Source organism: Mya arenaria, chromosome 6, assembly GCF_026914265.1.
Source record: "Mya arenaria isolate MELC-2E11 chromosome 6, ASM2691426v1".
NCBI classification, from domain to species: domain Eukaryota; kingdom Metazoa; phylum Mollusca; class Bivalvia; order Myida; family Myidae; genus Mya; species Mya arenaria.
The window spans coordinates 19407350-19662945 of NC_069127.1; the positions used below are offsets into that span (position 1 = coordinate 19407350).

At 36.4% G+C, this 255596-nt stretch overlaps 17 protein-coding genes and 4 pseudogenes across 26 annotated transcripts; 9 read left to right on the plus strand and 12 right to left on the minus strand.

The window, feature by feature from the left end:
- Window positions 1-18973: 18973 nt before the first annotated feature.
- LOC128238766 (NADPH oxidase 4-like) lies at window positions 18974-37577 on the minus strand. Its single transcript, XM_052955006.1, has 18 exons — window positions 36988-37577; window positions 35540-35635; window positions 33701-33814; window positions 32505-32586; window positions 32129-32235; window positions 31780-31807; window positions 24830-24902; window positions 24417-24500; window positions 23970-24126; window positions 23583-23747; window positions 23117-23179; window positions 21979-22042; window positions 21552-21621; window positions 21030-21149; window positions 20530-20638; window positions 19741-19800; window positions 19502-19569; window positions 18974-19199 (listed from the first exon to the last, which is right to left on the minus strand). The coding sequence occupies exons 1-18, from the start codon at window positions 37042-37044 to the stop codon at window positions 19082-19084; spliced, it is 1635 nt and encodes a 544-aa protein (XP_052810966.1). The 5' UTR covers window positions 37045-37577; the 3' UTR covers window positions 18974-19081.
- Window positions 37578-42457: 4880 nt separating this feature from the next.
- Window positions 42458-46740, plus strand: LOC128238931 (uncharacterized). Its single transcript, XM_052955266.1, has 4 exons — window positions 42458-42655; window positions 42938-43039; window positions 44635-44739; window positions 46303-46740. Exons 1-4 carry the CDS (start codon window positions 42583-42585, stop codon window positions 46584-46586), a joined length of 564 nt encoding a protein of 187 aa, XP_052811226.1. The 5' UTR covers window positions 42458-42582; the 3' UTR covers window positions 46587-46740.
- Window positions 46741-53458: 6718 nt separating this feature from the next.
- On the minus strand, window positions 53459-60509 carry LOC128237613 (monocarboxylate transporter 13-like; annotated as a pseudogene).
- Window positions 60510-63019: 2510 nt separating this feature from the next.
- On the plus strand, window positions 63020-70747 carry LOC128236564 (methylosome protein 50-like). The gene is made up of 8 exons (XM_052951496.1): window positions 63020-63178; window positions 65308-65493; window positions 65996-66137; window positions 66410-66459; window positions 66794-66919; window positions 67587-67770; window positions 67962-68039; window positions 68972-70747. Exons 1-8 carry the CDS (start codon window positions 63121-63123, stop codon window positions 69297-69299), a joined length of 1152 nt encoding a protein of 383 aa, XP_052807456.1. The 5' UTR covers window positions 63020-63120; the 3' UTR covers window positions 69300-70747.
- A 5879-nt stretch (window positions 70748-76626) lies between these two features.
- On the plus strand, window positions 76627-97250 carry LOC128237476 (USP6 N-terminal-like protein). 3 transcript variants are annotated; one of them, XM_052953049.1, is made up of 14 exons: window positions 76627-76691; window positions 77503-77567; window positions 78069-78148; window positions 78616-78701; window positions 79170-79293; window positions 79896-80003; window positions 80369-80478; window positions 81939-82053; window positions 82666-82720; window positions 85160-85254; window positions 85702-85767; window positions 86590-86689; window positions 89034-89137; window positions 89507-97250. In XM_052953049.1, the coding sequence occupies exons 2-14, from the start codon at window positions 77558-77560 to the stop codon at window positions 90776-90778; spliced, it is 2325 nt and encodes a 774-aa protein (XP_052809009.1). In that variant the 5' UTR covers window positions 76627-76691; window positions 77503-77557; the 3' UTR covers window positions 90779-97250. The 3 variants fall into 3 exon arrangements, with proteins under 3 accessions (XP_052809009.1, XP_052809008.1, XP_052809010.1); XM_052953048.1 differs by having other exon boundaries at window positions 76629-76681; XM_052953050.1 differs by lacking the exon at window positions 76627-76691 and adding an exon at window positions 76700-76951.
- Window positions 97251-98809: 1559 nt separating this feature from the next.
- LOC128238805 (uncharacterized) lies at window positions 98810-107240 on the minus strand. Of its 4 annotated transcripts, none has more exons than XM_052955062.1 (4): window positions 106648-107240; window positions 104462-104540; window positions 100565-101668; window positions 98810-99335 (listed from the first exon to the last, which is right to left on the minus strand). In XM_052955062.1, exons 1-4 carry the CDS (start codon window positions 106660-106662, stop codon window positions 98890-98892), a joined length of 1644 nt encoding a protein of 547 aa, XP_052811022.1. In that variant the 5' UTR covers window positions 106663-107240; the 3' UTR covers window positions 98810-98889. The 4 variants fall into 4 exon arrangements, with proteins under 4 accessions (XP_052811022.1, XP_052811021.1, XP_052811023.1 ...); XM_052955061.1 differs by having other exon boundaries at window positions 98810-99338; XM_052955063.1 differs by lacking the exon at window positions 104462-104540 and having other exon boundaries at window positions 98810-99338.
- Window positions 107241-110920: 3680 nt separating this feature from the next.
- LOC128237614 (mucin-2-like) lies at window positions 110921-111811 on the plus strand. The gene has a single exon (XM_052953202.1). It carries the CDS (start codon window positions 110921-110923, stop codon window positions 111809-111811), a length of 891 nt encoding a protein of 296 aa, XP_052809162.1.
- A 396-nt stretch (window positions 111812-112207) lies between these two features.
- Window positions 112208-123864, minus strand: LOC128238860 (uncharacterized). 2 transcript variants are annotated; one of them, XM_052955146.1, is made up of 8 exons: window positions 123814-123864; window positions 123153-123590; window positions 120187-120389; window positions 119723-119812; window positions 115130-115182; window positions 113945-114071; window positions 113107-113240; window positions 112208-112797 (listed from the first exon to the last, which is right to left on the minus strand). In XM_052955146.1, the coding sequence occupies exons 2-8, from the start codon at window positions 123420-123422 to the stop codon at window positions 112679-112681; spliced, it is 996 nt and encodes a 331-aa protein (XP_052811106.1). In that variant the 5' UTR covers window positions 123423-123590; window positions 123814-123864; the 3' UTR covers window positions 112208-112678. The 2 variants fall into 2 exon arrangements, with proteins under 2 accessions (XP_052811106.1, XP_052811105.1); XM_052955145.1 differs by having other exon boundaries at window positions 123153-123854.
- On the plus strand, window positions 115919-142926 carry LOC128238859 (uncharacterized; annotated as a pseudogene).
- Window positions 142927-145722: 2796 nt separating this feature from the next.
- Window positions 145723-154709, minus strand: LOC128239214 (uncharacterized). 3 transcript variants are annotated; one of them, XR_008261841.1, is made up of 2 exons: window positions 146655-146956; window positions 145723-146418 (listed from the first exon to the last, which is right to left on the minus strand). XR_008261841.1 is itself a non-coding variant. In XM_052955758.1 (2 exons), exons 1-2 carry the CDS (start codon window positions 154700-154702, stop codon window positions 146384-146386), a joined length of 441 nt encoding a protein of 146 aa, XP_052811718.1. In that variant the 5' UTR covers window positions 154703-154709; the 3' UTR covers window positions 145723-146383. The 3 variants fall into 3 exon arrangements, 2 of the variants coding, with proteins under 2 accessions (XP_052811718.1, XP_052811717.1); XM_052955758.1 differs by lacking the exon at window positions 146655-146956 and adding an exon at window positions 154297-154709; XM_052955757.1 differs by lacking the exons at window positions 145723-146418; window positions 146655-146956 and adding exons at window positions 153344-154071; window positions 154297-154709.
- Window positions 154710-161747: 7038 nt separating this feature from the next.
- LOC128239212 (uncharacterized) lies at window positions 161748-171461 on the plus strand. Of its 2 annotated transcripts, XM_052955754.1 has the most exons (6): window positions 161748-161905; window positions 166426-166776; window positions 167141-167284; window positions 167552-167695; window positions 169775-170938; window positions 171143-171461. In XM_052955754.1, exons 2-6 carry the CDS (start codon window positions 166434-166436, stop codon window positions 171379-171381), a joined length of 2034 nt encoding a protein of 677 aa, XP_052811714.1. In that variant the 5' UTR covers window positions 161748-161905; window positions 166426-166433; the 3' UTR covers window positions 171382-171461. The 2 variants fall into 2 exon arrangements, with proteins under 2 accessions (XP_052811714.1, XP_052811715.1); XM_052955755.1 differs by lacking the exons at window positions 166426-166776; window positions 167141-167284; window positions 167552-167695; window positions 169775-170938; window positions 171143-171461 and adding exons at window positions 162403-164111; window positions 164337-165078 and having other exon boundaries at window positions 161751-161905.
- A 5135-nt stretch (window positions 171462-176596) lies between these two features.
- On the minus strand, window positions 176597-180048 carry LOC128239213 (uncharacterized). The gene is made up of 3 exons (XM_052955756.1): window positions 179834-180048; window positions 177581-179289; window positions 176597-177352 (listed from the first exon to the last, which is right to left on the minus strand). The coding sequence occupies exons 2-3, from the start codon at window positions 179274-179276 to the stop codon at window positions 177165-177167; spliced, it is 1884 nt and encodes a 627-aa protein (XP_052811716.1). The 5' UTR covers window positions 179277-179289; window positions 179834-180048; the 3' UTR covers window positions 176597-177164.
- A 2974-nt stretch (window positions 180049-183022) lies between these two features.
- On the minus strand, window positions 183023-189440 carry LOC128237615 (monocarboxylate transporter 12-like; annotated as a pseudogene).
- Window positions 189441-193238: 3798 nt separating this feature from the next.
- LOC128237616 (uncharacterized) lies at window positions 193239-193625 on the minus strand. Its single transcript, XM_052953203.1, has one exon. The coding sequence runs from the start codon at window positions 193623-193625 to the stop codon at window positions 193239-193241; it is 387 nt and encodes a 128-aa protein (XP_052809163.1).
- Window positions 193626-195963: 2338 nt separating this feature from the next.
- On the plus strand, window positions 195964-198633 carry LOC128238809 (uncharacterized). The gene is given in 2 exon segments (XM_052955069.1): window positions 195964-197659; window positions 197887-198633. Coding segments are annotated over 2 exon segments (1884 nt in total). The 3' UTR covers window positions 198075-198633.
- A 2031-nt stretch (window positions 198634-200664) lies between these two features.
- On the plus strand, window positions 200665-205111 carry LOC128238810 (monocarboxylate transporter 12-like). The gene is made up of 4 exons (XM_052955071.1): window positions 200665-200690; window positions 200978-201123; window positions 203198-204436; window positions 204641-205111. Exons 1-4 carry the CDS (start codon window positions 200665-200667, stop codon window positions 204865-204867), a joined length of 1638 nt encoding a protein of 545 aa, XP_052811031.1. The 3' UTR covers window positions 204868-205111.
- Window positions 205112-209628: 4517 nt separating this feature from the next.
- LOC128239123 (uncharacterized) lies at window positions 209629-212229 on the minus strand. Its single transcript, XM_052955607.1, has 2 exons — window positions 210534-212229; window positions 209629-210304 (listed from the first exon to the last, which is right to left on the minus strand). Exons 1-2 carry the CDS (start codon window positions 212227-212229, stop codon window positions 210117-210119), a joined length of 1884 nt encoding a protein of 627 aa, XP_052811567.1. The 3' UTR covers window positions 209629-210116.
- Window positions 212230-220707: 8478 nt separating this feature from the next.
- LOC128237617 (monocarboxylate transporter 12-like) lies at window positions 220708-229883 on the minus strand. The gene is made up of 5 exons (XM_052953204.1): window positions 229856-229883; window positions 229422-229565; window positions 227993-228269; window positions 226738-227948; window positions 220708-220946 (listed from the first exon to the last, which is right to left on the minus strand). Exons 1-5 carry the CDS (start codon window positions 229881-229883, stop codon window positions 220708-220710), a joined length of 1899 nt encoding a protein of 632 aa, XP_052809164.1.
- LOC128236485 (uncharacterized) lies at window positions 223127-225296 on the minus strand (annotated as a pseudogene).
- Window positions 229884-229926: 43 nt separating the features above from the next.
- LOC128237618 (uncharacterized) lies at window positions 229927-238095 on the minus strand. Its single transcript, XM_052953206.1, has 4 exons — window positions 238051-238095; window positions 234572-235574; window positions 232238-232406; window positions 229927-229999 (listed from the first exon to the last, which is right to left on the minus strand). The coding sequence occupies exons 1-4, from the start codon at window positions 238093-238095 to the stop codon at window positions 229927-229929; spliced, it is 1290 nt and encodes a 429-aa protein (XP_052809166.1).
- Window positions 238096-242019: 3924 nt separating this feature from the next.
- LOC128237619 (uncharacterized) lies at window positions 242020-252354 on the plus strand. Its single transcript, XM_052953207.1, has 9 exons — window positions 242020-242181; window positions 242709-242853; window positions 243291-243353; window positions 243983-244128; window positions 245066-245173; window positions 245760-245915; window positions 246722-246886; window positions 247409-247645; window positions 252226-252354. The coding sequence occupies exons 1-9, from the start codon at window positions 242020-242022 to the stop codon at window positions 252352-252354; spliced, it is 1311 nt and encodes a 436-aa protein (XP_052809167.1).
- The last annotated feature ends 3242 nt before the right edge of the window (window positions 252355-255596 follow it).

A 255596-nucleotide genomic window follows, 5' to 3' on the forward strand; every position in this document is an offset into this window, starting at 1 on the left:
TAATGAAACGGCTTGACTCTATGTATAACTAGCTTTGATGACATTTTTGTCTTCTTTCTACTAAGGAAATAGTCTTTAATGCAAGTCAAAATTCTCATAGATATAACACGTAGTAGCCTTGTTTCGAACTTGCGCACGTAGTGTGGTCCCAACCTTTCTAATACAACAAACTTTTCACATGAATTTGCAAATATTCATAGCATGCTTATAAAGGCAAGGTCCCAAGCCCAAACGACAATGAAACGACAAAATATATAAATATAGAATGTTAGGCTAGTGCAGTGGATGGAGGAAGTTTATCTGGCATGCCGGAGGAATCAAGTCCGTAGGCATTGCAGATAAACTTTATCCTTCCAATCCACTGACCTACTATAATATTTATCCTGATACTTTATTCATTCAATCACGATCAATAACCTTAAAATTATCAAGTACCTTTCAAAAAGGGCGACAACATCGGCACACTAGGTACCCATGTTTAAATGTGCCCAAAAACTGTTAAACTTTATTAAATACGTGTATAGTCAAACTAATGCATCAATATCAATTCAAAACAGAAAAACTTTAAAAAGTGCATAAACGTGGATTAGTAACTTAACATTAACTAGTCGTATAACAATTATTCCGTAACTCACCAACAAACAATCGCCACTTATCAATGGATTTTATCTAGGCTGATATCAAAGAATATAGTGTTGGGTGTTCAGAACTGCACCGGCAAAGAGGGAATTAATTTCATTTGTAAGCGAGATTTTGTCATTCTCAAAAGAAATGGAATTATATCCAGTCGTTGAATGCTGTACAATTTCCAGCATTTAAGGGTGGTGTAAGTGCACATGTAGATTTTCTGGCCGATATGCTTTGTCAGTGTCATTTTTATGTGATGGAACTTTCTAGGCTAATGATTGTCGAGGTCGATTGTTGGCGGACTATTGATAACATAATGAAGCATTGATTGTGTGTTTCATCTAATTTTTCAGAATAGAAAAGAAGTCTGTTTTCGCGGTCATATGACAGACTGTAGATAAACATCACGTATTCAACTATCCTAATATAACTTAATTTACCTTATAATTGGACCAATTTGTAGGAAATTGACAGGAGAAACATAACATACCTAAATACAAACACTGCAAACAGACCAGGGACTCATCAACATATCTTTACTAATAAATGATGAAATGGCCGCCTTGGAACAACCAGTGAAACACAAAGTCACTGGACCCAAATGAAGACGAGTTTATTTGGGGCTTTATTGAGTTGTTATAGCCATTACCTCACACATGACAATTCATATTCTCTTTAAATGCTGATTTAAATAAATACATTGAGTTAATTCCTCGTGCTTCACAACATATGTGTTTGTAGTCAAAAGATGTTTGATAATATTGGCAAAATGTAGCTGAGATAATTGAGAAGAGTTTCAACAAAAAGTATGTTGAGACATTATTAAATCAAATTATTTTAAGAATATGAAGGGACCTTTTTTAAGTTTGAATTGAATTGATCAGAATTTTTTGTTTTAAACAAAAATACATTATCGAAATATTTCAAATAAGGTATTAAAATTGACGCATAAACCAACCCGTAAAGATTTTCCTCGTCATTTAAGTGTGTCGCCAGGGAAATTCTTTCAAGCTAATTGATGAACAACTTTCACTGGTTTATTCGTTTTTACACAAACATTAGAAAAAAAACGGAAATCAGAAGATATCTAAAAACAAAAATTTTCTCATGGGAAGGAATTAACACTACAAAATGAATTAGTTCTGTGTTATGTTGCAATCGGATCGTTCCAATTTGTCTGTGTGAAGGCCTTTTAGGCTCAACATCGAAATAGATTTGAGAAAAATGCCTGTTTGTTTCTCTTCAGCATTCAAATTACATTTTCTTAAAGTGGAAATAACTTAGGTTAAACTTAGCATGTTGAATGTAAACAATATAATATACCATAAATAACCCGAGATGTTTGCAGTGGAAAGAAATGTAGGTTATAATATAAACAAGCTATTCGTAAGAATTTGGCACAGTTATTTTCATCGTAATATTGCAAACAATACACTCTTATAATTTCAGTGCATGCACCAATTTGAGCGAATATCAGTCAGGGATAGTTGGTGAAAAGAATGTGTTATCAACTAAAGAAAGTCATCAGACCTGTTTGATTAACTATACGAATACAGTGAATGGCGAGAGCGGAGCAACTTATCAAACTGAAATTATAAATCATCTATGATTGATAGAATATTGAAAGTGTTAAAACATTGTCTATTTAATTCTCAAAAGCAGATTCATATTATATAATATACGCGCATTATGTCAAATCAAAGACATGAACACTTTTTTCGAGGTTAAGCATTTGTTAGCAAACATATTCATGCCAACCGGTCATACTCCCATATAAGTGCATTCCTTTTACAAATTAGAATATTTATAAACTGCTGAGGAAAACATAAATGTGCTGATTTTCTTAACAGATATGTCTCGGCATGACATCCAAAGCGTAACGGGATGGGAGAAAATGCAAATATGCAGTTATTTAGATATATATAGCCATGAAAAATGTGAAAGCGTCTGGCACTCTACTTTTCATATATCAGACATATAATACAGAAGAAAAAACACGCAAACCAGATTGGTACTCACTTTTGTTTTGTTTCTTTTTTATGTATTAGATAAACGAAGTATACCGATCTTACAAAGAACCAGTGCAGTAACAAATCATATGTCATGCTCGTAATCGTTTAAGAAAACTTTTAGTTCACATTACCGAATACAAAGAATAAGTTACTTTGATGCCTCTTATCTATATTCAACAATTACATAACCAACCATAGTTCAACCATACCGAAACATTCACTCATTTCCTTACCTCACTCAATTGATGTTTAACTGAACACACTAGTAAAACAAGTTATGACAAAGAAATTACGAATTGTATGTTTCCACATGAACGTCTCAGTACTATGTTAACCATAGACACTTCCTAAACAATATGCGTATAGAAATAAAACGCAATTACACGTCAATTTTTAGAGAAAACATAAATGTACATGTTTCTTTCTAGAAGTATTCTGTGATTACAGTCGACAACGAGTTAATGCTGCCAAGATAATAAGTTAATTAACCACTTATTATATTCTACAACACTAAGTAAAAAACGAGTAGTAAGATGCTTCCGGTCAGGAAGATGAAAATTACTACAGTCGCAAAATTACCAGTTTAAGACATTGGCTACGGAACTTTTCTGACGTTTCAATTATGACCTGTCTGGCATCCCGTCTTTTGACAATAAAACTGGTAATGACTTGGAATTAACTTTTTTATAACCGATTATTCATCTCACAAAAAACCGACAGTCAGTCATCCTTTTACCATGAATTTTTAATTCAGAGCATTCTTGTTTAAATTTATAATATCTTTGTCTCGGCTCTCTTGACTTGGCTTTGCTTACGCAATTACCAATTACCTAATAGATTTTGTATTAAATATTAAATCATTGAAACCAATTAAAATATCGACGTATGTTCATGTTAATTATATTGTAATAGTATGGTTTGTCATTTGTCCGAAATGCATGCCCGAAATTTATGTAACTCATAAATCAATTATACCTTTTTGAAGTAAGTAGATGTAATTTCCACTGCTGCATCACATTATTATAATCCTTAGTAATTGTATGAAATGTTTAGCAAATGATTTCTCCATAACTCTACCAGATTAACTCGTAGTTTTGAGCATTGAGTCAACGCTTTGCACTTGTCAAACTTGTCCGCCATTTGCATTTTGTAGCTTACAGCGTAGTAAATTATTCAAATCAGTAAATCGAGTCGTTTCTAACATTTAAATGTGATGTTATATTGTATTTATGTATGATTTATTGTATTGTTTTAAATTCATATTAATATGTTGTGTGTTATTTAGATCTCTAATGCTGGGGAGCACTATTTTACTATTGTTCTTGCGGAATGCTGGTGTAATGCTGGGATCACTTATCTTATAAGCATCACTGTTTTACTTCAAAGAAGTTGATGTTGCATTGTATTGTTAAAGATTATATGTTAATTTCTCTACTTCAAGACCTTATATTCACCTTTTAAGTGAATATTATATTATTTCTGTTTCATACAAAATATGAGCCGCATTACTCAACCAGCGTTGCTGGTGAAAATACCCAATTCTGATTGGTTGCCAGCAACGCCAGCAACGCCAGCATCAGCAACCCCTATATAAGGCGATGAATTTTTGCGATGGAGTCAGTTGTCAGTAGTCACTCGTCTGTAGTCAGTCATCAGAGTAACCTACACTTAACTAAACCAGCCATGAAAAAGACCTTTGCTGGTAATTTCTACATTATATAAAATTCTAACTATATTTAATACCTTAATTAACTACATATATACCTACAAATATACTACTAGCATACTTAAACAATTAAAATACAAAAATGACTACTGGTTCGATTGCTGACTCATGTAATAAGTAATTGACTAGAGAACGTGAATAAATTAATAGAAATCCTGACAAATCTTGAGTTTCAATCTTGAATGATTAGAAATTTGAACCGCCCGGCTTACAATATCTTGAACATAAGTACGTCTTATTTACAGCATAAAAGTTATCATTTGCCTTTTCTCTGTATATGATGTTTACAAATCGTCGTTAAATGCTGTACTGATCGTTTGTGTTAGACTTCATATTTTTACATAGAATATGTGCAATCCTGGTAGTTTCTTATGAACACTCATTGCATGAATGCAGGCAAATAGTGTGACAGGTCTTTCAGAATGAGGGACGATCCCAATTGACAGTAGCTTTCCGTATCCCTTATAATGGAAAGGAAGGATTCCTACGCGCATCAATTTCATTTATCCTGGTTTTTAGTTAGGAATAGTCATTACGCGCAAGCAAGCATTTAGTGTGGCAATCGTTTCAGATTAGCAAATGATCCGAACCCTGATAATGGAACGAAAAGATTCCTCCTGGCACTCGTTCCAATTCTATTTTAAAAATCTCTTTTTTTACAGAAAAAGTCTTCAATACAAATGCAGCTGCTTGTTACAATGCTGGTAGAAAGTACACACAAGTACACACAGGAACGAAGAACTGAATACAAATATTCAAACTGGTGACAAAGCAGGAATCTGCAAATGTGCATCGATATAGTATATTACCATTATTTCAATGTATTACTCAAAATCAAAATACAGCCATTTTCGTTGCAGCGGGTGCAATATTCAGATGTATTTGTTCTCCCAAAATATATCCTGATTTTAAATATAAGGAAGTTGGGCAATTTGCTGATGATCACAACAAACGCACTACAAAATAAACATGCTTGACATAGTATTGTGATGGAATTTTTTTTAAGATAGTACTACATTAGAGTTGAAGTATATTAAAAAGTTTAAACAAATCAAATTACTTTTGTAAGGAGTTCTACTGCCCCATTTAATATCGATTCGATGACAAAACTGTATTTCTATATACATTACATTTCCATCCAAGCAACGCATCAGAATGAACCGTTGAGATTTTGCTCGTTAATTCAGCACTTCATCGGATAATTTAATCCAAGCTGATTTGGGCGCAATGTTTGGAGGTTTAATTAAACGTTTTCAATGTTGGTTCGAATATATTCAACTTTCCGTAAAAGAGTTATGAAACAATTAAAGAAAAGGAAATAACATTTTACAGACAAACCTTACATTCTTCAGCAATTGAAATACAATTAATTGCACATACTTTTTAGTAACAGGGTGTGTGTAAATGAAATTGTAGTTTGCATGCATTATCCACTCCAATGGTTTCTGTACACACAGATATTTTAAAGTTACTATCGTAATATAGTCGAGAGCCGAAGCAAAAGCCAAAAGTAGACTGAACAAATTAGTTGTTTAAATGTGAAGGTCATACAATGGTGAATTTTCACCAAGAACAACAAAATGATAAACCACAACCGTATAACAAATAATGAATTTATATCATGAGTTTGTATGTCAAAACTTATTCGAGAAGAATTTGGTCTGTTGCGTATTGTCATATTCAAATCATCTGAGAAACAGTCGGCAATATTCCTCTTAAATGCTATTGTCACTAGTCTGAATTATAAAAACGCTGACATTAAATACAGCACCGTTTCGCCGATGTTAATCAAATTTTCCTTTTTCATAATTGTCCCTGTATTGTGATGTTTTCATATGAAAGCTAGTTCCGGAGGAATCAATAGCTTATCCTACAGTTAATGCAATAATGACCCTTATATGTCTCTTGATATCGAAATACAAATGCTATTCAGCTATCACGACTGTGCATAGTGTTGATAAAACTTTGAAAGGCCATATCACACATTACAAGGAGCAGGTTTAGTTCTTAAAAAACGCATACATCTATGACATAATAAGCTACAGAAAACTTCAAAATCTCAGAATCCTTGGTGTGGCGGAGAAAAACCATTACCATCAACCAAATCATCGTCTCACTTTAAATATTTCACTTCACAAATTATTTTATATGGAAATTGAACAATAAGACATTACTCTGTTGAATTCTCGAAAGACAACGGTACAGCTGTCCTTCATTAGTTTAAAGATTTAAGATATACATAAACAAGTTATTATTAAGTCAATGAAGTATAACAAATGGAAACACATCTGACACACAGCGTTCCATAATAAGAGATATACAGCAAAGATTCAATAGCAACATAACTGAATATTTTTCTCTCCCTTAAACGAGGTATCGTCTGGAAAACAGACGATCGACTATTTGATAAACGGAGTATACTGATATTAAAGATAAATATAGCATTATAAAATTATCTGTCTTGTGTGTTCTGGAGCGGGTAATGATATTTTATTCTAAATATCTATTATCCATATTCTGTATTTTTTACCACAAAGCAGCCCTTTTTATCAGCATACTATCGACTGATATATTTATTATTTTAAAGTACATATGCCCAACTGTTATCATTAGATCGTAGCAAAAGATAGCAAAAGATTTCCCAAATCGACAGTACCCATTTCTCGAATGACATGAAGTGAATATTTAGACCATGTATTTTATCAAGAAAATAGTTGTTAGCATTCAAGAGTATGATGAGTGCATAATAAGAAACCACTTGATAACGGTGCAACCATCTCTTCGCTATATATCGCCTATCCATGGTCGCCATATAATGGCGTCAATTAAAGTGGACATTGGATGAAAAAGTGGATTGTATCCTCAATTTTTCCACACAGACTAAAGGACTTTCTACAATATATTGTGCCAACAAATGCTCGTTTATGTTGCTGCATTGCGTCCGAAGCCTTGCGTGATATTCACCCAATTTTCAATCACCGTCGTAGAAAAACTGCTTTGATTGGTCTTGTTTATTCTATATTTGAGAAGTATAAGAAAAGAACCAGACCGACGCCTACTAGAAGTCAATGAATAATGTTGTTTCAGATGGAAGATATAACTCTAAGAGGTCCATGTGTAGTTTGTTCAATGTCTTCATCATCTGCTTTCGAAAGATTACCGTCGACAAACATACTTAACATTGCATAAAATCATTTGAATGGAGATTTTTGACCAAAGACATATTTGAAATGATTAAGATAACACATAGCCATGCCATTTGTTTGATAGATTCGATATGCTCGTGCCAGTAACAGGAATGATAAAGAGTCTATTTACAGAGCAATTTTAGCAGAAGTTATCACTAAACATTTGATGCTTTACCGACATAGCTAACTAGTCGGGCTTACGAACGAACATATTCAATTCATCAATTCCACGTTGAAATTTAGATATTAGCTAATTATTTGAAGGGGATTATTAAATAATTGCTACTAAGTATTAAAATTACATGTGTATGTATAAACGAACCTTACTGGCAATTGGTGCTGGTCGATCAGTCTTGTCAGTCTGAACGTGACGACAACAATGTTATTTGGTTATAAGGCGCAAACATTCATTGCACTTTATCATTTTTTCACTGCGCCGTAACAAAAATGATGTGTGATAATTTTAATGAAAACTAGTGCTTTTTAATCAAGATATTTGTCATGGAACATGAATTGTAAAATGGCACTATATATTTTGCCAGTTGACCAACAATATAACTTTCTTGGTCAAAAAGGAGTGAGAATAAGCAAACTGCTCTATACTCTGTAAACTGTTCATTTCAGAAACGTCGATTCAATTTTCCATGAAGATGTAACTTGTCCTAAAATGAGTTTGTACTCGACGTAGCTGCCAAAATATGATTATAAATCTGCTTAAAGTTTATTCTGTTAACGGAGAAATAGTAAAAAGTAAAACTTTACATTCAATATTGCCGCTTTTTTATTACATTTGGAATGTTACAGTGCAGGTTGATTACTTGCCCTGTATGTAGTACTGACTGTTTTAACACAAAAAAACCATATCTGTTTTGTATAAAGATATTTTAGAAAAACATGCAAATGCTGTTTTGATTGTAATTGAACAGTAAGAACGTAAATACAAACTGTTTTCACAAACATTAATTTGTCAAACATGTATAGCCCAATCACCCATAACTCCTTTATCAGGTCGAAGATGCAACGTAGCCTTCACTCACGTATACCAGTTGTACAATTGCATCTGACGATAAACGTGTGACTTCGCATATAGTCGTATAATCATGTTATCGAAACAAAGTTATAGAGAAAAAAGGTTTATTCGGAAATGACTTTATCGAGATTGCGCAGTTTTTTCTTAAATTCTGAAGTCAGTAAACTTTGACATATGTACTAGTATTTCAACTACTTATATTGATTCGTATTGGCAGACATAAGAGAATAAATCTAGTAAAATCTAAGCACGTCCGTTTCACATCCTTACATAAAGACCAGAGACTACATAACACACTATATAAACCGATTTCATTTGAAAGATTTCGTGTATATATATTTAATTTTGTCATTGTTTTTTTCCTGCACATGACGCAAACAATACTGACAAAGTAATTCTTCATTGCTTTCAAGTTGATGCGTGCTCTGATAAGCTTAAATATTCCATTTAATATTTGTTGATAAATGAAGGGACAAGTGTGAGGTAAGGCCACTTACTAGTTAAAGCCCCCAGAAGACTTGAGTTCCAGTGAACTTTTGTTTCACTGCCCGTTCCAAGGCGGTAATCCCACCATTTAACAGTAAGGCAATTTTGATGAGGATATGATTTATTTGTGGTGTTTGTATTTGGATAGGTCATGTAAGGTTGTTTTTGGTGTGTGTGTGTGTGTGTGTGTGCGTGTGTGCGTGTGTGAGTGCGTGCGTGCGTGCGTTCGTGGTGTTAATATGGTTGTGCCTACGGTTCATTGTCCTTGTGGCCCTTGCCTTGTGCCCCTAAACAAGGATAGGTTTTGAATTTTCGACTACTGTGCCTGTACCTGTATTGTTCATTATACATTTGAAAGTGTCGTTTAAAGTATTCGTTTTCTCTTGTTGTGTTTTTTGATACATTTTATAGGCATGGAAAATAGTTGAGATATCACAATTTATATAGCAAATTTAAGGGCATGCCAAGTAGTCAGAATTTAACTATTTCCTTGTTTTTAGGTTCAAGGTTCAAGACCCATGAGTCACTTAACCACAAAATACAACGGGACGATCATGTATTCGGGACTTATTCTGGATTATACAAATATTTTGCTATTCACTTGAAGGATATTTGCATTGTATGTTTGCCCTCTTTTGAAATAGAATATTGATGTCCTTTTTTAATGAAAAATGTCATACAATTTTTGTTCAAATAAAATGCGTGCAATTCTGGTATTTCGTTTGGAAGAGTCATTACGCGCAAGCAGGAGAGTAGTGTGGCAGGTTTTACAGATTAGCAACGAATTGAAGAAGAGAAACCTGATTATGGAACGGGAGGCTCTCTTTTGGCACTCGCTCCAATTCTATTTCAAGTTTCTCTTGTTTGCAGAAATTGACTTTTATACAAATGCAGCTGCTGGTTAAACTGCATACAGATAGTACACACAGTAACCTAGAATTGAAATAAGAATAAGTTTTCTCATACGAAACTGGTGATTTAATGTCATGACATTTGTTGAAACGGTAAAAATCTGCATAAAATTACTAATTATTATATTCTAAAACTTATAGTTGAGAAACAAGTAGTAAGATGCTTGTAGCCAGGAAGATGAAAATTACTGCTGTCGCAAAATTACCAGTTTCATATAAGACATTGGCTACGGAACTTTTCTGACGTTTCAATTATGACCTGTCTGGCATCCCGTCTTTTGACAATTAAACTGATAATGACTTGGAATTGATTTTTTTTATAACCGATTATTTATCTCTTAGAAACTGACAGACAGTTTTCTTCTTACCATGATTTTTTTTAATTCAGAGCATCCTAGTTTATGTTTATAATGTCTATGTCTCGGCTCCTTCCAAATGGCTTTGCGTACGCAATTACTCATGAAACATGTATCTAATAGATTATTATCGAATATTTAATCTTTGAAACCAAATTAAAACTATTGACGCATTTTCATGTCATTAGTAACTTACTAGTGACATAAGTATGTATTCAACACCGGCATTAATGCTATAATATCTCCTTCTTCTACACGTGATCGTTACATTTCGTTGTAAAAGGGTGTAGTTGTATAAGAGTGCATTAGGTTATATTTGGGTACAAATGATGAGTAATTCAATTTTTGTGGACATAAAATGAGTGCATTGACATAATTCCAATTCTTGTATTTCGTTAGAAAGACTAATGACGAGCAAGCAAGGTATAGTCAGTTTTCATTGTTTAAATAAGACTCACTATGATCCAGATCCGAAGCCAAATCCAAACATAGAAAGAACAAATTAGTTGACAAATGTTTAAATGTGAAGGTCATTCAATGGTGCATATTCTTCAAAAGAACACAACAATGAGGAGCCAGAAGCGACTATTTAATGATGAATGAATATTCCAAGTTGGTATGTCCAAACACGATCGAGAAGTAATACGACTTCTGTGTTTTACCATGTTCAAATCATCAGCAATATTCGACCAAAATAATGGAAATATCATCAGTGTAAACCATAGGAGCGCTTAAATCATATACAGTACCGCTTTGCCAATGTTAATCAAATATTCCTTCTTTCGTAATTCTTTCTGTATGGTGGTTTCTCATATGAAAGCTAGTTCCGGAGGAATCAATAGCTTATCCTACAGTTAATGCAATAATGACCCTTATATGTCTCTTGATATCGAAATACAAATGCTATTCAGCTATCACGACTGTGCATAGTGTTGATATTGAGATGGAAAGAAATATCACACATTACATGGAGCAAGTATTGTTTATAAAAAAATCCCATACATCTATGACATTATAATATACAAAACATTTGGTTTGATGAACACAATTTATTATCGTCAACCAGTCATCGCCTCACTTGAATTAATTCACTCCTCAAGTTATTTTATATGGAAAGTATAATAAACCATCCATTTGTTGATTTCCCGGAAAAAACGGCTCAACTGTCCTTCATAAGCATAAAGACTTGAGATATACATAAACAAGCCATTATTAGGGCAATGATGTTCAACTAATGGAAATACATCTGGCAGCCTGCGTTCCATAATAAGGGATATAAAGAAGAGCAACTGAAGCAACATTAATGAATATTTTTTCCCCTTTGAAACTTCTTTTAATCGAAGCATCGTCTGGAAAACAGACGATCGACTATTTGATAAATGGAGTACACTGATATTACCGATACACTTCGCATAATAAAATGATCTGATTTGTGTGTTTTTTGGCGGGTAATGATATTTTTTATTCTAGATAGCTATTATCCATATTCGGTAATCGCTTAACACAAAGCAGCCCTCTTTATCATTACACTATCGCCTGACATATTGGTTATTTCAAAAGTACATATGCGCAATTATTATTATTATATAGTAGCAAATAATAGAAGCTATTGAAACCGATCTAAATTTGAGAATTAGAGTGTACAATTCTTTTAATACTGTTCATCGTCGTCATTCATATGACGCATACAATACATACTTAACACGTGCATTTAACATATTTTAACATGTACGACGCCATACCATATGAGCCAAAGAAAAATGTTGAGAATAATACGTAAAGACAAAAAGCATTAGCCCTTTAGCTCATTTAGGAAACGACAACCAAAAATGTTTAACAAGAACCGTTCGATGTGGCGACATCAGTCTAATATTTAAAATGTGTTTTTCATAAGCATGCACAAACTCATTTTTCTGACAACATGTTTTCGAATCTGAAAACTATTGTCAGATCAATAAAAGATAAAAAGTTTAGATATTTCAGAATTATTTCTAGAAAGTTTGTAATGGACATCTTCCCCTTATTCAGTGTATGCAGAATTCAAGTAAGTGACTATAGTCAGTTCGAAAATTAACAATTGTCTAAGATAACATTATAATTGCTTTCAGGGCTAAACTGTTGATGATCATTGACTTTCAGACATTCCTCATGTTTCGTATTACTTTTTGTTTGTTATTTAATCAATTATTGATATAAAATGTTACCACATAAAAAAGCAGGCTAACTGATCATTAGATTAACATCCAGTTATCTATTACACTTTTGTTAAGCATTTAACCAATAATGTATCACTTGTCAAATGAACAAACCAATTAATATATCCAATATTCATGTATATGTATGTTCATCTTTGTGTTATATGCATTGAATTCTGTCAATTTGACTTATTACAAACATATGGTTTGTCTATACTACATCGATGAATAAACATTCTTCTTGTTATTCTTGTTCTTGTTCTTCTTTTTCTTCTTCTTGTTCTTCTTCTTGTTTTTCGTCATATTGTTGTTGTTGTTCTTCTTCTTCTTTTTCTTCTTCTTCCCTTTTCGTCTTCTTCTTCTTTCATTGGGATAAGCTCTTTTTCGGAAGCCTTTCAAATATACAGTCCTCTTCAAAGGCAACGGAAATGTAAAGAAATTCTCAAGGACAAAATGATAAAAACAAGGATCGTTTCGAAATAAAAGTACAGAAATTGAGGATATGAGTTAATTTCACTGTTAAATCTTATTTTACGAGTGTCATAGACAAACATATGTTCTTGAGTGATTTAGCCAAGTGGTTGATTTGAAAACATATTAAATATATGATATAACATCGCATTTATATTCGAGCAGTTGTTTTCGTCTGCAAAGTTATGTACAAAAGCAATTCAATTCAATTGAATCGAGCATTCAGCTTCAAGAAAACTCTTGAAACACCGGAGTACCAATTATCTTATACACGGTGATGTTGAATTCCTAAACAAAACATCTTAAAATAAACATATGCAAACCTTTCCATAAAATCCAAATGTACTTCAAAAGTGAGGTATATAGTTTTATTAATGGGGAGTTTCTACAATTGATTTTGAAAGTTTTTCTTTATATTCTTTCACTCCTTAGTTGCAGTGAAAATATCATTTTCACTATTCTTATTTAACTGATAACACTTCATCTTTCACCGAAAGGCATAGACAAAATAATGATACATAAACATACACAACATTTCTAAGTGGCGTAACGACCTTAAGTCAAATGACAATCAGATACACAGATAAGATATACACCAAGGAATACCCGCACTCAACGTCAACGAATAAGTGCTGGCTTTAGCCAAGAAGTTCATTTGTTATATGTGTGTTCCAATTGCGGCTGATTTCAATAATGTTTGCTATTGGAAGGCGGTTTTTGGTAACAAAATGTTGTTATATTACTGAAGTTTCCCTACTCGTTTGTTCCCGCATACAACTAACATTTTTAATGGAAAATAACCTCAATTAAAACAAAGCAAGAAAATGAAATGTTTTGAACGTAAACGGAAGTTAACGCCTAACTAAGCTACAAATTAAGTGCGCCTTATTGATGCTTGCTAACTTTAACACCACTCAGTTGGAAGCAATTCCAGTAAAACGACAGTCAATTGTTATACAAGTTCTAAATTTTACCAAACAGGACACTAATAACTGGAATTCATAACGATAATTATATTTCATATGTCTGCTGAGATGTTCGTACATTTCATAACTACCTAACACAGGGAACCATGTTTGAAATGAGGTATATGTTAAGCTCGCATAATATTAAAAATCAAAAGAACTCAATTCTTCGGTCTTCGAAGAAATATCCTGAAGCATGTGAGAAAGCTCTTTCGTGTGATCGTTATTCACACTAACTTCTTAAATAAGAGATGTACCGTTTTCATGAATACATATTTTCACATGCCCATTAGCTGTCGTTTTGAGGTGATGTAACATAAAACAGCTTTGGAAATTTAAACATTCTGAGAACGAAGTCTGGAAATATAATAATTAAATATATAGGAATAAACAAAATATTCCGTCGGCAGCAGGTTTCGAAGCCATCACCATTCGATCAGCATGACGTATCAATTATCGCTGGGTTATAGAGGCACCGAAAGTTGAGAGGGGTTCTACATCGTAATAAACAAACTCGTTGATTATATCGAATGTATCAACATTGCAGCGAATGCATTCAAATGTGTAGAGTATTGTTTTGGGTAATTTGAATATTCTTAAAACAATGCTATACTTTTTATAAGATGTGTCATTTGTATTAGATCGTAGGGTATTCAGATCCGTTCAAGAGGCTTTATTCAACACGTTATGATTTTTTTTCGTAAATATAAACAAGTAAATAACCTAAATATGTAAATATGGCATAACTATTAACAATTATGGCATCTTAATATAGTGTAAGCATGTTGTTTAGTTAAAATGTGAAATACATGCTTCGATTAAAGCATAACATAATGCGAAGTATCTTCAGAATAACCGTTCACAATCTTGTCTTGGGCGTCACAAGTTTAATTTCAATTCTTTAATTATATAGAATTTATATCATGCAATACGTACGTCAAATAATTCAGTGATTTATAGCATTACAGAGTGCAGAAGATGATAATCTTCACATGATCATAGAGTATCAGGAAAAAAACTCCTGCCTGACTTCGCCCTTTAACACATAAATGGACCATTCGACAACATACTTCATAAAGAGATATTTGTTCAATTTTGTTCACGCAACGTCTTGCATGGGCGTTCAACCATATGCACTTTCATCTAGAAAAGTTGGCATGAGTACTTTATCAAGTGTTTGATGTGGCAGAACACACTTCAATGGAAATCAAATAAAATGCAAACGGACATTAACAAGAAGCAAAGCAAAGTCTGTTTTATGACATGCTTTAACCCTTGTGTTCGGTGTAACATACCCATTACGAATATTTTTATCTTATACATATGTACGATAACGTATCAGACATTTCTATTGGCTAGACAAATCACACGCGACCTAGATATCCCTTCCGGGCGATGAATGGCTAACGAATCATGGTGCCAGAAAGCATCTTGTTCGAAAACTTTCTGATAACAATGTTCCGCCAACCAGTTAATTCAGATCACTAGTCACAGAAATATCCAATCAGTTAATAAATACAGCCACATTAGTGAAAAACAACACAAGATCATTTCAAATATCTTCATCTTGACAAACACAGGCAATGTGCAATCAATGCCATTTGCTTGCCAGCTGTCGGTTACCGAAACACAAATACTATTTCCGCAGCACAGGCTTCCCCTTACACATCGGTCATGACGGCTAAAACATCATGTTCTCTGGAAACATTCTTGGTGGAACTTTTTCAACATCAACATCCATGCAGTACAGAGTATGGCTTCGCCTTAATCTTCTGCATGCTGTGAAACTTCATGTACACAAAGAAAACGCTGCAAAAACATCGTAGAAAGGACGATCGAGCAAAGAACTTTTAATCCATGCACACAGTAAAACTTGAAACACCGACGTAGGTCACATAAACCGCATTAATGCACGTATTTTCAGTGTGACGTCATCAAATTGTGTACTTATTGGGTTGTTTTGGTTAAAATTGTTTGGTATGCATGTTGTTGGATATTTTAATATGTGTGACTTGTTAAGCGCTTTATCAGAACTAAAACCTGGTAACTACTAGCTATTTTTGTCGTTTTCATTTAGAACTATTTGTATGGCGCATCGTTGACGTTCCACTGAATATTTTGGCTGTCAAACAGTGGGTTCAGAAAGTGGAACTAAATTGGTAGTAAAACACCGTTTTAAGGATGTGATAAAAAAGATCTGACACTCGTTGTCATTTTATATACAAGACGGTGAACCACTACAAGGCCACGCCAACTATCGTTCTGAAATTGAAACATGATGCGTAATTATCTTTGTAATACTGTCCGGCACATTACGCATACTATATAGATGTTTAGCAAACTGGTACAAGAGTAACTGCATATAAAGCATTTGTTCACAAGTACCTTTTCATAACACTTGAATAAAAGAAACAGGCTACAAATAATTGCTTTAGTTATAACGCATTTGCACTTAAGTTTATTGTAAATAAATGGGCAACTGCTTTTTACGCAATCGCGTCATATTTATAATGTCAGGATATTTTTAAAAATATGTTTTCAATTGAATTGATAAATATAGTATTGTGGACAAACACACTTCTCTGGCAACATTTTTTTTATAAATCTAAAAGCAATTGTAGGACAGATTAAAGAACAACACCTTTCAGAAACAATTTCAGGGATATTATTTAGCAAGGTTTTGGAAGATATCGTGCCGATGTATGACAAAGTATGACACGAAACCATTAAATATCTTCGAACCATTCTCTGAGAAGCCATTACCGATTAACAGGTTTCTCGATGGTTTGGTAAAAGGAACAGAATAGTTGAATACATATTGGAATTATTAAGCTTTATCCTATAAACAATAATCGACGACGTCTTTCAGCCAAATATAATCAATTGATCATTGATCAAAGGCATTTTTGTCTTAAGTAACTGCATATGTAACCCACAAGTTCTTCATGTTACCTTGTTCCGATAGAGGAAATAAATAATTAAACTTATGATAATGGATATTATATTGAAATATAAAACTTTAAAACAAAAAATACCCGTGTGTAAATATTAAATAAATCTTGATACAACCTTTAACATGCGGGACATCCTCAATTGTTTTGAATTAATAAAGTATGAGCATTTCAAAGACCAAATGTGATAAAAAATAATAAACAGGTGTATGCTCATAGATAATAGTAGCAGTAGTAAATTTAGCAGTTCGTAATACTTTAATAAGTTTTTTTTATATTTATAGAATGCATAATGTAGGAATCACAATGCTTGTCCGTAAATATTAAAGTGTAAAACATATCAACACTATCAGGGTGAAAGTCATAAATTAAGCAGGAGATGTTCACGGTGACATTGAAGAGTGTGCGAACTGGTGACACTTGACATAGACACATAAGAATACATTTTGCGGAAACCAAAAAGCACCAGTTCATTCCTTTTCTGCAATATTTAACTATTATTATATGTTATAAACACTTACATTAAAGATAAATTATGACATTTAATGATATTTATTTCTAAGTCTTAGTATCAAACTCGAAAAGTTATTGGGAATGGGCTCTGGGTGTCTTATCAAATGCTACTGACCCTCCTTTCCAGGAAAATTTACAAAACACCATTAGTTGGTTGCATTACACTGAGAAGCGAGTCTCCCCTGGCCTAGATGAATCCAAGCGAATAAGAACACAAGAAACATACCTGGCAACTATGTAACACGTAAAGTGTGTATTGTATTAGCCTAGGTATAAATATATGTCTTTGTGTGTTTGAATTGATACAGTTTCGTGTTTCTTAGTTCATACGGCTCAGCAGTCCTCAATGAACTATTTTCAAATGCAATTACGAATTTAGAACATGTTTGATAACACCGATCACAATTTTAGAGCTTTCACCAAGCATCTTTTGTTACAGCAGCCCGATGTATTTATCAAGCCTTTTCAAATGTATTTGCCCTTAACTCATCAGGGAGTAATCTAAAAACTAGCTGTATTCGAACCCGGGGACGTCTGACCATAAGGCATTACCGCCGAGCTATAGGGTTACATGTATGGGACTGAAGGGCGTTCTATAACGAAATTAAGTGTTCCATGCTTATAACGGAACCTCATTCAAATGTTTATCTTTTATTTTGCTGAATTGACTCTTCTCTGAACCGTACTATCATGTTTATGGGGGCATTTTAGAGTGTGGCTTTATTTAACTCTATTCCTTAATGAATTGTGAGCACTTTACATATTGTTTTTTATGCGAATTGCATGCTGATATCCTTTCACATAAACGCAATACATATTGCGAAGTATCTTCAGAATATAAATTTACTAGCGTGTTTTTTCCTTGTAAAACAAACGCCATATGTTTCTCTTTAAATGAAACGTGAATATAAAACATATGGATAATAAGTCATTTGTTTATAGCGCTGTGTCTTCCAGTCTTCGGAAAATGAAACTCTTCTTAGGATTATAGTTTCTAGCAGATATCTCCTGATCGAATTAGTTTGTCTAGCTTCGCCCTTTAACACATTAATGTCGCATTGGACACCATAATACATCGGATAAACGTTTCTAAGACTCTTCTCAAGCAACCTCTGGCATTGGTGTTCACATACATGCAGTTCATGTAAAAAGTTCTGTAGTTGTATTTTGCGAGGTATTTCAAGTCGCAACAAATACTTTAATGTATATGATCGTAAAATCAGAATATCTTGAACAACGAGAACATATTAGAAAGTAACTATAAAGTTTGAACTTAATTCTTATTGAAGTCGCAACAAACATTTCAATGTATACGACCGTAAAATCCAACTAGCTTGAACAACAAGAACAAATCAAAAAGTAATTAAAATATTTGAACTTAATTATTATTTTGTCGTAAACAGAGACATAGCTATTTAATCTGGTCAGAAATGTCAATAAGCTGTCACCCCAATATGGAATTGGTGACTGGCGAAATTGACGTAGAACTCGAACAAAGTTGGATAAAGTTATTGAAACAAAGTTATACAGACAAACGTTTTTGATTTTTATTAGGTAAAAACTCCAGTCATATTGCACAGCAATTTTGATCCCGAAGATGGTAAAGTCCAAAATATTGGAAATCATATACGGTTATAGTAATTCAACTTATTATATTGTTTCTTTGTGGCATACATATTGAACATTCCTGGACGATAAATCTAGACAAATCCGTTTGGCCTCCTTACACATAGGCGGTGGACCACACACAAATACTCCAACTTTCGACCTGAAATATAACCTGTGATAATACCTCGAAATACAGTCCCAATGTAGTTGATAATAACACCACAAAGTGGTCGATAAGTAACAGTTTCAAGCAACAAGACGACGGTTGTCAATAAAAAGTGTGCTGCCAAACAAACTACATGAACAGGTCCAGCAGTCAAAAAATTTAATATAAGGAAATTGCGGGATACAAAACTAATGCTTAAACTAATGCTTGTTTTAGGTAGATGCAAAACTGTAGGAATCAAATACAAATATACTGTTAATCTGTATTGCAAATCACTGATGTAAATCCGTGCATACCCTTTTTTGTGATTTAGATTGTGAAGTATGGCTCGTATATTGGGCCTTCCTTTTGAAAATGTTTCGTGCTGAAATCGAAATTATAACTTGAATTTTAACATCCATTTGCAGACTTTGATGGTAATAATTTAATTAATGACTCGAGGACTGATCATATTTTGAACGTGTGAATGACAATAATAAATTCAGAAGTTAAAATTTACTAAACAAAAACATATGAAACGTTACACCATACATACCTGACTTAATTTTCTTTGGCCAGTGTAGTACAATTCAGCTTTAGTTTGGATGTTCACAACCTGAGGAATAGCAAGATGTATTTATCATGCAGACATACATTATATTCTAACTTAACCAAATATGAGCAAATAAACTTAGTCGAACCGAAAACTCTTCATTAAAAGTTCGCTGTCTACGATTTAAAAGTGTTTTCAGCGAGCGGGGGACCAAATAATGTCTACTAAATTAAGAAAACTGCAGGTTTTAACGATTAGGCTTATTACTTATTGACAGCCGATAGGCAATTTCATTCACCGGAAATCTAGATTATTATCGAAATAATGAGTGACGATAACCATAAATACTTTTGGAGTACACTATACATACATGAATCAAACAGCAGTCTTGGATAAGGTGAGTTTGTTTATTGACAGCAATGTAAAGTAAGGCGCAATTAAGGCCTTCATTTCTCGAAACATCTTTAGTTCCTGCTACAGAATTAAGCTAAGCTCAGTGTTTTTGTTTTGGCATAATATATGCAATATTTACATTCGTAACTGTTTTAGGACTTCAAAAGGAAATTATCTGTATGCTTACAACCATAAGTTCTATGTATATTCATTTAAATCATAGTTAAAGAAGTACGTCTTAATGAAATAAGTCACTTTAGCTTGTAAGGCTTAAGATGGTTCGAAATATGGGGGCCTGTTATCGTTCCGTTCTCCTAGCACCGTCTTAATGAATATTCTATGACCAGTGGTCAAACCCTGTTAAAGGTAAACTTGTAGAAAAAATTATACGATCGTAACCTTAGAACGATGCTGCTCACAAATAAGTTCAACGAATTTCAGAAGTAGGTCATCCCTTGTGACGAAAATAATGCATATACGATGTGATTTCTCAGCATGTTTAAACCTCCTGGAATTAAAAGCATTACGTATTAATAATTGATCACTGTACAATGATTATATAAATAATTACATGTGATTTTTAACTTCCTTAACACAATTTATCTTTTAAAGATTAAATTTTCTTTTACATAATCATGATATCGTTATCAGATCTACAAATATAAAAGGTGATTTTTTGGTAAGAGATTAGCTATATCAGTCAATATACTTATCAAAGTCTTAAATTGTGTATGAACTTAACAAACTTGCAAAGAATGACTCTATTTAAAACAAATGACAGTGCCTGATGTAAAATGGAAAGATACATATAAATGTTTGAACTGTTTGAAGTTCTTGCCTCAATCAAGTCAATAACAGGAGATATGTAAAATATGTTCTCAATTTCCATAAACCTATACCTGCACCACGCTAACACCGGCGCCACTCCTACCCCTCCAGTTACTATCACCGCGTCTTTATAGCCGTCAATATGCTCCAAAGGAGACGTGAAAGGACCGTCTATTCTAAACATCTCGTCACTATAGCAATGAAATGGTGGGTATGATTCTTTTAAAGTAATGTTAGTTTCAAAAGTGATCGATCAGCTTCTTCTGTCTGACAACAACAGAAAATGGACAACGGGTTACGAAACGAGAGTAAACAGCAGCCAATTGTATAAAAGTGGTTTATTCTTTGGTTTGGTCAAAGTTAACTGAAAAGTCAATATGTATCCCTTAAAACAATATAAACCAATCAAACCATTTAAATGTGCAGGCTAACCGAAATATAACCTGTAGACAGTTTTATAGTTTTATACAATTGGCTGTAGACAATTGTAGGGGATAGATATTTGCCAGTGCAATCTTTCACTCTCTCTTTTTAAAATAATGCAGTTGAATCATTTTTAATAAAGAACTGCTAAAACGTTTTAGTTGACTTACCCATTATGGCGGGTCGTCGTAGTGCTTTCTGTGCATTGTTGTCTTGATGAAAGGCGATTAAACAACTCATCTAGAGAGATATATGAAGGACTGGTGAAAAACTACATTTAATTGGATTTTATATTCAATTCGTTGTTCTCAAAAGTTTCCAAATTTGGGGCTGAACTACAATTTATGTTGGTACGCGATATTCAGTGGAGTTTTGAGTGAATATTTTTTTTTTCAATTGCATGAATCGATAGGCAGACTTCAAATAGTTTGATATTGTTTGTTGCGCAGGATTCGTGTAGTTATTAAATTAGTATACTCCACACAAGTGGGGGAACACTCAGACATATTACACTTTAAGATATTTTTAATACAATGGCTGTTTTTATTAAAAGTTATTCAAAAGAAGTAAGACGTCAAAAAAGTTTGAAAAGCATACCTGTCCAGTCTCCTGCCCGACCTATCATCAACTTCAGTATGTGTTCGTTCGCCGTGCATGGAACCTACAAAATAGGCCACAGACAGGCGTTACATTATCATAAATTAAATATGGAAACAAAAGTTTGCGCATAACATAAACAGGGTGATTTCTGCATAGGAGATGTAAGCGTTTGAGATTTAAGCAAAATGACCTTTCGGCTGAGAGAGGATCTATCCGATGGTAAAATGATATTGATATACTTTTTTTGACCAACAAAATTAACATTCATTTACATATCCTGCACAAGTCCCTGTGACATATAAATTGTTTGCATACGGTAAAGCCAAAACAAAGAAAATGGGCGTGGGCAGACCTTCGTGTACTCTGAAAACAATCAGTTATTGTTAAGCCACACAGTAAATAAATAGTGTGTGCAAATAAGCCATGCGTCCCGTAAGGCCCGTATTAATGCATATTGATGATGGATACATCCCCTTTGGGTGCATAATGTTTACAACACAAAACAATACAAACGAACAATTTTTCATCGGCAGCAAACACTTGGAATCCACCAGTGCCACCAGTGCCTTACACCAAACTAACAACATTAATGAAACGGGTTTTTTTCAACTTTTTTTGTTAAGGTAATTAATTGTATATCTGCTCTGTTATATACAACTTACGTTTGATATGAAATTATGCTCCATATACCGCCGATATATAGGTGACTTACAGTCCCGATGGGCCGGGTGTAAACTATTCATTATGAAATGTTATTATGCTATGTACACATGCCACTATAATAAACAATTTACTTACTTACTTACTTACTTACTTACTTACTTACTTACTTACTTACTTACTTACTTACTTACCTACTTACCTACTTACCTACTTACTTACTTACTTACTTACTTACTTACTTACTTACTTACTTACTTACTTACCTACTTACTTACTTACTTACGTATAAGGCATACAAGACATAAGACTGGGGCGGACTTAAATTTACTCATCAAATGTGCTGTAAAAACTCAACCCGAAGAATAAACAATGGCCAATAGATTCCATTATCCTTACTAGAGGATAAATCAGTAAAGAAATTTGTTTCAATAACCCACAACAGAAACTTATTCTAAGTGATAGTTCATAGTACCTCCGATACTGTGAATGGATGCCATTCTAGAGAAGAAATGACTGGACAGTTCAACAGAACATACTGAAATATAGATGAATATGAATGCTGTTTGAGAACATATATAAAAATGACAAAATGTTGTACAACTAATTTAAGGCATCTAAAACGCTAAATTGTTTCTAAGTTTAGTCAGATGAATCAGATGTTGTCTTAAGATAATGACTTGTTCAAATCGAAAGATCGCACAACTGTTTTGGCTACGCACGTTGTTAAAGCGAGTCCATGTTCAAATTAAGCATTTTTAAAATAAAGAAGTGTATAACAAAGATTATGCTATTCATAATATGTAAGCGTGAACTTTAAAAGCCTCAGTTCACAAATGCCAGAATTTAATCGAGGAAATGAGTTGCGTTCGTTTAGTTACAATTACTTAATTGAATGATTACTTCAGAAGGTATAGAAAGTGAACCTATTAAAAATGTACCTGTCCCGGCTTCGCTTTTATAAAGGTGCTCTTCACTGCCAGTTCTAGGACATTATCAGATACAAAGGTTACACTGAAGTCTGTCACCTTATGAGATCTACGAATCATTCGGTACACTACGTCACAGCAGTAGAGGATGAGCGGCAGTATTAGCCATTGCCAAGACTGAAATGGAGAGAAATATTGACCCAACAGTAAATATAATAAAACTTAGTCGTCTTGAAAATTGATTTGCAATGGTATAAAAGCTCCAGAGACGTGATGTAACCGCTGTTAAAACTGTACATATAGAGGAAAGACAAATGTTGAAAAACAAAGTTAAAGCAAAGAACATGATACCCTCAAGAGTTCTTGTTGTTGTTGTTGTTTTCAATTTTAAATACCTACCGAACATGGAATATGATCAAATTTTGCAGCGTCTAGACAATGTTGTTCGGGTTGGTTTGACCCATTTACGGGCAACAAACTGTCTTCAAAAGGAGCCAGAGTGAGATTGCATCCTGGAAAATGGCGGTCGGTGTTGATCTGCCTCCGTAGCGGGCCTCTACATAAATTTATAAAAAGGCACATAACTTTAAAAAAATATAAATGTACAATTACATTGTTCGTTCGATCTGTTTTCTAAACAATCATTTGGATTATCTTAAGTGTAAATTCCCAAGTGCAATAACATTTTAGGCTGAGACCATCATTAATGTATGTGTGCTATTTTGCTTACTCGAGGGGTTAAACAGTTTAGCAGGGCAAATTTGTGATTCGTGATTGATAATCTTGACTCTTTAACAGAATATGAAATTAAAATGGGTGAAATGTTTACATTTCGTGTATATTTACCTGTGACCGTGTACAAGAAGTAACGGCAATAATAACACTACTGCGAGACGATGACTGTACCAAAACATATTGAAGAAGCGCCTCCTACAATCACAACATGATCAGTTCACAATGGCAGTGTATTTTCATTTCAGCATTGCCAAACAACTTTAAATTATTAATTCAGCGAATTAAGAAGTCAAATTAATTCAACTAAGTTCCAGGAAAGACAACACTGCTGACTAACATTTTTAATTGAATGAAACAATAGAATGTAGCAACAATCTAGTGTTAAAGCAGCGAAAGCACGTGACCCCAATATGCATATCATACCACTGGATGGTTCCAAACTAGACTCAAATATTACATCCATTAAACACCACTTGTATTTATAAAATAAGTGTCGAAATAATTTATGCACAAACTATTAATACCTGACTGTTTGGAGGCTTGTCCAAAATAACACACACAAAATAATGGTCATGAGTAATCCAGTGGCCCCAGGAACTGAAGTAAAATTAACCACTTGCTTGATTCAAATATTTAAAACAAAACCGATTGAATTGTTTGACATTGTACAGTGGCATGGAGGCGGGACTGTGTTTTTTATCTCATAGCCACGACCTACTTATTCGTTCTTATGATTTAGTACATTGTGATATCGACTTAATTTGTTGCTACGACTTAGTTATCTCGTTGTCTTGGTTATATCGTGGTCATGACTTTTATTCAGACGACTTTTTTTTCTCTAAGTCGTGCCTATGAGATACTTATGTCTTCGGAACTAGATAGTAAGTCGTGGCCATGATATACATGATATACACAACCGTGATAATGAGTTAGTAAGTCGTGACCATGATATACATATTATACAAAACCGTGATAATGAGATAGTAAGTCGTGGCAATGATATACATGGTATACACAACCGTGATAATGAGTTAGTAAGTCGTGGCAATGATATACATGATATACAGAACCGTGATAATGAGTTAGTAAGTCGTGGCAATGATATACATGATATACACAACCGTGATAATGAGTTAGTAAGTCGTGGCAATGATATACATGGTATACACAACCGTGATAATGAGTTAGTAAGTCGTGGCAATGATATACATGGTATACACAACCGTGATAATGAGTTAGTAAGTCGTGGCAATGATATACATGGTATACACAACCGTGATAATGAGTTAGTAAGTCGTGGCAATGATATACATGGTATACACAACCGTGATAATGAGTTAGTAAGTCGTGGCAATGATATACATGGTATACACAACCGTGATAATGAGTTAGTAAGTCGTGGCAATGATATACATGGTATACACAACCGTGATAATGAGTTAGTAAGTCGTGGCAATGATATACATGGTATACACAACCGTGATAATGAGTTAGTAAGTCGTGGCAATGATATACATGGTATACACAACCGTGATAATGAGTTAGTAAGTCGTGGCAATGATATACATGGTATACACAACCGTGATAATGAGTTAGTAAGTCGTGGCAATGATATACATGATATACACAACCGTGATAATGAGTTAGTAAGTCGTGGCAATGATATACATGGTATACACAACCGTGATAATGAGTTAGTAAGTCGTGGCAATGATATACATGATATACAAAACCGTGATAATGAGTTAGTAAGTCGTGGCAATGATATACATGTAATAAAAAACCGTGATAATGAGTTAGTAAGTCGTGGCAATGATAAACATGGTCTACACAACCGTGATAATGAGTTAGTAAGTCGTGGCAATGATATACATGGTATACACAACCGTGATAATGAGTTAGTAAGTCGTGGCAATGATATACATGATATACAAAACCGTGATAATGAGTTAGTTAGTCGTGGCAATGATATACATGATATACAAAACCGTGATAATGAGTTAGTAAGTCGTGGCAATGATATACATGTAATACAAAACCGTGATAATGAGTTAGTAAGTCGTGGCAATGATAAACATGGTCTACACAACCGTGATAATGAGTTAGTAAGTCGTGGCAATGATATACATGGTATACAAAACCGTGATAATGAGTTAGTAAGTCGTGGCAATGATATACATGATATACAAAACCGTGATAATGAGTTAGTTAGTCGTGGCAATGATATACATGTTATACAAAACCGTGATAATGAGATAGTAAGTCGTGGCAATGATATACATGTTATACAAAACCGTGATAATGAGATAGTAAGTCGTGGCAATGATATACATGGTATACACAACCGTGATAATGAGTTAGTAAGTCGTGGCAATGATATACATGGTATACACAACCGTGATAATGAGTTAGTAAGTCGTGGCAATGATATACATGGTATACACAACCGTGATAATGAGTTAGTAAGTCGTGGCAATGATATACATGTTATACAAAACCGTGATAATGAGATAGTAAGTCGTGGCAATGATATACATGTTATACAAAACCGTGATAATGAGATAGTAAGTCGTGGCAATGATATACATGTTATACAAAACCGTGATAATGAGTTATTAAGTCGGGGCAATGATATACATGTTATACAAAACCGTGATAATGAGATAGTAAGTCGTGGCAATGATATACATGTTATACAAAACCGTGATAATGAGTTAGTAAGTCGTGACCATGATATACATGTTATACAAAACCGTGATAATGAGATAGTAAGTCGTGGCAATGATATACATGTTATACAAAACCGTGATAATGAGTTAGTAAGTCGTGGCAATGATATACATGTTATACAAAACCGTGATAATGAGTTAGTAAGTCGTGGCAATGATATACATGTTATACAAAACCGTGATAATGAGATAGTAAGTCGTGGCAATGATATACATGTTATACAAAACCGTGATAATGAGATAGTAAGTCGTGGCAATGATATACATGTTATACAAAACCGTGATAATGAGTTAGTAAGTCGTGGCAATGATATACATGTTATACAAAACCGTGATAATGAGTTAGTAAGTCGTGGCAATGATATACATGTTATACAAAACCGTGATAATGAGTTAGTAAGTCGTGACCATGATATACATGTTATACAAAACCGTGATAATGAGTTAGTAAGTCGTGGCAATGATATACATGTTATACAAAACCGTGATAATGAGATAGTAAGTCGTGGCAATGAAATACATGTTATACAAAACCGTGATAATGAGTTAGTAAGTCGTGGCAATGATATACATGTTAAACAAAACCGTGATAATGAGATAGTAAGTCGTGGCAATGATATACATGTTATACAAAACCGTGATAATGAGATAGTAAGTCGTGGCAATGATATACATGTTATACAAAACCGTGATAATGAGATAGTAAGTCGTGGCAATGATATACATGTTATACAAAACCGTGATAATGAGATAGTAAGTCGTGGCAATGATATACATGTTATACAAAACCGTGATAATGAGATAGTAAGTCGTGGCAATGATATACATGTTATACAAAACCGTGATAATGAGATAGTAAGTCGTGGCAATGATATACATGTTATACAAAACCGTGATAATGAGTTAGTAAGTCGTGGCAATGATATACATGTTATACAAAACCGTGATAATGAGATAGTAAGTCGTGGCAATGATATACATGTTATACAAAACCGTGATAATGAGATAGTAAGTCGTGGCAATGATATACATGTTATACAAAACCGTGATAATGAGTTAGTAAGTCGTGGCAATGATATACATGTTATACAAAACCGTGATAATGAGTTAGTAAGTCGTGACCATGATATACATGATATACAAAACCGTGATAATGAGTTAGTAAGTCGTGACCATGATATACATGTTATACAAAACCGTGATAATGAGTTAGTAAGTCGTGGCAATGATATACATGTTATACAAAACCGTGATAATGAGTTAGTAAGTCGTGGCAATGATATACATGATATACAAAACCGTGATAATGAGTTAGTAAGTCGTGGCAATGATATACATGTTATACAAAACCGTGATAATGAGTTAGTGAGTCGTGGCAATGATATACATGTTATACAAAACCGTGTAATGAGTTAGTGAGTCGTGGCAATGATATACATGTTATACAAAACCGTGTAATGAGTTAGTGAGTCGTGGCAATGATATACATGTTATACAAAACCGTGATAATGAGTTAGTGAGTCGTGGCAATGATATACATGTTATACAAAACCGTGATAATGAGTTAGTGAGTCGTGGCCATGATATACATGTTATACAAAACCGTGATAATGAGTTAGTAAGTCGTGACAATGATATACATGTTATACAAAACCGTGATAATGAGTTAGTAAGTCGTGGCAATGATATACATGTTATACAAAACCGTGATAATGTGTTAGTAAGTCGTGACCATGATATACATGTAATACAAAACCGCGATAATGAGTTAGTAAGTCGTGACCATGATATACATGATATACAAAACCGTGATAATGAGTTAGTAAGTCGTGACCATGATATACATGATATACACAACCGTGATAATGAGTTAGTAAGTCGTGACAATGATATACATGATATACAAAACCGTGATAATGAGTTAGTAAGTCGTGACCATGATATACATGATATACACAACCGTGATAATGAGTTAGTGAGTCGTGACCATGATATACATGATATACACAACCGTGATAATGAGTTAGTGAGTCGTGACCAAGATATACATGATATACAAAACCGTGATAATGAGTTAGTAAGTCGTGACCATGATATACATGATATACACAACCGTGATAATGAGTTAGTAAGTCGTGACCATGATATACATGATATACACAACCGTGATAATGAGTTAGTGAGTCGTGACCATGATATTCAGGATATACACAACCGTGATAATGAGTTAGTGAGTCGTGACCATGATATACATGATATACACAACCGTGATAATGAGTTAGTGAGTCGTGACCATGATATACATGATATACACAACCGTGATAATGAGTTAGCAAGTCGTGGCCATGATATACAAAACCGTGATAATGAGTTAGTAAGTCGTGGCCATGATATACATGATATACACAACCGTGATGATGAGTTAGTAAGTCGTGGCCATAATTTACATGATATACACAACCGTGATAATGAGTTAGTAAGTCTTGACCATGATATACATGATATACACAACCGTGATAATGAGTTAGTAAGTCGTGGCCATGATATACATGATATACAAAACCGTGATAATGAGTTAGTAAGTCGTGACCATGATATACATGATATACACAACCGTGATAATGAGTTAGTGAGTCGTGACCAAGATATACATGATATACAAAACCGTGATAATGAGTTAGTAAGTCGTGACCATGATATACATGATATACACAACCGTGATAATGAGTTAGTAAGTCGTGACCATGATATACATGATATACACAACCGTGATAATGAGTTAGTGAGTCGTGACCATGATATACATGATATACATAACCGTGATAATGAGTTAGTGAGTCGTGGCCATGATATACATGATATACACAACCGTGATCATGAGTTAGCAAGTCGTGGCCATGATATACAAAACCTTGATAATGAGTTAGTAAGTCGTGGCCATGATATACATGATATACACAACCGTGATGATGAGTTAGTAAGTCGTGGCCATAATATACATGATATACACAACCGTGATAATGAGTTAGTAAGTCGTGACCATGATATACATGATATACACAACCGTGATAATGAGTTAGTAAGTCGTGGCCATGATATACATGATATACAAAACCGTGATAATGAGTTAGTTGGTCGTGGCCATGATATACAAAATCGTGATAATGAGTAAGTAAGTCGTGGCCATGATATACAAAATCGTGATAATGAGTAAGTAAGTCGTGGCCATGATATACAAAACCGTGATAATGAGTAAGTAAGTCGTGGCCATGATATACAAAACCGTGATAATGAGTAAGTAAGTCGTGGCCATGATATACAAAATCATGATAATGAGTTAGTTAGTCGTGGCCATGATATACAAAACCGTGATAATGAGTAAGTAAGTCGTGGCCATGATATACAAAACCGTGATAATGAGTAAGTAAGTCGTGGCCATGATATACAAAACCGTGATAATGAGTAAGTAAGTCGTGGCCATGATATACAAAACCGTGATAATGAGTTAGTTGGTCGTGGCCATGATATACAAAACCGTGATAATGAGTTAGTTGGTCGTGGCCATGATATACAAAATCATGATAATGAGTAAGTAAGTCGTGGCCATGAGATACAAAACCGTGATAATGAGTTAGTTAGTCGTGGCCATGATATACAAAACCGTGATAATGAGTAAGTAAGTCGTGGCCATGATATACAAAACCGTGATAATGAGTTAGTAAGTCGTGGCCATGATATACAAAACCGTGATAATGAGTAAGTAAGTCGTGGCCATGATATACAAAACCGTGATAATGAGTTAGTGAGTCGTGGCCATGATATACAAAACCGTGATAATGAGTAAGTAAGTCGTGGCCATGATATACAAAACCGTGATAATGAGTAAGTAAGTCGTGGCCATGATATACAAAACCGTGATAATGAGTTAGTAAGTCGTGGCCATGATATACAAAACCGTGATAACGAGTAAGTAAGTCGTGGCCATGATATACAAAACCGTGATAACGAGTAAGTAAGTCGTGGCCATGAGATACAAAACCGTGATAATGAGTAAGTAAGTCGTGGCCATGATATACAAAACCGTGATAATGAGTTAGTAAGTCGTGGCCATGATATACAAAACCGTGATAACGAGTAAGTTAGTCGTGGCCATGATATACAAAACCGTGATAATGAGTAAGTTAGTCGTGGCCATGAGATACAAAACCCTGATAATGAGTAAGTAAGTCGTGGCCATGATATACAAAACCGTGATAATGAGTAAGTAAGTCGTGGCCATGAGATACAAAACCGTGATAATGAGTTAGTTGGTCGTGGCCATGATATACAAAATCATGATAACGAGTATGTAATTCGTGGTTACGAGATTAGAAAAAACCCAGACCGTAACATTGTGATATTTGTAAAAGAACCCTTACAGAGGCGGATATGCTTGCACATGATTTAGCAATGATACATCGATTAGTACTAAGGCATCGATTAGTATAGGTAGTGTGTATACTGCGGCTTGAGCTGCATATACGGGTACCTGGATGCTCGCGGATAATAGACTATTTGGTATATAGCGGGTCCAACATGCATACCCGCCCGTGCTCTAAATAGTACTTGTACTGGTCGTCATGTTGTACGTGTGCATTATACATGGTGCTTCTTGAACTCATGTGTATTTTGTAGTAAAATAAACTACATGAACACGTCAGTACAACCATTATAGATAATAAGCTAAAATAATTGTGAAAACCTACCTGTAAATATTAAAATGGATAGACAGACCTGAAACGAAAAAGAAATTTGGAAACATTAGTGTTTGAAATTGATGAAGCATGAGTAGTAATACAGAAAACTGATTAATATTTCATTTAAAATTTATTTTTCTTCATATAGAATGACACCGTACGATGAATTCCAAACAAGATTTTTTTGTCAACAGTCTCGCGCACACGAAGGGGCAAAATGACGACTTATCATGTTCATAATGACTCTTGATTCGAAAGCAAAATACACCGCGCATGTAGTCTTGCACTTGAATGCATTTGCGTTTTGGGGGAATTAACTACATGTATACTGTTATGTTAGTTTTACATAAATTGAAACCTCATATGCCTGTGTTTGGTTTGGGAAAGGATGTAGACCAGCTACATTATCGTCCGTGTTGATCGAGAAGTTTATTGTGTTGAAAGAATGGGCAACCACATGAATAACTGCAAAAATATTGAAACAACGTTGTTTTAATATTTAATAACTCAACAGGGACTAGATCATTTGTAACAGGGTAAAACAGAGTTCTTGTTTACTGGCACAAAGTCAATGCAGAAGGAAATGTGTGAGGAATTTGGCGGATTTGTTTATATATACATAAAGTGTACGATTTATTTACACGCGGAATTCTCCATGTAATGAAAGGTATATTGAATTAATGAAAACTTTATACAGGTACGGCTTTAATTTGTTTGAATAGGAAAAAGTTTACCTGTAAAAATCATAATAATGTTCCCAATGAAGACATGGAAGGATGTTGCACTCCATCTCAACCAGGTCAGTCCTAATCCAAACTGCAAAGAAATATTCATATTCTGATTACACAGAAAGTAATACACATTTATTGACTAATGGCGAGTATATGCCGTACTATGGGTGATATAAAGTAATATGCTCCTAAACATCGTCGCGATGAATATCACTTTATATCTATGAAAACGTTTATTAACAAATAGCAGCATTCTATGTTTCAGTATATGCTTTGGGTGATACTCTAACTAGAAGACAGTTACCATAATGTTTACCGGAAATGACATTACAGTTGAAATAATACAAGGTTGTAACAGAAATTTGGTGCTATTAAATATTGAAACTAAACAGCTGCACATACAGTTCAGTTATAAATACTTAAACTGTATACCTACAAATGTAAGTTGGTGTTTCAATGATTTAACTAACTTGACAATCTAAACTTCAAATTCATTGCGATTATTGAGTGCTTCGAACTACAAAGCTTCAGTTGTTAGTTGGTAAAATATTACGGCGTTGCAAATGTAATTGTGGTCTATGAATTCTGAAATTTACACAACTTCAAAGTAAATCAATGGTAACATATTTTTTTTTAAATTCTACAAACTAGTACAAATATATGGTGGCATATTACTGCCGTAAGATTACCTGTTAGCGTTCGCATTATATCACTTAATTTCGCGATGTTTACCTAGCTATCTAGTTAATATTCGCGACTAAAAACAGGCTTGAAAGTGCCCATAACTGCCACCTGTTACCGTTTTAGGTGTACAACAATAACAGGATGACAAGTTATTTCTTGCGAATTCTACTTAATAAGTAACATAATAACTGGTTATTTAGATATGAGTCATGAAACCTATAAATAATTCATACAACTGGTTATCTACTTATGATTTGCAAATTTCACTGAATAAGTGTTAAGACGAATCGAATAAGTATTATCAAATATTTATTATTAACTAGATAGCTAGATAGATATCGCGAAAATAAGTGGTTAACACGAATCAATTTGCGAATGTTAACAGGTTATCTTACGGCGGTTAAATGCCGCCATATAAATCTACTTTAAATGAAATTTGCTTTTTACACGTAATTAAAGCTATAAAACTACTTTTCCTGTAACCCAGCAATTCACAAATAGTGGACATGACATACTTTAATGAGCATTCTATTGCCCCACAGAGCAAGACCCCGACACAAGGGTATCAGCACAGCAGCCAGGTTCATGTGGAGCACTGCCGCAGACGCACGAGCTATGCACAGCCATATCTGAAAAACCATGTACACAGGTGGTTAAATGCCGTGCTTGGTACACGTTTCAAGGGGACTATACACAGCCATATCTGGAATACAATGTACACAGGCGGTTAAATGCCGTGCTTGGTACACGTTTCAAGGGGACTATACACAGCCATATCTGGAATACAATGTACACAGGCGGTTAAATGCCGTGCTTGGTACACGTTTCAAGGGGACTATACACAGCCATATCTGGAATACAATGTACACAGGCGGTTAAATGCCGTGCTTGGTACACGTTTCAAGGGGACTATACACAGCCATATCTGGAATACAATGTACACAGGCGGTTAAATGCCGTGCTTGGTACACGTTTCAAGGGGACTATACACAGCCATATCTGGAATACAATGTACACAGGCGGTTAAATGCCGTGCTTGGTACACGTTTCAAGGGGACTATACACAGCCATATCTGGAATACAATGTACACAGGCGGTTAAATGCCGTGCTTGGTACACGTTTCAAGGGGTCTATACACAGCCATATCTGGAATACAATGTACACAGGTGGTTAAATGCCGTGCTTGGTACACGTTTCAAGGGGTCTATACACAGCCATATCTGGAATACAATGTACACAGGTGGTTAAATGCCGTGCTTGGTACACGTTTCAAGGGGACTATACACAGCCATATCTGGAATACAATGTACACAGGCGGTTAAATGCCGTGCTTGGTACACGTTTCAAGGGGACTATACACAGCCATATCTGGAATACAATGTACACAGGTGGTTAAATGCCGTGCTTGGTACACGTTTCAAGGGGACTATTCACAGCCATATCTGGAATACAATGTACACAGGTGGTTAAATGCCGTGCTTGGTACACGTTTCAAGGGGACTATACACAGCCATATCTGGAATACAATGTACACAGGCGGTTAAATGCCGTGCTTGGTAGACGTTTCAAGGGGACTATACACAGCCATATCTGGAATACAATGTACACAGGTGGTTAAATGCCGTGCTTGGTACACGTTTCAAGGGGACTATACACAGCCATATCTGGAATACAATGTACACAGGCGGTTAAATGCCGTGCTTGGTACACGTTTCAAGGGGACTATACACAGCCATATCTGGAATACAATGTACACAGGTGGTTAAATGCCGTGCTTGGTATACGTTTCAAGGGGACTATACACAGCCATATCTGGAATACAATGTACACAGGTGGTTAAATGCCGTGCTTGGTACACGTTTCAAGGGGACTATACACAGCCATATCTGGAATACAATGTACACAGGCGGTTAAATGCCGTGCTTGGTACACGTTTCAAGGGGACTATACACAGCCATATCTGGAATACAATGTACACAGGCGGTTAAATGCCGTGCTTGGTACACGTTTCAAGGGGACTATACACAGCCATATCTGGAATACAATGTACACATGTGGTTAAATGCCGTGCTTGGTACACGTTTCAATGGGACTTGTAAGTATATGCATACTGTCATAAATGGTCGAATTAACGCACTAATGATAACACCCATCATCAACTCATATTTCATCCAACTTATTCGTTTTGAATCAAAATATCGTCTCTACATTGTTTTATTTTCTAAAAAAAATGGATAAAACATCTAAATATATAACGACATAATTTATGATTAGACAAAGTTTTTCTATTACTGCAAAGCTTTTAATTAATTATATTTTATCCTCCGCAATTGCAAATTGTTGACGCACTTACCCCAAGAATTTGATGTAGGTAGATATACTCGGGGCTGTATTTGTAATCAACGAACGCCCTCCAAAATAAAATACCACACAGACTGCACCACACTGCCTGCAGTATTGAATTATATTTAATTAGCCAATTGAGAATTAATTGAAGATGAAGTCGCACCTGTTTCTTGTCTTTCCTGGTGATCTTAAAATGTTCAGAACATGTCAACACTAACATCAAAACAAGAATTTAAAATAATATACGATTTGAAATTATTTTAGCTTAAATGTGAATGTGATCGATAACAGGAACTACCAACACTACCACCACCACCACCACCACTACCACTACCACCACCAATACCAATACCCAAACCACCACCCCCACCACCATCACAACCATCGCCACAATCACTACCACCACCACCGCCACTATCACTTCCACCACTACCGCCACCACAATCATCGCCACCACAATCACCACCCTACTACCACCACCACCACATACACTACCACCACCAACAACAACACCACCACCACTAACACCACAACCACTACCACTTCCCCTTACACTACCATCACCGTCACCACCACTACCACTACCAATACCACCACCAATACCAATACCCAAACCACCACCACCACCACCACCATCATAACCATCGCCACAATCACTACCACCACCACATCCACTACCACCAGTACCACTACCGCCACCACAGCCACCATCACTACCACCACTACCACCACCACAATCATCACCACCACAATCACCACACTACTACCACCACCACCACCACCACCTACACTACCACCACCAACAACAACACCACCACCACTAACGCAACCACCACTACCACAACCCCTACCCCTTCCCCTTACACTACCATCACCGTCACCACCACTACCACTACCACTACTACTACTACTACTACTACTACTACTACTACTACTACTACTACTACTACTATACTACTACTACCACTGCTACTACTACTACTACTACTACTACTACTACTACTTCTACTACTTACAGGTATTATCATAATCATTATTATTATTATTTTTATTATTATTATTATTACTATTATTATTATTATTATTATTATTATTATTATTATTATTATTATTATTATTATTATTATTATTATTATTATTATTATTATTATTATTATTATTATATTATTATTATTATTATTATTATTATTATTATTATTATTATTATTATTATCATCATCATCATCATCATCATCATCATCATCATCATCATCATCGTCATTAGTAGTAGTAGTTGTAGTAGTAGTATAAATATTATTATAATATAATTATACTACGTCTTGTTATTACTTTAATTTTTAATAAAAATATAATGTTGATGATTACTCAAAATGATTTTAATATTTCAAAATAGAATTACTCGTACTTTATTTAAAATGACCAAAATTAGAAAATAATTAAGCATTAAAGTGATACCTTGAATAATGTTTTTGTCCCATTATTAAGTATCCAGCCATAGATTCTACAGCTCATGTCGACGACTCCTCACATGTTACAATTCCCAAGTTCAATGCACGAACTAATTCAAGAGAAGCACGTTTACCTGATGGATAGATGAGTAAGATTTTCACTCCCTTCGATGACTAAACTTCTTTATCAGACAACAAAGAAAGAACGTGCATTTCTGTTTATTTCGTGTTAGTTATATTATTTATAATAAAGATAAAATTTATTTTATTTGAACCATTCGTTTACTTAACTTGTCATGCTTCGTCTTGTATTTGCTCATTCTTTTTGTTTGTCAAATTTTACAAATTGCGTATATCCTTGTAATCAAATCAGTATTTACTGATAAGCATCTTGGCTGCAATAAAAGAGAATACCGGAACTCCTACAGCTCAGTGGGAAGCAAACAGGATGGCAGGTGTCAGGATAGGCAAACTAGAGAACGTGTTGAGGTATGAAGGCGAATAGGTTCTAGGTGACACTAATTCAAGAAGCAGATATAATCTTTTCGCGTTCTTCCCTCGATGTTTTTGTAGCAATCCTTTGTTAAAAAAGTAAGGCTGAACCAAATCGATTCTTTCTTTAATGTCGGGTTCAAACTTCAAAACTAAACTATCCGGCAGGAGCAATGCAACAAAGTGCCATTCAAAGGGTCATTCCAAATTTATCCTTTGTTAAGTGTCAGTTTCCAATTCCAAAACTAAACTGTCCGGCAGGAGAAATCCAACAAATTGCTATCCAAAAGGCCATTCTAAATTAATTCTTTATTATGCGCAAGGTTCCATTTTCAAAACCGAACTATCCGACAGGAAATATCCAACAAATTGCTATTCAAAAGACCATATCAAATTGATTCTTTGTTTAGTGCCAGGTTCCCAATACCATTTATTGCAGATTTCACCAATGTAAATCATAAAGAAAGCTTTATATACTTGGGAACATACACCTAGCAATTTTAACTGCTTTCTTCTTAACACAGGTCACCTATGTTTGAATGAGTTAGCTCAATAAAACCATATAGCTTTGCTTAAAAAAGATTTTGGTAATTATTGTTGTTATTTTGTTCTTGTTGTTGTTGTTGTTATTTGTTTGTTTTATATTTATTCTGACGGTTAAAAACCTACCCGCTCGATGGCAATAACCATAAAGTAATTAAAGCTCAGCCTTATGAAAATTTGTAGAGGCAATATCCGGTGTTTCTTTCAATTGTTTAACATCCTTTCTTCCTGTGTTTAGTTATTTGCTTGAAGACAAATATCTTATATTTTCACAGCACACCTGTAATTCAGTTTACACTATTACATAGTTTAATCGTGATGGCTCAATGTAATGTATACAGCTAATGTTTGCCAGACTCCTGTTACTCCACTTTACGGACATTTTTATAAAGATGCACTCTTATTCCCAAACAAGATTACCAAAAGTGATAAAGATGTTTTAATTTATCAAAACGAATAAATAAATGTCGAAAACAATGGTTCTTATGAAGGATACCGAGCTTAATTTGAAAGAAACGAGCACAAAACACGGTATTTCTACCTTAATATGAGACTATAGCAGACCAACGTATTTTTTTAGCATTCGCCTATCATTTAAAAGAGCGCTGTTAACTATACGGTTAGAATCTTGTTATCAGTAAATAATATTTTCCATAAATGCATTATTTAGTTAGTAGTTAAAGGTTGATCAATCGAAATTGATGCTTGTTATACATGTGTATGCATTGGTTTTGATAAGAGTGTCACTTTAAAGTATGAGAATGTCTATCGTAATTGGTTAAAGCGCTTGTAAAACTTATTTTTGTATACGTCAGTTTTCGGGTGAAAATTTAATATGTGTACAGAACAAAACACTCATTAAATGATTGTATATCTCAGATGATCCAGGACTTCCCGTTAATGTGCTAAACGTTGATTATATTTTCATTTAATGTTGGTAGAAATCAATTAAACCTGATGAGCAGTCACTCTTTTGGGGAGCGGGTATGGTAGTAATTACTTTTATTGTTCTGTATATTACACTCCACTGATACATACATGCCAGTGCCGTAGCCACACTGAGGCACACCGAGGCAACTGCCTTGGTTAAAATTTAGAAAGCAAATAAATAAAGTAAATAAAAACAACTAATACAATGAAAACTAATAGGATCGACCTCTGAATTCGTGAAACGAATACAATGTTACATTTAATTATGAAAATGCTGTAGCAACAGACACTGAGCAAAACCGAGGCACCTTCTTTGCTTTCATTTAGCACTGCCGGGACTCTGTACACTGTATCAAACCTACAGCAATGCCTTTTTGTCCGCGCATTGAGGGCACGCTCTTTGTATAGAATGGCACTCCGTATTATTCAATTGATTCCGCATGAATTTCAAAAAAAATATATTTATAATAGCCTTGACAATATATACAAATGTTATCAACGAATTATTGCATGTTCCATTTCATGCATGCTAAAATATTGGCTACATGTATCAAATATATAATCATTTAATGAAGTTTAATGGAATGAAAGGCTCCGATTGCTAAGTGTAGAGCACGCTTGTTAAAGGCCTAGTTTAATAAACGTAGCACACCCCTAATGAAAACCTCTACTTGAAACTCTTCTATTTCAATGCTTTAGCCTTCATGTTGTTAAGCACAGGACTACAAATCTTTTGAGGTTTTCAAGGTGGTGGTTCGAATCCAGCCAGAAGCACTTTTTTTCTTCTTCTTTGGTTTCATTAGCTAACATTTTTTTAAAGAAGTTAATATTTTATTCAATTAAGCTTCTATGAAGATTTTATAACTTGCAGGCACGGCCGAAAGAGGTGGTTGAGAATTACAAACTTTTTTTTTAAAATGAGACGGTAAAACATTTTGATTTTTTGGTATAATGTTCCCAAAAGATTAAAGATAATTATTGATAAAGAACAGGTCATAAGTATTTCTAGAACATGTCGATTTTGCTTTTAAACCTCGAAATTCCAAAGTATGTTAAAATTGAAACAGTACAGTATGATTACAATTGTTGGTGATGTGATCAATAATGTAATATTTCTGAAAGCAAATATATTTCTTGTTACTCTGATACCAAATTATTACCAAAATGTTGAAATATAAATGAAAAAGAGGATTTTCTCTTGTCTCTCGGGTGATGTCGTTTTTATCGACAATTCTGAAATGGGGGTAGGGTAATTCAAATTTAAATAAAATTGAAATTTGACGGTAATTTTCTTTAAAATTTTGTTTTTGAATTCAAAAAATGATACACATTAAGAAATTATCAAGCTGATCATAGTTCTAAATGGTACCCATTAGGGGTATGCTACCTTAAGGAATGTTTGGCATGACAATCCCCTCCTGTGCATCTTCTGCTATTTGCACTGATGTCAGAGTAGGGGCCAATTTACTGTTTATTCGTATATAAGGCAATTAGACAATTAGATTAAGATCAGTACACGCAGGTTGGGTACAATATACGGCTGTTTTTTTGTTCAAAACTTTTTTCTTCTTTTTTTTTTGGGGGGGGGGGGTTGGGGGTTGGGTGGGGTCAATTATAGATGGATTAAACTAGGCCTTTAAATAAGCAAACACAGACATGTCCACATGGCCATAATGAAGTTATTATAAAACTTCCAGCAAGGAGATTTCCTCTCAGAGGGACATGGTTAAAAGTCCAAAACCGTGAGAAAGGAAATAATATTTTTTTATGAACTGGATAAGTACATAAATTATGATGAAAAACTTTCTAAACCAACTTTACATCGCTGCAGCCAATTACAACGGGACATAGTCCTAACAATTCTCGAGGAGAAGAGTTTGATGGTACATCGACAGTGAGTGGCCAAGTAATTGGCGTTCAGGCTCGGATTACTGAACTTGATCTTTATGCTAAATATGTCATGTATTGTAGAAACCATTGTGTAAATCAAATAGTTGTCTCATCATGCACTCAGGTTCCATCAATTTGCAATTTTATGAACACATTTCAACAACTTACTTTCTTTTTTCACAACTCCGCAAAATACACAAGGCGCATTGTCTGACCAATGAGCCGACTTCGCCACAGTTTGAGGAGGAAACAAATATGTCATATTTCAGTGGACTTCAAAAGGACAGACTCTTCCTATTCTCTCGGTTACAAGATGGTTATCAAGAAAGGATTCAATTAGAACCATGTCCATTATGAACATATATTCATAGCATTAAAGATACTTTTAACGAACAAGATGCGGCAAGGTATTTGAAGTAAATGAAAAACGGTATAAAATTGCATGTATAAGACTTTTTATATATATTTATGACCGGTCAGTTATAATAGCTATTCAAATAGATATACTGCCAGGGCAACCAGACATAATCAAAGGGATAAAGAACGGCGGTGAAAATACATCAGTGATGGACCGTTATAAGCTGAATCACTTCTATCCATTTCGGACCACGTAATACAGCATTTCGCTTCACCTGAACAATTGGAAGACATGAAAGAGGGTACATATTTGTTACCTTGAAATCATGATCATCTTCAGTTAAGCTTTGAATACAAAATCAATCAAACAATTTCAAACGAACTTCCCATGATATTAATATAAGCAAATCCTAAACCAAAGTTATAAGATGGAAACTCTCCTGCGTCACTCAAAGACGGATTTTAAATGTGTGACGAAAACGACTTCCCCACCATTGATGCAATCTGTAAGTTATTTTAAGATTACCTGTGGGTTCCTGTTCGTGCGAACGCAGTTTTTAGCGCTTTCAGAATACCCCATTCATGGAAACGATCAGTCATGTTAGACGATTGTCTTAATCGATTGGCTTTGATATCTGTTCATGAAACATTCCAATAGACTGCACGTAGACTCTGAGATTGCGATTCTGGACGTGACAAAGTGTGGTTGTTGTTTTTGCTTTTGATTCAGAAAACAAAATTAAATGTTATATATATGGTGTATCTTGAATCAGTCCTTGCTTACTTTATCACTAAACCCCGCTTTTTTCCGCCGAGCTCGTCCCTGGGTCCTAATACCAATATATGAATCTATGGAGAAAAAAAATTACGATCACTCATTAAAAATGAAAATGTATATGAAGTGCCAATAAAACAAATTTTACGGTGGTTTTACAGGACCGAAGTGTCGTCAATGGCAAACTAAGAGAAGTCCTAGAAAAAAGGAGGGAGCATGCTTCCGGACGCCTCTGGAATGCCTCGGTCTAAATGTGCCTCTGGCTACGGCACTGCATGCTCATGTAATATGCATGATTCTCATGTAAGTTTATATTCAATGGTCTATTTTGTAGAACTTAAGATACAGACATTAAATTACGTTGAATTCATTTTTTGCAATAGCATGCTCCGATAGGCATTAATAATTGACAAGATATTCAATACTTGAAAATCTACTACCGGGTTTTAATGAATAGAAAAATGAAATACGATATCGCCTTGTGGCTTGTTTACCATTCAGTATATACCTGTACATGTACGTACGTTTATAAGTTAGTTATACGTCTGTATGTTTAATTCTTAAAGTGAAATATTTTACAACGTTATTAAGGGAGAAAACGGAATTATTATAGAAATGCAAGGACGGATATTCCGTGTGTTAACTGTATGCCTCTTCCTCTTCCTCCTTTGTTTGGGATTATGTGAAGGTTGGTTCCTTTTTATGTGAATTTTCATACAACTAAAATCAATTATATACAGTCGGACCCCGTCGAAAAATTCGAGCCAAGCGGGAATGCTTACCTACAGTATAAAGAAATCGGTCCTTTACCTCCAGTTTGAGCCAGGCGAGTTCGAGCCATCGGGGTTCGGCTGTATGTTTACTTCATTTCTTTGTTTATTAACGAGCGATGAATGTGATAAATTGGAACTTTAATTTCCATTTTATATTTTAAACGTGTAATCATTCTACCATGGTTTCTGTTCTTCAGGATTGATGTGTTATTTTTGTGAAGATAGTAGTGAGAAGGAAGGCAAAGACCAGTGTAAAACATGGATAAGAACAATGATGTACTACAGAAAAAAATACAATGGTAAGATTTCAAAATATGTTTTAGATTCATCGATAATCTTTAACTACATGTTGTTAAGAATAGCTGCCTAGTATTTTCTTAAACATATTTTGCTACAACACTACTTGGAATTCTGATTATCTTTCACAAAGGCATATTACAGGTATGATTTAATCAACTAACTGCTCTTTCCTTTTCTTACCGGGGCCCCTCCCTACAATCGTGTAAGTTTACTTTAAATTTGTATATAGGAGAAAATAAGAAATAAAACACGCCTAAAATGCACCATTTCGGAAAAGACATTTTTAAAATGTTCTTAGGGAAAACCCCTAAACCTTCATGCCAACACTTTAAACATAATAAATTTCGGTTTTGATGGAGGGGTACAAGTCAAATGCTTTCGCCCCTAAGGTACGCCCCCACTTCCCTGTAAGCCTATCGGGAGGGGTATTTCTATCTGCAAAGTTCAAGCTGTTTGTCGATAGTTTAAAAACGCACTAAATAAATGTCTGCCCCCTAAAAAACAACAAATATATAAAGCTTTTGCTTTGTATAATAAGAGGCAATGATAACGTTTGCATTATTCAGTTCAATGAACTTCGCCCGTATTCAATAAAACATATCCATAAGTTACCGATGGGCAGACCTCAGTATGGAGAGTTCAATTATTGCATTGGCAAACAAGATTTACGCTCACTTGAAAACACTTGGTATTCCAAGCGCACACTGTATGCGTCCATCGTTTGTTCGCATCCGCATTCTGAATGGCAACCTTATCCATTTTTCGGCAAAAAGAATACAAAAGATCACTTGAATGTAGAATTAACATCCAGTAATGACAGACGTTTATTTTATTTCAATAGTCACAATTGTTTTTCACATATTTCAGATACATAACAGATGTTTGATATGCAATCATAAGATATGCTATTTTAAAATATTTCATTTCCATGTAGAAATCTTCACATTGAGTAATGCACCAGTCAATTGTAACCACGGTCCCCAAGGTCCGGGGGTATACCGGTGATTGCCGGGGAAATGGGCCGTGTTTTTACCTTCCAGGTGGCCCTGCAGTGCCGGGTGAATGCGGTGGTTTTGTCTTCGCGCCAAAAATAGCGGGGGATGGGCCTTACTTATTGTCCCTGTGTATTTTGCGGGAATTTTACCAGCAGTTCGTCCCCGCAGGGCGGCGATTTTACCGGGGTTCGGCTAGACCGAATGTCAAAGTCCCAGCTATTTCTCGGACCTGGGGGGACCGTGGTTACAATTGACTGAACTGCATAAAGACAGATCTTATAGCTTCGTATTTCGTATGGATTGCTTAATGACAATATATTTATGCATTCCAGGTCATTAATTGCGACTATTTCTATTCATTTTCCACAAACCCTTTCCATTACTGTGACTTCGTCCAATTAAATCGCTCAATGCGTTAACAACTAGAAAATAAATGTATTCACTAATGTCCCACGAGTCAGTGACGTTGCATGGCTATAAAAACAGGAAACGCAGAAGTAAGATTACAAATTAAAAGGATATACTACATCAGTGTAAAGAAATAATGTTAAGAATGTTTACCCTACAGACCTAACCTTACACAACCATTATTGTTTCAGAGCAAGGCGCCTTTACAACAAAGAAGTATGTGAAAAACTGTACAGGGTTTGCCAATCTTCCAGAGGAGCAAGTATTTTGCAGCATCATGTATGTCAAGTCCGGAGGTGAGTAAATGAGAGTATTTTGCAGCATCATGTATGTCAAGTCCGGAGGTGAGTAAATGAGAGTTTTTTGCAGCATCATGTATGTCAAGTCCGGAGGTGCTTAAGTGAGAGTATTTTGCAGCATCATGCATGTCAAGTCCGGAGGTGCGTAAATGAGAGTATTTTGCAGCATCATGCATGTCAAGTCCGGAGGTGAGTAAATGAGAGTATTTTGCAGCATCATGTATGTCAAGTCCGGAGGTGAGTAAATGAGAGTATTTTGCAGCATCATGTATGTCAAGTCCGGAGGTGAGTAAATGAGAGTATTTTGCAGCATCATGTATGTCAAGTCCGGAGGTGAGTAAATGAGAGTATTTTGCAGCATCATGCATGTCATGTCCGCTGTTGAGTAAATGAGAGTATTTTGCAGCATCATGCATGTCAAGTCCGGATGTGCTTAAGTGAGAGTATTTTGCAGCATCATGTATGTCAAGTCCGGAAGTGAGTAAGTGAGAGTGTTAGGCTGCAGCATGCATGTCAAGTCCGGAGGTGCGCAAGTGCGAGTATTTTGCAGCATCATGCATGTCAAGTCCGGAAGTGAGTAAGTGAGAGTATTTTGCAGCATCATGTATGTCAAGTCCGGAAGTGAGTAAGTGAGAGTATTTTGCAGCATCATGCATGTCAAGTCCGGAAGTGAGTAAGTGAGAGTATTTTGCAGCATCATGTATGTCAAGTCCGGAGGTGCGTAAATGAGAGTATTTTGCAGCATCATGCATGTCAAGTCCGGAGGTGCGTAAGTGAGAGTATTTTGCAGCATCATGCATGTCAAGTCCGGAGGTGCGTAAGTGAGATTATTTTGAAGCATCATGTATGTCATGTCCGGAGGTGAGTAAATGAGAATGATTGTTTGTTATTTTAATAAATCCAATGTGGATCTTACCGGCGTCAACCTTCTCAATATTACAAATTTACCGCAGATTTTTTTTCTTTTATTCGACACAAAAAGTTGCAAGTTATATGTTAGTGATTTAACATTGTTTATGTATTTTGTCCAAAGGGTAAGCTTTTATATATATAATCTCACTCAGCATGTACTTCAGACTTAATAAGTTGTTAATATATTGAACAGCCTTTTAGGTAGATTTTCGTATTTTTGTTTAAGCTAGCATTCAAAGGAAAATGGTAAAGTGAATCTACTTTCTGTTTTATTGCGCTTCAACACAGGAGTTAGGAGTATATTATTTTATATAAAATAAAAACATTCTACTTATTTGATAGTATGCGTAATGGAGAATCAGATAAATAACCTACGTAGAAGGGCTTTTAGATTTTCCAATCATGCCTCTGTTTTCATAGGTTTGTGATTGGCAAGGTTGTTTACATTCTGATGTTGCAGCACCCCCGGTATAACAATGCGCTTGCTTCGTTGAATGTGAAGTGTAATTGAAATAAGTACCATGGATGCCGACGATCATGTTGAAATTCTGGTATTTTATTGGTGCGAGTTTCAAAACTTGTGTTTGAACACTCGAGTCAAATTCTTTAAGATTAACGTTCCAGAATGGAATTTTGTTTACTTTTCAGGTATTCTACGCAGTTATATCCGAGGATGTAGTGACGGTCGTACATTCTTCGATGAAGAGTTCAATCTGCGAGTGGCGGGAACAGTGAAGGGGGACAATCAGACGAAATGTATTGGTCAAGGTGAAAGTATTTGCATCACACTGTGTAATGGACAAGGGCAGGACTTCTGTAACGGACCTCTGCTCTCTAAAGCGACTGGAGTGTTTCCTTGGACTAATGGCATAATGTCATTGTGTTTGTTAATGCTGTTCATACAGACACTTGCATTAGATAGGTTGAGTTAGTATTCAACATGTTTCTTCATCTCCCCGTGTACAAATGTTACTTTAAATATCTGAAAAAAAACAGCTGTTAAAACTTATTTTCGATGCTTTCTTTTTTTCTGCATGAAACATTACTATTGTTTCTTGCTTTCGTTTTTAATAAATGTTGATATTATTGCAATGTTGACTGAGCGCTTGAGATCTGCTCGAACATGCATCTAGTTTGGGGGCCAAATGGATTCAGAAGAGAACATAATAATAAGAAGAAGAACAAGTAATCAGGACCATCAAGTTTCACTGATACCTCCATTTTATAATAGTTTCCCTTCTTTTACAGAATAACTGAAAAGTAAAAGTATACGCATAACAAAGGTAGATGGGTATTTACTTAATGCTTTTCACCACTTAATTTGCTCTTTTTAACTGAATACTTAGCGTAGGAAAATAGCCAATCTTTTGGCAGGAGTTTCAATATGTGTATGGACGCAGAGAGATTCCAATCATTGCACATATAGAAACTCCTGCCAAACATGGCTTTTTTCTACGATATGGTACCTTAAGGGCTAGTTAGGTTGGTTATATTGTTAAGTCTGTGATTTTAAAGTAGTAAGAATGGTTAGTTTGATCCCCTGCTGTGATGCTGTGTGTTAAAGCAACCTATTTAAGGATTGATTCACATTGTTTAAAAACGAACCAAGCACATTAGCTTCCTGATGACCACACTAGAACGTGTACTACCTTCCGAGCGCATACTAAACAGCAGCTTTAAAACTCCAATAATAATATTATTTAATATAATTTCGTAGTAAGAAAAGGCAAGGTGACTGACAAGTTCAAGGTGCTAATTCAAGAAGAAGAAATCCCTATACTTGTCAACAACCCAATCAAGTGTTTGGGGAATTGGTTTGATTTCACACTAAAGGACTCTCGCAGCCATGACAGGCTAAAACAGCAGATTGAAAAGGGACAGAGGTGGATTGACAAGTCCGAACTATCTGGCATGTTCAATGCATGGATCTTCCAGCATGGTCTATTGCATAGACAAGTCTGGCCATTAATGAAGCAGTCAATTACTAAGCACCTGAGGAGGTGGCTTGGACTTCCGCCTCCCTTTACCAATATTGGACTCTGTGGTAAGTCAACAAAACTACAGATGCCCATAAGCCCCCGACGAGGAGTACAAGGTCGCTAAAACACGTCTGCTACTAACACTCAGAGACTCGAGCTATGGTCAGATTAGTGGAGCAGGTATATAGTTAGAACTGGAAGGCAATGGTCAGTGAGCCAGGCTGTAGAACGGGTTGAGAGCAGTCTCAAACACCAGGACATAGGATACCAGGTACTATGTACAGAAGGGTAGAGAAGGTTAGGGAATCAGTGATAAGCAGCGTTGGGAGAACTCTGATGACGTCGAAAAAAGGTGCTATGGTTCAGAGAGAAGTTCGCAGAGCAGACGAAGAGGAACGGCCAGCAAAGGCGGTACAGCCTAGACCACAGGGTCATTGGACGCAGTTGAACGTACCTGAGAGAAAATCACATAGCAGGAGCTGTGGATGTAGGAGCCACTTCAACTGAGATTTCTTCTCAGATCGGTGTATGACATGTTACCCACTCCAACCAATTTGAAGCAGTGGAAGATATCAGAAGTCCCTGCTTGCTGTGTGAGAATATAGGATCGCTGCGGTATATACTATCTTGCCAAACAGCCTTGGTGCAAGGGCGGTATACCTGGAGCCACAATCATGTTCTAAGAGATATGGCAAACACCTTAGAAAAAGAGAGGAGGAAAAAGAGACCCTTGAGACAAACAGGCCCCAAATCAGCTTAGTAATACAAGGGGGAAGGAGCCTACAGAAACAACATGTAGCGACATCCCACAAGAATCCCAAAACTGGGTCATGTTGGTAGAACTGGGGGAAAAGTTTCCAAAGGAAGTGGCCCATACCAACCTCCGGTCAGACATAATTATTTGGTCCACGTCTCCAAAGCTTGTTGTATTGGTGGGGCTCACAGGTCAATGGAAAGAGAGACGTGATGAGGCATACGAGCTGAAGAAGAAGAAATACAAAAAAATACCATGACTTGGTAAACACGTGTAGAGAGAGGGGTTGGAAGACGTGTTATTTCCAATGGAAGGCGGATGTAAGGCTTTCCATCACAGTCAGTGTGGAAAATGCTGGGAGCCGTGGGAACCAAGGAACGAGTCAGGAAGAACGCCGTCCCCACTCTTGGGAGAGCTGCAGCGAGAGAGCGTCCAGTTGGTTCTGGCAACGACGCAGTGATCCGACTTGGAAGACAACATAGATGAGGTAGGGACTGATCACCACTATTTGACCCGCCATCTAGACGGTGTACCGAGATAAGGAGCGATACATCCACTGACAGATGGGCACTCGGCTAAGGACGTCGTTGTTCGGGCGGGCGGCCGGGCGGCGTCAAACTCACATATAAAACTGAATCTCTCCAGTAAGGGTAAACATATCTTGACCAAACTTGGTCTATAAAAAGAATTTATGGTTACCTTTCATGGGATTGCGTTTAGGGTCCTTAGATTCAAGGTCAAGGTCACTGTTACTAAAAATAAAAAACGGTTAAAACTGAATTACTTTAGTTAGGATTGTCATATCTTGACCCAACTTAGTATAAAGGAAGAGTTTATGGAAACCTTTCATGGGATTGCGTTTGGGGTCCCTAAAGCCATGGTCAAGGCCACTTTACTAAAAATAGAAAAACGGTTGAAACTTAATAACTTTAGTTAAGATTGATATAACTTGCCCAAACTTGGTATAAAGGAAGAATCTATGAATACCTTTCATTGAATTGCGTTTGGGGCCCTTGAGACAAGGTCAAGGTCACTGCTACTAAAAATAGAAAAATGGTGGAACTGAATAACTTTTGTAACGGTTGACATATCTTGACCAAACTTAGTATAAAGGAAGAGTTTATATATACTTTTCATGGGATTGCGTTTGGGGTCCCTAGGGTCAAGGTCAAGGTCACTGTTACTAAACATAGAAAAACGGTTGGAACTGAATACCTTAATTAGGGTTGGCATATCTTGACCCAGCTTAGTATAAAGGAAGTGTTAATGGATACCTTTCATGGGATCGCGTTTGGGGTCCCTAGGGTGAAAGTCACTGTTACTAAAAATAGAAAAACAGACACAGGATGAAGTTCTTATGTCAATCATTGAAAATCTGGTATCGTCGCATTTCTTGTATAACATTAGTCTAAGGTGGTCAATAAATAGAGCATTGAAGTTATGATGAGATGCTGTTTTGACGTGCTATTAACAGAGACTGGTGTTTGCTTATACACCAAACGAGACGTGATATAATATGTGTGTATATCACGTGATAAATTACGTCATAAATGCTACGTCGGCAGGCAATGTTTTGCTTTAAAAGACTTTAAGACTTTAAACGAAGATAACTTTACTATATATTCACCAAAGATTAGTTTTAAAAATTTCCAATTTTGTATGCTATATGAAATATGCAATAGTGTGTTTTAATAAAAAAGAACAGTTATGGATGCAACAACAACAAAAAAGACAAATGCATACAATCCGTATGAATATAAGTTACTTTAACAACAAAAAACATGTAAATCATGCTCTTAATTGCTTGAAAACGAACAATGACAAATAGGCCGTATTTTATAGAGAACAGAACAGAACATAAATTGTATTCAACTTAAGCATTAAACGTGCATCGTCAACACAATATGTACAAAACGTTGCATGTGACAATCATAACATTAGTTATATTAATATATGATGTATATTTTTAACATAAATAGTGTGGGAGTGTGTATAAAATATCAAAAATAGTGTGATGATTTAGGTATTATATGCCTATCCATTTCCTTTTCCATATCCAACAGTGATAATACAGCACGCCGTATTGAAAAATCCGTATCACCATACTGACGTCTGGTTCCGTAACATGCTAGTACTGTTTGAAGTATAGGAACTACTTTTGCGTTGCTAAGAATAGTGTGAAAAAATAACTGATAAAACCTGTCAAATTTTAGATACATAACATTAGCTAATGTTATTCACGCCACCAGTAATGTGTAAATATTCAAGAACACGGTATTAATAGAAACATGCAGATAAGCACGAAGCAGAGAACACCTACTATCTATCTAAAAAAGAAGTTGTTTGCGAGCTCGTAGTTCATAAATAATAACACTATAATAAAAATGAACAGTTTGCCAATACAAAAAATAAGGCGAATTCGCGTCATCGATAGTAATAGTCATTGGCTATACATTATATACTTAAATAATCGTCAAAATTCCTACGAAAATTCGCTTTTGTTAAAATGTCGCATTATGTATTCAGAAAGTGACGGTTTGTTTATACTCGTAAAAAAGTATCGTTTATGTTTGTTATATTTTGTGTTGTGCCGATTAATAAATGTTTTTGTATCAGTAATTTGTTTATTTATATATAAAACATGTTCTCCTTATTTTGCTCAGTAAGGTGATTTCTGTAACTTCGGACTTGTGTCGCTGGAGAAGCCTCCCCTGACCTCAATATACAAAACTACGTAAAATATTCATACGCACAAGCCATTCCATATTTGGACATTTGACAGATAACGGTAAATTTAAATTTAATTTAAACCGAAAAATAGAAAAGGATGAATTGTAAGGTATAAATGGAATAAACGCTTTTCTGGTGGCCTGCATCAATCTCGTTCGAGGAGTAAAGACGTGTCCGTCTGGACATGTGGTCTCGACTGTTACGTGTTTACGCACCGAACACGACGTGATACAGGTCACTATCATAATTGGTCCCTATCATAATATCCCCTTTGTATTTATATTTATAAACGGATTCTATGTCAATGAATACAAGTACAAGGTCCATGCTGAATATTACATACAATTCTCTGGCTAAATGTATAAGAATAATATTCATTTATCAAACAAATATGTTATTTAACTTTGTATCTGTACGTATGAAAGAATACTTATACTGTATTAAAGAATCACGTAATTTGAAGGATTTATAAGTAAAGTGGCTTTGTCGTACTGAGAAAACGTTGCTCGTTAAACTTGTGGTTTGCATTTATTTATTTTTACAAAAAAAAAACTATTTCGAAATATTTGACTGTCATTTACCTTGCTTGTTGAAACCAAAGTAATGAATGATAAAACTCAATTGTGGGTGATTTTTAAAAAAGAAATCCTATAGATCGCTATACTTCCGTGTATGCAAATTCATAAAATTTATATGAATTCATACATCCAATGTATTGTTTATTTGTGGTTTTTCATTGATATGTCTTCGAGTTCATTGTGTATGAAGGTACATCGGACACTGTGCAAGAATTTAATCAAAACAAATCAATCTTGCAATGCCCTTAATCTACATTTAATACATAAACGAACCGAACAGGGTTTACCATTCCTTAGTTCCTTCGAGAAATTAATGTGCAAATTTGAATGAACATTTACCATATTTTCATAAAAAATAGTAAGAGGGATAACGATTCGAAAAGGGAACTAACTTAATGAATGCGGTTTAAGTTTACTCCGGTAAAATGAATATTAGCATTCATTAAAACATGTCTACAAAACATTACGAATGATTTTCACCTAGATTTTTAAAACAACGTATTCCAATAGGTTACTGCATGGCGTTATATTCCTTGTCTTTATTCAACAAACTGTTTAATTGTATTTCTTTTGAATTTTACGATAAACAATCTTTGAAGCGTAACATGTTTTAACTTTTGCTTTCTGTCGATGTAATGATTACTTATCCAACCACCTAATTAATTGCGAACTTTAAATAAAGTCTTTAGAAGGGATATGTGTTTAGTTTGAAACGAAAATCATACAAACATGTATATAAGTATATTCAGTGTCTTAATTCTTGTATAAAAGTGTCAAGTTTTAGTTTACTCGATTTGTTGTAGGCATTTGGTTGTGCAAAAAAAACGTTTACAAATCATATGAAATAAAAATATAAATGATGTCTAAAATGATAACGTAAACTAAATGAATACTACTTTTTTGTTGCATGCATGTTTAAAATTCAGTTTGATTTAGATTGTTATCAGTAAATAAACTAGCGCTTAGTTCTGACCCTTGCCTGATTGTTGCTAGTAAAACAAATTCCATATATTTTTGAACAAGGATACTTTGCTATTGGTTCATATGAAAGAAGATTGACAATTTTATTTTCAATCTAGTATTATCTCGTGCACTAGTTCACCATTGCTTGTGTCTGTCAAGCTGTCTTGAATTTCTGTATTTTTCTTTTGCTCCCATGTGTTGACAATTTAAAGTGGGAATGTAAGAAGGCTGGCAACGATGATGGTGCTTCCAGCAAACAAGAACGCCCCTTTGTAATCACCTGATTGGTCGGATATTGCGCCTAAAAATTAATAACTTTATCATTTGCATTGCTATGATATCTTAAGTTATCTATTATTCTTGGTGTATCATAATTAAGTGTTATTTATTCGGACCGGTTGATATCAAAGTGGAATGTAAGTGCTGTTATCTGCTTCCACGGCAGGAAGTCGCGGCTGGTTCAACACAGATTGGGAGATTGCAAGGACACGCCAAGTACGAAAGGAGGACAGTAGTTACAAAAATACGATGAAAATGCGAAAGGAGGACAGTAGTTACACAAATACGATGAAAATACGTTACATCAGGCTTACCAAAAAGCAAGGCATGTTCGTTTTTGCTTTAAACTTTGTGCTATTAATATTTCAAGTGATTTAAAATTTGAGAAATATATGTAAATAAAACGTATTGAAAAGAAAATTGTCGTTCGCCCATCGGTAGAAAGGAACCTTATGAGTCATAGAAGGAAACAATATATACAGAGTCATTCATTGCAAAAATACAACGAATGAGCCCAACAGTCAAACAATGAGTATAAACCTGGGAAGCCCGACAAGGGCTGCCATGCCTTCTACCGTCAAGGAAAGGCCGAACGCTGACGTGAGCTTCTCCACTCCAAGGAAACTTGCGATGAGTATTGTGTGGTATGTCACGTAAACGGCTGCAACAATAAATGATATGAAGATGTAGTGATATGAATAGAAAGAAAAGAAAACAAATAATTCTACACATATAATATCATATAGATCAAACCAAGAAGATATACATAAAACTTGAAATACAAAAAAAAATAATATGTTAACCTTACCTATACATATGCCATATATTGTAGAATAGCCTGCCATTATACCAAATGTTGGATACCAAGGTACTCCTACAGTTACAGCACCACCAATAAACAGAATAACAGCTTTGATAAGATTTTGATTTGACCAGATCCGGTCAGCCACCCACCCGGCAAGTACACGAAAAACCGTATTAGAGATGCCTATAATTGCTATAAACATCGTCCCTTGCTGTGGCGAAAATGACAAGTCCATAGCGTGGTCAGGCAAATAGGTGAATGGGATGAAGAAGCCTGCGAAAAGAATAAAGATGTGCACAAATTTAATGATTTAATGACAATTGCTACGTGTGAATGAAAATATGATGTACAAGGGTTGTATGTTCAAGCCATTTCTAGTCATGGGAAGAATACAATTGGAAATACAAGCACAAGCCAAGCAGCCAAATATTTAAAACGTAATACAGACTTTTTTTACAAATACTCTTTGGATATTTACATATAATTGTAAAATGATGTGCTTTAAAATGTATCGGGTATAAATAAATGATATATTCTACTACATCAATAAAATCGCAGCGATTCTTACCAAGCACACAAATGAATGAACCAGCACACAACAACAGCATTGTAGGACTTTTCAGTAAATCAAATTCAAAAACAGACTTTACTTTCAAATAAAGAGTCTTATTACATTTGTTACATTTGGATTTCCGTTTGCAATCACTTTCAAAACCGGCTTTGACACGAGGCCTTCGTCGCTCTAATGGTCTAAGCAAAGCTCCAATTGGAATTCCATTGAGAGCAATTCCAGCTATAATCCACATTGCGCCCTTCCAGCCGTAATTACTAATGAGATATTCAGATAACGGGGCCACAGCAAATGTCCCGATTCCCGTTCCACATGATGCTATGCCAACAGCTAATGCTCTTTTTGGTTGTGAAATAGTGACCCACTGTCACAATGCTGGCTAAAAGCAAAAGCCCGAGGCCAAACCCTGTATAAATAAAAAAATACTTATGTGAAAAACTACAGAAACAAGCTCGGTAGCAAAAGGTTTAAACATAAACACGGTTTAATGGTACTGGGTAAACGCCAAAGCCATAGAACACAAAAACAAAAAATCACAAACAAGAAATTTGGAAGAATAACACAAACCTCCGCAAACAGCACAGTACATACACACAATAGGTATAAAAGCCAAAGTAGTGAATGTTATAAGGAATGAATGGACCTGCATCGAACACATTCACGCTGTATGTATCCGTGAAGTTTGTGAACAATGTAAAATCGCATCACACATAACACATATGTATCGCTATAGTATACAGTTCATTTTTGAACAGATTACAAAGTTTCATGATTATATTCATATATAAGTGGCTTTTACAACGGAATAGGGAACCATGGTACTTTCAGGACAGAAATCTTCAATGAGCGATGGCAAAAACTGACTCTTACAAAGACACATATTTCAAGAATAGTAAACTTGACTGAAAAACAAACAAAAATAACATGAAAAATAAAGCTAATTGCTGAATTTAAGTTGGTGTATTAGCACTCAGTGGTTTTATATTAAAGTCTAGCCTTCATCCATTATTTTGTAACATCATCTGCCATCTGAAAAACATTGCCATAATAAAAAATTAAAAACATAAAACCAGCTATACCAGCATATACTAATCTGTTCTTCCGATTGGTCAAATCTGCGACCCATGTGTTGCGTTTTATTTGGATTTAGTTATATTGTTTGAGAAATCAATATGGCTTTGCTTACTGCTTTAAAAAAATAGAAATGAGTAAAATAGAAATGAGTAAAATTGCAGTACAGTAAAATTTTAATAATACATATCGATAACAAATGTCGCTATTGATTTTCAAAGGCATTTTGAACGTCTTCTTGGGATATATAATGTATATAATCTGCTCCGCTCACAAGTATACTATATATGATCTATTCATAGTTTTACTTGAATTTTACAAAAAATAACGAGCGTACACACTCCTATTATGTCCCTTGATATGGCACTGGCTTAGTTTTGTGGACATTTTCGTTAGCATTTCATCTATTTCAATTGTCGACACTTTTACTGACATACCTCCTTCAGTTTAGGCATGTATGTATTTTATCAAATAAACCAATGATACGGGTTTAAGCATAGTTCGACGTATCATGCAAAACCGTTTAAACTGTTTTTGTTTTGTTCCTATAACGGTGCTCACCTCCAAGAAAGCCGTACACGACAATCATCATCTGATCATTGGGTGAGAACGTACACAGGAAGAAGGCAATCGATGCAATGGTAGAACCAGCTATGGCTGTCACTCGACGTCCAAACATGTTCTCTGACATGCTGGCTATAGGACCTGCAAAGCAGTTAAGAACATGTGTGAGATTAGACTTTCACTATAGCTGGGCGGCTGTAGAAAGTTGCCGAATACTTCTTACACAGTGGAATTATTTAGTTTAAAGGTTGTGTGACAGCTGTATAACGTCGCCCTTCAATTCTTTCACAGTGTAGTTATTTAGGTTAAAGGTTGTGTGACAGTTATAAGACGTCGCCCTTCAATTCTTCCGCAGCGGAGTTATTTAGGTTAAAGTTTGTGTGACAGTTGTATAAAGTCACCCTTCAATTCTTCCACAGTGTAGTTATTTAAGTTAAAGGTTGTGTGACAGATGTTGACCTTCAATTCTTCCACAATTTAGTTATTTAGATTAAAGGCTGTGTAACAGCTGTATAACGTCGCCCTTCAATTCTTCCACAATATAGTTATTTAGGTTAAAGATTGTGTGACGGCTGTTAAAGGTCGCCCCGTACTTCTTCCAAATGGTAGTTAATACGGTTAAGTGTTGTTTGGCAGCTGCGTAAGGTCGCCCCGTACTTCTTCCACAGAGTAGTTATTACGGTTAAGTGTTGTTTGGCAGCTGCGTAAGGTCGCCCCGTACTTCTTCCACAGAGTAGTTATTGCGGTTAAGGGTTGTGTGGCAGCTGTATAACGTCGCCCCGTACTTATTCCACAGAGTAGTTATTACGGTTAAGTGTTGTGTGGCAGCTGTATAACGTCGCCCCGTACTTATTCCACAGAGTAGTTATTGCGGTTAAGGGTTGTGTGGCAGCTGTATAACGTCGCCCCGTACTTATTCCACAGAGTAGTTATTACGGTTAAGTGTTGTGTGGCAGCTGTATAACGTCGCCCCGTACTTATTCCACAGAGTAGTTATTACGGTTAAGTGTTGTGTGGCAGCTGTATAGCGTCACCCCGTACTTCTTCCACAGAGTAGTTATTGCGGTTAAGGGTTGTGTGGCAGCTGTATAGCGTCACCCGTACTTCTTCCACAGAGTAGTTATTGCGGTTAAGGGTTGTGTGGCAGCTGTATAGCGTCACCCGTACTTCTTCCACAGAGTAGTTATTGCGGTTAAGGGTTGTGTGGCAGCTGTATAGCGTCACCCGTACTTATTTCACAGAGTAGTTATTGCGGTTAAGGGTTGTGTGGCAGCTGTATAACGTCACCCGTACTTCTTCCACAGAGTAGTTATTGCGGTTAAGGGTTGTGTGGCAGCTGTATAACGTCACCCGTACTTCTTCCACAGAGTAGTTATTGCGGTTAAGGGTTGTGTGGCAGCTGTATAACGTCGCCCCGTACTTATTTCACATACCAGTTAATACGGTTAAGGGTTGTGTGGCAGCTGTATAAGGTCGCCCCGTACTTATTTCACATACCAGTTAATACGGTTAAGGGTTGTGTGGCAGCTGTATAAGGTCGCCCCGTACTTATTTCACATACCAGTTAATACGGTTAATGGTTGTGTGGCAGCTGTATAACGTCGCCCCGTACTTATTCCACAGAGTAGTTATTACGGTTAAGTGTTGTGTGGCAGCTGTATAACGTCGCCCCGTACTTATTCCACAGAGTAGTTATTACGGTTAAGTGTTGTGTGGCAGCTGTATAACGTCGCCCCGTACTTATTCCACAGAGTAGTTATTACGGTTAAGTGTTGTGTGGCAGCTGTATAAGGTCGCCCCGTACTTATTTCACATACCAGTTAATACGGTTAATGGTTGTGTGGCAGCTGTATAAGGTCGCCCCGTGCTTCTTCCACAGAGTAGTTATTACGGTTAAGTGTTGTGTGGCAGCTGTATAACGTCGCCCCGTACTTATTCCACAGAGTAGTTATTACGGTTAAGTGTTGTGTGGCAGCTGTATAACGTCGCCCCGTACTTATTTCACATACCAGTTAATACGGTTAAGGGTTGTGTGGCAGCTGTATAAGGTCGCTCCGTACTTATTTCACATACCAGTTAATACGGTTAATGGTTGTGTGGCAGCTGTATAAGGTCGCCCAGTACTTATTTCACATACCAGTTAATACGGTTAAGGTTGTGTGGCAGCTGTATAAGGTCGCCCAGTACTTATTTCACATACCAGTTAATACGGTTAATGGTTGTGTGGCAGCTGTATAAGGTCGCCCAGTACTTATTTCACATACCAGTTAATACGGTTAAGGGTTGTGTGGCAGCTGTATAAGGTCGCCCCGTACTTATTTCACATACCAGTTAATACCGTTAATGGTTGTGTGGCAGCTGTATAAGGTCGCCCAGTACTTATTTCACATACCAGTTAATACGGTTAAGGTTGTGTGGCAGCTGTATAAGGTCGCCCCGTACTTATTTCACATACCAGTTAATACGGTTAATGGTTGTGTGGCAGCTGTATAAGGTCGCCCCGTACTTATTTCACATACCAGTTAATACGGTTAAGGGTTGTGTGGCAGCTGTATAAGGTCGCCCCGTACTTATTTCACATACCAGTTAATACGGTTAATGGTTGTGTGGCAGCTGTATAAGGTCGCCCCGTACTTATTCCTCAAATTAGTTATTTATGTTCTTGTCTTTCGTGATCATGGATTATTAAATAATAATTCTTGAATAGGGAATATCATTTTTACCGATGCTTGGGTTCGCTGAAAGTTCTGTTTTAACTTCTTATATCTGCCACTTCAAGCTGAAATTGTTCGGTAAGGCCAATGAAGGCTTGGATACATGTTAATTAGGGTGTATAACATGGACGAACATACGTGTATGTATTTTACTAAGTAAGTGGTAACACGAATCGTATCTAGTTAACCAGTTAGTGTGTTACTGACATAGTGGAATTCGCAAACAATAACTAGATAACCTGTTAGCGCCTGAATATGGAATGCATTTATAGGTAACTGGTCTAGTTAACCAGTTAGTAATATTACCTTCTTAGTGGAATTCGCAAATCATAACCAGATAACAAGTTACTGCTAAAAGTCAAAAAATGCATTTATAAATAAGTGGTAACACAACTCTTATCTAGTTCACCAGTTATTATGTTACTTATTTAGTGGAATTCGCAAACCATAAGTAGTTATTGTTGTACGACTTAAACAAGGTAACAGGTGGCAGTTCTGGGCACTTTCAAGCCAGTTTTTAATATTATGATATTTGTCTTACCCAAATATTTCTAGACACCTAGATGATTATCGCAAACATTAACTGGATAACACGAAACAATTAGCGAACGATAACAGGTTATCTTACGGCAGTTATATGCCACCATAGTATGAGATATAGATCGTCAGTGGTTTCGTCAACGTTTGCCTGATAGCCCAGTGGTAGGTAAACTTTTTCTTAACATTTTCTATACACTTTTCAAAATTTAAAGAAAAAGTTCACCTACCAGGCAAAAGTGGGAACCTGAATCGGTACTTTTAATTCATTCGAAATTCGCCATTTTGTTTGCCATGAAACATTTTGCTCACTTAATATTTGCATGACACCAAATTACGTCCTGCCCCGTGGTTTAAGTTATCTCGAATTTAAAATAAAAGTATGCATATGGGTGCACAAGTGTTATCTTACTGTCAATCAAAGTATGTAGTTCAGGGGAAAAAAACTGTCGTATCTCTTTACACGATAACGACTAAATATATTGAGTGAACATTTTGGAAATAAAGCATGCAATGACCAAACGTTTTAAATGCATAAATTTATACAGTGAAGGGACAAGAAGAAAACATTTATATTTCTTAACGATGCAGAGAAACTCAAAGTATGCATATGGATATAAACGGGGACATCATATTTATATTTCAAACAATCAATCAAATACATTGCTTGATTTCACTACAATACAGTTTCAAGGAACCACCCAAACACATAAATTATCCTGGTATGCTTATGGTATATGCGATATACTAGTATGCAGCATATAAACCTATAGTGTTTGCTTTAGGATCGACATTGGGTAGGTTATATTGCAAAGAACAAAATCCACTTTACCTACCTATACAAAGGTATGTTCCGTTCATCACTGAGGAGATCCAGGCGGTCAGACTCCTACTCTCGCCGAAGTGATCAAGCAGCGAAATGTAGAAAACCCAAACGAGAATGAGATTCCATCCACGATAAAGCACGAGAGTAATGCAGCGCACGTGATCACCCATCCCCAACCACCATCAGGGGCTTCACCGGATATGTCTGTTGTCCCTTTTGGCACTGTGTCCTTCCTTTGTTGCTGGTCCAAACCATTTTCAGAGGCTTCGCCGGGTGTGTCTGTTGCCCTTACTGAGAGTTGGTCATTCATATTGCATTGCTGGTCCAAACCGTCACCAGGGGCTTCCACGGTTCCGTGTGTTGCCATATCTGTCATCCTGTGTTGCTGAATCAAATCACCAAATGGAATGTCCTCGAGTTGGCATAATACCCTTGCTGATAGTGTGTGCAGTCCCGTTTGCTGCTGGCCTGTATTGTCAGTCATTCAGCTGCTTGCTACCTTACTTTCTAAACTAGTAATTTAACGAATACAACGCTACTAATAGTGTCAGTATTCTAAAGATAATCTTGATTGGGTGTTCATTATTTATATATTTTAAATAGTTCGTTCTGTACTAGATACTCAATATAAATTATGTTCATATCTGCAGTCCATGTTTTTGTCCAAACACGTTTATTGCTGCACTTTGCAAGCAATGCAATGACTTTGACCAAATCACTCGCAAAGATGTTAAAACGCATTATTGTGATGTTTTGCATCAAACAGCGCAAAATGTTATTGTGACAACTTTCGGGAGGCTCACAAAGCTATATAAAATGATAACATGTTGCGCTTTTATTGTGAAATAACGGAAATTCATGTAGACGGAGGATGGTCTTGGTCTAGGCATAACATTATATAATTGGCAGCAAACTGACAATCTTAGCGTTTATATTCAACTGTTAGGGAGATAAAACAAATAACTGCATTATTGATTCATAAGGCCTAAAAAAATTGTTTGGTTAGGGTTACATCCTTTTCAAAAATAGATAGGGTAGATAGGCTTTTATTTTTTTTATTTTTTTTATAAGGCTTTATATAAGAATGTCATTTTCATCATTGGAAAATGGTGTTAAAGTTATATTCTATATAAGCATTTAAGGTTTTAAACTTCATATTGAAAAGCAAAAAAAGGCAATTTTTTTTTTCAAACTGACTATAAAACGGTAGGGTCGGCGCCTATTCCGTAGGTAGGGTCGGGTCACCCGAACCAAAGGTATTTTTTTTAGGCCTAAGCGTTTTGCTTTACAAATAAGTGTTTGATATAAGCCTTCCCTGTTTTGAAGACAAAGATGTAGTACCAATAATAATTATTGACATAACTAACGAGAAAATTGCCTAAATACTGCAAACCACAAATTCCTACGAAATCCCAGGGCGCTGACTCAATCAATCCCGAAGTCCTTAACGAATGTTCAGAAGTAATACGAGTACCTTTGCGAATCATATCAAGAAAAACATTGGACTAAGGAAAACTACCTGAACAAGGCTTGGTCATCTACAGTAGACGAAGGGGAAACGTACGCATAGTTTACCTTTTCTTCTATGCTGCATTTGACAAAGTTCCGCACATTCGACTTATAACAAGTATGAAAATATGGTATTCAAGGCAATGCATATAAAATGGTTTGAAATGTTCTCCAAAACAAATATCAAAGTGTCATTGTCAACGGTGACCAGTCTTGATTGGCACCGGTACGAAATGAAATGTGTTTTCTTTGATTGTTTATTTTGTTATGTTATTTTTAATATGAAAAAGTAAGTATGTGCTTCGCTTATATAAACAGGTGCCCTCATACATCGAAAATGTTTTCAAATGTCATTATATGGATAACTCTGAGCACTACAGAAAACTACAATAAAAACAGTGAATAAACTGCATAAGAGTCACCAATCGTTTGCATGAGGTATTCTACCTTATTCGGCATAAAGAATAATATTTGATGACGTAAAATGTGGCCGGGCGTCCTAACTGCCCCATGGTCTCCAGTTACCAAAAGTTTAAACTGCACCAACACTTTTGTGGAAAATGAATACATCAGCTACCATCAACAACAGTCTGCAGTTTATGCGAATCTAGCAAAAATAAGTAGTTTAAAACATTTGCTATTAATAAAATACACTCAACGACCAAAAAGTCTAAGAAATCTAAGTTAGCATTTCAAGTTTTTGGAAAATTGAATGAGAATGGCGTTAGCACCGCCAAAATCCTCAAGTTTATTTCAAATAAAAGGTTACGCCTATTGCCTGTCAATAGACTCCACATGTCAAATGACACCGACTACCGGTGTGTAAGATTCGGGTGTACACATTTACGTATCCCGTGCAACTAACTACCAATTAAAGAGGTGGGCTCATTACCCGCAAAGCGTCCATACATGTACAGTTTACATTGGTTTCACCTTCGCCGAATAAACTGAACTGGAGAAAATGTACATGAGCGTCTGTAACAATATACGAAAGATTGAACGATGGTGAAGCCTGTATGAAATATAATTAAGGCCGATGAATGTGACATCATCAAAAGTTAATTACCAAATTAAAAAAAAAATACACACTACAAATTGTACAGCAGGATTGTTTTAACCAATCATAGATAATACACGATGCACCGGTTGATATTTTGCTGAAAATGCCGAATTGTTTAACCAGGCCCCCTCGTTCTTCTTGTTTTGTTTGTTCGCATGTTACACAAATCCGATTTAAAAACAACAACAACAAAAAACGAATAGTTATTCAAAGTTATCAATCCGTGTTTAGGACAATACGATGTCTGTTGCAATGAAAAAATAACCACCGAATTAAAATATTTCAATTGCAACATACGATAAAAAACATTTTAAAAAAAACATCTGAATTGTATGTACTTTTTTGTATTTTTAGGAAGATAACTCGATCATAACTGCACCTCACTTCTGTATATTAGTGGTGTGTAGCCATTACAGTATTTTGACAATTTTACGAAATGAAAATTTTCATAAAACACCGCCAGTGAATTTGTGTAATTTCGCACATGGTTTTTCGGTACATTTAAGTCTGTCTCGCTTCACTTGTAATGGATCAGGTACCTGCAGCGATGGACAGACATTTTGAAGTGATTCATTACCACAAAAGTATGTCAAAAATTCACATTTCAGATGAAATTTGGGCGAAAATGATCGTGCTAGAACGGTCATTTTTAACTTATTTTTATTTTCCGCGATTTTGGCAATGATGCAGCGAACGTTGTCAAGCAAGCCCCCTTTTCTATGTTTATAGTTTCTTATATGTATCATGCTGAAACATATGCATCTATATGTATATCATCATTGAATATGAGCAACTGCTTAGCATTCAAAAAAAGTTTAAAATCAAGTAACCACAGCTCAGCTGATACTGTAATAGGCTGTCAGACTTTTCAACCCCAAGACTTTTCAACCCCTTTGTCATTTGTGAAATCAAAGACTTTTCAACCCCTTTGTCATTTCAACCCATAAAAGTGCTAAGACTTTTCAACCCCACCTTAAACAAAGACTTTTCAACCCCTAATAAACGAGGACTTTTCAACCCCTTAAATTCTCACTATTTTATATACTACCTACAACAATAAGCAATTTATTATTAAATTTATTTTAAAAATCAAGAATATAGTTAGAATAAAAATGCAACAAACAGTTCAAATAAAATACATAACAAATATGAAATACATATAAAATATACATAAGAACACATGCTCATACAATATTTCATAAAATATTACATGGAAATAAATATAAAAAAGAATGGCTGTTCATTTAAAGCTGTTTAGTCGCATAGCAATAAATCTTCTCCCTAAGGAAATTCTCACACATTATATCATGCGCATGGTACTGCTCCCACAATAATTGAAACAGAATATATATTTCTTTCTTCTAGTTTGTCCAAAATACATAGAATTAATAAGCATTTTTTAAAACATATTGTTTCATCAATAAAAAAAATACACCTAAATGTGTTGAAGTAGTGGTTTAATGCCATTCTGAAATCAGGTCAAGTCAATATTTATTTATTGTTGGGAACTATCATCAACAGTTTAACATAAGCTATGAATAGCTTTTGACCGACATAAGACACAAAACATAAATCAGGGAAAAAGTGATCATAATTCAAATAAAATTGTATTCTTTAACATTTAAGAAATAAATTGTTTTTGTCAATTCATTAATGAAAATTGTAAGCGTTAACAATGAAGTTTTCAAATGAAAAACAGCTCACTTCAGTGTCCTCTGGCACAAAATTAAATTCATTTTCTAGAAATGTACATGAAAATCCTTGATTTAAATGTTATGTAGATGAACTCATCATAAATTAATCCTATTCAATGGTAATTTATGTTTTATAAATGTTATTCAGTTTGTTATGATGAATAATCTTGGTCACAGAAAATCAAAACAAAATGGAGTGACATTGAAAAGTCCCTGTAATTTCGGACAAAACAAATTCGGACAATGTATTTGACATTTGCATTAGAAAGTGTTTAACACGGCATAAAATATTTTTTATATTTGTGTGTTTTAGATTCTTAGATGCAGGCTTTCAAGTGGACCCCTCTTTTCCCTACTTTTTGTTAGGCTCCTACTTTTCCCTACTTTTTGTTAGGCTCCTACTTTTCCCTACTTTTTCTTGAAAAAGCCCTACTATCCCTACTTTTTTTTGTAAAAATAGTTTGAGAAATAATAGAAAAGTTTTAACAAAATGCATTAATTGAAATTATGTAAATATTGATCTTAATAAGAAGCCCTTTCTAGTACATTATTTTTGTAGGATTAGTTTGATGCAGTTGGTTTCCAGTGACGACTGAAATAGTGGTTCTAGGATGAGAATGATTGGTGCATGTTGACAAGTCAGAGACACCCATTTCAAGTTCCATCTCCTCATCCTGTGACTGAAACCCTCTTGAAACACTGGTTTCTAAGCATTTTTAGATAACTACATGTACATTACAATTGATAAATAGGTTAATTTAGATGTAAAAAAGGTTAAGTATAGAGCTGTACAATCCCTACTTATTGCCCTTGTGATCCCTATTTTACCCTTCTTTTTCAAAAATTCTGACCACTTTTATCCCTACTTTTTTGTTATTGGTCCCTTGAAAGCCTGTAAGATGCCATGGGTTAGGAATTGATCTATACTCTGCTCCATAAGCCCACCATTCTGTTGTTTTGTTATATTATATATATATATATATATATATATATATATGCATGTTTTATTACTGTCATAGATGGAGGAATTCTTCTTGGAGCGTCAAGTCTGACAGGACGATACTGGTTTGGCTCAATATGGTACTTCGAAGACCCAGGCGTGGCCCCTGATGTGGAAAAGTGTACAGCTGGGGTGCAGCTAGAGGCTGGTCTTAGTGATGCATGCTGGCTTGACCAGACAAGAGTACTGGTGGGGATGGACACAGGTACATTTTCTGTAAACTGGAAATCAGTCGGTGAATGTCAGTTTTTAAAAAAATAAATAAAAAAAAATTGTCCTGAAATACTCTATAATCATGACTACTATATTTTCATGTAGATGATCAGGATTACTTTGAAGTGTATTCATTATTCAAGGTATGACATCTTTCCAACTGTAGACCTTTTTTTAAGACAGTGTTTTTTGTAACTTATTTGGGGCCTACATTAGGCCCCATTCCAAATTAGAAAGGCCTTTACCATCTTCTCAAAATGGGGAATAATCACTGCTGGACATGAATGATGCTAGAATTTTGGAATCCAAAAGGCTTGACTGACCACACATATACAAACAAGTCTGTAGTTTTTATCATTAGAAACATATTACTTATTCACTACCCATGGTCACATTGGTGATGCGTTGTGGTGGGGTTCCATGATTATGCATGATGAGTCTTTGTATGTACCAGTATTTATATATTTTGAGGTTTTCTTTTTATCTTCTCATAGGTGGGCTGGCTTTGTGGGAGCTTACCGACAACCTACATACATTTGTGGAGCAGAGCTCAGCAGTAGAACATGATGATATTGTGTCGTCCGTTTGTGTTTGTGCAGGAGGATCAAATCTCCTCTCAGCTAGCTATGACAGATCGTAAGTGGAGCTTTGTGGATAGAAATCTGCTTTTTGTTTGTCTGTGATAATCTTGGTGTTGTTGGCACTGATATCGTTCAATAATTTAACCTCAGTGATATTCACGCGAAATTTAGCACATGTTCACTTATACATATGACAATATACAGTCAACTGGGAAAAACAAATTAAAATTTGTATTGTCCTGCGATCAGGCTATGCTATTGTAACAAAATTGAAATTGAATGCTTATCTTGCTTGTTCTGAGTATCTCTTTTGATTATCTTTTACAGTGTTAAAGTTTGGGACCAAGAGACACTTCAATCAATTCATACATATAGAGGTTTGTAGTATTTGTTAAATATATAGCTTATTTATTTAAAATTGAATGTTTTATAATGTATTGTTCAACATTAACACATGTTCTACGATGGAGAAAATGCTAATATTTTAGTATTAAAATTATCTCGCATAACTATAAACATTCATTTATCAGCCCACAAATAAATAAAATGTACATACATGTACAATGTTGTACCTTACTTAAAAGCAGGAGAGGTGGCTAACTTTCAAGTCAAATTGTAACAAATGTTGTTGCACAAGTTATAAATAGCAATAATAATAACTAGATTCATTTGAAAAAATGCCAGAAATTGCAAGTCCGACACTATTTGCAGGTCATTCCGATGTTGTACACTGTGTATGTGGCCTCCCAAGTCAATCAGATGTGTTCCTAACCGCGTCACAAGATGGCAATGTGTGCCTCTGGGATACACGTAAACCCAAACCAGTCTCAAGACTCAGTAAGTGACACAGTACCTTCTGGAATTAGTTTCGAGCCATTTAAATTTTTCATTTTTAGCTCTGCTAGCCAAAGGGGTGAGGATCTTATGCCATGTTTCGTAGCAAGTCATCCAACAATTGCTTGGTAATGTCATATAGTCTTCAGTTTTGATTAATCAGATTTATATAGTAGTAATTCATCCCTGAGAGTTCAGTTCCTTTGGAAAAACCAGCCAGATCGGCCCATGCATGACTTGAAATTATCAAAAATTGTATTGTAAGCAGTCAAAAATTATAGCCTAAGAGAGACAACTTGTTTATAGACATTGCAGTTGTTGTTTTTAGTTTTACTCTCCCCTGCTTTTGCTTACGAGGTGAAAACTGGCCAAAGATGAAGTGTCCATCTTTTAAGGGTTTGTCTGAAACACAATTGTTTGCAAACTTTTATTCAAATAATGCCCCTCAATAAAAAATCACCTAGGTAACTGACCCAGGAAAACCATATATACAAGGAACATGAAGGTGTTGATGCATTGTTGTTATTGTTATGGTGTGATATTGACTAATATCTTATCACCATCTAAAGGAGCTATTCACATTGCGTCATATGGAATAAAAAGGCTGATAAATCCTAGCGTAGGAATTAAAAACTACCATCATAAACTGTTTCAAATAACCTGTTTTCAGACAAATCACCTCTGCAGTCATTGCCAACATGTGTAGCCTGGCAGCCAGGAGAGGAGCATACTTACGTGGTTGGCGGGGAGTGTGGTTCCCTGGTTGTCAAAGATACACGGGCTGCTGTATCTGATCACATCACCCTTCGCCCACACCACAGGCCTGTCACCCGCGTCTCATTCCAGACTGACAGGCAAGAGATTTATTTTTTATCAGTTTATTAGAAATGAGAGCTTTAAAGCCAAGTCAAATTTCTGGGTTCATTACAAAGTAAAGTAAATGGTTTTGAGGCTTCAAATTGGCCATTTTATCACTTTCTGCTTTGTTTGTTATTTGTGACACATTTAGCCAATACAAGTTTGTAAATGGTTATTTTCTCTCCAGGAGCTCCACATTGGCCTCGGTATCTGAGGACTGTACGGTGGTGGTTGTGGATATCGCTGAACAACAACCAAAACAGCTGTAAGTTGATCACTCATGAACTTACATATTCAATTATGTATTTGATTTTTCTTTAGTTATTGTGTTTATGTCTCGTGCTTGCAGAGTTAGATTTGGGACTTGCATGCTGGCAAAAAGCGAGTGAAAATTAAACAGGCTTGCAACGTTCCCCAAGTGGATATTTATATCTTCAGATCAAACGTAGAGCACTAGATTGTAAAACAAGGCTATTTGATTACCAGATACATTGTATCTGTTGCGCGCACTTTTGTTAAGGATGCGAGAGCATTAGCTATGGACATGACGAAATAGTTCTGCTTTGTCATTGGTTGATTGGAGCACGTCAGTCTCCAGACACATTGGGTTTTCCCTTGAATACTCTAGGAGACTGTTATACACTTATACATCATGATCTGCGATTTAATTAATGATAACAATTAACATTATTTGCAGACAACATAGTTTGATGTATATTTTTTTGTGTTATATTCAACAATGCTTGATAAACTCAGGAGTATAAAAATGAATGTTGTCAAACTCTATGATTGTCTTATATATGATGATTGTGGGTACACTGCAGCTGGTAACAGACAAAATAGTTCAATTTTAGGACCTTCATTTTGCTTTGAACACATGCTTTGAATTGTGACGATATTTAATGTCATTATTTGAGAAAGAACTAAAATTACTCGCAAGAGTGCATAATATCATAATATACATAGCTAAATTCTAACCCTGATGTGGTGAAGATTTGTTTTCTCAATGGAAATTCATCTAACTTAGGTGTTCCTTAACAGTTCATACATTTTAATGATACTGGTACTTTGATAAACTCACGTACCTAAACGGTCTCAGTTTTAAAAGTTCTTGAATGTATTGACTTGCTACTGGAGCTCTGATTCTAAGAATAAATATATGTTTAATTTTATTATTAATCTTATTTCTCCATCCAGGTACAGAAGCACAGCCCACAAGGACTTTGTTCGCGGGGTATCATGGGCCAATGATGGCACAAGCATTGAGAAACTTATCACATGTGGCTGGGACTCAAACGTGATTTCCCACTTGGTTCCACGCTGGAGTAAGTCTAATGATCCTGCTGCTGGGGACCAGGTGAAAATGGAGGTAAATGGAGAACCAGCAGAAACACAGGAAGTCAAAGGGAGCAACTCTGGTCGCTTAGCAACTAAGATTGAAAATGTGGTCAACGGGAATGGAGATGCTGATTTGGGTGATTTGAGCCAAGTGAACACTAAAGCTGTTGTGGAAACACCGACATGATGTTTGTGGCAATTAAGTTGTAAGATTTGTTTCATTTTGTGAAACTGAAAAACCAATGTTTTGTTGGTTTGAAGTTCTGAACAAATATGCATGTGTGTAAAAACATAAGAACACTTCATGCTTTCTGTTCATACGCCATTCGTGCACTCTTAGTTACTTGTCTTTCAAGTCTTTCATGTTTTTGTATCTATCTCAGGAAGTCCTGAAGAGATCAGTTTTGCAACCATGATTTTTTTCTGTAATTGAATATGATCAGTTTGATTTTGCAAACAAGTGATTAATATGTTTCTGTACAGTAATTGGTTATAAAATCACTTTGATACCCAAAATAAGTCATAATTATAATCAAAAACGATTTGGGCGATATCAAATTATGGAAATTGAAATCCTTTCTTTATCAGTGTGATCAGATATAAGTGCTTTCATATAACATTTAAGGGACAAAGTAATGTAAAATACTTAGTGTTCTTTATCAGAAACCTTCATTTAATTCAACTGTGGAAGATTTAATGAGGAAAATCATTTTCAACCGGAAGACAAATTCATCTAATTTTATACCCTCAAAGGGCGGCATATAGTAATCAGACTGTCTGTACGTCCATCCATGCGGTCAGTTTCTTATCCTTTATTAAAGAGCGCTTGGCTCCAGCAACCTGATATTTTGTAGAAAGGTGATTCGTGACGAGTAGCAAATGGCCTCTTTCAATTTTGAGGTCAGGTCAAGGTTGTGACGACCTTGTTAAATATTGATTTAAATTGCCATGCATGACATTTGTGTTCTCATCTCAATCAATGGTCAAGGTCCCATTTTCAGGTTGATGCTGAACAAAACTAAGTTACCAAAGTATCTCTGCCATTATGATTTACCTGAAAACGGAAATTTTATTAAACCTGACAGAGTTGTAGAGCTCCTTGAAAAGTTATGTTAAGATAAATGGCATTTATTCAAACCTTTTATTCAACATGGGAATTTATCTGTGACGGAATTTATCTGTAATTTAGATATTAAAGCTATGATCCTGAAATACTTGGTAGCTAGCTAAGTGAGTAACACTTCTGTGTGCTTTAGTCTTAACAAAACAAGTATCAATTCTATTCCCTTAATATATTTAATTATCCAACAATGCTTGTGGGATGTAATGGGAATATGTTCCATTGATGTCAAAGATATGTCTAACATTTAACAATTTTGAGAACAATTGATTCATAAAATCTGTTTTAATTTCGCTGACAAATGCATTGGTTTAGATTTCAAGCATTATTCTTGATATGAGTATCATAATTTTTATGTTAATCTTTTATTTGTTTTGAAGATGTGTTCTATTTTGTTTAGTTGAGGTTTGAGATTCAGTACAACTCTTGTTTCACTTCCATACATATATATGCAGTTTTGAAGGGCTTTATAGTTGTTAAAGGCACATATTATCTGATTAAAACTTGAAAACATTTATGATTTACCATCAGTTATTTCTGTGATGCCTTGTCTGAGTAATCTCACCGTCATGGGCATAAAAATTGGTCACATCCTGTTTTCCGACTCCACGGGGCCTGTTTCATAAAAGATATTTTGGTCGTATTTCATGTTGGTAAGCATTTAAAAATTAGCCAAATTTAAGTTGAAAACTAAGCTAAGTAAGTGAGAGATAAAAAAAAACATCAATGACTTCAAATGGGTTACGTTTTTTGCAGTTATGACAAATATCCTGTAATGAAACGGGGCCCCCAAGGCCCCTATTTGAACACACTTGGTAAATGACCTCATACCAACTATCTGACGGCACCAAACAAAGATTGTCTATGTGTTGTACATGTATACAAAATATATCGGCTTTATGAATTATGGTGCCAGTCTGAGTTTCTTACTAATGTGAGATACCAAATGTATGTGACCCCTCGTTTCAGACGAGTTCTTGTATACGAAAATGAAATTATGAGCACTGGCGGTACCAACACTGACCCTAGGTGAACAAATTTACTAACTTTGTACTCCTGATAAATGCGTCCTCTATGTTTTGAATAACAAGGCCAATGTCAATCCAGACCTGAAACGATTTGAAATAACCACCTCTTTTTTTCCGAATATCCGCTAGCGGTTTTGGTCAAGACAAGTCTGTAGATACACTGAGATGGGGCCAATCCTGAACCCATGGACACGATTTGATGTGTGTAATGGATCGCTAGCTAATGCCCTTAACAAACTTGAGGATAGCGATCTTTTACAAGAAGTTGTTATAAGTTTATTTGGTAAACTGTAAGTCTATATAGAATTAATGAGTTCCGGGCGCTGATATAATCCTGACACGAGATATATGTTTTGAATACACTTGTTTGGTAAGGGACCTCTATTTAATGCTACATGCCAACTACCTTAAAACACTTGTCACGAAGATTGGTAAAGCATATTGCCAGACGTTAGTTTTCTCTACATGGAGATTAGGACAGAGCATGATAGGATGAAAAGGTTTGGCAAATGCCCTTTAACCACTCTTGGTGTGATGTTGACATAGCCATTACTTAGCCACAGTCATATTCCGCAGGTACATTCTGTCACTCTCACAAGCAACCTATCCTGGAATGTACACGCGGACATGACCAAAAAGGTCAACAACGCGCTCAGTGTCCATGATGACTAAAGCTCACAGTGTACATGAGCCTGGAGAGGGCCCTTACATTTGTACGCTTCAGTCACCTGGAACCCTCACGCCTGCATGAGTACCCGTCAACTGGAGGAAACTCAATGTAGATCAGCCAGGTCTGTCGACCGTATGACTAGCAGTGGCAGCAGCATTAGCCAATTGATATTTACTCGGCTTGGACCCTATACAACACGAAGGTCCAACAACAAACTGGCGATTATGTACAGGATTACCCACGGTCTCATTGACATCCCGATTGACAAATTCCTCCACTCGCTACATTTAACAAATGTGACTGTACCATATACGATACCTTTTCCCTTTCTGAATGACAGATATCTTTCTTTGGGTATTCGACCTCAGAAGCAGCTGCCAGACATCGTCAACACAGTGTCAGCCTTGGACGCCTCCGCTAATAGCTATGTATAACGATCTAAACAGTTTAAGTTTAACAGGGGTAACCTTACATATTTTGTGGCAGAGGAATCGGAAACAAACTTCTGTTTAATAAGGGTAACCTTACCCATTTTGTGGCAAAGGAATCGGAAACAAACTTCTGTTTAATAAGGGTAACCTTACCCATTTTGTGGCAGAGCATTCGGAAACAAACTTCTGTTTAATAAGGGTAACCTTGCCCATTTTGTGGCAGAACATTCGGAAACAAACTTCTGTTTAATAAGGGTAACCTTGCCCATTTTGTGGCAGAACATTCGGAAACAAACTTCTGTTTAATAAGGGTAACCTTACCCATTTTGTGGCAGAGCATTCGGAAACAAACTTCTGTTTAATAAGGGTAACCTTACCCATTTTGTGGCAGAGAAATCGGAAACAAACTTCTGTTTAATAAGGGTAACCTTACCCATTTTGTGGCAGAGAAATCGGAAACAAACTTCTGTTTAATAAGGGTAACCTTACCCATTTTGTGGCAGAGAAATCGGAAACAAACTTCTGTTTAATAGGGGTAACCTTACCCATTTTGTGGCAGAGAAATCGGAAACAAACTTCTGTTTAATAAGGGTAACCTTACCCATTTTGTGGCAGAGAAATCGGAAACAAACTTCTGTTTAATAGGGGTAACTTTACCCATTTTGTGGCAGAGAAATCGGAAACAAACTTCTGTTTAATAAGGGTAACCTTACCCATTTTGTGGCAGAGAAATCGGAAACAAACTTCTGTTTAATAGGGGTAACCTTACCCATTTTGTGGCAGAGAAATCGGAAACAAACTTCTGTTTAATAGGGGTAACCTAACCTATTTTGTGGCAGAGAAATCGGAAACAAACTTCTGTTTAATAGGGGTAACCTTACCTATTTTGTGGCAGAGAAATCGGAAACAAACTTCTGTTTAATAGGGGTAACCTTACCCATTTTGTGGCAGAGAAATCGGAAACAAACTTCTGTTTAATAGGGGTAACCTAACCTATTTTGTGACAGAGAAATCGGAAACAAACTTCTGTTTAATAGGGGTAACCTTACCCATTTTGTGGCAGAGAAATCGGAAACAAACTTCTGTTTAATAGGGGTAACCTAACCCATTTTGTGGCAGAGAAATCGGAAACAAACTTCTGTTTAATAGGGGTAACCTAACCTATTTTGTGGCAGAGAAATCGGAAACAAACTTCTGTTTAATAGGGGTAACCTAACCTATTTTGTGGCAGAGAAATCGGAAACAAACTTCTGTTTAATAGGGGTAACCTAACCTATTTTGTGGCAGAGAAATCGGAAACAAACTTCTGTTTAATAAGGGTAACCTTACCCATTTTGTGGCAGAGAAATCGGAAACAAACTTCTGTTTAATAAGGGTAACCTTACCCATTTTGTGGCAGAGAAATCGGAAACAAACTTCTGTTTAATAGGGGTAACCTAACCTATTTTGTGGCAGAGAAATCGGAAACAAACTTCTTTTTTGCCATATCTTTTTTACCTACATAGTACGTGTTGCAAACTTTTCACCCAACTGTGAACATAGTTCATATGCTTCTGTGCTCCATGGTGAGCCCTGTATATTATAAAAGAATAAGAAGTGCAATCTGGTTGCCAGAAGCTAGCCTTCTCTTGTTGTCGTGAATAAATATTGAAGAAATTGTATTTATAAAAAATATTATTGTATTTGACATCATAGATAAAGTTTATGTTTTATTATTGGAACTATTTAATAATTGGTCTTTCACAATATGTATGTTAAGCTTGAAGCCCCTACCTGTAACCTTACCCAACCATATAGTAAACATTAGCTAACCGTCAACGAAGAATGTGGATTTCCTAAATGAATATTGATATACGGACGATTAAAATAACTGAAAATTTGACATCCCTGCGAACCATGTTCCATTTGCAATTCTGACGACAGCTCTACGCCAAGTTTGTATTTCACATAACACATACTGGGGATTCCGGGGTTTCGAATGCATCCCTTTTTGATCAATACATGCTTGATACTAGTCCCTAAAACTAAGTGGTGATAATAATGATGAACACATGTCGTACGATATCTCACGGTATGGTTTCTCACCAGAATATGTTCAAAACCTTGTAGCCTTCAAGACATATAATTTTAACCTCAGATATAAAAACTGAATATATGTGCCCTCCGTGTCATCAATAAGAACAAAACTACATAGAATATTAATTAAGCATGCTCATCCGCACCTGGACAGGCCCCTCTTGTAAATGCTCAATATGCAATTAATCCACTAAAACTTCAAACAAGAGAGATAGTTTTAAGATGTCTCACTAAATATCTTTTATCGTTTTGTTTTCAGTGGAATTGTCAGCGCCCTAGCCACACAGAGCAAACGAATAAATTAAATAAAAATAATGAAATGCAATAGAAAATAATTAAATCGATTTCTGAATTTGAGAAGCGTCTACAATGTTACATTTTATTTTGCAAAAATGCCGTAGCTACAGACACTGAGGCAGCTCGAGGCACAATTCTCGTTGTCATTAACACTTCCGAGACTCCATACAATGCATCAATCCCTCCCCGGCAGTGTTTTATTTTTGCTCGGCGTCTGACGTCAAGCTCTATGTGAATGGGATTCCGTATTGTTCAAATACTTCTGTTCAAATGTTTCCCTACTGTAAACAACGGTGACATTCGCCACATACAGGACAAGAATTGGTTGTTTTTTCGATCGCGCCTGGGTTTACCATTGAGCTGGACTCATTTCGAGTGATTGGCGCTGCCGGTTTTATTGGTATACTCCTCTTCCTTGCGGGGGGATATAGTTGAATCCGGAACCGCTTCAGTTGGTAAACGATACATATGAAGATCCAGCATATTAAAATTGCCTTGTAAACTTCCTCGTATTCAAGAGAAAACAAAAATCAATTTACCCGCACCGGAAATGGAGTCTACTGAGACGACCCCTCTTCTTACGAGTGAGTTTTACGTTTGAGGAGTGGCGTTCAGTCTTTATCCACATGAATGCTAAGTACTTCACGCATTGTAGGAGCCATTGTTTAAAACTAGAAGTTGTCTCAAATTCCACCGATTCGCAATTTATGTCACATTTCAACATTTCTTTTTTCACATTAACTCTGCAAAAAGGAAATGTACTCAAAATACGACGTATGTCAGTCAGGTAGAAGCGCAGTGTCCTAGCTACCTTTAAGCTGATGCACCATAGTGTGAAGAGGAAAAAAGCCTGTCATATTTCATCGTGCTTCAAAAAGATACACGCCAATATACCGCAAGGATATTCTGCAATTGTGGAATTCTCCAGGACATAGAATAATTGTTCTGGCTTTTGATTCAGAAATAAAAAAAAATATGAAAATATATCTGGTGTATCTTAAATCAGTTTTCGTTAACTTCATTTGACTAGAAATAAACTTAAATCGTCGAAAATCAATTTAAACCAACTTTTTCCGGCGATCCAGTCCCTGGATCCATATACACATTTATGGATCAGTGAAAAATAGTCTCGCTCTCTTGTTAAAAATAAAAAAAATATATACGAATTCATGATATATGGTGGTATAACATGGCTAAAGGATCGCCCAGGATGCTCAAAAGAATACCAAAAAATACAACAACCCCCGAAGACTGCCTCGGTTTAGATGTACCTCTGGCTACGGCACTGATTGTTTACCAACTGGACTAAGTTACGCCCTCTAACGTCAATCCTGGATCCGCCCCTGAAATGTACTAATAGTATCCTTAATTTATATTCTTGTAAGAACTATCCATTATACAATTGCATGTCAACTAGAAGAACCATGTTCGTGAGGTTGGTCGTACATCCGGAAAATTAGTTGATGTTATCATTATATACAATGATCTGGATAGTCCATCTTACTTTTGGTTTGCATTTTATTTTCGGGTCTTAAATTTATTGTTATGTTATGTATGTTTGTTATTCATGTTGGAAAATAACTTATTGAGCTAATGTGTTGTTGTTGTTGTTGTTGTTGTTTTGTTATCGTATTGCGTACATGCATGTATCTTGTAATGATACTATTAGATTTTTGTTCCGGGATTTTACGGGATTACGGGATTGATTTCCGGAGAATAAACATGTCCTGTTTACAAACAATGCTTTGTTTCGAATTATAATTTTCTAAATGAACGTATAAAACATCATTAATTACCATTACATTGGATGATAAAAATATTGATTGCCATTGATATTTTTTAGGATAACGTGAACTATTTTTAATAAATATAAAAAAATTACTTTGGTTAAGTTCGAATGTATGTCACGTGACTTTTCTACAAAAAAAAGTTGACCTACCACTTTGAGTATGACGGGGTATTTAACTATATTAGACCACACCTTAAATTTTATTTACAATTTCTATTCACTTGTTATACCTCATTATTTGAGTTAATAATCCCATTTGACATGTCGATGTATAAGTAAGCTAAATTAAGTTGAAAAAGTGAACATGCCTCATCTGTCATTTTGTGGTTTTGTCATTGTTATTTTAAATTTCTGACTAATTCACAATCCAAATCAAACGAAAAATTCATGTTGCTGTGTACATGTCATGGGAATTATTAAAAAAAATGGTAAGAAACTGGCCATGCAAGATTTCATTTCGATAAGCTCATATTTATTTCAACCCACAGAGATGGGCGTTTCACTTTTAAAAACCCTTCTGTCATCATAAAAGATTATTGGCAATAATCTGGTGAGCATTGCTTTTGGCTATGGAGTCCGCTGTAGCATACCCCTACACAATTATATGATACAGAAAACCCTTCATTATGCTTACGATCACTTTTCAATAATTCTTGGTGTCACCTAGAAATTCTTCCTTCTAAAATGGATTAAAGTAGACATTGGATTGGATGAAAGCTGCACCTCTTGCAGGGCTCAAACCCCCAACTGCTGGAACATGAGCATGTAACTCTAAGCAACTGAGTTTTGGTCAGCTTGTTTGTACCGTCTTACTACACTCCTCCGCAATTAACCGCTTTTGTCGATCGAGGAAATTACACAATCTGACTTTGTAAATAAAATTTGCTTGATTTGGCAAGAACAGCGCGCCCGATAAGGGGCTAGAACCATGACTGCTGGAACACTAACATGGTGCTCTAACTTACTGATCTTTTTTCAGGTAGACAAATGCTTGAACCCAATGACACAATGCAAATAGAGTGGTGCATCCAAGAATGGAGCAAGGTACATTTATAAAAACCATGTCCTTCATTTCCTTTATAAAGTTACATATATTTTACGATGAACAATCAACATCAGTACTCCTTTCTCTCCAGAAAATAGACTTGAGCATGATTATATACATTACTATTGACTTACATGTATCAAATCGATTTAAAAGGCAAACATTATTATCTGAATTTTGCAGTTAAACATTATTTAGAAGTCATGAAGGTTTTGTCATACTTTTCCATATTAATGGTTCGTTAAGATTACTATCTCCAAGGCAATAATGTTTGATCACTTACTCTTGTAATTTTGTTCATGCCAAATGACAGTGTGAAATATTGTATTGAATTGTTATGGCTTATGCTTTTGTGAAATGAATATATTTAAAGTATCGGATTGGTTTCAAATGAAGGTTAAAAAAAGGGCTGAGATACTTGTCATTCACACATGTACAGATTAATAGTTTGTGCGTGTTTGATTATGGTGCAATGTAAGTGCTTTATGATATCGTTTCAGATGCACTAAATGTAGATGAGTATGAAGAGCTGGCTCGGGCAGCCAGGGAGCGTCAGGAAATTGTCGCCAAGTATGACAAGGTACAACAGATTTGTTTTTGTTCTTGCCTTGTTTCTTCTCAAGGGGATGACCCATGTTAAACCCTTCATTAGCTTGTTATAAATGTACTTGTTATAGAGCAAGGTTATTTATAATTACCAAATTCAAATAATAATATTACAATGTACGTATTTTGGTTTGTTGCATCCTATGACTAAGTTTAACATTAACAGTTTGTTTATACACATATCAATTGAACTAAATAATCATAGTATTTACACAAATACGTACTTAAGAAGACAAAATTGACCTGTTTGCTATTTCCCATAATTTTTATGTATGTGACTCAGACTGAATCATATATGGGGTTAATAATGCTGCCACTTGCAGACTCAGCGCAGAAGAAGTTTATAAGATTTGATTTACAATAAAGTAACTCATTTCATTGAAGTAATATACATAAACCAGAGGAAATAAGCCTGATCAGTGTCATTATTTGCTTTCCTAGGGACGCGAGGATGGTGCAGAGATAGACGAATGGGAAGATCCGGCATTTGAGGTGTACCACGTGACCGACAGATATGGCTTTATTCAGTGAGTACTGTACTTCCATGAGGATGGTTGAAGACCTTGTGTTTTTAATAATGTGTGTGTGGTTTGAAACTTTTTACATTTAGGAATAGAAGAGATAATGAAACATTACCTTTGCTAGGTTTCATTGTATAGGTTTAATATTAATTCTTAGCCTATCTGTTTTTAGAGTTATAGTGAGATGTTGTCTTATAGTGCTGGTGTTTTTGTCATCATTTGTTTTGTGTAAGAATTTTATTATTTGCTATATCTTTGAAGCCATTATCAGTGTTGAGATTATGGAAGAGAATTTTAATCAAAAATTTTGAGAAAAATATATTCATTATAACTTATATCGGCCCCAAAATTTGTCAAATGTAAGCCCTGAATGCCAAGGCCATGAAGCTGACTGTGGATTGAGACACAAACAAAATAGTGATAATTATATGACACAAATGACACCGTGATTCTTATATCAACAATCTTTTTCAGTGACAAGCACCTTCCCCACATGTCAAAAAGTGTGGAGGCCAAGGCCAGGAAGGTTGAGGTGGAGCGCTCCACAAAGTGGCTCAAGATGACAAAGAACTGGAAAAGCTACTTCCCCGGAGAGAAGGTGACTGCACATGGCTTTTATTTATCTTTTTTCCATTGATGAATTGTGTAATCTCTCCTAGGGGCATATACCTGTGTGAAATGAGGCCAAATAAAATAATATGTACGGTTCCTCTGACATGATTGAAAAAAACAGGGTTGGAAGGTTGGTTTTGTCATCTTTGTCTTTTTCTTTTTATGCCCCCGAAGGCATATTAAAATTGCACGGTCCATCTGTCCGTGTCTCCCGCTCAACTTCCTGTGTCCAGGCTGTAACTGTGTTCAACATAAAGTTGAAATAAAACTGATATATTTTTTATGACCACTTTCGTATCATACTTGTTCTCATGAGTTGTATCTATTTTGACCAATTTTTTTTTCAGAACTACGTTAAAAAGAGAATGATCGTTGGTAAAACTTTAGGGTCAATGACCACTACTTTCCTAGACTTTATATCATAAAGCATCAGCTGAAAACACCCTTATTTCAGCACATATTTTATTTTATCTCCAATGGCTCATTTCGCTGAATGTATAAAAAAACAGTTGAAAGCTGATTTGCAATTCAAGCGACATTTATGCTTACTGAAAGAGACTTACTTTAAAGTGTTGATTTTTGTTACAGCTGAAAAGGCGCGTGTATAAAGGTATTCCCGACAGCCTGAGGGGTGATGTCTGGTCAAAACTGCTGGCTGTCACCTTCATCAAAGTGGAACAGGATGGAGTGTATAATGTGAGTACTTGCAGAAAAAATAGATCCTCTAAAAGTATCTGCAGTAAAAAAAAGATCCTCTTAAAAAATCTGCATTGGTCATGCCATGCAAAATAATATATCTTATTATTGTTCATTAATGATAGGTGTTCCATACATTTGAGATATCCAATTTGCGGAATTTTGATTAATAAAAAAATGGATGACAGACTTATTGAGTGTATAATATATTTGTTTTTCTATAATTTTTGGAAAACTCATTTAATGAACATTTAATTTTTCAAATATCGCGATCTACTCTATTTGGTGTATAATCCTTCCTAAGTTATTGACAATCCACTTCAATGATTAAATATGTATAACAACTGAATGATTATAAATTTCAGAGAATGAGGTCTAGGGCAAGGTCAATATCTCCACATATACGACAGATAGATCTTGATGTAAATAGAACATACCGGAACCATATCATGTTCAGGGAAAGATATGGTGTCAAGTAAGTTATCTGAGGAAATGCATGACGGAACTGGCTGCAAGTCAAACTAAATTGTATTAACATTATCTGAAGCTATGACAGTCAGTTAGGAACATTACAAGTGTGATTAGTTTTACAAAAAAGTATAAAAAGGTATTTTAATACATGTAGTGTTAGTTCCAATATAGATGATGAAGTTAGTGTGCTTTAGTCAGTGTTGTCCATATTATCTTGAATACAGACATGAAATTCCACTTATTGTGACTTGAATGCTCAGCTGAGAAAAACAAACAATCATTGACATCAGGTTTGCAATGTTTTTATGCCCCCACAAAGTGGCGGCATATAGGGTTGCCCTTGTCCGTACGTACGTACGTACGTACGTCCCGAAGATTGTTTCCGATCTAATTCTTGAAAACCGTTTGTCCAATCCTCACCAAACTTTAAACACATGTTTGTGACCATAATATCTTGATCAAGTTTTATAGTCATGGAAATCGCTTTAGTCATTTAGGAGTTACGGCCCTTTTTGCCAAAAATTCCCGAAGATTGTTTCCGATCTAATTCTTGAAAACCGTTTGTCCAATCCTCACCAAACTTTAAACACATGTTTGTGACCATAATATCTTGATCAAGTTCGATAGTCATGGAAATCGCTTTAGTCATTTAGGAGTTACGGCCCTTTTTTGCCAAAAATACTTCAAAAATATATGTTTCCAATCTAATTCTTGAAAAGTATGTGTCCAATCCTCACCAAACTTTACATACATGATTGTGACCATAATATCTTGATCAAGTTCGATAGCCATGGAAATCGCTTTTGTCATTTAGGAGTTACGGCCCTTTATTTGCAAAAAAAGACTTGAAAAATACGTCCCGAAGATTGTTTCCGATCTAATTCTTGAAAACTGTTTGTCCAATCCTCACCAAACTTTTAACACATGTTTGTGACCATAATATCTTGATCAAGTTCGATAGCCATGGAAATCGCTTTAATCATTTAGGAGTTAGGGCCCTCAGATTATCCTGAATAATCATTATGGCTCATTTTCTGTGACAAAAAATCGAAGTGGGGGCATCCGTGTCCTATGGACACATTTCTAGTTATAAATGTTAACGCTGGCAAGCCCTGCTTAAATCTGTGATTTTGTAGTCTATTTTTGATCCCTAATAATATTTATTGTTTTACTACAACCATTATGATCTGTGTGTTGTCCTCAAAGGCAACATGGCTTTCTGAATCTACAAGAGGGAAGTTTGCTACTGTCAGGTTATGAGTGAAATAGCTGACCTTAACTTAGTTCAAATAATTGTACGTGGGCGGATGTTTTTATGATTTTTTATATGGCAAATCCTTAGGGATTAGAAGAATCTACTATTTTAGACTAGTACTTAAGTACTAGTACTTAACTATGACTAAGCTTTTATGACAAGTGATTTATAGAGCCATTTGTATAGCCTGTGTGTTGTTGCATTCACAGGCAGCAGGCGTTGTTCCACGTGCTGGCAGCCTACTCCATGTACAACACGGAAGTGGGATACTGTCAGGGCATGAGTGAGATAGCCGCTCTACTTCTAATGTACCTTAATGAAGAGGTATTGATTAATGTTACCTACCATTTTATGTGATATTTAATTGTCTCGTCATAATATTATACAAGTAGGTCATATTTGTCTTTTTATTAAAGGCTCATAAGCTGTTACTTTGAATTAATGGAATATCAACTAGATTTCAATTTTTTGTTTAAAACATTTCAATGTTATAAGTTATAACATGACATTAATTCTATAAAATAAAAATAAAAAGATTAGATAAAAGAAAAAGATGCAATTGTTGCGCCAGTGGCATAGATTGCAATGCGGATTGTTATTTAGGGATTTTACTGATTTTTCACAAAGGTTCGAAATTTTGTAGCCTCCAACAATGTTTATTTGCATAAATGACATTTTAGATAATGGAGGTATGGCTGTTTAAGATAAGATACTTAGATTTTTGTCCAGTACGGTGCTGCTGTAGATAACTGGAGCACACATTGAATATTGATCACACTTTTGATGAGAATCACTGAATATTCAGGCTGACCTTTGATTTAGTGCATTCAATTCTAATCTCTCTGTATTATCGTCCCAGATACAAGGGTCAGTCAAAAAATGTGAAAAACAACATTTGATAGTTGAATGTTAATGGAGTATTCTTTGTTTTTTCAGGATGCATTTTGGGGGTTGTCCCAACTGTTTACAGACAAAAGACATGGCATGCATGGTAATTTGTTTTATGTATTTTCCATTTTCATGCAAATAAGGAAAAATTATTATGTCTCCCCCTCTCTGGGGGAGACATATTGTTTTTGCCCTGTCCGTCAGTCCGGTAGTCCGTCAGTCCGTCCGTACGTCACACTTCGTTTCCGATCGATAACTGGAAAACCGCATGACCTAGGATCACCAAACTTGGTAGGGAGGTTGGTCGTGAGGTGTAGAGGATCCCTATTGTTTTTGGGGTCACTAGGTCAAAGGTCAAGGTCGCGGCGACCCCCAATATAAAAAACATTTCTGCTCAAAATCTTGAGAACGGTTTGACCTAGGTTCACCAAACTTGGTAGGGAGGTTGGTCATGAGGTGTAGAAGATCCCTATTGTTTTTGGGGTCACTAGGTCAAAGGTCAAGGTCGCGGCGACCCCCAATGTAAAAAACATTTCCGCTCAATATCTTGAGAATGGTTTGACCTAGGTTCACCAAACTTGGTAGGGAGGTTGATCATGAGGTTTAGAAAACTCCTATATTTTGGGGGGTCACAAGGTCAAAGGTCAACGTCGCTGTGACCTCTAATGTTAAAAAAATATTTCCGTGCAATATCAGGAGAATGCTTTGATCTAGGTTCACCAAACTTTGAAGTGAGGTTGGTCATGATGTCTAGATGATCCCAATTGTTTTGGGGGTAACAAGGTCAATAGTCAAGGTCGTGGTGACCTTCCATGTAAAAATCATTTGCGTGTAATATCTTCATGTCTCCCCCATTCATGGGGAGACATATTGTTTTTGCCCTGTCCGTCAGTCAGTCCATCAGTCTGTCAGTCAGTCAGTCAGTACGTCACACTTCATTTCCGCCCAATAACTATAGAACTCTTAGACCCAGGAACTTCATACTTGGTATGCTAGTTGGTCATGACTAGTAGATGACCCCTATTGAATTTGGGGTCACTAGGTCAAAGATCAGGGTCAACGTGACCTTGAGGTGAAGAAACGGTTTCCACTCAATAACTAAAGATCCTTTGGGTCCAGGAACTTCATACTTGGTATGCTAGTTGTTCATGACTATTAGATGACTCCTATTGATTTTGAGATCAAAAGGTCAAAGGTCAAGGTTACCTTCAGGTAAAAAATGTTATGTTGGCAGTGACCTTAAGCTTAAAAATGGTTTCTGCTCAATAACTAAAGAAAGCTTGTACCCAGGAACTTCATAGTTGTTCATGACTAGTAGATGACTCCTATTGATTTTGAGATCAGTAGGTCAATGGTCAAGGTCACCGTGACCTTGAGGTGAAGAAACTGTTTCCGCTCAATAACTAGAGAACGCTTGCAACCAGGAATTTCATACTTGGTATGCTAGTTGGTCATGACTAGAAGATGACCCATATTGATTTTGAGATCACTAGGTCAAAGGTCAAGGTTGCCATGACCTTGAAGTGAAGAAAAAGTTTCCGCTCAATAACTAAAGATCCTTTGGTTTCAGGAACTTCATACTTGGTAAGCTAGTTGTTCATGACTAGAAGATGACCCCTATTGATTTTCAGATCAAAAGGTCAAAGGTCAAGGTTACCTTCAGGTAAAAAATGATACGTTGGCGGTGACCTTAAGCTTAAAAATGGTTTCTGCTCAATAACTTAAGAACGCTTGTACCCAGGAACTTCATTCTTGGTACGCTAGTCGGTCATGACTAGTAGATGACCCCTATTGATTTTGAGATCAGTAGGTCAAAGGTCAAGGTTGCCATGACCTTGAGTTGAAGAAATGGTTACCGCTCAGTAACTAAAGAACACTTGCACCCAAGAACTTAATACTTGGTATGCAAGTTGGTTATGTAGATGATCCCTATTGATGTTGTGATCAGTAGGTAAAAGGTCATGGTCACGATGACTGTGAGCTGAAAAATGGTTTCCGATCAATAATTGAATAACGCTTGCGCCCAGGAACTTCATACAATGCAAACTTCGTTTACATTTTCCATGATTAATCAACAACACTTTCTTCTCTTCACTATTTAATATAATCGAATAAACCAAACTTCACTGTTGGTTTGTCTCCAGTACAAAGTTACAAATTTCATGTCCATCATTTATTTTTTCTCAGCTACGACCACACAATAGGGGAGACAAGCGCTTTTTCAAAAAAGCAATCTCTAGTTATATTGATAGTCTGCTTAATTCTTGGAATGACAGAAATCTCTAGCAACCAATAGGTTCCTGGCAATTGACGTTTTAATACGCTAAAATCAGAAAATTCCACTCTTGTAAATTGAGGATTTTTTATAACAAAAAATATTCTATCCAAGTCCATGTGTATTCATTTGTCCAGGGCTACTAGTATGTCTCAGTTTTATACTCTTTTCATTGGTCATTCAGTTAGAAATATTCAAAATCTGGGAGGCTTGGTGTTATGTGGATTTATATATTTAGATCACACGCCCTTTGTGATTGTATTGCAGGATTTTTCATCCCCAAATTCCCCAAGCTTATGCGGTTCCAGGAGCACCATGATAACGTGCTGAAGAAGTTCCATCCTAAGATCCACAGGCATCTGGTAATGTCTCCATAATCTAGCTTTAATTTTCCTGCAAAACCTTCTTTGTTCTTATTGCAAGAATGAGGTTTAAAGTTGATGTGTCTATGTTTTCCTTAACTTTCAGGTATTTTGTGCTCATTCAGTTCAACAGTAGCTGACAAGGCAGTCAGTATCTTCTGTAATTTACTATTTACAGGCCGCTTGCATAGATAGGACGCAGGCAAAAAATACCAGTAAAATCAAGGAAAAATTAAAACCATAGATACCATACATTGGATACATTTCTTGCTTGATCTCTGCGGAAATGTATGTATAAGACCATTAGAACATGAACATTTATATAGTATCAGTCATTAACTACATATATAAATATATGTATATGTGTTTTCAAAAATCAAATGTAAGACCATGAGAAATTATGTACACTATTATACCATTGTAAAGTATGTGTGTTATCATTCCCAGGAGCGAGAGGGCATAGACTCTGGGCTCTACACCATCAAGTATTTCCTGCAGTGCTTCCTGGATAGGGTGAGTAACATCATGCTCCATTTATGTCAAAGGTAGATTAGAAATAAGGTCAACAAAGAACTATGAAATAATACAAACCATTAGCAACATCTAGTTATTGCCTGATTTGGTGTCGGACACATTAATAAGAATTGAGTTTTATATCCCCTTTTTATTCTCAAGGTGTTGTTACAGCCTACAGGCTTGGTGCCGTCATCATTAGTGGTGGTGTTGTTGTTAAAAAACTTAAACCTTGGTATAAAATCAAAATCCTTTAAGATATTCACATGAAACGTGGTACAGATCTTGCCAGACACGATATTCATTTGCATAGCAAGGCCCAAACTGGCTATGATAAATATTGGGTTATGCCCTTTTTATACTGAAACACCCACATGTGCTTTGGCAATTGCTCCATGGCGCTCAAGTATGAATATTTCAGCCGCTTCTTTTCATAAACTTATTCAGTTGAAATGGTGCCCTTATTTGATTTTTATTTATCACCAGCTTACTTTTCTTGACTTAATTATCAGGCTGAGAAATATGAATTTTTAAATGGAACAAGACATCATTCCTTTGACCAAAGATTATCAAATTAAGATAAATCTAGTCATATGTAACATGTATTAAGCCTTTTTACATCATTCACTCTTTACTAATTTTTATTTTACAAGAAAATCAAAATTTGCAGACACAGACACAGGGCATTAGTGAATATGGGCCCAGTACTAATATCTACGCAGAAAACTGAAACCCGTGGGATTCATATAAGCTTGAAGAGCTTTTTTTTCACAATCATGCCAAAATAAAATATTATTTTAACTTGAATAATGACTTTCTCAGATGCCATTTACCTTGACCCTGCGAGTATGGGACATCTTCATCCTGGAGGGGGAGCGAATCCTTACAGCAATGGCTTACTTGATCGTCAAACTACATCGCAGTGAGTTGTCTTTAATTGTATTTCAAAATTATTGTTTTTTTCCAGGATTCCTGCCATGAGGGACAAACAAACCAATGTATCGTCCTAGTCCCTAAAATGGAGATCAACCTTGATTTATGGCCATCTTTGTTTTTACCTAGTTTTTATGAGAAATGCGCATATCTGCAAGGCTGTGACATCATTTTTACTACGGACTAATTACTTGAGTAGATGCTTTCAAAAAATGTCTTAGAAACAGACAAAATCACTACAAACAAGTGTTAACACTACAAACAACTCAGTTTTACTAATCCAAAATTAATTGCCATAGAAACCAACTATATTTGCCACATAACATCTGCTGGTTGTTTCATCTGCTGTGTATACATTTTGTCAATGACGGTCACGTGACCTAAATTCTTGTATTAAGGCAAAGCAAAATTATAATATGTCTTTTCATGACCCATAGTCTGAGTGTCAAACTAAAGAAATTATTGAATGTTGATTTCTGTTTTAGGCACATCCCCAAGCAGTGATAAAGCAGTACAAAATGTATTTTCCAACTGCCCTTAAAAATGCTTATGCACAAAATGATCAGAGAGGAAGGCACTTATGTCCTTAAGTCATCTAGAATGTTCAGTGTCCCTGAAAATACACTTAAAGAGAAATACAACAGCATATCAACAAATGTATTATTTTGGAGTTGTATTAACGATGTAACAGATACAATTTATTTGGAGGAAAACAACATTAAACCTGATATAATTACAAGGCATGCTGATAGAAATACCGTTAGCTATGAAGCTTCAACATGCATTCAGATTTGATGTCAGCTTATCATGCTCATTTGCTCAAATATTTTGTAATTTTCACGATTTTAACCTGAAAAATTAATAAACAAGAAAAAATTAAAATTTGTATAAGGTATCATTATCTGAACACCTGACAATTCACATCAGGGCTCATATTATAATGCATACCTGTACTGCTCTTCATAATGCCAGGTTAAAAAACAGTATTATAATTTTAGGGGGGCAAACCAGTATGCCATATTTATACCCCCGACAAACGAAGTTTGAAGGGAGTATATTGGAGTCACCCTGTGGTTGGTTGGTCGGTCGGTTTGTTGGTTTGTCGATTTGTCGGTCCGGAGCATAACTTTAAAACTACTGGATGGAATTGGATTGAACTTCATACAATGGTAGAGCATAATGAGAGGAAGTGCAATGTACAATAACCATAACTCTATTCTTGCTTATTACTGCCCTTTGTTACTTTTTTTTTAGGAGTATAACTTGAAAAGTACTAAATGGAATTCATTGGAAATTCATACAATGGTAAAGCGCAATGAGAGGAAGTGCAGTACCCAAGAACCATAACTCTACTTTAGCTTATTACTGAGTTATTGCCCTTTATTTGTTTTGTTTTTGCTGTCAATTTTTTTCCAGACATTAACTTGCAAACTAATAGATGGAATTTATTGAAACTTCATACAATGGTAAAGCACAATAAGAGGAAGTGCAGTGCACAAGAACCATAACTCTATTTTAGCTAAGAGTTATGGCCTTTAATACTTTTTTCTTGTCCCGAGCAAAACTATTGGATGGAATTTAATAAAGCTTCATACAGTGATAGATCATAATGAGAGGAAGTGCAGTGTACAGAATCGCGATTCTATTTCAGCTAATTACAGAGTTACTGCGCTTTGTTACTTTTTCTTGTCCAGAGCATAACTTGAAAACTATTGGATGGAATTTAATAAAACTTCATACAGTGATAGATCATAATGAGAGAAAGTGCAGTGTACAGGAACCGCATTTCTGTTTTAGTCAGTTACAGAGTTACTGCCCTTTGTTACTTTTTCTTGTCCGGAGCATAACTTGAAAACTATTGGATGGAATTTAATAAAACTTTATACAGTGATAGATCATAATGAGAGGAAGTGCTGTGTACAGGAACCGCGATTCTATTCCAGCCAATTACAGAGTTATTGCCCTTTGTTACTAATTTCTTGTCCGGAGCATTACTTGAAAAAAAGTAACTTAACTCATTTATAGATGGTCATAGGCAATCATATATTCTGTGCTTTAGAACATCAAATATATCAGTATAAACATCTCAGTATTAGCATCACTGATATTGTTTAAAGCCTTTTTTCTAACTTTTAAAAACATAATCAAAAAATGAATAATTGACGATAGTCCATAAAATAAAGTTGTCATTTATAGGTTGGCTTTCCAAATAGTTGACTGCAATTTCATATCAGGGCAGCGTTCGGGTGTATTAATCACCTTCAGTGATAGCTCTAGTTATCTTTGCTCAATGAAATATGTAGAGCATAACCCATTTGTATGCAATATTTCAGGGAAGATACGGAAGTTGAAGATGGACTCATTGCTGCCATTCTTCCAGTCAGAGCTTGAGGCAGATTTTGGTTATGATGATGACACCGTCATTGACCAGCTCACGGTACATAAGGCTTAACAAAAATCTTAGAATCTTCTGACCAACTTTTTATTTATTCGATTATTTATTTCACTTCAATGATTGTAAAGCGTTTACTTTTGCATTGTTGGAAATATATACTATGAAGATTTTTCAATTGAATAAACAAAAAACTTGACAATATGTATGTGTGTATTGTAAAAGGGCAGAACATCATTCTACTGTGGCCTAAACAAAAAAATAGACAAAAAATACCTATGATGTGATTTTGGGTGTTGGTTTACCAAGTCTTACAAGAAACTTATCTTTTTATAAAAACACACCATCAGTTATTTTTAAAAATTAGTAAACACCATTGAGTTATCAGGCTTTGCCTACCTTTTTAATTGACAGATCGCAATGGAAGAACTACGAAAGGCAAAGATGGATGTGCCGCCCAAACCCACTGCCAACGAACTCCCCACCCTGCCATTTGGGCTTGAGATTCAACCAAGCGTACGGGAAATCATATCCAAACGGTCTGATGAGACTTTTGATGAACACTTTAGAAAAAACGCAAAAGGTGGCAAAGCCGCCTACTACAGAAAGCGTGCACTTCACACAACCACTCCAGAAATGGGTGGTCGGGGAGCCGACTCTAGGTCCATACAGTCTAGTCGTATGTCTGAATACTCTGCGGGTGATTTATCATCTTACTATGATACAGCTGCCAATTCCAGGTTATCGATAGCAGACATGAGCTCAAAGACTTCACCAAAGAGCTCAAGGACATCGTTCGCCGAAGGTTCAGAAGTCGGTAGCATAGGACCCACAATGTCTAGACACACACCAGTTCCTTTGAACGAGGAAATGGATATAGAGCAAGAGCTTGAGAGATTGAACTATGAAGATGAGACGCATAGAGTGGTTGTTGATAAGGATCAAACGCTGACTAGGGATACAACGTTGGAAGATATGGTCCCAGAAGGACACCATGAGAAACCCCCTTCACAAGCATCAGAGTATGATAACTTAAGTGAACGACATAGCATTGTCAATGGTGGTGAGAACGGAAATATGAATGCACATACAGACATGGATTATGACAATATATCGCCAGCTATTGAGCTGCCAGTGGAACATATGCGCCGGATTCCTGTGCAATACGAGATACCAGTGACTCATGATATTCCCGTAGCCCAAAGGGGACAGCAAATGGTTATCAGCCCTACAAATGGGTTGATGCCGGCACGAATATCAACAGGGCGGATATCGCCCCCAGTGGAAAATGTGTGGGTTGAACGACAGGAGGAGCGGCTGAAGGAGAAAAAAGCTACAATCTCAGCTGAAGTACAGCGGGATGTAAGCTCTCATAGCCAGTCTGCCTCACATCAACGCGTTTCCTCCAATAGCCGCAAACGCTCTAGTCCTGGCCATACACCATCAAAACCCAGGGGCAGTCAGAGTAGCCCAAATACCCCGACATACGTTGAAAATGGGGGCCTCACGAACAGTCCCCATTTTGTCTCGCAGCTCCAGATTCGGCGCCAACACCCGTTTCCTCTCTCAAACTCTGACCATGTGAACGGCTATAGTGCACAGTACGAATACTCTGAGCAACAGATGCAAACCTCCACAGGCCCGAGATCTTCACAGCAAAGGGAGATTACTGTTCAGCACTTGTAGTTTAAGATATACATTTATGCATTATTGCCTGCATTTAAGAAAATATTGTTGGTTTTGGCCAATGGTAACTTCTAAATATGGTTTATTGATGTTGATAATTTCCTCATATATTGTATGTCGATATTTGATTTTCAAGTTTATCTTTGTAAGACTTCTATCTTTTAAATTGTACATGCATTACATACAATTGACCTTCACAAAGCCATGTTAAACAGCTACATGTGTATTATGATTTGGATTGATTTTTATATAATTTATGATACATGTCTTATATGTTATCTAGAACATTGTAATGTAGAGTGATTTTCTTTAAAGACTGATTGATTATGTATATTAGCTGGAATTCTTAACACAACACAGTTTTTACTACTAATTGGCTGGTTATAGATTTAAGAAAGTCAGTGAATTGTTTTAAATTAATATTGGACCTAGTGGTCATGAGTTTGAACTCCACATGGGGCACTTTCCATGGCTTCTCAAATTGCGCACCAGTGCTGGTTTCTTACCAGGAAACTATCTTTATTGTGAGAGATATATTTCAGACATTAGAAGTTCTCCAATAGATATTTAAGAAGTATTAACTATTTTTATATCATTTGAAAACATGAAGGTTACTTCTGTGTTTTTTTTATGTTTTAACTCTTTCTTCTTCATTAGGTAAGTTTAAGAAATTTTAAGTTGATTTTATGAATTTTGAGTATAAATGAATTTCTTGAAGTTCAGAATTAAGTCTTTTATTATATTAGTTTGAACAGAATTCAGTAGTCGGGGATGTACCTAGACCTACTCCAGTATACCCAGGCGAGCAAATCAATTTTGTACCCCCGAAATGGTAAATGCTTATCTCGTGATTAGAAATAAAGAATAGAAGGCTAAGGGGTTTAGGTATACATGTATTTTATTACTGGTTAAATTTTGTCATTATTCCAACGTTGGCGTTTAGAATGCTTGAAAATGGTTCTTTTATACCTTTGTTCTTCAAAATTGTCCTAAGGGAGGGGACACTCCATCGATCCCAACCCTGAAATCACATTGAGCCCAGGCGAATGAAAGACATTATCATATCAATAGCTCGCTCATTTACATGCATACTGTTCACCATGCTGCAGGTACGCTCTGGGTGCTATCGTCTATAGTTTCTATTTAGCTTTTGGCAGTGACCACAAATATTATACATGTACAATTTAGAAGCCTTCTTGCCCAATGATACCTTATTTTATTATAGATAGTTGCATTCAAGTCCTGCAAGCTCATCAAAGTATTTAATTAGGGATTTGTGTTAAATTATTTTTTGTTATTCCTTTGAAATTTTATGTTTTAGACAGATATTTTATTATTGCATTTTATCAATAGAGTCTGATTATTTCAGTAGCAATGAAGTAGTTTTTTGTAGATAAAAATTAAGAGGCCAAATATTGTAATCTTACTGTGTTCAAAGTATGCTCTAACAGTGTTCATTTATAATCTGAGGGACATAGTTTATTTTTGTAACGCTCTTTTGCAACCCAATTTGTTGCAGGGATATCTGTTATGAATTTAAATGTATGGAACTGTGTTTCTATTACATTATTAAGCATAAACGTGTACGTTAATGCTCGTAGATTTCAGAAATGCCATTCCATTTATTCATTATAATGGGGGAAAAATCCAGAAAAAAAATTAAAGAAACAAGAAAAACATACATGATCATTAATTTGGTGTTAGATAAAAAATATGACTGTTAATCTTTCAATTTAATGTGAACTCATGTGGACTCAAATTTCATGTGAGTGAAATTAATATGAAATATGAATTTATTTGAGTGAAATGTCATGTGAAAGTCTGTGACTATATGTCCCAGTAACATTGCATGTTTATAAGGGAATAAATACATGTTTGTTACGATTGTTACCTTCCTTACTAGTGACCAAATATGGAGAACTATATTTTCATAGTCATTTTAAGTCTGTATATGAAAGAAATGTTGTTAATATTTCTCCTGCTGGATAAATACATGTATATATTGTTGGTTGTAACATGTATTGTTACATTTCTAAATATAGAAATGTGTATGCAGTCTATGTTTTACTGTAAGTATTTGTTTTTAGCATAACCAGGAGGTTTTAAAAAAGAAGATGAGATATATATTTTCATAACTTCGTAATCATCATTTGTGTAAATCTTTAATGATGCCCGTATCTTTTTAACTGTTTTGTTAAAAAACATGAGACTTGGTACATACACAATGACAATACACATGTGTGTGGCAAGTCCCATCGCTGTCGTTGTCATTCTTGTTGAGCTACGTGAATCAAGTGGTTACCTACGCATGCCCATTTCATTTATCGTCCGTGTACAGTCTATGGATCTTGATTAAATGGACAAGCATAGGTTCCTGCTTGCATTGTTTGTATTCAGATGACATACATGTATATGGAGCTGTACACGACAGAACATGTATAAGTAGCTGTAAAATCATCAAAAGACATGTACATAGTAAATATGAGATGAATTTTGTCCCGCTGTTATCTGTATATTAATATTATGATGTTATATATGTGTGTATCCATTGTTGTTGTGCAATAGACGTCTGCTTGTTTTAGGCTCACCTAGGTGCGTATATATAATGTATATTTATGTTGATTGTTAGTTTTTAATCAGTGCTCATTGTTATATGTTCAATAAGAATAGGTAGATTTTTGTATACACATTTCAATAATTATATGTGCATGCCCATTTCATTTTTGTGTGTTTAGTAAGTCTTGAAGAATCTTGAATTTATAAACTTCCATGGTAAAATCATGTAAACATATGAAAACAGTGTTTTTGAATTGAGATTATGGAAACTCAGTAATTTACACTATCCTGATAGAAATATTCATAACTGTTAAACCAATGGAGAGATTTATTAGTCACATGACAACCCTCGATAAACAAATACAGATAACATTGGATTCAATGTCTTATTTATTGAATAAAGCCGGTAATCCAACTAAGCGGCATATTGATCTGATCAGTAATGAATATTGGTAAGAATTTGGAAGACCCTAAAGGCTATGGTAGAATAAGAATACTAAAGAAATTTATTCCATTGGAATGCCATAGTGTTAATAAGTGTTGTCATGGAAACAAGCAGTTAAGTTAAAGAAGGGTGAAACTGTGATATTTGATTTATACCATAGTCACTAGATGTTAGATGTCCCATTGTTGTTACAACATGTGTGTCTCTCAAACGTTTAAAAACAAAATTGAAGTACCCCCAGCTAACCGTTTTTAGCTTCTTAGTTTTTAGAAGATTGTCGTATCTTTGGTCTTTTGTGTTCTTTCCATACTCAAAATATTCACACGAAACTTGGTACAATGGCTAGTACATATGTGGGTACCGTAATAAGTTCTGCTAATATTAGTAAGCTTTCCCCTTGGCCATTTGAGAAAAACTGATGAGCATTGAAATCATTGTGTGGAATGTTGGTTCAAATAACATTGTATGTTAGGTGGCAAATGTTGGTGCCATACTGCATAGATGGCCTATAACTTCTTATGTAACCAAAACTGTTAACAGAAAAGGCCTATATGTAGTTAAATGTTGTTTTTGTTGTTGTTTTTTCCTTTTAATTAATACACAGATTCTAAGATTAGGTTAGATTTGCTGGGTCATTGCAGTGTCCTAACTTTTTACAAGATAGACACAAAGATTGGACACAATATATCAGACTTTGTGAAGTTATGTCATATTCTTGTAGTTAATGCTAGAAGGTACGAGAAGGGTTTGAGCGTGGTCTTGTGGTGTAGGTATCTGCCTCTCACTCAAGAGGTTGTGGATTCAAGCCCCACTAAGAAAACGTCCTCATAACCTCTTAACAACATAAGTTTGGGTTTCTACACAGTAAACAGACTCCAGAATAATTTGGTAAGTTTTCAGATTTTGTCGCAATGGAGCAATCAGCTAAATGAAATACGTACAAGCTAAGGTTTAAAGCCCTTACATTGGTCAGTGTTACTATGTACCTATAGCATTAACCACCTCATGATAGTAGGTATGTTTTATCTTCAACTGTGTAGTCCACAATTGTTTTGTTTCTGTTTTATTTATTTGTATTTTTGTTGAATATTTTAAACGCTTCCCTATATATGGACAATGTTCCAAAACGTATGAGGTTTTCTGCTGAGTATTTAGATATTTTTTTCTAAAATAATCAACCATTTATAGATACCATTGTGTCAACCATAGGTGGCATATAAGTCAGAGATTGGGAAAATCAAATTATATAATTATATACATCATATCTGATACTGCCACCTGTGGTTTCATTCTAATCAAGTCCAAGCATATGGAATACTTATGAATTGAAATAAAATGCTTGTGGAGTAGTTCCAAATCAAGATAACCTTAATATGAATTGCTAATATGGCAATGGACGAAATTTGATATAGCAACAAAGTATTCATGGAATTTAAGAAATATATATGACTGTATGGATTTGAGACTTAACGTAAAGTAAGTTATGGTTAATTGAAGATGGATGCATTGTATACCTGAATGTATAAAAATGTTAAGCTGTATCAGAATATACACTTGTTTAAAAACAGTCCAAATTTTACCTTTTAATGGATGTTTTTCATGAACATGTACATTAATCATTTCATGTATACATATCCACTTTTTATTATTGTTGACTTATTTTTATTTTTATCTTCACTCTATATCGTCTTGGCTGTTATTCATAACACATCTTAAGTCATTTACTAACTAAGGTCATTTTCTTAATTTTAATATCTCACTGGTAGCCGTCTCCGTGGCCTAGTGGTTAAGCGTCCGCCTACGGAGCGGGAGGTCGTGGGTTCGATCCCTGGCCGCGTCATACCAAAAGACGTTAAAAATTGGTACAAGTAGCTCCCTTGCCTGGCGCTTGGCATTTAAAGGGTAGTGCTTGGAAAAGTGGTGTACTCAGTACTGGTTTAACCCAGGAAAGTTGTACCCCGTGTATCGGTGCTTTACACCGAGCACGTAAAAGAACCAAGGGGTCTCTTCGAAAAAGAGCTAGGGTATCGCACCCGGACTTCCTTGTATCCCACCACTGTCTCTTCAGCGTGCTGTCCCTTCAGCAAAAACAAAGGACCCCGTTGGAAATAAGTGCTTGCACTTTCACGGGTTATCCTTGACCGCAAGGTCTGAAGAAATACATACACACTGGTAATAGATATAACTACTTCACTCAATTTTCATCAGTTTATTTAAAATACACACTTTTATGTTTAAATATTTCTAGTTTATTGGCATTTGGACCCTTGCCTTAATTGTGCTTTTAAATAGGGCTTTGTTTTAATTTAGGACTACTGGGCTTGTCCCTGAAATTTATGTTGTATTATTTATAGATTTTTAATTTGACGTTGAAAAATGAAAAAAAAATCACTTAAGATCAAAAATGACTTAAGGTGTTTTATGTATTCCGGCCCATATAGACTTATGCTGACTCATCTGTAACTCACCTGGGCATTTCTTCGATGTCATTCAAGATCAAATTATAATCAGGAAGATTTCTGTAGTGATCTCATTAATTTCTAAGCATTTTATTGCATTATACGTAGCACACTTTTTAAGCAAACTTCAGTTAGTTTTAATTAAGGGATTTTCTGTCAGTCGGTTAAAAGAGATTAAATAAGATATTCATTCCATTTGATATTTTTTTGTGAACATGTAAACTAAATTTAATTTATTGAATTTAAGAAATTTATATTTAAAGATATTCTGGTAAAGTAGATTCCATTGTGGTGTGAAAGTGAGATTGTTTTAAGTGACCTAAAATATAGAAGTATTTAGATGGTTTTGCTTTTACTCTTTGGTGGCTGTTTTTTGAGATAATGTATTCATGTATTACACATGTTTCTTCTGTTGTAAGTTATCATTGATCAACGAGGATTTACCGCAACAGAAACCTCACAATATCTTAACCAAAAGTCTTACTTGTTGTATTCTGCACAATTTTGAGATATTTTTTATACTGGGACAAATTTCGCGGTGTTTAAGTTGTGGATTTTAGCTAGTCAGAAAATAACATAAACTCCTTTTATGCCATGAAATCTAGTTAAGCTAAACAAACATATTTTTTCGAATTTAATTTTTGTCGAATATAGAATATGGAACAGAAACTAAAGCTTTACGACTGATTTGACAGACCGCCCCTTGTATGATTTTATTGTAATTATTGATGGTTATCACTTTTAGATCAAGGTAAATACAAGTCCTTTATTTACAAAACTGAATCTACTAGTAATAAGTATATATACATCAAAATCTCTCATTCTCATACTCTAAAGATATACTCTCATTTTACATACATCGTTCTAACTAACATTATTTTATGAAACATTGTTTTTAGAATTTTCAGATTGTGTATGTAACAGTTTCAGTTGTAGTGTACATTTTTTTGTTTCTATGCAACTGTCATTTGCCGCATACATACAAGTCTGACAATAAATTCAATCAGTTATACCTCTTTGTCTTGATGTCTCTGGTATGTAAAATGGCCACATTTTGGGTTGGGTTGATTGACTCTGTTGACCAAAATTAAATTGCAGCAGTAGTTTAACTATATTTCACCTATATTTGATGGAAACCTATAATTATACCCTCTTTTGTAAAAAGTGACATTATAGGCTTGTAAGTGTCGGTGGGATGGTAGATCTATCGGTCGATTTCTCGAATGGTCAGTAGACCAAGTCTTGTCCGCACAATACTTCTAAAAACAGTTTAACATAGGACCATGACAGTTAAGTAGTAGGTTACGCTTGACGAGTAGATGAACAGTATTTTTGATGTCAAGGTCAAGGTCAGCAGTCTTATGGAAACTTTGTTTGCATTGCACAAAAACGCGAGAACCGCTTCACCTAGATCCATAATTGGTAGGTTGCCCTTGATCAGTAGATGACTCCTTTTTAGGGGTCACGGTCGACAGTACTTATACTCCTGACAAACGAAGTTTTAGGAGGTATATTGGAGTCACCCTGTAGTCGAGCGGTCGGTTTGTTGGTCCCTTGCATTTTTCTTGTCAAGAGCATAATTTAAAAACTACTGGATGGAATGTAATTAAACTTCTTACAATGGTAAAGCACCATGAGAATAAGTGCAGTGTATAAGAACCACAACTCTATTTCAGCTCATTATAGAGTTATTGCCCTTTATTACTTTTTCTTGTCTGCAGAGTAACTTCTAAATTGTTCAATGGGTTTTAACTAGACATCACACATTGGTTACACATGATAAGTGGAAATGCATTGTTCAATAGCCTCATAGTAATGGCCTCTTCAAAAAAGTAGTTTGCCATTCCTGTGTCCAGGCGGCATTCGGTGGTATTCGTCACTCCTGTGACAGTTCTAGTTTTTTAACCTTTGTCCTGACAATAAATGATAATCGTTTCAACTAGGAAGTTGGAACTTCAGTGGTAGGTTGCCCAGCTGATGACCCCTTATGATTTGAGGTCAAAAGGTCAAGGACAACAGTCTAATGAAAACTGTGTTGGTACAATTACTCGAGAACGGTTTGAACTAGGACAAGGAAACTTCCGTGGTACCTGTTTGGGGTGGGTTTGTAAGTTCACAGTCAACCGTCTCATGAATATGACCGCAGTAACCTCTCAAGTTTCACAAGAACTGTTTGCAACCTTCATAACCAGTGAATTACTTTCTTAAAAATCAACGTTTATTCCATCGTGGACATGTTTCTGACAATGCGTCGCTAAGGGCCATGATGTTTTCCAAAACATCTCTTGTTACATTCCCGTTTGTTAAGAGCTAAAAACGATTCGAAGATATGATTAATGGACCTATGCAGGAGATTATCAGCCGATCATTAAGTTGTGCATTGTAAAGAATTAATACCTCTGTTACATACAGACCCGCGAACGCTTCCCTCGATCTAGCAAAACATTAATTATTATCTGAAGCGTTCCTAGATCTATAGAAGAAGTTCTCTGCTTGATCAAGATTTTGAAAATGGAACGGCTGCTGTGAATAAATTATGACAAATCACCTTCATCGAAGTTTAGAATTTATTAATATTAATGATACGAGTGCACGTTATGTAATTAAATATCAACTACAAAATATTGCACTTGATCGGTAAAATATTGTCACTAAAACTGAGTAAGAGTTACCGATCTTGTTTTGAGGTCATGATTTATGGGCGGGAGTGAAAATTTTGTCTTTTGTATTTGAAGAGATGATTGTAGATTTTGCGAGTCGTTTGTTGTATTACGTACACTCTTAGACTCCGATGTGCTAACGTCTGACATTGCAGTGTCTGCGAAAAGTTTCGACACGTGCATAATCGACCTTGGGTAAGTCCCAGAATTAACCGCCCTTGTATGCGTTGGAACTGAGTGAATATCACGTGACAAAATTTGATTGGCTGAAGGCTGATGACGTTCGCTATTTATCTGGGTGGCGGGTCGTTTTATTGACTGTTGAGTGTCGTTGAGGCGGGCCGAGGTTGGGGGGGTGGTCAACTTCCGCTCATGCAGCGTCGTGTTGTATTCCGGGATACCGAACTGTATTCCCAAACTGCTAACTTTGTAGAAAGCTGCTAAAGACAAAAAAACAACTTTTTATGACTGTTTTTGCTTATAATGACAATTTTCCAAAAAATAGTCCGAAAACAATTTGAATGTGTATTTAAAATACAGATTACCAGAGGCTTAAGTTTTGTTTTGATCACTTGAAATATCATGGTGAGCAGTTCGATATAAGATAATCGGCGAAGCTTTGCAATAAGATTATGAAATAAAATTGTATGGTTAAAAATAGTTTAAAGCTGCACTCTCACAGATTGAACCGTTTGACAACTTTCTTTTGTTTGGAACGAGCCAATTTTGGCGAAAATGCATGGAAACGAATTATAGACTGCTGACAAAAAAATCAGATCGCCGATTATTTAAATTCATTTTCTTCAACCGCTTGTAACGATTTAAGCCATTTCGAACGGAAATATGAAAATCTGCGTTATGTTCTTTTATAAGCAGTCCTTTATCATTGGTTTGCAGGTATTTACGCAAAAAATGCTCTTACCAAGACAATAATATAAAAAAAGTTGTAAAAACATTATATCTGTGGGAGTGCAGATTAAAACTGTTGCGTTCTTTTTGGATTATGGCATAATATATTATTTCGTTATACATTTCACCGAGTAAGCACAGAAAGCGATTTTGTTACGAGTGAATGAATGATATTTTTTTTGTGTCCAGGAGGAAACATATTTTGCTATCTAATACTGTAACAAACATTTCTTTTCTTTTTATCAATGCCTGAAAAGAGAATAAAATGACATTTAAACGTATTTTTTCCCCAGAAAAGTGCGCCAAAGAGTATGCAAAATTAACGTCATTTCGATTATGACGTTGTTGAAATTGTGTTCCAGCTTTGTGCGGATTGAGGTTTAATTTGACAATAGATTGATAACATCAAGTGATAGTGCCAATCAACCAATAACGCAGAAACTAAACTGTTATTCAATGACCCTTAATAAAAATGCGGTCTTCAAAGACGATAAAAGTGTTCCAGCTTTTTGTATCTTGTTTTTAACACTCCTAATGATTCTTTTGCCACACATTATTTCGCAATACAAAAAATGCATTTTACGAAAACATGAGCGAGTCCCTTTAAAACGACAATACAACGAAAACTACAGGGACAAGCCGAATAATCGAAATTTTAAAAGCAGACCCTGTTTAAGACACAGAGCAAGGGCCAAAACAATGAACTACACGGGACACAAACACTATGGGTATATTGTTTGCAAACCGAGCTACTTACACTTCTTTATATCTTTAAAGTCTCGAGAGGTCCTGGGAGCCTCTTCCTTCTTCATAAGCCAGCCACGCAGCCCCTTTAGCACGAGTTTTTGTCCATCCGTGTCGTCGGTAACCACCACGGCATTCGGCCGCTCGCGACACTGCGTGTGGATATTCTTTTTCTCCGTGTAAGCATCTGACCGCCACCGCTTCTCCGGGACACACGCGTCTGTGCTGAGGCGTTCTGTGGACGCCCACGTCCGATGGTTATCTTTCGCGGAGGTGTTTACCGATGGTTCCGGCCGATCTGTTGCCGGAAGTAGCATCGTACGTCCGCGCCGACCAAGCTTGGGTGACAATTTAGCCGGTCGACAAAAGTTAATACTGTCTTTTGTTACAGAGTTCGTCTTTTGAACACTCGACTGTCCTTTCGCTTTGCCCGACCGTTGGAATTTGTCGTAGAAGTCATGCGGATAAACAATCTCCATCAACATCCGGTTGGCCTCAACAGATGCATAATTTGCGGTAGCCTCCGTGATCTCACAAATAATACAAACTTCATCATTTTTAAAGTTCTTAAACTTTTTCTGCAAGTCAATATCTCTCCCCGGACCGTTTTTATGCAGCATATGGGCGCATTTCCGGACTGCTTGAAGTTTAACATCTTTTTCAGAACTACTTAATCTGTTCGATTGCCGCCTTATTTCATTACATGTCACATGATCACTCCCATATTCATCGCGATCCCTGAGGTGCAGATTTGGCACAGTCTGGTTTTTTGTATTTATCTTAACTCTAAATTCGTTCAGAACTTCCTCGCTTTCTTTCTCAACACGGATTTCGTTAGCCACTAAGTTTCGATGAGTTTTAGGTTTCACATTATTGATTGAAATCCTTTCAATGTTGTTCAGTTCTTTAGCCTGAAAATTGTCAGTGTCCGTGGACGACCGCTGATCTCTGGAGACAGACGAGCAGCCGCTGTCATCCTCGCTTCCCCCGTTAACCACTGTCATCACCGTGTCGACGTTTCCGGTAGACTCAAGGCCCTCCGCTATGTTACGAAGGTTAATTTCCTTAGTGCCCTTTTTCCGTCTACCCCTAGGCTTTTTTAATGAACATTTCTCCCCTGAAAATGATAACACAAGACCTTGATTACATACAGATAAGCTCCTAATTAATGACTGACTTGCACTTCATCGCAAACACACACATAAGTATCGACATTAAGGTGGTTTAAGCTCTGCCGTATATGTCCCAAAATAAATATGAATACTTAAAAGCACCTTATGTCAGACCAGACACCGGAACAGCCGCAGACAAACTCACTTCATCATAGGTAGACACACATTTATCATTAACAGACACCTACTTTATTATTTACAGACACATACTTAATCATTCACCGACACATTTTAATCAGTCACAGCACCGTTGACGTTGTGTTTCCAACTTAATGTACCGCTTTTATATGTGTCCCAAAATGCGAATAATTTAAATCACCAAATGTCGTTTAAAAAAGACACTGTTTTAACCCTTTAACACCGACTTTTGTGCTCCTGTTATTCTATGGATTATCTGATTTTAGAAACCTTGCTATGAAAGATTTAATGAATGTGCTACAGTTTTCTTTCCTAATAGACGTGATTTAGTTCTTTCAAAAAGATTAAATTTAGAATACTTTACAACAAATAGCGTCATTATAATACACCGCGACCTTAAAACTAATAGCCTTATCAAATATATCCGATGTTATTTGTTTCACACAATGTGTCCGATTTCGTCTAAAAGAAGAAACAAAATGTGCTTACTTTTTTTCATTACGAGACAATTTCCACACTTTCAAAATAACCTTTGATACTTCAAGTTGTAAGGATGGTAAAATTACGATTTCGGTTTTATATATGTATATATACTTATCATATCTTAAAAACAAATTAATGAAATAATAATATGCAATAAAAAACCTAATTATACAATTATTATTGTTTGGATGCGAAACACCAATCATATTCCATTGTCGATTTAAATTACTGCCAACGGCGCGGTGTCCGGGCACTTCACATAATTCAATATTTATTATTATTGCTAACACTTGATATTTTACAAACAGATTATAAAAGGTTTCATTATTAATTACGTTTATTATTGTTTGGTGAAAGTAAGAATCATTACATTTCATTAACGGTGAAAATTACCAGCACACTTTGAACGTATAGTGCATTTTTTAAAAGGTCCAGGTATAATAAATTGTTTCTTTATGTTGCCGACAGCGTCGTCGTCGAGAAAAAAACCCTGTAATTTTGGTCATAACTTTAAACTTGTTCAAGATATGCCGACGGAACTTAGTAGACATGTTGTCAGTACAACACGCACTTTACTGCAGTTTTAATAATAGTCGAGTCGTGCCCCTTGTTAGATTAAAAAAACAACAACAGCAGTTACAACAACAAAAAACAACAACAACTACTACAACAACAACATCATCAAGAGACCAGTGTTGGTTTGCACGCTGTGGCGCTCTTGTTTAATACATACATACATAAAATTATATATATTTGTAGATGTATAATCTAACGTGAATTTATTGGATACCTAATATGTTGCATTATTTAATATAGCACATCGTTTACCTTGATATTTTACAAACTTATAAAAAAATCATTTTCAATTAGCTACATTTATCATGATTTGATTAAGGAATAACTATCAAAATTAGTTATCATACTTTATTGCCGAATGAATTGAAAGGGTACCCTGTGTTTCAAGTTTACATTTAAATTTATTCATAAATTCCAATTCTGTAGACTACCATTGGCCAATTTGCATATTCTATTATTACATCGTTAACAAACATAATAATAAATTATTTATTTGTTTTATATAAGTATGACATTTATTACATTTCATTGAAAAAAATAGAAATTACTTGCAACATATGTACAGTTTTGTGGATTTTTTTTTGCTTATTCGTAGATATGTATTCCAAATACTACTATTCGACAACTAACTCTGTTGTCTTAAGTGGTTGGCACTTGGTATTTTGTATTAAAACATATTCATGAACAAAATGTCATTCTTAATAACGCTTTATAACTGTTTGGTATAAATCAGATTAAATATCATTTCATTGGTAATGGAATTACTTCAAAACCAAGGTGCACGGTTTTATGGTGATTTGTTTATTCATCAATATTTATTCTTATAACTACCTCGACGAGTGTCAATAAAGCAGGCTTAAATGTACACTTAGTTCGTTTGGTTTAAAATAAAACTTGTGGGAAGAGAAAACATGAACTGTTTGTTGACCAGTTCATGGTCTACCTTGTGAAATGACCTTCTTAAGCTGTGGTATTAAGACTTAATCACCTAATGAATTGAAGCATGGATCATTATATATGCTCATGAATATTAAAATATTAAGTTCACATACGTTTTGTCAAAACGTAGTTAGAATTTTAAAATTCTGCGTCAAGATACCAGTCCCCGACCAGCAACGTTAAGTCCAACGACGATTTACTCTATAATTGTGGTCAGTTTAGTTCTTGGTATCCAACGGTAAGCACAACAACCGTCGAACGGCACTGCCACAGAGGATATAAGAAGAACTGTTGGAAAGGCCATTTTATTTATTTATTTATTTATTTATTTATTTATTTATTTATTTATTTATTTATTTATTTATTTATTTAATTTATTTATTTAATTTATTTATTCAATTTATTTATTTATTTATTTATTTATTTATTTATTTATTTATTTATTTATTTATTTATTTATTTATTTTATTTATTTATTTATTTATTTATTTATTTATTTATTTATTTATTTATTTATTTATTTTTATTTTTATTCTAATTTTTCTTTGGTAGGGAGGGCTGGGGACAGAACTAGAAAGATGTCGTGAAAGGACAGAACTAACCTGCAAGAAAGGGGGTCCCAGTTTCAGCTCCAGAGAAATCACCGTCCATGTTATGGTGACGGTTCATCGTATAATGGACCTGAAATATGTAGGATAGGGTATTGATTCTCGTTTCCAAAAAAAAACCGAAAAAAAAAATCGCAGCAGCAGCAGCAACAACAGCAGCAGCAGCAGCGCTAGCAGTAGCAGTAGCATTAGCAGTAGCAGTAGCAGTAGTAGTAGTAGTAGTAGTAGTAGTAGTAGCAGTAGCAGTAGCAGTAGCAGTAGTAGTAGTAGTAGTAGTAGTAGTAGTAGTAGTAGTTGTAGTAGTAGAAGTAGTATAGTAGTAGAAGTAGTGGTGGTAGTGGTAGTGGTAGTGGTAGTAGTAGTAGTAGTAGTAGTAGCAGTAGTAGTAGTAGTAGTAGTAGTAGTAGTAGTAGTAGTAGTAGTAGTAGTAGTAGCAGTAGTAGTAGTAGTAGTTGTTGTAGTAGTGGTAGTAGTAGTGGTGGTGTGTTTTTTGTTGCTGTAGTTGTTGTGGTTTTGAAAGGCAGGTGGGTTTTTTTGATGAGGTGTTGTTAAAGTAAAAATTGTTGAAACACTGCACATTGTTTGCTGGTCCAAGCCTAAACCAAATCCAAAAGATCACATAAATCCTTGAGCAGACTGCACGACAAAGGTACAACACGACTTAATTCCACCACTGACAAAATAATCCAAAATAACATTCATTAGGTACCACAGAACACATGTAATGACTTTAATTTCCAACATGCGAAACGTATCCATACTTTCTCAATATACGGGTAACAATCACCCAGTATAAAATCCCTGTCCATCTCGTTCAACTCGATCATTTCCATCTACCTTCTCGCACCACACAGCTTTGTGCAATGGAAGAAAAAACACCCTATCACAGAAACGTCAACCATAATGAAATCTGATTGCAACCGTAAGAGGATTTCATTATACATTTTGCATTAGGCGTGTAATTGCGTGTTAAGACTCCGGGGAAATAAAACGTACACTACGGTATGTCGATACAAACTCCGATTGCTTACGGTCATTTCAAAGCTGTATGTTTGACCTGTATAAGATGCTGGATGCGAACGTTGAATGATAGGTAAAAAAGATGAATAATTGGTGAATGATTGGCGACCATTGATGACTGATTGGTGGCCATTGAAGATTGATTGGCGACCGTTGGTGAATTATTGATGATCACTGGTGAATGATTGATGACAATTGATGAATGATTGGTAACCATTGAAGATTGATTGGTGACCATTGATGAATGATGGATGACTACTGATGACGGATTGGTGACCGTTGGTAAATTATTGATGATCACTGGTGAATGATTGATGACAATTGATGAATGATTGGTAACCATTGATGAATGATTGATGACCACTGATGACTGATTGGTGACCGTTGGTAAATTATTGATGATCACTGGTGAATGATTGATGACAATTGATGAATGATTGGTAACCATTGTGAATGATTGGTAACCATTGGTGAATGATGGATGACAATTGGTGAATTATTGGTGACCATTGTGAATGATTGGTGACCATTGATGAATGATTGATGACCACTGATGAATGATTGATGACAATTGATGAATGATTGGTGACCATTGGTGAATGATTGATGACAATTGATGAATGATTGGTGACCATTGGTGAATGATTGGTGACCATTGATGAATGATTGGTGACCATTGATGAATGATTGGTGACCATTGATGAATGATTGGTGACCATTGATGAATGATTGGTGACCATTGATGAATGATTGGTGACCATTGGTGAATGATTGGTGACCATTGGTGAATAATTGGTGACGTTCTAACGTAAACATCAACGGTCAACTTTATTATTTAAAACAATAAAGACTCGCGTTAGTTTCTAAAATTCTATATTTGCTTAACTGAACTGACGCCAACTATGATAAAATACTGATGTTATCTCCATTGCGTGGTTGGAGTTATAGTGGTAATCTGGAGATTAGGATCTGGTGGCCGTATTATGAAAAATCCCAGAAAGCTTTAAACATTGAAGTTCTACAGTAAAAATCTCTCCTAAATAATAATTTATTATGTTGATGAAACGGTCCTTTATGGCTTATATCAACGCCTTGTCGCTAACGAACTATAGCCCTTACATTTAAGATAATCTAGCTTATAATCTATCAGATAATGTTACCTTATCATACGTCATGATTGGTGTTGCAGGGGCACCAGTGTGTGTCCGCCGTGATCACTACATCGTCCTTAACCGCTTTCTTGTTGTCTAACTGTCTGATGTTACGTCCATGCAATGACGCATCAACAGCGTGCCATGGAAACGACGTCAAAATTGGCGTGACGTTGCAGCGAGTCTTTCCGTACGTGTGACGTCAATATGTCCATTTCCTGGTTGTTTTTCAGTCACGTTAGTAATATAATCCTTTGGTTTGCAATACTAATTTTAATCAAAGTTTTGATTGAGATATTGTAATCGGTTAGTGTATGTTCCTGTTCCTTCACTATGTGTTTATTATTAAGGTAATTTCTGCGCCAAGTAACATGAAATCATTGTCAATGACGAACGCTTGATTCTTTCATTGAACTTCCTATAGACTCAGAGATTTAAATTTCAACATTTTCATTATCAATATTCGCTTATAATTAAAATACCTGTCAGATCTCTTCATTTATATTTGAAATTTATTATCCAACAATTGAATGAGATTGAACATATTTAAACTTCAGTCACTTCGCTCAGCTTGCTGTGTTTAATTGACTGAGTTTATTTGCTTTCAGCGTACGTCTATCAAATAAAAATACTTTATTCTCTACATGCACTTGATTTCTTCAAAACGGTTTATTGAATTTAGTGAAATGGATATGGAAAATGAAAGAACTAATAAATTATTATGAAACACTATCTTGTTAAAAGGCGCTATACTGTTTCAACTTTTCATGGTCAGGTCATAAATTATATCATGGTTTGAATGCCTGAAATGTCACAATACACAATATTTCAATGCCCGGCGATGGTATCCATTAAACAAACCATCATGTTTTTGTTTATTCAACAGTTTTCTTTTTTATTTCTTAATACATTATTTACAACGCGGATTAACAAGTTTATAACGGGTGGAAAGGCATTCAATAAAATCTCTGTACGAGCGATCACAGACATATTACATGAAATTTCCCAATGTCAACCGTAATAATAATTTCTTATCGTATTGGTAATGAATTTGTTTAGTAACTCCATTGCTGAAAGACGTTATTTCATTGATTATTTTAATTTTAGAACCCCAAATATATTTCATTGAAACTTGCTATGAAATAAAATCCAGAATGTAATATTTTTTATACATTTTTGTGTTAATTTATGAAATATATCTTTAACAAAGTTATCTTTAGAATATAATGTTCTCCTCTTTTTACCATGCTGTTCATTATTATATTCATGATGGTTTATTTTTCAGAGCCTCGGTATATGCATAATATGTTCACTGCAATGCACATTTTGTCATGCATGTATGACATGAGTACACTGAATAAACTTGAAACTTGAAAGAATATTCCCAATGTTAATCCAAAAGTAAGTAAATCCTTTCATGAGCTACGTGCATTGTTTTTAATCAAGATAGTTGATATTGCCCTGTCTAGCCTTAGCATGTGCGTACAGCAACGTTCAGACATAGGCCATCCTAAAAATATTTGCAGTGGCTTGTCAAAAACATTTAGTAAGTTTGTTAGAAACATTGGACAAGATAAAGCTATACTAATAAAACATTACTTTTTTGCTTAAAACTGCACTTTCACAGACTGACAGTTTTGACTGTTCTTTTATTTTGTTTGTCTCAGAATCAACTGATTTTGGCATCAATGTATTTTTATTTTATTTTTAAGTCATATTAGTATACGATAGGTCCGAGTATGTTCGGTGAGTCAGTCACACCACTGAACAGTCAATCGCTTTAGCATGTCAGGATAGTTCGAAGTCTTGAATAAGTGCTGGTAAAACCACACTGTCCATGATAATATCGAAGTTCAAAAGACTTAAGTCGAAAGCTTTGCAGTTGGCTCTTGAAATTGGTTTGGAACATTTTCAAGCAATAAAACAATATTTAATTCAAGAAGTGGTCAGAGCCTACAGGTTTACTAATTAAAGTTTTCTAATCACAATTATTGTTCGTAGGCAATGGTGAAAAACAATTCAAAGGTAGAACTTTCGTTTGTATATGTTATAGCCTATAGGTATGGAAATACCTGAACGCATGATTGAAATAAATGGTAAATGGTAGTAAGCCTGGTTTTTTGTAAGAACCTGTAATGGACATCTCACTTTGTGCGCCAAGAAACATGTTATACGTCCGTGTGTATTGATATTCGATTAGGTGACCAGCGGACCAGACAGACAGATATACCACATTGTCAAGAATCACCTTCATCGAATAATACAATAAACAGAAGAAACCGTCTCCCGCACTGGAAGACCAATATGGCGCTATTTATTTTGAATGTGTCTCCTATTAAAGTTTGTCAACAGAGTATAGACTGTTAGACTCATTGAAGGCAATTAATATGTTGACATTGGCCCATTGCTATATTCAAGTTCAATAACTTGAAAGAAGACTGAACCATTGATAAAATCGTGGAAAATTTGTGTTTTTATCTATAGCGAGGACAGTCATTAACTATTCTACGAGTGGAAATGAACTGAAATTTAGGGCATATAATTATCTATTTACTTTGTTCAGTTTAACGAAAACATTTATCTAAAGTTGTAAAGCCGGGCGAGGCTGATGGGACATTGTCTCACCAAATTTAAATCAATAACCTACCCCCACATCTCACACACCGCACTAACCCCTCTAACAACACACTACCCCTTCACTCAACGCACTACCCTCTCATACAACGCACTACCCCCCAAACAACGCACTACCCCTCACATAACGCACTACCCCCTCACACAACGCACTACCCCTTCACACCACAACGCACTACCCCTCACAAAACGCACTACCCCTCACACAACGCACTACCCCCTCACACAACGCTCTACCACCTCACACAACGCACTACACCCTCACACAACGCACTTCACACTCACACAACGCTCTACCCCCTCACACAACGCACTACCCCCTCAACGCACTACCCCCTCACACAACACACTATCCCCTCACCTAACGCACTACCCCCTCACACAACCCTCTATCCTATCACACAACGCTCTACCCTATCATACAACGCACTACACCCTAACACAACGCACTATCCCCTCACACAGTGCACTACCCCACCCCCCCCAACAACGCACCACCACCTCGTACAACGCACTACCCCCTCACGCAACGCACTACCCTATCACACAACGCTCTACACCCTCAACGCACTACCCTATCATAAAACGCACTATCCCCTCACACAACGCACTACCCTATCACACAACGCTCTACACCCTCAACGCACTACCCTATCACTGAACGCACTATCCCCCAACACAACGCACCACCCCGTCACACAACGCACTACCCTCTCACACAACGCACTATCCCTTTACACAATGCACTATCCCCTCACACAACGCACTACCACATCATACAACGCACTACCCCCTCACACAACGCACTACCCCCTCACACAACGCACTACCACATCATAAAACGCACTATCCCCTCACACAACGCACTACCCTATCACACAACGCTCTACACCCTCAACGCACTACCCTATCACTGAACGCACTATCCCCCAACACAACGCACCACCCCGTCACACAACGCACTACCCTCTCACACAACGCACTATCCCCTCACACAATGCACTATCCCCTCACACAACGCACTACCACATCATACAACGCACTACCCCCTCAAACAACGCACTACCCCCTCACACAACGCACTACCACATCATACAACGCACTACCCCTCACACAGTGCACTACCCCACCCCCCCAACAACGCACTACCACCTCATACAACGCACTACCCCCTCACGCAACGCACTACCCTATCACACAACGCTCTACACCCTCAACGCACTACCCTATCATAAAACGCACTATCCCCTCACACAACGCACTACCCTATCACACAACGCTCTACACCCTCAACGCACTACCCTATCACTGAACGCACTATCCCCCAACACAACGCACCACCCCGTCACACAACGCACTACCCTCTCACACAACGCACTATCCCCTTACACAATGCACTATCCCCTCACACAACGCACTACCACATCATACAACGCACTACCCCCTCAAACAACGCACTACCCCCTCACACAACGCACTACCACATCATAAAACGCACTATCCCCTCACACAACGCACTACCCTATCACACAACGCTCTACACCCTCAACGCACTACCCTATCACTGAACGCACTATCCCCCAACACAACGCACCACCCCGTCACACAACGCACTACCCTCTCACACAACGCACTATCCCCTTACACAATGCACTATCCCCTCACACAACGCACTACCACATCATACAACGCACTACCCCCTCAAACAACGCACTACCCCCTCACACAACGCACTACCACATCATACAACGCACTACCCCCTCACACAACGTACTACCCCCTCACACAACGCACTATCCCCTCACACAATGCACTACCCCCTCACACAACGCACTACCCCCTCACACAACGACTACCCCCTCACACAACGCACTACCCCCTCACACAACGCACTATCCCCTCACACAATGCACTACCCCCTCACACAACGCGCTATCCTCTCACACAACGCACTACCCCCTCACACTACGCACTACACCCTCACACAACGCACTACCCCCTCACACAATGCACTACCCCCTCACACACTCCCCCCTCACACAACGCACTACCCCCTCACACACTCCCCCCTCACACAACGCTCTACCCCCTCATACACTTCCCCCTCACACAACGCACTACCCCTCACACACTTCCCCCTCACACAACGCTCTACCCCCTCACACACTTCCCCCTCACACAACGCACTACCCCATCACACACTTCCCCCTCATACAACGCTCTACCCCCTCACACACCGCACTATTCCCTCACACACTTCACCCTCACACAAAGCTCTACCCCCTCACACACTTCCCCCTCACACCACGCCCTACCCCCTCACACAACGCTCTACCCCCACAACGCACTACCCCCTCACACAACGCTCTACCCCCTCAACGCACTACCCCCTCACACACTTCCCCCTCACACAACGCTCTACCCCCTCAACGCACTACCCCCTCACACACTTCCCCCTCACACAACGCTCTACCCCCTCACACACCGCACTACCCCACACCTCATGCGTATAACGAACATAATTGAGTATTACATTTGAAGGCAAGTAATGTCCCGACTACCATTCCCCAACCCCCGGCCGCAACCCTCCCCGGTTTATAAAGTCAATACTTAATAGTAGTAAAATCTGTATATACGTTTTCTGTCAGCTTGTTCTCGTGAAAGAATTTGAGCTTATATTTCTTTTTCACATTGAATGGCATATATCTGGTACAATATTGACGCGACTTATATTAGGATTACAGATCAATAAATCATCATCTGTCACCGGACTCCAGGGACATTGTCAGACAGATTCACCTCTCTTGTTCAGCTCTCTTCGGCCAGTTCAATACGACAGATAATCGATCTCTTGAATGATTGCTTACCTAGATACATTTAAAACAGAATACGGGCGTGATACAAAATAAAAATATTTATTTAAAACAGAACAGAATGTTTTTATAAGCTGACGACTTTTCGAATCAACCATTTTTATTTCAAATACATTTTTATAACAGGGTATGAACAAATTCTCCTGAATGTACATGTGGTTTATATTCCTCAACAGAACGACAAAACATGTCAAAAATACATTTGCAAACTATTAAACATATTATGGCGATTAACACGAAATAGCACCACACTCTTCATAATATCACCGGCAATAAAACAACTAACGTGCAACACGAATTAATTAAAATAATTAAAATAATGAATGTAGTTGACATGGTAAAGAATCAATAAATAATGCAGATCCCTGGCAATAAGTTCAATGACAGGCGCCGCAACAAATAAAAACCGGAAGTATGAATACGGCTCTAGTCATGGTGGCGCTCAAGATGCGTGGTCAAGGGCGTCCCCGGACGTACCCGTATATTTGTTGGAGGTAGGAAGACTCATGTCTATATCGTAGGGGCACTGACCCTCAGGATTTCGGGAACGGTGACTTCACGGCCGCCAGCCAGGAGTGGAGGAGCAGTTCTCGAGCGGATATCCGGTCTTTAGGTTCCACCCGCAACAGTCGCGATAGTACGTCCTTACAGTCTGGTGTTAAAAGCAGGATAAGAAATTAGTCATAGACAAATATTTGTTATTTGAATAACACACTGAACGTGATGATGTTACTGAATATACAACTGGAAGTTCAACATCATTTGCATGCTCTTTGGGAAATTTTAGTGAGAAATATTTATAACTGAAACTTGTGCGCGTCATTCACACTCGTTTTGCGAGTTGGGTTAAAATAACATTTCGATTGCGACTAATTACATCAATGACTATTCCATTATTAATTGTGAACATTTAGAGATAGAACTATTCATGTACATTACTGATACATATAACACTCCCTACCAGTACATAGGGAGAGGAACGGTGACAGTGTGAACCCCCGGGCCATGGCGGCGTGAAGCTGTGTGCGGTACGCCCTTTGTCCCGGGATGGAGAAAGGGTGATAACCCGTTAACATCAGGTACACGATCACTCCGCTGTAATGATAAGACTGCATGAGTTGTCTCGCTTTACATCAAACTTTTTTCTATTATCACATACTAGATTTAAAAATGACAGCGTGCTGCAGAAAATGGACAGCAAGTGTGCTAAGGGTTAAAGGGGCACATTGAATCGGGCTTGGTAGAAAATGTTAAAAAAAAGAAGTTAAATTGTAGTAATGATTTAAGGTTTCAACTGCCAGATATGTAAAGTGTGTACATATATGATATGTAAAGTTTATAACATAAATACAAGTTTTAGAAAATACAAAAGATATATTTGACATTCTTGAGCATTTGATTCTATGAAAGCAGAAGGGTACCCATGCTGGTCTCCATTAGAGCTTAAGGGTGCTACTGAAAAAGGGCAGGATGCAGGAACCTTCCGTAATTATTTATCTGAAACCTTACATACGTTAATATTTCACTTGTCAGAAAGTTGTAAATGAAATCAGAAGAATCCCATCTAAAATCTATATCAAAATTCCACATTTCGATCTGTATCGTAAAGAAGAAAATAATTGAAATGAACTGCTGTGTACAATTCGCAATCATTTAAGTCCTAAGTAATCCCAACTTGCACCAGTAATCCCTCACGCACACGAACAAATGTGCACGTATATGTCAGTGGGATTTGTGTTGGATTTATTTTGATTGCGCAATGTCGGATGCATGAATTGTCAAGGCGTAACAGCACGTACCAACTCCACATATCGACGGCCTGTGTGTACGGGGTGCGGGCCAATACTTCCGGGGCCGCATACGCCGGTGAGCCACACTGGGTCGTCAGAAAGGCGTCCGGGGCCACTCTGCCGCTTAATCCGAAATCTGTAAAAAAGAAGAAATTATGGAAATTTCCGATAAACTGGTATAGGCCAGGGGCCTCCTAAGGGTACCCGAAATGTTCCGGGAGCAGTTATAAGCTTGCTCAATCCGAAATGTGTGCAGAAATGAGTGTTGGGTTTCAAAAGATTTAGATAATCAGTTAATTGAAATAAGGACATACAGCTCAAAACTTCAAATGGACCGCGTTAACGCAGGAACCGGCGCGATGTCATAATGCACGTTCTAGACAAGGTTTGTTTCCGGTTTCCCACCTACTCTACATTTTGCTCCCAACCTAAACGTTGTTATTGCCTTGAGAAATATATGTTTTCATTTGTTTGATTTTTATCTATTAAAAGTTAAAATGAACTGTTTTCGGCTTTCAACAATGCCAGGGATGCTCAAACTGAGTATATCGATATTCTAATGCATTAAACCAGTAATTTTTGGTAACAGAAAAAAGGCTAATAATGAATTATTAAGAAAAAGATTTTGCGACCTATCTGCTATTTTTTTAATATTATTATTATTTTTTTTTTTTTTTTTGTTGGGGGGCTGGGGGGGCATGAATCCGGAAACAAGCATATTATTTTTAGTCCTTATCACTCAGAAAACTCTATGGAAGGTATAACATATGCACCGATGACGTGTTCATGTAATGTCCACTTGTTCAACTGGTAATGCCGATTTTTTGGGTCGAAAAATACATAGTTGAGCCTATTTTGTCGACATGACAGAAATGATATCGACATGAAGTGTTTAACCTTTTTTGTTAACAAAAATAAGTCAACATGTTCAGTGATTAAGTGAAGAAGAAGATATAATGTTGACGCATTGTCGAGGTATAATCCGTCAAGTTGACATAGAAGGAGTGGACACAATTATATATGATTGCATCATCAGTAGATACGATATACGCTTCCATAGAACTCAGAACAATATGCTTTAACATTGGTCATGCACTTACTTTATAAGAAAACAAATGGTTTATCGAGCAAAAGCAAACAAAACTAAGATGTCGAACTACTGTAATAAATTACTCTTCGTATAACAATACTTACCAATGACGGTCAGGTGTCCGCGGTCCAATATCAAGTTTTCTGGCTTCAAATCCCTGAAACAAGATTCAGTAACCTTATAATATGGTCATACTCTAAGTGATATATTAAAAATGGTTTGTATGAAATAGATGAGGCATACACTTTCGACAAGCAAGGCATTGCAAATAAGGCCACTGTCACCCTTGTCAATGTATATTTGTTTAATCTCTCAAATAAATGAAAAATGGCCTCTTGAGCGCTTCAGGCAATCGGAACTCCTCGGCCATTCTTATCGAAAACAACCCCGGATGTATGCCGGTACATCAGTTAAAGCAGTTCGTAATTTTTTTAATTATATCATTAATTAAATGTATTGTTGTCAATACATCCGAGGTTGTTTTCGATAAAAATGGCAGAGGAGCTCCGAATGCGCTTCAGGTGCATAGAAGTCTTAATGGAACTAGACATCATTTGGTGCAAAAATCGGCAATTACGGTATTTCCTCAAAACAGGCCTTGATTTGTCAAAGCGAGCTAGCAGGAGGCCGATAATACATCATTTTACATGATTAAAAGAATAAACGCAACAATCATCGGAGTTTCCCTGTACTGTTCGGAAATAGCCCTTTTAGTTTCCCAGTTTACATCATATCTATTTATGAGTACAGATAAATACATCGACACTATTTTTAAACTTACTGGGATTTACGTGGTAGAAAACCCCAGTTAATTTCGTATGGGAAAAGTGCGCAAAAACTGCGAAAGATACATGTGTCGTAAGCGATGTGATACATCACTAAGTAAGATTCAATGCGCTGTACACAACGATGTCAATTTTACGTCAGATTTTGACAAAAAAAAATTGCAATTGTATCATCTGGTGTCTAGTCCCTTTAATGCCAAAAATAGAAGCAACTCGATCACTACTGTCAAGAGTACGTGCTATGTGCCATATGATTGTAAATCATTCGGAACTCTTCGGCCATTTTTTCAAAAACAACCTCGGATGTATGCCGGTACATCTGTTGAAGTAGTCCGTATTTTTTTTAATAAAAGCATTGATTAAATGTAGTGTTTAATAGTTGTATTCATTGCTCTCAGTTTAAATTGATTGCCAGTGAAGTGTATTATTGCAAACATAATTACGATTCCCAAGAGTTAAGTCATAAATTTTAACTACTAAATAAGATTACTACGCGATCTATTTGCAGCGGACTTAAACGTACCACTTTTTAAGTATGTAAACCGTCCATATACATCCGAGGTTGTTTTTGAAAAAATGGCCGAGGAGTTCCGAATGGATTGTAGATATGCTATTGAATTGATATAACACTTTCAATATTTATTACAATGAAGCGTTCGGGTCAATGATGCCATAAAGATGACGAACATTTCTTATTTCCTATTTGCCATATATAATTTGGTAAATATCTTATTTTTTATCTTCAATATTGGCACTACTAAGAGAACGATTTTCTTAATGACACTGATGACATGGCACTATGTAGATAATTAAATTGATAAAACACTTAAATATTTAATACGATGAAACGTTCAGGACAATGGTGCGTTTTGTGCAAAAAAAACACAACAAATATTCATTATTTCCTATCTGAGTTTTTTTTATCTGCAATATTGCTAATATTCAATAAACGATTTTCTTAATAACATGACAGTATCGACTTCAGATAATACTCAGCCGATTGTCAACGAAGTTACATACTTTTTGGCTGCCAATTTGAGGGCCATTATCTTCCGTAATTTGTTTGTATTGAAGATATGGATTGTCTTCCTATGCCACCTTTACTCCTATACGATCGTCTATCTATCTCTTGAATCAACACTGCCAAATTGGCCTCCAGACTTCTCTAACTTCTTAAGCAGGTATTTAAATATTGTACATTTGAAGAGAACTACTGTATATCTAAATGAAAATACCGCTTAAAAGAACTCTTATATGGAATAAATTAACGTTATGTGTGCCTACTATGTCCACAGTAAAACGGTATAGTGGTCAAAGAGTGCTTGGATATTCAATTACGATGGCTGAACAGTATTGAATTTTACATGAAATAATTTTAAACATTTACATGTTAATAAGACATGCACTGGTTTGCTTTTAAAGAGTTATAAGTGATTAGATACCCTTCCGTAGTCTGCGAAAGACTCATTATGGCTGTATACAATATAAACTAATACAAGAATACTTATAAGTGTGAGAAGCATACAGGACCAAATATTTGATTAAGGCCGCGTCAATAAAGTAATAAGGGTAAAATGGAATTTGAATTTGGATTACTACAAAATACATGTATGTGAAATAACAGCAATCATGACTACAGCTGAAAACAAGGACGGTCAGAATAAACTAAGTAAAACAATTCGGGATCAAAAGCTGAAATTCAGTGTAGAGATCCATAATGACGGAGCAGAAGGTGATGAATACGAGCAGGATTTCGAAGACACGGAGCAAGTCCGACCACTCGACTCCGATGTTGACACCGTTGTGGGAAACACGGAGCAGACAACAACTTCCAGGGAAGTGAGACAGACTACTCGGACGGTGAAGAAGACAGTGACCAAGACTAGAGGTGATGGGGGAGGGACAAGTGTTGAGGAGACAACGGAAACCAAGACGGTTAATAACTCAGAAACTGGTAGACTGGCCCCTCCAGGAAAGTCTGACCGTAAAGTGGCACATAGTGAGTCTAAATCGCCACAACCCGAGTCCAGATCACCATATCGCGATTCACCAGGATTAAAGGCTCCATCCTCAAACAGGGCCTCGAAATCACCTGATCGTAAAGTGAGTCCTGCATTCAAGACCCAACCACCGGGAACAGAATCTCCGATACAACATAGGAAACAGCAGGCGCCACAGCGACAGCAAGCAGAGAAACCTGAACAGAATAAGCGCAAAACTACAGACGACAATGCTGCTAAAGGTGATTCTCAAACGGCGAAACAAGCTAAAGTGACACATGACCCACTAAAGGCGCAGACTCATGGAAGAGAAAACAAGAAACGGTCAGAAAAGCCGGGGGCACTGCCAGCAGTTCAGGCAAAGCCGGGGGCGAACCAGGTGGAAGGTGGGACAACACACCAATCCACCAAGGACGAGCTGAAACTACCACACATAGACCGAGCTTCGCCTGGCGGTGAAGCGTTATCCTCTCGCAGGTCACCAGGTAGGCACAGATTTGTTTTTACATCGTTTGACATGGTTAGCTTTGTCTACATGTATATCGTTTAAGTGGTACATGCCAACCATTGCTTGCTTACTTACAAGTACCCGGTACTGAAAATGTACAACAAAATACACTGAACATCAGCCTTGTCCGTCAATTTCCTGTAGTTGTGAACCAATGTAGCAATATGACGCGGATTTCTTCCTAGTGATACCTAGCTATTCTGATGTAATTATTTAACAGTTGCATTTACAATGTAATGCAAGTTGATCTCTGTGATATTTTCTTTGCAGAATATTTTCAATGACATGCATGATCAATAGCAACATGATAGTACTGATACACATGTCAATCATTATTGTGAATATAAGGTCTAAATCAAAGGCGGCAGTTATGTTAACAGGATCCCCTTATCCGTGCGTGTACGTGGCGGCAGTTATGTTAACAGGATCCCCTTATCCGTGCGTGTACGTGGCGGCAGTTATGTTAACAGGATCCCCTTATCCGTGCGTGTACGTGGCGGCAGTTATGTTAACAGGATCCCCTTATCCGTGCGTGTACGTGGCGGCAGTTATGTTAACAGGATCCCCTTATCCGTGCGTGTACGTGGCGGCAGTTATGTTAACAGGATCCCCTTATCCGTGCGTGTACGTGGCGGCAGTTATGTTAACAGGATCCCCCTTATCCGTGCGTGTGAGTGTGCCTCTTGTCTTAACTACCCCCAAAATCACATAATAGGCTTTCGGTACCTCGATTTATCTATAAAGGTAATAAACTTGAGGCGATGTACGTGGTAGTTTAACAATTTGAAGTACTTTGTAGTACTGAAGTATTAAAGCCTTGAACGATATTTTGAAAAAAAAGCCTTATGATCTTCTCGGCTTTGAGGTGAACAATCTTTGCTGTGGTTACATTGTTTGATACCATATAGCTATGCAAATAGTTTGGTATATTGTGTGAATAACCGATTTTTAAATAATTTATTTAAAAGGAACTTTAAAACTCAATTATTCTAAAATTGGCAATTTAAAGCAAAACTGATTATGCGTTTAAATAGCGAGTATTGATAAAATTAAATAGCATGATCTGATAAGACCGCAGTTCTACACGTGTTGACAATAAATCAACGAGTAAATACCATATAAAGATCTATCATATTCATTTTCTCGAACCAGAAAGTTATGCATCGAACACACATCCAGAGACTCGCGAAAGTTAAGTCGGGAAAAGTGCGAGTCATGCTATGATTTTGAAAAATCTGCGAGTCCAAATTATGGTCATATGCGGGTAAATATGTACATTTACAAATCAATCAATCAATCGCAGAATCAATTAATCAATTAATCGATCAATCAATCAGTCAATCAATCAGTCAGACAAATCAATCAATGAATCGATCGATCAATCAAACAACATTTGATCAATACCTGTGTACAATGCCGTCGTCGTGTAAGTAGGCAAGAGCATCAGCGAGTTGACGAACAAGTGGAACCGTTTCCGCTTCCGGTATAGACGTCCTGAAAATAATTCACGATCAATCATGAGTGTCATTCAGGTTTCGTCTCATAAGGTTGTCTCATTTCCTTGTAACATTTACGCTTTAGTTTGGGATAACAAATTGATCATGTTAGCCAAACTTTCAAACTTCAAATCTCCTTAACGTTTTTATTAGTTTTACTCGTAGTGACAAGAAAGCTTCGATATTATTTTTTTTATTATTTTAAAGACACCAAAGCTTAACATGTAAGATAAATATCTAGGTGTGAAATGAATTTTTCATCTGCTTCTTCATTAAAGGTCACTAAGAACCTCTTTCGCTTCCACCTCCCGATATATATGTAGGGGTGGCGCATGGCTTTAAACCTGCAACCTCTGAGCGGTGTCGACGTACCTGCATGCCAGGTGCTCCTTTAGAGAGGTTCCCCGTGCAAGGTCCATTACTAGGTAGAAATTACTTGAAGTTTCCATCACTTCGCGCAGGCGGACTATGTTCCCGTGCTCCAGTCGTCGGAGAGTCGTCATCTCCCGCAGGAAGCGGCGGCGGGCATGCTCCTCCTGTAACACGGTCTTCTTAGGGAGAATCTTGATTGCAACCTGAAATATGAAAGTTCTGTATCAAAGGATGATAAAAAAGATATACAGACTCAAACCTCAAAACATCTAAGATTATTTTTTTTATTTCAATATAGGGGAGAAAAATTAACAAAAACAGCCCAAAATGGACCATTTCAGAAAAGACTGGCAATGTTTAAAACAAACTGCCAACTCATGGACAAAAAGAATTTCGGTGCTGAGGAAGGGGGGGGGGCAAGTCAAAAGATACGCCCCCTAAGTTACGCCCCCTCTAACGTCAATCCCTGGATTCATCCCGGCTTTGGGGTCTTCTTTAGAACACCCCATAATGCACCAGTCAATTGTAACCACGGCCCCAAGGTCCGGGGGTATACCCGGGATAGCCGGGGAAATGGGCCGTGTTTTTACCATCCCAGTGGCCCTGCAGTGCCGGGTGAAATCGACTGGTGCATAAGAGGTGAATTTGTTTTCTTACAAGTGCGAGTACAATAACTCGAACGTAGATATTCGAATTATTAATTTATATCATTTTCCTGTGAAACACGCATCCATGCGTGTTTTTCTTGGGTATGTATGCAATAAATTAAAGAGTTCACTACCAATGTACGGTTGTCGCATAAACATGCTTTTAAATTCTCGACCAATTTATCATTCCAAACAATGTGTCAACAGCCTTGTATATAACGAGTGTTCATTTCAGAACATCACAGGAGTGATATAAATCCTAGTTTATTTATTGCTGTTTACGTTGTCTTGATTTATATTAGCATACGTTTAAAGATACTTTCAGTAAAACCCGAATTAAAACGACTTTTGACAACCTGTTGTCGAATACTTCATTGCAATACTAGTATTACAGTACTCCCAGAATGTCATTAAATATCATTTGTAAATACCATAAATTTGTAATATAACACATGAACACCTGGGGCGGTTATAGTATTTGATAATAGAGGGTGCGTAATTTAGGGGCATAACATTTTGACTTGCGCCCCTCTCTCAGAATCAATATTAATTTGGTTAAAAGAGTTTATGGTTTTTGTTTTAAAACATTAACGATTTTTAGTCCGAAATGGTGCGTTTTGGGCGTTTTTCTTTATTCTTTTTCTTAAATATCGAAAAAAATGGGCGATTTGAAGGGGGGGGGGAGCATACGGCGCCCCTTCCCCTGGATCCGCTTGTGAACACACACTTTTTTAATATTTTAGATGTTAAAAAGACGAACCTGCAAGTGTTGTATTTAACTGTATCTCGTTTTACTGAATATCTAAACACAGGTGACAATATCGGTCAGGGATGGTAACGTTCTGAGATATTATTATATACTCTCTCCCTCCCTGACCGAAACTGTCACCTATGGATCCACGCTATCTAAAAATGCACTAGTTAAACGATGTTGTTTTTTCATGTAGTACGAGTAAAACAAATATTAGCCACATATTTTCTTTAATTAATAGCAACGTGGACATAAAACCTGTTAAAAAACGCCAAAATATCGCTACTTTGTTTCAATTGAGCACAAATCATATGTTTTTTTTAAACATTACAGTCAAATGAATTTAACTTAATACGGCATTACAATAAAAACATTTTTCGGCATCAACCTGTATTGTGCTTTTTTAATACTAACTGAAAATGCCACCGTCGAAGGATAGATTTTTCCTGAACGCCAACATTTAATGCTTACGAAAGATACCTTGGGAAAGTTATATAGTTTGACCTGAACGCCAACTTGTAATGCTAACTGAAAATGCCATAGTCAAACGGTACATGTTTTTCCTGAACGCTAATTTTAACGCTTTTAACGCTGATTGAACTTTTAAATTGATATCCCTTATTAATTTGCTTTAACATATTGTAACTAACTAGGTTGTTTTAGTGTTCAAAGGAATAAAATGCGACTTGTATGATCTTCTTTAGAACACCCCATACGTGTTAAATTTGTGTCCTATCAGAACCTAGTACAATAATTCAAATTAAGATATTCAAATTATTTATTGATATCATTTTCTTATGATACATCGATGGATGCGTGGTTTTCTTCAGTTTTTAGGAGATAAAATTCAAGAGTTCACTAGCACTGTGCGGTTGTCGCATAAACATGCCTTTAAATTTTCCACCAGTTTATCATTGAAAACAATGTGTCAACAGCCTTGTATATAACGCGTGTTCATTTCTGACCATCACAGGAGTGATATAAATCCTATTTTGTTTATTGCTGTTTACGTTGTCTTGATTTACATTAGTATACGTTTAAAGATACTCATTAAAACCTGATTTAAAACGACTTTTGACAACTTGGTGTCAAATACCTCGTTGCATTATAACATTATTCACAGAAAGTCATTAAATATCAGTAAACAGTTTAAGTTTGTAACATAAAACGTGATTCACAATTACTAATTCATGATATTGACGTTATTTAAAAGATGAACATACTGCGAGTAGTGTATATTAGTGTAATTCTTATTTATTTTACTAATTTGATGTTTTTATAGATCCACTCATATGTGACATACAGCTCAGGGGTAGGGACCTTTTCAAATGAAATTTTATTATGTCTCCCGCCCTGTCCGACACTGCCGCCTATGTTTCGACATTTTTTTTGACAGACATTCGAGTTTGAGATTACACTTCTTAATCTAGAAGAAACTGTTAAAGGCCGTAAATGAATTGAACAATTTCTAAATACTGTCATTGATATGTCTGTATTATAATCATGTTAACATATTTGGTTCACCATTAATATTAAACGAGTACACTTGACGCAACGCGTATACGAACCGTGTCGGTATTGTTGAGACGCTTGGCGGCGCGCACCTTGGAGAAGGCGCCCTCGCCCAGGAGCCGCCCCAACACATATTCCCCCACCTTCTTCCTGCCGTCCAGCGGTTCAAATTGCCCCCGGAAACAATCATCGAACGTCACCTCCCGGAAGCGTGCACGGAGCGAAGCGTTCGGCACCAGTCGCGCGTCCCTCGGTGCCATAAGCTCGCTCTTTTGTCGCACGATGTTTACATTTTCCAGTTCCGCTTTGAGATCTTCTTCCTTCATCGTGATGTCACGCACTGTGTCAAAATGAGGATCTTACCCTCTTAACTTCTCATTATTTTAATGTTCGGCACATAATCTGCTATTACGTCTTGGTGCGCACCCTCACATATGTCCGCACCGCAATCTATGTCTTGCTGTTAGCAATAACATGCATCCAAGTACACATCACTGAAAGCATATGAAGTGCTGTAGAAAAAGTTAAATGTTTTAATTAAGTCTATGTTAATCGCACTTAATTCCGCCCTTCCTAACCGCGCTTTGCGCCTCCTGCAGGCAGTGTTTTCACATTTGCTACGGGATTAAACTCCGGACAACCTTTCTTTTCTGTGGTTATGTTTGAAAATGTCAAAACTCAGTTTATTTAACTAAATCGAAACATTTAGCTACTTACGGTGTTTATTTGCTCACGATTGTTAGACTGAGAATATTATCTTGTAGGTACACATGCCGCTCACAGTATAGTATTACGAGCATTCAAATGAGAAATATTCAATTCATCTACTCAACAAAACTTCTTAATATATGTTCACCTGGGAATATTTGGAATTGACGCAATTATTTAATGATTGATATGCTTGAGGATTGGTTATTGAAAGATGAGAAATTGAATGTATGAATAAATGAATGATTTAACGAACGAACAAACAAATGAACGAACGAATGAATGAAATGTTCTTTGATTGATTGATTGATTGATTGATTGATTGATTGATTGATTGATAAATTAATAGGTTACAAGTGTTAAAAGATAAATTGATGATAAGTTGATTTTTGATCGATTGCTTAATTAAATGATCCATTGTTTGATTGATAGATTGATTGACTGACTGATCAATCGATTGAATGATCAATCGATTGAATGATTGATTGATTGATTGATCGATCGATCGATTGATTGATTGATTGATTGATTGATTGATTGATTGATTGATTGATTGATTGATTGATTGATATCGGTGTCCGCCTGTCATCTCAGAGGTCGTGGGTTCATCCGGATGATTTGATTTTTAAAATAGTTACCAAACACGGTTCGAACTACTTACTTTCCCACCCGTTCAAGTAGCTTCCATTAAAGGCGACCAAACAGAAGTTTGTTCCCGTGATCAGTTTACAATTTCAATCTGATAAACAAATATTTCAAGCGTGCAGTTAAAACGATTCAAACATTAATGATTGGCAATAAATATTGATCAGTAGGTAGTTAATATGAGGACATTGACTTCCGAATAGGTGCGAGCGTATGAAATTGACCGAATGGTTTTCGGTTTATGAGTTAAACGCCTTATTAAGTAATCGGTTCATGAACACTTAAAGAAATAACGCATTTGTGAAATTGATAAAAATAGTGAGATAATTTATAATGCCAATTCATTCTATTTAAACGCTGTGGTAAACTAATCGTTAATGACGATTTTTGTCCATTTAGGTATCACCTTCTGTCTTGTATAACTCTAAACATGCCGGTCAATATATATATTTTAAAGCCCGAGATTCAGCTGAAAGGCCCATTTGCATTTGCCAAGTTCACGTCATCAACTCTGCAAATTGTTAAGTATATATATATATCATAAAGACATTTTTAACAATAGCTATACAAATAATGATCTAGTACGAGAGAATGATACATAAGAACATCTGAAAAGAAAAAAAAACGGCACAAAAGAGTGTTAACTTCAGAATTCGAGCTGGTGACCACTAGATTGTGTATCCCAAATCTGGGTAATGTTTATGTTTTCATTCTTGTAACCTGAAATGGCGGTTATGATATAAATTCCTTTTGAATTCCAATTTCCATTCAAAACATGAATGTGCTAGTCAGCGTAGTTGCCTAATGCATTTAGAAATGATGATCGGCATGTTTTACATGCCGTCCTTTTTTATAAAGTTCTGCCCACAGCCTTTATAGCCGCATTATGTTTGAACCCGCCGTGTGCTATCACGAACTAAAGTGTAATTACGTGCAGTAAATGACTGTCAGACGTGAAATATAAATGACTGCATCTTCCAGTCACATCTTATCAGCAGAGTTGAAGAAACAGGGTGGGTAACAAGAAGATGAAGTCGCGATGCCATAGCTGTTTTCGAATAGACCCCTTGGTAGTGTAATACTCGGGTACACGGGGTACACGGGAGACAACTTTCCCGGGCTCAAAGCAGAAGTGGTACCCATCGTCGGCAACAACGGCAATTTCTTCATAAGTACAGCGAAGCATAGAGCAGAAAAGTATCGAGGTATCCGGCGATGTGTGGTGCCATAGTTTACCGTCTTTCAGTATGCAAGCTGCCATACAGTACAGTGGCAGATCCAGGAATTCATAACTGAAGGGGGTAGGGGAAGGGGGATGGGAACAACCGTCAATCCTCCTCAAGGTTTTGAAATGTCACGTATAAAATAGTTCATGGATTTCATTCTTCATTTAGGAATACTTTTATACCTATCTTATAAAGTGGAATGACAAAGAAAATGTATATATATCAGCCTTTTTAGGTATCAATTTAAGGTTGAATGAGGTGTTTTTAGTGTTCATTTGCCGACCAACTTGGGGAGAAGGGGTCCAACGCCCCCCGCTAGATCCGCCACTGATAAGTACTATTTCAATTGACAGCGAGACATGGATGTAAGGGAGACAACCCGTATGGTGAAAATGATCTCTTACAAAGAGTCAACATCTAAAGAGACATGTTTACAATATTCCCACAGATACACACACAAATTTAAACATTGGTTGGCAACAAAGTACACTTACTTGGCCGTCACGAACCTTTTCACAGATTAAGAGCCATTTTGAGTTGTATTTGATCTATGCTTTCCTGTCAATTTGCGGTCGGAAATGGGCTCCTGTTAAATCTATTGACGCAGATATTTCCTGCGTCAGTCTGTCAGCTTTAAGCGTCTATAATTTAGAAACATAAACTTACAATAAAGAATCTAATAATTTGCGCGAAAATATCAAAAATCATTATCCTGACAAATAAACTGTATTCATATACAGTATGATGTTATTTTGTTTAGTTAAAATTAAATAAATGCTTATAAACTTTAATAGTACTATGTATAAATGAATTCTTTTTGACGATTACATTTCACCCTGTAGATGATCGCGGGGGTCGACACATTGGGGGCAAGTTATACTTCTACTAATATATTAATATTGATATAAGCTATTGTTGATGTATCACTGCTGCCCTGATGGCCGTTCCAATGTTATATAGATTTAAAGGAAAATTAATTTGCAAATTGATCATATCCTGGGCTTTGCTAGTTATACGCGAGACAATCGATCAAGCTTTTCATTGTATTATAAATTAATCACAAGTATTTGGCATGATTTTGGTTTTTAGCAATTTCTTATATGATAATTGTTCTAACAGTTTTTACACTTTTATTTTACTCTCATCACATAATAAAAATATGTGTTTTGAGGTCATCAACATGAAAAATACAAAATGTTGTATATAAACATGTAAAAGAACAATAAAATATATTAACCAGGCTGTATGGTTATAAAAGTAGTACTAAGAAGGTACACATAGAAAAAGTATGAGTGCATAAACAGATAGAACTATTCATAAGGACAGTGGATTTTATAATTAGCTGCACTCTCACAGATTGAACGTTTTGACAACTTGTTTTTATTTTTTGTCTTGGAACGAGCCATTTTTGCGAAAATCCACGAAAACCAGTTATATAAGACTGCTGACAAAAATATAGATCGCAGATTTTTATATTTAAGTTCAAAAATTGATTTTTATGCATTTTTCTTAACCGTTAGTAACGGTTTAAGCCATAAAACATTAATTTTCGAACGGAAATATGAAAATCTACGATCTGATTTTTTTTCAGCAGCCTTATAATTATCACTGATATTTACGCAAACTTTGCTCTTTCCAAGACAAAAGTAAAAACAATTTGTAAAAATGGTATATCTGTGAGAGTGCAGCTTTAAAAGCTTGGCATCGAATTTTGACAATTTTTCTCAGGGATCTTATAACTATGTCGAAAAAATGTCATATTCAGTGACCTAAAATAAACCTATAGACCACGCAATCACAGTTTTGTTCCGATCCCAAATATGCCAATGACCACTAGTCTACAGATCTTGGCAGCGATCCTTGCTGCCCTTTGTGTGACCTCCACTTTGGGAATCGCGCGCGAACAACCTCCGTTACGGCGTTGGCACATCCGAGAGAACGCGTGATATACACTCGGGAACATGAACTAACGACGTATACAAGACAATTCATCATTTATGTATTAGCCAGTATTAAGCAAAAGTTTACCACGCAACGCCGTGGAATCTCCCTTGGTAACAAGGGTGGGATATCCAGCCAGGACAATCGGATGGTATCCTGTTTCCATATATATCGGATTTAGTGCACATTACGACGCACGCTGGTCAGGAAAATAACACTATAGTCTAGAAATCGGTGTATAACCGTATAGGAGAATTATTGCAGTTTTTTATGTGATAAGTAAATAGGAACACGAAATAAATCATTGTATTGAATGGCAGAATTTGTGGTATTATCACAAATCAGACGAGAGTAAAAGAATCGAACGTCTGACATCTACAATCAGCTCGATGGATGAATAAACTCTATTTCGTATTACATTCATGAGAACGATATTAAAATTTCGCCATACATATAATGAAAGTTTACTTAAAAGATGCATTGAGTTTATTAAATAGTTGATTTGTGATGACGAAATAATCGCCTTTTGTGAGAATATAGGGTACAGTTTTATATACGCATCTGGCGGAGTATCACTAGGGAATCGCGGATTATTGTGTGAAGAGTGGAGTTAAGTTATAGTGTATAACATCCGGTTGGCTATGACAGGTACCGTGCGGCAGCGCTCGGATGAGTCAGGGGAGCTCCCTATCCAGGCGCGCATCCGGGGTGAGTAACCGGAAAACGCTCTATTCGGGGCTTAGACCGGATGTCGGGTCTTAGACCCATTGTAGACACAGTCTTTGCTTAGTATGTCTTATTTTTTATTTATATTTTTTTACAGATATAGAAGCTGCTAAACTTAGCCTAGCTAATAGGAAACGCTTCTAATTAACTAGAATGTAGAAATATTTTGTCAGGATTTCTGCTTTTATTCAATGCTTTTTTTCTGGAACCGTAACTGAATATTTTGGAGCAATTATAATTAGCGTTACTTTCGTCGGGTTGACAAAAACAAATTCAGATAAAAATAACACCCTTTAGAATGCTATTAAACTTCAATGTTTTAAAAGCGGCAATTAAAGTAATGGAATTACTAAAACCCATAAAAATGTTGATGTTGGTCGTACTTGAAAATAATCTTAGTATGATAGTTGCATTCATTGACTGTAAGAAATGAACACAAAGTTGAGGTGATACCATTACCAAAAATTCCAATTGTTGGCATTTGTGAAGTTTACCAGATTTTAGAAAAAACACGACTAATTTCTTTCTTGAAACTGACCACTGTTTAGTACCTTATTAAGAAGGCGTATTTGCCTTTTGTTACTTGGTATATAGCTTTTAAGGACTTCTGTAATCTCTCAAAATCTTTCGTTTTTTTCTTGATATTTCAATCGTCTTTCATATACTCAAACATTGTTTTAATGTTGAACAATTCAATCTTAGTGTTCAACATTATAGTTTGTCTAACGAAGTGTAGTATTCTAAAGTTTTTCAATACCTTTATTTCAGTTAATCAGCAGTCGGCCGTTATTGATTGTATTTAGGTGAAGCGATAAACATAAAGGGGCTGGCCCATCTGTTCAGTAGTTTACAATATAATGTAGACCACTTAAAATCTAACATATTTGCCATTTTGTATGTATATATGAAATTCTGGTAAAACAATGTTCTGTTCTGTTCTGTCTAAGGGGTTTCATCTGGCTTAAAAATGCTTCTACAACCTTTCTTTTTTATATTTTGTATCACTCGAAAGATGTTCTCGATTTTGAAGGTTTTCATCTTAACCAAAATGAAAATCTTCACACGAGAACCGCTTCTGTTCTTGATCTTTCGTGACACAAGCTTAAATGTTTTCTCTCAAATAATCGACTAGAACGGAACTATTCAATAGTGTCCTTTTTGTAACTAAATCCAGTCATTAAACAGACTGTTAAGATTATTTTAACAGTAAAATTGCTTTTCTTTTTAAACCATGGGCTCAGTAAACAAATGTCACGAACAAGCTATTAAATGCGTTGGTTGAATTACATCGATTATGCATTTCTACTTCCCGTCTTCGTATGATTTCATTCAGTTGTCTTTGATTGGTAAATTCTGAACAGAGATTTATATCATTACATTGCAGTATTTATTCTATAGCAAACATATTTCAATTGTGTTTTGTTTTTATATGATAATAGTGCATTATTTTTAATAAACAGTTCAAGTACTTAGAACCAACGCCGAATAAATATGTGGTCTTAAAGGGACTAGACACCAGATGGTCTCAAAATTGGCAAATACAGTATTTCTTCAAAACAAGCCTAGAATTTTCAATGCGAGCTAGAAGGCAGATAATACACATCATTTTACATGATTGAAAGAATAAACGCAACAATCATGTTGCTTTCTCATCTGAGTTTCCCCGTTTAAAACTTGAGCATTTTGGTTTCCCTGTTCATATCATATCTGATTATGGGTACAGATATACATGCCGACACTGTTTCTAAACGCACTGGGACTAACGTGATGCACAACCACTGTAAATATCGAATTGGAAATACATGTATACGCAAGATACATGTGTCGTAAGCAATGTGATACATCAGTAAGTAAGATTAAATGCGTTGTACAACGATATCAATGTCATATAAGTTTCTGACAATTTTCTTCTTTTTTTTCGTGCAATTGTATCATCTGGTGTCTAGTCCCTTTAATGGGTGGCCAAAGAACTATGGGCTATATGTTTGGTAAAACGTGGTTCCAGAAGTACAGCATTTTTCTGCATTATGATAGTTAATGTTGGTATAGGGCAAGACAAGCATTTTTAGCATGTATTGAAGCATCAGTCAGATATCATTATTTTTTATATACTTATATACATATTAAGATATAAATAAGAAACATTTAAAGAATCGTTGCAAAATAAACATGATTTTCTTTTCAGTAATAAAACAAAACAAATGGCAACATAAAATGCTTGCCTTTGCCTAGAAGACCATAGATTCAAACACATTTCCGAGAAATCATTTAAATTGTGTCAATTTTTTTTTTTTGCATTTCACCGGCATGGTATAATCGACTTTCACTCCGTATTCTTACAAAGACCCTTATATGTACATGTAAAACAATAAAAAATAAAGCTTACCTTCATCATGCATGATCAACAAGAATACAAGTTTTCTTTATATCTATGAAGACTAAATGTTAGTGTTACATTTACTAAATGTTAGAATCTTGTTAAAAACACAAAACGTTCATATACTTAGGTAGGCCTATGCAGTGACTGTTTTTGCACATTCAATAACTATTGCACGATAGAAAGAAAAAAGTGCATGTATTTAACTGTTGTTTTGTCAGAATCAATGAATTGCGGGGTTAATGACATCAACCTCGCAATTCATTACTTATATTTACACCAATAGTTCCTTATTTCATTCAATAATTGTTAAAAAATACTTAATTTCATTTAAGAAAATCTTTCAGTAATCCTCTCTTACCTATTCTGTAAATAGAACGACCCGACTGCAGCCGGAAACATTTTTTTCAAATGACGTCACAATAACGCGGGAAAAGATCAACCATTTGAAATCACTTTTAAACACTTATGGTAACAATACATTTAAAATTTAATAGATTAACACTTTCTAAAATGTTGATTTTTATTTTACGGGACCTGCTGACACAATACAAACAATAACAAGATCTATAGTCTTCATGTATATTGTTATGCGGTGACTTGCGATCCAAACATACCCGAAGATGTTGCGTTCATCGATTGATATACGCAACTGCCGAAAGGCAGTTCATTTAAGGAATGGAAGTTGAGATGTAAATATTGAAACCCGTCCAACCTTTTTAAACATAATGTCCGCAAAAGTATTTGAACATATTATTAGTATATAGTATTATGAAAAGTGTAGGTTTGTTCTCACAACATTCGTTTTATTTCATTTTTAAAAATCAGGTATATTAGACAAAGTTTGAAAGCGGTCTTTCATACCTTCTAGTTAATGTATACAATATTAGTACATTTTTTATCAATTTGACTGATACTGTCATTTGTGGTTGTGGTTGGGGAACACAATAGACGTCGTAGCCATTGCTAGGGTCAGGAATTATGTGTTGGTGACCAATGACGGGCAAGACAAATGTGTTACAGTCGCAGAGTTATATCGTTATACGGATGTTTGGTTTAACCTTTATTCAGTTTGTTAATTTAATAAGTTCAAACACATATAATAGGAAGTAGTCAGATAATCACAAAGCAATCATGATAGTCAATATTTGTGAGTATGAGATCGCAAGAATAAGTCCTACTTGCAATTAAGGAACAGAATTGAGAGTAATCATAAATGCTTTTTTTTTAAGTGACACTATTATTCAAAATCGATACATATACATGTATAAAAATATAAACTTTGCGTGATAAACCTTAAACTACTTATTATATAATGCATCTATGGAAAATATGAATAACTGATAACACGATTGTAATCGTGTATTTAATAGCTGAACACACAAAATTATTAAATGAATGGTGAATGCTAAAATATTTTCTGTAATCTACTATCATCTCATAAGGTAGTAATACAGAGTTTTCTGCACCTTTCTTTCAAATATTTACACCTCAACTTCCGTTCCTTAAATGAACTGCCTTTCGGCAATTGCGTCCATCAATTGATGAACGCAACATCTTCGGATATGTTCGGATCGTAATTCATTGCATAGATAGATAGATAGATTTATTCGTGCATATATATGTCATTGTAACAAACCAAATATCTCATAAAGTTATAACACAGACTGATTAACAAAGTATTAGTGATGATATCTATACTAAAGCACAACATCATTAGAATGCTTTGGATACATACGTGCGTTGACAAAGATTTAATTCAATGTGACAAATATATAACACAGGATAACCCATTAAAGTTATTCAACTTATTTCCAATGGGGTCCTTATGACAAATATAATTATTTGCCAAGATCTCAGTTTTAAGCTGTTTAAATTAGGTTTACTTATACAAAAATAACATGCATGTACTCTTGACCAGTTAAAGAATGATTAAATGTTTGATATCGAACTTTTACAGTTATAATGCAACCGACTGTTAAAACCATATGACACTTAGCATAATATGACAAAAATCTTTGGACTGATATGCAAGATTAAATGAATAACAATTAATAAAATAGGAAATCTTCCATTTCTGCACATTTCATACCAACAATGAGATGTGATTTCACTTCTTTTTTAAAAGTATTCTTATTTTTCAATTCTTTTAACTTTATTGGAAGACTGTTCCAGTCCTGGATTGCTCGATAAAAGAAAGTATTTAATATAAAACTGTCAGCCTGTGGCACTTTAAAATTTCCAGCACTATGTCTACTGTTGTAAGAATGTGTGGATGAGACTAAAGTAAAATGTTCATGTAAGTATAATGGGCATTTGCTATTAAAGATTTTATGTACATGGTTTAGTCGTAGTTGCTTTATCCTATTTTCTATATTAAGCCATCCAATATCACTGAAAGCCGAGACTTTCAGGGAAGTTCTACAATCATAGCCATAAATAAATCTGACAACTTTGTTCTGAGTGACCTGTAATCTGTTCTTGAATTGTTTACATATACCACTGTACCAAGATGTCGATGCATAGTCAAAATGGCATTGTATTAAGGAGTTACATAACAATCTTCTTAGATTCATATCTAAAAAACGATTTTGTCTATATAAAATTTTTAGCCTAGAATTAACTTTACTGACAATATTGTTAACAATAGATGCAGCACTGAGATCATTGTCCAGTATATTTCCAAGATATTTAACAGATTGTTTAGGTTTTATGATATGGCCATTGCAGTTTACATTAAAGCTATCAACTTTTGTTAGTTTTCTTTTAGACCCAAATAAAATACATTCTGTTTTTCCAAGATGCAAAGACAGTTTGTTGTCAACTAACCACTTACTACAGTTTTCAAGTTCCTTGCCGAGTACATTACTAATAACAGACGGATCTTTGTGTGAGAAAAGGATAGCACTATCATCTGCATATAATATTAATTTACATTTTTCACTTATGCTTATACTCATATCATTGACATAGCATAAAAACAGCAACGGTCCAAGTATGCTTCCTTGAGGAACGCCACAAGAGATGTTCATGAATTCAGACGTTGTATTATTTACATTGACAACTTGTTTACGTCCAGATAAATATGATTGAAACCAATCAATTGAATCCACACCATTTTTTTTAACTTCTGACATAGAATTTTGTGATCTACGGTATCAAACGCCTTTTGAAGATCCAGCATAATCATTCCTGTATATAGACCTTTGGAATTTTGTTCTTTTATATGGTCGGTCAAATGAATTAGGCAGGAGTCAGTTGAATAGTTACATCTAAAACCACTCTGAAGTTCGTATAATAATCCATGTTTAACAAGAAAAGATTCTAGTTGGTTGTATACAACTCTTTCTAAGATTTTTGAAACTATACATAGTATGCTTACAGGTCGATAGTTTGAAACATCAGATCTGTTGTTTTTCTTAAACAATGGTTTAACTTTAGCATTTTTGAGTTCAGATGGTACAATGTTACTTGTGATAGAACTGTTTATCAGAAATGTTACTGGTATCTTTAAAAATGTGCAGCATCTTTTAAAAATCTTGCAGGAATGTTATCCCTGTGCTTTTTGAACAATTTAGTTTACATAGTTCCTTGTAAATGTATTCTTCACTAACAGTGTGAAGTTTAAATTTAACAGAGTCAGGATTTCTATCTTTATAAAATCGTTTAAAACAGTCAGACTCATAGTTAAACAAATTGAAGGGCAAAGGTAGTTTTTTTTTACTAAAGTTGAGGCTACAGTAGTAAAAAAAGTATTAAAGTGATTTGCAATCTTACATGGTTCAAAACAATTTTATCATCAATGTTCAAAACAATATTTGGAGAAGATTTACTTTTACTACTATATCCAAGATTTTTTAAATCTGACCACAGCTTTTTTGGATCATTTTTATTTTCTTCCAGCTTGTTCGACATATATTCCGATTTGGCCTTAATTACTTCTGTCTGAACAAGGTTTCTGTAAAAACGATATTCATCTAACATCTCCTTCTGTTTGTATTTTTTGAATTTGAAATAAAAAGCATCTCTTTGACTGATGAGTTCCAGAATGTTAGAATCTAACCATGGTTCACTTCTTTGTTTTAGTCTGACTTCCTTAACAGGAGCAACAGTGTTCAAAACTGACAGAAATGTTTCTTTAAAAGACAGCCATGAATCTTCTACAGTTTTTGCAATAAACATGTTTGACCAATCGCAAAGTTTAAGTTTGTGAATAAAATGATCTACATTGTAATGTTTCAAAGACCTTACAACAACATTCTTATGCATATTATACGTCCCTTTCTGTGTTTTACGCGTACAAAATACAGGCAAATGATCACTGAGACCTATCGGAAGAGTACCAGACTGAACAATCTTGTTTTGATGGCTACATAAAATGTGATCTAACACAGAAGAGGAGGACTCTGAGATTCTGGTAGGGTCGTTTATGATCTGTTTTAGATTAAAGATATTAAGAACTTGTTCAAACCTTTTAAAAAGAGCTGATTTCTTTGCAAAAAAACAAATGTTAAAATCACCAAGGATGTACCATTCTGTGTCAGATCTAACCATAGATAAAACATTTTCAAAAATATCAACAAAATCTGTTTGTTTAGGTGGTCTATAACACGACCCTATTAAAATAGGTTTGGTTTTTGGTAATAAAATATCAGCCCACACTGCTTCAAGATTGTCATTTTCTAGGTCCCGTCTTTCGGTGAACGCCAGATCTTCATTAACGTATAAGCATACTCCACCACCTTGTCTGTTCCGGTCCTTTCTGATCACATTGTATCCTTGAATTTGTATTTCCGAGTCCATAACTGAATTGTCCAGCCAGGTCTCTGAAAACGCTATGGCTGCAAATCTATATTTTGACATTAAATAATTAAATATTTTGGCATAACAATATACATGAAAGCTATTGATATTGTTATTGGTTGTATTGTGTCTGCAGGTCCCGTAAAATATAGATCAAAATTTTTAAAATTGTAAGTTTATTATATTTTAAATATATTGGTACCAGAAGTGTTTTAATTTTACGTTTTGAAGTGATTTCAAGTGGTTGATCTTTTCCCGCGTTATTGTGACGTCATTTGAAAAAAAATGTTTCCGGCTGCAATCGGGTCGTTCTATTTACAGAATTGGTAAGAACGGATTACTGAAAGATTTTCTTAAATGAAATTAAGTATTTTTTTAACAATTATTGAATGAAATAATGAACTATTGGTGTAAATATAAGGAATGAATTGCGGGGTTGATGTCATTATCAGTGATATGAACGCAATTGGGTTGGTCAAAGTACGCGTGGAGTCCTTCGGACTCCACACGCATTGACCAACCCAATTGTGTTCATACCCCGATAATGACATCAACCCCGCAATTCATTTCTTAAATAAACCTCGGAACTATTGTTTTCGACATTTATTAGTCCTTTTTGGTATATTCAAAGTATTTTTCAAACAATTAAAGCTTGTGGGTAAGCTTATTTGGGAGTAAGAGTGCACCCTTAAGTCACTGATCTGATGGTTTAAAGGTCGAGATTCTGTAAGATTATATCGAGCTCTTGCCAATTCCAGACTGTCCATTTTGCATTTGTAGAAATGTTTATGATGGAGGTATACAATTCAGACTACGATACATTTATAAATGATTAACTAGTTCGTTGAATACCGCTGAACATGGATACCCGATTGTCTTCCATAACAGAACTACTTAAAGTGTGATCAATGTCTATTTAGACACTTTCAAGTGAAGCGGTAGAATAATTGCTTTTAACTAGACGAGATAACAATAGAATGAAATACTAGAATCTTTAGAGAACCTAGGTTGTCTGTAGTGTTTGTTTGTTTTAATGAAGTGTCTAGACGTTAATGCTCGTCTTGTGGTAAAAAAACATATATGTGTATTTGTTTAAATCATCTATGTTTGTTTAATTGTCTTGTACCTACTGGGAAACAGAAACAATGGGCCTATAACTCAAGTCACCCCTGAATGAGCCTTTTTCAAACGTGACATTACATAACACAGAGTTTATCGTAATGACAGGCGCGTAGCTGACTGTACGCAAATATGCAGTTGCGTAATAAAATTTTGACTGGTCAAAGTTTTGGTCATTAAAAAAGACGAATTTGAAATAAAAACCGAAGAAGGGCAGGGTGTGAAGGGGTTAGGCATCGATCTGCGTTATCCAAAATTGGCCCTAGCTACGCACCTGCAATGTAAAGCCCCCGCCCCTTAATGCAGTTATTCGTTCGTGTAAATTTTAACAACATGAGAATTAATACAATGATGAAATAGACATACTGTTTAATGATTATATAATAATAATATATTCCAGCAAACTGATTCCACAAATGTGTAAGGTATATAGTTAAAAACGCTTGCCCATTGATATAATAATGTGAAAATAATACGATACAGAAATAAGTTTCTTGATGGGTTGATATTAATGCATTTCGAGATTTTCTAATATTGTTCAGCAATAGAAGTTCATAGTTATTTCATTCTAAATCATTGGTAGGTCCCTCTGATAAATCTGATATTTTGTTAATGATATTTTAGGTCAACGGTCACTTAAAAATACAGGACATATAACACCAAAGCATGAGTTCATCCTCATCAAACTACTGTGTACTGACCCGGGAATTGTAAAGCCAAATACACAGGTTACATGCTACACTTCTGCTGCTATCAAAAGTATGGGATACTTTATTCAAAGTGACCATAACACTTCCTTCTCTGTTTTTAGGGCCGGGCCCAGCTCAATACCAGCTACCCACCACGATAGGGCGGAACCAGGCGGACCTCACCCGGAAGTTCGCGCCCTCCTTCTCATTTGGAACAAGATCATGGTGTAAGTGAACTAATATAAAAAAAAATGTTTGATTTACGAAACACGTATGTAACCATGATCGCCGAATATTACTAACAGAGAGGTTGAGAAACTCATCAGTACATGTGTACTTGTACATGTTCCTACACGTACATGTAAGAGTCGCGGTCGTTTGTGTATCATCTGTGTGTACGTGTACTTTCACAGTATACCCGTGTATGTACAAGAAGTGTTAGGCAACGTCTCTATTATTTGTTTCTCAACTTGACTGAAGAACACAGTAGAACTTGTTAACTTAATATGGTAACAGTGAAATATTTTAATAAAGTCATTGCCAGAAAAAACACAACCATTTGCACGCAAGCACACCCAAACACAAGCACATAAGCACAGACAGACACACACAGGCACGCACGCACGCACACACGCACACACACACACACCACCACCACCACCATCACCACCTGTAAGCGTTTCTTTAATATAATATGGAAATACAATCGGGGTAACAGAATACACACATAACTGCAGGCTAAAGAAATGAATTGTCTTTAACTTATTCAGGACTCTTAGCAAGGATATTTGTCATTTGGTTAATTATTGAAAGGGTTTTACTTTAAAATAAACAATGCATAATGTTGGTTGTAAATGGAAATGCTAGACATAAATTTTATGTTAATTTGGAAAAATGGTTAAATGGGTCTACCCTACAGTTCATGGAGTTAACATCAATCACATTATTTTATTAATTCTTTGAACAAAATAACCCATACTTAATCGATTCCTTCGTAGTTTTATAACCTTTTAATGTAAATTTTGTAAAATCGCCATGCATTGTGATTTTAATTTCAATGCTGACAGTCACTTAACTCATTTCTTTTTAATTGGCTAACGTTGATTTTAGGTAATATAGACATTGTATTGTGAAAGAAAAAATGAATACGTCTATTAAAATTCATGACTTTATGATTTTACCTTCATAAATTTACAATAGATTTGTAAATAGTGCATTATTGCCAGTATGACTTTGAGTAAGATTATTAAGCAGTTTCCGATGCAATCAGCGTAAATCATTGTTCAACATTGTAGATATGAATATTTAATAAAATATGGTACGTGGAACTGAAAATTATGATTGACAAAATGTTATGCACTGTATAATTTCCTTAACGACGGACGATGTTACTACGGATATGTAAGCGTGAACAATGTTTCCAATAGAAACTGCTCTTTGCCCTTTCATAAACAAAATCGAGTAAACGTAATAACATCCACGTTGAAAATAAAATAATTTTTGCCTTTTTGTTTCCGCTAGGAACATTATTCTTGGTAACATATCGATGTCGATTATGTCCGACTCTGCAATTGTATATTTTCACGTTTCACTTTTTCAGCGTTCAAGTCAGACAGCCCTGGCCCGGCCTACAACCCCATGTTTTCTGGGTCACACCGAGGAGCACCCTCCTTTTCGTTTGGGGGCAGACCTAAAACACCAGGTACTTACTATACTAGCTATCTGTGTATGGAATATAGTTGGCGTACCTCTCACCTAAGACGTTTTACGTACGAGATATTTTTCTACACAATGTTTTCTACTCATGAATGTCATCTCATTTTGAATTAAGTCATTACAGTATATGCCGTATCTAGCTATGTCCAAGTTAGTGCACATGCGGACCTGGGTGTGGGGGGAGGGGAGGGGGAGGGGCTGGTACACCAAGTCCAGGTTTACTTTTAATGTCAATGTCGGAGAAAAAATAATCAAAATCAAATACGCTCAATTTCGGACTATCCATTGTTAAATTGTCTTGAGGAATTACCCCTTAAAACCCCTGCCAACATTTTAAACTATTTTTAATTCAGTTCTAAGAAGGTGGTGACTGTCAAAAGGTTGTGCCCCTAACTAACCCCCCCCCCCCGCAACGTCAATTACTGGAACTGCCCCTGGCCCCAATTTCTCGAAAATTCGCTAGCTAAACAGGCTTAAATATAGATAATTTCAATTACCGAAATACATAGTAATTCAATTGAATTTGACAAATGAAAAAATGGTGTAATGGGATTATCACATATTAAATATTACGCAAATTAGTAAAAACGTGAGTTTAGCTTAATCCTGTTGTATTGATTGCTGAAATGAACATTCACTGAAATGTTTTATAAACCCACAACAAAAGAAGAAGGTATGGGAGCTCAAATGTTTCATATTAAGCATGAATATTTATGAGGTGGGTGCGATATTCTAGGTTGCCATCTCCGATAACCCACCAGTTTTTTTTATCTATTTATCGTAAAAAAATGTCACATCATATTCATTTACAATTGAAACAAAGCATTTGTTTGTTTTCGTTCGTCTATCGTATTATCTCTTGTTGAATACTTTATAAGATGGCCATAAAAACGAGTAGCAAACCAAATATTTCACAGAGGTAATAATGCCAGTACAAATATCTCTTAGTTACCATGCATAGTTGATGAGTTGTAACAATTAGGTAATATAATGTTTCAATGTACTTACAGCAATCGTCTTTTGTTTCAGTAAATAGAGTCTCATATCATGGGCATGCATTTTGCAATTGCCTGATTTATTTCCTTGTTGATCGTTGATGTGATTGATATTCGAGTACGCAAAACACTTTCATCATTGTGTATGGGAACTTTTTGTTTGAAACCGTCAAAGCATATGCTATATTTGCACATGATACATACTTATATAAAACATCCGTCCCTAAAAATTCGGTCGTTAGGTTATATAGTTGTATTCTTATTCAATTTGGTTCTATTCGTTGAAGAACACCTTTAAACTGTAATAAATCACGCTGGCATCTTTTTTCTTATGGGACTAGATAACGACCTCGTAACGATCTTTAACATGTATTGACAAACTTTTGCTTAATTAAATAGCGATGCGTAAATTTGTAAATTGATATTTCAGTCCTTAAAAATGTGACGCCAGGTCCTGGCGCTTACAACACGGATATGGCGCCTCCTTGGGAGCGGAAGGCCCCGAGTTACTCCCTGTCTACCCGGAACCGGATGCGCTCGGTGGATGCTGTGCCGTCGCCAAGCACCTATCAGCTTCCGTCCACGTTGGGGTACAAGGTGCCGCACCAGAAAGGCGGCGTGGCCGTATCCCTGTACGCGCGTCGGGACCTATTGTGCTTCGCGGAAGATCTGGCCAACACGCCGCGGTGCCCGCGAACGACGGAGTGAATAATCCGAGTGTTACAAAAAATAAAAGCCCCCAGTACTCGCTACTTGGGCGCAACTATGTGCCCACGAAGAAAGACAACACCCCGGGACCCGGGGCCTACAACCCACAGAACGTGAACAGCCACTTAGAAAGTACGCCCCGTCACGTGATCGGAGTACGTCATTCGGAGTTTGTCATGCCCACACTAACTCCTGCCGACTGTGATTAACACATGATCTACCTAGGAATTAACACACAGGTTGCGAAACGCTGTTGAACGTGTACGTGTAGTTAACCATATCCTGTAAAGTGGACTTAAAAGTCGTCTGCCATGACAACTCTCTTTGTGCATCTGTCTGAAAACTCTATAGCACACAAACAGCATGATTTCATTTTATGTCCATGTCACGGTAAATATGATATATTTATGTAAACTCATTTTGCATAAGCATTTTCAAACCTATCTTAGGTAGATCACACATTTTATCTGCTCCCTCGATATCCGCTAATTGTTAAAGTGTATGTAATACACATATGGGTGACGAAGCATTCAACAGTTGTCCACACGTACACGTACAAGTAACGTTTCTCAACCTTTCTATTTTTAGCGACGCATTTTTTATACATTGTCGAATGTCAACACTGTATCATTTTTATAGACGCCGTGAACAATTTAACGGAATGACGGGTTGGAGATATCTGGCGTTTGTTGGAAACTTCTTGTCGTGCGTTTGTTTGGCACACTAATAATTATCAGAATATTAGACATCCCATAGTTTTATAATAACAGTCTAGAATTCTCTTCTGTTTTGTTTATACAGTTTCGGGACTGTCCCCTTAAAGGAGATTGTGATTTTTCACTTTATTATATTTTTATATTTACATGTGTATACATTTTATTAACGTACTATGTGTACATTTCCGCTGTTGACTGTCAGTATTATCAAATTGATGTGATCATGTTTAATCTATATAATATTTTTCCATATGATTATTTTATTGTATTTCTTCGTGTTCTTTCTGACGCTAACCCTGTTCCGTGATTCACTGCCAAGCACTGTGATACATCTACACATAACTGTAGCAACGGCAATATACTTACACATTATTTTAGCAACGCTGACATGTCTAAACATTACCTAAGCAACGCTGACATTTTAACACATTACCATAGCAACGGCGATATAATTACACATTGCCATATCAACGCTGACATTTATACACCTTACTTAAGCAACGGTGACATTTTTACACTTTACCATAGCAACGGTGATAAACCAACACATTACCATAGCAAAAGTGACAACAGCATTGACATGTTTACGCATTTACATTCCAACGGCGATGTATCTACACATTGCCATAGCAACGGTGACATTTCTACACAATGCTTAAGCAACGGTGACATGTTTACACATAACCATAGCAACGGCGCAATATATATATATCACCATAACAATGGTGACTGTCATAGAACGGTGATATTTCTATACATTACCATAGCAACTGTGACATATCTGGATATAACCATAACAACGGAAACACAATTATTTCCATACCATTGTTTTAAATTGATGTTTTGTTTCTTTATAGAAATTTACTTAGGTAATAACCTACATTTCCAGCCAATGAAAGGCCTTACCACTCATATTCATTAAGAGTTGTACTTTTACATCTAAATAGACATGACTTCATTAATAGGTTCTCTCCTGCTAAAAAGGTCATACCCTAAGACACTTACAACATATTATGTAAAATCTAAAAAAAGGAGCTCGGTTCGTTCACTCCGCCCTTTTTATTGCTAAGATTTTATTTTATTCATGTAAAAAAGTGTTGGCAATAGCAGTCGTTCAATTTTCGAATTGTCAAGAAAATCGAATTTAACAAATTAATTTGAAAACTTTAAACCTTTGAAGATTGGAACATCACTAAACCCATTTTACACATACATCTTAAACAGAAATTTAGAGTTCTCGCTTAAAATAAGCCAATCGCGCCAAGCATTTCAGCACACTAGTTTGGTTATGGGAGTATCTAAATGAATCGATTAACTATTGATGCCGTGACGTCACACCTTACGATCTTTTTACCCTAGTTTAAGCCGATAAGAGAAGGCCTTAAATGTATTTCTTTTATTTCAACGCGTTGTGTTATTACAGTGAGTATTATAGAAATGTTAATAAATTCTTAACTGTTACGTTGTGTTATAATTCCATATAGTTATTGGCCACAGCGGGCCAAATTTAAGTTATGGAATACTTGCTGAACATTAAGCTTCTCTGTAAGTGTATTTTAATAAAGATATTATTTGAAATCAAGTTGCCATAAGCTCAAAGTAACATGCAAAATGCTTTGTTAGAAATGCAATAATGTTAGGCAAGAGCATATTGTTTTAATTTCTAAATATCCATTGCTCCCGCCCATCGCCTAGAACAATGCCGGTAATGGCCGAATAGTTAAGATGCTGTTTGTCTGTAACATTGTTACTTTTCACGAGCAAATAATCGAATCTTTTCAACTGCTAATCGTTAGGGTAGTTCACTATAAAAGAGGCTATCCGGAGATTGCCGGAGATAGCCGAGTAGTTACGAATGGTTGACCTTTGAGCTGTTCTCATTAACAATCGCTGTAAAACCAACATTGATACTCCGACTAGTTTAACGTTGCCAGAAGGTTCGGCAATATTTCCACATCTTTTGTATGTTTCTTGTTTCTTTCACAGTCACAGAATGCGGAAAGTCCCATCACAAATGAACTTGCAATCATGGAAATGCCCGCGAAAGCTTTTCACGTTATCCAATCGACATTTTGTAACAGTCTATTACAAAAGGCATTGTCATTAAATTCATTAGTCAATATGATACCGCACAAGTACGTATTATTGTATGGTCACCATTGTGCACTTATGCCTCGTGGGTCTACGACCTTCTGGTTTATTATAAATAAAACGTGAAACTTGAAACTTATCATCCTGAAAATACAATGTAAAACAAGGTGTAACATGACTCAGGTGTACAATGTATAAACATATATCGGGAAGTATATTGTAATTTAGGACCTTTTTTAGAATTTGTCAATGAAAATATCCCGGCTATCCCTGTAATTGAGAGAAGAAAGGCGGCCCTTTGTGGAGTCACGTGATGCTCTATGGCTAGCGGCGGGAGCAGAACGGTGGCGGGGGAATGGCCGCATGTCGCCAACACGATTGTGGCGAGGGAGTGCCACTTGCAGAACCACTGCTTAAGGATGACGATTGACGGCGTGAACGCCAACGACCTACCGATACCTGTCAGTGTAAAGAAACAACATTGGCATTAATAGTAGAAAGTTTTGAAATTGATTTGTATCAGAAAGTGTCATTGCTTTGGCTCATGTTTTGTCGGAATTTTTGTAGAATGGTCAGAGGTGTGGAATAACTGTTGCGATGAGCCATAGAGCATCACGTGACTCCACAAAGGAGTCTCATAGGTTTTGAAACTTTTCTAAAACTCTCTCTATCATTTAAAAATTTGAAACGATATCATTCAGTTACAGATATATTTTTGCATGAGTCAGGTAGACATACTTTGCATATTCTGCTAATAAATACGCCTTAAGGCTTTGATATCAGGGACCGGTTTTCTTTTGTGTTCTCCCATGCATTTAGAAATGCTATAGCGGAAGGGTAGTCTCCACATGGCGGGCAATCATTGGAGCCATAACATTTTGTTGTGTTGAAAATGGTCCAACGCGTTTTCCGTTATAGTGCCAATGAGTGCAATATGGATGTAAACTATGAGTATGGTTTCTTTATTTTCATTTCTAGAGGTTTATACTAGTAAATTAAAAACAAAATGGAGAGTGTAGTTCCACATAGGATTGGCTAAGAGTTGTGCTAAATTTAAATGTTCTGAATAAAATTTAAAATCTGATCGTCTAGAACTTGCATAACTTGCTAGAGGTTAGTATTGACAACGTTAAAATATGATGCATTCACCAGTATCCTTATATGCATGTAGTTCACGCATGTTACGGCTTGAAGGATTAAAGGTTATTTTCGAGAAACATGCACAAGTATTTCTGTCAACAGATACTCTGGAGTGGTTGCTGACACAACTTCTACGGGTATGTGTACTTGTAACCTTCCTCGTGTATAACGTTACCCAGGTTTGTACACATGTCGACATTCGGAGCTCCTCGTCCATTTTATATCGAAACAACCTCGGATGTATGCTGGTAGATCAGTAGAAGTAGTTCGTATTTTTTGAATTATATCATTAAATAAATGTAGTGTTTTAGCTTGTATTGATATAAGTTAAAATTAATTTTGAAGTGTATTATCGCAAACATTATTAAGATTCCAAAGAGTTAGGTCATTTATTGTAAGTGCTAAATTAAATTACTACGCGATTTACTTGCAGCGGACTTTAAAAGACCCGATTTCTGATATTAAAAACAGTCCATACACATCCGAGGTTGTTTTCGATAAAAAATGGCCGGTGAGTTCCAATGACTTGTCGAATTTCTTGTACGTAGCATGAGGGGATTGATCCACGTGCCTTTAACTTCGAAATGAATCGACAAGCTAGTGTTAAACATTATTTGGAGGTACATGCGCACGTACACGTGGTGTTTCGCAACCTCCCTGTGTGTCGAATATTTGCGTACATTCACAGTGGACATTTAAGCAGAACTTTCGATTTTCTCTCTTCTTACGGATTGAAAGGCACATTTTCTGATAGTTTGCTTACGTATTTTTGTATGCGTATATATATGTTTACTTCAAGAAACGACAATAACGTTCCAAAATTGTTGGACTAGAGCGTCTTTCTTCTAAAACGCAACGCCGTGGATTTATTCGCGGCGATAGGTGATGTGCACTGAATGACAATCGGTCATTGAATTTGTATACATATTTCATCAGCGCGTATTTCATCTTGACAAAATTAATATTTTGTAAACCAAAATTAAATGAGTCGTTTAACATAAACACATACAAACTATGGATGGTTTATTAGTTTGATAAAAAGTAAAATCTTTGAATAATAAAATATAAGAAATATCAATTGAAAAAGTTTTGTATCAGGTAATTGTCGAGCGATCTACTCCCGAAGTCGATTTCTCGTCCAGGTTTGCCTTTAATGACGCTATAATTCTTAAGATTACATATTTGAGGTCATATTTTGGAACATGTAATAAAGATATTTCAAAATAGCAAATACAAAACAAACGCAGTTAATTAACATAAATAACATAAAACGGATTTCCCTGAAAGCCTGTCTATATAATTGACACCTTAATTTATCACAAACTATCTTGTCAAAATAGTGTACGAGTTCAAGGACAGATTTTCGAATACAAACGATAAATTATATGTCATAAATTTTGTTCTCTTTAGACCATACGTTTTCTGTCTAGTAAAGGCGAAACCAAATCCCTGTTAACGTTAAGTGAGCATTCTGGTCAGGGAAAACTATGCTATTACTTATCGCTTAATATTTCAATGTATTCAAGCCACGAATTTAAGCGGTTATGCTGTTCTGTCTGGATGGTGGCGAGACTGAAGTGAAGATGTCAAGGAGGACGTCCTCCACTGACTGGCTCTGGACGGCTCTTAACATTCGTCCCAGCCACGTGTCGATAGCCGGTTGCCCGCAGAAGAACGGAATGTCCAGCTATTTCCGAAAAGACTTGTACATTCGGCTTATACCTGAAGAAATAAAAATAAATATAATTACAATAAGTAAGATATGCTTATATATCCACGAGTGGTCGTTCTTCACCAAAAGAAATGTAATGTAAATATGTTATTATTGCTTAATACATGTATAACAAAATAATTTTATCGTTTAACGGTTATTGGTTTAAACCAACCGTTTTAAAATGAAAGAATGTGCAATTTTAAACTGTTACGCATCACAAATTTTAAAAATGCAGTATCAGTACCTTTCCCATGTATTTCGATGTATCCATTTCCCTGCATCCGTTTGTACACAACCATTTCCGCAACAGCCTTCGTCACCTTCCCGAGGCTTTCTTCAGGACCGCTATCCGTTCGTCGCACAGAAACATTACATCGTACCACTCTGTCTTCTCTAACAAATTGATGGCCTCCGGATACTGTTCCTGGAGCTTATCGGCCTCCTCCATGGCAAAACTCCGTAGGAGGCGGAGGTCCACGGCCTGGGCGGTCAGACAGACAGGTTATTCACCATCATCTGTACGGTCCCAACCGCCTCCGCCGTCAGCAGCGCTCTTACCAGTGTCATCGAGTTAAGCTAGTGTCGGATGCAATCGGCTCACTAATTGAGCGTTCAATGTAATTAACCTTAGCTTAGGAATGTTGTATTGCAAATGCCTTACTTCTTTTGATAGATCACTGTGGGCGTTCCGCCGATAGATTTACAGGGAGCCATTGAAATTGTTGAAACTAAGGAATAATATGAACAGAAAAGAACAGAACATATTAAATGTCTGTCAATGATGTGAAGTACGAAACAAACCTGCAGCATATTACACTAAGAAAGAGTAAATGCACATTAATTTATTTAATAATACATTTTAGAAGGTTTTATATCTCAGTCAATCTTAAAACCTGCCCTCCACAGATGCAGCTTGAACATATGAGACAGCCCACAATGGTACAGTCAATAACCCCAGAAGGATGTGAACTCGATTGAAACAGATTCGTTTATAATATTCTTACAGATCAACATACAAAACAAATACCAGTAAAACTAGGAAATAGATCGGCGAACCTTTGAACCAAAAAGCGATTGAAACGCGAAAACTGAAACGTTAAACCAGCACTGATTATTAGCTTATTATGTATAATAACAATGTACTCTTTTACGATTTATTTTCATGAGCTGTAAAGTGTAGATGTAAACTACAGACAGGCGAACAACTATTAACATGTATAGTGTGTTTTGCGATATAAATCAAAGCACTGGTAGTGATAATAGACTCGGGCAATGATCAGTAGTTTTATTAAAGCATGTGCAATCTGAATCATACAGCATGCTTAAGAAGGGATCTCCTTTAGCACTGTAAAAGTGTTACCATATTTCTCTTATGACTTCATGCTTCAACAGCTGGCGTTCTGCTCCGTAGTAATATTTATTGTCTGGTTGCAATAAGATCAGTTCACAGTTTCATTATTTTACTTTACTTCCATTGTTTGCCAATGTTTATCATAATTTAGTGAGTTGTTTTGCATAAGAAATACACACATACATATGTTTTATTAGTTGGATAAACAATGAATGCTCAAACTTTTATGTATATGCAGGAATCTGGTGAACAAAATTTAAAAATATCATTCTATAAATGTGAAAGTAGCTCAATCGAAAGCCAGAAGTTTTGTATCAGGTATTCGTCGATCGACCTATCCTTGTCCAGGTTTGCCTTTAATGACGCTATAATTCTTAAAATAACCATACTTAAGGCACTATAACAGATCGAAAGCGTAAAATAAAGATATATCAAATAGCAAATACAAAAGAAAACACAGTTGATAAAAAATAACACCAAACGGATTTCCCTGAAATTTCTTATCTTGTTGACACCTTAATAATTTATCGCCAATGAACTTGTGAATGTTGTCAAAATATTGTACGAGTTTAAAGACAGATTATCGAATAAACAGCGAAATCACATAATTGTTAATGTTTTGTGAGCTTTCAAGTCAGGGAAACATATGTTATTATATATCGCTTTATATTTTAAAGGTATTCAGTTCATTAATTTAAGCGGTTTGGGCTGTTTTGTCTGGATGGTGGCTAGGCGGAAGTGAAGATGTCAAAGAGGACGTTCTCCACTGAGCGGCTCTGGACGGCTGTCAAAAGCCGTCTCAGCCAGGTGACGATGGCTGGTTGCCCGCAGTAGAACGGAATGTTCAGCTCCTTCCGAATAAAGTTGTACATTAGGCTTGTACCTGAAAAAATAAAGAAATAAATAATAAACATATGTAAGCTATGCTTAGATCGTTACGAGTGGTCGTTTTTAGCACCATACAAAATAATGCAATAATCTTGTTTTTGCTTTATAAAACTATATAATTTTATCGTTTACCTGAAATTGGTTTATACCAACCGTTTTTAAATGATATAATGCGCAATATTATACTGTTACGTATCACACATTTAAATGGGCAGTATCAGTACCTTTTCCATGTATTTCGATGCATCCATTTCTTCGTTGCATGCCCGTTTGTAGATGTTTCGCATCCGTTCGTACACCACCATCTCAGCAGCAGCTTTCGTCATCTGCAAGAGACTTCCTTGAGAGCCGCTATCCGTTCGTCGCACAGGAACATAAGATCGTACCACTCTGTCTTCTCTAACAAATTGGTGGCCTCCGGGTACTGTTCCCAGAGCTTACCGGCTTCCTCCATGGCGAGAATCCGCAGGAGTCGAAGGTCCACGGCCTAGGCGGTCAGACACAACAGGTTAGTCACCATCATCTGTAAGATCTCAACCGCCTCCGTCTTCAGCCGCGCGCTTACCAGTGCCATCGAGTTAACGGACTGGTTGTGTGTCTCAGCGCTTATCACGTGGTTGCTCATGGGGTTCACGAAGTGGTCAAGCTCTGACATGTACGAAGCCATCGCTGTATCGCAGCCTTTGAATCCAAAATCCTAGATTCACATCACATCCGCTGAGATTCGGGGGTAGACCAAAGTTTAGTTTTACGTTTACCACTTCTTGAAACTGAGCAAGGAAAAGTTTTCCACTCACACCCATCACTTGTCTGGTCTGATCTATGGCGATTGTGGTGTTTGTGCGATGGTCAATGATGGGGTTAACATTGACACTATTCAGCTCAATGGTGATACGCCTATAGACGTTCTTTAGAGTCTCGGCGACGGGCCCAAGCCACTGTGGCGAGCTAGATGCTTGGTCGGCAACCGGCTATGTCAGAACAAGCCCCGTGTGAGACTCGAACCTTCGACCTCCCGCTCCGTAGGCGGACGCCTTAACTACTAGGCCACGGAGACGTAAACTGTAAATGTAAACTTTGTCATGCGGATTAAAAATTTAATTTAAAAACTATATTATTACATATATTTTAATAAAAACGGGTACGCTTACGCACCACGAGTGTGGAGTATTCGAAATCTGGTTATAAAAATTTGCAAAAATCCGACCTTTAAACGTAAAAAAATAGAAATAGGATCCTTAAATATAAATATTTCAATCATAATACAGATAAATATGTAAAAGAAAAAGTTTGTTTTAATAAACCTTCCATATCTTTATCTGTTTAAGATGAATGCAAAATTTGAATAAAACAAAAAGGAAATTTAAACTAATTGCTACTAAGACACTTTGAACAACTCAAAAGTGTGTTTTATTTCATCCAAAGCAAACTTGATGTTTATTTAAACTACGTGCAAGGTGTATTACTTGAATTTATTGTAATCATTGCAAATACAATTAAGTGTAGTCGAGATCCCTAATCATAAAAGTACTTTGGGTTGACCTATTACTTTATTATTATGAGTGTTATTGTTTTCTCAAGTTAATGCATACTTTGATAAGATTTACCATTTACGTTTTTACTTTATTCGGGATTGTTGGGATAAGAGTGAGGTTGTGCACACAAACTAGTTTAAACCCACAGTAAATCTTACATTTTCCTGATCGTTCCAAGGCGGTACATTGCAATTTTGATAAACAAAGTTTTTTATGTATTATATATGTAATGTGTTGTTTGTTAAGTTTTGTGCTGTTGTTTCTGGTTTGTGATTGACTATTTTTGTGTTCTATGTCTTTGGCGTTGAGCCTGTGCCATAAAACGGAGTTTAATGTTTAAAACGGTAGTTTCTGTAGTTTCTCATATAAAAATCGATAACTAAAGTAAATGCAAGGTGGTAAAATTTGGACTGATCGTGTTGTTTTCCTTTACAAGACAAGTACTAATTATCCAATCTTTATTAGAAACGTAACATTGGCATTATAAGGCAAAAGCAAATCTTATAACTTCCTATCTCCATCGACCCTGTCCGAACCCCTCACTCTCAAACGTTTCTTTTTCAATAAAAAATCGCCCATCGGCGAGAACAATGCCGGAGACGGCCGAATAGTTAAAAAGCTGTTTGTCTGAAACATTGATATAGTTCATGAATAAATAATCGCACCTCTTCATCTACTAATCGTTACTCCAGTTCACTATATAAGATGCTTACCGAAATTTGCCTATGATGGTCGAGTAGTTTACGAGTGGTTGACCTTTGAACTGTTCTCATCAACAACCGCTGTAAAACCAAATTTGATTACTCCGACAAGTTTAACGCTGCCAGAAGGTTCGGCAAAGGTTTCCACATCTTTTGTAAGTTTCTCGTTTCGTTTACAGTCACAGAATGCGGATAGTCCCATCACAAATGAACTTGCAATCATGGAAATTCCAGCGAAATAAAATGCTGATTGATAGTTTTCCTAACGCTTCCCTAATCCACCTTGAAAATAAAATATAAAACAAGGTGTTACAATGCTTAGTTTTATAAAAGATATTGAGGAAAAAAAAAATGTAATTTAGGACTTCTTTTCTAGAATTTGTCAGTGAAAATAATATTTGCATACATTAATTAAATACCAAAAATACATGTATGCATAACCTACATAAATAACTTTAATATTTCTGCACACAAACCTGCCATTGGTGGTCCCAGCAGAAACCCCAGCCCCTAGAAAAGGAGGGCCAGGCCGAATGAACTAGCTAGTTTGCCACTCCCCAGCAGATCTACCAGAATTACGGGGATGAGGGCATTGTAGGAACCCGCGAAGAGCCCAAATATCAGAGTAGGTTGCGAATTGCCAGCACTGGGTGGAAAACCCGCAAGTTAAATTTGCAATACCACAAATAAATATTGATACTATGTAAAGATATATCCTATTATTTCGCAGTATATCGATATCACAGAGAAAACCGAAACCGAGCCGCCCTACAATGTCGGCTATCCCGGTAAATGAGAGAAGAAAGGCGGCCCTTTGTGGAGTCACGTGATACTCTATTGCTAGTGGCGGGAGCATTATGGTGGTGGGGGAATGGCCGCATGTCGCCAACATGACGGATATGCCGAAGCAAAGAAACAATGGTCTCTTCAACAGGGTGTAGTCCGGTCATTCGCGGAGCCTCTTCTGTACGAATGTCTAGTTTCCAGAGAATTGTTGGTAGCGGGCGTCATTTGCCTTCTATCCCGGGTTGTCTCCTTTCTCACAATAATCACTCTCATTTCTAGTGTTTTTTTTTCAATTGCATTCTTTCTCTGGTTGGCTTCTTCATCACAATAATCACTCTAATTTCTACTTTGTTAATTTGCGTTCTTTCTCTGCTTGGCTTCTTCATCACAATAATATCTCTCATTTCTGTTATGTTCATTTGCGTTCTTTCCCTGGAAGGCCTTTTCATCACAATAATCACTCTCATTTCTATTTTGTTCATTTGTGTTCTTTCTCTGCTTGGCTTTTTCGTCACAGTAAACAGTCCCAGTTTCAATAATGTTCATTTGCGCTCTTTCCCTAGGTTGTCTCCTTCATCACAACAATCACTCTCATTTCTAATTTGTTCATTTGCGTTCTTTCACTGCATGTCTTGTTTATCACAATAAGCACTCTATTTTCTACTTTGTGCATTGGCGTTCTTTAATTGGTTGGCTACTTCATCACAATAATTACTCTCATTTCTTCTTTGTTCAATTGTTACAGGTTCATTAGCAATATATACCCTTTGCCCTTTCCTTATCCTTATCAATTGTGAATGCACTTTTGCCATTAGGCACATCTCTTATTAATAACCCACAAATACTGATTTTCACCATTTTACCCGCCATTATTAACATTGTGTATTTAAACTCAACATTTTGGAATAGCATTTCAAGGAGCGGTGCAAACGCGAAGCTGCCAATACCACGGCGGAGAACCCACGTGACTTATTGGTCAAGTGCACGGCAACAAATGTCAACAAGTCTCGATTCAGGTAAGGTTTTTAAAGATAACTTTCTTAATACTTGGAGAATTTTTGTGAAATAAAGACCATAAACCCCACACTTAAGAGCTATATCAACGGTTATAAAGAACTTTTCTTATATCCTTAAGTTTTCCTGAAAATCTTGACCAACTGATTTCTCGGAGTTAAAATTTCAGGCAAAGTACAACGGCTTTTGACAAATCTATCGCTTTATTTCATGTAGATGGACGGCGTATACGCCAGCGACTTACCGATACCCGTGAGTGTACAGAAACAACATTTACATCAACATGAGTGTGTCGAATATTTGCGTACATTCACACTGGACATTAAATTTAACTTTCGTTTTTTTCTCTTCTTACTGGTTATAAGACACATTTTCTGATATTTTCTCTGGACGTATTCTTTGTACGACTATGTTTACTTCAAGAAACGATGATTACATTCCACAGTTGTTACAAAAGAGCACAGTTCTATAGCGTAACGTCGTTCATTTATTCGCGGAGATAGGCGATGTGCACTGACTGACAATCGATCATTTTGTATACATATTTCATCTTGACAAATGAAAAAAAATAATTTAGTAAACCAAAACTTAATGAGTTGTTTTACATCAACAAAAACACACGTACACACTTTAGATGTTTTATTAGTTGGATAAACATTAAAAGCTATAAATAATAAATTATAAATGTACAAATATCTGGTAAATAAAATTGAAAATTATCATTCAATAAATGCCAAATTAGTTCAATTGAAAATGCCTGAAGTTTCGTTTTAGGTAATTGTCGAGGGATCTACTCTCCAAGTTGATATCTTGTCCAGGTTTGCCTTTAATGACACTATAATGCTTAAAATAACCATACTTGCGGTCACAGTATTTGATGACACACTATAACAGATCGAAATTATGTAATAGCAAATACAAAACAAACGTAGTCAATTAACATAAATAACACCAAACGGATTTCCATGAAAGCCAGTCTATCTTGTTGACACCTTAATTTATCGCCAACTAACTTGTCAAAATATTGTACGAGTTTAACGACAGATTTTCGAATAAAAACGATTAAACATATGTTACATAGTTTGTCCTCTTTAGGTCATAAGTTCTCTGTCTAGTAAAAGCGAAACCATATAATTGTTAAGGTTTATTGAGCATTCTGGTCAGGGAAACATATGCTATAACATATCGCTCAATATTTTACAGCGGTTTGGCTGTTCTGTCTGGATGGTGGCGATACGGAAGTAAAGATGTCAAGGAGGACGTCCTCCACTGAGCGGCTCTGGACGGCTTTTAAAATTCGTCCCAGTCACGTGTCGATAGCCGGTTGCCCGCAGTAAAACGGAATGTCCAGCTATTTTCGAATAAAGTTGTACATTCGGCTTTTACCTGAAGAAATAAAAACAAATATAATTACCATAAGTATGATATGCTAATACATTCACAAGTGCTCGTTTATTACCAAACAAAATGTAATGTAATTATGTTGTTATTGCATTATATAACTGTATAATTTTATCGTTTAACGGTAATTGGTTTATACCAACCGTTATAAAATGATAGAATGTGCAATATCAAACTGTTTCAAAATTTTTAAATGGGCAGTATCAGTACCTTTTCCCATGTATTTCGATGCATCCATTTCTCCGTAACATGCCCGTTTGTAGAGGTTTCGCATCCGTTCGTATACAACCATCTCCCCAACAGCCTTCGTCCCCTGCATTCCCGAAGCTTCCTTGAGAGCCGCTATCCGTTCGTCGCACATGAACATAAGATCGTACCACTCCGTCTTTTCTAATAAATTGGTGGCCTCCGGGTACTGTTCCCGCAGTTCATCGGCCTCCTCCATGGCAAGATTCCGTAGGAGGTGGAGGTCCACGGCCGGGGCGGCCAGACACATCAGGTTTATAACCATCATTTGTACGATCTCAACCGCCTTCGCTGTCAGCCGCTGTCTTACCAGTGCCATCGAATTAACGGACTGATTGTGCCTCTCAGCGCTGATTACGTGGTTGCTCATGGGGTTCACGTAAATGGTCAAGCATCCGACATGTACGAAGCCATCGCTGTATCGCAGCCTTTGAATCCAAAGTCGAGATTAATATCACATCCGCTGAGATTCGCAGGTAGTCCAAAGTTCAGTTTTCCGTTCACAACTTCTTTAAACTGAGCTAGGAGCAGTTTCCCCCACACACCCATCACTTGTCTGGTCTGATCCATCGCGATGGACATGGTCTCTCCTTGGAAATTTGCTCCATGGGCAATAAAGATATATATGTAAGAGAAACCAGGTTTGTTTTAATAAATCTTCCATACCAGTTTAATGGCAATACAAAACAGTATTGTATATATCTCTTTTATTTTTCTCTCTTAACTCTTCGAACAATTAAAACAATGAATTACTTTAAACTATTCCGAGCAGTCAGCTTATCATATATATAGAGACCACCGACCATCCTACCAGGATATTATTTACACTGTGTCAGCTACCGCGCTACACCGACCCGATTGATATGTCCTGCAGTCGTATAAGATTCAGCTTTTTCCACGAACTGGAGATGGTTCAAAGTTAAACATAAAACACGGATATGATGACGAGTTTAAGCTAGTGTCGGACGCAGTCGGCTCACTAATTGACAGTTTAACGTCATACACATGAGCTTTGGAATGTTGTATTGCAAATATAAGTTCTTCTTTTGACAGATCACGCTGGGTGTTCCGACGATGGATTCACAGGGAGCCATTGTTGAAACTAAAGACTAATATGACCAGAAAACGACAGAACATATTATATGACTGTCAATGATGTGAAATTCGAAACAGACAAGCAGCATATTACACTAAAAAGGAGTTGATACACATTATTTTGTTAAATAACAGAAGGTTTTGTACGTCGATCAATCATAACAACTTTCCTCCACCGATGCAGCTTGTACATTTCAGACAGCCAACAATGCTACAGTCAATAAACACAAAAGGATGTGGACTTGATTGAAAGAGGTTCATTTTTAATGTATTTACAAAACAACATTATAACAAATACCAATAAAACTACTAGATAGATCGGCGGACCTTTGAACCCTCCCATTTTATTCGAAAACAACAACAACAAAACGTGATTGAAACGCGAAAACTGAAAGTTAAACCATTAAAATGCCCTATGTCAGACGAAGGTCATGCAAAATGACCAAAGTGATGACAATATGGAGAAATCGTTTGTTGATTGTTGTTTTCTGAACCCGGATTTAATTCGAATTTAACTTAAAATATTGAAGCGTTCATAATCAGGTAGAAAAATAGTGACACAGAGCTACGGTTTTTACTGTTGCTGCTATTGCTACTGCCACTGATTCAGCCGGGGTTTTAATCTGAAACTGTGCACTACTACTACTACTACTGCTACTGCTACATACATACATATATATACATATATATATATATATGCATATATATATATATATATATATATATATATATATATATATATATATATATATGTGTGTGTGTGTGTGTGTGTGCGTGCGCGTGCGCGTGCGCGTGCGCGTGTGTGCGTGTGTGTTCACCTTTTATTGTACTTTTAACCGGTAATGTCCACAAATGTACATTACAATTTCGTTCACAGCGTGATAGTTTTAATTCTACTAGATCTCGTTAGCGGTCATGACGTTAACAAAGAAAACTAACAGGTTTGTGAGCGAGGATTACAATTGACAGATTTATAAATTATCCAGAGAGTATATTGTTCAGGCCACTGACCTTACCAATAGGTCTGTGTCCAGGCCTATTTTACCAGGTCTGGAAAACTTGAAAATGTCGCATCATTCATTAAAATGTTCGTTATTTAATATGAGTATCACAAATGAAAAAATGACAGATCTGATTCTTAGGATTGGTAAAACTTTCGGGTGGGCGAGTTTGATAATATTTTTAAAAGTCAACATTTTGTTCGAAAACCAACCTTTAAACTAAAGTAGATGCGAAAGTTTCATACAATGGTGATGCAATGGGAATACATGTGTAAAGTTCAATATATAAATTAACGGATAATATGTAAATGTACACATGCTATATTTCAGCAATGACTATTAGCTTATTAAAGGGACAATACACCAGATTGGCGCCAAAAAAGTTTTTTTTTGTAACGAATCTCAGGACAATCATTTAATGAAATGTTTTATTCTTTGATATCATAATTGTAAAAAATATACCAAAATGTAAAATCGGATCGCCAAAATTGCAGTCCAGTGATGTATCCACTATGCTACGAAGGCTAACCCTAAACCGTTGGAGTATTTAAGCTATATACCTAATAATATCGCGTGATAACATCGACTAGCCAATCAGGAATAAGGAATGAATTCTACTAGGTAGACATACCTAGTAATCTTTTCAATGGAAAAATATGAAAAGAACTACGAAAAATAAATCAATTGTAAACTATGTGGTACTTCAGTTAGTAAGTTTCAATGCATTGTACACATCTATACCAAATTTATGTCAGTTTACGACAATTTTCTTCTTTTTTCGCTATTTCATTATACAGAGTGCAGCCCCATTAATGTATAATTAGTTTTTAATTACAATATACTCTTTTCATGAGCTATAAAGGGTAGATGTGAACTACAGACAGGCGAACAACTATTAACATTTACACTGTGTTTTATAAATCAAAGCACTGGTAGAGATGATAGACTCCGGCAATGATCAGTAGTTTTATTAAAGCATGTATAATCTGGATCATACAGCATGCTTTAGAATGGATCTCCTTTAGCACTGTTGAAGTGTTACCATATTTCTCTTGTGCCTTTATGCTTCGTGCTACATAGTTATATTTTTATATGGTTGAAATCAGATAAGTTTACAGTTTCATAATTATACTTTACTTCCAAAGTTTTCCAATGTTTATCCAGTCTTACAAAGTGTAAAAAAATCTGTATAAAGCAGCTAAAATATAGAATAAGCTGCAAAGTTTCCTTCTCAATCACCAAATGATCATTTCGTTTTGTGCATACTTCACTTGTCAACTTTTCATGTATTATTGCCACAGTTATTTTTTCATTATGCGAATACTTTGTATATCTGGTAACTGAAAATGTTATAAATTTTTTAAGTCACGCTGTCATTCTGAATATATGAGTATGTCGTCTTTTGCTCTCTATTTCAAAGTATGGCACGGAATCATGGCATACGATCATGATACATTGTCTGCTGTTTTAAATGAAATTGCAACCTCTGATTTTTTTTGGCCCCATTTTCTCGAAATATTTTAATCGTAACAAGCTTAAGTGGTTTATTTCATTAACCCAATTTCGCTACCTTACTCATGATTTTACTGATAAAAAATATTTCATCATGATTATCAAAAATGTTTAGTTTTACCCTTTTATAAAGGACTTATGAGGTGGTTTGGCTTTCATTTTCAGTTTTTAATATTAACAATTAATTAAGAAACAAACTTGTTTGCAAACTAAAGCTGACTGTTTTTTTAGTATAAGGACGGTATTCATCAAAAATAAAATATGTTTTTGTATAAGGACGGTATTCATTAAAGATAAAATATAAGTGATGTATTTACTAACAAAGATGTTTAGTTAAATGAACCACTTGAAATGGTCGCTTCTTCGTTCCAGAGGTATTTCCATAACTCCGCCAAATTTTCAAAATTCTTTTACTAATGAATTCGGTCTGTTAACGCTATCCCTATCCCGTGATTCACTGCCAATCACTGTACTGTATCTACACATTACCATAGCAACTGCGATATAGCTACACATTACCCGGCAACCGTGACATTTCATCACATTACTTTAGCAACGGTGACAAATTGCAAAAACATTGACGACATATCTACAAATTACCATAGGATTGGTGATATTTCTACACGCAACGGTGAGATCTGCACATTACTATGACAACGGAAACATTATCATTTCTTAAACATTTTTTTTAATTTACGTGTTGTTTTTTTTTTTAAAAGGAAAAAAAGAAATCTATTCAGATTTTAACCCATATTTTCAGTCAAGAAAAGACATTCAAGTTCCACTCTTAATCATTAAGAGTTGTAGTTTTACAACCTAACATACGTAATATGGTTCCTGCCGACTGAAAACAGGTGATACTCTAAAGACATTTAGAACATATTAGGTAGAATCTTTATAACTAAAAAGAGTTCGGATTGTTTGCTCTGCCGTTCTTTATCGTAAAGAGTTTACCTTATATGTTCTTACTAAAACTTGACTATAACGGCCGTGCAATTTTTGAAAGGTCAAGAAAATCGAAATTTAATCAATTTATTTCACTACTGTCGTATACTGAGATAGTGTTACGTTTTAAACCTACACCATTTGACCAGCATGGGCCCTATTGTACAAATAGATCTTTACCAACTATTTAGAGTTCATCGCACTAAATAAGCAAATCAGAGCCAAGTATTTCTTATCTAGTTTGTTTGGTGGACTAGGTGATTGAATCGATTCACTGTTTATGCCGTGACGTCAATTATCTTTTTTTAAATTTAACGAAATGTTTCCTTGCAATTAATTCGTTAAATTTGCACAACTATTACCTATTCTGAAAGTTAATTCAAATTTCGAAGAAAAGTGTTCAAAGGATTTAAATGTCTATTATATTTCCATGCATTGTGTTATTAGAGTGCGTATTATAGAAATGTTAATAAATTCTTATATGTGAAATTGTGTTATAATTCCATTTACTTCTTGCCCACAGATGGCCAAACTTGAGTTGTGCTGTATATGCTGAGTATAAAGCTTCTCTGAAAATATATTTTAAAGGTATTATTTGTAATCATGTAAAAAATCGCCCAGCACTTCCATTTAATGTTTTACAGACACTGAGAACGATAGACTTTAGTTTATATAATCGTAGCCTTGTTGAAGACCTTGTTTATATAAAGGTTTTAGTACATTGTACTTGTTACTTAGTGTCGATTCCATTCATTCACTTTACATGACTGAATTTGTAATCACTTATGAGGTTTACTTGTTACTTAGTGTCGATTCCATTCATTCACTTTACATGACTGAATTTGTAATCACTTTTAGGTTTACTTGTTACTTAGTGTCGATTCCATTCATTCACTTTACATGACTGAATTTGTTATCACTTATGAGGTTTACTTGTTACTTAGTGTCGATTCCATTCATTCACTTTACATGACTGAATTTGTAATCACTTATGAGTTTTTAGACCACATTATCGCATTTATCTTGCCATTACTCTCATGTCTCAATGCACGTATAGTCAGGTCAAATTTAGATGGTCATTAATATAGCTTTTTAGCAATGTACTATAACGTTTCTATAAAATAGGTGCATATACAAACCAAAAACCTAGACCTAGGATGCAGGCTCCGTCAACTTTGATTCAACATATTTTCCCTGAATTGTTTAAAAGGCAAACTATAGTATACAAATATTCGTAGATTGCATTTACATATATGTTTCCCTGACTTGAAAGCTCACAAAACGTTAACAATGACAGAGAAGTTATGATCTAAAGAGAACTAACTATCTAGCACACCTGTTATGATGTTTATTCGATGATCTGTCTTGAAACTCGTACAATGTTTTGACAATATTCACAAGTCCGTTAGTGATAAATTATTAAGGTGTCAACAAGATAAGAAATTTCAGGGAAATCCGTTTGGTGTTGTTTTTAATCAACTGTGTTTTCTTTTGTATTTGCTATTTTGAAATATCTTTATTAGAGTTTAAACAAAGATAACTTCACTATTTCTTCATCATTTTAAAATGAAATATAGCGCAGTCTACGCATACGCCGCTTACGGAGCCCCGCCTTCGGTATTTTACCAGAGTTTGATTGAGAGTTTAGTTTCTTAAAACACTTCGAAAAACCTTTTCGCATTACGGCCGTCTGACGGAGCACTGTCAAAACATTATTTTGAAATCATGTTTGTCGAAGTGTTTGATGAAACTATTCACCTTATCAAACTCTGGTAATAAAACAAAGACGGGGTTCTTTGATCGTCATAGACTGCCCTTTGTTTATATTGGTGTAGAAAAACAAAAGTTATCTTTGTTTTAAGTGTTCATTTTCAGCAAAATGTTGCCTTCCGACGGAGCATATATGGCGTAGTTTATCACATGGTGTACACATACTGGTTTTACGAAACTAATAATATTAATGAAGCCACTCAATAAGGGTATGTAAAGCTTAATAATCATATTTCGCTAATGGAATCAAACAACTAATAAACCGTCCAAAGCTGGTTTCAGCGCATGATCAATCTTCAGTTGTTCATAAAAAAATATGTACCTTTGCAACGGATTTCGTCGCTTACAAAATTTGGGTTTGGTGTAAAATTAACTGATATTGATAGTTTTTGATAATTTAACAGATATGTTAACCAGTTCGTACTAATACACACAGATAAATATATTTGGAAATGCAATGAAATCGCCGAAGGTTGTTTTTTTTCGAAGAAAATGGTAGCGTTTAAAGGTCCGCCGACTTTTCTATGTATTTTTAAGCATTACCAAAAACAAATGGCTTTGTTTTTTGGTTGTATAACAAATTAAATAAACACCTGATTAGATCATGCCGTCCACATCCTTATGTTTTGATTAATTGTACAAAAAGGCCTGTCTAAATTGATCGACCAAAAAATATTCTATAATTCAACAACATACTGTAATATTTGTTTACTTTATCATAATTAACATGCTGCTGATTACGTTCTTATTTCACATAAATAACAGTCATATATATTTTTAGTTTCAACATTAGTGCATGCTTCCCTGTGATTGGCGGGCAAACCAAAGTATATCTGTCATCATACAATCAATAATTCAGGTTAACTATATTGAACTCTCACTTAGCATAATATATGAAATGCGGCCGAAACTAGTTGTCATGATATCCGTGTTTTATGTTTACGTTTTGAGCAGCCCTCTCTGTGTCATCTCGACCATCTCCAGTTCGTAGAAAAAGCCGAGTCTGATACGATTTCCGGATATATCCATCGCTTTCGTGTAATGTGGTAGCTAGCACAGTTAAACTAATATCCTGGTAGGATGGCCAGTGGCTCCTATATATAACATGGCACACTGGGAACTGGCATCACACATTCATGATAAGTTAACTGCTCGGAAGTAATTCATTGTTTTACTTGTTCGAAGGGTTCAGAGAGAAAGATAAAAGGGACAGTCAAATACCATTTTATATTCGCCTTAAACAAATAAAGGTATGTAAGGTTTACTGGAAAAAAATATTTTACACATTTATCTTTATTATAATTTTAAATATTTAAGGATTCTATTTCCTAAATAACTTTCAAGGATTTTTTTTTTCTTTTCATGATGTCGTTTGTATTTGACGTAATTGCATTACTGCAAAAAGTGTGGAATTTAATAAATACATTTAATTTAATTTCGTGGAAAAATTACAGAGGCAAAACAGTAACCTTAAATGAATAGAAATTTAATAGATATGAGTTAAACTGACGCAAACAACCTTCGAACATTTTTGATTTCCTGTCGGATTCTTTTCAACTTTTTAACCAGATTTCGAATATTCCACACTCGCGGTACGTATACACACCGTTTTTATTAACACAAAGATATAATAAATAGTTTTTCTCTTCAATTTTATATATATATACATGAAAGTTCATTTTAAATGTTTTTATATTACTAGATCATAGTATCGTATAATTACATGCACATTTATGTATTTCTTTAGACTACCAAGAAAAATGTCGGAAAGTCACGTAAAGACCACGCTGGCCATGATACAGGAGCGTAGAAAGATCAAGGACACGGTGATCTTAAACGGGAGACAACTCTCTATTCCCGAGGTTCTCGGCCTTAGTGCCGACAGCGGGGTCAAGGTCGTTTTGGCCGAGGACGCTTTAAAGGAAATTGTTTCAAACCAAAAATACCTTAAAGAGAAATTGGACGAAGGGCTTATAGTGTACGGTATAAATACAGGTTTTGGCGGGAGCGCAGAAGTAAGGTCATGTAAATTAGATGATGTACAAACAGCCTTAATTCGGCACGTGAATGCTGGAATGGGTCGAGTATTTCCCGTGCATTTGACTCGTGCTGCCATGGTGACGCGTGCGAACTGTCTGGCGAAAGGATACTCCGGCGTGCGACCTGACGTGCCCCAGGTGCTGGTGGAGTTGATAAATCACGACATAACGCCCCGAGTTCCACTAAGAGGCTCGGTGAGCGCCAGCGGGGACCTGATGCCTCTTGGTTACATCGCAGCGGCTATGATTGGCCGCGCGGATTTGCAGGTCGTCCACGCTGGAGTTCAAACAACGTGTCCTAAAGCGCTCGAAGCGGTCCGAATTACGCCAATTACCCTGGGGCCTAAAGAAGGACTGGCCATTATCAATGCGGATTCATTCGCTGCGGGTGTTTCCGCGCCAACTCTGTATGACGCCAATCTTATGCTACTCCTAACTCAAGTGTGCACAGGAATGTCAGTGGAAGCTCTTCACGGGAGAACGGAAAGTTTTCACCCTCTGATTCATGAGTGCCTACCGCATGTCGGTCAAAAGGAAATCGCTCGCAATATGTTACGCGTACTTGATGACAGCCAGTTGGCGATTACCACACTCGACATGCATCTTCCAGACAAGTATGGCGTCCTGAAGCAGGACAGATACAGTCTGAGGAGCTCGCCACAGTGGCTTGGGTCCGTCGCCGAGACTCTTGTTGATGCTTGTAGGCGTATCACCATTGAGCTGAATAGTGCCAATGATAACCCCATCATTGACCATCGCACAAACACAATTGCCCACGGAGCAAATTTCCAAGGAGAGACCATGTCAATCGCCATGGATCAGACCAGACAAGTGATGGGTGTGTGTGGGAAACTGCTCCTTGCTCAGTTTCAAGAGGTTGTGAACGGAAAACTGAACTTTGGACTACCTCCGAATCTCAGCGGATGTGATATAAATCTCGACTTTGGATTCAAAGGCTGCGATACAGCGATGGCTTCGTACATGTCGGAGCTTGACCACTTTGTGAACCCCATGAGCAACCACGTGATTAGCGCTGAGACGCACAACCAGTCTGTTAACTCGATGGCACTGGTAAGCGCACGGCTGACGGCGGAGGCGGTTGAGATCGTACAGATGATGGTGACTAACCTGTTATGTCTGACCGCCCAGGCCGTGGACCTACGGCTCCTGAGGAATCTCGCCATGGAGGAGTCCGATAAGCTTCGGGAACAGTACCCGGAGGCCACCAATCTGTTAGAGAAGACGGAGTGGTACGACCTTATGTTCATGTGCGACGAACGGATAGAGGCTCTCAAGGAAGCCTCGGGAATGCAGGGGACGAAGGCTGCTGCGGAAATTGTTGTGTATGTACGGATGCGAAACCTCTACAAACGGGCATGTAACGGAGAAATGGATGCATCGAAATACATGGGAAAAGGTACTAATACTGTCCAGTTTAATTTGTGATATCTAATGGTTTAATATTGCGCATTGTATCATTTTCAAACGGATCGTATCAACCTATTGCCGTTAAACGATAAAATTATATAGTAATTAAAGTAAAACAGCATAAATTACATTTTTTTGTTTGATGGTGAACGACCACTCGTGAAGAAATTAGCATATCTTACTTATGGTAATTATATTTGTTTTATTTCTTCAGGTACAAGCCGAATGTACAACTTTATTCGGAAGGAGCTGGACATTCCGTTCTACTGCGGGCAACCGGCTATAGACACGTGGCTGGGACGAATTTTACAAGCCATACAGAGCCGCTCAGTGGAGAACGTCCTCCTTGACATTTTTACTTCTGTCTCGCCACCATCCAGACAGAACAGCCAAACCGCTTAAATTTATCCCTTAAAATATTAATATTATGTAAATGAAAGGGTTTCCCTGAACTGAAAGCTCACTTAACGTTAACAATAATTTGGTTTCGCTTTTACTAGACAGAGAACTTATGACCTTAAGAGACCAGAACATATATGTTTATTCGAAAATATGTCCTTAAACTCGTACAATATTTTGACAACAAGGTCGTTGGTTGATTAATTATAATTAAGGTGTCAACAAGATAGACTGTCTTTAAGGGAAATCCGGTTGGTTTTATTTATGTTTATGTTAATATTTATTACTGCGTTTTTTATTTTGAAATATCTTTATTACATGCCCTATCGATCTTTTATGGTGTGACATCAAATACTGTGTATGGTTATTTCAAGAATCATGGCGTCTTTTAAGGCAAACCTGGACAAGAGATCTCTCGACTACCTGATTTATTTTCGATCGAACTATTTTCGCATTTATTGAATGACATTTTTCAAGTTTGTTCATCAGATTTCTGTACAAACATTATTTATTATTTATAGTTTTACTGTTTATCTGACTAATAAAATATCTAAAACATATAAGTGTGTATTTGTTAATGTAAAACGACTCGTTAAATTTCGGTTTACAAAATATAAATTTTGCATTTGTCATGAGAAGATATGTTTATAAATTCATTGACCGATTGTAATTTAGTGCACATCGACTATCTCCGCGACTAAATCAACGATGTTGCTTCAGTCTAACAATTTCGGAACGTAAGCGATATTACCTTCCAACGTATCAATTTATCACGTGGTATACACACACTGATTTGTTGTCCATAAAACACATACAATTATAAACACTAGAAGTTAAGTAAATATATATTATCATAGTCGTAGAATAATATGTAGCAGCTAGCTGCCAACAGCATATCAGCTTATTGCCAGCAGCTTGCTGCTATGCCGCTGTGCTGCTAACTTCACGCACACACGCAAGCGTTGTTTTTAAGTAAACATTTTCATACAAAAGTATGACAGCGAAACTATCAGAAAATGTGCCTTTCAATCCGTAATGAGAGAGAAAATCGAGAGTTCGCTTTCAATGTCCACTGTGAACGTACACAAGCGAGTTTGCGAAACACGACTTGTGCTTGCAGGTGTAGCTACACATACAGACAAAAGTTGCAGTTGAGTATAACACTAGCTTGTCTAACTTATCTTTAAACTTGAAGTTATAGGCTCGCTGGTCAATTCCCTCGTGCTACCGTGTAAAAAAATCGAAATGTGTACAATATACACATACCTGGGTGAGAAAGCACACATGTAAACATACCCGTACATGAAGTGTCCGCAATCCCTCTAGCGTGTTTGTAGATGGTTTTCCTTGTGTTTTTTCTCGAAGATATCATTTTTTCCTTCTAGCGGTGGCATGCGTGAACAACATGGATATAATAGTACTGTTGAATGTATCCGCTTCCTACCCAAAATTACGGATTCATGCCCTGAAATCATTGTTTAAGAAAACTTCGAACTATGGTGGATTTTTTTACTTGCGTGATGTAATTGTCTTGGTTAAATCCATGTACATAGCTCCCAATATCTTTAGCATATATAATTTAAGGCGTTACACATGAACCAATTTTAAGGGATCTGTTTTAACATGAAATGTATAGCACACGAAAACGACTGCTGATAAAAACACAGACCAGTTCGTTTATGGTTGTGTGTTTTTTTTTAGTCCACCTAAACTACGAAAGAAAATGTAATTAATTGAAAGGTAACTATATATCAAGGTGACCCAAGAATAAACTAACCAAATATTCCAAGTCCACAGGCTATCTTCAAAAGCGGAGTTAATTTTGGGTCCATTCCATAACAAGAGATCCGTTACATCAAGCTGAACTAAAAATATAAAAAAATCATTATTTTCCTTCTTTTAAGAACTGGTTATGTGTGTGCAATCGGACGCGGCGAATAACACAGAGTGCCAGTGCACTGGATCTCCCGAACAGAACGATGCCACAGAGCGCAGCCGAATTAGTCCTTCCGCTCCGGAAGATGGCACCGAGGGCAGCCGAATTAGTTCTACCGCTCCAGACAATGCCACAGAGCGCAGCCGAATTAGTCCTACCGCTCCGGACGATGTCACCGAGCGCCATCAATTCGGTCCTCCCGCTCATGACAGTACAAAGCGCAAACGAATTGGTCCTCCCACTCCCGATGGAACCATGAAGCTTCGCTGTGTTGGTCCTTCCGCTCCGGACGGCGGCTGGGGCTGGGTGATTGTTATATGTAAGTTATGTGTATTAATTGGTCACATGATTAATGACTGAAAAAAATAATCTTCATTTTAATCGGTATACGAAACATCGTCTTCGTTATTTTTTGGCCAGATCTTCAATATTTTTAGTAGCTTAACTTGCATGCTTGGATTTTTCAATACATTTTGGAAAATTTGCAATACAATTTGGTCTCAATTATCGCTTTGGTCATTGTATTGGGGACGCAAATTTCCAGGAGTAATTCTTGCATTCTTTTGAATACTTTTTTCTATTCGAAATGAATCAGAACATCTTAACCGTGTTCGACTTAATTGTTAACTAAATGTTTTCAATTTCCAGCAATTCTAAGACAAATAAGACTTATTTTTTCACAGGCGCAACAGTGCTGAACTTTCTGATCGGCGGAGCAGTCAACAGCTTTGGTGTGATATACGTAGAGCTGCTCGACGTGTTTCAGGAGAGCTCCGGAAAAACAGCCTGGGTCGGCTCCATGGCAAACGCCATGGGACTGCTGTTAGGTACACTTGAAAAATAATTGGGGAATTTTCAATAGATTGCGAAGATTATTGTATAAATATATGCTAAAAATCATGCTGGTGTCCATTTTGGGTGTTGACCACTCAAATACTCCATCGATCGTGGACACGAGGATCTCTTAAAATAGAGACGGACACATGATCGTAGTATTTATTGACAAAAAACGCCATTGCGCTAATTTAATGATTTTCGTTTTGTTTCCATGATGCCTATTTCTACATTAACAACATAAATTATTTCTAACACAGGTCCGGTGTCGAGTGCCTTGAGTTCTCGGTTCTCCTGCCGGACGATGGTGGTCGTCGGCGGCGTTTTGACGGCGGCCGGCTGGGCACTGACTGGTCTTATGCCGAGACTGGAATATATGTTTCTTACATACGGCTTACTAGCTGGTTAGTCGATGTTTTCATAATCTCCAAAATTTATTCATTGTCTCCATTCTGGTTTAATTTTATTAGTTTTATAAAGGTTTTCAATTTTTTATAACGGCTCCCACTATGTGGAGAGAATAGACATTATATGTCTTACTACAATGCAATCAGATTTCAAATGTGTTTTTACGCACATTCTAGTAACTACACCCACAAGCCGAGTTATTGATATTACACACGAGGGCTTAACGAGTGTATATTTTGAAACCGAGGGTATTGCATTAAATAATGCATAGCAGAACACAACGAAAACACTGTAGTGCAGTCCCTGTTATCACAGATTATAAGCGTATTTCAATATTGCCATAATTAGCAGAAATTCCAAGTATGCCTAGAAATCATTTCACCTAGCTCAAGCATAAATATAACTGTACTGGAATACTATCGTTTAAAAACTAGGGAAATTGTCAATCGAAACTGTTATGCCACATTTCTGACCATTCTACAAACATTCCGACCTGTTATGCCACACCTCTGACCAGTTTACATACATTTCGACCTGTTATGCCACACCTCTGACCAGTCTACATACATTCCGACCTGTTATGCCACACCTCTGACCATTCTACATACATTCCGACCTGTTATACGACACCTCTGACCATTCTACATACATCCCGACCTGTTATGCCACATCTCTGACCATTCTAAATACATCCCGACCTGTTATGCCACACCTCTGACCAGTCTACATACATTCCGACACGTTATGCCACACCTCTGACCATTCTACATACATCCCGACCTGTAATGCCGCACCTCTGACCAGTTTACATACATTTCGACCTGTTATGCCACACCTCTGACCAGTCTACATACATTCCGACCTGTTATGCCACACCTCTGATCAGTCTACATACATCCCGACCTGTTATGCCACATCTCTGACCATTCTACATACATTTCGACCTGTTATGCCATACCTCTGACCATTCTACATACATTTCGACATGTAATGCCACACCTCTGACCATTCTACATACATCCCGACCTGTTATGCCACACCTCTGACCATTCTACATACATTCCGACCTGTTATGCCACACCTCTGACCATTCTACATACATCCCGACCTGTTATGCCACACCTCTGACCATTCTACATACATTCCGACCTGTTATGCCACACCTCTGACCATTCTACATACATTCCGACCTGTTATGCCACACCTCTGAACATTCTACATACATTCAGACCTGTCTGACCATTCTACATACATTCAGACCTGTAATGCCACACTTCTGACCATTTTATATACATTCCGACCTGAAATGACACACCTCTGACCATTCTACATACATTCCGACATGTAAAACCCTGTAATGCCACACTTTTGACCATTCTTTATACATTCCGACCTGTAATGCCACACCTCTGACCATTCTACATACATTCCGACCTGTTATGCCACACCTCTGACCATTCTACATACATTCAGGCCTGTTATTCCACATCTCGGACCATTCTACATACATTCAGGCCTGTTATGCCACATCTCTGACCATTCTATATACATTCCGATCTGTTATGCCACACCTCTGACCATTCTACATACATTCCGACCTGTTATGCCACACCTCTGACCATTCTACATACATTCCGACCTGTTATGCCACACCTCTGACCATTCTACATACATTCCGACCTGTTATGCCACACCTCTGACCATTCTACATACATTCCGACCTGTTATGCCACACCTCTGACCATTCTACATACATTCCGACCTGTTATGCCACACCTCTGACCATTCTACATACATTCCGACCTGTTATGCCACACCTCTGACCATTCTACATACATTCCGACCTGTAATGCCACACCTCTGACCATTCTACATACATTCCGACCTGTTATGCCACACCTCTGACCATTCTACATACATCCCGACCTTTAATGCCACACCTCTGACCATTCTACATACATTTCGACCTGTTATGCCACACCTCTGACCATTCATACATTCCGACACACATGACAGTATATTGTACAAAACAAGTTACTCCTATTGATGAAAATGTTGTTTCTTTACACTGACAGGTATCGGTAAATCGTTGGCGTACACGCCGTCCATTGTCATCCTTGGGCAGTGGTTCCGCAGGCGGCATTCCCTCGCCACGGGTATCGCGGTCGCCGGCGCCGGTATTGGCACCTTCGCGTTTGCACCGGTCCTTGAGATGCTCTTCAAACATGTTGAGTTTAAATACACAATGTTTATAATGGCGGGTGTAATGGTGAATATCAGTATTTGTGGGTTGTTCTTCAGAGATGTGCCTAATGACAAGAGTGCGTTCACAATTGATGAGGATAAGGAAAGGGCAAATGATATATATTTCATTGAAACTGTTACAAATGAACAGAGTAGAACTGAGAGTGATTATTGTGATGAACAAGACATGCAGACAAAGAACGCAAATGAACAAAGTCGAAATGAGAGTGATACTTGTTATGAACAAGACAAGCAGAGAAAGATCACAAATGAACAATGTCGAAACGAGAGTGATTATTGTGATGAACAAGACATGCAGGGGAAAACCAGAAATGAACAATGTCGAAATGAGAGTGACTATTGTGATGAACAAGACAAGCAGAGAAAGATCACAAATGAACAATGTCGAAATGAGAGTGATTATTGTGATGAACAAGACATGCAGAGAAAGAACGCAAATGACACCCGCTACGAACAAACCTCTGGAAACTCGACATTCGTACAGAATGGGTTCCGCGAATATTTGGACTACACCCTGTTGAAGAGACCATTGTTTCTTTGCTTCGGTGTATCCGTCATGTTGGCGACTTGCGGCCATTCCCCCGCCACCGTAATGCTCCCGCCTCTAGCCATAGAGCATCATGTGACTCCACAAAGGGCCGCCTTTCTTCTCTCAATTACCGGAATAGCCGACATTGTAGGGCGGCTCGCTTTTGGTTTCCTCTGTGATATCGATATACTGCGAAATAATAGGAAATATCTTTACATGGCATCTATATTCATCAGCGGTATTGCAAATATAACTTGCGGGTTTTCCACCCAGTACTGGCAATTCGCAACCTACTCTGTGATATTTGGGCTCTTCGCGGGTTCCTACAACGCCCTCACTCCCGTGATTCTGGTAGACCTGCTGGGGAGTGGCAAATTAGCCAGTTCATTCGGCCTAGCCCTCCTTTTCCAGGGGACGGGTTTTCTGCTCGGACCGCCAATGGCAGGTTTGTGTAACAGTTGAGCTATTTAAGTCGGTTTTGCATACATGTATGAAAATGAATTGGGTATTTTTGGTATTTAATTTATAATTGCAAATATTCTTTTCATTGAAAATATCTATAAAAGAAGTCCTAAATTATAATATTTCTTCTTCAATATCTTTTATAAAACTTAGTGTTGTAACACCGTGTTTTACATTATATTTTCAGGGTGGATAAGAGACGCGTTAGGAAACTATCAATCAGCATTTCATTTTGCGGGCATTTCCATGCTTGCAAGTTCATTTGTGATGGGACTTTCCGCATTATGTGACTGTAAAAGAAGGAAGAAACATACAAAAGATGTGGAAATATTTTCCGAGCCCTCTGGCAATGTTCAACTTGTCGGAGTATTCAATGTTGGTTTTACAGCAGTTGTTGATGAGAACAGTTCAAAGGTCAACCAGTAATTCCAAAGTTCTCATAAACTGTATAACTATAATTTTTTCACATGCATTTTAATCGCAGTTAAGGAGGATGTAAGTAAAATCGAAACCTGTATAGTAGAACAAGAAATGAAATTAAATATAGATCGTGATTTATACGATTGTATGCACTTTAGGTTACTAGTGTATTGTTGGAATATTTTAATGATCATCATTCAACACAAATTGAAATTGAACATAAGATGAATTTCAAAAATACTTTTTTTCATCCAGTAGTCGATGAATGTAAGTTATAGAAGATTGTAACTCACCAATGATTGTATTTCCATACTATAAACGTCAAACTATAATTACATTATTAGCTGGTTTGTCAGCAATAATTTCAACCCCTTCTCATTTATACCACCTTTTACAATATTTAGATAAAGTCTCTGTCAATTCTTATTTACACGTATGGAAATTAATTTCAGATCCTATCCGATATTTCGGACCTTTATTTAGCAGTTTTCTTAGGAGATTATTTTTAATAAACGTAAAATCCCCAGTAACAATATGTCCAAAAGCGTCGTAACGATACACATACTCAATACAATCTCACGAAGAAGGTGTATTTCCAGAAATGTCATCTTCTGCCATTACTTTGTTATAGTTAAATATGCAATTTCGAATAGGCCTTTTAAATTTATAACATATTATTGGCACTTCTTTATTTTTTAAGTATTGCAGAATGCATTTTTTCTAGATTTTATTCTTGAATAAACCATTTAAATTGACAATGTCTATACCCTTGTTGATAAAAGAAAGTTTAATACGATCTTAACATTATCAATAGTAGGATGGAGGTAATGTTTAGTATAACCATTAACAATACAAGCGCATTCATAATTTGGATCATCTGTTCTCAAAATGATTTTTTCCGCTTCCTTATCCAGTAAGCGTAAAGAATTAACGGAAGTAGAAAGAAGTCGATGTTTACCATTAAGTAACAGAATATTATTACACTGTTCGAAATCAATTGTTCGACGTTGTTTTCGATTTATGTTTCCATTAATCCTCTTACCATGTGATCTTGTCTTACACTTTCTAACTTTAAATAATAAACAAATATAAATATTACTACTTTTTAATATATTACTTACATTAAATATGCAATCATTAATTCAAGGCGGATATGGAGTTTTCAAGCGTTTAACCCAGTCAAGAGCTGCGGTGCATCTTGCCTTGAATTTATAGGAATTACTTACTTTATCTGTAAATAATAAATATTCTACTGGATGAATGGCAAATTTATCCTAACTATGTCGCTCTTATAAATATGATGAAACTTTGAAGGAGTTATTACTATTTTTGATTTTATAAACATGTTCTCAAAACATGACATGTGATGCTCTAAAGACGTATTAGGTAGAATCTTTATAACTAAATAAGAGTTCGGATTGTTTGCTGTGCCGTTCTTTATCGTAAAGAGTTTACCATATATGTTCTTACTAAGGACTATAGCGGCCGTTCAATTTTTGAAACGTCAAGAAAATCGAAATGTAATAAATTTATTTCATTACTATCGTATACTGAGATAGTTTTAAACCTATAACATTGGACCACATTTTCTGATATTTTCTCTGACGTATTATTTGTATGCCTATGTTTACTTCAAGAAACGACGATTGCATTTCAAATTTTTTACAAAAGAGCACATTTCTATAGCGTAACGTTGTTCATTTATTCGCGGAGATAGGCGATGTACACTGAATGACAATCGATCATTTTGTATACATATTTCATCTTGACAAATGCAATATTAATATGTTGTAAACCAAAACTTAATGAGTTGTTTTACATAAAACAACACACATACACACTTTAGATGTTTTATTAGTTAGATAAACAGTTAAAGTTATAAATAATAAATTATAAATGTACAAATATCTGATAAAAAGAATTGAAAATTATCATTCAATAAATACGAAATTAGTTCAATTGAATATGCCTGAAGTTTTGTTTTAGGTAATTGTCGAGCGATCTACTCTCCAAGTTGATATCTTGTCCATGCTTGCCTTTAATGATGCTATAATGCTTAAAACAGCCACACTTTTGGTCACAGTATTTGATGACACACTATAACAGATCGAAATTATGTAATAGCAAAAACAAAACAAACGCAGTTAATTAACATAAATAACACCAAACGGATTTCCATGAAAGTCAGTCTAACTTGTTGACACCTTAATTTATCACCAACTAACATTGTACGAGTTTAATGACAGATTTTCGAATAAAAACGATTAAACATATGTGACATAGTTTGTTCTCTTCAGGTCGTAAGTTTTCTGTCTAGTAAAAGCGAAACCACATAATTGTAAAGGTTTAGTGAGCATTCAGGTCAGGGAAACCTATGCTATTACATATCGCTCAATATTTTAAGTTGTTCATTCGGCTTTTACCTGAACAAATTAAAAATTATATAATTAGCATAAGTAAGATATGCTTATATCTTCACGAGTGGTCGTTTATCATCAAACAAAATGTAATGTTATTATGGTGTAATTGCTTTATAAAACTGTATAATTTTAGAGTTTAACGGTAATTGGTTTATAGCAATTGTTTTGAAATGATAGAATGTGCAATATCAAACTGTTACGTATCACAAATTTTAAATGGGCAGTATTAGTACGTTTTCCCATGTATTTCGATGCATACATTTCTCCGTAACATGCCAGTTTATAGAGGTTTCGCATCCGTTCGTACATAACCATTTCCGCAGCAGCCTTCGTCCCCTGCATTCCTGATGCTTCCTTGAAAGCCGCTATCCGTTCGTCGCACAGGAACATAAAATCGTACCACTCCGTCTTCTCTAACAAATTGGTGGCCCCAGGGTACTGTTCCCAAAGATTATCGGCCTCCTCCATGGCGAGATACCTCAGAAGTCGGAGGTCCACGGCCTGGGCGGTCAGACACAACAGGTCAGACACCATCATCAGTACGATCTCTACCGCCTCCGCCGTCAGCCGCGCGCTTACCAATGCCATCGAATTAACTGACTGGTTGTGTGTCTCAGCGCTTATCACGTGGTTGCTCATGGGGTTCACAAAGTGGTCAAGCTCCGACATGTACGAAGCCATCGCTATATCGCTGCCTTTGAGTCCAAAGTCGAGATTAATATCACATCCGCTGAGATTCGGGGATAGTCCAAAGTTAAAATTTACGTCTACAACTTCTTGAAACTGAGCAAGGAGCAGTTTCCCACATACACCCATCAATTGTCTGGTCTGATCAATGGCGATTGGCCCGTCGCCGAGACTCTTGTAGACGCCTTAAGGCGTATCAACTTTGAGCTGAATAGTACCAATGATAACCCCAACATAGACCATCGCAAAAACACAATTGCCCACGGAGCAAATTACCAAGGGGAGACCATGTCAATCGCCATATTGAAGATCTGACCAAAAAATAACGAAGACGATGTTTTGTATACCGATTAAAATGAAGATTTGTTTTCAGTCATTTATCATGTGACCAATTAATACACATAACTTACATATAACAATTACCCAGCCCCAGCCGCCGTCCGGAGCGGAAGGACCAACACAGCGAAGCTTCATGGTTCCATCGGGAGTGGGAGGACCAATTCGTTTGCGCTTTGTTGTACTGTCATGAGCGGGAGGACCGAATCGATGGCGCTCGGTGCCATCGTCCGGAGCGGTAGGACTAATTCGGCTGCGCTCTGTGGCATTGTCTGGAGCGGTAGGACTAATTCGGCTGCGCTCGGTGCCATCGTCCGAAGCGGTAGGACTAATTCGGCTGCGCTCTGTAGCATCGTTCTGTTCGGGAGATCCAGTGCACTGGCACTCTGTGTTATTCGCCGCGTCGGATTGCACACACATAACCAGTTCTTAAAAGAAGGAAAATGATTTTTTTTCTATTTTTAGTTCAGCTTGATGTAACGGATCTCTTGTCATGGAATGGACCCAAAATTAACTTCGCTTTTAAAGATAGCCTGTGGAATTGGAATATTTGGTTAGTTTATTCTTGGGTCACCTTGATATATAGTTACCTTTCAATTAATTACATTTTCTTTCGTAGTTTAGGTGGACTAAAAATAAACACACAACCATAAACGAACTGGTCTGTGTTTTTATCAGCAGTCGTTTTCGTGTGCTATACATTTCATGTTTAAACAGATCCCTTAAAATTGGTTCATGTGTAACGCCTTAAATTATATACGCTAAAAATATTGGGAGCTATGTACATGGATTTAACCAAGACAATTACATCACGCAAGTAAAAAAATCCACCATAGTTCGGAGTTTTCTTAAACAATGATTTCAGGGCATGAATCCGTAATTTTGGGTAGGAAGCGGATACATTCAACAGTACTATTATATTCATGTAGTTCACGCATGCCACCGCTAGAAGGAAAGAAGGATGACCATCTACAAACACGCTAGAGAGATTGCGGACACTTCATGTACGGGTATGTTTACATGTGTGCTTTCTCACCCAGGTATGTGTATATTGTACACATCTCGATTTTTTTACACGGTAGCACGAGGGAAATGTTCAGCGAGCCTATAACTTCAAGATTAAAGATAAGTTAGACAAGCTAGTGTTATACTCAACTGCAACTTTTGTCTGTATGTGTAGCTACACCTGCAAGCACACGTCGTGTTTCGCAAACTCGCTTGTGTACGTTCACAGTGGACATTGAAAGCGAACTCTCGATTTTCTCTGTCATTACGGGTTGAAAGGCACATTTTCTGATAGTTTCGCTGTCATACTTTTGTATGACAATGTTTACTTAAAAACAACGCTTGCGTATGTGCGTGAAGTTAGCAGCACAGCGGCATAGCAGCAAGCTGCTGGCAATAAGCTGATATGCTGTTGACAGCTAGCTGCTACATATTATTCTACGACTATGATAATATATTTACTTAACTTCTAGTGTTTATAATTGTATGTGTTTTATGGACAACAAATCAGTGTGTGTATACCACGTGATAAATTGCGTCATAATTGATTCGTCGGAAGGTAATATCGCTTACGTTCCGAAATTGTTAGACTGAAGCAACATCGTTGATTAAGTCGCGGAGATAGTCCGGAGATGTGCACTAAATTACAATCGGTCAATGAATTTGTAAACATATCTTCTCATGACAAATGCAAAATTTATATTTTGTAAACCGAAATTTAACGAGTCGTTTTACATTTACAAATACACACTTATATGTTTAGATATTTTATTAGTTAGATAAACAGTAAAAAAATAAATAATAAATTATGTTTGTACAGAAATCTGATGAACAAACTTGAAAAATGTCATTCAATAAATGCGAAAATAGTTCGCTCGAAAAAAAAATCAGGTAGTCGAGAGATCTACTCCCTAAGTTGATCTCTTGTCCAGGTTTGCCTTAAAAGACGCTATGATTCTTGAAATAACCCTACTTGAGGTCACAGTATTTGATGTCACACCATAAAAGATCGATAGGGCATGTAATCAAGATATTTCAAAATAAAAAAACGCAGTTATATATATTAACATAAACATAAATAAAACCAACCGGATTTCCCTGAAAGACAGTCTATCTTGTTGACACCTTAATAATTAATCAACCAACGACCTTGTGAATGTTGACAAAATATTGTACGAGTTTAAGGACATATTTTCGAATAAACATATATGTTCTGGTCTCTTAAGGTCATTAGTTCTCTGTCTAGTAAAAGCGAAACAAAAATTACTGTTAACGTTAAGTGAGCTTTCAGTTCAGGGAAACCCTTGCTTTTACATAATATTAATATTTTAAGGGATGAATTTAAGCGGTTTGGCTGTTCTGTCTGGATGGTGGCGAGACAGAAGTAAAAATGTCAAGGAGGACGTTCTCCACTGAGCGGCTCTGTATGGCTTGTAAAATTCGTCCCAGCCACGTGTCGATAGCCGGTTGCCCGCAGTAGAACGGAATGTCCAGCTCCTTCCGAATAAAGTTGTACATTCGGCTAGTACCTGAAGAAATAAAACAAATATAATTACCATAAGTAAGGTATGCTAATTTCTTCACAAGTGTTCGATTATCATCAAACAAAATAATGTATTTTATGCTGTTGTTACTTTAATTACTATATAATTTTATCGTTTAACGGCAATAGGTTGATACGATCCGTTTGAAAATGATACAATGCGCAATATTAAACCATAACAGGTATCACAAATTAAACTGGACAGTATTAGTACCTTTTCCCATGTATTTCGATGCATCCATTTCTCCGTTACATGCCCGTTTGTAGAGGTTTCGCATCCGTTCATACACAACCATTTCCGCAGCAGCCTTCGTCCCCTGCATTCCCGAGGCTTCCTTGAGAGCCGCTATCCGTTCGTCGCACATGAACATAAGATCGTACCACTCCGTCTTCTCTAACAGATTGGTGGCCTCCGGGTACTGTTCCCGGAGCTTATCGGCCTCCTCCATGGCGAGATTCCTTAGGAGCCGTAGGTCCACGGCCTGGGCGGTCAGACATAACAGGTTAGTCACCATCATCTGTACGATCTCAACCGCCTCCGCCGTCAGCCGCGCGCTTACCAATGCCATCGAATTAACAGACTGGTTGTGTGTCTCAGCGCTTATCACGTGGTTGCTCATGGGGTTCACAAAGTGGTCGAGCTCCGACATGTACGAAGCCATCGCTGTATCGCAGCCTTTGAATCCAAAGTCGAGATTTATATCACATCCGCTGAGATTTGGAGGTAGTCCAAAGTTCAGTTTTCCGTTCACAACTTCTTGAAATTGAGCTAGGAGCAGTTTCCCACACACACCCATCACTTGTCTGGTCTGATCCATGGCGATTGACATGGTTTCTCCTTGGAAATTTGCTCCGTGGGCAATTGTGTTTGTTCGATGGTCAATGATGGGGTTATCATTGGCACTATTCAGCTCAATGGTGATACGCCTACAAGCATCGACAAGAGTCTCGGCGACGGACCCAAGCCACTGTGGCGAGCTCCTCAGACTGTATCTGTCCTGCTTCAGGACGCCATACTTGTCTGGAAGATGCATGTCTAGAGTGGTAATCGCCAACTGGCTGTCTTCAAGTACGCGTAGCATATTGCGAGCGATTTCCTTTTGGCCGAGATGTGGTAGGCACTCATGAATCAGAGGGTGAAAACTTTCCGTTCTCCCGTGAAGAGCTTCCACTGACATTCCTGTGCACACTTGAGTTAGGAGTAGCATAAGATTGGCGTCATACAGAGTTGGCGCGGAAACACCCGCAGCGAATGAATCCGCATTGATAATAGCCAGTCCTTCTTTAGGCCCCAGGGTAATTGGCGTAATTCGGACCGCTTCGAGCGCTTTAGGACACGTTGTTTGAACTCCAGCGTGGACGACCTGTAAATCCGCACGGCCAATCATAGCCGCTGCGATGTAACCAAGAGGCATCAGGTCCCCGCTGGCGCTCACCGAGCCTCTTAGTGGGACTCGGGGCGTTATGTCGTGATTTATCAACTCCACCAGCACCTGGGGCACGTCAGGCCGCACGCCGGAGTATCCTTTCGCCAGACAGTTCGCACGCGTCACCATGGCAGCGCGTGTCAAATGCACGGGAAATACTCGACCCATTCCAGCATTCACGTGCCGAATTAAGGCTGTTTGTACATCATCTAATTTACATGACCTTACTTCTGCGCTCCCGCCAAAACCTGTATTTATACCGTACACAATAAGCCCTTCGTCCAATTTCTCTTTAAGGTATTTTTGGTTTGAAACCATTTCATTTAAAGCGTCCTCGGCCAGAACGACCTTGACCCCGCTGTCGGCACTAAGGCCGAGAACCTCGGGTATAGAGAGTTGTCTCCCGTTTAAGATCACCGTGTCCTTGATCTTTCTACGCTCCTGTATCATGGCCAGCGTGGTCTTTACGTGACTTTCCGACATTTTTCTTGGTAGTCTAAAGAAATATATAAATGTGCATGTAATTATATGGCACTACAATTTATTAATATGAAAACATTTAAAATGAACTTTCATTCTCAAGTCGCGATGATTCTCGAACTTGAAAACGTCTATATGTAATCTTTGTCATGGGGATCAAAAAGAATTGAAAATATGTACTATTATATTTTTAAATTAAAACGGTATGTATATACGTACCGCGAGTGTGGAATATTCAAAATCTGGTTTAAAATGTTGAAACAAATGAGAACGGTATTAAAAATGTTCGAAGATATTTTTAATTAGCTTAAGTTATATCTTTTAAATTTCTATTCCTTAACGGTTTTTGCTTTTGTAATTTTTTTACGATATGAAATTCTCGTATATAAATACAATTACACACCTTTTGCAGTAAGTCAATGTCGTCAAACACAAACGAATTTATAATAATATTTATTTCCTTGACAATTATTTAAGAAATAAAAGCAAAATATTGACAATGATAATAAAGATATATATATGTAAGAGAAACCAGGTTTGTTTTAATAAATCTTCCATACCTGTTTAATGGCAATACAAAACAGTATTGTATATATCCCTTTTATTTTTCTCTCTTAACTCTTCGAACAATTAAAACAATGAATTACTTTAAACTATTCCGAGCAGTCAGCTTATCATATATAGAGAGGCCACCGACCATCCTACCAGGATATAATTTACACTGTGTCAGCTACCGCGCTACACCGACCCGATTGATATCTTCGGCAGTCGTATTAGATTCAGCTTTGTCCACGAACTGGAGATGGTTCAAAGTTAAAAAACATAAAACACGGATGTTATGACCAGTTTAAACTAGTGTCAGATGCAGCCGGCTCACTAATTGACAGTTCAACGTAATACACCTTAGCTTTGGAATGTTGTTTTGCAAATGCCGTAAGTTCTTATTTAGACAGATCACACTGGGTGTTCCGACGAGAGATTCACAGGGAGCCATTTAAAATTGTTGAAACTAAAGACTAATATGAAAAGAAAAGAACAGAGCATATTATGTGACTGTCAATGTTGAGAAGTAAGAAACAAACAAGCAGCATATAACACTAAGAGAGAGTAAATACACATTATTTTGTTTAATAACTGAATGTTTTGTATGTCGATCAATCTTAATAACTTTACTCCACCGATGCAGCTTCTACATTTCAGACAGCCCACAATGCTACAGTCAATAAACACAGAAGGATGTGGACTTGATTGAAACATATTCGTTTTTAATGTACTAACAAAACAACAAACATAACACAAACCAATAAAACTACTAGATAGATCGGCGGACCTTTGAACCCTTCCATTTTATTCGAAAACAACAACAACAACAACAACAACAACAACGAAACGCAATTGAAACGCGAAAACTGAAATATGAACCATTAAAATGTCCTATGTCAGACGAAGGTGAGGCAAAATGACCAAAGTGATGACAATATGGAGAAATCGTTTGTTTATTGTTGTTTTCTGAACCCGGATTTAATTTGAATTTAACTTAGAAATATTGAAGCGTTCATAATCAGGTAGAAATATCGTGACAAATAGAGCTACAGATTTTACTGCTGCTGCTATTGCTACTGCCACTGATTCAGCCGAGATTTAAATCTGAAACTGTGCACTACTACTACTACTACTACTACTACTACTACTACTACTACTACTACTACTACTACTAAAATGTTTTTGTAATCTTAATAAAAGTATCTCAAATGAAAAAAAGACAGATCTGATTCTTAGGATTCGTAAAACTCTCGGGTGGGCGAGTTTGATAATATTTTTCAAAGACAACATTTTGTTCGAAAACCAACCTTTAAACTTAAATAGGTGTGAATGTTTTATACAATGGTGCTGCATTTGGAATACATGTTTAAAGTTCAATATATAAATTAACGGATACTATTTAAATGTACACATGATGTATTTCAGCCATTATTACAAGCTTATTAAAGGAACTATACATCAGATTGACACCAAAAAAAAATCTCAGGACAATCATTTAATGAAATGTTTTACTCTTTGATATCATAATTGTAAAAAATATACCAAACTGTTAAAAAAATCGGGTAGCCAAAATTGCAATCCAGTGCTGTATCCACTGTGTATCCACTGTGCTACGAAGGCTAACCCTAAACTGTTGGAGTATTTAAGCTATATACCTAACTTAATAATATCCCGTGATAACATCGACTAGCCAATCACGCATAAGGAATTAATTCTACTAGGTAGACATACCTAGTAATCTCTTTTAATGGAAAAATACGAAAAAAACTGCAAAACATAAATTAATTGTAAACTATGTGGTACTCTAGTTAGTAAATTTCAATGCATTGTACACATTGATACCAAAAATTATGTCAGTTTTCGACAATTTTCTTCTTTTATCGCTTTTTCATCATACGGAGTGCAGCCCCTTTAATGTATAATTCGTTTTTAATTACAATGTACTCTTTTCATGAGCTATAAAGTGTAGATGTGAACTACAGACAGGCGAAACACTATTAACATTTACACTGTTTTTATAAATCAAAGCAATGGTAGTGATGATAGACTCGGGCAATGATCAGTAGTTTTATTAAAGCATGTGCACTCTGAATCATACAGCATGCTTAAGAAGGGATCTCCTTTAGCACTGTAAAAGTGTTACCATATTTCTCTTATGACTTCATCTTTCCTGCTACATAGTTATATTTCTTGTATGGTTGAAATAAGATAAGCTTACAGTTTCATAATTTTACTTTACTTCCAAAGTTTGCCAATGTTTATCCAGTCTTACAAAGAAAATCACTGTAAAAGAATCTGTATAAAGCAGCTAACATATAGAATAAGCTGCAAAGTTTCCTTCTCAATTACCTAATGATCATTTCGTTTTGTGCATACACCAATTGTCAACTTTTCATGTATTATTGCCACAGTTATTTCTTTCATTATGCGCATACTTTGTATATGTGAAAACTGAAAATTTTATAAAAAATATTGAAATCTATATTGTTTAAATCAAAAAATGGTATCACTTTGTAAAGTATGTCTTTCTAGTAGTATATGTTGTATATTGCTATGTCCAAGTGTACGTCAATGGTGTCATTCTGGATATACGAGTATGACGTATTTTGCTATCTGTTCCAAAGTATGGCACGGAATCATGGCATTCGATCAAGATATAGTGTCTGCTGTTTTAAATGAAACTGCAACCTCAGAATTGTTTTGGCCCCATTTTCTCGAAAGATTTTAATCGTACCAAGCTTCAGTGCTTTATTTCATTAACCCAGATTTGCTTCCTTACTCATGATTTTACTGATGGAAAAAAAATATTTCATCATTATTATAAAAAAGCTTAGCTTTATCCTTTTATAAAGGACTTATGAGGTGGTTTGGCTTTCCGCCATTTTGTGTTTGTTTTTTATGAACAATTAATTAAGAAACAAACTTGCTTGCAAACTAAAGCTGACTGTTTATGTACGTAAAAGGACGGTATTCATCAAAGATAAAATATGTTTTTGTATAAGGACGGTATTCATCAAAGATAAAATATAAGTGATGTCAATATGTTTACTAATAAAGATGAATTTAGTTAAATGAACCACTTTAAATGGTCGTTTCTTCATGCCAGAGGTATTTCCATAACTCCGCCAAATTGTTGTCGATTTCCAAAATTCTTTTACTAATGAATTCGGTCTGTTAATTATTCCATTTTCAAGAGCTCTTACTGCTCAGGTGTCCATCTCCTTTAAGCCACCAGAAAGGCCGTTTCCCTGTACGCGCGTCGGGACAAATTGGGCTTCGCGGAAGATCTGGCCAACACGCCGGGGCCCGCGAACTACGGAGTGAATAATCCGAGTGTTACAAAAAATAGAAGCCCCCAGTACTTGCTACTTGGGCGGAACTTTGAACCTACGCAGAAAGAGAACACCCCTGGACCCGGGGCCTACAACCAACAAAACGTGAACGTATTGGATGTGTACGTGAATAGTTACTCATTCAATATGAAGGACTTAAAATTCGATTTATCTCTTTGTGGTGACGTAGCACTCAACAGTTATCCATACGTACACGTACAAGTAACGTTTCTCAACCTTTCTATTATAAGCAATGTTAACTACATTGCCGGATGTCAATATTTATATGAAAATCTCTTACTTATATAAACGCCGTACGCATTTAACGGAACGATCGGTCGGAGATATCTGGCGATATGTGGTACCGTGTAATAAATAGTGCGATTATTTGCCACAATAATAATTACCAGAACACAAGCCATCCAATAGATTTATAAAGAGTCTAGTATTATCCTCTGTTTTGTTTTTACAGTTTCGGAAGTGCCCATAAAAAAGAGATTGCGAGTTTTCGCTTGATTATATTTTTATATTTACATCTGTTTACATTTTATAAACGTACTATGTGTACATTTCCGCTGTTAACTGTCAGCGTTATCAAAATGATGTGATCTTGTTTAATCTATATAATCTTATTCCATTTGATTATGTTATTGTATCCCTGTTCCGTGATTCACTGCTAATCACTGTACTGTATCTACACATTACCATAGCAACTGCGATATAGCTACACATTACCCTGGCAACCGTGACATTTCTTCACATTACTTTAGCAACGGTGACAAATTGCAAAAACATTGACGACATATCTACAAATTACCATAGGATTGGTGATATTTTTACACTTTACAATAGCAACGGTGATATTTTTATGTATTTCCATAGCAACGGTGAAAGATCTGCACATTACTATGACAACGGAAACTAATCATTTCTTAAACATTTTTAATTTACGTGTTTTTTTTAAAAAAAGAAATCTATTCAGATTATAACCTACATTTTCAGTCAATAAAAGACATTCAAGTTCAACTCTTAATCATTAAGACTTGTAGTTTTACAACCTAACATACGTAATTTTCTTCCCGCCGGCTGAAAACATGTGATACTCTAAAGACATTTAGAACGTATTAGGTAGAATCTATAACTAAAAATAGTTCGGATTGTTTGCTCTGCCGTTCTTTATCGTAAAGAGTTTACCTTATATGTTCTAACTAATACTTGACTATAGCGGTCAATTTTTGAAACGTCAAGAAAATCGAAATTTAATAAATTTATCTCACTACTGTCGTATACTGAGATAGTGTTACGTTTTAAACCTACAACATTGGACCAGCATGGGCAATATTGTACAAATAGATCTTTACGAACTATTTAGAGTTCATCGCACTAAATAAGCAAATCAGAGCCAAGTATTTCTAATCTAGTTTGTTTGGTGGTCTAGGTGATTGAATCGATTCACTGTTTATGCCGTGACGTCACACCTGAAGATTTACTTACCCGAGTTTCAAGCCGATAAGAAATTTCTTTTTACAAATTTAACGAAATGTTTCCTTGCAATTAATTCGTTAAATTTGCACAACTATAACATATTCTGAAAGTTAATTCAAATTGCGAAGAAAAGTATTCAAAGGATTTAAATGTCTATTATATTTCCACGCATTGTGTTATTACAGTGCGTATTATAGAAATGTTAATAAACTCTTATATGTAAAATTGTGTTATAATTCCATTTACTTCTTGCCCACAGAAGGCCAAACTTGAGTTGTGGAGTATATGCTGAGTATAAAGCTTCTCGGAAAATATATTTTAAAGGTATTATTTGTAATCATGTAAAAAATCGCCCAGCACTTCCATTTAATGTTTTCATAATTTCCAGTTTTACAGACACTGAGAACGGTAGTCTTTAGTTTATATAATCGTAGTGTTGTTGCAGACCTTGTATATACAAAGGTTTTGGTACATTTTACTTGTTACTTAGTGTCGATTCCATTCATTCACTTTACATGACTGAATTTGTAATCACTTATGAGTTTTGAGACCGCATTATCGCATTTATCTCGCCATTACTCTCATGTCTCAATGTACGTATAGTCAGGTCAAATTTAGATGGTCATTAATATAGCTTTTTAGCAATGTACTATAACGTTTCTAAAAAATAGGTGCCTATACAAACCAAAAACCTAGACCTAGAATGCAGGCTCCGTCAACTTTGATTCAACATATTTTCCCTATTTAAAAGGCAACCTATAGTAAATATTCGTAGATTGTATTTACATCTACCTAAAACTTGTCAAGTAAGTTCTAATACAGATTCAAATGATAAACTTTCCTTCAATAATTTAAGAGTGGTCGTCTCTCCATTAAAGTTACCAATAGTACGAACGTTACGAATGGTGGCTTGTTTCCTAACATTTCTTCGTGCAAATCTGGGAAATGTATTTGCTGTTCTTTTCTTCGAAATAGCCCAAATATTCCCTCTTTCATAAATAATAGAACATTTAACTGTTTACTAAAGAAAAACGTCTCTTGAAAATCATCTAATAATATAATTATGTTATTAATTGAAATGTGGAAATTTGTGGAATTCAGTATGTAGGACAGACAGGGGGCCATCGAAGTCCGGTTACGAGAACATGTTTATCAAATCAAAAAGAATAATAACTCCTTCATTTTTTATATCAACATTTTTATAGCAGCTTACATAGTTTGGATAAATTAACCATTCATCCAGTAGAACATATACTATTTACAGATAAAGTAAGCAATTCCTATAGATTCAAGGCAAGATGGCACGCATAACTTGACAGGAATAAACGCTTGCAAACTCCATATCCGCTTTGACTCAATGATCACATATCTAATGTTGGTAATATATCAAAGAGTAGTAATATTGATATTGTTTTCATTATTTATAGATAGAAAGCGTTAGACAAGATCACATTGTAAGATGATTAAAGGAAACATAAAACAGAGACAACGTCGAACAATTGATTTCGAGCAGTGCAATAATATCCTGTTACTAAATGGGAAACATCGATTTATTTTGTACTTCAGTTACTTCTTTAAGCTTATTGGATAAGGAAGCGGAAAAAAATCATTTTGAGGACAGATGATCCAAAGTATGAATGCGCTTGTATTGTTAACGGTTATACTAAACATTACCTCCATTCCACTATTGTTAATGTGGAACTCGTATTAAACTTTCTTTTAGCAAAATATTTAAATGGTTTATTCAAGAATAAAAATTTAGAAAAATGCGTTCTGCAATACTTTAAGAATAAAGAAGTACCAATAATATGTTATAATTATAATAGGCTTATTCGAAATTGCATATTTAAATATATCGAAGTAACGGCAGAAGATGACATTTCTGGAAATACACCTTCTTCGTGAGATTGTATTGAATATGTGTATCGTTACGACGCTTTTGGGCATATTGTTACTGTGGATTTTATGTTTATTAAAAATTATCAACCTAAGAAAACTGCTAAATAAAAGTCATAAATACCGGATAGAATCTGAAATTAATTTCCATACGTGTAAATAAGAATTGACAGAGACTTTATCTAACTGTTATAAAAGGTGGCATAAAAGAGAAGGGGTTGAACGTATTGCCTTAATGTCGTGGATGAATAAAATATTTTTCAACAATACTCCATTAGCCCTCCCACCTAAGTCTATTTCGATAACTCCAAAACTGATAATGAATATCAAAACCACACATAAAAACTAAGTCTTCGTTCCAGCTGACAAACCAGCTAATAATGTAATTATAGTTTGACGTTTATAGTACGTAAATACTATCATTGGTGAGGTACAATCTTCAGAACATACGTTCCTAGCCTACTCGATAAAATGTATTATTAAAATTCATTTTGGTTTTAATGTTCAATTTCAAGTTGTGTTGAATGATGATTATAAAAACATTCCAACAATACACTAGAAATCAATAGTGCATACAAACGTATAAATCACGATTTATAGTTAATTTCATTTTTTGTTCTACTAAACAGGTTTCGATTTTACTTACATCTCCTCCTTAACTGCGATTAAAATGCATATGCAAAAATATAGTTATACAGTGCATGAGAATTACTGGTTGACCTTTGAACTGTTCGCATCAACAACTGCTGTAAAACCAACAATGAATACTCCGACAAGTTGAACATTGCCAGAAGGTTCGGAAAAATATTTCCACATCTTTTGTATGTTTCTTCTTCCTTTTACAGTCACAGAATGCGGAAAGTCCCATCACAAATGAACTTGCAATCATGGAAATACCCGCGAAATGAAATGCTGATTGATAGTTTCCTAACGCGTCCTTTATCCACCCTGAAAATACAATATAAAACATGGTTTTACACGACTAAGTTTATTAAAAATAATTTTTCTAGAATTTGTCAATGCAAAATTTACATAGATGTACGCATAGCCAAATTAAATAGCTCAACTGTTCTTTTACACAAACGTGCCATTGTAGTCCGAGCAGAAACCCCGTCCACTGGAAAAGGAGGACCAGGCCGAATGAACTGGCTAGTTTGCCACTCCCCAGCAGGTCTACCAGAATCATGGGTCGAGCGCGTTATAAGAACCCGCGAAGAGCCCAAATATCACAGAGTAGGTTGCGAATTGCCAGTACTGGGAGGAAAACCCGCTAGTTATATTTGCAATACCGCTGATGAATATAGCCGTCGTGTAAAAATATTTTCTACTATTTCGCAGTAGTTCGATATCACAAAGGAAACCAAAAGCGAGCCGCCCTACAATGTCGGCTATACCGGTGATTGAGAGAAGAAATGCGGCCCTTTGTGGAGTCACGTAATGCTCAATTGCTAGCGGCGGAATCATAACGGTGGCGGGTGTATGGCCGCATGCCGCCGACATGATGGATACGCCGAAGCAAAGAAACAATGACCTCTTCAAAAGTGTGTAGTCTAAATATTCGCGGAATCCCTTCTGTACGAATATCGAGTTTCAAGAGGTCTGCTGGTAGCGGGCGTCATTTGCGTTCATTCTCTACTTGTCTACCTCATCAAAAAAATCACTCTCATTTCTACTTTGTTCATTAGCGTTCTTTCTCTGCGTGTCTTCTTTATCACAATAATCACTCTCATTTCTACTTTGTTCATTTGTAACAGTTTCAATGCAATATATATCATTTGCCCTTTCCTTACCCTCATTAATTGTTAACGCACTCTTGTCATTAGGCACATCTCTGAAGAACAACCCACAAATAATGATATTCACCATTACACCCGCCATTATAAACATTGTGCATTTAAACTCAACATGTTTGAAGAGCATTTCAAGGAGCGGTGCAAACGCGAAGGTGCCAATACCGGCGCCGGCGACCGCGATCCCCGTGGCGAGGGAGTGCAGCCTGCGGAACGACTGCCCAAGGATGACGATGGACGGCGTGTAAGCCAAAGACTTACCGATACCTGTCAAAGTAAAGAAACAAAATATAACGGCTAGGTAGACTGATTCTAGACATACTTGGAATTTCTGCTAGATCCGACGAGCTTAAACTTCGCATACCGGCTTTGATAACTAGCTCGTAGTTAAATTACAACGTTATGAAAATGGTACAATACAATTACTTTATCCAATACCCTCGGAGTAAAAATATACATATGCGAGAAGCGCTCTTGTGTAATTTCAATAACTCGGGTTGTAAGAACATTAACTAGATGTGTTTAAAAACATTTGAAATCTGATCGCATTGTAGATAGTCAAACAATGCCTATAACCTCTACATAACGGAAACCTTTATAAGAATTGAAAACCTTTGAAAGAATTATGGCATGAAAAAATATCAACATTTTGGAGAGTATGAAAACATCGACTAACCCGCTAGTAAGCCGTATATAAGAAACATGTATTCCAGTCTCGGCATAAGACTAGTCAGTGTCCAGCCGGCCGCCGTCAAGACGCCGCCGACGACCACCATCGTCTGACAGAAGAACCGAGAACTCAAGGCACTCGACACCGGACCTGTGTTAGAAATAACTTATGTTGAAAATGTAGAAAGAGGCATCATGGAGACAAAACGAAAATGGTTAAATTTGGGCATTGGCGTTTTTAATCAATATAGTCCGCCTCTATTTTAAAAACTCCTCGGGTCGATCCGCGATCGTTGGCATATTCGAGTGGTCAATCCCCCAAAATGGACACCAGCATGATTTATAGTTTATTTTTATACAATAACCTTCGCCTTTTTTAAGTTCCCCAATTATTTTTAATTGTTACTTTATATTTACACGGTACCTAACAGCAGTCCCATGGTGTTTGCCATGGAGCCGACCCAGGCTGTTTTACCGGAGCTCTCCTGAAACACGTCGAGCAGCTATACGTATATCACACCAAAGCTGTTGACTGCTCCGCCGATCAGAAAGTTCAATACTGTTGCGCCTGTGAAAAATGTAAGTCTTATAAATGCTAGAAATTGAAAACATCTAGGTAATACCTAAGTTGAACATCGGTAAGATGTTCCGATTCATTGGGAAAATTATTCAATAGAATGCCAGAATTACTCCTGGAATGTTTCGTTCCATATTCAATGACTTAATGCGTACTTTGATAAGATGTACCTTTTGCGTTTTATTTTTTTTTAGGATTTTTGGGATAAGAGTGAGGTTTGTGCACATAAACTGGTTTAAACCCCCAGTATATTTGCATTTTTCTGACCGTTACAAAGCTGTACCTAACAACCCTTGATAAACATACCTAGTTTTTTAAAGATAGTATGTTTGCACTGTGCTGTTTGTGGAGTTTTGTGCTGTTCTTCCATGTTTCTTGTTTGTGATTTTATGTTCTATGTCTTTGGCGTTTACCCAGTGCCATTAAACCGGGTTTATGTTTAAACTGTTTGCTACTGAGCTTGTTTCTTTAGCTTTTCGCATAAATATTAAGCGATAATTGATCCCGATTTTATTCCAAAAACATAATTCTAAAATACGTTGAAAAATCCTGTTAGTATTAAAGGTGGTTCAGTTTTGCCATTTTCAGCTATTCTTTTTTATCGCTTTGCCAGAACAAAAGACGATAATAATAGTTTTCTCGTCTTTTAATGTTGAGACTAAAAAGCTGAACGGCAGCATAAAGAAGTGATATTATTTGAATAAGCATCGTTCTTCATCGTATTTCCTTTATTTTAAAATCGCCTTCACAAGAACCCAACAACGAAAAGACGTCAAAACGCCAAACGTCGTCTTTTTGCTCTTACGCCCGTGAAACAATTAAAAAGACATTATTGGCAGACACAGGCATGCAAGTAAAGTTACTTACAATATTGAAGATCTGGCCGAAAAATAGCGTAGATGATGTTAGATTTAAGGGGTAAAAATGATTTTAAGTCATCAATTATGTGACCAATTAATACACATGACTTACGGATGACAATGACCAAGCCCCAGCCGCCGTCGGGAGCGGAAGCACCAACGCAGCGAAGCTTCATGGTTTCATCAGGAGTGGGAGGACCAATTCGTCTGCGCTTTGTTGTATTTTCATGACCAAAGCGCTTGCGCTCGGTGCCATCATCCGGAGCGGTAGGACTAATTCGGCTGTGTTCTGTGGCATCATCCGGAGCGGTAGGACCAATTTGGCTGCGATATGTGGCATCGTTCGGAGAGATAGGACATATTCGGCTTCGCTCGGTGGCATCGTCCGGAGAGGTAGGACAAATTCGGCTGCGCTCAGAGGCATCGTCCTGTGCGGGAGGACCAATGCGATGGCGCTCAGTTGCATTTGTCGTGAAGGATTTCACATACATAACCAATTTTTAAAAGAAGGAAAGTATTGATATAGTTCAGCTTGATGATGATGATGATGATGATGATGATGATGATGATGATGATGATGATGATGATGATGATGGTGATGATGATGATGATGATGAAGACAATAAAGATGAGCATATAAGTCGTTTTTTTAATTCTTGAATCACTTTTATATACAGGTACCTTTTTTATTAGTTACATTTTCTTAGGAAACATTGGTGTTTTTAAAACAACAACCATAAACGAACATGTCTTTGCTTCACATTTCAAGTTTGAACAGATTCCTTAAATTTGGTGCATTTGTCATTTCGTAAATAATATACTGGATAGATATTGGAAGCTATGTGCATGTATTTAAAAAAAAAACGATTACAACAAGCAAGTAAAAAGATCCACCATAGATTGGGTGTTTCTTAAACCATCACGTTAGAGCATACTTTACCGCTTTGTTCGTAATTTTAGTTCGGAATCGGATATATTTAGAGGTACTTTTATATACATGTAGAAACGCATTCACTCCTTGTAGGAACAAAGGGTATTTTCGAGGAAAAGGTCACATGGATGACTATTAACAGACACGCTCGCGAGGTTGCGACAACTCCATGTACGGGTATGTATATATAAGTGTGTGCTTTCTCGTGTATAACGTCACCCAGGTTTGTACACATGTCTAATATATTGTATGGTAGCACGAGGGGATTGATCAGCGCGCCTATCAGTTTAAGTTTAAAGATGAATAAGGCAAACTAATGTTAAACTCAGCTTCAAATTTTACCTGTATGTGTAGCTACACCTGCAAGTACACGTCGTGTTTCGCAAACTCGCTGTGTGTCGAAAATGTGCGTACATTCACACTGGATATTCAAGTTTAACTTTCGATTTGCTCTCTTCTAGTAAGTTGAAAGGCACATTTTCCGATATTTTCTCTGACGTATTCTTTGTACGCCCGTGTTTACGTTAAGAGACGACGATGGCATTCCAAAATTGCAAGACTAGAGCGAATGTATACTATGACACAACGTCGCTGATTTGTTCACGGCGGTATGCAATGCGCACTGAATGACAAACGGTCATTGACATATCCCATCTTGACGTATACCAAATTAATATTTTGTAAACCGAAATTAAGTAAGTTGTTTTACATTTAGAAATATACAAATACTTATGTTTTATTAGTTGGATAAACAGAAATGCTCAATTTGTTATGTATATGCAAAAATATTGTGAACAAAATTGAAAATTATCATTCTATCAATACGAAAGTAGCTCGATCGAAAATGCCAGAAGTTTTATATCAGGTATTCGTCGAGCGACCTATCCTTGTCCAGGTTTGCCTTTAATGACGCTTTAATTCTTAAAATAACCATACTTAAGGCACTATAACAGATCGAGAGCATATAATAAAGATATTTCAAAATAGCAAATACAAAAGAAAACACAGTTGATTAAAAACAACACCAAACGGATTTCCCTGAAATTTCTTATCTTGTTGACACCTTAATAATTCATCACCAACGAACTTGTGAATGTTGTCAAATTTTGAACGAGTTTAAAGACAGATTATCGAATAAATATCATAACACGTGTGTTACATAGTTTGTTCTCTTTAGATCATAACTTCTCTGTCAGGTTAGAGTGAAACCACATAATTGTTAACGTTTTGTGAGGTTTCAAGTCAGGGAAACATATATGTTTACATATCGAGTTATATATAAGGCAGTGAAGATGTCAAGGAGGACGTCCTCCACTGAGCGGCTCTGGACGGCCTTCAAAAGCCGTCCCAGCCAAGTGTCGATAGCCGGTTGCCCGCAGTAGAACGGAATGTTCAGCTCCTTCAGAATAAAGTTGTACATTCGGCTTGTACCTGAAGAAATAAAAACAGATAAAATAACCATATGTAAGTTATGCTTAGATCGTTACGAGTGGTCGTTAATCACCAAACAGAATAATGTAATAATGTTGTTATTGCTTTATATAACTATATTATTTTATCGTTTACCGGTAATTGGTTTATACATGTACCAACCGTTTTAAAATGATATAATGTGCAATATTATACTGTTACGTATCACAAATTTTAAATAGGCAGTATCAGTACCTTTTCCCATGTATTTCGATGCATCCATTTCTCCGTTGCATGCCCGTTTGTAGATGTTTTGCATCCGTTCGTACACAACCATCTCCGAAGCAGCCTTTGTCACTTTCATTCCCGAGGCTTCCTTGAGAGCCACTATCCGTTCATCGCACAGGAACATAAGATCGTACCACTCCGTCTTCTCTAACAAATTGGTGGCCACCGGGTACTGTTCCCGGAGCTAATCGGCCTCCTCAATGGCGAAATTCCGTAGGAGTCGGAAGTCCACGGCCTGGGTGGTTAGACACAACAGGTTAGTTACCATCATCTGTACGATCTCAATCGCCTCCGCTGTCAGCCGCGCGTTTACCAGTGCCATCGAATTAACGGACTGGTTGTGTGTCTCAGCGCTTACCACGTGGTTGGTCATGGGGTTCACAAAGTGGTCAAGCTCCGACATGTACGAAGCCATCGCTGTATCGCAGCCTTTGAATCCAAAGTCGAGATTTATATCACATTCGCTGAGATTCGGAGGTAGTCCAAAGTTTAGTTTTACGTTCACAACTTCTTGAAACTGAGCAAGGAGCAGTTTCCCACACACACCCAATAGTGATACGCCTACAGGCATCGACAAGAGTCTCGGCGACGGGCCCTGAAAGCTCACAAAACGTTAACAATTATGTGATTTCGCTCTAACATGACAGAGAAGTTATGATCTAAAGAGAACAAACTATGTTACACACGTGTTATGATGTTTATTCGATAATCTGTCTTGAAACTCGTACATTATTTTGACAACATTCACAAGTTCGTTGGTGATAAATTATTAAGGTGTCAACAAGATAAGAAATTTCATGGAAATCCGTTTGGTGTTGTTTTTAATCAACTGTGTTTCCTTTTGTATTTGCTATTTTGAAATATCTTTATTAGAGTTTAAACAAAGATAACTTCACTATTTCTTCATCATTTTAAATGAAATATAGCGCAGTCTACGTATACGCCGCTTACGGAGCCCCGCGTTCGGTATTTTACCAGAGTTTGATTGAGAGTTTAGTTTCTTAAAACACTTCGACAAACCTTTCCGCATTACGGCCGTCTGACGGAGCACTGTCAAAACATTATTTTGAAATCATGTTTGTCGAAGTGTTTGATGAAACTATTTACCTTATCAAACTCTGGTAATAAAACAAAGAATGGGTTCTTTGAGCATCATAGACTGCCCTTTGTTTATATTGGTGTAGAAAAACAAAAGTTATCTTTGTTTTAAGTGTTCATTTTCAGCAAAATGTTGCCTTCCGACGGAGCATATATGGCGTAGTTTATCACATGGTATACACACACTGGTTTTTCGAAACTAATAATGTTAATGAAGACACTCAATAAGGGTATGTAAAGCTTAATAATCATATTTCGCTAATGGAATCAAACAACTAATAAACCGTCCAAAACTGGTTTCAGCGCGTGATCAATCTTCAGTTGTTCATAAAAAAAAATATGTACCTTTGCAACGGATGTTGTCGCTTACAAAATTTGGGTTTGGTGTAAAATTAACTGATATTGATAGTTTTTAATAATTTAACAGATATGTTAACCAGTTCGTACTAATGCACACAGATAAATATATTTGGAAATGCAATGAAATCGCCGAAGTTTGTTTTTTTCGAAGAAAATGGTAGCGTTTAAAGGTCCGCCGACTTTTCTATGTATTTTTAAGCATAACCAAACACGAATGGCTTTGTTTTTTGGTTGTATAACAAATTAAATAAACACCTGATTAGATCATGCCGTCCACATCCTTATGTTTTGATTAATTGTACAAAAAGGCCTGTCTAAATTGATCGACCAAAATAATATTCTATAATTCAACAACATACTGTAATATTTGTTTACTTTATCATAATTAACATGCTGCTGATTACGTTCTTACTTCACATAAATAACAGTCATATATATTTTTAGTTTCAACATTAGTGCATGCTTCCCTGTGATTGGCGGGCAAACCAAAGTATATCTGTCATCATACAATCAATAATTCAGGTGAACTATATTTAACTCTCACTAAGCATAATTTATAAAATTGTAGCCGGAACTAGTTGTCATGATATCCGTGTTTTATGTTTACGTTTCGAACAGCCCTCTCTGTGTCATCTCGACCATCTCCAGTTCGTAGAAAAAGCCGAGTCTGATTCGATTTCCGGATATATCCATCGCTTTCGTGTAATGTGGTAGCTAGCACAGTTAAACTAATATCCTGGTAGGATGGCCAGTGGCTCCTATATATAACATGGCGCACTGGGAACTGGCATCACACATTCATGATAAGCTTACTGTTCGGTATAGTTTAAAGTAATTCATTGTTTTACTTGTTCGAAGGGTTCAGAGAGAAAGATAAAAGGGACAGTTAAATACCATTTTATATTCGCCTTAAACAAATAAAGGTATGTAAGGTTTACTGGAAAAAAATATTTTACACATTTATCTTTATTATAATTTTAAATATTAAAGGATTCTATTTCCTAAATAATTTTCAAGGATTTTTTTCTTTTTATGATGTCGTTTGTATTGGAAGAAATTGCATTACTGAAATAAGCGTGGAATTTAATGAATACATTTAATTTAATTTCGTGGAAAAATTACAGAGGCAAAACCGTAACCTTAATGGAATAGAAATTTAATAGATATAAGTTAAATGACAGAAACAACCTTCGAACATTTTTGATTTCCGGTCGGATTCTTTTCAACTTTTTAACCAGATTTCGAATATTCCACAATCGCGGTACGTATACATACCGTTTTTATTAACACAAAGATATAATAAATAGTTTTTCGCTTCAATTTTTGATCCATATGGCAAAGATTGTATATATATATACATGACAGTTCTTTCTAAATGTTTTGATATTACTAAATCATAGTACCGTATAATTACATGCACATGTATATATTTCTTTAGACTACTAAGAACAATGTCGGAAAGTCACGTAAAAACCACGCTTGCCATGATACAGGAGCGTAGAAAGATCAAGGACACGGTGATCTTAAACGGGAGACAACTCTCTATACCCGAGGTTCTCGGCCTTAGTGCCGACAGCGGGGTCAAGGTCGTTCTGGCCGAGGACGCTTTAAAGGAAATGGTTTCAAACCAAAAATACCTTAAAGAGAAATTGGACGAAGGGCTAATTGTGTACGGTATAAATACAGGTTTTGGCGGGAGCGCAGAAGTAAGGTCATGTAAATTAGATGATGTACAAACAGCCTTAATTCGGCACGTGAATGCTGGAATGGGTCGAGTATTTCCCGTGCATTTGACACGCGCTGCCATGGTGACGCGTGCGAACTGTCTGACGAAAGGATACTCCGGCGTGCGACCTGACGTGCCCTAGGTGCTGGTGGAGTTGATAAATCACGACATAACGCCCCGAGTCCCACTAAGAGGCTCGGTGAGCGCCAGCGGGGACCTGATGCCTCTTGGTTACATCGCAGCGGCTATGATTGGCCGCGCGGATTTGCAGGTCGTCCACGCTGGAGTTCAAACAACGTGTCCTAAAGCGCTCGAAGCGGTCCGAATTACGCCAATTACCCTGGGGCCTAAAGAAGGACTGGCTATTATCAATGCGGATTCATTCGCTGCGGGTGTTTCCGCGCCAACTCTGTATGACGCCAATATTATGTTACTCCTAACTCAAGTGTGCACAGGAATGTCAGTGGAAGCTCTTCACGGGAGAACGGAAAGTTTTCACCCTCTGATTCATGAGTGCCTACCGCATGTCGGCCAAAAGGAAATAGCTCGCAATATGCTACGCGTACTTGAAGACAGCCAGTTGGCGATTACCACTCTAGACATGCATCTTCCAGACAAGTATGGCGTCCTCAAGCAGGACAGATACAGTCTGAGGAGCTCGCCACAGTGGCTTGGGTCCGTCGCTGAGACTCTTGTCGATGCTTGTAGGCGTATCACCATTGAGCTGAATAGTGCCAATGATAACCCCATCATTGACCATCGCACAAACATAATTGCACACGGAGCAAATTTCCAAGGAGAAACCATGTCAATCGCGATGGATCAGACCAGACAAGTGATGGGTGTGTGTGGGAAACTGCTCCTAGCTCAGTTTCAAGAAGTTGTGAACGGAAAACTGAACTTTGGACTACCTCCGAATCTCAGCGGATGTGATATAAATCTCGACTTTGGATTCAAAGGCTGCGATACAGCGATGGCTTCGTACATGTCGGAGCTCGACCATTTTGTGAACCCCATGAGCAACCACGTGATAAGCGCTGAGACGCACAACCAGTCTGTTAACTCGATGGCATTGGTAAGCGCACGGCTGACGGCGGAGGCGGTTGAGATCGTACAGATGATGGTGACTAACCTGTTATGTCTGACCGCCCAGGCCGTGGACCTACGGCTCCTGAGGAATCTCGCCATGGAGGAGGCCGATAATCTCCGGGAACAGTACCCTGGGGCCACCAATTTGTTAGAGAAGACGGAGTGGTACGATTTTATGTTCCTGTGCGACGAACGGATAGCGGCTCTCAAGGAAGCCTCGGGAATGCAGGGGACGAAGGCTGCTGCGGAAACGGTTGTGTATGAACGGATGCGAAACCTCTATAAACGGGCATGTAACGGAGAAATGGATGCATCGAAATACATGGGAAAAGGTACTAATACTGTCCATATTAATTTGTGATACCTTTTATGGTTTAATATTGCGCATTGTATCATTTTCAAACGGATCGTATCAACCTATTGCCGTTAAACGATAAAATTATATAGTAATTAAATTAACAACAGCATAAATTACATTATTTTGTTAGATGAAAACGAACACTCGTGAATAAATTAGCATATCTTACTTATGGTAATTATATTTGTTTTATTTCTTCAGGTACAAGCCGAATGTACAACTTTATTCGGAAGGAGCTGGACATTCCGTTTTACTGCGGGCAACCGGCTATCGACACGTGGCTGGGACGAATTTTACAAGCCATACAGAGCCGCTCAGTGGAGAACGTCCTCCTTGACATTTTTACTTCCGTCTCGCCACCATCCAGACAGAACAGCCAAACCGCTTAAATTCATCCCTTAAAATATTAATATTATGTAAAAGCAAGGGTTTCCCTGAACTGAAAGCTCACTTAACGTTAACAGTAATTTGGTTCCGCTTTTACTAGACAGAGAACTTATGACCTTAAGAGACCAGAACATATATGTTTATTTGAAAATATGTCCTTAAACTCGTACAATATTTTGACAACATTCACAAGGTCGTTGATTGATTAATTATTAAGGTGTCAAAAAGATAGACTGTCTTTCAGGGAAATCCGGTTGGTTTTATTTATGTTTATGTTAATATTTATAACTGCGTTTTTTTTTCATTTTGAAATATCTTTATTACATGCCCTATCGATATTTTATGGTGTGACATCAAATACTGTGACCTCAAGTATTTCAAGAATCATAGCGTCTTTTAAGGCAAACCTGGACAAGAGATCTCTCGACTACCTGATTTTTTTCGATCGAACTATTTTCGCATTTATTGAATGACATTTTTCAAGTTTGTTCATCAGATTTCTGTACAAACATTATTTATTATTTATAGTTTTACTGTTTATCTGACTAATAAAATATCTAAAACATATAAGTGTGTATTTGTTAATGTAAAACGACTCGTTAAATTTCGGTTTACAAAATATAAATTTTGCATTTGTCATGAGAAGATATGTTGTCCATAAAACACATACAATTATAAACACTAGAAGTTAAGTAAATATATATTATCATAGTCGTAGAATAATATGTAGCAGCTAGCTGCCAACAGCATATCAGCTTATTGCCAGCAGCTTGCTGCTATGCCGCTGTGCTGCTAACTTCACGCACACACGCAAGCGTTGTTTTTAAGTAAACATTTTCATACAAAAGTATGACAGCGAAACTATCAGAAAATGTGCCTTTCAATCCGTAATGAGAGAGAAAATCGAGAGTTCGCTTTCAATGTCCACTGTGAACGTACACAAGCGAGTTTGCGAAACACGACGTGTGCTTGCAGGTGTAGCTACACATACAGGCAAAAGTTGCAGTTGAGTATAACACTAGCTTGTCTAACTTATCTTTAAACTTGAAGTTATAGGCTCGCTGATCAATTCCCTCGTGCTACCGTGTAAAAAAATCGAAATGTGTACAATATACACATACCTGGGTGAGAAAGCACACATGTAAACATACCCGTACATGAAGTGTCCGCAATCCCTCTAGCGTGTTTGTAGATGGTCATCCTTGTGTTTTTTCTCGAAGATATCATTTTTTCCTTCTAGAGGTGGCATGCGTGAACAACATGGATATAATAGTACTGTTGAATGTATCCGCTTCCTACCCAAAATTACGGATTCATGCCCTGAAATCATTGTTTAAGAAAACTCCGAACTATGGTGGATTTGTTTACTTGCGTGATGTAATTGTCTTGGTTAAATCCATGTACATAGCTCCCAATATCTTTAGCATATATAATTTAAGGCGTTACACATGAACCAATTTTAAGGGATCTGTTTTAACATGAAATGTATAGCACACGAAAACGACTGCTGATAAAAACACAGACCAGTTCGTTTATGGTTGTGTGTTTTTTTTAGTCCACCTAAACTACGAAAGAAAATGTAATTAATTGAAAGGTAACTATATATCAAGGTGACCCAAGAATAAACTAACCAAATATTCCAAGTCCACAGGCTATCTTAAAAAGCGAAGTTAATTTTGGGTCAATTCCATAACAAGAGATCCGTTACATCAAGCTGAACTAAAAATAGAAAAAAAAAATCATTATTTTCCTTCTTTTAAGAACTGGTTATGTGTGTGCAATCCGACGCGGCGAATAACACAGAGTGCCAGTGCACTGGTTCTCCCGAACAGAACGATGCCACAGAGCGCAGCCGAATTAGTCCTACCACTCCGGAAGATGGCACCGAGGGTAGCCGAATTAGTCCTACCGCTCCGGACAATGCCACAGAGCGCAGCCGAATTAGTCCTACTGCTCCGGACGATGGCACCGAGCGCCATCAATTCGGTCCTCCCGCTCATGACAGTACAAAGCTCAAACGAATTGGTCCTCCCACTCCCGATGGAACCATGAAGCTTCGCTGTGTTGGTCCTTCCGCTCCGGACGGCGGCTGGGGCTGGGTGATTGTTATATGTAAGTTATGTGTATTAATTGGTCACATGATTAATGACTGAAAAAAATAATCTTCATTTTAATCGGTATACGAAACATCGTCTTCGTTATTTTTCGGCCAGATCTTCAATATTTTAAGTAGTTTAACCTGCATGCTTGGATTTTTCAATACATTTTGGAAAATTTGCATTACAATTTGGTCTCAATTATCGCTTTGGTCATTCAATTGGGGACGCAAATTTCCAGGAGTAATTCTTGCATTCTTTTGAATACTTTTTTCTATTCGAAATGAATCAGAACATCCTAACCGTGTTCGACTTAATTGTTAACTAAATGTTTTCAATTTCAAGCAATTCTAAGACAAATACGACTTAATTTTTCACAGGCGCAACAGTGCTGAACTTTCTGATCGGCGGAGCAGTCAACAGCTTTGGTGTGATATACGTAGAGCTGCTCGACGTGTTTCAGGAGAGCTCCGGAAAAACAGCCTGGGTCGGCTCCATGGCAAACGCCATGGGACTGCTGTTAGATAACGTGTATACATTTAAGTCACACATGAAAAATAATTGGGGAATTTTCAATAGATTGCGACGATAAGTGTATAAATATATGCTTTTAATCATGCTGGTGTCCATTTTGGGTGTTGACCACTCAAATACTCCATCGATCGTGGACACGAGGATCTCTTAAAATAGAGACGGACACATGATCGTAGTATTTATTGACAAAAAACGCCATTGCGCTAATTTAATGTTTTTCGTTTTGTTTCCATGATGCCTATTTCTACATTTACAACATAAATTATTTCTAACACAGGTCCGGTGTCGAGTGCCTTGAGTTCTCGGTTCTCCTGCCGGACGATGGTGGTCGTCGGCGGCGTTTTGACGGCGGCCGGCTGGGCACTGACTGGTCTTATGCCGAGACTGGAATATATGTTTCTTACATACGGCTTACTAGCTGGTTAGTCGATGTTTTCATAATCTCCAAAATTTATTCATTGTCTCCATTCTGGTTTAATTTTATTAGTCTTATAAAGGTTTTCAATTTTTTATAACGGCTCCCACAATGTGGAGCGAATAGACATTATATGTCTTACTACAATGCAATCAGATTTCAAATGTGTTTTTACGCACATTCTAGTAACTGCACCCACAAGCCGAGTTATTGATATTACACACGAGGGCTTAACGAGTGTATATTTTGAAACCGAGGGTATTGCATTAAATAATGCATAGCAGAACACAACGAAAACACTGTAGTGCAGTCCCTGTTATCACAGATTATAAGCGTATTTCAATATTGCCATAATTAGCAGAAATTCCAAGTATGCCTAGAAATCATTTCACCTAGCTCAAGCATAAATATAACTGTACTGGAATACTATCGTTTAAAAACTAGGGAAATTGTCAATCGAAACTGTTATGCCACATTTCTGACCATTCTACAAACATTCCGACCTGTTTGCCACACCTCTGACCATTCTACATACATTCCGACCTGTTATGCCACACCTCTGACCATTCTACATACATTCCGGCCTGTTATGCCACACCTCTGACCAGTCTACATACATTCCGACATGTAATGCCACACCTCTGACCATTCTACATACATTCCGACCTGTTATACGACACCTCTGACCATTCTACATACATCCCGACCTGTTATGCCACATCTCTGACCATTCTACATACATCTCGAACTGTTATGCCACACCTCTGACCAGTCTACATACATTCCGACCTGTTATGCCACACCTCTGACCATTCTACATACATCCCGACCTGTAATGCCACACCTCTGACCATTCTACATACATTCCGACCTGTTATGCCACACCTCTGACCAGTCTACATACATTCCGACCTGTTATGCCACACCTCTGACCATTCTACATACATCCCGACCTGTTATGCCACATCTCTGACCATTCTACATACATCTCGACCTGTTATGCCACACCTCTGACCATTCTACATACATTCCGACCTGTTATGCCACACCTCTGACCATTCTACATACATCTCGACCTGTTATGCCACACCTCTGACCATTCTACATACATCCCGACCTGTTATGCCACACCTCTGACCATTCTACATACATTCCGACCTGTTATGCCACACCTCTGACCATTCTACATACATCCCGACCTGTTATGCCACACCTCTGACCATTCTACATACATTCCGACCTGTTATGCCACACCTCCGACCATTCATACATTCAGGCCTGTTATATCACACTTCTGACCATTCTACATACATTCAGACCTGTCTGACCATTCTACATACATTCAGACCTGTAATGCCACACTTCTGACCATTTTATATACATTCCGACCTGAAATGCCACACCTCTGACCATTCTACATACATTCCGACATGTAAAGCCCTGTAATGCCACACTTTTGACCATTCTTTATACATTCCGACCTGTAATGCCACACCTCTGACCATTCTACATACATTCCGACCTGTTATGCCACACCTCTGACCATTCTACATACATTCAGGCCTGTTATTCCACATCTCGGACCATTCTACATACATTCAGGCCTGTTATGCCACATCTCTGACCATTCTATATACATTCCGATCTGTTATGCCACACCTCTGACCATTCTACATACATTCCGACCTGATTTTCCACACCTTTGACCATTCTACATACATTCCGACCTGTATGCCACACCTCTGACCATTGTACATACATTTCGACCTGTTATGCCACACCTCTGACCATTCTACATACATTCCGACCTGTTATGCCACACCTCTGACCATTCTACATACATTCAGGCCTGTTATGCCACACCTCTGACCATTCTACATACATTCCGACCTGTTATGCCACACCTCTGACCATTCTACATACATCCCGACCTGTTATGCCACACCTCTGACCATTCTACATACATTCCGACCTGTTATGCCACACCTCTGACCATTCATACATTCCGACACACATGACAGTATATTGTACAAAACAAGTTACTCCTATTGATGAAAATGTTGTTTCTTTACACTGACAGGTATCGGTAAGTCGTTGGCGTACACGCCGTCCATCGTTATCCTTGGGCAGTGGTTCCGCAGGCGGCATTCCCTCGCCACGGGTATCGCGGTCGCCGGCGCCGGTATTGGCACCTTCGCGTTTGCACCGGTCCTTGAGATGCTCTTCAAACATGTTGAGTTTAAATACACAATGTTTATAATGGCGGGTGTAATGGTGAATATCAGTATTTGTGGGTTGTTCTTCAGAGATGTGCCTAATGACAAGAGTGCGTTCACAATTGATGAGGATAAGGAAAGGGCAAATGATATATATTTCATTGAAACTGTTACAAATGAACAGAGTAGAACTGAGAGTGATTATTGTGATGAACAAGACATGCAGACAAAGAACGCAAATGAACAAAGTCGAAATGAGAGTGATAGTTGTGATGAACAAGACAAGCAGAGAAAGATCACAAATGAACAATGTCAAAACGAGAGTGATTATTGTGATGAACAAGACATGCAGGGGAAAACCAGAAATGAACAATGTCGAAATGAGAGTGACTATTGTGATGAACAAGAAAAGCAGAGAAAGATCACAGATGAACAAGGTCGAAATGAGAGTGACTTTTGTGATGAACAAGACAAGCAGAGAAAGATCACAAATGAACAATGTCGAAATGAGAGTGACTTTTGTGATGAAGAAGACATGCAGGGAAAGAACGCAAATGACACCCGCTACGAACAAACCTCTGGAAAGTCAACATTCGTACAGAAGGGGTTCCGCGAATATTTGGACTACACCCTGTTGAAGAGACCACTGTTTCTTTGCTTCGGCGTATCCGTCATGTTGGCGACATGCGGCCATTCCCCCGCCACCGTAATGCTCCCGCCTCTAGCCATAGAGCATCATGTGACTCCACAAAGGGCCGCATTTCTTCTCTCAATTACCGGAATAGCCGACATTGTAGGGCGGCTCGCTTTTGGTTTCCTCTGTGATATCGATATACTGCGAAATAATAGGAAATATCTTTACATGGCATCTATATTCATCAGCGGTATTGCAAATATAACTTGCGGGTTTTCCACCCAGTACTGGCAATTCGCAACCTACTCTGTGATATTTGGGCTCTTCGCGGGTTCCTACAACGCCCTCACTCCCGTGATTCTGGTAGACCTGCTGGGGAGTGGCAAATTAGCCAGTTCATTCGGCCTAGCCCTCCTTTTCCAGGGGACGGGTTTTCTGCTCGGACCGCCAATGGCAGGTTTGTGTAACAGTTGAGCTATTTAAGTCGGTTTTGCATACATGTATGAAAATGAATTGGGTATTTTTGGTATTTAATTTATAATTGCAAATATTCTTTTCATTGAAAATATCTAGAAAAGAAGTCCTAAATTATAATATTTCTTCTTCAATATCTTTTATAAAACTTAGTGTTGTAACACCGTGCTTTACATTATATTTTCGGGGTGGATAAGAGACGCGTTAGGAAACTATCAATCAGCATTTCATTTTGCGGGCATTTCCATGCTTGCAAGTTCATTTGTGATGGGATTTTCTACATGCTTTGACTGTAAAAGAATGAAGAAACATACAAAAGATGTGGAAATATTTTCCGAACCTTCTGGCAATGTTCAACTTGTCGGAGTATTCAATGTTGGTTTTACAGCAGTTGTTGATGAGAACAGTTCAAAGGTCAACCAGTAATTCCAAAGTTCTTATAAACTGTATAACTATATTTTGTTCACATGCATTTTAATCGCAGTTAAGGAGGATGTAAGTAAAATCGAAACCTGTTTAGTAGAACAAGAAATGAAATTAACTATAGGTCGTGATTTATACGATTGTATGCACTTTAGGTTACTAGTGTATTGTTGGAATGTTTTAATGATCATCATTCAACACAAATTGAAATTGAACATAAGAACCAATATGAATTTTAAAAATACTGTTTTTCATCCAGTGTAGTCGATGAATGTAAGTTATAGAAGATTGTAACTCACCAATGATTGTATTTCCATACTATAAACGTCAAACTATAATTACATTATTAGCTGGTTTATCAGCAAAAATTTCAACCCTTCTCATTTATAACACCTTTTTCAATATTTAGATAAAGTCTCTGTCAATTCTTATTTACACATATGGAAATTAATTTCAGATCCTATCCGATATTTCGGACCTTTATTTAGCAGTTTTCTTAGGAGATTATTTTTAATAAACGTAAAATCCCCAGTAACAATATGTCCAAAAGCGTCGTAACGATACACATACTCAATACAATCTCACGAAGAAGGTGTATTTCTAGAAATTTCATCTTCTGCCATTACTTTGTTATAGTTAAATATGCAATTTCGAATAGGCCTTTTAAATTTATAACATATTATTGGCACTTCTTTATTGCAGAATGCTTTTTTTCTAGATTTTTATTCTAGAATAAACCATTTAAATTGAAAATGTCTATACCCTTGTTGCTAAAAGAAATTTTAATACGCTCTTAACATTATCAATAGTAGGATGGAGGTAATGTTTAGTATAACCATTAACAATACAAGCGCATTCATACTTTGGATCATCTGTTCTCAAAATGATTTTTTCCGCTTCCTTATCCAGTAAGCGTAAAGAAGTAACTGAAGTAGAAAGAATTCGATGTTTACCATTAAGTAACAGAATATTATTACACTGTTCGAAATCAATTGTTCGACGTTGTTTTAGATTTATGTTTCCATTAATCCTCTTACCATGTGATCTTATCTTACACTTTCTAACTTTAAATAATAAACAAATATAAATATTACTACTTTTTAATATATTACCTTCATTAAATATGTGATTATTGAGTCAAGGCGGATATGGAGTTTTCAAGCGTTTAACCCAGTCAAGGCAAATTTATCCTAACTATGTCGCTCTTATAAAAAATATGAGACTTTGAAGGAGTTATTACTATTTTTGATTTATAAACATGTTCTCGAAACATGACATGTGATGCTCTAAAGACGTATTAGGTAGAATCTTTATAACTAAATAAGAGTTCGGATTGTTTGCTGTGCCGTTCTTTATCGTAAAGAGTTTACCATATATGTTCTTACTAAGGACTATAGCGGCCGTTCAATTTTTGAAACGTCAAGAAAATCGAAATGTAATAAATTTATTTCATTACTATCGTATACTGAGATAGTTTTAAACCTATAACATTGGACCACATTTTCTGATATTTTCTCTGACGTATTATTTGTATGCCTATGTTTACTTCAAGAAACGACGATTGCATTTCAAATTTTTTACAAAAGAGCACATTTCTATAGCGTAACGTTGTTCATTTATTCGCGGAGATAGGCGATGTACACTGAATGACAATCGATCATTTTGTATACATATTTCATCTTGACAAATGCAATATTAATATGTTGTAAACCAAAACTTAATGAGTTGTTTTACATAAAACAACACACATACACACTTTAGATGTTTTATTAGTTGGATAAACAGTTAAAGTTATAAATAATAAATTATAAATGTACAAATATCTGGAAAATAGGTAATTGTCCATGCTTGCCTTTAATGATGCTATAATGCTTAAAATAGCCACACTTTGTGGTCACAGTATTTGATGACACACTATAACAGATCGAAATTATGTAATAGCAAAAACAAAACAAACGCAGTTAATTAACATAAATAACACCATACGGTGAAAGTCAGTCTATCTTGTTGACACCTTAATTTATCACCAACTAACATTGTACGAGTTTAATGACAGATTTTCGAATAAAAACGATTAAGCATATGTGACATAGTTTGTTCTCTTTAGGTCATAGGTTTTCTGTCTAGTAAAGGCAAAACCACATAATTGTAAAGGTTTAGTGAGCATTCAGGTCAGGGAAACCTATGCTATTACATATCGCTCAATATTTTAAGTTGTTCATTCGGCTTTTACCTGAAGAAATAAAACTTATATAATTAGCATAAGTAAGATATGCTTATATCTTCACGAGTGGTCGTTAATCACCAAACAAAATGTAATGTAAGTATGTTGTAATTGCTTTATAAAACTGTGTAATTTTAGAAATTAACGGTAATTGGTTTATAGCAATTGTTTTGAAATGATAGAATGTGCAATATCAAACTGTTACGTATCACAAATTTTAAATGGGCAGTATTAGTACGTTTTCCCATGTATTTCGATGCATACATTTCTCCGTAACATGCCAGTTTATAGAGGTTTTGTATCCGTTCGTACATAACCATTTCCGCAGCAGCCTTCGTCCCCTGCATTCCTGATGCTTCCTTGAAAGCCGCTATCCGTTCGTCGCACAGGAACATAAAATCGTACCACTCCGTCTTCTCTAACAAATTGGTAGGCCCCGGGTACTGTTCCCGAAGCTTATCGGCCTCCTCAATGGCGAAATACCTCAGAGGTCGGAGGTCCACGGTCTGGGCGTTCAGACATAACAGGTTAGTCACCATCATCTGTACGATCTCAACCGCCTCCGCCTTCAGCCACGCACTTACCAGTGCCATCGAATTAACAGACTGGTTCTGTGTCTCAGCGCTTATCACGTGGTTGCTCATGGGGTTCACAATTGGTCAAGCTCCGACATGTACGAAGCAATTGCTATATCGCTGCCTTTGAGTCCAAAGTCGAGATTAATATCACATCCGCTGAGATTCGGGGATAGTCCAAAGTTTAGTTTTACGTCTACAACTTCTTGAAACTGAGCAAGGAGCAGTTTCCCACATACACCCATCACTGGAGTTTGGTCCGTCGCCGAGACTCTTGTGGACGCCTTAAGGCGTATCAACCTTGAGCTGAATAGTACCAATGATAACCCCAACATTGACCATCGCACAAACACAATTGCCCACGGAGCAAATTAATGTCAATCGCCATATTGAAGATCTGGCCAAAAAATAACGAAGACGATGTTTTGTATACCGATTAAAATGAGTTTTTTTTTCAGTCATTTATCATGTGACCAATTAATACACATAACTTACATATAACAATCACCCAGCCCCAGCCGCCATCCGGATCGGAAGGACCAATACAACGAAGCTTCATGGTTCCATCGGGAGTGGGAGGACCAATTCGTTTGCGCTTTGTTATACTGTCATGAGCGGGAGGACCGAATTGATGGCGCTCGGTGCCATCGTCCGGAGCGGTAGGACTAATTCGGCTGCGCTATGTAGCATTGTCTTGAGCGGTAGGACTAATTCGGCTGCGCTCGGTGCCATCGTCCGGAGCGATAGGACTAATTCGGCTGCGCTCGGTGCCATCGTTCTGTTCGGGAGAACCAGTGCACTGGCACTCTGTGTTATTCGCCGCGTCGGATTGCACACACATAACCAGTTCTTAAAAGAAGAAAAATAATGATTTTTTTTATTTTTTTAGTTCAGCTTAATGTAACGGATCTCTTGTTATGGAATGGACCCAAAATTAACTTCGCTTTTAAAGATAGCCTGTGGAATTGGAATATTTGGTTAGTTTATTCTTGGGTCACCTTGATATATAGTTACCTTTCAATTAATTACATTTTCTTTCGTAGTTTAGGAGGACTAAAAATAAACACACAACCATAAACGAACTGGTCTGTGTTTTTATCAGCAGTCGTTTTCGTGTGCTATACATTTCATGTTAAAACAGATCTCTTAAAATTGGTTCATGTGTAACGCCTTAAATTATAATTACACGGTAGCACGATGAATTGATCAGCGAGCCTATAACTTCAAGGTTAAAGATAAGTTAGACAAGCTAGTGTTATACTCAACTGCAACTTTTGCCTGTATGTGTAGCTACACCTGCAAGCACACGTCGTGTTTCGCAAACTCGCTTGTGTACGTTCACAGTGGACATTGAAAGCAAACTCTCGATTTTCTCTCTCATTACGGGTTGTAAGGCACATTTTCTGATAGTTTCGCTGACATACTTTTGTATGACAATGTTTACTTAAAAACAACGCTTGCGTATGTGCGTGAAGTTAGCAGCACAGCGGCATAGCAGCAAGCGGCTGGCAATAAGCTGATATGCTGTTGGCAGCTAGCTGCTACACATATTATTCTACGACTATGATAATATATATTTACTTAACTTCTAGTGTTTATAATTGTATGTGTTTTATGGACAACAAGTCAGTGTGTGTATACCACGTGATAAATTGCGTCATAATTGACACGTCGGAAGGCAATATCGCTTATGTTCCGAAATTGTAAGACTGAAGCAACATCGTTGATTTAGTCGCGGAGATGTGCACTAAATTACAATCGGTCAATGAATTTGTAAACATATCTTCTCATGACAAATGCAAAATTGATATTTTGTAAACCGAAATTTAACGAGTCGTTTTACATTTACAAATACACACTTATATGATTTAGATATTTTATTAGTCAGATAAACAGTAAAAACTATAAATAATAAATTATGGTTGTACAGAAATTTGATGAACAAATTTAAAAAAATGTCATTCAATAAATGCGAAAATAGTTCGCTCGAAAAAAAAATCAGGTAGTCGAGAGATCTACTCCCTAAGTTGATCTCTTGTCCAGGTTTGCCTTAAAAGACGCTATGATTCTTGAAATAACCCTACTTGAGGTCACAGTATTTGATGTCACACCATAAAAGATCGATAGGGCATGTAATAAAGATATTTCAAAATAAAAAAAAACGCAGTTATATATATTAACATCAACATAAATAAAACCAACTTGATTTCCCTGAAAGACAGTCTATCTTGTTGACACGTTAATAATTAATCAACCAACGACCTTGTGAATGTTGTCAAAATATTGTACGAGTTTAAGGACTGATTTTCGAATAAACATATATGTTCTGGTCTCTTAAGGTCACAAGTACTCTGTCTAATAAAAGCGAAACCAAATTACTGTTAACGTTAAGTGAGCTTTCAGTTCAGGGAAACCCTTGCTTTTACATAATATTAATATTTTAAGGGATGAATTTAAGCGGTTTGGCTGTTCTGTCTGGATGGTGGCGAGACAGAAGTAAAAATGTCAAGGAGGACGTTCTCCACTGTGCGGCTCTGTATGGCTTGTAAAATTCGTCCCAGCCACGTGTCGATAGCCGGTTGCCCGCAGTAAAACGGAATGTCCAGCTCCTTCCGAATAAAGTTGTACATTCGGCTTGTACCTGAAGAAATAAAACAAATATAATTACCATAAGTAAGATATGCTAATTTCTTCACCAGTGGTCGTTTATCATCTAACAAAATAATGTAATTTATGCTGTTGTTACTTTAATTACTATATAATTTTATCGTTTAACGGCAATAAGTTGATACGATCCGTTTGAAAATGATACAATGCGCAATATTAAACCATAAAAAGGTATAACAAATTAATATGGACAGTATTAGTACCTTTTCCCATGTATTTCGATGCATCCATTTCTCCGTTACATGCCCGTTTGTAGAGGTTTCGCATCCGTTCATACACAACCATTTCCGCAGCAGCCTTCGTCCCCTGCATCCCCGAGGCTTCCTTGAGAGCCGCTATCCGTTCGTCGCACATGAACATAAGGTCGTACCACTCCGTCTTCTCTAACAGATTGGTGGCCCCCGGGTACTGTTCCCGGAGCTTATCGGACTCCTCCATGGCGAGATTCCTCAGGAGCCGTAGGTCCACGGCCTGGGCGGTCAGACATAACAGGTTAGTCACCATCATCTGTACGATCTCAACAGCCTCCGCTGTCAGCCGCGCGCTTACCAATGCCATCGAGTTAACAGACTGGTTGTGCGTCTCAGCGCTTATCACGTGGTTGCTCATGGGGTTCACAAAGTGGTCAAGCTCCGACATGTACGAAGCCATCGCTATATCGCAGCCTTTGAATCCAAAGTCGAGATTTATATCACATCCGCTGAGATTCGGAGGTAGTCCAAAGTTCAGTTTTCCGTTCACAACTTCTTGAAACTGAGCTAGGAGCAGTTTCCCACACACACCCATCACTTGTCTGGTCTGATCCATCGCGATTGACATGGTTTCTCCTTGGAAATTTGCTCCGTGGGCAATTGTGTTTGTGCGATGGTCAATGATGGGGTTATCATTGGCACTATTCAGCTCAATGGTGATACGCCTACAAGCATCGACAAGAGTTTCGGCGACGGACCCAAGCCACTGTGGCGAGCTCCTCAGACTGTATCTGTCCTGCTTGAGGACGCCATACTTGTCTGGAAGATGCATGTCTAGAGTGGTAATCGCCAACTGGCTGTCTTCAAGTACGCGTAGCATATTGCGAGCGATTTCCTTTTGGCCGACATGCGGTAGGCACTCATGAATCAGAGGGTGAAAACTTTCCGTTCTCCCGTGAAGAGCTTCCACTGACATTCCTGTGCACACTTGAGTTAGGAGTAGCATAAGATTGGCGTCATACAGAGTTGGCGCGGAAACACCCGCAGCGAATGAATCCGCATTGATAATGGCCAGTCCTTCTTTAGGCCCCAGGGTAATTGGCGTAATTCGGACCGCTTCGAGCGCCTTAGGACACGTTGTTTGAACTCCAGCGTGGACGACCTGTAAATCCGCGCGGCCAATCATAGCCGCTGCGATGTAACCAAGAGGCATCAGGTCCCCGCTAGCGCTCACCGAGCCTCTTAGTGGGACTCGGGGCGTTATGTCGTGATTTATTAACTCCACCAGCACCTGGGGCACTTCAGGTCGCACGCCGGAGTATCCTTTCGCCAGACAGTTCGCACGCGTCACCATGGCAGCGCGTGTCAAATGCACGGGAAATACTCGACCCATTCCAGCATTCACGTGCCGAATTAAGGCTGTTTGTACATCATCTAATTTACATGACCTTACTTCTGCGCTCCCGCCAAAACCTGTATTTATACCGTACACAATAAGCCCTTCGTCCAATTTCTCTTTAAGGTATTTTTGGTTTGAAACCATTTCCTTTAAAGCGTCCTCGGCCAGAACGACCTTGACCCCGCTGTCGGCACTAAGGCCGAGAACCTCGGGAATAGAGAGTTGTCTCCCGTTTAAGATCACCGAGTCCTTGATCTTTCTACGCTCCTGTATCATGGCCAGCGTGGTCTTTACGTGACTTTCCGACATTTTCTTGGTAGTCTAAAGAAATATATAAATGTGCATGTAATTATATGGCACTACAATTTATTAATATGAAAATATTTAAAATGAACTTTCATTCTCAAGTCGCGATGATTCTCGAACTTGAAAACGTCTATATGTGATCTTTGTCATGGGGATCAAAATGAATTGAAAATATGTACTATTATATTTTTAAATTAAAACGGTATGTATTTACGTACCGCGAGTGTGGAATATTCAAAATCTACGATATTAAATTCTCATATATAAATACAATTACACACCTTTTGCAGTAAGTCAATGTAGTCAAACACAAACGAATTTATAATAATATTTATTTCCTTGACAATTATTTAAGAAATAAAAGCAAAATATTGACAATGATAATAAAGATATATAATTATGTAAGAGAAACCAGGTTTGTTTTAATAAATCTTTCATACCAGTTTAATGGCAATACAAAACAGTATTGTATATATCCCTTTTAGTTTTCTCTCTTAACTCTTCGAACAATTAAAACAATGAATTACTTTAAACTATTCCGAGCAGTCAGCTTATCATATATAGAGAGGCCACCGACCATCCTACCAGGATATAATTTACACTGTGTCAGCTACCGCGCTACACCGACCCGATTGATATCTTCGGCAGTCGTATTAGATTCAGCTTTGTCCACGAACTGGAGATGGTTCAAAGTTAAAAAACATAAAACACGGATGTTATGACCAGTTTAAACTAGTGTCAGATGCAGCCGGCTCACTAATTGACAGTTCAACGTAATACACCTTAGCTTTGGAATGTTGTTTTGCAAATGCCGTAAGTTCTTCTTTTGACAGATCACGCTGGGTGTTCCGACGAGAGATTCACAGGGAGCCATTTAAAATTGTTGAAACTAAAGACTAATATGAAAAGAAAAGAACAGAGCATATTATGTGACTGTCAATGTTGAGAAGTAAGAAACAAACAAGCAGCATATAACACTAAGAGAGAGTAAATACACATGATTTTGTTTAATAACTGAATGTTTTGTATGTCGATCAATCTTAACAACTTTACTCCACCGATGCAGCTTCTACATTTCAGACAGCCCACAATGCTACAGTCAATAAACACAGAAGGATGTGGACTTGATTGAAACATATTCGTTTTTAATGTACTAACAAAATAACAAACAAAACAAATACCAATAAAACTTCGAGATAGATCGGCGGACCTTTGAACCCTCCCATTTTATTCGAAAACAACAACAACAACAACGAAACGCAATTGAAAGGCGAAAACTGAAATATGAACCATTAAAATGTCCTATGTCAGACGAATGTGAGGCAAAATGACCAAAGTGATGACAATATGGAGAAATCGTTTGTTTATTGTTGTTTTCTGAACCCGGATTTAATTCGAATTTTACTTAAAAATATTGAAGCGTTCATAATCAGGTAGAAATATCGTGACAAATAGAGCTACAGATTTTACTATTGCTACTGCCACTGATTCAGCCGAGATTTAAATCTGAAACTGTGCACTACTACTACTACTACTACTACTACTACTACTACTCTTTCTTCTACTACTACTACTACTACTACTACTACTACTACTACTACTACTACTACTACTACTACTACTACCACTACTACTACTACTACTACTACTACTACTACTAAAATGTTTTGGTAATCTTAATAAAAGTATCTCAAATGAAAAAAAGACAGATCTGATTCTTAGGATTCGTAAAACTCTCGGGTGGGCGAGTTTGATAATATTTTTCAAAGACAACATTTTGTTCGAAAACCAACCTTTAAACTTAAATTGGTGTGAAAGTTTTATACAATGGTGCTGCATTTGGAATACATGTTTAAAGTTCAATATATAAATTAACGGATACTATTTAAATATACACATGATGTATTTCAGCCATTATTACAAGCTTATTAAAGGAACTATACACCAGATTGACACCAAAAAAAAATCTCAGGACAATCATTTAATGAAATGTTTTACTCTTTGATATCATAATTGTAAAAAATATACCAAAATGTAAAAAAAAAATCGGGTCGCCAAAATTGCAATCCAGTGTTGTATCCACTGTGCTACGAAGGCTAACCCTAAACTGTTGGAGTATTTAAGCTATATACCTAACTTAATATTATCCCGTGATAACATCGACTAGCCAATCACGCATAAGGAATTAATTCTACTAGGTAGACATACCTAGTAATCTCTTTTAATGGAAAAATACGAAATAACTGCAAAAACATAAATTAATTGTAAACTATGTGGTACTCTAGTTAGTAAATTTCAATGCTTTGTACACATCGATACCAAAAATTATGTCAGTTTTCGACAATTTTCTTCTTTTTTCGCTATTTCATCATACAGAGTGCAGCCTCTTTAATGTATAATACGTTTTTAATTACAATGTACTATTTTCATAAGTTATAAAGTGTAGATGTGAACTACAGACAGGCGAAACACTATTAACATTTACACTGTTTTTATAAATCAAAGCAATGGTAGTGATGATAGACTCGGGCAATGATCAGTAGATTTATTAAAGCATGTATAATCTGGATCATACAGCATGCTTTAGAATGGATCTCCTTTAGCACTGTTGAAGTGTTACCATATTTCTTTTATGACTTCATGTTTCCTGCAACATAGTTATATTTCTTGTATAGTTGAAATAAGATAAGCTTACAGTTTCATAATTTTACTTTACTTCCAAAGTTTGCCAATGTTTATCCAGTCTTACAAAGAAAATCACTGTAAAAAAATCCTGTATAAAGCAGCTAAACTATAGAATAAGCTGCCATGTTTCCTTCTCAATTATCTAATGATCGTTTCGTTATGTGCATACATCACTTGTCAACTTTTCATGTATTATTGCCACAGTTATTTCTTTCATTATGCGTATACTTTGTATATCTGAAAACTGAAAATTTTATTAAAAAATATTGAAATCTATATTGTTTAAACCAAAAATGGCATCTCTTTATTAAGTATGTCTTTGTAGTATATGTTGTATCTTGCTATGTCCAAGTGTACGTGTCAACCTTTCAAGCCGTCATTCTGGATATACGAGTTTGTCGGCTTTTGCTATCTGTTCCAGAGTATGGCACGGAATCATTGCATACGATCAAGATATAGTGTCTGCTGTTTTAAATGAAACTGCAACCTCAGAATTGTTTTGGCCCCATTTTCTCGAAAGATTTTAATCGTACCAAGCTTAAGTGGTTTATTTCATTAACCCAGATTTGCTTCCTTACTCATGATTTTACTGATGGAAAAATATTTCATCATTATTATAAAAAAAGCTTAGCTTTATCCTTTTATAAAGGACTTATGAGATGGTTTAGCTTTCCGCCATTTTTTTTTTATCAACAATTAATTAAGAAACAAACTTGTTTGCAAACTAAAGCTAACTGGTTTTAGTATAAGGACGGTATTCATCAAATATAAAATATGTTTTTTTTTGTATAAGGACGGTATTCATTAAAGATAGAATATAAATAGTTAAATGAACCACTTTAAATGGTCGCTTCTTCGTTCCGGAGGTATTTCCATAACTCCGCCAATTTGTAGTTGATTTCCAAAATTCTTTTACTAATGAATTCGGCCTGTTAATTATTCCATTTGCAAGAGCTCCGACTATTTAGGTGTCCATCTCCTTTAAGCCACCAGAAAGGCCGTTTCCCTGTACGCGCGTCGGGACAAATTGGGCTTCGCGAAAGAACTGGCCAACACGCTGGGGCCCGCGAACTACGGAGTGAATAATCCGAGTGTTACAAAAAATAGAAGCCAATAGTACTTGCTACTTGGGCGGAACTATGTACCTACGCAGAAAGAGAACACCCCTGAACCCGGGGCCTACAACCAACACAACGGGAAAGTGTTGAACGTGTACGTGTATAAGTTACTCATTCAATATGATGGACTTAAAATTCGTTTGCCACGACATCTCTCTTTGTGGTGACGTAGCACTCAACAATTATTCATACGTACACGTACAAGTAACGTTTCTCAACCTTTCTAATATTAGCAATGTTAACTACATTGCCGTATTTCAATATTTATATGAAAAACACTTAATCATATAAACGCCGTACTGTCGCGTAACGCGACTAAAATGTAGAGTTTAAATGGTTAAAGCAACAGTCTCTTTTAAAGTATAAAGATTAATTTATTTCATTAAACTAACATTGATTTAACAATACATATATTCAAAGTAACATTTAATGGTCATATTAGTACCGATGTTAATTAAGAATTAATGGGTAATAAAATACTAATTAGCGCACATCTTTGGCATGTTAATTGTAAAAAGCACATGGTTGTCTAATGGAATGTGACCATTCAAAACAATTAATGAGACAGTTCATTGTAAACATTTGTATAAGGAATTACTATTTTTATACGGAATATGTCGTTTAGTAGCTATAAAAGCTTTAATAAGCGTAGTTTAGTTAATGTGTCTGTCAAAATATATACTATGTTGAATTGTGTTTATGACAGTACTGACCTATATTCAGAGTATTTATACTCATTCGTTTGTGGATTATGGAGTTGGTAGTCCGAGTGAAGTCCGGGTTCGGTCTGGAAGTGCTGGACTCACATGTAATTTAGCGAGAATTATATTATTATACGAAGAAAGATCATTTTAAATAAAGAATGAACATTGGAACAATTATTGGTTAATGAGTTAGATTCTAGAAAGTTCTGGATTGTTCTGTGGCTGTTACACTACAGTACGCATTTAACGGAATGATCGGTCGGAGATATCTGGCGATATGTGAGACTGCGTAATCGTGCGCTTGTTTGCCACACTAATAGTTATCATGAACATTAGCCATCCCATATATTTATTAAGAGTCTAGTATTATCTTCTGGGTTTTTTTTAGAGTTTCGGAAGTGCCCCTCTAAAAGATATTGTGTTGTCCGTTTTATTATATATTTATACGTACATGTGAACATGTGTTCTATTTTATAAAAAAAGAGATTGCGAGTTTTCGCTTTATTATATTTTTATATTTACATGTGTTTACATTTTATAAATGTACTATGAGTACATTTCCGCTGTTAACTGTCAGCGTTATCAAATTGATGTGATCATGTTTAATCTATATAATCTTATTCCATTTGATTATGTTATTGTATTACTTCATGTTTTTTCTGACGCTAACCCTGTTCCGTGATTCACTGCCAATCCCTGTACTGTATCTACAAACTACAAAAGCAGTGACGACATATCTACAAATTACCATAGAAATGGGGTCTAGAAATATTGACATTTCTACACTTTTCCATAGCAACGATGATATTTTAATGTATTACCATAGCAACGTTGAAAGATTTGCACTTTACCATAACAAGGGAAACATTATCATTTCTTAAACTTTTTTTAATGTACGTGTTTGTTTTTTATAAAAAAAAGAAAACATATATATTCATATTATAACCTTTATTTCTACCGAATAAAAGGCCTTCAAGGTTTAATAATTAAGAGTTGTTGTTTTACAATTTGACATACATAACGTAATATGGTTCCCGCCGGCTGAAAAGAGGTAGTACTGTAAAGAAATTCAGAACATATAAGGTAGAATCTTTATAACTAAAAAGAGTTCGGATTGTTTGCTCTGTCGTTCTTTATTGTAAAGAGTTTACCTTAAATGTTTTTACTAATACTTGACAATAGCGGCCGTTTAATTTTTGAATCGACCAGAAAATCGAAATTAAATGAATTTATTTCACTACTAATGTATGCTGAGATAGTTTTAAGTTTTAAACCTATAACATTGGACCAGCGTTGGCCCTTTTGTACAAATAAATATTTACCAATTATTAAGGGTTCATCGCTTTAAATAAGCAAATCAGAGCCAAGTATTTCTTATCTAGTTTGTTTGGTGGACTAGGTGATTGAATCGATTCACTGTTTATGCCGTGACGTCAATTATCTTTTTTTAAATTTAACGAAATGTTTCCTTGCAATTAATTCGTTAAATTTGCACAACTATTACCTATTCTGAAAGTTAATTCAAATTGCGAAGAAAAGCGTTCAAAGGATTTAAATGTCTATTATATTTCAATGCAATGTGTTAATATTACATTGAGTTTTATAGAAACGTTAATAAATTCTTAACTGTTACATTGTGTTATAATTTCATTTACTTCTAGCATACAGATGGCCAAACTTGAGTTGTGGAGTACATGCTGATTCTCTAAAAATATATTTTAAATGTATTATTTGAAATCGAGTAAAAATCGCCCCGCTCTTCCATTTAATTTTGTCATAATTTCCAGTTTTATAGAGACTGAGAACGGTAGTCTTTAGTTTATATAATCGTAGCTTTGTTGCAGACCTTGTATATACAAAGGTTTTGGTACATTTTACTTGTTACTTATTGTTGATTCCATTCATTCACTTTACATGACTGAATTTGTAATCACTTATGAGTTTTTAGACCGCATTATCGCATTTATCTTTCCCCTATCCTCATGTTTCAATGCACGTATAGTCAGGTCAAATGTAGATGGTCATTAGTATAGCTTTTTAGCAATGTTCTATAACGTAAATAGGTGGCTATACAATAAATTAATGAATACAATACTTAAAATATAAACTAAAAACCTAGACCTAGGATGCAGGCTCCGTCAACTTTGATTCAATATCCTTTTCTTGAATTGTTTAAAAAGCAACCTATAGTAAATATTCGTAGATTGAATTTACATTTAGCTAATACTTGCCAAGTACGTTCTAATACAGATTCAAATAATAATTTTTTCTTCAAGAATTAAAAAGTGGTTGTCTCTCCATTAAAATTACCAATAGTACGAACGTTACGAATGGTGGCTTGTTTCCTAACATTTCTTCGTGCAAATCTGGGAAATGTATTTGCTGTTCTTTTCTTCGAAATAGCCCAAATATTCCCTCTTTCATAAATAATAGAACATTTAACTGTTTACTAAAGAAAAACTTCTCTTGAAAATCATCGTTCTTTATATATGTTCTTACGTGATATATGGATACTTGTGGAATACAGTTTGTAGGACAGAAAGGGAGGCCATTGAATCCGGTTCTGAGAACTTTTTTATAAAATCAAAAACAATAATAACTCCTTGAATTTTTTTATATCAACATTTTTATAAGTGCGGACATAGTTTGGATAAATTTACCATTCATCCAGCAGAACATATATTATTTACAGATGAAGTAAATAATTCCTATTATCCGCCTTGACTCAATGTTCACATATTTAATGTAGGTAATATATCAAAGAGTAGTAATATCTATATTTGTTTATTATTTAAAGATAGAAAGCGTAAGACAAGAGCACATGGTAAGAGGATTAAAGGAAACATAAAACGGAAACAACGTCAAGCTATTGATTTCGATCAGTGAAATAATATTCTGTTACTAAATGGTAAACATCGATTCAGTTACTTCTTTACGCTTATTGGATAAGGAAGCGGAAAAAGTCATTTTAAGGACAGATGATCCAAAGTATGAATGCGCTTGTATTGTTAATGGTTATACTAAATATTACCTCCATCCTACGATTGATAATGTGGAGATCGTGTTAAACTTTCTTTCAGCAACAAGGGTATATACATTTTCAATTTAAATGGTTTATTCAGAATAAAAATGTAGAAAAAATGCATTCCGCAATACTTAAGAATAAAAAAGTGCCAATAATATGTTATAATTATAAAAGGCCAATTCGAAATTGCATATTTAACTGTAACAAAGTAGTTGGAGAAGATGACATTTCTGGAAATACACCTTCTTCGTGAGATTGAATTGAATATGTGTACCGATACGACGCTGTTGGACATATTGTTACTGGGGATTTTAAGTTTATTAAAAATAATCTCATAAGAAAACTGCCAAATAAAGGTCTTAAATACCGGATAGGATTTGAAATTGATTTCCATACGTGTAAATAAGAATTGACAAAGACTTTATCTAAATATTGTAAAAGGTGGTATAAAAGAGAAGGGGTTGAAATTATTGCCTTAATGCCGTGGATGCATAAAATATATTTTAACAATAATCCATTAGCCCTCTCCCCTAAATCTATTTCGCTATCTCCGAAACTGATTATGAATATCAAATCCATACATAAAATCTTAGGATTCGTTCCAGCTGACAATAATGTAATTATAGTTTGACGTTTATATTATGTAAATATTATCATTGGTGAGTTATAATCTTCTAGAACTTACATTCCTAGCCTACTCGATGCAAAAGGTATTTTTAAAATTCATATTGGTTCTAATGTTCAATTTCAAGTTATGTTGAATGATGATAAAAAACATTCCAACAATACACTAGTAACCTTAAGTGCATACAAACGTATAAAGCACGATTTATAGTTAATTTAATTTCTTATTCTACTAAACAGGTTTCGATTTTACTTTTATCCTCCTTAACCGCGATTACAATGCAAGTGAAAACATATAGTAAAACAGTTTATGAGAATTCTGGAATTACAGGTTGACCTTTGAACTGTTCTCATCAGCAACTGCTGTAAAACCAACATTGAATACTCCGACTAGTTGAACCTTGCCAGAAGGTTCGGAAAATATTTCCACATCTTTTGTATGTTTCTTCTTTCTTTTACAAACACAGAATGTGGAAAGTCCCATCACAAATGAACTTGCAATCAAGGAAATGCCCGCAAAATGAAATGCTGATTGATAGTTTCCTAACGCGTCCCTTATCCACCCTGAAAATACAATGTAAAACACGGTGTTACAATATTAAATTTAAAAATAAATGTTGAGGAAAAATATTTTAATTGAATACCTTTTTTGGCAATGAAACAAATATTTGCATTTATAAATTAATTACCAAAAAATACCTAATTCAAGTTTCTTACCATAGAATTAATAATTGAGAGAAGGAAGGCGTCACGTGATGCTCTATGGCTAGCGGCGGGAGGATTACGGTGGCGGGGGAATGGCCGCATGTCGCCAACATGACGGATACACCAAAGCAAAGAAACAATGGTCTCTTCAATAGAGTGTAGTCTAAATACTCGCGGAACCCCTTCTGAATGAATGACGAGTTTCCAGAAGTTTATTGGTAGCGGGTGTCATTTGCGTTCTTTCTCTGCATGTCATCTACATCACAATAATCACTCTCATTTCTAATTTGTTCATTTGCGTTCTTTCTCTGCATGTCTTGTTCGCACAATAATCACTCTCACTAATTTGTTCATTTGCATTCTTTCTTTCAAATGGCAGTTGTCTTCCTTTATTTAAGTCTGTTTTCCCAGATAAATATATGACTTTGAATTTAGATTTTGATGATAAGAAGCAAGTTTAAAATACATAATTAAAGTCTTCTTTCTTAAAATAAGGCAAATTTTAAAAATATTTTAACCCTAGAAGATTAAAGAATTGATTAGATGTGTATCATAATTTGAAGTCAAGGACTTTTTCACTTCAGAAACGGACTTGAACTTCACCATGGCCCGATTTAGCAAAAACGATTTTTTTATCTGATTTTTCTCGTTCGCCTGCTAAATCGGGTCATGGTGAAGTTCATGTCCGTTCCTGAAGTGAAAAAGTCCTTGACTTCAAATTACGATACACATCACATATCAAACTGAAAGACTCGTGATCTCAAGGCTAAACAATTGTGCAGAAGTTTCTTTTCATTTCTCCAAAATGTATGTAATGTGCTTGCAGTAAACATAATAGGAGGTTAGGGTACAAACAATCGGCGTGGAAACATGTACAGTCGAGTTACAACCATGAAGTTTGGAAAATAGCAATATATACATGCAAGCATAGTTACAACATGCACAGATATGCCATTTTTGCAGGGAAAATACGAACAATTGTGGATAAAATCAACACGTTTATTTGCAAACATTGCCACCTTAGCCACAATCTGTTCAATAACTTTTTATCTTTAAAGTTATGATACCAAACTAAGATGTCGATCGAAGAAAATATGTGTTCGCCACATACTGGATGCATACATTTTTTCAAAATTTTAAGTAAAAGTCCACTTACCAGGCAAAAGTTGGTACCATAATCGGTACCTTTCATTCTAAATCAGCCATTTTGTTTGCCATGAAACATTTTTCTCACTTTATGTTTGCATGAAACGTCCTCCCCTTGTGTGTGTAAAAATGTGCGTACATTCACAGTGGATATTCAAGTTGAACTTTCGGTTTATTCTCTCCTGATGGGTTGAAAGGCACATTTTCCGATATTTTCTCCCTGACGTATTCTTTAAACGCCCGTGTTTACATTAAAGGACGACGATGGCATTCAAAAAATTTTAAGACTAGAGCGAATGTATTATATGGCACAACGTCGCTGTTTTGTTTACGGCGGTATGCAATGTGTACTGAATGATAAACGGTCATTGACATATCACATCTTGACCAATGTCAAATTAATGTTTTGTAAACCGACATTTAGTGAGTTGTATTACTTTAAGAATTACACACATACATATGTTTTATTAGTTGAATAAACAGTGAATGCTTAATTGTTTATGTAGTTGCAGTAACTTGGTGAACAAAAATGAAAAATATCATTCTATAAATGCGAAAGTAACTAAATCGAAAATGCAAGACGTTCTTTATCAGATATTCGTCGTGCGACCTATATTTGTCCAGGTTTGCCTTTAATGACGCTATAATTCTTAAATTAACCATACTTAACAGATCGAGAGCATATAATAATATAATTTTAAAATAGCAAATACAAAAGAAAACACAGTTGATCAAATATAACACCAAACGGATTCCCTGAAATTTCTTATCTAGTTGACACATTAATAATTTATCGCCAACGAACTTGTGAATGTTGTCAAAATAGTGTACGAGATTAAAGACAGATTATCGAATAAACAAACACATAATTGTTAATGTTTTGTGAGCTTTCAACTCAGGGAAACAAATGCTATTATATATCGCTTTATATTTTAAGGTATTCAGTTCATTAATTTAAGCGGTTTGAGCTGTTTTGTCATGATGGTGGCTAGACGGAAGTGAAGATGTCAAACAGGACGTCCTCCACTGAGCGGCTCTGGACGGCCGTCAAAAGCCGTCCAAGCCAAGTGTCGATAGCCTGTTGCCCGAAGTAGAACGGAATGTCCAGCTCCTTCCGAATAAAGTTGTACATTCGGATTGTACCTGAACAAATAAAAAACACATGTAATAACCATATGTAAGTTACGCTTAGATCGTTAATAGTGGTCGTTTATCAGCAAACAAAATAATATTATACTGTTGTTTTGCTTTATATAACTACATAATTTAATCAATTACCGGTAATTTGTTTATACCAACCGTTTTAAAATGAAACAAATGTGCAATATTAAACTGTTGCGTATCACACATTTTAAATGGTCAGTATCAGTACCTTTTCCCATGTATTTCGATGCATCCATATCTCCGTTGCATGTCCGTTTGTAGATGTTTCTCATCCGTTGGTACACCATCATCTCTGCAGTTTCCTTCGTCACCTGCATTCCTGAGGCTTCCTTGAGAGCCGCTATCCGTTCGTCGCACAGAAACATAAGATCGTACCACTCCGTCTTCTCTAACAAATTGGTGGCCTCCGGGTACTGTTCCCGGAGCTTATCGGCCTCCTCCATGGCGAGATTCCGCAGTCGTCGGAGGTCCACGGCCTGGGCGGTTAGACACAACAGGTTAGTCACCATCATCTGTACGATCTCAACCGCCTCCGCCGTCAGCCGCGCGCTTACCAGTGCCATTGAATTAACGGACTGGTTGTGTATCTCAGCGCTGATCACGTGGTTGCTCATGGGGTTCACAAGGTGGTCAAGCTCCGACATGTACGACGCCATCGCTATATCGCAGCCTTTGAATCCAAAATCAAGATTTATATTACATCCGCTGAGATTTGGAGGTAGTCCAAAATTTAGTTTTACGTTCACAACTTCTTGAAACTGAGCAAGGAGCAGTTTCCCACACACACACCCATTACTTGTCTGGTCTGATCCATCGCGATTGACATGGTTTCTCCTTGGAAATTCGCTCCGTGTGCAATGGTGTTTGTGCGATGGTCAATAATTGGGTTATCATTAGCACCATTCAGCTCAATGGTGATACGCCTACAAGCATCGACAAGAGTCTCGGCGACGGGCCCAAGCCACTGTGGTGAGCTCCTCAGACTGTATCTGTCCTGCTTGAGGAAGCCATACTTGTCTGGAAGATGCATGTCGAGAGTGGTAATCGCCAACTGGCTGTCCTCTAGCACGCGTAGCATATTGCAAGCCACTTCTTTTTGCCCGACATGTGGTAGCATTTCATGAATGAGTGGGTGAAAACTTTCCGTTCTCCCGTGAAGAGCTTCCACTGACATGCCTGTGCAAACTTGAGTTAGGAGTAGCATAAGGTTGGCGTCATACAGAGTTGGCGCGGAAACACCAGCAGCGAATGAATTCGCATTGATAATAGCCAGTCCTTCTTTTGGTCCCAGGGTAATTGGCGTAATTCGGACCTCTTTGAGCGCTTTAGGACACGTTGTTTGAACTCCAGCGTGGGTGACCTGCAAATCTGCGCGACCAATCATAGCCGCTGCGATGTAACCCAGAGGCATCAGGTCCCCACTGGCGCTCACCGAACCTCTCAGTGGGACTCGGGGCGTAATGTCGTGGTTTATCAACTCCACCAGCAACTGGGGCACTTCAGGTCGCACGCCGGAGTAACCTTTCGCCAGACAGTTCGCACGCGTCACCATGGCAGCGCGAGTCAAATGCACGGGAAACACTCGACCCATTCCAGCATTCATAAACCGAATTAAGGCTGTTTGTACATCATCTGTTTTGCATGACCTTACTTCTGCGCTCCCGCAAAAACCTGTATTTATACCGTACACAATAAGCCCTTCGTCCAATTTCTCTTTAAGGTATTTATAGTTTGAAACCATTTCCGTTAAAGCGTCCTCGGCCAGAACGACCTTAACCCGGCACTAAGGGCGAGAACCTCGGGTATAGAGAGTTGTCTCCCGTTCAAGATCACCGTGTCCTTGATCTTTCTACGCTCCTGTATCATGGCCAGCGTTGTCTTAGCGTGACTTTCCGGCATTTTTCTTGGTAGTCTAAAGTAAAATGCAAATGTGCATGTAATAATATGGTATTATGATCTAGAGAATGAAAACATATAAAATGAACGTTCATGTAAATATAAACTTTGTCATGCGGATTAAAAATTTAAATTAAAACAAATATTACTATATATATATATATTAATAAACAAGGTATGCTTACGCACCACGAGAGTGGAGTATTCGAAATCTGGTTAAAAATGTTGTAAAAATCCGACCTTTAATACGGCTCACTAATTGAGAGTTCAACGTTCTACACCTAAGGCCTAAACAAAATATGTATGTTTCGGGTAACCCGACCCTTATAAAAATGCGCCGACACTAACTATTTTTTCCTGTTTCTGAGCAAAAAAATATTCGTTAGAGAATAGAGAGTTACGAAGGGCGGATAAATGCGAATTGGACGATCTGAATTATTGTTTATAGGATAAAACAAAGTAAGGCAATGACAGTAATGTAGGAAAGACTGCCATGTGCAAGGAAACAGGTTACCCTAAACAAACAATTGTTTTTGGCCTAAGCTTAGTAATGTTGTTTTGCAAATGCATAAAGTACTTCTTTTGATAGATCACTGTGGGTTTTCCGACGATAGATTCACAGGGAGCCATTGAAATTGTTGAAACTAAGGAATAATATGAACAGAAAAGAACAGAACATATTAAATGACTGTCAATGATGTGAAGTACGAAACAAAGAAAGAGTAAATACACATTATTTTATTTAATAATACAAAAATGCAATTTAAACTAATAGCTACTCAAACACTTTGAACAACTCAAATGTGTGTTTTATTTCAACTAAAGCAAACTTGATGTCTATTCAATCTACGTGCAAGGTGTATTACTTGAATTTATTGTAATCATTGCAAATGCAATTTAGTGTAGCCGAGATCCCTAATCATAGAAGTGCTTTGGGTTGACCTATTACTTTATTATTATTTGTGTTATTATTTCCTCAAGTTAATGCATACTCTGATACGATTTACCATTTACGTTTTTACTTTATTCCGGATTGTTGGGATAAGAATGAGGTTGTGCACTCACACTGGTTAAACCCCCCAGTAAATTAACATTTTACTGATCGTTCCAAGGCGGAACCTAGCCATCCTTGTTAAACAACCCAAGTGTTTATATGTTTTTTTTTATATATTATATATGTAATGTGTTGTTTGTGAAGTTTTGTGCTGTTGTTCCTGGTTTGTGATTCATTCTTGTTTGTGTTATATGTCTTTGACGTTGAGCCTGTGCAATTAAATGGAGTTTAATGTTTAAACGGTAGTTGATTCTGTAGTTTCTCACATATTGTAATTTTGGACTTTTTTTCTGGAATTTGTCAATAAATTCAATTCCAAAAATACCCAATTCATTATCATACATGTATGTATAGCCGACATAAATAGCTTAAATGTTCTTGTAAACACACCTGCCATTGGCGATCCGAGCTGAAAACCCGTCCCCTGAAAATGGAGGGCCAGGCCGAATGAACTGGTTAGTTTGCCACTCTCGAGCAGGTCTACCAGAATCACGGGGGTGAGGGCGTTGAAGAAACCCGCGAAGAGCCCAATTATCACAGAGTAGGTCACAAATTGCCAGCACTGTGTGGAAAACCCACAAGTTAAATTTGCAATACCGTTGATGAATATAGATGCCATGTGCCTGTTATTTCGCAGTATATCGATATCACAGAGGAAACCGAAAGCGAGCCGCCCAACAATGTCTGCTATCCCGGTAACTGAGAGAAGAAAGGCGGCCCTTTGTGGAGTCACGTGATGCTCTATGGCTAGCGGCGGGAGCATTACGGTGGCGGGTGAATGGCCGCATGTCGCCAACATGACGGATATGCCGAAGCAAAGAAACAATGGTCTCTTCAACAGGGTGTAGTCCAAATATTCGCGGAACCCCTTCTGTACGAATGTCGAGTTTCCAGAGGATTGTTCGTAGCGGGTGTCATTTGCATTCTTTCGCTGCATGTCTTGTTCATAACAATAATCACTCTCATTTCGACATTGTCCATTTGTGATCTTTCTCTGCTTGTCTTGTTCATCACAATAGTCACTCTCATTTCGACATTGTTCATTTGCGTTCTTTGTCTGCATGTCTTGCTCATCACAATAATCACTCTCATTTCGACATTGTCCATTTGTGATCTTTCTCTGCTTGTCTTGTTCATCACAATAGTCACTCTCATTTCGACTTTGTTCATTTGCGTTCTTTGTCTGCATGTCTTGCTCATCACAATAGTCACTCTCATTTCGACATTGTTCATCTGTGATCTTTCTCTGCTTGTCTTGTTCATCACAAAAGTCACTCTCATTTCGACATTGTTCATTTGTGATCTTTCTCTGCTTGTCTTGTTCATCACAAAAGACACACTCATTTCGACATTGTTCATTTCTGGTTTTTCCCTGCATGTCTTGTTCATCACAATAATCACTCTCATTTCGACATTGTTCATTTTTTATCTTTCTCTGCTTGTCTTGTTCATCACAATTATCACTCTCATTTCGACTTTGTTCATTTGCGTTCTTTGTCTGCATGTCTTGCTCATCACAATAATCACTCTCATTTCTAATTTGTTCATTTGCGTTCTTCCTCTGCACGTCTTGTTCATCACAATAATCACTCTCATTTCTACTGCGTTCATTTGTAACAGTTTCAATGAAATATATATAATTTGCCCTTTCTTATCCTCATCAACTGTGAACGCTTTCTTGTCATTAGGCACATCTCTGAAGAACAACCCACAAATACTGATATTCACCATTACACCCGCCATTATAAACAGTGTGTATTTAAATTTAACATGTTTGAAGAGCATCTCAAGGAGCGGTGCAAACGCGAAGGTGCCAATACCGGCGCCGGCAACCGCGATCCCCGTGGCGATGGAGTGCCGCCTGTGGAACCACTGCCCAAGGATGATGATTGACGGCGTATACGCCAACGACTTACCGATACCTGTGAAACAACATTGTCATCAATAGGAGGAACTTTTGAAATTGTTTAGTACAATATTCTGTCATGTTTGTTGGAATGTATGTAGAATGGTCAGAGGTGTTGCATTACATGTCGGAATGTATGTATAATGGTCAGAGGTGTGGCATAACAGGTCGGAATGTATGTAGAATGGTCAGAGGTGTGGCATAACAGGTCGGAATGTATGTAGAATGGTCAGAGGTGTGGCATAACAGGTCGGAATGTATGTAGAATGGTCAGTGGTGTGGCATAACAGGCCTGAATGTATGTAGAATGGTCAGAGGTGTGGCATAACAGGCCTGAATGTATGTAGAATGGTCAGAGGTGTGGCATAACAGGTCGGAATGTATGTAGAATGGTCAGAGGTGTGGCATAACAGGCCTGAATGTATGTAGAATGGTCAGAGGTGTGGCATTAAAGGTCGGAATGGTCAGAGGTGTGGCATAACAGGTCGGAATGTATGTAGAATGGTCAGAGGTGTGGCATTAAAGGTCGGAATGTATGTAGACTGGTCAGAAGTGTGGCATAACAGGTCGGGATGAATGTAGAATGGTCAGAGGTGTGGCGCTACAGGTCGGAATGTATGTAGAATGGTCAGAGGTGTGGCATAACAGGTCGGAATGTATGTAGAATGGTCAGAGGTGTGGCATAACAGGTCGGAATGTATGTAGAATGGTCAGAGGTGTGGCATTACAGGTCGGAATGTTTTTAAAATGGTCAGAAAAGTGGCAAAACAGTTGCGATTGACAATTACTCAGTCCCCTTGGATTTTAAACGATGTTATTACAGTACAGTTATATTTATGCATGAGCTAGGTGGAATGATTCCTAGGGTTACTTCCTGCACCACAGTGTTTTCTTTGTGTTCTGCTATGTATAATTTAATGCAATACCATCGGTTCCAAATAATACACTCGCTAATTCTCATTTGTTATGTCATTAACTCAGCTTGTGGGTGCAGTAACTAGAATGTGCGTAAAAACACATTTGAAATCTGATTGCATTGTAGTAAGAAAAATAATGTCTATACTTTCCACAAAGCGGGAGCCGTTATAAAAATTGAAAACCTTTATAAGACTTATAAAATTAAACCAGAATAGAAACAATTTTGGAGAGTATGAAAACCTCGACTAACCAGCTAGTAAGCCGTATGTAAGAAACATATATTCCAGTCTCGGCATAAGACCAGTCAGTGCCCAGCCGGCCGACGTCAAGACGTCGCCGACGATCACCATCGTCCGGCAGGAGAACCGAGAACTCAAGGCACTCGACACCGGACCTGTGTTAGCAATAACTTATGTTGTAAATGTAGAAATAGGCATCATGGAAACAAAACGAAAATCATTAAATTAGGGCAATGGCGTTCTTTGTCAATAAATACTACGATCATGTGTCCGCCTTTATTTTAAGAGATCCTCGAGTCGATACACGATCGATGGCGTATTTGAGTGGTCAACACCCAAAATAGACACCAGCATGATTTTTAGCATATATTTATACAATAATCTTCGCAATCTATTAAAAATTCCACAATTATTTTAAAGAGTTACTTAAATGTATTCACGGTACCTAGCAGCAGTCCCATGGCGTTTGCCATTGATCCGACCCAGGCTGTTTTTCCGGAGCTCTTCTGAAACACATCAAGCAGCTCTACGTATATCACACCAAAGGTGTTGACTGCTCCGCCGATCAGAAAGTTCAACACTGTTGCGCCTGTGAAACATTATGTTGTATTAGACTTAATATTACTAGAAATTGAAAACATAGAATAAGCATTTAAGTCGAACACGGGTAAGATGTATTAATTCATTTAAAATTTGCGTCCCCAATTGAATGACCAAAGCGATTATTGAGACCAAATTGTATTGCAAATTTTCCAAAATGTATTGAAAAATCCAAGCATGCAAGTTAAGCTACTTGAAATATTGAAGATCAGGCCGATAAAAACGAACAGGATGTTACATATAGCGATAAAAATGAAGAAAGTCTTCTTAAGTCATGAACAATGTGACCAATTAATACACATAACTTACATATAACAATGACCCAGCCCCAGCCGCTGTCCGGAGCGGAAGGACCAACGTAGCGAAGCTTCCTAGTTCCTTTGGGAGTGGGGGGACCTATTCGTTTGCGCTTTGTTGTATTGTCATGAGCGGGAGGACCGAATCGATGGCGCTCGGTGACAACGTCCGGAGCGGTAGGGCTATCTCGGCTGCGCTCTGTGGCATCGTTCTGTGCGGGAAAACCAGTGCGGTGGCGCTCTGTATCATTCGCCGCGTCGGATTGCACACACATTACCAGTTCTTAAAAGAAGGAAAATAATGATTGTTTTTTTGTTATTTTTTTTTAGTTCAGCTTGATGTAACGGACTTCTTGTTATGAAATGGACCCACAATTTACTTCGCTTTTATAGATTGCCTGTGGTTTTGGAATATTTGGTTAGTTTATTCTTAGGTCACCTTAATATATAGTTACATTTTCATTAGTTATCTTTAATTTCGTAGTTTAACTGGATTCATGGAAATAGTTTTGAACCTAAAAACAACCATAAACGAACTTGTCTGGGTTTTTTTATCAATAGTCGTTTCCGTGTTCTATGCATTTCATTTATAAAACAAATACCTTAAAATTGGTTTATGTGTAACTTTTTAAATGATATATCCTAAAGATATTGGGAGTATGTACATGGAATTAACAAGACAATTACATCATGCAAGTAAAATATCCACCATAGTTGGGATTTTTCTTAAACAATGATTTCAGGGCATGAATCCGTAATTTTGGGTAGGAAGCGGGTACATTTATCAGTACTATTATATCCATGTAGTGCACGCATGCTACTGCATACACATTTCGATTTTTTACAAGGTACCACGAGGGAATTAATCAGCGAGTCTATAACTTCAAGTTTAAAGATAAGTTAGTTAAGCTAGTGTTATACTCAACTGCAACTTTTACCTGTATGTGTAGCTACACCTGCAAGCACACGTTATGTTTTGCAAACTCGCTTGTGTACGTTCACAGTGGACATTGAAAGCGAACTCTTTCGATTTTCTCTCTCCGTACGGGTTAAAAGGCACATTTTCTGATAGTTTCGCTGTCGTTCTTTTGTATGACCATGTTTACTTAAAAAACAACGCTTACATTCCAAAATTGTTATACTAAAGCAACGTCGTTGATTTAATCGCGGAGATAGGCGATGTGCACTGAATGACAATCGGTCATTGAATTTGTATACATTTTTATCATGACAAATGCAAAATTGATATTTTGTAAACCGAAATCGAATGAGTCGTTTTACATAAACAAATAACCACTTATATTTTTTAATAGTTTTATTAGTCGGATAAAAAGCAAAAGTTATAAATAATAAATTATATATGTACAGAAATCTAATGAACAAAATTGAAAAATGTCATTCAATAAATGCAAAAATAGTTCAATCGAAAAATTATTTTCAGGTAATTGTCGAGAGATCTACTCCCCAAGTTGATATATTGTCCAAGTTTGCCTTAAAATTCTTAAAATAACCATACTTGAGGTCACAGTATTTGATGTCACACCATAACAGATCGATAGGGCATGTAATAACGATATTTAAAAAACAACAAAAAAACAACAACGCAGTTATAAATATAAACATAAATAAAATCAACCGGATTTCCCTGAAAGACAGTCTATCTTGTTGACACCTTAATAATTAATCAACCAACGACCTTGTGAATGTTGACAAAATATTGTACGAGTTTAAGGACATATTTTCATATAAAAACAATTAAACACATGTTATATGTTCTGGTCTCTTTAGGTCATAAGTTCTCTGTCTAGTAAAAGCGAAACCAAATTACTGTTAACGTTAAGTGAGCTTTCAGGTAAGGGAAACCCATGCTATTATAAAATATTAAATATTTTAAGGTATTCAAGCCACGAATTTAAGCGGTTTGGCCGTACTGTCTGGATGGTGGTGAGACGGAAGTAAAAATGTCAAGGAGGACGTCCTCCACTGAGCGGCTCTGGACGGCCTTCAAAAGCCGTCCCAGCCATGTGTCGATAGCTGGTTGCCCGCAGTAGAACGGAATGTCCAGCTCCTTCCGAATAAAGTTGTACATTCGGCTTGTACCTGAAAAATTAAAACAAATATAATTACCATAAGTGCGTTGTGCTAATTTCTCCACGGGTGGCCGTTTATCATTAAACAAAATAATGTATTTTATGCTGCTGTTGCTTAGGCCAATCCTTTTTTATTTTTTGGTTTACAAGAATTTTTGGAAAAAATGTCCACCGGGTGGTCGAAAAAAAAAAAAAAAAAAAAAAAGGACAAAAGTCACAAAACATACTCTTTAAGGGTGAAAATCAGAGAACAACAATAAAAACATTGAAAATTTATATCATTTACTTGACATTTTAAATTTTAAAACTGCTATTAATGCATGTTTTAATACACTCAAAGTTTCAAAGTTCTAATTTCTAATTAAACACACAGTGAAATCTTACATACTGTGCATATAAAACATCAATGAAATTGACTATAAAACATGTTTACATGTATAAACTACACTTTTTATCAAAGATACATTGACTATTACTCAGCAGGACATTTGTTTAGCTTTAATGGTATGCTAAAGGAAAAGTGAATGCAGAACACTTAAAAACTGACCAATATTAAATTGGAAAAAAAGGGAAGGCAAATTTTACGCTTTAAAATACACAATAATTGCACTGTATTAAGACAATACATTACATTTTCTAAGCATTGTGTCAGTTATTTCAATATTGGAAAATGTCAATAAAGTGAAATAATTTCCAATTTTGTAAATAAGGAAGTAATATTGTATGAAGGCATTGTGCTTTAATATTGTGCAAACAATTCCTGAAAAACTTAAAACCAAACTAGACCTAGATTTGAGTTTTAATAACCTTTACCATGCGGGGTCCTAGTTGTGTGTAACCCAATCCATGCTAAGTCCGAATATTTTCGGACCGGGATATTCACCATGCGATGTTCAGCAAATCCATTTCAAATTCAAATCTTGCAGCAAATTACCACATCAGTACATAAAAATCACATAGCAAAATAATAAATCTAGCATGTGACTTAACTTTATGTACCAATGATAGTAACAGTGAAATCCATAATTATTTATCGGATATTTTCATCTTCTCCCAACTCCGCCATTTTGTGTATCATGCGTTCACAGGGCATCTATACTTCATGATTGTTTATTTTTCATTTTAAAGAGAATTCCTTGGTTACAACAACAAATCTCATTTATAGTGAAATATCAAGTTCATAACAAATTAAAATGGACTTATTCATAATAGTTTTCCGTGTTGTTTTATCTTAATGTTTTGCACACAACTCCTGGCATTAGTAAATGGCATTGACACATGTGTTCAACTCTTTCATTGTTTTTACTATACTATTAACCCAAACATGAATAAACATGTAATCTAGAATAAACACAAGCTTTTACAGTGACTCAATGACAAGTATTTCCAAACCAGTTTGTGATTTAAAATCCATAAACACAACCGACCGAACTTGTGAAACTAGATCACCGGTGTCAACTTAGAAATTTTACTTTCGATTTCACCACTCACACTAAGTGCACTGTTATTTGATATTTAACCATAAAATGTTATAAAATATTTTTCTCGCACATAATTTATAGATATTTGTGTCTACTTATTCGATGGCAGCCGCTGCCACTTATTTTTCATCTATAAACAACACTATTTTCATGACCTAAATTTGCGGGGAAAAACAACAATCACGTGACAGTTATTGTTTGTGTCGGCTGTTAAATTTGCCAATGTATTTTGCTATTGTTATTTTAACAACTCCTGCATATTTAACTTAATTATTTCATACAAAGAGTGACTGCTATCGTCAATTTCGCCATTGCCAACGGCGCTGCCATAACAGTTTACTGGCTCACATGTTATCACTATAAATCGGCGAATACGGCTACGGAACAACAAACCAGTCGAGATCTACTGCATTCGTACTCTTATCTGTTCGTTTTTCTTTCGTTTCGCACCAAAATCAATACGGTCGGGAAAATAATCTTGAAAAAAAAGTGAAATTCATTTTTTTATTTTTTTTGTACTTTTCGGAAAATTAGACCCGCCGGTTTTGTAAACCAATTTATATAAAAGTAGTGGCCTTAAGTTACTATATAATTTTATCGTTTAACGGCAACAGGTTGATATGATCCGTTTGAAAATAATACAATGCGCAATATTAAACCAGGTATCACAAGTTAATTTGGACAGTATTAGTACCTTTTCCCATGTATTTCGATACATCCATTTCTCCGTTACATGCCCGTTTGTAAAGGTTTCGCATCCGTTCGTACGCAATCATCTCCGCGGCAGCCTTCGTCCCCTTCATCTCCGAGGCTTCCTTGAGAGCCGCTATCCGCTCGTCGCACAAGAACATAAGATCGTACCACTCCGTCTTTTCTAACAAAGTGGTGGCCTCCGGGTACTGTTCCCGGAGCTCATCGGCCTCCTCCATGGCGAGATTCCGTAGGAGGCGGAGGTCCACGGCCTGGGCGGTCAGACACAACAGGTTAGTCACCATCATCTGTACTATCTCAACCGCCTCCGCCGTCAGCCGCGCGCTTACCAATGCCATCGAATTAACGGACTGGTTGTGTGTCTCAGCGCTTATCACGTGGTTGCTCATGGGGTTCACGAAATGGTCAAGTTCTGACATGTACGAAGCCATCGCTGTATCGCAGCCTTTGAATCCAAAGTCGAGATTTATATCACATCCGCTGAGGTTGGGAGGTAGTCCAAAGTTCAGTTTTCCGTTCACAACCTCTTGAAACTGAGCTAGTAGCAGTTTCCCACACACACCTATTACTTGTCTGGTCTGGTCCATGGCGATTGACATGGTCTCTCCTTGGAAATTTGCTCCGTGTGCAATGGTGTTTGTGCGATGGTCAATGATTGGGTTATCATTGGCACTATTCAGCTCAATGGTGATACGCCTACAGGCGTCCACAAGAGTCTCGGCAACGGACCCAAGCCACTGTGGCGAGCTCCTCAGACTGTATCTGTCCTGCTTGAGGACGCCATACTTGTCTGGAAAATGCATGTCTAGAGTGGTAATCGCCAACTGGCTGTCTTCAAGTACGCGTAGCATATTGCGAGCGATTTCCTTTTGGCCGACATGCGGTAGGCATTCATGAATCAGTGGGTGAAAACTTTCCGTTCTCCCGTGAAGAGCTTCCACTGACATTCCTGTGCACACTTGTCGAGGTGACACGCAGAGTTTACGCTGTTCGAAACGTAAACATAAAACATGGAAATCATGACAACTAGTTTCGGCTAGATTTTTTTGATTTTTTTTGGCTAAGTGAGAGTTCAATATAAGTTCACCTGAATTATTGATTGTATGATGACAAAAATAGACTTCGGTTTGCGCGCCAATCACAGGAGAGCAAGCACTAAGAATCATATGACTGTTATTTATGTGAAGTACGAACGTAATCAGGAGCATATTAAACTAAAAAAGAGTAAATAAACATTTTGTTGTTCAATTATAGAAAAAAAAATTGGTCGATCAATTTAGTCGGCGGACCTTTAAACGCTCCCATTTTCTTCGAAAAAAAAAACAACCTTCGGCGATTTCATTGCATTTCCAAATATATTTATCTGGGTGTATAAGTACGAATTGGTTGACATATCTGTTAAATTATTAAAAACTATCAATATCAGTTAATTTTACACCAAACCCAAGTTTTGGAAGCGACAAAATCCGTTGCAAAGGTACATATTTTTTATGAACAACTGAAAATTGATCACGCGCTGAAACCAGCTTTGGGCGGTTTATTAGTTGTTTGATTTCATTAGCGAAATATGACTATTAAGCTTTGCATATCCTTATTGAGTGACTTCATTAACATAATTAGATTCGAAAAACAAAAACAAAATATTACAAGGAATGCCATACGATAACTGCAATGTGATGCCAGTTGCCCAAGGTTAACAATATGGAAAGAATCGTTTGTTGTATGATGTTAAAGGGACTGTGTCACAGATTGGCACAAAAAAAGTTTTTTCTGTAACGAATCTCAGGACAATTATCTAATAGAATGTGTTACGCTTTGATATTTTAATTGTAAAAAAAGTACCAAAATGTAAAAAAATTGTGTCGGAGACCGGGTTTGAACCCGCGTCGCCAAAATTGAAGTCTAGCGTCTTACTCACTGAGCTACAAAGGCTTTCTACTAATCGGGTGACATAATTAAGCTATACACCTACCTCGGTAATATCACGTGATATCACCGACTAGCCAATCACGCATAAGGAATGAATTCTACCTGGTAGACATACCCAGTAATCTTTTTTAATGGAAAAATACGAAATAACTGCTACACTTAAATAAATTGTAAACTATGTGGTTCTTCAGTTAGTAAGTTTTAATGCATTGTACACATCGATGCCAAGTTTATGTCAGTTTTCGACAATTTTCTTTTCTTTTTTTCGCTATTTTATCAAAAATACGAAATAACTGCTACACTTAAATAAATTGTAAACTATGTGGTTCTTCAGTTAGTAAGTTTTAATGCATTGTACACATCGATGCCAAGTTTATGTCAGTTTTCGACAATTTTCTTTTCTTTTTTTCGCTATTTTATCATACGTGAGACAGCCCCTTTAACTGATGTTAGCTCAACCTGGAATTAATTAACACAAATTTATAATTAAAGTGACTCTCTTATTCAAAATCTATACATACACATATCAAAGGGTTAACAAACATAAATCTTGAGTGATAAACCTTTAACTCATTACTAAATAATGCATTCTGGAAAATATTACTTACTGATACCAAGATTATAGCCCTCTATGTAGAAGCTGAAAACGCCAACATTTTAAATGTTTGGTGAGTTCTAAAATATTTACTGTGATCTTCTAGCTATCATCTCATAAGATAATAATAACGTGTCTTTCAAATTTAACTCGGTATCCTTCATAAGAACCATTTTTTCACCCCCATAAGAATAATAAAACAATTGTATTAATTGAAGTAAATCTTATTTGGGGGTAAAAGTGCATCTTTAAACTGTTGAAGCGTCCAATCGCAAGTCGAACGATAGCAACACATAAACCTCCTGACGCAACGAAACAAAGACATTGTGCTTGGCAAAGCTTGAAAAATACCTACAAAAGTAGGCGGACCTTTAAAGCTGCACTCTCACAGATATATCGTTTTTAAAAACTTTTTTATTTTTTGTCTTGGAAAGTGCATTTTTTGCGTAAATATCTGCAAACCAATGACAAAAGATTGCTGACAAAAGATCAGATCACAGATTTTCATATTTCCGTTCGAAAATTAATGTTTTATGGTTTAAACCGTTAGTAAGAAAAATGCATAAAACATCAATTTTTGAACTGAAATATAAAAATCTGCTATCTAATATTTCGTTAGCAGTCTTATATAATTGGTTTCCATAGATTTTCGCAAAAATTGGCTCGTTCCAAGACAAAAAAAAAAAAATTGTCAAAACGTGAATCTGTGAGAGTGCAGCTTAACCGATGAATTTTTCAGTGAAATACTACGCCCTCTATTTCCTTTCTTGCAGCAAATATGTGTCTGGATGCAATGCTTTTTCACCCAAATGGTTTTAAATTGGCCTTTGTAGAAAAATTGCTCACAAACACCCCGAAACTTATGAAATATATCTTAATTTTTATGTTTGCAAAAACGTTAAAGTACATAATTATGTTTGGTCAAAGTAACAGTATACGCATATGGTATCATGAAACTTGGCAGTATAGAACACCTTGGCCATTTCCCATTAAAAACAACCTCGGATGTATACGGACGGTTTACAATGTTATAATTCTTTACAATTACCTATGCTGCAAGTAGAACGCGTAGTAATTTAAATTTAGCATCCACGCCGAAGGGCATTACTCATATTTATTTATGCAAAAAACACTTCATTGAGAATCAATTTCAACTTGGAAATAAAAATTACACGTTGAAACCCTGCAACTAAGAACTTTTACTAGCCCAGCATACATCCAAGGTTGTTATCGATTGAAAATGGCCGGGTGCTCCGATTTTCAACTAGGGGCATAGCTTTTAAATTATTTTGACAAAGTGATGGGCTTTGCTGTATGATTCGTGCGCATAAAATCTGAGGCATTCAGCTTACGATACGTACCGACACGTTCACATCGATTCATTTGATTGTTAATTTCTAAAAGCAAATGTTTGGGGTGAAAGTTTGCTAAATTATGTAAATTTATTGTATGAATTATCAAATTTGTTTTCACTTGTCTAAAAAGAATAAAGTGATATAATATACACTAAGTCATGTTCAATTCGACATCGCAGGTATACATAAAACACATATACCGGTGATGTTTTCAAGGATGCATGTTGTTACCTAGGCAAACTTTGCTCATGTTGCAAGTTTATGCTGTTTATGTTTATCGGTTTCATAAATTCTTCTCTGAGAGTTCCAAATTATAAAGAATGAACTTAAGAGAACAGGGGATTTACATTACATATGGAAGGCTATTAGCGTTATAATACTCATCTCATGTGGTGCAGACATTACACCAAAGTTCAAATTACGTATATTGGCAAAGTCGGCATATAAAAGCCTATGGTCATCTCAAACATAGTCATGGCGACATATATAATATAAACATATGGGAATAACACAACGTTGGAAACCCCAAGATACACTTCTGCGCTATGCTTCTTTATGTTCCATATGCGATTTGGCTAAGAAAATACCGTTGTCATGAATAATTGATGAGGCAAAGCCGCTTAGACCACACACCTTAGAAATAACTCGCATGGTTATTGAAAAGTGTTTAATTGTAAAATACGATTTCATTGGAAAGAGTTGTCTTCCCTGACTCATGCATATTCATTAAAACGAGATGCTGTTAGTAAATTTTCCCACGGTATGTATGAAGGGGGTGGATAATGACGAATATAATTAAGATCCGCAATGCCATTCGGAACTCATCGGCCATTTCCATCGAAAACAACCACCGTTCCGAATGTAGCAATCCTTACAAGCCTTGTATGTGTAAAATGGAAACGAAAATTGTTGAACTGTTTTTTTCTTCATGCGAACATTTGAACACAAATGTTCTCTGTGTCAGTTTAAAATGGCATAGGTTTGTCTTTTCGATTTTCAACAAGAATAATTAAAAAAAAATACAGTATATATACGGACCTACCGGACCTACCGTCCCAAATTAGTTGCACCGAACGCAATTTTTACATACATAACTATAATATCGTACAGCTATAGTTTTCGATCTGCTTATATATGTTTACATAGCCTGAATATAAGAGTTAATATCGACAGCTGAAAGCGAAATTATTCTAAATGTCAATAGACGAAAAATCAGTTTGAACTTTTCCGACTTTGAAATCGTATCGATATGCAAGTGAAATATGACCCGTACAGTACGCCATAACTTTGACTTATAAACCGGAAATTATCACAAGATGCGCAGTACAATCACGTGCACAGCGCGGTAGATTTCATTTCACATTAGATTCACGTAAGCCGTCGAGACGTAAACAAAGAAAAAATACAGGTTTGTGAGTGAAACATTGACTTTGACAGACATTTAAATTGTTCAGTCAGGCCTATATTACTGATCTATACAGATATACAGGTAAAACTGTTATAACAGTTCTGGAAGATTTGCAAACGTTTATTTGTAGGGAATGTACAGATTGAGCGGGACATCATTTATTAAAATGTTAATTTTTGATAGTTTATCTCAAATAAAAAAAAAGCTATTGGGGATTAGCATGCCTGTTATTCCACGACATATCTGATGCTTTAAGACTTTGTTAAACTTTTCTTTTCAAACATTGATGACATTTATGCTTCACTATTTTGAGAACTTATAAAGTCAACATTTTGTTCGAAACCCAACCAGAAAGATAATTGATTGCAAAGCAATTTGCAAATCTCAAAAAGGTGCAAAAGTTTTTATGCAATGGTTATACAATTGTGCTGCACATAATAGTTATTTTGCGCGGACTCAGATTATCAAAGGGACTAGACACCAGATGGTCCCAAAATCGGCAAACACAGTATGAGGCTATTATACACCATTTTAATGATGAACAGAATAAAGGCGACAATCATGTCACCTTTTCAGGTGAGTTTCCTGTTTAAAATAGCGCATAATTGTTTCCCAGTTCAAAGAAGCAGTGAAAGGTTTTTCTGACCACTAAATGCAAGTCATATCATCATTTCACTCTCTAAACATTCAAAAAAGTGTTTTAGCAAACGCTGTCATTTTCAGCAGAGTTTCTCAAAAGTTTCCATCAATCAATTTTATCACTGACAACTAGATCTGTGTCTATGTGGTTTTGCTGCATTTTTCTGTGAACTAATTAATCACACTTAAAGTAGAAAAAATACATTATTTCCTATTTTTTACCCTTTTTTATCCAAAAATCTTCCCCTAAAATGTAACAATAGCGCCAAAAGTTTCCATCAATCAATTTTATCACCGACAGCTAGATCTGTGTCTTTGTGGTTTTGCTGCATTTTTCCGTGAACTAATTAATCACACTTAAAGTAGAAAAAATACATTATTTCTTATTTTTTCCCCTTTTTTCCCCTTTTTTTATCCAAAAATCATCCTCTAAAATGTAACATTAGCGCCAAAAGTTACAAATTACTTGCAAGATATATGCTAAACTAATGGTTATGTTTGTTAATGTGATAACTTTAAATGTTGAGATGATATAAGACCACATTTGCTATAAATATTGTGATCAAATGTGTAATTTAAAGCTTTAAAAAGTGGATATAGGGTAATTGGACATGTCACTGTTTTAGGACATATTTTTTTTCAAGGCAATTGTTTTTAACAAGTGTTTGTTTTGTTATTTTCAACACGATTTGACATTATAGAATCAATTAATCTTCATTTAATTTTAATTAAGAACACATTATAATTTTTACTATGTATTACACGCTTTGAAAAAGACAAAAATACCCATAAAATGTTGAATTGTTTTAGGATTATATAAAACTATATGTATTTTGCAAAATGCATACAAACAAAATCATGCATTGCCTTTTTATCAACTTGAGTAATATTTTGAAAATGAAAATAAAATGTAGGTAATTCGGTTAGCATTTATATATTCCTTTTATGACTTCGGCTTCAACAGCCAGGGTTCAGCTCATGATAGCTATTTTTTCTTGTCTGGCTGCAATCAGACCAGTTTATAGTTTCTTAATTTGACTTTCAAAATATTAAATACTTCCAGACTTTGCCAATGTTTATCTTAAATCCTTCAAAGGTAAATTACCACTGTATAAACCGATATCTGCTCGAGTTCCATATTTCAAACATTCTTTTTGAAAAACTGCATAAACCAACATAAAAAAGAGAAGGAACGTGTATTATTTTACTTCATACTAATTTCTTTTAGCTTGATTGTGACGAAAGCTGATACTAAGCTTAATAGAATCACACTCGAGCCTGTTTCCTAGGTAGAAACTGATACTGGAGACCATTTTGAGAGGCCGTGAGAAAGCACACCTGATGGGGATCGAACCAACATTCTCTTGGGTGAGAGGCAGACACCTATACCACTAGACCACTCTTCTCACCCTTTGTAATCATGGATTTATGCAACAAACTCCCAAATAATCATCCCTCTGTTGTGTTGTAACAGTCTGTAAGAGGGGACACAAACAGGGGACGGGATGGCGCACATTGCAGCAGGCCGTATGATTCTGATGAGGCAGAACGACAACAAAAATGTCCCTACAGAGAAACTGGCCGTTCGCAAGCACAACATTCTGGCTCAGGAGGCAATGGCTAACTTCAAATACAAGCCTAATCCTGTTGACCCCCAAAATCCAGTTGTGAGTATGAGGTTTCACAAGACTTGTTTCTATTTCATTAGTGTTAATTTTTTCCAATATTTAATACATTTAAATATAACGAGAATATCAAACAGATTCAGGTCATTGTGGCTGTACAAAATCTTTTCTGATGGAAAATGTTATTTGATTTTGTCAAATAAATGTCAAGTTTAATTAATATGATGGGGAAATTGTAACAAACAGCTATCAAGAGTCTGTGACAGTCTTTTAAGCCATATTATAATTGAATTTGTTAGGTTCTCTAAGTTAGGTTTTTTTAGCTTCATCATTCTGTTTTTTATGGAAATAAATGTCTAGGTATTGTCATCATAAGCCTGTGTTTTGTGAGCAACTAGTCATGTCAATTTTTTTTAACCTTGGCTGTAGGCATTTGTATAACTTATTGGCCCATAGTTAAGGCTTTGAAAATGACGGAGCCCCACAAACATTTGTTGTGGCATGCATTTGTTGTTTTTGTTGAAAGAATTTCATTTTTGATGGCTCTGTTACTCGCTTGCTATTTACAGCAGCCTAGGAAGGGGCTTCGTCTGGAGAGTAATGGCGGCTACATTAACAAGATTCGCATGGATTCAGTCAGTGGCAAACCTAAGGAAGCCAAGAAAGTCCCTCTGGTTCGAACACACAGCAAGGTCTTCTTTAAACCAGCTGCAGGTACTACAACTATTAAATTTTAGTCCCTGAGTTGCTTTAATGGACATACAAAATATGTATTTCCTTTCTAAAATTGAACAAGTATTTCTAATTTTTTATACTTAGAATTGCACATTTTATGGTTTCATGGTTCCGGGGACATAATAATGCCTTCATACTACTTTAGCTGATTGAAAACATGTATTAAATCTAAAGAGCAGTGCAGGGATTTCAAATGTTAGGACTTATACCCTGAGCCTTACTGAACATTTTGCTATAATAATTTGTAATCATTATAATTTAGGGCCATTGCAGTGGTTATCTCTTTGTCACCTGTAAATAAAAATAGAAGCTGACAGTCCTTTTTATTTGTATCTAATTCTCTTGGCCTCTATTAAAGCAGAGTGCAAAAATTCATTGAGAATGGTTAATAGAAATGGTATGTCATACAATCACAGGTCGGAAGAAATCTGTCGCTGAGAAGAAGTTCACAGTTGATGTGCCAGATCATGTTGCTCACGGTAAGAAATGTCTGTTGAATTAACTTCACTGGTGTCAATAACTATTGATACAATGACGCTTTAACCTGATTATGACCACCCTCGATAATTACCTACTTTCTTTAACAAAATGCTTTTTGGCCCTGGTTATCATGTGACTTGTCAGTCTGTCTGACATTATATTTGTTGGCAGCTGCTTTAAATCAAGATTGCCTTGAACACACAGAAATTAAATATTTATACAATTTAGTGACTGAATAAAGCATCTGCAAGTTTGCGGCTTTGATTTTGGAGCCTGACATTAAACATGAATCAATTTGGTAAGTCAATTGTGTGGAGGGGTCCTCTCTCTTTATGTTTATTTTAGGACACCTATCCATGATCGGCTTCAGCTCCTTTGGTGGGTCATAGTGTACTGACAAAATGTTACCCTGGTTAGTCTCGGCTTCTTAAGTTCTTTAATGTGCGAAAGTGTATAGCACTGTCATAATTGGGACCCTCTTTAAATGTCCCTCCTCAGGAAGACAATTGTATTTTTAGTGGTGAAACTGGGGATTGAACCTCAGTGAGACCCCTGGGTTGATGTGTCAGTAGGGAATTGTGTCAATAGTATTGGTCAATGACTTAAATTTATACCCCTCTACTCACAGACATGTCCCCTATGGATGTGGATTCGCCGCTGGTGATGATTCGTAACAAGATGACGAAGAAGCCGATTCATGTTCAGGACATTGATGCCATGAATGATCCACTGAAGAGCTCCGTATATGCTCAGGACATCATTGAATATTTACAGGTACCTGACCTGCAGTAGTTTAAGCCTTTCACTTATTGACTCTTAGCAGAGTTTTGTTGCAATTAATGGCCGGCTGAACAGACATATGCTCAGGACATCATTGAGTATTTACCGGTACCTGACCTGCAGTAGTTTAAGCCTTTCACTTATTGACTCTTAGCAGAGTTTTGTTGCAATTAATGGCCGGCTGAACAGACATATGCTCAGGACATCATTGAGTATTTACCGGTACCTGACCTGCAGTAGTTTAAGCCTTTCACTTATTGACTCTTAGCAGAGTTTTGTTGCAATTAATGGCCGGCTGAACAGACATATGCTCAGGACATCATTGAGTATTTACCGGTACCTGACCCGCAGTAGTTTAAGATTGTCACTTATTGACTCTTAGCAGAGTTTTGTTGCTAACAATGGCAAGCTGAACAGATGGATACGCTTAGGACTTTTTTGAGTATTTTAAGTATACATCATGGGTAGCTTTGACTGTTTTCAGACTTCTACCATATCCATTAATTGTCACACTCTAACTTGAGGTCTTAGATTCATATAAATGAACAACTTTTATTTATGTCATAATTTGCATGACATGCCATATGCATCAATTATACAAAGGCATATTAGTGTTACTTAAGAAAAGAAATTAGCACCACTCTATATAAATAAAAGCAATATCTAAATGTTCTACTAGCCTGAAAACAGAAATCAGGATTTTGATTTAGGCTAGTGCCAATTTCAACCACTTTATTAATCCCATATTGAGTTATGCCCCTTTACAAACATGCAGATATATAACACATGAGGATTGGCATGTGTTGCAGCTAAGTCTAGGACAAGTAAAAATTGTGCTTCACCATTGTCTACATTTCACTATTAGTCGGGTCCGGACCGATAGATGTTCCAAGTTCTTAGAAGGCCTGAATATTACATGTGTGACTTTCAGGCGGTGGAACGTCGATCTATATTCCCGAGTAACTTCTTGCTGGAGAAGAATAGAGAAGTGACTCCGCATGTAAGGACTGTCCTCATGGACTGGCTCATCCAAGTACAGGTTTGTGAAATACTGTTGCTTTATGTATAGCTTAAGCTGGTGTTAGGTAGGGCTGTATTGAATAGCCAACTTAGATATAACTGTAACTTTATTTAGCTGTAAAAATAACTGGCCAATAGACTGTACTGAATCACAGAGGTATATCTCTAAGGACAAGTATTATATTGAATACCGCCCCTGGGATGGTTTTAAGTACTCCCAGTTCTGCTTTTGTAGAAATATGGTTTTTCATAACTTTGGATTTGCTTATGGCTTCATGCAAAATCTTAAACATTGGCTTAAGAGAGATTTTAACTTGAAACCAACTGAGAAGAACAGATGGCTGTTTGCCCCTTCGGCCATGCTCGTCTTACTGAGTGTTCACAGTGACTGCCATTGTAATGATTGATAAATAGGCTTATTTAAAACAAATAATTCTGTAACGTTTTATTGATCATACTGTTAAAGATTTCAAATATGAAAGCTCTAAAATGAAGTGTCTCACTCTTGTGTGGACTATTGTACCCCATCATACAGTTTAATGTACTTGATTTAGATATAGGTATCATTGAGTTATTAAGTGTTATAATGTTACAATTTCATGCAGAATCACCAGGAGTTGTCTCAGTTCACCTTGCACTTGTGTGCCAACCTGATTGACAAGTTCTTGGCAAAGCAGAGGGTGCTTCTCAACGTTGTCCAGCTAGTCGGAATCACCGCCCTGCTTCTTGCTGCTAAATACTATGAGAGGTTCCCCCCGGATGTAGGTGCTTTTGTTAATTTTATATCTTTGATAATAATTGTTCCTCAAATTTTACTGATAGTGTTTACTTGGCATTGTAATAATCTTTTTAAATAGGCATTCCTTCTCTCTTAATGATAAAGGTCTTACTCTGAGGACAGCCATCATTTTTCTGGAGCATCATCTCATTTGGATTAATACAATGAGCCAATTGTTCAGAACTATGTTTATGTAAACAGTGAGGTAAACAGCAACTGTTCAATGAAAACCAGGTTATTAAAATTGGTATGTCGCTAGGTGGGAAGATGGCCTGGCGTCAAACATTGGTTTCCTTCCACAAAATTTGAATTAATGGATAGCAATGAAAATTGGTGTGTAGGTAGATTTTGTTAAGAGCTATCGTATAATTGCTTTTGAGGAGGATGGGGTCATGGTCAAGGTCACTGTTACTAAAAATTGCCTATATTAAAAACTTAGTTTTGTTGCATTGCCGCGTTTCTAGTTTAAATGTGAAATAGTTGGTGATATGCTTATACATTGTACGGTATATTTAAATAAAACAAGTACAGTTATCTCATATCTTGTTAAAAATACTGCAGATCACAAATGTATCCATTAAAATGCTATAACAGAAAAGATTTGAAAGTTAATGCCGTAATGATGACATTGTCATTTTAATAAAGTTCTGATCATTGGGCCCAATGTGTCCCTGGTTGAGATTAAACCTTCAATCTATTTAAGTAAGAGGCACACAGCTACATCATGTCAACTTCATATCACCAAACTTTAAATGTTTGAGTTGAATATTGTTGCCCTTTGTTCACCAGATTGTGGACCTGTGTCGGCTGACAGATGACACATATGTTCCAGACCAGGTGTTAAAGATGGAGCGCTGTATGTTGCGTAAACTGGACTTTGACCTGAACATGCCTGGCCCCATCGTATTTGTGGAGAGGTTTCTCATGGTCAATGACTGCGAGAATAAACATCTGGTAAGTGGACATTCTTTGTTTGAAATGTTGTTCATTGAATATATAACACCTAAATTTCCAGCAAACAAACTCACCAATCAACTTTCATAAAGAATTATTCTGAATGATCTTGAATTGCACTTAATAGACTTGTGGTCATATTTTGCTTAACAACTATTTATTTCAATAGACTGTAGTGACGTTCTTACTACTTTTCAAAAGTATTTCTAATATTGGTTAATCTTTTATACTTCTTGTCAACATTGTACTACTACTAGAAACTGGTTAAAATTACAAATTTGAAATACAAAACTGTTTTAACTTGGAAATTAATTGCCAGCCTATTTAAAATGGCATATATCTTTTAATTGTACACAAATCATATGTTTTTGTTTTGATCATTTAAGTCAAATGAGTTGAACGTTAAAATGCATTAAAAATAAAAGGATTTTTTTTGCATCTATTAAGTGTAAACATATATTGCACCCTTTTAACCCTTATTGCATTTACTCCTAGATTAATATTTATTTCTTTGATTCACAGATTGAGAGCATGTCTGTATTTCTACTTGACCTAACATTGACCGAGCTGAGCTACGTCCATTTCTGCCCTTCCATGCTGGCTGCCAGCGCAATCTATGTTGCTCGAGGGCTTCTGGCCTGCGCAGAACTGTGGAACCCATCCTTTGTTCACTACACCAAGTATACTGAGAAGGATCTCGATGAGTGTGTGCGCATGATCCGCAAATCCCTCAGCAAGCTTGGCAAATCCAAGTTTCAGGTAATCAGTTTATCAGTGGTGTACTTGAGCAAAATGTATTTGTAATCCTCTATTTGAACAATAATTTATGCTCTGTATTTAAGGAATCTGGGGTGGTATTCATGAAACATCTTATGTCATTTCCTAACTTAGATCATTTTCCAAAGTTAAGTATCTTACTGGTCGTTTGATATAATATCTATTAATACTATCTGAAATACTTTATATCTTCATTGATGTCATTAAAGCAACTGTGCACCAGATGACCAATTTGCAAGAAAAAAAGAAAATTGTCGAAAACTGACATAAGCTTGGTATTTATGTGTACAATGCATTGAAACTTACTAACTGAAGTACCAGATAGTTTACAATTTATTTAAGTTTAGCAGTTATTTCGTATTTTTCCATTAAAAAAGTTTACTGGGTATGTCTACCTAGTAGAATTCATTCCTTATGCGTGATTGGCTAGTCGATGTTATCATGTGACATTACCAAGTTAGGTATATAGCTTAAATAAACCACTCGTTTAGGCGACACGTGTTCGAACCCGGTCTCGGACACAATTTATTTTTTCATTTTGGTACTTTTTTTACAATTATGATATCAAAGCGTAACACATTCTATTAAAGAATTGTCCTGAGATTCATTACAGAAAAAAACTTTTTTTGGTGCCAATCTGGTGTACAGTCCCTTTGCTCTACAATCATGCGAAGTTGGGATTCATGGATTTTAATATTGTTTGATAGGGTTTTATGTGTATGGAAAGCAATGTAAAAATATACAGAAACTAATATTACAAAGGAGCTTTTATTGCCTTGAAAGATTGGCAAAATAGCTCATTCTTCGTTAACTTTGATTTCAGTTGAAATCAAGAAGGAAAATACTAACTTCTATAACTTTATCTGTAACGAGTTTTCAGCCAGAGGCACAATAAAACCTGTTTGCACACTGGATGCCTTATATGAATCAGCAATTAGCAGTGAAGTAATGGAGGCTATTCGTTGCCAAAAGTCCAGACGTGTACTTCACACAATGTGCTTCTTAATCGTACTAAATATCTCTTACATTTGTCAATGTAGACATGCTATTTGTTGTTTCTATTCGTCAGTTTTTCCGTATTGATTTGTCATTTGTCATTATAGTCGTCAAAATGTATATTTGTCATATCGACCCTGTATAAACTCACTAAAACATAGATCGTATAACTTGCCTTTAACAAGATGATGATGTAATTTAGAAAGCCGAATCATGCATATGTAAAACTGCAATCCTACAGTTGACACTCGCATTCGTAAAATGAACATTTGCAGTCCAACAAGTCCAGGTTTACAAAAGTCAATTGACAAGTTCAGAATTACAAGGATAGACGATTTCGCCTATAGCTTATATGGTAAATGTCACCGGAAGAAACGAAGGTGAATGGGCGGAGCTAATGAATCAGATCGTTTATTTCCCTCGAATCAAGAAAGGGAGATAACATCTTTGCCTTCCGCCTGTAAATTCCCCGTTGTAAGTCTGAGTACTCTCTCTTTATTTCACAATAAAAACTAAAATTAACTTCATCTTTTATTTTATTTTGACGATCAATGTTCCTAAATGGGTTATAAATCACCATATTATTTAGTCAATTGCAGTTGGGTGTATCTGAGCTGGGCTCACGGACCCAGATTTATACTGCCACTGTCAGTTGTTTTTTTACAGTTGTTTTTTTACTTATATACCCAAGCAAGCAAAAATTGTCCATTTATTGTATTTACAAGTGGACCATGGGCGGGTCGTTCAGTGGGGGGGGGGAGCTGTAGGGCCTGTGTCCCCCCCCCCAGTTGGCCCGCAAGTAAACTTAAAGGTTATTTTTTGTCAATATTTCTCAGAAAAAAATACTTAATTACGCCATAATGCACCAATTCAGACTAAAAATATTTAAAATATTCTAGGGGGAGTACCCCTAAACCCCACTTCCCACATTTTAAACATATTGATGTCATGCCCACTCGAGGGATCATGTCCAAAAAGTTGTACCCCTAACTAACACCCCTCTAACGCAAGTCCCTGTTCAAAACCTACTCCAGCAAACCCACGAAACTTTTGATGGACATCATAATGATATCCACCTAGTTTTGTCTGATGTTATACATTTACTATCTTAATAAGCATGTATGGTGTAAACGTGTAATTTCAATACATCATTAAAACAAAATATCCATGTGGATGGAAGAACAGCCCTCCAACCCACTTGTGTCCCCCAGTTATGAATTACGGGATCTGCCACTGTGAACCATAACAATCAAGTGGGGGATTTCAAGAACATGAAAAAATAGATATCGTGAGTCTTAGATTAGAAAAACAAATGTGCGATTTTTCCCCTCCAAAAGGGCTAGGTCCGCTTCACCTAATTGTGAAAAAAAGCCCTGACTGTTGAGTGTGGGTAGGGTATAAAAGGTAGCAGCAAGTAATAATTGTTTATTAGCAATAAATTGACTTCATCATTAAAATACTTTATTAATTACCTATAAAATAATATTCGTTACAGTATAATGTACGAGTTATATGAAGTTGTAATCTAAGTGTATTTTATCCATACAGTTCCAGCTACCAGGTAAGAAACCTCTGGGGCATCTTAGTGAATAATTTCAACTTAATGAAATTTTAGATTTTTATCTTCGTAAATTTTAAATTATCTAATATTACTTGCAATCTTAAACATTGCAAAAAGGCAAGAAAGTGTCCTCTAATGGTCGAATTTGAAATAGTGTTTATAGTAATTTAAAGCTGCACTCTCACAGATTGACAGTTTTGACAACCTTTTTTTTGTCCCAGACTCGGCTGATTTTGGCAGCAATGCTTTCTATACAAATAATAAGATTACTCACACTAAAACAGATTTAAATTGTTTGGAAAACTGCCGACATTTTTCATTTTTTCTTAAAACGTTTACTGTAGTATCACTTTTAGCCATAAAACATCAATTTGCGAACGTAAAACTGAAAAACTGTATCTGATCTTTTGTCAGCAGTCTTATACAACTGGTATTCAGACATTTACGCAAAAATTGGCTAATTCCAAAATAAAAATAGTTGTCAACACGGTCAATCTGTGAGAGTACAGCTTTAAAAGAAAAATAAGACAATGGGACTTTTCATTCTTGAAGTATAATTTAATGCTAATGACTTACATTTTGTTGTGTTTGAGTCAAGTATCATTTTGCATACATCTCATTTCATGTCATATGTGCGTATTAATTACTATTATATAGACAAAAACATGTTGTTATATCATATATTATTTTATTCGACATGAAATAATTTATAATCCATCCTGTTTCCAAATCATAGTCCATAATGTCATAATATAGATGATTCGTAATGTCCATAATAAGGTTCCCAATGTCTATGGTCCAAAATATCCATAATTGGTTTAAATAGAGGCGAGTGATAGCGGAAATTTCCGTAAGACGTAAGGAGGAGTTAAGACATGGTTAAGGCGGAGTTAAGACATGGTTAAGTGGAGCTATCTATAAATAAAATTAAATTCATCTCGTAAACATGTTCAACTGCAAATGAAAAGTCACCACCATACAATGTACTTTGTAGAACTACGAACTGAAATCTGTCTTCTACACACCGCAATGTAAAACTCGGCATGAGACTTTCACAGAATGACGTCTGTTGAATAGATGCAACGTGAATAAAACTCCAATTGGTACAATGAAAAATGAAAATGTGCAGTGTAAAATGTAAAATGTGTACAATCGATGAGTTGGCGGTTGTAAAATGTAAATTGGTAAATCATCAATGTTACAAACCTAAAATAATATCCATAATTGGTTTAAATAGAGGCGAGTGATAGCGGAAATTTCCGTAAGACGTAAGGAGGAGTTAAGACATGGTTAAGGCGGAGTTAAGACATGGTTAGGTGGAGCTATCTATAAATAAAATTAAATTCATCTCGTAAACATGTTCAACTGCAAATGAAAAGTCACCACCATACAATGTACTTTGTAGAACTACGAACTGAAATCTGTCTTCTACACACCGCAATGTAAAACTCGGCATGAGACTTTCACAGAATGACGTCTGTTGAATAGATGCAACGTGAATAAAACTCCAATTGGTACAATGAAAAATGAAAATGTGCAGTGTAAAATGTAAAATGTGTACAATCGATGAGTTGGCGGTTGTAAAATGTAAATTGGTAAATCATCAATGTTACAAACCTAAAATACACACATACACGTCTGGACTTTTGGCAACGAATAGCGTCCAAAGTGAAGCACAAGTTTTTAAACAGTGCTTTGAGCTTTGTTACACCGTTGAGATTCTTAAAGCTAAGAAATTCTTGAATCTAAGAACTGCTTTATTTATTGCCTGGTACATAAATGTATAGAATTAATATCTTCCCTTGTTCCTTGTTATGGAGATACAGATTTCTTAATACTAAACAAATGCCCTATTCATCTCTTGGTTACATTTTTGTATACCAAAAATATTCATAATAAATCGTGGATTTAATGATTTGTAAAAAAATGATAGTTTGCATTGTCATACATTTCTATTCATAATAGTGATTGTTGACTATAATTGCTATCTAATTGGTCAATTCAGGGAGCAAGGACAAAGTTTGCCCACCACAGTTACCATGGCATCAGTAAGCACCACTCCGTCCTGACGGCGATCAACCTGTGGCCAGAGGAGGAGAATGATGTGTTTGAATGCGAGGGCACACTTGTGTAAATAGACATTGGGTCCCACAAGTTTGTCAGTGAGAAAAATGGCATTCATTGGACATTTGTGGTTCTCTTTTGGGTTTGAAAGACTTCCAACCCATTTTCATTTTCTTGATAAGCTTCTGTGACAAAGGTTACCATTATTGGGTCACTTTTTGGCTTAGCCGTTGAAGGATTGGCAACCAAAGACCTTATGAATATTGTGTGAGAAAAATTCCCTTCCTTCGGACTATTTGGGCTAAGGTGTTGAAGGATATGCAACCCATTACCTTTGGAACACAGTGTGAAAAAGATAACCTCCCTTTATACAACCTGCAATGGATTATCAAAAGAAAACATGATATTTTTACAAGCATCTTGAGTGTAAGAAGTTATTTCCCTTGAGCATCTTAAGGGAGAAGGGTAACCTCCCTTGGTTGTTTTTGACAAAGTGCATCCCTTTGGTTATTTTACACAAAATAGTACTATTATTTATGTTAACTTTGTTAAATAGTACAGACATAAGTGCTGATTTGTCTGCTTAATTCATACCAATGATGGTGCTGATGTTTTCTTGGATATTGAATCATGCTGAATTTGTTTTGCCATTTGTACAAAATGGTGATTTTGTTTTCATTATGATACATGTAGAATTATGGTTTTCTGCATTTATGTCTCAATTGTTTTTCATTTTGAATCATTTTCTCCTGGAATGATATATGTTATATTCATGGGATACTTATTTATTATTATGAAGCGAAAGGAGAAGTGAAATTTAATCAATTGAAGTAACTTGTGATACTTTTTACATTTTGTGTGGTGTTTTTTTTGAAATTGTGAATATATGTATTCATTAAGAATGCTTGATATATCTGCAAGCAAAATATACTGCAAAATATATTGTCCATATTCTGCTTAGAGCAATAAGAGCCATTATTTCCATGTAGGATGTATTTTAGTACGTAATGGCAAGTGGATTTTGATATCATTTGCCTAGCAAATTCAATCCACTTCCGTCGAATACTATATTATTTTTGAGAATTGAATATATTTTGGTATTATATACTAATGCTGGTACATCATTCTTATTTACAGTTGTAATTGTTTAATCCCTGGACAAAGTCTTTCAATATTTATTAGTTTCAGAAGTATTTTCGTAGCCTTGTTGTCATTAGTGAAGTAAACAGAAACTTTAATATTTTATTTAAAAAATTATAATATTTGTATGTGTATCAAATCTTGAAACTCTGCCTACCTAAAAGTAATGGTCAAGTGTTGCCCTTTATATCTCATTGTACTCTTGTATAGTTGTTTTTTTGACAGAGTGTTTATGTACATAGAAATTGTACAGTCGTGTTTGATGTATTTATTTATTTGAAATTATTTGCCTCACTTGTACGTCTTTCATGTTTGTCTTTGTCAATTTGTCTTCCTACATTTTCATTGGTCTATTATTGATGACTGTGAATTTATAGTTATTATGTACATGTTGTATTTGTATATAGATATATCCATGCAATAAGAATATCTTTTTCGGAAGTAATTGTTGTATTCGTCTGGTCACGTTCATTTATATTTTGTGAGCAAAATTTCAATTCAATTTGTAACAATTCTTTTTTTTTAAATTGGTATGTATCTATGCAAAAAGAATATCTTTTTCCAAAGTAATCCTTGTATTCTTCTGGTCACGTTTATGTCTATTTCAATTAAATTTGTAACACTGACATGGTATTGAACTGAAAATCTTCATCTTTTGATATGTTGTATGTACATTGACAAGATCACCCTGTTGTATATTTGTATATATGCATGTTAATTGTGTATTCCAGTTATGTTCATTTCCAACATTTGCAATCTAGTGCTTCCTTTTGAAAAAGTGCAATTTTTCCATGTTTGTGTTTCTGTTTGTCTTTACACTTATTTTCATATACATGTACACACCTATTGTGTTCATTTGATACTGGTAATAAATAGTTTCTAATTTTGGTTATGTATTTGCATATTTTATATTTTATTTAAAGGAAAAAATGTCAACAACCTTTATAACTGCTTAAATAATTGAAAGATTTCAAAGCATCAAGGCACAAATGTTCACCTCATAAATCCCAGATGCAGAGCTCCAGCCACCATCCTTTAAGTTCACACTGAAAGGTCAAAGGGTCAGGTAGCAATTTGTTTGTCTGTCTGTGTCATTACTTCTTAACTGATAAAAAAGATTTAAACACAGTATTGTGCAAATTTTACCACAGCCTGCATGTTCCAGCTTATAATCACCTTCAAGGACAATGTATATGTAACGTAGTTTCAAAGGTAATATGTTAAGTTCACAAAGGTAAGCTGTTGTCATGGGTCACTGTCATCAGTCATTGTCCACATTTTCCTTCAAATGACGAATCCTCCTAAACCACTTGGTCAATTTCAACCCAACGTCACAGAAATGATTCTATTGATTGCCATGGCATCAGAAAGGAAACACTTTAAAAAGATTCTGCCCAGAAACCTTTAAACTAATTTAGAAACAATTTTGCAGAAATATCTTATCAATTTCCTTCGAACCATGTTGGTTAATTAAAAAAAATGGCTGCCAGTGGACAAGACTAGGTTTCACTCTGGATTTTTTTTGAAACTTCAGAAACAGCTGACCCAAATTCAAAACAAATAAACAGAAATGTTCTTCATGTGACCCTTGGCTAAATTCCCTTCAAGTCCGGTTGCTTGGTAAAAAAACCCATGGTTGGTAGATATGTCTTGAGGTCCTTGACCAACTTTCATCAAATCATCTTAATTCCATAGCAATCATCACTTTATCAACATTTGATCTCCATAGCAACAAGTAACTTCCTTGGCAACATTTCTTTTGCAAGTTATAGACCTATATGTTAACAACCATTGGCCTACATAGCAATCATCAATTTTTTTAGCAACAAGAGTTTTTCTTAGCTCGAATGACTACCTCGACAATTGCTTGCTTCCCTATTTACCATCAGATTCCTTAGCAACCATGGACCTTCCTAACAATTTCTACCCAATGACTTCCATGGCAACTGATATTCTTATAAGCAATAACTTGCATCCATTGTTTTTACAGGTATATTGGGCAAAATGTTGAGCCTGTTGAAAGAGCCATTGACCCAGACATAATGCTCTTAAAATGCAATTGCAATACAGAACAACATGAGTTGAACAATACATGCAAGGATCATTTCAACCTTTGACCTTGACCTTTGAGGTCAACCTTTAACCTTTAAGTGTGACCTTGACCTTTGAGGT

Excerpts from the sequence above, each read along its gene's own strand:
- LOC128238766 (XM_052955006.1), bottom strand. The coding sequence starts at position 37,044 with ATGAGCTGTAGAATCTATGGCTGGATACTTAATAATGGGACAAAAACA. Across the intron at positions 23,180-23,582 it reads TAAAAGCGAAGCCGGGACAG|TATGTTCTGTTGAACTGTCC; the intron begins GTACATTTTTAA and ends TCTATATTTCAG. Across the intron at positions 21,622-21,978 it reads TCGGGCAGGAGACTGGACAG|ATGAGTTGTTTAATCGCCTT; the intron begins GTATGCTTTTCA and ends ATATCTCTCTAG.
- LOC128238931 (XM_052955266.1), top strand. The coding sequence starts at position 42,583 with ATGCAAGGACGGATATTCCGTGTGTTAACTGTATGCCTCTTCCTCTTC. Across the intron at positions 43,040-44,634 it reads CTACAGAAAAAAATACAATG|AGCAAGGCGCCTTTACAACA; the intron begins GTAAGATTTCAA and ends TTATTGTTTCAG. Across the intron at positions 44,740-46,302 it reads CATGTATGTCAAGTCCGGAG|GTATTCTACGCAGTTATATC; the intron begins GTGAGTAAATGA and ends TTTACTTTTCAG.
- LOC128236564 (XM_052951496.1), top strand. The coding sequence starts at position 63,121 with ATGGATCAGGTACCTGCAGCGATGGACAGACATTTTGAAGTGATTCAT. Across the intron at positions 65,494-65,995 it reads ACTGGTGGGGATGGACACAG|GTGGGCTGGCTTTGTGGGAG; the intron begins GTACATTTTCTG and ends ATCTTCTCATAG. Across the intron at positions 66,920-67,586 it reads CAAACCAGTCTCAAGACTCA|ACAAATCACCTCTGCAGTCA; the intron begins GTAAGTGACACA and ends ACCTGTTTTCAG.
- LOC128237476 (XM_052953049.1), top strand. Across the intron at positions 82,054-82,665 it reads TAATGTACCTTAATGAAGAG|GATGCATTTTGGGGGTTGTC; the intron begins GTATTGATTAAT and ends TTGTTTTTTCAG. Across the intron at positions 85,768-86,589 it reads TGCAGTGCTTCCTGGATAGG|ATGCCATTTACCTTGACCCT; the intron begins GTGAGTAACATC and ends TGACTTTCTCAG.
- LOC128238805 (XM_052955061.1), bottom strand. Across the intron at positions 101,669-104,461 it reads TGGGACCCCCTTTCTTGCAG|GGGAGAAATGTTCATTAAAA; the intron begins GTTAGTTCTGTC and ends TATCATTTTCAG. Across the intron at positions 99,339-100,564 it reads CTTTAAAGATATAAAGAAGT|CAGCTTTCTACAAAGTTAGC; the intron begins GTAAGTAGCTCG and ends TTTTGTCTTTAG.
- LOC128237614 (XM_052953202.1), top strand. The coding sequence starts at position 110,921 with ATGCACTATCCCCTCACACAACGCACTACCACATCATACAACGCACTA.
- LOC128238860 (XM_052955146.1), bottom strand. The coding sequence starts at position 123,422 with ATGAAGGAAGAAGATCTCAAAGCGGAACTGGAAAATGTAAACATCGTG. Across the intron at positions 115,183-119,722 it reads GACGACGGCATTGTACACAG|GGATTTGAAGCCAGAAAACT; the intron begins GTATTGATCAAA and ends ATCTTGTTTCAG. Across the intron at positions 114,072-115,129 it reads CGGACACCTGACCGTCATTG|ATTTCGGATTAAGCGGCAGA; the intron begins GTAAGTATTGTT and ends TCTTTTTTACAG.
- LOC128239214 (XM_052955758.1), bottom strand. The coding sequence starts at position 154,702 with ATGAGCAACCACGTAATCAGCGCTGAGAGGCACAATCAGTCCGTTAAT. Across the intron at positions 146,419-154,296 it reads ATCGAAATACATGGGAAAAG|GTATAAGCCGAATGTACAAG; the intron begins GTACTGATACTG and ends TTATTTCTTCAG.
- LOC128239212 (XM_052955754.1), top strand. The coding sequence starts at position 166,434 with ATGTGTGTGCAATCGGACGCGGCGAATAACACAGAGTGCCAGTGCACT. Across the intron at positions 166,777-167,140 it reads GGGCTGGGTGATTGTTATAT|GCGCAACAGTGCTGAACTTT; the intron begins GTAAGTTATGTG and ends ATTTTTTCACAG. Across the intron at positions 167,285-167,551 it reads CGCCATGGGACTGCTGTTAG|GTCCGGTGTCGAGTGCCTTG; the intron begins GTACACTTGAAA and ends TTTCTAACACAG.
- LOC128239213 (XM_052955756.1), bottom strand. The coding sequence starts at position 179,276 with ATGTCGGAAAGTCACGTAAAGACCACGCTGGCCATGATACAGGAGCGT. Across the intron at positions 177,353-177,580 it reads ATCGAAATACATGGGAAAAG|GTACTAGCCGAATGTACAAC; the intron begins GTACTAATACTG and ends TTATTTCTTCAG.
- LOC128237616 (XM_052953203.1), bottom strand. The coding sequence starts at position 193,625 with ATGCCTGTAGGCGTATCACTATTGGGTGTGTGTGGGAAACTGCTCCTT.
- LOC128238810 (XM_052955071.1), top strand. The coding sequence starts at position 200,665 with ATGGCAAACGCCATGGGACTGCTGTT. Across the intron at positions 200,691-200,977 it reads AACGCCATGGGACTGCTGTT|AGGTCCGGTGTCGAGTGCCT; the intron begins AGATAACGTGTA and ends TATTTCTAACAC. Across the intron at positions 201,124-203,197 it reads TACATACGGCTTACTAGCTG|GTATCGGTAAGTCGTTGGCG; the intron begins GTTAGTCGATGT and ends TTACACTGACAG.
- LOC128239123 (XM_052955607.1), bottom strand. The coding sequence starts at position 212,229 with ATGTCGGAAAGTCACGTAAAGACCACGCTGGCCATGATACAGGAGCGT. Across the intron at positions 210,305-210,533 it reads ATCGAAATACATGGGAAAAG|GTACAAGCCGAATGTACAAC; the intron begins GTACTAATACTG and ends TTATTTCTTCAG.
- LOC128237617 (XM_052953204.1), bottom strand. The coding sequence starts at position 229,883 with ATGGCAAACGCCATGGGACTGCTGCTAG. Across the intron at positions 228,270-229,421 it reads TACATACGGCTTACTAGCTG|GTATCGGTAAGTCGTTGGCG; the intron begins GTTAGTCGAGGT and ends GTTGTTTCACAG. Across the intron at positions 227,949-227,992 it reads GTTGATGAGGATAAGAAAGG|TAGAAATGAGAGTGATTATT; the intron begins GCAAATTATATA and ends AAATGAACGCAG.
- LOC128237618 (XM_052953206.1), bottom strand. The coding sequence starts at position 238,095 with ATGGCCAAGGTGTTCTATACTGCCAAGTTTCATGATACCATATGC. Across the intron at positions 232,407-234,571 it reads ATCGAAATACATGGGAAAAG|GTACAAGCCGAATGTACAAC; the intron begins GTACTAATACTG and ends TTAATTTTTCAG. Across the intron at positions 230,000-232,237 it reads GTCTCACCACCATCCAGACA|GCGCAACAGTGTTGAACTTT; the intron begins GTACGGCCAAAC and ends AATGTTTCACAG.
- LOC128237619 (XM_052953207.1), top strand. The coding sequence starts at position 242,020 with ATGGCGCACATTGCAGCAGGCCGTATGATTCTGATGAGGCAGAACGAC. Across the intron at positions 244,129-245,065 it reads ACATCATTGAATATTTACAG|GCGGTGGAACGTCGATCTAT; the intron begins GTACCTGACCTG and ends TGTGACTTTCAG. Across the intron at positions 245,916-246,721 it reads ATGAGAGGTTCCCCCCGGAT|ATTGTGGACCTGTGTCGGCT; the intron begins GTAGGTGCTTTT and ends TTTGTTCACCAG.